General features: G+C 38.5%; 9 protein-coding genes, 1 long non-coding RNA gene and 43 other non-coding genes across 64 annotated transcripts; 38 read left to right on the top strand and 15 right to left on the bottom strand.

The window, feature by feature from the left end:
• Window positions 1–71: 71 nt before the first annotated feature.
• On the bottom strand, window positions 72–144 carry Trnav-uac. The gene has a single exon. It is a non-coding gene; the product is annotated as a tRNA-Val (tRNA).
• Window positions 145–407: 263 nt separating this feature from the next.
• Window positions 408–479, top strand: Trnac-gca. The gene has a single exon. It is a non-coding gene; the product is annotated as a tRNA-Cys (tRNA).
• A 395-nt stretch (window positions 480–874) lies between these two features.
• Trnac-gca lies at window positions 875–946 on the top strand. Its single transcript has one exon. It is a non-coding gene; the product is annotated as a tRNA-Cys (tRNA).
• Window positions 947–1,753: 807 nt separating this feature from the next.
• On the bottom strand, window positions 1,754–1,826 carry Trnav-uac. The gene has a single exon. It is a non-coding gene; the product is annotated as a tRNA-Val (tRNA).
• Window positions 1,827–2,089: 263 nt separating this feature from the next.
• Window positions 2,090–2,161, top strand: Trnac-gca. Its single transcript has one exon. It is a non-coding gene; the product is annotated as a tRNA-Cys (tRNA).
• A 395-nt stretch (window positions 2,162–2,556) lies between these two features.
• On the top strand, window positions 2,557–2,628 carry Trnac-gca. The gene has a single exon. It is a non-coding gene; the product is annotated as a tRNA-Cys (tRNA).
• Window positions 2,629–3,772: 1,144 nt separating this feature from the next.
• Window positions 3,773–3,844, top strand: Trnac-gca. The gene has a single exon. It is a non-coding gene; the product is annotated as a tRNA-Cys (tRNA).
• A 397-nt stretch (window positions 3,845–4,241) lies between these two features.
• Window positions 4,242–4,313, top strand: Trnac-gca. Its single transcript has one exon. It is a non-coding gene; the product is annotated as a tRNA-Cys (tRNA).
• Window positions 4,314–5,122: 809 nt separating this feature from the next.
• On the bottom strand, window positions 5,123–5,195 carry Trnav-uac. Its single transcript has one exon. It is a non-coding gene; the product is annotated as a tRNA-Val (tRNA).
• Window positions 5,196–5,458: 263 nt separating this feature from the next.
• Window positions 5,459–5,530, top strand: Trnac-gca. The gene has a single exon. It is a non-coding gene; the product is annotated as a tRNA-Cys (tRNA).
• A 396-nt stretch (window positions 5,531–5,926) lies between these two features.
• On the top strand, window positions 5,927–5,998 carry Trnac-gca. The gene has a single exon. It is a non-coding gene; the product is annotated as a tRNA-Cys (tRNA).
• Window positions 5,999–6,805: 807 nt separating this feature from the next.
• Window positions 6,806–6,878, bottom strand: Trnav-uac. The gene has a single exon. It is a non-coding gene; the product is annotated as a tRNA-Val (tRNA).
• A 263-nt stretch (window positions 6,879–7,141) lies between these two features.
• On the top strand, window positions 7,142–7,213 carry Trnac-gca. The gene has a single exon. It is a non-coding gene; the product is annotated as a tRNA-Cys (tRNA).
• Window positions 7,214–7,609: 396 nt separating this feature from the next.
• Trnac-gca lies at window positions 7,610–7,681 on the top strand. Its single transcript has one exon. It is a non-coding gene; the product is annotated as a tRNA-Cys (tRNA).
• An 809-nt stretch (window positions 7,682–8,490) lies between these two features.
• On the bottom strand, window positions 8,491–8,563 carry Trnav-uac. Its single transcript has one exon. It is a non-coding gene; the product is annotated as a tRNA-Val (tRNA).
• A 263-nt stretch (window positions 8,564–8,826) lies between these two features.
• Trnac-gca lies at window positions 8,827–8,898 on the top strand. The gene has a single exon. It is a non-coding gene; the product is annotated as a tRNA-Cys (tRNA).
• A 397-nt stretch (window positions 8,899–9,295) lies between these two features.
• On the top strand, window positions 9,296–9,367 carry Trnac-gca. Its single transcript has one exon. It is a non-coding gene; the product is annotated as a tRNA-Cys (tRNA).
• Window positions 9,368–10,174: 807 nt separating this feature from the next.
• Window positions 10,175–10,247, bottom strand: Trnav-uac. Its single transcript has one exon. It is a non-coding gene; the product is annotated as a tRNA-Val (tRNA).
• A 263-nt stretch (window positions 10,248–10,510) lies between these two features.
• Window positions 10,511–10,582, top strand: Trnac-gca. The gene has a single exon. It is a non-coding gene; the product is annotated as a tRNA-Cys (tRNA).
• Window positions 10,583–10,978: 396 nt separating this feature from the next.
• Window positions 10,979–11,050, top strand: Trnac-gca. The gene has a single exon. It is a non-coding gene; the product is annotated as a tRNA-Cys (tRNA).
• Window positions 11,051–17,245: 6,195 nt separating this feature from the next.
• Window positions 17,246–17,317, top strand: Trnaa-cgc. The gene has a single exon. It is a non-coding gene; the product is annotated as a tRNA-Ala (tRNA).
• A 65-nt stretch (window positions 17,318–17,382) lies between these two features.
• Trnaa-ugc lies at window positions 17,383–17,454 on the top strand. Its single transcript has one exon. It is a non-coding gene; the product is annotated as a tRNA-Ala (tRNA).
• Window positions 17,455–18,096: 642 nt separating this feature from the next.
• Window positions 18,097–18,168, top strand: Trnaa-cgc. Its single transcript has one exon. It is a non-coding gene; the product is annotated as a tRNA-Ala (tRNA).
• A 1,887-nt stretch (window positions 18,169–20,055) lies between these two features.
• Window positions 20,056–20,127, top strand: Trnac-gca. Its single transcript has one exon. It is a non-coding gene; the product is annotated as a tRNA-Cys (tRNA).
• Window positions 20,128–20,524: 397 nt separating this feature from the next.
• Window positions 20,525–20,596, top strand: Trnac-gca. Its single transcript has one exon. It is a non-coding gene; the product is annotated as a tRNA-Cys (tRNA).
• An 813-nt stretch (window positions 20,597–21,409) lies between these two features.
• Window positions 21,410–21,482, bottom strand: Trnav-uac. The gene has a single exon. It is a non-coding gene; the product is annotated as a tRNA-Val (tRNA).
• Window positions 21,483–21,745: 263 nt separating this feature from the next.
• On the top strand, window positions 21,746–21,817 carry Trnac-gca. The gene has a single exon. It is a non-coding gene; the product is annotated as a tRNA-Cys (tRNA).
• Window positions 21,818–22,214: 397 nt separating this feature from the next.
• Window positions 22,215–22,286, top strand: Trnac-gca. The gene has a single exon. It is a non-coding gene; the product is annotated as a tRNA-Cys (tRNA).
• Window positions 22,287–23,099: 813 nt separating this feature from the next.
• Trnav-uac lies at window positions 23,100–23,172 on the bottom strand. The gene has a single exon. It is a non-coding gene; the product is annotated as a tRNA-Val (tRNA).
• Window positions 23,173–23,436: 264 nt separating this feature from the next.
• On the top strand, window positions 23,437–23,508 carry Trnac-gca. Its single transcript has one exon. It is a non-coding gene; the product is annotated as a tRNA-Cys (tRNA).
• A 394-nt stretch (window positions 23,509–23,902) lies between these two features.
• Trnac-gca lies at window positions 23,903–23,974 on the top strand. The gene has a single exon. It is a non-coding gene; the product is annotated as a tRNA-Cys (tRNA).
• An 813-nt stretch (window positions 23,975–24,787) lies between these two features.
• Window positions 24,788–24,860, bottom strand: Trnav-uac. The gene has a single exon. It is a non-coding gene; the product is annotated as a tRNA-Val (tRNA).
• Window positions 24,861–25,123: 263 nt separating this feature from the next.
• On the top strand, window positions 25,124–25,195 carry Trnac-gca. Its single transcript has one exon. It is a non-coding gene; the product is annotated as a tRNA-Cys (tRNA).
• A 397-nt stretch (window positions 25,196–25,592) lies between these two features.
• Window positions 25,593–25,664, top strand: Trnac-gca. Its single transcript has one exon. It is a non-coding gene; the product is annotated as a tRNA-Cys (tRNA).
• Window positions 25,665–26,477: 813 nt separating this feature from the next.
• Trnav-uac lies at window positions 26,478–26,550 on the bottom strand. Its single transcript has one exon. It is a non-coding gene; the product is annotated as a tRNA-Val (tRNA).
• A 264-nt stretch (window positions 26,551–26,814) lies between these two features.
• On the top strand, window positions 26,815–26,886 carry Trnac-gca. The gene has a single exon. It is a non-coding gene; the product is annotated as a tRNA-Cys (tRNA).
• A 394-nt stretch (window positions 26,887–27,280) lies between these two features.
• On the top strand, window positions 27,281–27,352 carry Trnac-gca. Its single transcript has one exon. It is a non-coding gene; the product is annotated as a tRNA-Cys (tRNA).
• Window positions 27,353–28,160: 808 nt separating this feature from the next.
• Window positions 28,161–28,233, bottom strand: Trnav-uac. The gene has a single exon. It is a non-coding gene; the product is annotated as a tRNA-Val (tRNA).
• Window positions 28,234–28,502: 269 nt separating this feature from the next.
• On the top strand, window positions 28,503–28,574 carry Trnac-gca. The gene has a single exon. It is a non-coding gene; the product is annotated as a tRNA-Cys (tRNA).
• Window positions 28,575–28,969: 395 nt separating this feature from the next.
• Trnac-gca lies at window positions 28,970–29,041 on the top strand. Its single transcript has one exon. It is a non-coding gene; the product is annotated as a tRNA-Cys (tRNA).
• Window positions 29,042–29,849: 808 nt separating this feature from the next.
• On the bottom strand, window positions 29,850–29,922 carry Trnav-uac. Its single transcript has one exon. It is a non-coding gene; the product is annotated as a tRNA-Val (tRNA).
• Window positions 29,923–30,185: 263 nt separating this feature from the next.
• On the top strand, window positions 30,186–30,257 carry Trnac-gca. The gene has a single exon. It is a non-coding gene; the product is annotated as a tRNA-Cys (tRNA).
• Window positions 30,258–30,652: 395 nt separating this feature from the next.
• On the top strand, window positions 30,653–30,724 carry Trnac-gca. Its single transcript has one exon. It is a non-coding gene; the product is annotated as a tRNA-Cys (tRNA).
• A 34,777-nt stretch (window positions 30,725–65,501) lies between these two features.
• LOC124342033 (serine/arginine repetitive matrix protein 1-like) lies at window positions 65,502–66,991 on the top strand. Its single transcript, XM_046795004.1, has 6 exons — window positions 65,502–65,551; window positions 65,616–65,643; window positions 65,709–65,760; window positions 65,817–65,974; window positions 66,116–66,307; window positions 66,359–66,991. Exons 1-6 carry the CDS (start codon window positions 65,502–65,504, stop codon window positions 66,989–66,991), a joined length of 1,113 nt encoding a protein of 370 aa, XP_046650960.1.
• Window positions 66,992–67,234: 243 nt separating this feature from the next.
• On the bottom strand, window positions 67,235–86,294 carry LOC124341838. 2 transcript variants are annotated; one of them, XM_046794788.1, is made up of 31 exons: window positions 85,802–86,294; window positions 84,479–84,692; window positions 84,039–84,109; window positions 82,734–83,630; window positions 82,331–82,622; window positions 80,063–80,163; window positions 79,039–79,239; window positions 78,677–78,878; window positions 78,214–78,372; window positions 78,070–78,131; window positions 77,862–77,977; window positions 77,570–77,711; window positions 77,329–77,445; window positions 76,762–77,035; window positions 76,430–76,644; window positions 76,099–76,347; window positions 75,601–76,005; window positions 75,289–75,429; window positions 74,993–75,214; window positions 73,988–74,292; window positions 73,248–73,476; window positions 72,749–73,041; window positions 72,026–72,589; window positions 70,722–71,673; window positions 70,001–70,599; window positions 69,697–69,916; window positions 69,445–69,639; window positions 69,131–69,369; window positions 69,018–69,050; window positions 68,851–68,945; window positions 67,235–68,770 (listed from the first exon to the last, which is right to left on the bottom strand). In XM_046794788.1, the coding sequence occupies exons 1-31, from the start codon at window positions 86,238–86,240 to the stop codon at window positions 68,521–68,523; spliced, it is 8,493 nt and encodes a 2,830-aa protein (XP_046650744.1). In that variant the 5' UTR covers window positions 86,241–86,294; the 3' UTR covers window positions 67,235–68,520. The 2 variants fall into 2 exon arrangements, with proteins under 2 accessions (XP_046650744.1, XP_046650746.1); XM_046794790.1 differs by having other exon boundaries at window positions 69,131–69,339.
• Window positions 86,295–90,099: 3,805 nt separating this feature from the next.
• On the top strand, window positions 90,100–93,498 carry LOC124341858. Its single transcript, XM_046794809.1, has 5 exons — window positions 90,100–90,228; window positions 90,310–90,713; window positions 90,791–92,361; window positions 92,429–93,191; window positions 93,267–93,498. Exons 1-5 carry the CDS (start codon window positions 90,100–90,102, stop codon window positions 93,433–93,435), a joined length of 3,036 nt encoding a protein of 1,011 aa, XP_046650765.1. The 3' UTR covers window positions 93,436–93,498.
• Window positions 90,121–203,494, top strand: LOC124341860 (protein dj-1beta-like). 2 transcript variants are annotated; one of them, XM_046794815.1, is made up of 6 exons: window positions 90,121–90,170; window positions 201,133–201,304; window positions 201,387–201,439; window positions 201,497–201,731; window positions 201,795–201,917; window positions 201,981–203,494. In XM_046794815.1, exons 2-6 carry the CDS (start codon window positions 201,271–201,273, stop codon window positions 202,100–202,102), a joined length of 567 nt encoding a protein of 188 aa, XP_046650771.1. In that variant the 5' UTR covers window positions 90,121–90,170; window positions 201,133–201,270; the 3' UTR covers window positions 202,103–203,494. The 2 variants fall into 2 exon arrangements, with proteins under 2 accessions (XP_046650771.1, XP_046650770.1); XM_046794814.1 differs by lacking the exon at window positions 90,121–90,170 and having other exon boundaries at window positions 201,036–201,304.
• Window positions 194,905–198,382, top strand: LOC124341859. Of its 4 annotated transcripts, none has more exons than XM_046794811.1 (12): window positions 194,905–195,298; window positions 195,366–195,981; window positions 196,050–196,109; window positions 196,180–196,218; window positions 196,294–196,347; window positions 196,419–196,451; window positions 196,532–196,600; window positions 196,675–196,716; window positions 196,776–196,850; window positions 196,950–197,033; window positions 197,280–197,384; window positions 197,770–198,382. In XM_046794811.1, exons 2-12 carry the CDS (start codon window positions 195,366–195,368, stop codon window positions 198,168–198,170), a joined length of 1,578 nt encoding a protein of 525 aa, XP_046650767.1. In that variant the 5' UTR covers window positions 194,905–195,298; the 3' UTR covers window positions 198,171–198,382. The 4 variants fall into 4 exon arrangements, with proteins under 4 accessions (XP_046650767.1, XP_046650768.1, XP_046650766.1 ...); XM_046794812.1 differs by having other exon boundaries at window positions 195,353–195,981; window positions 196,183–196,218; XM_046794810.1 differs by having other exon boundaries at window positions 194,906–195,298; window positions 195,353–195,981.
• On the bottom strand, window positions 203,338–234,258 carry LOC124341857 (arginine-glutamic acid dipeptide repeats protein-like). 4 transcript variants are annotated; one of them, XM_046794806.1, is made up of 23 exons: window positions 234,004–234,258; window positions 230,684–231,198; window positions 225,603–225,673; window positions 223,615–223,649; window positions 223,457–223,527; window positions 223,300–223,393; window positions 222,643–222,796; window positions 222,325–222,570; window positions 222,054–222,152; window positions 215,617–215,697; window positions 211,238–211,379; window positions 209,319–209,414; window positions 209,128–209,243; window positions 208,935–209,047; window positions 208,671–208,821; window positions 208,372–208,590; window positions 205,625–208,296; window positions 205,355–205,535; window positions 205,135–205,277; window positions 204,698–205,045; window positions 204,221–204,555; window positions 203,851–204,151; window positions 203,338–203,769 (listed from the first exon to the last, which is right to left on the bottom strand). In XM_046794806.1, the coding sequence occupies exons 2-23, from the start codon at window positions 231,153–231,155 to the stop codon at window positions 203,697–203,699; spliced, it is 6,213 nt and encodes a 2,070-aa protein (XP_046650762.1). In that variant the 5' UTR covers window positions 231,156–231,198; window positions 234,004–234,258; the 3' UTR covers window positions 203,338–203,696. The 4 variants fall into 4 exon arrangements, with proteins under 4 accessions (XP_046650762.1, XP_046650761.1, XP_046650760.1 ...); XM_046794805.1 differs by having other exon boundaries at window positions 203,851–204,555; window positions 208,671–208,808; window positions 208,934–209,047; XM_046794804.1 differs by having other exon boundaries at window positions 203,851–204,555.
• Window positions 234,259–237,653: 3,395 nt separating this feature from the next.
• LOC124343558 (bifunctional glutamate/proline--tRNA ligase-like) lies at window positions 237,654–245,159 on the top strand. 2 transcript variants are annotated; one of them, XM_046796908.1, is made up of 24 exons: window positions 237,654–237,868; window positions 237,934–238,118; window positions 238,176–238,320; window positions 238,415–238,670; window positions 238,730–239,049; window positions 239,112–239,283; window positions 239,346–239,969; window positions 240,039–240,240; window positions 240,329–240,441; window positions 240,504–240,609; window positions 241,542–241,682; window positions 241,739–241,948; window positions 242,016–242,231; window positions 242,307–242,522; window positions 242,700–242,855; window positions 242,928–243,062; window positions 243,133–243,495; window positions 243,572–243,829; window positions 243,926–244,052; window positions 244,104–244,171; window positions 244,234–244,351; window positions 244,426–244,642; window positions 244,701–244,844; window positions 244,918–245,159. In XM_046796908.1, the coding sequence occupies exons 1-24, from the start codon at window positions 237,826–237,828 to the stop codon at window positions 245,072–245,074; spliced, it is 4,692 nt and encodes a 1,563-aa protein (XP_046652864.1). In that variant the 5' UTR covers window positions 237,654–237,825; the 3' UTR covers window positions 245,075–245,159. The 2 variants fall into 2 exon arrangements, with proteins under 2 accessions (XP_046652864.1, XP_046652863.1); XM_046796907.1 differs by having other exon boundaries at window positions 242,922–243,062.
• A 2,505-nt stretch (window positions 245,160–247,664) lies between these two features.
• On the top strand, window positions 247,665–249,680 carry LOC124344550 (egl nine homolog 1-like). Of its 2 annotated transcripts, XM_046798115.1 has the most exons (4): window positions 247,665–248,741; window positions 248,922–249,041; window positions 249,107–249,317; window positions 249,375–249,680. In XM_046798115.1, exons 1-4 carry the CDS (start codon window positions 247,731–247,733, stop codon window positions 249,401–249,403), a joined length of 1,371 nt encoding a protein of 456 aa, XP_046654071.1. In that variant the 5' UTR covers window positions 247,665–247,730; the 3' UTR covers window positions 249,404–249,680. The 2 variants fall into 2 exon arrangements, with proteins under 2 accessions (XP_046654071.1, XP_046654070.1); XM_046798114.1 differs by having other exon boundaries at window positions 249,107–249,680.
• Window positions 249,681–249,815: 135 nt separating this feature from the next.
• LOC124344549 (DNA polymerase epsilon subunit 2-like) lies at window positions 249,816–252,500 on the bottom strand. Its single transcript, XM_046798113.1, has 11 exons — window positions 252,395–252,500; window positions 252,217–252,289; window positions 251,826–251,976; window positions 251,571–251,767; window positions 251,294–251,507; window positions 251,077–251,198; window positions 250,874–251,015; window positions 250,576–250,811; window positions 250,279–250,459; window positions 250,044–250,220; window positions 249,816–249,971 (listed from the first exon to the last, which is right to left on the bottom strand). The coding sequence occupies exons 2-11, from the start codon at window positions 252,279–252,281 to the stop codon at window positions 249,885–249,887; spliced, it is 1,572 nt and encodes a 523-aa protein (XP_046654069.1). The 5' UTR covers window positions 252,282–252,289; window positions 252,395–252,500; the 3' UTR covers window positions 249,816–249,884.
• Window positions 252,501–284,210: 31,710 nt separating this feature from the next.
• LOC124341791 lies at window positions 284,211–285,990 on the top strand. 2 transcript variants are annotated; one of them, XR_006918604.1, is made up of 3 exons: window positions 284,211–285,271; window positions 285,337–285,406; window positions 285,462–285,990. It is a non-coding gene; the product is annotated as an uncharacterized LOC124341791 (long non-coding RNA). The 2 variants fall into 2 exon arrangements; XR_006918605.1 differs by having other exon boundaries at window positions 284,211–285,406; window positions 285,462–285,521; window positions 285,636–285,990.
• The last annotated feature ends 1,511 nt before the right edge of the window (window positions 285,991–287,501 follow it).

Raw genomic sequence — 287,501 nt, 5'->3', positions numbered from 1 at the left:
TCCAGATATTGGCTATTATCGCAAAAGTAAAACAAGGAATGCAATTCCATACAAAGATTAAAATTGTTAAATGTTTCCACCCAGGATCGAACTGAGGACCTTCAGCGTGTAAAGCCGACGTGATAACCACTACACTATGGAAACATTAACTTTATAAAGATGGCAACAAATTTATTTCGCCAAAATCAACATAACATGTTTATGTCCCCCAACGATATAATCAGGATATAGCTGACCAAATGAAGCCACTTGATGAAAAATAGGCATCAATTATCGACATTTGGCTTCGAGAAATATCAGAGAAAAGAAATCCAATTTTTAAAAAAGATCAATCGATTTTTCAGAGTCAGTTACTCTTAATAAAAATGGAGGGCTAATAGAAATACGGGGTAAAATATAAATATATGGGGGGTATAGCTCAGTGGTAGAGCATTCGACTGCAGATCGAAATGTCCCCGGTTCAACCCCGGATGCCCCCTGTTAAGTTAAACCTAATATAAGGAACGAAATATTATTGGGTTTATTCAGTTAAATTGTTTCATTGATGTGTTTATTGAATTTAAAAATAAGCTCACTCGAAATATTTCTACGTATCAGCCTGACTTTTGAAAGTTTGAAAGAAATTCTCATCAACTTCTGGAAACTGATCTGCGTTAAAAGCTGTTCAAGAAGTATTATTTAATAACACACAGTTTCTTCACTTCAATAACTGAAATATCTGACTGGCCTCCTGTTCGATAGAAACTCAATAGTTAACCAAATGATTCTTTGTTTGCGCATCCTGTGTGAAACACAAATTAAAAGCTAAGGGTTTTTCGCAAAATTATTACGTTACAATCCAGAATGTCAAAGGTAAACTCATGTGGATATTTATGGGGGTATAGCTCAGTGGTAGAGCATTCGACTGCAGATCGAAATGTCCCTAGTTCAAACCTGGGTGCCCCCTTGTAAGACGGATGATCATGATTGAGATGATCAAATGAAATAACTTGAAGTTTTCTGCACGCTTTCCTGATTGAATGGAAACTTTTATATCATTTATTTAATGATTTACATCAAATATATAGTGACAAAACAATAATCACACCATAGAATTACTACTGTATCTGTAGCAGATTTGCGCACAATATAGAAAAAACCAGCCAGGTACGATTATCTCAGCGAAAAATGTAAAACCCCGGTCGTGTGTACAATTGCAATCAATACTTAAGAGTCTCATGCTGTTTCGACTGAGGTAGCCAGACTCATACAAATCAACGTTGTAATGCAATAATATCTAACATGTTATGGTAAAATGCACATGGATTATCGCTCGCACTATGGTGATAACTACATCGGTGGTTATGAGGTTTTACTGCTAAGATACACATAAGTTATATTGCTATATTTTATTTTTTTACTTTTTATGTAATGCGTTCTAGGATGATAGACTGCATAGTTGTAAACTTATCTCTAGTGATGTAACATTACCACTTTGCAGTAATCAAGTCAAAACTACAGCGGTTATTGTTGCGTTAAAAAAGCGCAAGTTTTGACTGCTTTTCGTTTAAATGACACCAGACGGATGGCCAAACAAATACAACTTGTTAGTGGCACCCTTTTAAGTATACAGACTAGCTAGTTAGCGTGTAAGATTCCTACCACTCTTCTTCCATTACATATTTTACATAGCAGTACATCAGTCCTGATATTGGCTATTATCGCAAAAGTAAAACAAAAATGCAATTCCATACAAGGATTAAAATTGTTTAATTGTTTCTACCCAGGATCGAACTGAGGACCTTCAGCGTGTAAAGCCGACGTGATAACCACTACACTATGGAAACATTAACTTTATAAAGATGGCAACAATTTTATTTCGCCAAAATCAACATAACATGTTTATGTCCCCCAACGATATAATCAGGATATAGCTGACCAAATGAAGCCACTTGATGAAAAATAGGCATCAATTATCGACATTTCGCTTCGAGAAATATAAGAGAAAAGAAATTCAATTTTTAAAAAAGATCAATCGATTTTTCAGAGTCAGTTACTCTTAATAAAAATGGAGGGCTAATAGAAATACGGGGTAAAATATAAATATATGAGGGGTATAGCTCAGTGGTAGAGCATTCGACTGCAGATCGAAATGTCCCCGGTTCAACCCCGGATGCCCCCTGTTAAGTTAAACCTAATATAAGGAACGAAATATTATTGGGTTTATTCAGTTAAATTGTTTCATTGATGTGTTTATTGAATTTAAAAATAAGCTCACTTGAAATATTTCTACGTATCAGCCTTACTTTTGAAAGTTTGAAAGAAATTCTCATCAACTTCTGGAAACTGATCTGCGTTAAAAGCTGTTCAAGAAGTATTATTTAATAACACTCAGTTTCTTCACTTCAATAACTGAAATATCTGACTGGCCTCCTGTTCGATAGAAACTCAATAATTAACCAAATGATTCTTTGTTTGCGCATCCTGTGTGAAACACAAATTAAAAGCTAAGGGTTTTTCGCAAAATTAATAAGTTACAATCCAGAATGTCAAAGGTAAACTCATGTGGACATTTATGGGGGTATAGCTCAGTGGTAGAGCATTCGACTGCAGATCGAAATGTCCCCAGTTCAAACCTGGGTGCCCCCTTGTAAGACGGATGATCATGATTGAGATGATCAAATGAAATAACTTGAAGTTTTCTTCACGCTTTCCTGATTGAATGGAAACTTTTATATCATTTATTTAATGATTTACATCAAATATATAGTGACAAAACAATAATCACACCATAGAATTACTACTGTATCTGTAGCAGATTAGCGTACAATAAAGAAAGAACCAGCCAGGTACGATTATCTCAGCGAAAAATGTAAAACCCCGGTCGTGTGTACAATTGCAATCAATACTTAAGAGTCTCATGCTTTTTCGACTGAGGTAGCCAGACTCATACAAATCAACGTTGTAATGCAATAGTATCTAATATGTCATGGTAAAATGCACATGGATTATCGCTCGTACTATGGTGATAACTACATCGGTGGTTATGAGGTTTTACTGCTAAGATACACATAAGTTATATTGCTATATTTTATTTTTTTACTTTTTATGTAATGCGTTCTAGGATGATAGACTGCATAGTTGTAAACTTATCTCTAGTGATGTAACATTACCACTTTGCAGTAATCAAGTCAAAACTACAGCGGTTATTGTTGCGTTAAAAAAGCGCAAGTTTTGACAGCTTTTCATTTAAATGACACCAGACGGATAGCCAAACAAATACAACTTGGTAGTGGCACCCTTTTAAGTATACAGACTAGCTAGTTAGCGTGTAAGATTCCTACCGCTCTTCTTCCATTACACATTTTACATAGCAGTACATCAGTCCAGATATTGGCTATTATCGCAAAAGTAAAACAAGGAATGCAATTCCATACAAGGATTAAAATTGTTTAATTGTTTCCACTCAGGAACGAACTGAGGACCTTCAGCGTGTATAGCCGACGTGATAACCACTACACTATGGAAACATTAACTTTATAAAGATGGCAACAAATTTATTTCGCCAAAATCAACATAACATGTTTATGTCCCCCAACGATATAATCAGGATATAGCTGACCAAATGAAGCCACTTGATGAAAAATAGGCATCAATTATCGACATTTCGCTTCGAGAAATATCAGAGAAAAGAAATCCAATTTTTAAAAAAGATCAATCGATTTTTCAGAGTAAGTTACTCTTAATAAAAATGGAGGGCTAATAGAAATACGGGGTAAAATATAAATATATGGGGGGTATAGCTCAGTGGTAGAGCATTCGACTGCAGATCGAAATGTCCCCGGTTCAACCCCGGATGCCCCCTGTTAAGTTAAACCTAATATAAGGAACGAAATATTATTGGGTTTATTCAGTTAAATTGTTTCATTGATGTGTTTATTGAATTTAAAAATAAGCTCACTCGAAATATTTCTACGTATCAGCCTGACTTTTGAAAGTTTGAAAGAAATTCTCATCAACTTCTGGAAAGTGATCTGCGTTAAAGCTGTTCAAGAAGTATTATTTAATAATAACACACAGTTTCTTCACTTCAATAACTGAAATATCTCACTGGCCTCCTGTTCGATAGAAACTCAATAATTAACCAAATGATTCTTTGTTTGCGCATACTGTGTGAAACACAAATTAAAAGCTAAGGGTTTTTCGCAAAATTATTACGTTACAATCCAGAATGTCAAAGGTAAACTCATGTGGACATTTATGGGGGTATGGCTCAGTGGTAGAGCATCCGACTGCAGATCGAAATGTCCCCAGTTCAAACCTGGGTACCCCCTTGTAAGACGGATGATCATAATTGAGATGATCAAATGAAATAACTTGAGGTTTTCTGCACGCTTTCCTGATTGAATGGAAACTTTTATATCATTTATTTAATGATTTACATCAAATATATAGTGACAAAACAATAATCACACCATAGAATTACTACTGTATCTGTAGCAGATTTGCGCACAATATAGAAAGAACCAGCCAGGTACGATTATCTCAGCGAAAAATGTAAAACCCCGGTCGTGTGTACAATTGCAATCAACACTTAAGAGTCTCATGCTGTTTCGACTGAGGTAGCCAGGCTCCTACAAATCAACGTTGTAATGCAATAATATCTAACATGTCATGGTAAAATGCACATGGATTATCGCTCGCACTATGGTGATAACTACATCGGTGGTTATGAGGTTTTACTGCTAAGATACACATAAGTTATATTGCTATATTTTATTTTTTTTACTTTTTTTGTAATGCGTTCTAGGATGATAGACTGAATAGTTGTAAACTTATCTCTAGTGATGTAACATTACCACTTTGCAGTAATCAAGTCAAAACTACAGCGGTTATTGTTGCGTTAAAAAAGCGCAAGTTTTGACTGCTTTTCGTTTAAATGACACCAGACGGATGGCCAAACAAATACAACTTGTTAGTGGCACCCTTTTAAGTATACAGACTAGCTAGTTAGCGTGTAAGATTCCTACCGCTCTTCTTCCATTACACATTTTACATAGCAGTACATCAGTCCTGATATTGGCTATTATCGCAAAAGTAAAACAAGGAATGCAATTCCATACAAGGATTAAAATTGTTTAATTGTTTCCACCCAGGATCGAACTGAGGACCTTCAGCGTGTAAAGCCGACGTGATAACCACTACACTATGGAAACATTAACTTTATAAAGATGGCAACAAATTTATTTCGCCAAAATCAACATAACATGTTTATGTCCCCCAACGATATAATCAGGATATAGCTGACCTAATGAAGCCACTTGATGAAAAATAGGCATCAATTATCGACATTTCGCTTCGAGAAATATCAGAGAAAAGAAATCCAATTTTTAAAAAAGATCAATCGATTTTTCAGAGTCAGTTACTCTTAATAAAAATGGAGGGCTAATAGAAATACGGGGTAAAATATAAATATATGGGGGGTATAGCTCAGTGGTAGAGCATTCGACTGCAGATCGAAATGTCCTCGGTTCAACCCCGGATGCCCCCTGTTAAGTTAAACCTAATAAAGGGACGAAATATTATTGGGTTTATTCAGTTAAATTGATTCATTGATGTGTTTATTGAATTTAAAAATAAGCTCACTCGAAATATTTCTACGTATCAGCCTGACTTTTGAAAGTTTGAAAGAAATTCTCATCAACTTCTGGAAACTGATCTGCGTTAAAGCTGTTCAAGAAGTATTATTTAATAATAACACACAGTTTCTTCACTTCAATAACTGAAATATCTCACTGGCCTCCTGTTCGATAGAAACTCAATAATTAACCAAATGATTCTTTGTTTGCGCATCCTGCGTGAAACACAAATTAAAAGCTAAGGGTTTTTCGCAAAATTATTACGTTACAATCCAGAATGTCAAAGGTAAACTCATGTGGACATTTATGGGGGTATAGCTCAGTGGTAGAGCATTCGACTGCAGATCGAAATGTCCCCAGTTCAAACCTGGGTGCCCCCTTGTAAGACGGATGATCATAATTGAGATGATCAAATGAAATAACTTGAGGTTTTCTGCACGCTTTCCTGATTGAATGGAAACTTTTATATCATTTATTTAATGATTTACATCAAATATATAGTGACAAAACAATAATCACACCATAGAATTACTACTGTATCTGTAGCAGATTTGCGCACAATATAGAAAGAACCAGCCAGGTACGATTATCTCAGCGAAAAATGTAAAACCCCGGTCGTGTGTACCATTGCAATCAATACTTAAGAGTCTCATGCTGTTTCGACTGAGGTAGCCAGGCTTCTACAAATCAACGTTTTAATGCAATAATATCTAACATGTCATGGTAAAATGCACATGGATTATCGCTCGCACTATGGTGATAACTACATCGGTGGTTATGAGGTTTTACTGCTAAGATACACATAATTATATTGCTATATTTTATTTTTTTACTTTTTATGTAATGCGTTCTAGGATGATAGACTGCATAGTTGTAAACTTATCTCTAGTGATGTAACATTACCACTTTGCAGTAATCAAGTCAAAACTACAGCGGTTATTGTTGCGTTAAAAAAGCGCAAGTTTTGACTGCTTTTCGTTTAAATGACACCAGACGGATGGCCAAACAAATACAACTTGTTAGTGGCACCCTTTTAAGTATACAGACTAGCTAGTTAGCGTGTAAGATTCCTACCGCTCTTCTTCCATTACACATTTTACATAGCAGTACATCAGTCCTGATATTGGCTATTATCGCAAAAGTAAAACAAGGAATGCAATTCCATACAAGGATTAAAATTGTTTAATTGTTTCCACCCAGGATCGAACTGAGGACCTTCAGCGTGTAAAGCCGACGTGATAACCACTACACTATGGAAACATTAACTTTATAAAGATGGCAACAAATTTATTTCGCCAAAATCAACATAACATGTTTATGTCCCCCAACGATATTATCAGGATATAGCTGACCTAATGAAGCCACTTGATGAAAAATAGGCATCAATTATCGACATTTCGCTTCGAGAAATATCAGAGAAAAGAAATCCAATTTTTAAAAAAGATCAATCGATTTTTCAGAGTCAGTTACTCTTAATAAAAATGGAGGGCTAATAGAAATACGGGGTAAAATATAAATATATGGGGGGTATAGCTCAGTGGTAGAGCATTCGACTGCAGATCGAAATGTCCCCGGTTCAACCCCGGATGCCCCCTGTTAAGTTAAACCTAATAAAGGGACGAAATATTATTGGGTTTATTCAGTTAAATTGATTCATTGATGTGTTTATTGAATTTAAAAATAAGCTCACTCGAAATATTTCTACGTATCAGCCTGACTTTTGAAAGTTTGAAAGAAATTCTCATCAACTTCTGGAAACTGATCTGCGTTAAAGCTGTTCAAGAAGTATTATTTAATAATAACACACAGTTTCTTCACTTCAATAACTGAAATATCTCACTGGCCTCCTGTTCGATAGAAACTCAATAATTAACCAAATGATTCTTTGTTTGCGCATCCTGCGTGAAACACAAATTAAAAGCTAAGGGTTTTTCGCAAAATTATTACGTTACAATCCAGAATGTCAAAGGTAAACTCATGTGGACATTTATGGGGGTATAGCTCAGTGGTAGAGCATTCGACTGCAGATCGAAATGTCCCCAGTTCAAACCTGGGTGCCCCCTTGTAAGACGGATGATCATAATTGAGATGATCAAATGAAATAACTTGAGGTTTTCTGCACGCTTTCCTGATTGAATGGAAACTTTTATATCATTTATTTAATGATTTACATCAAATATATAGTGACAAAACAATAATCACACCATAGAATTACTACTGTATCTGTAGCAGATTTGCGCACAATATAGAAAGAACCAGCCAGGTACGATTATCTCAGCGAAAAATGTAAAACCCCGGTCGTGTGTACCATTGCAATCAACACTTAAGAGTCTCATGCTGTTTCGACTGAGGTAGCCAGGCTCCTACAAATCAACGTTGTAATGCAATAATATCTAACATGTCATGGTAAAATGCACATGGATTATCGCTCGCACTATGGTGATAACTACATCGGTGGTTATGAGGTTTTACTGCTAAGATACACATAAGTTATATTGCTATATTTTATTTTTTTTACTTTTTTTGTAATGCGTTCTAGGATGATAGACTGAATAGTTGTAAACTTATCTCTAGTGATGTAACATTAACACTTTGCAGTAATCAAGTCAAAACTACAGCGGTTATTGTTGCGTTAAAAAAGCGCAAGTTTTGACTGCTTTTCGTTTAAATGACACCAGACGGATGGCCAAACAAATACAACTTGTTAGTGGCACCCTTTTAAGTATACAGACTAGCTAGTTAGCGTGTAAGATTCCTACCGCTCTTCTTCCATTACACATTTTACATAGCAGTACATCAGTCCGGATATTGGCTATTATCGCAAAAGTAAAACAAGGAATGCAATTCCATACAAGGATTAAAATTGTTTAATTGTTTCCACCCAGGATCGAACTGAGGACCTTCAGCGTGTAAAGCCGACGTGATAACCACTACACTATGAAAACATTAACTATATAAAGATGACAACAAATTTATTTCGCCAAAATCAACATAACATGTTTATGTCCCCCAACGATATAATCAGGATATAGCTGACCAAATGAAGCCACTTGATGAAAAATAGGCATCAATTATCGACATTTCGCTTCGAGAAATATCAGAGAAAAGAAATCCAATTTTTAAAAAAGATCAATCGATTTTTCAGAGTCAGTTACTCTTAATAAAAATGGAGGGCTAATAGAAATACGGGGTAAAATATAAATATATGGGGGGTATAGCTCAGTGGTAGAGCATTCGACTGCAGATCGAAATGTCCCCGGTTCAACCCCGGATGCCCCCTGTTAAGTTAAACCTAATATAAGGAACGAAATATTATTGGGTTTATCCAGTTAAATTGTTTCATTGATGTGTTTATTGAATTTAAAAATAAGCTCACTCGAAATATTTCTACGTATCAGCCTGACTTTTGAAAGTTTGAAAGAAATTCTCATCAACTTCTGGAAAGTGATCTGCGTTAAAGCTGTTCAAGAAGTATTATTATATAATAACACACAGTTTCTTCACTTCAATAACTGAAATATCTCACTGGCCTCCTGTTCGATAGAAACTCAATAATTAACCAAATGATTCTTTGTTTGCGCATCCTGTGTGAAACACAAATTAAAAGCTAAGGGTTTTTCGCAAAATTATTACGTTACAATCCAGAATGTCAAAGGTAAACTCATGTGGACATTTATGGGGGTACAGCTCAGTGGTAGAGCATTCGACTGCAGATCGAAATGTCCCCAGTTCAAACCTGGGTGCCCCCTTGTAAGACGGATGATCATAATTGAGATGATCAAATGAAAAAACTTGAGGTTTTCTGCACGCTTTCCTGATTGAATGGAAACTTTTATATCATTTATTTAATGATTTACATCAAATATATAGTGACAAAACAATAATCACACCATAGAATTACTACTGTATCTGTAGCAGATTTGCGCACAATATAGAAAGAACCAGCCAGGTACGATTATCTCAGCGAAAAATGTAAAACCCCGGTCGTGTGTACCATTGCAATCAATACTTAAGAGTCTCATGCTGTTTCGACTGAGGTAGCCAGGCTTCTACAAATCAACGTTTTAATGCAATAATATCTAACATGTCATGGTAAAATGCACATGGATTATCGCTCGCACTATGGTGATAACTACATCGGTGGTTATGAGGTTTTACTGCTAAGATACACATAATTATATTGCTATATTTTATTTTTTTACTTTTTATGTAATGCGTTCTAGGATGATAGACTGCATAGTTGTAAACTTATCTCTAGTGATGTAACATTACCACTTTGCAGTAATCAAGTCAAAACTACAGCGGTTATTGTTGCGTTAAAAAAGCGCAAGTTTTGACTGCTTTTCGTTTAAATGACACCAGACGGATGGCCAAACAAATACAACTTGTTAGTGGCCCCCTTTTAAGTATACAGACTAGCTAGTTAGCGTGTAAGATTCCTACCGCTCTTCTTCCATTACACATTTTACATAGCAGTACATCAGTCCGGATATTGGCTATTATCGCAAAAGTAAAACAAGGAATGCAATTCCATACAAGGATTAAAATTGTTTAATTGTTTCCACCCAGGATCGAACTGAGGACCTTCAGCGTGTAAAGCCGACGTGATAACCACTACACTATGAAAACATTAACTATATAAAGATGACAACAAATTTATTTCGCCAAAATCAACATAACATGTTTATGTCCCCCAACGATATAATCAGGATATAGCTGACCAAATGAAGCCACTTGATGAAAAATAGGCATCAATTATCGACATTTCGCTTCGAGAAATATCAGAGAAAAGAAATCCAATTTTTAAAAAAGATCAATCGATTTTTCAGAGTCAGTTACTCTTAATAAAAATGGAGGGCTAATAGAAATACGGGGTAAAATATAAATATATGGGGGGTATAGCTCAGTGGTAGAGCATTCGACTGCAGATCGAAATGTCCCCGGTTCAACCCCGGATGCCCCCTGTTAAGTTAAACCTAATATAAGGAACGAAATATTATTGGGTTTATTCAGTTAAATTGTTTCATTGATGTGTTTATTGAATTTAAAAATTAGCTCACTCGAAATATTTCTACGTATCAGCCTGACTTTGAAAGTTTGAAAGAAATTCTCATCAACTTATGGAAACTGATCTGCGTTAAAGCTGTTCAAGAAGTATTATTTAATAATAACACACAGTTTCTTCTCTTCAATAAATGAAATATCTGACTGGCCTCCTGTTCGATAGAAACTCAATAATTAACCAAATGATTCTTTTTTTGCGCATCCTGTGTGAAACACAAATAAAAAGCTAAGGGTTTTTCGCAAAATTAATACGTTACAATCCAGAATGTCAAAGGTAAACTCATGTGGACATTTATGGGGGTATAGCTCAGTGGTAGAGCATTCGACTGCAGATCGAAATGTCCCCAGTTCAAACCTGGGTGCTCCTTTTTAAGACGGATGATCATGATTGAGATGATCAATTGAAACAACTTAAGGTTTTGTGCACGCTTTCCTGATTGAATGGAAACTTTTATATCATTTATTTAATGATTTACATCAAATATATAGTGACAAAACAATAATCACACCATAGAATTACTACTGTATATGTAGCAGATTTGCGCACAATATAGAAAGAACCAGCCAGGTACGATTATCTCAGCGAAAAATGTAAAACCCCGGTCGTGTGTACAATTGCAATCAATACTTAAGAGTCTCATGCTGTTTCGACTGAGGTAGCCAGGCTTCTACAAATCAACGTTGTAATGCAATAATATCTAACATGTCATGGTAAAATGCACATGGATTATCGCTCGCACTATGGTGATAACTACATCGGTGGTTATGAGGTTTTACTGCTAAGATACACATAATTATATTGCTATATTTTATTTGTTTACTTTTTATGTAATGCGTGCTAGGATGATAGACTGCATAGTTGTAAACTTATCTCTAGTGATGTAACATTACCACTTTGCAGTAATCAAGTCAAAACTACAGCGGTTATTATTGCGTTAAAAAAGCGCAAATTCTGACTGCTTTTCGTTTAAATGACACCAGACGGATTGCCAAACAAATACAACTTGGTAGTGGCACCCTTTTAAGTATACATACTAGCTAGTTAGCGTGTAAGATTCCTACCGCTCTTCTTCCATTACACATTTTACATAGCAGTACATCAGTCCAGATATTGGCTATTATCGCAAAAGTAAAACAAGGAATGCAATTCCATACAAGGATTAAAATTGTTTAATTGTTTCCACCCAGGATCCACCCAGGATCGAACTGAGAACCTTCAGCGTGTAAAGCCGTCATGATAACCACTACTCTATTGAAACATTAACTTTTTAAAGATGGCAACAAATTTATTTCGCCAAAATCAACATAACATGTTTATGACCCCCAACGATATAATCAGGATATAGCTGACGAAATGAAGCCACTTGATGAAAAATAGGCATCAATTATCGACATTTCGCTTCGAGAAATATCAGAGAAAAGAAATCCAATTTTTAAAAAAGATCAATCAATTTTTCAGAGTCAGTTACTCTTAACAAGATTCCTTCGGGAATGTCCTTCGGGAATTTTTTTAAACGTTAATTAGACAGAAAATCAAGGTTCAATATTAGAAAGTAAATAGTTTACATACTATTATGTTTCGAAAATTCTGTTTCCCTTTATTTTCTTAAATGATTTAATTCTTATTAACTAATTGACTAATAATCTGTCAATGTTATAAGTGGTGCGACTTAGGTGTGGCGGAGGCTTCGCCTTGCAACCCCACGTCACACTTCATGTATAGATTAAGTTAAAGTAACACTTATTACTATAGTAACAATACAATTATATCATGCGGTAAAATGTTGCATTACATGAGTCTTGGCTAATAGATAGCGAGCTACCATCATACCCATTTTTTCCCTTCCAACAATATATGAATGATGGTCTAATGGTCGTCAACCCAGGCTGCCATTCGCATGGTTCGCGGTTCGAATCTCGATCAAGTCGGAAAGGAAAACTAAGTTTGTAATTTTTGAAAAATTCCTTTTAATAAGTTTTCGGAGGTAAATGGAAGTGGAAGATCGGTGGTAACCCTTCACGACCGCAAGAAGATCTTGATGACCGAGAAGAGGACAGAAGAAGAAGGGGGGCCCTTTATTAAAATGAAGATAAAAAATAGTAAACAAAAAGAGGTAATAATAAAACAAAAAGGGTTAAAAAAATAAGAGTGGGAAAATACAAAGTAAAAAGAAGAATAAAGACGAAATCGAAATCGAACATAAAAACCAAATCAAATAATTAATACTCTCTACTCCCATAGCAGAAAACTCGTCTTGCTAGGGAAGATCCAAATTTTTTTTTCTTTTTGTTTACACTGCTGAGCATGCACTGACAGTTGGAAGGTTACGCAAAAAAAGCGAATTCACTAACTAGGATTCGGCAACCAGCTAAGGTAACAAATACGCAAATTAAATGTCTAAAACAGTAATAAACACAAATGAAAACCCCGTTACGACATGTATCAAATTTTTAAAGAATTATGTACAAAATTTGGTGACGATTGGTCATTCAGGGAAGAAACGTATAAAGGATAACTAAATGGACATTAAACCATCTGAATTTCACTACTAGCTACTACTACCCTACCCCCTATACCCCACACCCTATATTGTTAAGGACCTTCGTATATAAATATACCTCAGGGATAATAGATTAACAAGATTCCTTCGGTAATGTCCTTCGGGAATTTTTTTAAACGTTAAAGAGACAGAAAATCAAGGTTAAATAGTAGAAAGTAAATAGTATACATACTTTTATGTTTGGAAAATTCTGTTTCCCTTTATTCTCTTAAATGATTTGATTCTTATTAACTAATTGACTAATAATCTGTCAATATTATGAGTGGTGCGAATTTTTAGGGGGTTGTAACTCAGTGGTAGAGTGTTCGCTGTGCATGCGAGAAGCACGGAGTTCAATCCTCCGCAACTCCGTACTATAATCACTTTCATTTTGAAAAAAGACCATTGTTAGGTCTGCCAATAGAATGAAACTACATTCCACATTCTTACGAATATCTCGTGAAAAGTGTAAATACCCAGTGATAAAACAAGTACTTGCAAAACGATAGGGCATAATCTTTCTTATCCTTCTTTTTCTTCTACTGGTAGAAACCGGCTTTTGTCGTCCCAGCGGTATTTTCTGACGGCCATTCGGTTGTGGCACTGTCGATTTAACCTGCCATGATCCTCGAAAATTTAACAGAAAAGCATACAATTGCCACTAATTATTGATATTTTGCCCTGTCATAGTTACAATTGTGTGCTCTTCTTAATACACCTAATTTACGCCACATTGCAATATAAGTAGCCATTGCGTTAACAATGTCAAGATTGCCGAGTGGTTAAGGCGCCAGACTTAAGATTCTAATTCAAATAATAGATTAATAGGTAATCTTGTGATATCCGTTAATTGGCATTCTAGTCTTCGAAGAAGGCGTGGGTGCGGACCCCACTCTTGACAAAACCTTCCTTTCAAGTTTTATTCTTTTTCACTCTAAATCTTCTTCTCCATCGAAAATACGTACGTGTCGCAATCGTTAACAGTGTAATGGGAGCAATCGCCATAAGGCGATTAGCATCAAGAACGAGTTCAGCCTTGGGACTGATTGCTAATGTATTCCTAACGACATTATAATCACATCACATGACTAGGCTATAAGACCTCAGGCTTATATTAGAAAGCTGCCCAGTTATAACCGTAGGTATATAAGTGCAACTCCATCAGAGATCTTCACGCATTCGTATACCTTTGTATCTCCAGTATTATTGTATGTGCAGTCACTGTTAGTACTCTAATACAAAGTGCATCCTACCAACGAATCGTCATCTCTAATTAATCATCTTAACCCCCCGTAACCATCTGTTACAATTGGCGACCTTGCCATACGATCCAACAATCTCTTCAAGATTATCCACATATCATATCACACTCATCACTACCATTACCATCTACGATACACTCAAAAAGAGTAAAATTTTAAAACATACCTTCATTATTCAAAATTCAACATGTCGAAAACATCATTTTAAGTCCTCAAATCAACACTCAACCCCAAAAGTAAATTTGAAGTAATTTTCATGTGTACTGAAAATTCACCAGACCATTCAAACTGGTTATTGAAGACCAAATCATTCGATCCACCAATATTTTTAAAAATCAAATCACATTTCTAAAATTTTTCCATCTTCGTAGTACACAAATGTAGATTCAACACTCAAAAACTTTAACTAACCTTGTAATTCGATCATTTTTACCATTCAAAATTTTTTTACTTTACTACTGTCATTGAATTCTCTTATTTTTCCGACCCAATCGACTATCTCGTTTGAACTAACAAAGAAAACGTCACGTATTGCGTTCTAACTTACCATTTCGAACGTCTTCCTGTATGAACGAAACCGATCAGGACAGACGATTCCGCACTTCATCAAGAAAAAACAGCAGCAAATTAAGAATGTTTTAACTCAGCACAACTATTTCACATTTTTCACCTGGAGAACGTTTTACCCTTCTACAACAGGCCTATGTGTAAATATTAAAATGCCGACAAGTATCGTTTCTAAAAAGAAGAAGTACCAAAAACGTTTTAGGACATATCGTATCCTAAGGAGGAGTCGAAGCTAATACGTCCGTAACAAACTACAGAAGGTATTTACCAATCCACCAACATATAAATCCACGCACTCACCCAGCTCACAAGAACCAAGCAAAGTGTCGTGGATACGGGGAACTGAGGAGCAGACGTGCTACAGCGGCATTTAACTGTCGTTACCTTAGGAAAACCACGGATGCATCCACGAGGAGTTAAGTTTTGAACTCCAGAGAAAACATGAGTTAAGTTTTAAACTCCAGAGAAAACATGGAGTAAGTTTTGAACTCCATAGAAAACAAGGAGTCAGTTGTGAACTCCAGAGAAAACAAGGAGTCGGGAAATGACTCAAGAAACGTAAAGAAAAGTACGGACTGAAAATACAGCAATGAGTCAAGTCTAAATTTCAGAGACCACTCGGTTGGGTATGCCTCGAAAAACATATGACGTATCTCCCGGCCCAGAATGCTGCATCAAAATTGTGTGCCTTTTGCTGGATCCCGGCATTCGTTATAGTGTTAAACTACCTACCCTGCTGCGCTGTGTTAAGTTTCAAGTATCATAAGCAAGATCAATTCGGAAAGGCGGCTTGTGAATAAAATATGACTACAAAAATCGAGTACATTCAATGTTTGGAATGAATTGCGGTTTTGCCGACAGAAGGCAAGACGGTAGTCCAGGTGAACTACAAAAGAAATACTTCTGGCCTACCATGGTGCCTACTAATCGTTTACAAGATACGGATAAACGATTTAATGAATAATGATATGATATTCTGATCAAAACAAAGTTACCGGATTTAAATGCTTCGACCATATGTGCACAACAATCCTATTTAATGGGGTGATCAACTAAAAAATTACGTGATTTCGTCGTACTACCAAGCTCCGCATTCCAATACAAGATTTCAACCTTTATTTCTACTCCAGAAGCATAAAATCTTCGAGATTACAAATTTAAGGACTCTTGTAACGATTGTGGTGCATGCCAACTAAACATTGTCTTTACACATCCTTGAGACGAAACAATTATGTTCGCGGAAAGAAATACCAGTGATTACACTTGAATCTTGAAAGAATGAAACACTATTACAACCGTTTGCTGAAAATTAATTCTTCGAGCAGAACGACATAGTTGTTTCTTTAGACTCACGGGTATGCCATATAGAAGACGAAAAGAACAGTTGCAGTGTACTTATAATCTCTCCAAAACAAAGGAACGCTATATTAAACCTAAACGAAAGATACAAAAAAAATAAACATGTTGACATTATTTACCGAACGATTAAACCAAAGTAAATCGCAAACGAACGGTAGAATAACAACCATTAGCTGATGCAAAATTATAACCTATTGGAAAAACTTTCTACATCTACGAAGCTACTACCATGGACAGCAGATAAAAACCTGAGCCTAAAGCTGCGTGGACGAAAAGGAAAGTTCGAGAAATGGATAACGAACACGAAACGGACCAAGAAGATCAACCCTACGAATAACGCTTTCATATACTTAGAATATTTACAGTTGAAAATACTACAATTCTTCGGGTTTAAGATTAAAATTTGGGCAAAATAAAAAAAAAATGTAATCAATCTTTCCTATCATATAAATTCGATTCTTCTTTAAAAAGGGAAGGAGTGTAATGGGAGCAATCGCCATAAGGCGATTAGCATCAAGAACGAGTTCAGCCTTGGGACTGATTGCTAATGTATTCCTAACGACATTATAATAACATCACATGACTAGGCTATAAGACCTCAGGCTTATATTAGAAAGCTGCCCAGTTATAACCGTAGGTATATAAGTGCAACTCCATCGGAGATCTTCACGCATTCGTATACCTTTGTATCTCCAGTATTATTGTATGTGCAGTCACTGTTAGTACTCTAATACAAAGTGCATCCTTCCAACGAATCGTCATCTCTAATTAATCATCTTAACCCCCCGTAACCATCTGTTACAACAGTCACTTAAAGCAAACGAGCATAAGTTAAGGGGTTGTGACTCAGAGGTAGAGTGCTCGCTTCGCATGTGAGAAGACCGGAGTTCAATCCTCCGCAACTCCAAGGTAGTGAAAATAATCGAGTGGTAAAAAGAAAGTATCACAAACATACTGGTAGTCTAGATTTAAGGGGTTGTAACTCAGTGGTAGAGTGTTCGCTTTGCATGCGAAAAGCCCGGAGTTCAATCCTCCGCAACTCCATACATTAATCACTTTCATTTTGAAAAAAAGACCATTGTTAGGCCGGCCAACAGAATGAAACTACATTCCACATTCTTACGAATATCTCGTGAAAAGTGTAAATACCCAGTGATCAAACAAGTACTTGCAAAACGATAGGGCATAATCTTTCTTAAACCTTCTTTTTCTTCTACTGGTAGAAACCGGCTTTTGTCGTCCCAGCGGTATTTTCTGACGGCCATTCGGTTGTGGCACTGTCGATTTAACCTGCCATGATCCTCGAAAATTGAACAGAAAAGCATACAATTGCCATTAATTATTGATATTTTGCCCTTTCATAGTTACAATTGTGTGCTCTTCTCATTACACCTAGTTTACGCCACATTGCAATATAAGTAGCCATTGCGTTAACAATGTCAAGATTGCCGACTGGTTAAATTACCAGACTTAAGATTCTAATTCAAATAATAGATAGATAGGTAATCTTGTGATATCCGTTACTTGGCATTCTAGTCTTCGAAGAAGGCGTAAGTGCGAACCCCACTCTTGACAAAACCTTCCTTTCAAGTTTTATTCATTTTCACTTTAAATCTTCTTCTCCATTGAAAACACGTACGTGTCGCAATCGTTAACAGTCACTCAAATAAAACGAGCATAAGTTAAGGGGTTGTAACTCAGAGGTAGAGTGCTCGCTTCGCATGTGAGAAGACCGGAGTTCAATCCTCCGCAACTCCAAGGCAGTGCAAATAATCGAGTGGTAAAAAGCAAGTATCAGAAACATACTGGTACTCTCAATTTTCAAGGGGTTGTAACTCAGTGGTAGAGTGTTCGCTGTGCATGCGAGAAGCACGGAGTTCAATCCTCCGCAACTCCGTACTATAATCACTTTCATTTTGAAAAAAGACCATTGTTAGGTCTGCCAATAGAATGAAACTACATTCCACATTCTTACGAATATCTCGTGAAAAGTGTAAATACCCAGTGATAAAACAAGTACTTGCAAAACGATAGGGCATAATCTTTCTTATCCTTCTTTTTCTTCTACTGGTAGAAACCGGCTTTTGTCGTCCCAGCGGTATTTTCTGACGGCCATTCGGTTGTGGCACTGTCGATTTAACCTGCCATGATCCTCGAAAATTTAACAGAAAAGCATACAATTGCCACTAATTATTGATATTTTGCCCTGTCATAGTTACAATTGTGTGCTCTTCTTAATACACCTAGTTTACGCCACATTGCAATATAAGTAGCCATTGCGTTAACAATGTCAAGATTGCCGAGTGGTTAAGGCGCCAGATTTAAGATTCTAATTCAAACAAGATTCCTTCGGTAATGTCCTTCGAGAATTTTTTTAAACGTTAAAGAGACAGAAAATCAAGGTTAAATAGTAGAAAGTAAATAGTATACATACTATTATGTTTGGAAAATTCTGTTTCCCTTTATTCTCTTAAATGATTAAATTCTTATTAACTAATTGACTAATAATCTGTCAATATTATGAGTGGTGCGACTTAGGTGTGGCGGAGGCTTCGCCCCGCAACCCCACGTCGCACTTCATGATTAAGTTAAAGTAACACTTATTACTATAGTAACAATACAATTATATCATGCGGTCAAATGTTGCATTACATGAGTCTTGGCTAATAGATAGCGAGCTACCATCATACCCATTTTTTTCCTTGCAATAATATAACAATGATGGTTTAATGGTCATCAACCCAGGCTGCCATTCGCATGGTTCGCGGTTCGAATCTCGATCAAGTCGGAAAGGAAAACAAAGCTTGTAATTTTCGAAAAATTCGTCTTAATAAGCTATCGGAGGTAAATGGAAGTGGAAGATCGGTGGTAACTCTTCACGACCGCAAGAAGATCTTGATGACCGAGGAGAGGACAGAAGAAGAAGGGAGAGTTGACCCAGAGCTGCAAAATGAATATAATCTAACATTTTTAAAATGTTCCTCAACTTCTTGGTTGATGACTAACTGTTAAAAAAGGAGGCATAGAAAGTTTACTTGGACAACCAAATTAATTAAAATCAAGATAAAAAATAGTAAACAAAAAGAGGTAACAATAAAACAAAAAGGGTTAAAAAAATAAGAGTGGGAAAATACAAAGTAAAAAGAAGAATAAAGACTAAATCGAAATCGAATATAAAAACCAAATCAAATAATTAATACTCTCCACTCCCATAGCAGAAAACTCGTCTTGCTAGGGAAGATCCAAACTTGTTTTCTTTTTGTTTACACTGCTGAGCATGCACTACAGTTGGAAGGTTACGCAAAAAAAGCGAATTTACTAACTAGGATTCGGCAACCAGCTAAGGTAACAAATACGCAAATTAAATGTCTAAAACAGTAATAAACATAAATGAAAACCCCGTTACGACATGTATAAAATTTTTACAGAATTATGTACAAAATTTGGTGACGATTGGTCATTCAGGGAAGAAACGTATAAAGGATAACTAAATGGACATTAAACCCTCTGAATTTCACTACTAGCTACTACTACCCTACCCCCTATACCCCACACCCTATATTGTTAAGGACCTTCGTATATAAATATACCTCAGGGATAAAAATGGAGGGATAATAGAAATACGGGGTAAAATATAAATATATGGGGGGTATAGCTCATTGGTAGAGCATTCGACTGCAGATCGAAATGTCCCCGGTTCAACCCCGGATGCCTCCTGTTAAGTTGAACCAAATATGAGTAACGAAATATTATTGGGTTTAGTCAGTTAAATTGTTTCATTGATGTATTTATTGAATTTTTAAAAATAAGCTCACTCCAAATATTTCTATGTATCAGCCTGACTTTTGAAAGTTTGAAAGAAATTTTCATCAACTTATGGAAACTGATCTGCGTTAAAGCTGTTCAAGAAGTATTATTTAATAACACATAGTTTCTTCACTTCAACAACTGAAATATCTGACTGGCCTCCTGTTCGATAGAAACTCAATAATTAACGAAATGATTCTTTGTTTGCGCATCCTGAGTGAAATTCAAATTAAAAGCTAAGGGTTTTTTCGCAAAATTAATACGTTACAATCCAGAATGTCGAGAGTAAACTCATGTAGGCATTTATGGGGGTATAGCTCAGTGGTAGAGCATTCGACTGCAGATCGAAATGTCCCCAGTTCAAACCTGGGTGCCCCGTTGTAAGACGGATGATCATGATTGAGATGATCAAATGAAATAATTTGAGGTTTTCTGCACGCTTTCCTGATTGAATGGAAAGTTTTAAATCATTTATTTAATGATTAACATCAAATATAAAGTGACAAAACAATAATCACACCATAGAATTACTACTGTATCTGTAGCAGATTTGCGCACAATATAGAAAGAACCAGCCAGGTACGATTATCTCAGCGAAACATGTAAAACCCCGGTCGTGTGTACAATTGCAATCAATACTTAAGAGTCTCATGCTGTTTCGACTGAGGTAGCCAGGCTCATACAAATCAACGTTGTAATGCAATAATATCTAACATGTCATGGTAAAATGCACATGGATTTTCGCTCGCACTGGCCTCCTATGATAACTACATCGGTGGTTATGAGGTTTTACTGCTAAGATACACATAAGTTATATTGCTATATTTTATTGTTTTACATTTTATGTAATGCGTTCTAGGATGATAGACTGCATAGTTGTAAACTTATCTCTAGTGATGTAACATTACCACTTTGCAGTAATCAAGTCAAAGCTACAGCGGTTATTGTTGCGTTAAAAAAGCGCACGTTTTGACTGCTTTTCGTTTAAATGACACCAGACGGATGGCCAAACAAATACAACTTGGTAGTGGCACCCTTTTAAGTATACAGACTAGCTAGTTAGCGTGTTAGATTCCTACCGCTCTTCTTCCGTTACACATTTTACATAGCAGTACATCAGTCCAGATATTGGCTATTATCGCAAAAGTAAAACAAAGAATGCAATTCAATACAAGGACTAAAATTGTTTAATTGTTTCCACCCAGGATCGAACTGAGGACCTTCAGCGTGTAAAGCCGACGTGATAACCACTACACTATGGAAACATTAACTTTATAAAGATGGCAACAAATTTATTTCGCCAAAATCAACATAAAATGTTTATGTCCCCCAACGATATTATCAGGATATAGCTGACCAAATGAAGCCACTTGATGAAAAATAGGCATCAATTATCGACATTTCGCTTTGAGAAATATCAGAGAAAAGAAATCCAATTTTTAAAAAAGATCAATCGATTTTTCAAGGTCAGTTACTCTTAATAAAAATGGAGGGATAATAGAAATACGGGGTAAAATAAAGATATATGGGGGGTATAGCTCAGTGGTAGAGCATTCGACTGCAGATCGAAATGTCCCCGGTTCAACCCCGGATGCCCCCTGTTAAGTTGAACCTAATATAAGGAACGAAATATTATTGGGTTTATTCAGTTAAATTGTTTCATGGATGTATTTATTGAATTTTTAAAAATAAGCTCACTCCAAATATTTCTATGTATCAGCCTGACTTTTGAAAGTTTGAAAGAAATTTTCATCAACTTATGGAAACTGATCTGCGTTAAAGCTGTTCAAGAAGTATTATTTAATAACACATAGTTTCTTCACTTCAACAACTGAAATATCTGACTGGCCTCCTGTTCGATAGAAACTCAATAATTAACGAAATGATTCTTTGTTTGCGCATCCTGAGTGAAATTCAAATTAAAAGCTAAGGGTTTTTTCGCAAAATTAATACGTTACAATCCAGAATGTCGAGAGTAAACTCATGTAGGCATTTATGGGGGTATAGCTCAGTGGTAGAGCATTCGACTGCAGATCGAAATGTCCCCAGTTCAAACCTGGGTGCCCCGTTGTAAGACGGATGATCATGATTGAGATGATCAAATGAAATAATTTGAGGTTTTCTGCACGCTTTCCTGATTGAATGGAAAGTTTTAAATCATTTATTTAATGATTAACATCAAATATAAAGTGACAAAACAATAATCACACCATAGAATTACTACTGTATCTGTAGCAGATTTGCGCACAATATAGAAAGAACCAGCCAGGTACGATTATCTCAGCGAAACATGTAAAACCCCGGTCGTGTGTACAATTGCAATCAATACTTAAGAGTCTCATGCTGTTTCGACTGAGGTAGCCAGGCTCATACAAATCAACGTTGTAATGCAATAATATCTAACATGTCATGGTAAAATGCACATGGATTTTCGCTCGCACTGGCCTCCTATGATAACTACATCGGTGGTTATGAGGTTTTACTGCTAAGATACACATAAGTTATATTGCTATATTTTATTGTTTTACATTTTATGTAATGCGTTCTAGGATGATAGACTGCATAGTTGTAAACTTATCTCTAGTGATGTAACATTACCACTTTGCAGTAATCAAGTCAAAGCTACAGCGGTTATTGTTGCGTTAAAAAAGCGCACGTTTTGACTGCTTTTCGTTTAAATGACACCAGACGGATGGCCAAACAAATACAACTTGGTAGTGGCACCCTTTTAAGTATACAGACTAGCTAGTTAGCGTGTTAGATTCCTACCGCTCTTCTTCCGTTACACATTTTACATAGCAGTACATCAGTCCAGATATTGGCTATTATCGCAAAAGTAAAACAAGGAATGCAATTCCATACAAGGATTAACATTTTTTAACTGTTTCCAACCAGGATCGAACTGAGGACCTTCAGCGTGTAAAGCCGACGTGATAACCACTACACTATGGAAACATTAACTTAATTAAGATGGCAAAAAACTTTTTCGCCAAAATCAACATAACATGTTTATGTCCCCCAACGATATTATCAGGATATAGCTGACCAAATGAAGCCACTTGATGAAAAATAGGCATCAATTATCGACATTTCGCTTTGAGAAATATCAGAGAAAAGAAATCCAATTTAAAAAAAAAAAATCAATCGATTTTTCAGAGTCAGTTACTCTTAATAAAAATGGAGAGCTAACAGAAAAACGGGGTAAAATATAAATATATGGGGGGTATAGCTCAGTGGTAGAGCATTCGACTGCAGATCGAAATGTCCCCGGTTCAACCCCGGATGCCCCCTGTTAAGATGAACCTAATATAAGGAACGAAATATTATTGGGTTTATTCAGTTAAATTGTTTCATTGATGTGTTTATTGAATTTAAAAATAAGCTCACTCGAAATATTTCTACGTATCAGCCTGACTTTTGAAAGTTGAAAGAAATTCTCATCAATTTATGGAAACTGATCTGCGTTAAAGCTGTTCAAGAAGTATTATTTAATAACACACAGTTTCTTCACTTCAATAACTGAAATATGTGACTGGCCTCCTGTTCGATAGAAACTAAATAATTAACCAAATGATTCTTTGTTTGCGCATCCTGCGTGAAACACAAATTAAAAGCTAAGGGTTTTTTCGCAAAATTAATACGTTACAATCCAGAATGTGGAAGGTAAACTCACGTGGACATTTATGGGGGTATAGCTCAGTGGTAGAGCATTCGACTGCAGATCGAAATGTCCCCAGTTCAAACCTGGGTGCCCCCTTGTAAGACGGATGATCATGATTGATATGATCAAATGAAATAACTTGAGGTTTTCTGCACGCTTTCCTGATTGAATGGAAACTTTTATATCATTTATTTAATGATTTACATCAAATATATAGTGACAAAACAATAATCACACCATAGAATTACTACTGTATCTGTAGCAGATTTGCGAACAATATAGAAAGAACCAGCCAGGTACGATTATCTCAGTGAAAAATGTAAAACCCCGGTCGTGTGTACAATTGCAATCAATACTTAAGAGTCTCATGCTGTTTCGACTGAGGTAGCCAGGCTCATACAAATCAACGTTGTAATGCAATAATATCTAACATGTCATGGTAAAATGCACATGGATTTTCGCTCGCACTGGCCTCCTATGATAACTACATCGGTGGTTATGAGGTTTTACTGCTAAGATACACATAAGTTATATTGCTATATTTTATTGTTTTACATTTTATGTAATGCGTTCTAGGATGATAGACTGCATAGTTGTAAACTTATCTCTAGTGATGTAACATTACCACTTTGCAGTAATCAAGTCAAAGCTACAGCGGTTATTGTTGCGTTAAAAAAGCGCACGTTTTGACTGCTTTTCGTTTAAATGACACCAGACGGATGGCCAAACAAATACAACTTGGTAGTGGCACCCTTTTAAGTATACAGACTAGCTAGTTAGCGTGTTAGATTCCTACCGCTCTTCTTCCGTTACACATTTTACATAGCAGTACATCAGTCCAGATATTGGCTATTATCGCAAAAGTAAAACAAAGAATGCAATTCAATACAAGGACTAAAATTGTTTAATTGTTTCCACCCAGGATCGAACTGAGGACCTTCAGCGTGTAAAGCCGACGTGATAACCACTACACTATGGAAACATTAACTTTATAAAGATGGCAACAAATTTATTTCGCCAAAATCAACATAAAATGTTTATGTCCCCCAACGATATTATCAGGATATAGCTGACCAAATGAAGCCACTTGATGAAAAATAGGCATCAATTATCGACATTTCGCTTTGAGAAATATCAGAGAAAAGAAATCCAATTTTTAAAAAAGATCAATCGATTTTTCAAGGTCAGTTACTCTTAATAAAAATGGAGGGATAATAGAAATACGGGGTAAAATAAAGATATATGGGGGGTATAGCTCAGTGGTAGAGCATTCGACTGCAGATCGAAATGTCCCCGGTTCAACCCCGGATGCCCCCTGTTAAGTTGAACCTAATATAAGGAACGAAATATTATTGGGTTTATTCAGTTAAATTGTTTCATGGATGTATTTATTGAATTTTTAAAAATAAGCTCACTCCAAATATTTCTATGTATCAGCCTGACTTTTGAAAGTTTGAAAGAAATTTTCATCAACTTATGGAAACTGATCTGCGTTAAAGCTGTTCAAGAAGTATTATTTAATAACACATAGTTTCTTCACTTCAACAACTGAAATATCTGACTGGCCTCCTGTTCGATAGAAACTCAATAATTAACGAAATGATTCTTTGTTTGCGCATCCTGAGTGAAATTCAAATTAAAAGCTAAGGGTTTTTTCGCAAAATTAATACGTTACAATCCAGAATGTCGAGAGTAAACTCATGTAGGCATTTATGGGGGTATAGCTCAGTGGTAGAGCATTCGACTGCAGATCGAAATGTCCCCAGTTCAAACCTGGGTGCCCCGTTGTAAGACGGATGATCATGATTGAGATGATCAAATGAAATAATTTGAGGTTTTCTGCACGCTTTCCTGATTGAATGGAAAGTTTTAAATCATTTATTTAATGATTAACATCAAATATAAAGTGACAAAACAATAATCACACCATAGAATTACTACTGTATCTGTAGCAGATTTGCGCACAATATAGAAAGAACCAGCCAGGTACGATTATCTCAGCGAAACATGTAAAACCCCGGTCGTGTGTACAATTGCAATCAATACTTAAGAGTCTCATGCTGTTTCGACTGAGGTAGCCAGGCTCATACAAATCAACGTTGTAATGCAATAATATCTAACATGTCATGGTAAAATGCACATGGATTTTCGCTCGCACTGGCCTCCTATGATAACTACATCGGTGGTTATGAGGTTTTACTGCTAAGATACACATAAGTTATATTGCTATATTTTATTGTTTTACATTTTATGTAATGCGTTCTAGGATGATAGACTGCATAGTTGTAAACTTATCTCTAGTGATGTAACATTACCACTTTGCAGTAATCAAGTCAAAGCTACAGCGGTTATTGTTGCGTTAAAAAAGCGCACGTTTTGACTGCTTTTCGTTTAAATGACACCAGACGGATGGCCAAACAAATACAACTTGGTAGTGGCACCCTTTTAAGTATACAGACTAGCTAGTTAGCGTGTTAGATTCCTACCGCTCTTCTTCCGTTACACATTTTACATAGCAGTACATCAGTCCAGATATTGGCTATTATCGCAAAAGTAAAACAAGGAATGCAATTCCATACAAGGATTAACATTTTTTAACTGTTTCCAACCAGGATCGAACTGAGGACCTTCAGCGTGTAAAGCCGACGTGATAACCACTACACTATGGAAACATTAACTTAATTAAGATGGCAAAAAACTTTTTCGCCAAAATCAACATAACATGTTTATGTCCCCCAACGATATTATCAGGATATAGCTGACCAAATGAAGCCACTTGATGAAAAATAGGCATCAATTATCGACATTTCGCTTTGAGAAATATCAGAGAAAAGAAATCCAATTTAAAAAAAAAAAATCAATCGATTTTTCAGAGTCAGTTACTCTTAATAAAAATGGAGAGCTAACAGAAAAACGGGGTAAAATATAAATATATGGGGGGTATAGCTCAGTGGTAGAGCATTCGACTGCAGATCGAAATGTCCCCGGTTCAACCCCGGATGCCCCCTGTTAAGATGAACCTAATATAAGGAACGAAATATTATTGGGTTTATTCAGTTAAATTGTTTCATTGATGTGTTTATTGAATTTAAAAATAAGCTCACTCGAAATATTTCTACGTATCAGCCTGACTTTTGAAAGTTGAAAGAAATTCTCATCAATTTATGGAAACTGATCTGCGTTAAAGCTGTTCAAGAAGTATTATTTAATAACACACAGTTTCTTCACTTCAATAACTGAAATATGTGACTGGCCTCCTGTTCGATAGAAACTAAATAATTAACCAAATGATTCTTTGTTTGCGCATCCTGCGTGAAACACAAATTAAAAGCTAAGGGTTTTTTCGCAAAATTAATACGTTACAATCCAGAATGTGGAAGGTAAACTCACGTGGACATTTATGGGGGTATAGCTCAGTGGTAGAGCATTCGACTGCAGATCGAAATGTCCCCAGTTCAAACCTGGGTGCCCCCTTGTAAGACGGATGATCATGATTGATATGATCAAATGAAATAACTTGAGGTTTTCTGCACGCTTTCCTGATTGAATGGAAACTTTTATATCATTTATTTAATGATTTACATCAAATATATAGTGACAAAACAATAATCACACCATAGAATTACTACTGTATCTGTAGCAGATTTGCGAACAATATAGAAAGAACCAGCCAGGTACGATTATCTCAGTGAAAAATGTAAAACCCCGGTCGTGTGTACAATTGCAATCAATACTTAAGAGTCTCATGCTGTTTCGACTGAGGTAGCCAGGCTCCTACAAATCAACGTTGTAATGCAATAATATCTAATATGTCATGGTAAAATGCACATGGATTATCGCTCGCACTATGGTGATAACTACATCGGTGGTTATGAGGTTTTACTGCTAAGATAAATAAAAGTTATATTGCTATATTTTATTTGTTTACTTTTTATGTAATGCGTGCTAGGATGATAGACTGCATAGTTGTAAACTTATCTCTAGTGATGTAACATTACCACTTTGCAGTAATCAAGTCAAAACTACAGCGGTTATTGTTGCGTTAAAAAAGCGCAAGTTTTGACTGCTTTTCGTTTAAATGACACCAGACGGATGGCCAAACAAATACAACTTGGTAGTGGCACCCTTTTAAGTATACAGACTAGCTAGTTAGCGTGTAAGATTCCTACTGCTCTTCTTCCATTACACATTTTACACAGCAGTACATCAGTCCAGATATTGGCTATTATCGCAAAAGTAAAACAAGGAATGCAATTCCATACAAGAATTAACATTTTTTAACTGTTTCCAACCAGGATCGAACTGAGGACCTTCAGCGTGTAAAGCCGACGTGATAACCACTACACTATGGAAACATTAACTTAATTAAGATGGCAAAAAATTTATTTCGCCAAAATCAACATAACATGTTTATGTCCCACAACGATATTATCAGGATATAGCTGACCAAATGAAGCCACTTGATGAAAAATAGGCATCAATTATCGACATTTCGCTTTGAGAAATATCAGAGAAAAGAAATCCAATTTAAAAAAAAAAAAAAAATCAATCGATTTTTCAGAGTCAGTTACTCTTAATAAAAATGGAGAGCTAACAGGAAAACGGGGTAAAATATAAATATATGGGGGGTATAGCTCAGTGGTAGAGCATTCGACTGCAGATCGAAATGTCCCCGGTTCAACCCCGGATGCCCCCTGTTAAGATGAACCTAATATAAGGAACGAAATATTATTGGGTTTATTCAGTTAAATTGTTTCATTGATGTGTTTATTGAATTTAAAAATAAGCTCACTCGAAATATTTCTACGTATCAGCCTGACTTTTGAAAGTTTGAAAGAAATTCTCATCAATTTATGGAAACTGATCTGCGTTAAAGCTGTTCAAGAAGTATTATTTAATAACACACAGTTTCTTCACTTCAATAACTGAAATATGTGACTGGCCTCCTGTTCGATAGAAACTAAATAATTAACCAAATGATTCTTTGTTTGCGCATCCTGCGTGAAACACAAATTAAAAGCTAAGGGTTTTTTCGCAAAATTAATACGTTACAATCCAGAATGCGGAAGGTAAACTCACGTGGACATTTATGGGGGTATAGCTCAGTGGTAGAGCATTCGACTGCAGATCGAAATGTCCCCAGTTCAAACCTGGGTGCCCCCTTGTAAGACGGATGATCATGATTGATATGATCAAATGAAATAACTTGAGGTTTTCTGCACGCTTTCCTGATTGAATGGAAACTTTTATATCATTTATTTAATGATTTACATCAAATATATAGTGACAAAACAATAATCACACCATAGAATTACTACTGTATCTGTAGCAGATTTGCGAACAATATAGAAAGAACCAGCCAGGTACGATTATCTCAGTGAAAAATGTAAAACCCCGGTCGTGTGTACAATTGCAATCAATACTTAAGAGTCTCATGCTGTTTCGACTGAGGTAGCCAGGCTCCTACAAATCAACGTTGTAATGCAATAATATCTAATATGTCATGGTAAAATGCACATGGATTATCGCTCGCACTATGGTGATAACTACATCGGTGGTTATGAGGTTTTACTGCTAAGATAAATAAAAGTTATATTGCTATATTTTATTTGTTTACTTTTTATGTAATGCGTGCTAGGATGATAGACTGCATAGTTGTAAACTTATCTCTAGTGATGTAACATTACCACTTTGCAGTAATCAAGTCAAAACTACAGCGGTTATTGTTGCGTTAAAAAAGCGCAAGTTTTGACTGCTTTTCGTTTAAATGACACCAGACGGATGGCCAAACAAATACAACTTGGTAGTGGCACCCTTTTAAGTATACAGACTAGCTAGTTAGCGTGTAAGATTCCTACTGCTCTTCTTCCATTACACATTTTACACAGCAGTACATCAGTCCAGATATTGGCTATTATCGCAAAAGTAAAACAAGGAATGCAATTCCATACAAGGATTAAAATTGTTTATCTGTTTCCAACCAGGATCGAACTGAGGACCTTCAGCGTGTAAAGCCGACGTGATAACCACTACACTATGGAAACATTAACTTAATTAAGATGGCAAAAAATTTATTTCGCCAAAATCAACATAACATGTTTATGTCCCCCAACGATATAATCAGGATATAGCTGACCAAATGAAGCCACTTGATGAAAAATAGGCATCAATTATCGACATTTCGCTTTGAGAAATATCAGAGAAAAGAAATCCAATTTAAAAAAAAAATCAATCGATTTTTCAGAGTCAGTTACTCTTAATAAAAATGGAGAGCTAACAGAAAAACGGGGTAAAATATAAATATATGGGGGGTATAGCTCAGTGGTAGAGCATTCGACTGCAGATCGAAATGTCCCCGGTTCAACCCCGGATGCCCCCTGTTAAGATGAACCTAATATAAGGAACGAAATATTATTGGGTTTATTCAGTTAAATTGTTTCATTGATGTGTTTATTGAATTTAAAAATAAGCTCACTCGAAATATTTCTACGTATCAGTCTGACTTTTGAAAGTTTGAAAGAAATTCTCATCAATTTATGGAAACTGATCTGCGTTAAAGCTGTTCAAGAAGTATTATTTAATAACACACAGTTTCTTCACTTCAATAACTGAAATATGTGACTGGCCTCCTGTTCGATAGAAACTAAATAATTAACCAAATGATTCTTTGTTTGCGCATCCTGCGTGAAACACAAATTAAAAGCTAAGGGTTTTTTCGCAAAATTAATACGTTACAATCCAGAATGTGGAAGGTAAACTCATGTGGACATTTATGGGGGTATAGCTCAGTGGTAGAGCATTCGACTGCAGATCGAAATGTCCCCAGTTCAAACCTGGGTGCCCCCTTGTAAGACGGATGATCATGATTGATATGATCAAATGAAATAACTTGAGGTTTTCTGCACGCTTTCCTGATTGAATGGAAACTTTTATATCATTTATTTAATGATTTACATCAAATATATAGTGACAAAACAATAATCACACCATAGAATTACTACTGTATCTGTAGCAGATTTGCGCTCAATATAGAAAGAACCAGCCAGGAACGATTATCTCAGCGAACAATTTAAAACCCCGGTCGTGTGTTATTTTATACGACCACCATTTCAGTGCTAGGACCATTCCCTTTTCTGTAAATATTCTTGATTTTGAGAATTTAAATTTTTTTTTGTGTTGGTTGACATTTCACTAGATGTTTTTTTATGTATGATGTATGGATTTATTGCTGTGTGTTGTATGGATGCATGATTTAATTTGTAGGCATTTTACTACATATTTTGTGTTCATTAGATCAAAAATTATTGCTGGAGAGACAAAAATACTTGCTTACAGATCGACATAAATCATTCGTGTTTCTGACGGCACATTTTGGTACATCTTTTGTTATTAAAACAAGCTACAATGGTGATGGAATGTATGCCAGTTATCTTCTTGTGTATGATAATGTTTTTTTAAATATTTATTTGAAAATAAGTTATATTTTATTTAAAACAAATTTACGTTTTCTAATTAAGTGATCCTATTGTCTTTAAGATGTGATAATTTCAAAACTTGCCCGCTGAAATGCTAATGCTAATAAATGAATTACATATACAACAACAACATTATGACGTACGTGTTAAAATTTTTAATTTCTTAGATGATTCAAATTAACATGTTAATTTGAATAATGCTTATTAATTTTTTGGCCTTTAGTTGATTCAGAGACTACCAGCAAATGATACGGCGAAATTTAGATATAGGTGATGGCTTTTACCCCCACATCGTAAAGACTGTGGTAGACGCAAAGTTTCCAATTATGGGTTGTCGAGAAAAACCAAAGGGACCAGTAGATCTATCAACATATTAGGTTTAAAAATGTGAGCTTTCACTCAGTGTAAAAAAACGAGGTAAAACAGCTATAATTTTAGCCTACAATGACCTTAGGATTCCAAGCTGCTATTGTTTGCCCCAGTACAGTAACTTAGGAGCCACCAAGTTTATGATGTATTCGGACGCTTATTTGGGGCTATCTACGGTTAGAGTGGCCAGGATCGGAGGAAGTGGCGCTCGTCATGTTGAAAACGAAGGTGGCAGCGATAAAGTATGTGTCAATGCCGTAGTTGAAGCTGTGTGCATATGTAATGTCCGTTCGGAAGGCCACTACCATCATCAAGGAGTTGCGCCTCAATATTCACCGTGTCGTGATTTTCACCGAATCTACCAACAATCTGCGCGTTTTCAACTAGGAGCGTCTCTGTTTTATGCCATATATGGCTATTATAGTTGGCGAGATTCTAGAAGCGTTCGTCTCCATTCATTGGTTCTACGTACCAACGCTGCATAATCTGGCCGGGGAGTGCCAGCGGCGGAATTGACTACAAGCAATCGTTTCTTCACTGAATCGGCTTTCCTGTTGGATGCTCCGAATTTATGGCCAGTCTTTCCTGACTTGCAGTCTCCGCTGGACTCGGCTCCGGATCTATAAATTAAGCAGATTTCTACCGTCTTCGCCTGGGCCACAAGAGAGGTCATTTTTGGTGTCGATGCTCTACTAGCCAAATTTATTCCGTGGAGCAGGTCATTAATAGTAGCGCCCATCCTGCGCTGGCCGACCAATTCCGTGAAAGAAATCGTTGTGAATGGGAAAAAGAAGCAGTCACCTGTCAGGCGTTCCCTGTGGGACAAAGTTCAATATTAGAAAGAGCCAATCACCAAGGATTTGGAAACGGAAGAACCATACCAGGACGAGATCACGCTGGGAGACTACCGGCTCATCGGTCTAACACAGCGCCTATTTTAAGCTTTGAATTGAAGATCACCTTAGAGAACGCTGTCCAAAGTGCACTGTGAATTTCGGATAGCCAAGCTCCACCGTCTTATCCGCAAAGTTGTCGACTATTGCACGCTCTTCCGGTGGTTTGCAGCAAAGGCAACAGCGCCGCTTATGGCGGCTTTACCGTCAAACCGTTTATTCTTGCCTGCCTTCGCTTGTACCGGAGTCGACCATTTCAGCCCCATTTCAGCCCCCCAAGTTAAGATTTTCTTACGAGTGGTGAAGCGGTGGGCTGTTTATTCACATGTCTAACCTGCACCGTCCAATCGGAAATGGCCTTCGCTATCGACGCGGACACGTTCATCTCCGTTTTTGAAAATTTCAAGGTTGCGCGGGACACTCCGAAGTACGTGCATTGTAACAACTGGACTAATTTCCACGTACTGGTCATCGTTCGACGTACTGGTAATGCACCATCTTACCGTCGCCAAGCTTTTCCTGTTGGAGCTAGATGCAGAGGAAGAAGAATATGCGTCAACTGACGGACGCAGGCCCAACGGTGTTCTGAACCAGGAGTTAGAAGCGGCTTCCCATGCCACAGTCACAGCGCCAGTTGAAGAAAAAAAGGTTTTCTGGCAGAAAGAACAGCAAAAAGCTATACAAACTGATTTTCTCCTGTGATTGTTAATCAACTAAATCTAAAAAAGCCGTCTTGTCACCAATTTAAAGTCTTAGCTGATTATGTCCAACGGAGTCGATCCGTGATATTGGAAGTCATCTACAAGCAAAATTGAATAATCCGAATAATTGAAAAATCTTCTGAACTAACTATTAGAAGAAAAACTTTGGGTACGAATTGCGTGAATCGATTTGCTATCAGCATTTTCTTCTTTTAATTAATTTTTAATTAATTTTTTTAGGAGGGGGATACACAATTAACGACATTTTGTCAAGTTTCATTAGACTTTGAAATATTTTCCATAATATTTTAACAGATTTATTATATTTTTAATAAGTTAAGAAAATAGTTCTAACGCAAAAAAACGTCAATGAATTTAGAAATGCCTTTGAAAGGGAACAATGAATTTTAAAAACTCGGGCTAAAGGGGGAGGTGATATTTTTGGATAAACAAATTCGACGATAATCGGCTAAATCTTAATCATAGAAATTTTTGCGACTTGTTTCATTTTCAGAAGTCTTTGTGGTGATTCCAATTAGGTGTTTGTAACATGCTGCTGCAATACTTGGCACATTTGCCTTGACGGCACGAACAAACGTTTCTTTATCTCTTTGCAAGGGTCTCTCCACAGCTGCGGAAGTCAAGCACCGTCGTCGAGTTTTTCTTATCCTAACGAATCAATGCTGCGTCCAGCTGTCGGTGGAGTGGAAAGATCTATAGCAACTACGCCTTGTTATGTCTGTCTTACGATACATGCGTAAAGAAACGCCACTGTATTGCGCCTGATGAGATGGGATATCTAAATTACACGGGAGCATAAGCGAGACTAGGACTGTCTTTGCTGGGTCACCCCTTTCCAGGCCTGCAACGCCAAATCATCTAATGGGGAAAGATTTGAATATAACACTGTCTACTACAGCTTTTACTCCGCAACGATGACTCCAACAACAAATGCCTTAATACATATGCTCCAAAGACTAAAAATCCCCTCAAAGGTCACAAAACCATAGTGAACCAAAAAGTGCAGAACCAAAACTGAACACACAGAAAGCTTCCAAACTTGGCGCTCGACTCTCCATCAAAACGACAAATCCTACCTATATAAAATGGAAATAAACGAGAATAGAACTATACTCGCAGGAAATAACAGGTCGTGGGAGAGGCACATTAAAATATTAGATGACGGAAATGCATCAACATTCTGTAAATTTGCCAAATCTCATAAATGGATGGAGAAATCCGCCAACCACTCATGGCCTTCATCGAGCAGAGATTTCTGGGTCATGATGCCGCAAGCCATCGACAGTAGTTGTCTAGACATCTATTTTCGCTTAACCTGAGCGTTTCACAGGCCACATCCCTATTTTATGGGTCCATCATTCATCTCTTCCATCATGCTTTAACTTAGGGTATGGTAGAAGGGATGGTCGTGTTCTTAGTTAGGTCGGTTCAAGTCAGACGGATTCAATTCTGGTTCAGGCATATTTTGGAATCCAAGGATGTCGTATTTACCCTTATCCGATGTGTTCTCTTGATGATGTAACATTAATGGAGGTGGGAGAGCCGTTGAGTCTATATATGATGGTGAGGTTTGATGTTTGATTTTGTCAAAGATGGCGTAACGGTTTATTCTGATCTTGAAATCTTCAATAAAAAAGACAAATATATGTTTTTTTCACCAGTAACCTAAATTACAGTTTATTTCATTTCTGTCCGAGACATCGGAAGCAGGTTCACAGATAAATAAAAAAGAGTTGATAAAATTCACATTTTTTTGTGAAAAAAGGTTTCTTCATTAAACTTCCCGCTCCTCCATCTAAGTCGATTATTGCTGGCTGTTGGACCTCGTCCGAAAAAAAAGACTTCGTATGTGGAGTCCATGACCGCGCTAACAATTGAAACCAAACTAGGTGAAATGAGATTAGGTAAAAAGAAAATTAAAATAGTTTTTTCACCTTATAGTGTGCAGTTTACACATATACGCTGCCAAAACAGTACAGAGAAAGGAAAAAAAACCATAGACGCCAACGCTTTGACTATAACTGCAATCGCATCATTGTGTGACATATTTAGAATCGGTGGTGAGGGTGTGATATAGTAGGATTTTGCAAAACCGTTTCAAAGATGTTCTTTTTCCGTCAATTCCCAAATCTAGGTTATGGGCTAGCATTAATAATAAAGAAAAGAACAATTCCACAATCATTGCATATGATTGAATTTTGTGTGAAACTGAATTTTAATGCGAGAGAACCCAACTGAAGAGGATTTCGCAATGCCTGTGACTCGGCTTGCCGAAGGGAAATTTCTGATCAGTTGAAAATTTATTCCGTGAATTGCAGTAACGCCGTGGACGCCGTGATTTAAAAAAACTTTTGAATTACTTGAAGGGAAAGTATCAAGTCAACGAGTCGTTAAAATGTTTAAAGGAAACGTTTGTGTTCGTTGGGAAGAACGAACCAGTCATTTTACTCGAAAGCGTAGGGCAAATTGGTTCAGTTTAGAATTTTTGATTTTCTTTGTATTGTTTTTGGAAATGTCTTCGCTCATGAAGCGGCGAGGTCGGCTCTCAAGTGTAAGCATCAATAGTAAGGTCCCCCTTTAAAAATTATGGATTTTAACCCGACTTTAACATGGTAAGTTTAAATGTATTGTAATGAAATTTGTTTGTTTTTTTTCTTCTTAACATTGTTTCCCTTGTCAGGCTTATTTCTCCCGTGTTTTACGCTTGACCGCTTTTCACTTGAAGGAAAATTCCCGAGAAATTAGTGCCGTGGCTTTATGGTCAAAAGACATAAAAGTAAGACGTAATTTTATTTTTTTATCTTTTGTTTCTTTACAAGAAAATGTTTCGTTTTATGCGTTGTTTGTTTTCAGGTCGATGAAATTTTCAAGTTTAAACTTTAAAAATAAAAAGACTCGGGGGATGATATTATCACTGAATATGGAGGGAAATTCGGTCTTCATTGTAATTTTACAGCCGTGGTCATTTATTATTGATTAAAATGGTTATGTGTGGGTCCATTTCATTTTTTTGTGCTCCAACAAATGAAGCCCATGCCAAGCAAGAAGCAACATTCTATGCATCCCTGGAATCACGATTAATGGATAACTACGCGGTTGATGTAAGTCTCGCGAAAAACTGTAATCGTTTTGATAAAAATAACAAAAATACATAAATCTTTAATAAAACCACAATCAAGAAAAATACACAACAAGAATTTTTTCTTTTATCTGAGGTCGGGGGAGCACTCTGCGTCCCTGCCTAGGGGAAAAAAATCCACTAAGAAAGGGCTGGCCTCCGTTTTCTGACCTTAATGTTTGTAAGCTGATGTTGTGGGTGATGAGTTGGCATCTGGGGATATAGCTGGGGCACTAGGAGAGTGACTAGAAATATGGCGACGACTGTGAAACCGGCTTTTGGAGACTTCTGGTCATCTTTCCGAATCTCTAAGAAGAATTAATTAAAATCCAATCTGAAAGAGAAATCAATTTGGGTGAGTTGAACTTTCGACGACTTATAAGAATGCAAATTTTCGCATGCCTTATCAAGCAACAAGTATCTTTGATAGAGAAGATTTTTTCGAACTATAGGATCCGACATATAATCGACAAAACTAATAACGAATGGTCAATCAAAACAAACTTTACTAACTGACGGTTGATCGAATTTCGTTCTTTTTGGTACATAGATGGTCAACGATAATTGCTCTGATAATGGAATTGTTTTGATCTGATTCCCTCAAAATTCCACGTGCATATATTTCATCATTTGTCCGTGCTTTGTTTAATAAAAAAAACTGGACGGTGAGAACTAAATTAAGTTAATGAAATTTAGTAAATCGGTGGACAACAAGAGGTTCCCAAACAAAGTCATCATTAAAATATGAACTCTTACTGCTGAATGCATGTAAAAATATTTACAAAAGCATTATGGCCAAAATAGTTTTGGGCCTTTTGTGGCGCCATGCTCATCCGCGTAAGAAACACAATCTGCATACGCGACTAAGTTTAACGAAATGCATCGTTTTATTTGTTTTCAAAAATAAAGATCAATAGAAACAAATTTTTGCTCAAGGTAGATTTGGTGCTTTATACCAAGGTATCTACGAAGAACTAGATCTCCCCGTCACATCAATAGAGAAACTAAATAACAAATTTGGTTTCGAAGTACGGCACCCAATTTAGCAGTAGATAAGAAATTGCCCAACAGTTTGGAGAGCCCCACCTTACGAAATAGTGTAGGCAGATCCGCAAAAGCTTCATTCTTCATTAAATCATTAGTTCTGCTTTCATCGTTTGAAGCCAGGTCTCGCAATCGGTGGATGCAAAACTTAGAAGAAATGTGAGATATGAGAAAAATGCAAAAAATTGTCATTATCGCTTAAAGCATTGAGACTCTCGAATTTTTCCCTCAAGAAAAAAAGAATTCAGCTCCAAAGAAGGCAACAGAAAAAAGTTGTTAAACAGGGTGATTCTGGCAGAGAAAACAGAGATTGGCCTAGCCTTGCAGAAGCGGACTAACGATATGAGAAAGCCTGGGGTTGGAAAGAGCAGACAAAATCTACTCTTTACCTACCCATGGGGTAAAAAATGTGTCTTTTTGTCAGCGGCAATTTCATTAACGTTTCCATATGGTAGCCTTTGTTCTGCTCTGCAAGAGTTAGGGGGAATATATTCTTTAAAGGAATAAGGCAAAACGCGTTAGTTTTGAGCACTTCTTTTCATAAATTAATGTAATAACTTGTAGTAATGTAATGTAATGTAGTGTGCAATAGTAAGGTGGTAGTTTGGTGTCGTGACAATTTGTCAACATAATTGGGATTTATTTTTATTTTTAAATACATGATACTGATTAAGACAATCAGATTTTCGATCCGTAATTTCAAGAAAGGAAGTAGAACCATTTTTGTTTGCTTGTATTGGAACGCCAAGTTCACGTGATTTGGTATCTACCGAAGAAGACTCCACCTGGCCGCTTCTTTCATTAATAAAATGAACCCGTCAACTCCCTTACACTTTCTACTTAGCAGATTGGGCTATTTACAGTTATATTTTATTAAAGTTTACTTGACAACTCAGAGCAAATGTTACAACGTTTAATTCCCGAACCCTCCACTCACGGATAGCCACATATGACACGGTTTGCCATTTGACCAATACTGTGGTTGATTTCTGATTTCCTAATGAACACGGATAGCCTCATGGACACAAATAGCTTCGTATGTTAAATATTTAAAATTTTATCCTTAAAAATGAAATGTTTGAACACAACAGAAAGTTTATGAGAACACGAGCCTTACATGTTTAAAAAAATTATGGCTGAAAATTGTTTGTTGTTTTTTTAAATATGTACGACGAATAATACGATGGAAGAACTTTACGGCTTTCACAGTAAGTTCAGTCGGATTTTTCAGACCAGATAAGTGAAGAACAAAGACAACACAGTTATGGGGGAACATGTGTCGCAAAAAATAATTTTCGCACTTGGTTTTTAGTTTCATTATCTGGTATTTTTTAGCAGCAATACACAGGTCCGCACCAATAGCTCCCATTTTGGCGGCGGTAACTTGTCCTGTGTAGAAATAGTGTAGCAGCTGATGCAGAATTCCCAATTCAATATCTTCGATAGTAACTTTATTACTGGCTTTTTCTTTGATGTTAGTTCCGAACACTCTAGCAAAAGCATCGCGCCTGCCATCGAGAATTTCTTGTGTGTGCTCTATGCTCACGGTCAATGTATGTGTAATATGTAAAGAAATACTGCTGATAGCCATCGACTATGACTATGACTTGTATGAAAAAACTCACTAAGAATAGCTTTATCTAAATCTTCTTGTGTTTTGATCTGCTTGTATTTCCAAGAACTATCCAATTTTTTACCTTTCTAGTGGCAGGGAATTTGGCCTGAATAAGATCTTTTCTTCACTTTTTCCTTTGTTTTTTTCTTTTTCAAGCAGAGTTTAATTGTGTTAGGTGGGTAGTGTATATTGTCTAGAACGAACAAAAATTATAATGTTCTAAACATATATGAGTACGATGGAAAACAACTCACTCTGATGTGCCTCTTGGTATTGTGTAATAAGTTGTTTGTAATAGCCAGAAGTTCAATGTGACATTTCTTATTGTACTTTGTTTACAGTGTTTGGACTTTGGAACGTCAATTGAATTTGTGACGTTTGCCTTCAAACGTCAAATTTTACAGAAAGTCACCCGTTGACGTTCCAAACACTGTTTGTTTATCCTTATAGTAAATTTGTTTATGTCCTTTATTGTAATACCACTACGAAGAATATAGGTTCAAGAAAAAACAGAAATCAGTTAACTAAGACATAGGCTAAATAACAAGATTAGAAAGTGAGTACATCTTTAATCGTGGTTTTAGCTTCGGCAAAGGATATAGAGGTGCTGGTTGTGCACCTGTTATACAACATATCTGTGATACAACTGGGGACTTAAGTGGAACTTTTTTGAAAATACTGTAGTTCAAGATTAATTTATGAAACAAATTAATCGAGTCTATTTCCCCGTCTACCTGTTGTTCTTCCACTTCTTCGTTTACTTCAATTTCCCCTTTCTTCATCTCAGCAATACCATAAAATAAGAATAAATTTGCCCTTGTTTCTTCTTTATCAAAAAGATTGCACTCGGCATGAAGAATCGATTGATCTGTACATATTTTATCTAAAAGGGAAAATAAATTTTATGGTGTTCTAAAAAATTGTGTTCTAAAATTTTTTTTAATATTATTTCTATCAAGTGAATATTACTAACTGCTTACTACACCTTTTACATTTGGGACTTTAATTGATATAATAAATAACTTTTTTAAATTTTGCCGAGGTTTTTCTTTCTCAAAGAAAACTGTAACATTTTAAAAATTTATCATTTCCGTTGTTTTTCAAATTTCCCCCCACCATTTTCTCGTTACTCCTTCCTTTTATTCCTAGAGCGCGCTTTTAAATATGCCGTTAAGGGCATAGAAGGGGTGAGTAACGAAGGGGGTCAGAGTAAAAAAATCTGCATTTCCAAAAATCCGAAAATGGTATAACATGATTTTTTATGTTTCCTGTATATATAAGATTGATTTTGTGGTTTCTATTTTGACGATGACAAGTCTTCAGCTAAGATTATCTAAGTGATGTAGCCCGATATATGAAAGGACTGATTCCCCCGTAAATTCTAATGCTTATCAAATTTTGAATCTGACGATGCAACTGAATATAAAGTGCTTTCACGGAACCTTCTACAATGACTTACACAGTTAACGTTTCCTTCAAATAAACATCAGTAACAAAAGGAGTGTTTCTGAATTTCTTTATTTTTATTTTTTCCTACCTAAACTTCCTTTTTTCCTAATTTCTTGCGCAACAAAAAAGCCTAGTTTTTTTAATGGCTTATGAAGAAGACGATTTTCAGCTAATTAAATCAGCCAACTTTTATCTTATCTGTTCACACTCTGTGACTTTAGGAGTCCGAGTCCACTGTCATTGGTTTTTTAATAGGATCCCCTATGTGAAATTTGGGTAAAGGTGTCAATGAGTATGATGGTAATGAAGAAAAGGGGGAGTCAGAAGGAAAGATCTTTTTGTCTGAGTGGCAAAGAATGCAATTCAACATGGTGAGACATAGGGGGAGTTGAAGTTAAGTATTTTGTCTATGTTTGGTATGGTATCAGAATATTAATCCTGTCAAAGGTATAAATAAGTATCTGAATAAAGGTGTCAATGAGGAAAATGCAGAAAAGGATGTGATCAGGTAAAAGGGGATGTCCATGAGCAAGGTCTACGTGTCCAAAAAAAGAAAGGAAAAGCAATTAATAAATTTGCAATATGAGTAACCAAATACAATTAATTTACAGTTAGAAATCTTGCTGAAGTAAATAAAAACGGAGGAAATTCTCAAAAGGAAAAATGTATGGAGAAAAAAAGGATCAGCCAAAAATTGAGAAACAGGAGGGAATGAAGGACAGACAAAGTACGGAAGGTAAATAATAATAGCAAATTTGCAAGAATATGTATGACTCTTCTACTGCATCAGAAATAGAACGATGGATACGTAACATGCAAAAACGGCTACATTTTTAAGACTCGCAACACAATTTTTTTTATAGAACTAATTAGCGGTTCTGTAAAAGCGGCTTATTATTCGCCAACAAATCGAAACGCAATCAGAATATGACGGAAAACTGTCAATCTCGGCTGTTAGGGACTCGTGGTGAAGCCGACCGGAAATGGTTCAAGGATAGATAGAAGGGTTTGTTTTGACGACTCTATAGCGGACGGATATTCTCGTCCATTAACTTTCTTCCGTCTTCAAAATGTGATACTCTCAACATCCATTATGATCCTAGTTTACACAAACATTAGTGGTGCTCTTCTGGCTGATGACGTCTAGTTTTCGCCAATCTCAACCGAAATCCGAAAAATTAGATAGTCCAAGTGTTTCATGCACTATATTGTATTTTTTTAAGAAGATAAACAACAGCGAACTATCAATTCGTTGGTTAAGAGGATATTTGGAAATAGGGCTGCTATTAGCTGATTTAATGTCTGCTCCTGTGATAAAAGCACACTTGATATTTGGTGAAGAAGCTAGAACTCATTACATTACTATATTATAATGCAAGGATTGGAAAGGTAGGTTACTTGAATTTCCAGTAATTTCCAGGGTTAAATGACAAATAATTATGTTCTCTGTTTCATTTGCTATCGGTTCTTTCGTTTAATCGTGGAATTTGTCTGACACATTTCCAACAACACCCCTGGATTGTGGTCGTGGCCGTCCTTTTTTTTTGACAACATGGGACGAGAAGCTTTGGTTCTCTTTGGAACTTAAAATTCGTTTTCATCATTTTGACGTTTTTTTTCATCTTTGGCCCTCTCTATCTCTTCACGTGGGAAAATAAAAAATTTATTTAAATGTGTTAAATGCGAAAGAATAAAGCCAATTTCTCGCATTGTTTTGAATAGTGTGAGAAAATTTTTGCATGAAACGCACACGCTATGTTGAATGTCCACATTTGATACTTGTCCTAGATGACCTTTCCCGTGACACCAGATCCCATGTCCCTCGTTATTAGCATCAATTTCTTGGATAACACCACCGGCGTGTTAGCAGTATCCACTTTCCTTTTCTATAGTCGCGCAATTGAGCCACGTTTTCCCAACAGTAATGATAAAAGAATAATAAAAAAAATTGTCATTTAAATTTATCAAAATCAATAAAACCACTCTGTGACAGTGGCACTGCATGTCTCGGTGCCATATTGTCAATTCGGTAGTTTTGATGTGGGATCCGTTCTGAGAATGCATAAAGGTCTTTAAATTTTGAAAGACTTCTGTTACATCTTCATAAAGTTGCTTGTATTCCACCCGATGTATTGATCTCTTAGATTCTAATATTAGCAGATAATATTAGGCACCTCCCAGTGAGTCTCTTCATCGATCCAAATACATAAGAATTTATTTTACCAGCAATGAAGCCTTTTTTCAGTTCTCCCTTCCGGTACTCCTTTTAAGATATTCGGTGCATCATTCCTTGAGCCATATCCAGCACTTACAAATCCTTCCATCTTCATGCATTCCATGTCATGGCCCTTCACTAGTTTGTTGTTAATTACCCTCAGTAAGTTTCAAGATTTGGCATGGCTGCATCTATTGTGCTAATGAATTAGGGACAATTGGTTCAAATTTACAGAATGTTTCCTCTTAGTTGAGGAAAATTTCCTTTCAGAAGAAAAAAGGTGGGACACGTTTTGTTTCGGCCTGATGTTGGTACATCCCATTTGAAAGCCATGCTCCCGTCAAAATGATTTTGTCATGTCGACAAATGACACTTCTTGTTAGCTGGTGAACGTAGCCAGCATATAATTTTCAATAACAATCCCAATTAAAATAGATTGATTTTTTAAAATTTAGCACATTGTACAAACTTCGCCCGGTTTTAACACGTCGCCTTATGGCGCTTCGTTCATTTAGATTTTTATGAAAAAACTATGTAAGTTTATTATTTTTAGAAATGCGTTTCGCATTTCAATCTAATGCTATTGTTTCCCTGTTGCCTTCACACTATTAAAAAGTAGATATTTTGACAGAAAACCTTTAAAAAATAGTGTAAAAAAATCAATTGAAAATGAAAAACTCTGAATTACAGATTTTTACATTTTCTCTGAGAGAGTTTTTGATAATTATCAGAATCTATACATCCACATACTGGTTATTTGGATCAATAAATTGAGGAAACATTCTGAAGTTCGTTTGCATGTTGAAGTCTTCAAAGGACCCTACTGTTCTTTTAAAATGTAACTATACTTACATTGACATGTGTTTTTTTTAGCTTCGTTCAAAATCTTCATCGTTTTCAATGTTAATTTCTTTTTGCGGCAATTTCTCTAGGTCAATCCAGCTGAACTCAACCATCAATCGTTATCTCAGCTTTGTCTCCGATCTTGGCGAAATTTCAACAGTGTAATTATAAAGTCATGAAATACTGCTGTGCAAAATTTTCCCACCATTTAGGTCAATTATTTTATTAAATAGGGCAAAATAAAATGTTCTTTTCTCATTATTTCCACAAACAATTTTTCACGTCTGATTTTCCATTTTATTTTTTTTAGTTCTTGTCTTGACTCAGTTATCTCAGAATTTAAAATATAATATTCTTATTTAGTTTTTACGGGCTATTTTTGGTTGTATTATCAAATTGTTTTTGTTTTTCATAAGCAATCAAATTTAATTGATTTTTCAACATTTAGTTTAAGATTAAACAATTAAGCTAAAAGAATTGATACCCTCCTATCTTTAAAATTCAATACCTCCTAAGGCTGATGAAAATCTTTAAACGCGGTATCACAAGTCAACAGAAGATATATTAATTTCCATTGTTTATTTAATTAAGGAGAAGTGTGTTGTTTCTCTACTAGATTTAATTCATCTTATATTTAGTATTTTCGCAAAAAAAACGTTTGTTTTTTCCTGAATTAGTAGTTAAGGGCTATGAAGAATGCCCCCTTTGTTCACCTAGGGGGAAAAAGAGGAAGAGCGGAAAAGGAAAAGGGATTAAGTTCTACCCCTAAAGGCCGAAAGGGACCGAAAAACACACGCTTTTGCAAAAATAATGCATATAAGATCTCTCTCTTTCTTGTACAGACTCGTTTATGGTCAAAGAATTTCCAAGAAACTTGAAGCTGATTTTGAAGAGTTTACTAGGGAGCATACCCAGTAAATGGAAACCTAAGTGAGATAATTACAAAAGCAGAGTGCCCCAATAAAAGCTACAAGTGATATTGATATCACATTCAACAATTTTATTTTGTCCTTTCAGGAAGCTTCAGACTCTGAAACGGCAGATTTACCAGTTCGTACAGGGATACGGCTTCCAGCCTTACTCACTTACTAACAGCAATTCTTCACTGGGTGAACTTAAATATATTTCCGTAGGGAATAATGCAATTATTTACAATTTTATTGGCGTCGCGAATGTACTTTTTTCTATGTTCATTTTCATAATTTAATTGTTTAGGCTGATTCATTCGAAACCTCATTGGGGTTGCGTCAATGAGTGTGAGAAGAATGCTAGGGAGGAGGTGGCGAGGCTGATAAAAGGGAAAATTGACAAAATAATACTACTTGTTTAGGCTAACGTTCCCATACGCTTGTCAAATCAAGTTAAAAAATTGGCTATTTACGAGAACTTAAGTAATTTTGGGCTCAATTTGGCTGCCTTTTTTATAAATAAAACAAAAACATCACATCCTTTTCACTTCTCTTTAGCATATAGGTTGATAAAAACCTGTCCTTGTTTCTGTTCGTGCATGAGAGAGACAGATTCACCACGTGCCACGTACCTTAAGAGAGAAAATGTGATTTGTTAATAGTATCAAAATATAACACTTCACTCATTAAAAAACACTTCATACGACAAATCAAGGTATAACAGTAACAGTAACAGTAACAACAGAACACTTCCTCCAAATGTGTGTTGTTGTGCAAAAAAAAGGGGAACACTTTGGCCCGTAAGCCGCCATGTTAAAAGCGCGGAAATACTTGTCGTGTTTCCAAACTTAGTGTTGGTACTGTATGGGGCTCTTTTGGATCTGTTTTCTTTTGCCATTTTATCTGACAACGCAGCATGGTTGTGCTTCTCGGTAGCACGAGAATGGGGAGAAAAGGGAGAATGAGACGAATTGGGGAGAAGAGGAAACGGGGGTCCCCTTTTTTTCGTACGCCCTCCTCCCTCCCATTCGTCCGCATTCGTCCAATTATCCCTCTTCTCCCCGTTCTCGCGTTACCAAGCAGCACAGCCATGCTGCGTTGCCAGATAAAACGGCAAAAGAAAACAGATCCGAAAGAGCCCTATACAATTTTTGCATTCTCAATTCTTTTCAATGATACACTGTGTATCATTGCAGAGACTTCGTTCCCGCTTCAAGCCAACGACTGGTATCAGGAGTTGAATTGCCAGGTAAAATTTTTCCCATTCCATTTTTTTCCATTCTAACAAGTCCGTAGCATATTTCATAGCCTGCTATAGAGCTCTTTGGGATCTGTTTTCTTATGCCGTTTTATCTGGCAACGCAGCAGCATAACAAAGTAAACAACGTAGAATAAAAACCACTTTTCCGGCAGTTAAGCCTAAAGTTGTACAGCTATTACCATTACCAGCAACCAATCGTTCATGGATCTCACTGAAACACTGCATTTTGTCGAAATATGGAAAGTTAAATTGAATAAACCGTACAAGGAAACTACTGCGATGTCACCATCCTAGTTTTTCTCACGTGTTACCTGTCTATCAGTAAGTCCAATATCAGATGGAGAATTGGCGATGCTAATCACTATTTGCCTATAACGCGGAATTTCACCAAATACTTTCGACGCCATGACATATTCAGTTTGCTTTCAATGGCACGAAATGTACCTTTCAAGTCGCAGCCGCAGTTGGATGTCCTTTCCTTGTAAAACTCCCACTCCTTTCGGGAAAAATTGACGGAATCGACTATGTTTGTGCCCGAGTTCATCGAAAAGTGAAAAGCCGACAGGAAAGTAATACGTATTCTCCAACCAACTGTATCAAGGTGTTGAATGGGATTGATGAGCGAGCAACAACTGGGGTAGCACAGTTATCCCTTTGTGCCTAAGACGAACCAAGGAACCTTGTTAGGCGGATTGCAGTTGCAGTGGATTGAGGAATAATACTACTTACAACTTGGGTACGAGTACTACCACAAAACTTGTATTAGTACTCGGGCACTAGTTTCTTTAAGACAGCCCGCAAATTCTCAGCATATTTGTAAGACACTCTGTAACAAAGAAAAATGGAGAACAGATTACACAATAATGTACTACTTACACCACTTATCATTTAGGCGCCCCACTGTGGATGTAGTTAATACTCATCAAATTCTTTTCTTCCGCTTGCCAGCTGGAGAAACTCCCTAACCGAACGAGGAAGTTAGGGCACGTTAATGCCCAGAATTTCCGTCTGGACAACCGTATTTGTGAGTTAAGTAAATTTGTATCTACCTCCCAAAAATCCTGCACAAATGCACACACATTCAACATCACCGCCAATTTTTGTCTTGGAAATAAAACAACAAACCAAATCGATTAATCAATTTTTACCACATGTTCTCTAGGCTGTCCCTGGGGAACAGCGATAAATCCGCATCGATTACATAGTGAGGAAAGGATGGCGGGTTCGGATAACTCTTCTGTTCCTGTGTCTTCTCGTTCTCCTGCTCCTTCTTCAGGTTGCAATAAGGAAGCAAAAGTGGCAATAATGATATTTCCTCGTTGGGAAAGCCCAGTGGCCGTGAGTTGTTACTTCGGCACCATTAACTGCTACGTCTAGATCCTATAATGATCTAATTTCACAATTTTCCTAACATTTCTCATTGCGATACCTAGGGTAGCATATTGTTTTAATGCGTATTAGTGGAATGCGGGAACATACACTAATAGAAATCTCCACCCTTCACCAGGATTGAACCTATTATCTATTTAGTTAAGTTTTAATGCCTCAGCTAATTCGTCATTCTGTAGTCACCTACGACGACTAAATTACGCAACATTTCAGTAACCAACAGAATGCTTTGCAATCACTGTTACCCAAAAATTTACCCTTGGAAATCCGAAAGGAAACAACTGACATTACATCCGCCATTTGAATCACACAAGCGCCACTTTTTTATATTCAAAACAAAACAAACAATCAGCGCGACAATACATATGAGAAAAACTAGAACAGGTTAGTGGTGAATAAAAATTAAAAAATAAAATAAAACAGAGTGGCCAGCTACTCTTGCAATTCAAGTCTTTACTCCTCTGAGAACAGAGAATCGAGATCGGCTGTCGGTTCGGCAGGATTTTCAGCTACATTCTCGCTTCTACCATGATCACCAGAAGGGTCCCGAGGAACGCTGCATCCAGGGGTGGTTACCAAACTTGCCGACACTCCAACTGAGGGAACCTCAGAATGCTGACTCACAGGTGTGCTACTACTTGTGGAAATTACTTCTAAAATGTTTTTCTGCTAGCCGTGCACTGGATGGGGAGGACAATAAACAACCTACGATAGACGAATGCTATTGGACGATCCGGCCAGAGAAAGGGCCGGGAAAACGAACGAGGTGCCGACATCCTTCGAAATCATTGTCGACATGGGGAATTTCACCGTTGTAGCTGGTTCGCTACTGGGGTTGCGGAGATAAGCCATTCGACTGCAATTAATCACCCGGCGATTTCTCCGGAACTCTATTCCGTCATCAAGAGCTTTTACGTAGGAGTTCGGTTGTTGACAAACAATTAAGATGTAACCCAAAAGCCTCCTTTTTTCCGAATTTCACTCGCACGCGTTGATTAGCCAATTTTTCTAAAACCTGAGCAACATCCCCGCTTCAGACGTTTTGATGCTTGAGGGACTCGGTGACAAACGGCAAGCTCCCATGTAGGTCCCGGGACTGCAAAAGAACTGAAGGGGACGGGAGACCATTTTCCAATGGAGTGGATGGAATGGTACGCAAGGTGTCCTGAAGTGAACGACCATCCTCAATGCACTTGACGAACGCACTTTAGACAGTCTGAACAGCACGTTCAGCCATTCCCTACAACTCTGGATAAAACGCGGGCTTGAGGTGAGGTGTGCTGGTGGTGAACGATATTTCTGTTGAAATGGGCAAACCTCAAGTATTACTGTTTAGTAACACCTTAACTCTTTCTTACTGTTTAGCCCTATGTGTTGCACCAACCTCTTCTTCCTTCTTCTGACGTGACAAGTGTGAAGCTAGCTCTCTTGACTTTCTGCCACCTACGTGTCAACGTCTCTCCCAACTTATACTATCAAGTATTGTATTCATTATTCAATCTATTAAGGTACGTTCATGAATACAATTGATTAAGTGTTGATCTGTGTAAGAATATCCTTGACTTAAATCAACAGGTTATGGGCCCAGTCCACGAACCCACTATTTAAATCAAGATGGAAATTTCTATCTCAAAAGATATCAATCATATCGTGAAATTTGACGGAAGCAATTTCCCACTTTGGAAGCTTGGTTGCTGGCTGATGCTTGAACAACACAACCTAATCCCAATAGTGGATGGAAGCGAAACTATACCAAATGAGGTAAGACAATTACACATTTACAAAATAGTCTACGAGTTGATAACTCATGTCTCTAATCTTAGGCAGTGAACGAAGACGGTTTGGTCAACTACACTGAAGCCATAACGATCTGGAAGAAAAAGGATGTGCTGGCTCGAAACTTTCCCATAGCCACTATCGAAAAACAGCCCCAACGCACACTGCTGAACTGCAAAGCAGCATTCGAAATGTGGACCAGACTTACTTCCCAACATTTACAGTGCGCTGCTGAGAACAAACATCTTCTCCAGAAACAGTTCTTTGACTATAAGTACAAACCTGGTATTCACAAAATCACAATCTTGCATCTTCCATTATATAATTACGGGAACATTCTTTTATCCCAGACCATGATATAATGAGTCATATCACAGCTGTTGAGTTCATGGCCAACACACTCAGTGACTTAGATCCACCAGTGTCGGATCTTCAAGTTATGACAAAAATAACGTGTACTCTCCCTCCCAGCTACCGACACTTCATATCGGCCTGGGACAACGTGGCTGAAGCAGACAAAACCATCACTCTTCTCACATCCAGACTCTTTAAAGAAGAGTGCATGACGAAGATGTACAACAACGGTGATCCTGATCCAAGCTTTGTTCTCGTCGAATTTCCCTCAACAAAACCATTTCTCTTCAAATGGCTCCAGTAGACGTGGAGCAAGAGGAGCTTCACGAGGAGAGGAGGTATGAGAGGAGGCTTTTCATTCAACTTCACTCCAATTCAACCTGGTACGCGGAGTGTGAAAGGCATTGGTGGCACCAGCTTGTCTGTCCTAGGGACAAGAAACGTAGAAATATTCGCCCTAATTGATGGTACAGTACACCTCACTGTTATAAAAACAGTACTCTACGTACCCACACTTATAGCAAACCTGTACTCGATTGCTGCTGCAACCACAAGTGGAATAGAAGCATACTTTGTTGAAGACGAAGTTATACTCAGCTACGACAACAAGACAATACTTAAAGGACGACTAATCGGAAAAGGACTTTATCATATGGACCTTACTGTCAAACCAAGTCAATAGGAGTCACTTCTAGCTACACCACGACTAACATCATTGTCGACATGGCACCAACGCCTTGTCCATGTGAACTACAAAACAATCCTGCAAATGGCGTCCAAACAACTAGTAAGCGGACTCAATCTAGAGGCAGACAGAGAGGTTCCCTCAGTACCATGCCCAGGCTGCGTTTACGGGAAAATGCACAGGTCCCCTTTCCCAGAAGGACGTACGAGCAAAAGAAATAGGAGAGCTTATATACTCGGACGTATGTGGCCCCATGCAAATAGTCACAACCGCCGGTGCCCGATACTTTGTCCTCTTTAAGGATGATTTCAGCGGATGGACAGTAGCCCACTTCATGAAAAATAAATCTGAAGTTGAATCACTCTTTCAAGCGTTTGTAGCCAGAGTGGAAAATGAGACGAAGAGGAAGGTTCGAGTTTTGCGCTCCGACTACGGAGGAGAATTCATTGGAAAAACCTTTGCAGACTGGCTGGCCATCAAAGGTATCAAGCATGAAACCAGTGCTCCCCACTCTCCAGAGCAAAACGGCGTAGCGGAGCGAAGTAACAGAACCATCATGGAACCCCCAAGAAGCCTCCTCCACTCTAAAGGCATTCCGCTTAAGCTGTGGGCTGAAGCCGTGAACTGTGCCGTGTACACAATAAATAGTATTCTCTCACGAACGGGAAGTGTCACACCTTACGAGACATGGTACGGAAGAAAGCCCGACATCTCACATTTGAGAATATTTGGATCAAAAATGTACATTCACATTCCGGACGCAAGCCGCCAGAAGCTAGACGCCAAAAGTCTTCAATGCATCTTTATGGGATATTGTGACACATCAAAGGCCTATCGTGGATAGAACCCGTTAACACAAAAAATAAAGATAAGCCGTGACGTCTTATTCGACGAACAACCACATCCTATACCTATGTGGATACCTGAAGACACAGAACAATCAAAGGAAAACCAACAGACTGGCCCAGCAGACGTTTTCACCTCGAGCCCTATTGATCAGGCCACTCCAATCGTCCCAGACGTCGAGTTTCCATCTGAACAGCCAACAGAAATTATTCAAGAGGTCCCGTCTACCTACAATAATAGCAGTCCTGACAACAATCCACCGTTGATCAGAATCCCGACCGAGCCAACACCAGCTGTCATCAAAAGCAGCACTGAAACAAAAGAAAACGAAACTCAACTAAACTACGACGTACCACACCGCAGATCAGCTAGAGTTGCAATGTACAACGAAAAAAAGAAGGTTTCACAGGCAATGTTGGTGTCTGTAGTTTCTCTACTAGCCAACCAATTTGAACCACTTAATTACCAAGAGGCAATTTCATGTGAGGAGGCAACGCTTTGGAAGTCAGCGATAAAAGAGGAATATCTCTCACTCATCAAAAACGGAACATGGATCCTAATGCCGCTCCCAGCTGGACAAAAAACCATCAAAAGCCAGTGGATCTTTTAAGTGAAACCAGGTCTCAATGGTGCGCCCCCAAGATTTAAGGCGCGACTAGTGGCCAAGGGCTACACCCAACGCAAAGGAATCGACTATGGAGAAACTTATGCCCCAGTAGTAACCTACGACTGCCTCCGTGTCATACTCTCTATGGCTGCGGCGCTGGATCTCGAACTTATCCAACTGGATATTAAAACGGCCTTCTTATATGGACATCTAGAAGAAGAACTTTATCTAGAGCAGCCAGACGGTTTCATCGACCCCGAAAACAAATCAAATGTGTGTCTGCTGAAGAAGTCGATCTATGGACTTAAACAGGCTCCGCGCATGTGGAATCAAGAATTCAACAAATTTCTGGTGAAGTTCGGTTTGACCCGCAGTACAACCGATCCATGTGTCTACTTCCGCCGTCAACAAGAGGAGATTACGTATGTTGCCATCTATACTGGATAGGTATGCTACGATGGATTGGTATGCAGCAACCACCCAACTACAGTCAACACCATTCTTGAACATCTGAAGAACCACTTTGACATGCGAACAATGGCCGCAGATCGATTCGTGGGGATCGAAATCACTAGAAGACGAGAACACCGCAAAATCTGAATCACCCAATCATATTTCATAACTAAAATCCTGAACAAATTTAAAATGGAGTCATGCCATCCAAAAACTATTCCATCTGATCCGAGCGGAAGATTGACACCAGCTATGGCGCCAACCAACGAAGAAGAAGAACTGTCAATGCAAACTACCCCCTACTAAGAAGCCGTCGGTTGCTTCCTGTACCTGACGTCTACGACTCGACCAGACATTGCTTTCGCAACCAATTAAGTCACTAGATTCAGTCACAACCCTAGACCTGCCCACTGGGAAGGAGTCAAACGAATCCTATCGTATTGATCAGTAACCCGCAATCACGGTCTATGTTTCAGTGGAGGCTCCAGTAGTACACTTACAGGCTTTACAGATGCGGACTATGCTGGAGATGTTGAAACACGACGCTCAACCACTGGATATGTATTTCATACTCCACGGAGGACCCGTCGCCCTGGGCTGCAAGCGGCAGAAATGCACAAGTCTCTCAACAACCGAATCCGAGTACATTGCGGCCTGCGAATCAACACGAGAAGCTGTCTGGTTAAACGACTACTTACTGAATTAGGACTGCAAGAAACGAATCCCATTCCTTTACTCTGCGATAACCAGAGTGCTGTCCGTCTCGTGCGTAATCCGGATTCACACCAACGCAACAAGCACATTAACGTCAAATACCATTACATTCGGGATCAACAGGAAGGAGGAGAAATCAATATCTTGTATTTTGATACCAATAATCAACTGGCCGACATTCCAACCAAACCTTTGGCAGCCGCCCGCTTCAATTGGCTAAGAGAAGAAATCGGGATCAAAGATCAAGTGTTGAAATGGGCAAACCTCAAGTATTACTGTTTAGTAACACCTTAACTCTTTCTTACTGTTTAGCCCTATGTGTTGCCCCAACCTCTTCTTCCTTCTTCTGACGTGACAAGTGTGAAGCTAGCTCTCTTGACTTTCTGCCACCTACGTGTCAACATCTCTCCCAACTTATACTATCAAGTATTGTATTCATTATTCAATCTATTAAGGTACGTTCATGAATACAATTGATTAAGTGTTGATCTGTGTAAGAATATCCTTGACTTAAATCAACAATTTCAACCACGCAGGGACACTTGCTGAAGTAATCCACCGCCAACAAATAATCCTTCCCAGCGAGCTGAACAAAATCGGTGACGACACGCTGGAAGGGGTATTCCGGAATTTCTGTTGGATAGAGTGATTGGGCCGGATTGTTATGACGTCATTTCTGACAGATGGTGTAACCGGCAACTAAATTTATGATTTGTTTGGTGTACCCTGGCCAATAGATAACCGATTTAGCTCTCTCTAAACACATTATTTTTCCAAAATAACCGTCATGAATCTGTTGCAGCATGTCTTGCATAAAGGAAAACGGAACAGCCACCTGTTGGCAGCGAAGGAGAAGGCCGCCTGCAGTTGATAGATCCGCTCTCTCCGGCAAAAATTGTTTTGAAGGGACAGGACAGTCTTGTTTGTGTACGGGCCAACCATTCTCTGTTAAACCGATCACCAATTGCAGAGTTGAATCTTCCGTCGTTGCTGCAGCATAATTGTCTTTAACTGTTGACCCCGAAAGTGCATAGTTGACAACCACGTGGACCTGTTCTTCTTCATAACGCGGTGAAAAATCAGTAGAATACTCCCGTGGCTCCGGGGCTCTGCTTAACGTATCAGCCAAGTACAGTTATTTCCTGTGCTTATACTGGAGCTTATTACTATAGGTCTGAAAATGCAGACGCAGGCGCTGAATTCTCAGTGTACATAAGCCTATTGGCTTATAAAGAAGACCAACGAGAGGCTTGTGATCTGTCTTGACAATCACTTGGTTCCCATACACGTAATGTTGAAAATGTTGTATCCCGAATTGCACCGCTAGCAACTCTTTTTCTATTTGAGCGTATCGGCGCTGCGTCTTCGTTGATGCCCATGACGCAAATATCAAGAGGTTGGCCTGCTTCAAGTAATAAGACTGCTCTTACTCCAAAAGGGAATGCGTCAACTTGAAACTGTCACTGGCATAGCGGTGTCAAATAATCGTAGAACTGGTGTCGATCCCACTAGATCCTTGACGGACTGAAAAATTTGAGCACTTCCGCTGTCCCTGGCCCACTCCACTTTTTAGTAAGTCTCCTAACGACTTAGTAACTGACGACCGATTTTTGCAGAATTTTGACAAATAGTTTACCATCCCAGTAAACGTTGAAGATCTCCGTACGAAACTTTAAGCCAGTTCTGTACTAGAAATAGCTACGAAGTTAGGGGTATTTAGCTAGGAATTTTCAGTTAAAAATTTTTAATTCCACATTGGAAATTTTATGATAGTTTTAGCTTTTTTATAGGTAAAATAGCTATTAACATAATTGCTTAAAATCTTAGGTTTTTAATGCATTAAGTAGCATGAAACTTATAAGCTTTAAATTCTAGAATAAAGGTAGCTTGAAACTCATTGGTTTTATGACCATATTAAATAAAGAATAAAAAAAATATATTTTCACACAAAACCTTGTTATTTATATTAAACCCTTGGTTTAATAATTTTTGTCCATGTTACAAGAAAGACTTCGATTAAACGAAACCACACACATTTTTACATTTAAAATAAACAAAATAAGATTACGAGCAATTTCAAAGTTCAATTATAGTTTTGGCCACTTCTGAAGTCTATCGCGTTCCATTTAACATCATCATGTTACAAAGCTTGACAGAAACGGCAGGGGAAAATGGCCTGTTAAGAAAATCTCACCAGCAGGGAATAACTTGAAAGATAATCTTATTCCTTTTTATTGAAGGATCCATGCAGGGGCTTGTTGTGTACGTTTTGTTTGTGATTTCATGACGCAATACACTTTCTAATAATAATGAAAAAAAAGAAGTTGAAAATGGAAAAAAAGTAGAAGATAGAAAAAGAAAAAAATGGAGGAAGGAAAGAATGTGAAATCTGTTTAACTCAAAAGTGGGTATACAGAAAAACGTCGTCTTGAACGGATCTTGTAGAAATGTTCGCAGATTTATTCTGATTGTACTTCATTATCGGCATCTCAACGATCAACTTCTCTCATAACTTGTGAGCCGTATGCTGTTAACTTAGTAGTTTGGATGTGATACAAGGATGAACCATGGATTGATCAATTGCCAAACTTGTGTTTTGTTCCCCAAAATTCCACAATGAAACCTGAAATGAAAAAATAAACCTTAAAATTTTGTAAATTGTTCGTTCTTATGGTCGATTTACTCTTAATTGCTTGGACATCTTCCTTGAGAAAGTCAGGTTTTGCTGGATTATTTGTCTTATCAGTGGGTGCCTTCTTTCCGGTTAGGCTGTGTTTTGACATGAATTTCCTATCCCACAGCGCTTCCATGATAATATTTTATCATTTTTCTCATGTCCCTGTGTATAATATGTAACAACTAGAGTTATCCTTTATAAAACAAACAATCCTAAAAAAACTCACCTTTTTTTAACCAGCTTTCCCATATGAAATTGCGGTTGCTAACGGATTTTGATGCATCGTTGTCTCTTAATCTTTGCGAAGCTTCACTAGGTTAGTTCTTCTACCACTTTCACTTCTTTCTAACTGAACACGTGATTGTTGATCATTTACTTGACTAATTTTAAAGGTTTCAAAAGTTGTGTGTACTAGAGCCAACCCTTCATTAAGACCTAATAGGATCGAAATAGTCAAGATAACAATAAAGTGTGAAGAATTTTAAAGATAAAACTTACTTTTTGGCCGAGGCCTGGAGATTCAATTATTTCAGGAAGTTTATTTCTTCTTGTAAAAGAAGAATAGTAGCATCTTTTCGAATAATATGCGATTGCAATATCACTCAATTTCTAGCTCAACGGTAGAATCTCGAATTTGCTCGTTGAGGAACCAGATTTGATTTTGAAGCTCATCGATTTTATACTTGTATTCACAACGGCTATGCAACTCAGCATAAACTGGCCCCGTCGTTCGGTCATCCTTAAACGGAAAATAAAAATAAATAAATACATAATTCTTACAATCATGTTGTATTTACCAGCAAACGCTTTTGGTTTTCTTTTTTTGTGTTTTTTGTGGGGAGGGGGAGTGTCAAACATGTTGACGACCAAAGAAGTAAGAATCTGAGAGTCATAATTCTTTGCCACTGACTTCTTGTTTCTTTTTGGTGTGACAAATTTTTCTTGCTGCTCATTTTCCTTGCTGTGATTTGTATTTTTCTAAAAAAATCATCGGTTATTGTAATTTACTATTATCCCTGGTAGCCCAGCCCATCTACTGGATGTCCATTGGATATCTGAACATTATAGGATTTCCGTCTAGGTCCCAATGGACGTAATCTAGACGTTGCTCTGAGATATCTCTTGGAACGACCATTCATGGATGTCCTGTGGACGTAAATCTAAGATGAAATAGGGATAAGAAACTGCATCATAAAATAACATCCTATGGACCGACCTACGGATCGCGTTATCAAATTTCTTCTTTGTCTTCTATACGACATCAAGTCAAGCTGAGTAGCTGACGGCATTCAAACTGCCCTATTTTACTTATTTATTCACGAATCTTTCTCGCCAGTTTATTTTTTATTGAACCAAATGATAACAGAAAAGGCAGATGCGCTCGTTACCGTGGGACCAGCGCATCAACAGGTTGTTGCGATAGAGTGAGCACATCCATCTCTCCGCTCATTTCCACCTATCCATCAGCCAACTTAAAAAAAATTCACGCCGTACACAAATTGCTACATACAATAATTTTCCGTGCAGTAGTAGTAGCCTAAATAAAATAAATATCAAAATTCCGAGCTCATCATTTAAAAAGGAATTTCTTCGTTTCATTTTGGGGGGGTTGAAGAAGAAAACTCTTAGCGACCAACCGACCGGCGGCCAAGGTATTTCAATAGCCAACCCATGGGAGGAGAGGGAACTCTCATAAACGTGATGAGCTCGGGCTCGAACGCAGGTGCTATAGACCCGCTTAAAGACAGAGAAAATGAGAATCGGGGGAGATACATTTATACCGTCGTTATAGATCGTATTGTCGACAGTTTGCTGTTGTGCTGCGCAGACAACAAAGGGATAAAGAACGGTAGGATTTATCTTATCCCATTTCGTCGCTGCAACTCACGCTGCAACCGCGTCGGCTGAGATAGATACTAGATATAGGCAGACCAAAGCCATTTATATGTATAGTTTGGTAGAAGACAGGGGAAAAACTATAACGTCTGTTAGTCAAGGTTTTCCTGTGACGTTCGGTATGCTCTCACGAAAGAGGAGCAGAAAAAAAGCGGGAAATATTGGGAAGAAATTTGAACCGCCAAAAATTTAGCTGCCAATAACACAAACCAAATAATAAAAAAGTGGTCGGTTAAACAAAATAAATGCATAATTTTATTTAAAAAAATAGTGTACTGCATTTTCTGTTCACATTTACTTAGTTAAAAACTCGTATTTCCTCCCAAAATTTCTCTATTTTAAAATTTTGCGCTTATTGACTTTACACAATTGACTGAAATTTCGTGAAATTTCTGACACACCGTCGTCTGATGGTCCCAATGCCCCAGATTATGACGTCTGTCTGTCGGAAATTAAATAAAGTTGAAATTCCTCTATTTTTTAAGATATAGTTCAGATTTTCTAAACAAAGTTGATTTTTTACCGTTCCCGTCGACTTTAAGATCGCGTCACGCTTGAACGCTCCAGCCGCCAGTCGACAGACGTGGCTTTTCGTGTGTGTCATACCCCCCAACCATATTTTAACCTTAAACCTTTTGCTAATTCATTGTCATTTTTTGTCGCCTAGCTCCCAGACTATTTTTGAAATTAAAAATTATATGTCTTCAGACGTCTAAGTTTACATCCAGTTGGATATCCAAATAGATGTCTCGTGGATATCTCATTTTGATGTCATACGAAGTGACATTTGGATTATCGCTGGATGCCCAAGGGACATAAAACTGGACGTCAAGTTCGTCTGTCAATCCATCTCCTGGATCTCCAAGGGATATCTCTGTGCTACTTGGAGTAGATGTTTTTCCAGCAAAAATAACTTGGATGTTGTGTTGCCCACTGATTTTACATTCTATGATTAGCACGTTTTCTCTTCGCTAGATGAAAAGGTGGAGTAGTAGGAATTACATCTTCGTCCTCTGATTCTGAAGTTGAATTTCCTTTCCGGTCATCTTCATGATGAAGGCTGCTGTCAGCTGATTCATCAGGGTTGTCTTCATCTCCCCCGGTGATAAACTGGCCACTTAAACCCTCCATGTCTTTGTCGAAGATGTTCATGGTCTTCCTAGTAACTCTGTAGCAGGTTAGAGTGCGATGTTGTAAATAATAAGAAAAATATTGGTACTACCTGTTGATGAGTTTTCAGCTGGCAAGTTAGATTCGGTGGTGGAGAGGTAGATTTCTGGCCAGTGCCATATTTCTGAGTTGCAGATGATTTGGGATCTGACTTTTTGGCTACTGCCTTTTGAACAACGATGGGAGTTTTCATCATGGCATTTCTTACTACCACCAAAACTTTGTCCTCTGCACGACAAAACATTTATGAAAAAGAAGACATGATCGGTGTTAAAAAAGAATATCGGTTTTCGATATTTTTTATCTCTATAACCGATTTCCGCCAGAAAGACATTTTAAATATCTGTTTTCAAAAAACGATAGTTATGCCTAAAATAGTATAACATAATTATTGAAAAATGATATTTTAATTATCTCTCTTACAAACATTTTAAATCCCCTTTTACCGTTAATATAGATGCATGTAACCCATAACGAAAAAAAAATTAATATTACGCATATTTATTACAGAATTTTCCGGCTATTGAGTATAGACCTTATTAAGATCCAAAGGAATGGGTCAAGCCGACCCCTTAGCGGCGCGTTGCAGTGTGAAGGGGTGCCTTGAACAGGAGATTTTTATTTGGCTCGCCCGATAACGTTGTGCTTTTGGATTTTCGAAGAAATCGTGCCCGAGGAAAGAAAAGGGAGAAAAGAAAAGTCTGGTCCCCTCTTTTATCATTCATTCCTTTCTTTCCATTTCAGAAAGTAGAGAAGATGAAGTTGAGAGTCGACCCTTAGATCTTTAGAATGCCAGGCCACTACTCTACCATTAAGCTATTTTAACATTTTATAATATAAATTTGGTTGTGATGCTATTGTTCTGGTGATTTGGGGGAAGCTCTATAGGGCAGGTTATTAAACTACTCAAGATTCTCGATAAGATAATACGGTTATGAATTTATGTCACAGTTAAAGTAATATTTGATTGTTGTGAAATGGTACTTAATAAATGTTTTATTTCATTAAATAAAAGTATCAATATCTGTTTTTTTTTTAAATCAATAGTAAAGATTTCATATTAACGAATATGATTTCATTTTTAAATATCGGAAAATAGTACATTTTAATACCAAATTTGACTATAATAAATTGTTTTTAATACGCACATTGATTTCGACATAAAAAAGTATCACATTTTGTAATATATTATATCATTTTTCGGCCATAAAATATATCTTTCTCGTAAATGTCTTATTACGTAATTTATTATTACAGTTTTAGCAATACTTATATCAGAAAATTTTGAAACGATAAATGCTATCGTTTTTCGTTACCATATCTCTATTATAAACATATACATAATGTCGAAAAAAAATACATTTTGAACAGTGATGTAATATTAAGTTGCATTACCTGAGTACGTGATAACTTTGCATGATCTCATTTCATGTTGAACTGGGGATCTAGATTTGGTAGTCGAGTCAACTGAGAAGCTCCAACCAGGATTGATGTGAAACTTAGGCCAACTAAATAGTTCATAGATATTTAGAACAATATACAAGAATAAATAATAAAAAGCTATATGCTTATTTGATTCCAATAACTCTTTTTTTCCAACACAAATTTTTTTTTTCAAAATTATTTTAGATGAAATAAAATAAAATTTAATACAAATCATATTACATTCCTAGGGTGTAATGGTAAGCGCTTCGGGTGGATCAAGTAAGTTGTGCGTGGCCCAAGTGGAACCGCATACAAGAGTGTACCGATGTGATAAACTTGCATGACCGAGGATTGTTTTTGGTATTTCTTAGTTTTAATTAAAAAGTTATTTTTCTGTTGAAAAATGAAGTTAATTAAATAATATTTCGCAAACTTAAAACAATTCAATCACATCTATGTTAGTGGTTCCAATCTTGGAATGAGAAAAACTTTTTATTATTTCAATTTTTAATTATATTTTCTTTTCTTTATATTTATGTAACAAAATTAGTATTCAACTTGATATTTTGTTTTTTCGTGTCATTTCCAGAAGTAAATATACAAGAAATCTAGAGGGAACTAGACGGACTAGGAAATAGAGACATTTCGGTAGAGGAATACTAGTATTGTTTGAAACTTAAATTTTAGTGAAAGAAAATGTATTATTATTTCAATTTTCAATTAGATTTTCGTTTATTCATATTTGAGGCACTGCAAACTGTAGTCATTTCCTTGGGGGTTAGGCAAGATATTCTTCCATGAACAAAGCGAATTTTCCCATTTAATGTTTTAATTGATTCTTTCAATTTCTTCCCGCCGAGGAGGTGAGGTAACATATCAGATTTTATCCCAAACCATATTCTGTGAAAGTTGGCAGCTGCTAGCAACAGCCCGTAGCTTGCAGTGCCTCTGGTGGCGACAGCGGCAGTTATTATTTGCCGTAAAATTGATAACAGTTGGAAAGAACAATTTTTTGTCGCTCGTAATTTTTTCTTTACTCTCTTTTCACAAATATATAAATATAAATATAAATTTTGTTTCTACGCCCTGTTCTTTTTATAACACTGTATATCGTTACCTGTATTTTCAAAAGACTTAAAATACCAATATTTATTTGGGATTTCAGGCATTGACCTGTATTGATATTGTAGAAAACCAGTCATTCTAACAAAAATAAACGCCAATTAAAATTCTTGGCTCTTCCCTAGCAAGACAAGTTTTCTGCTATCGAAAAACGACTAATACAGGGTTGTAGATCTTTTTACGCTGATCATTTTACATATATGGTTTAGGGTGTGCAAATGAGCGGGAGTGCCCGTAAAACGCGTTCAAAGTTTCGAGTTTTACGGGGCTGACGCGCAGCCCACGCCGGCCAGAAAGGGGGTCGAGCGGGGGGGGGGGGTGGCGCGTACCCATGGGAGAGGGGTGAGTGAAGGGGGGTATACCTGGGCCATACTATACAAGACCATGTTTCCCCATCTACTCCTATGTCACCGGTGGTCTAATGGTCAACATCCCGGGCTGATATGTCGAAGGACCAAGGTTCGAATCTCGGCCAAGTCGAAAAGAGAATTTCATAAAAATTTTAAATATTGAAATTTTAAAATGGGAATAGCATCAGTCACTGCTATATCATGCGGTCACATGTTGCATTACACAAAGCTGGGGAGCTACCATACGGGTCATGCTTTCCCTTATCTCACACATGTCATCGGTAGCGTTATGGTCAGCGACCCGTGCTGCCATGCCAAAGTTCCGAGGTTCAAAACTCGGCCGAACTAATTCAATTTTTGATAAATAAAATTTAAAAGCTTTCGGAGTTGATGGAAGTGGAAGATCGGAGTAACATGTCGAAGTAGCGAGGATCGAATCACGACCAAGTCGAAAAATAAATTTAAAAAAAATTTAAATTTTATTATCGTGCGGTCACATGTTTAATTGCATAAGTCAATGTCTTAGGTAATGGACGGCTAGCTATAATATGGCTCATGCTTTCCTTTTCCATATGTCACTGGTAGTCTATTGGTCAGCAACCCGGGTTGATATTCTAAAGGACCGAGGTTCGTATCCTCGTCAAGTCGGTTAGGAAAACTAAATTCAATTTTTGAAAAAATTAACTTGAAAAGCTTCCGGAGTTTGTGGAAGATAGGTATCTTCCACTTCCATTAACTCCGGTATCATGGTAACTCATGGTAACTCATCTGAATGGTGTATCATGCATCATGGTAACTCTTCACGACCGCGAATATATCGTGATGACTGTGGAGTGGACAATGGAAGAAGGTAGAAATGACGAAGAGCTTTTTAAGTTAAATTTGTCAAAAATTGAAATTTGTTTCACTTTGTGTGTTTGTCTCGACCGTGATTCGAACCTCGGTCCTTTAGCATGGCAACTCGGATTGCTGACCATTAGACTACCGTTGATATGGTCAAAGGGAATGCATGAACCGTATGGTAGCTAGCCATCGATAAGCTAAGACATTGGCTAATGAAATGCAACATGTGACCGCATGATATAGAAGTGTCTGATGCAGTCGTCTTTATAAAATTTCAAAATTCAATTATTATGAAATATCTATTTCGACTTGTCGTTCCTCAAGAGAATGATATAGCAGTGACTGATGCTATTCCCATTTTCCAATTTCAAAACTTCAATTTTTTGGAAATTCTCTTTTCGGCTTGGCCGAGATTCGAACCTCGGCCCTTCGACACATCAGCCCGGAATGCTGACCATTAGAACACGGGTGACATAAGAGAAGATGGGGAAACATGGTTACATGGGCTAGTATAGTATGGCCCAGGCCGCCCAGGTATACCCCCCTTCACTGACCCCTCTCCCATGGGTACAGGCCACCCCCCTCCCCCGCTCGACCCCCTTTCTGGCCGGCGTGGGCTGCGCGTCAGCCCCGTAAAACTCGAAACTTTGAACGCGTTTTACGGGCACTTCCGTTCATTTGCACACCCTAAACCATATATTAAAAATGATCAGCGTTAAAAGATCTACAACCCTGTATTAGTCGTTTTTCGATAGCAGAAAACTTGTCTTGCTAGGGAAGAGCCAAATTCTTATTCTTGTTATTCATTAATAATTCTTACTCATACTATTTTCTTAAGAATTAAACTTAATGAAGTGATGCGAATAAAGAAAAGTGTTAAAAAAGTATCGATCTAATGTCTATTGCGTTAGCTCCAACTTTTGTAGCATCGTTCTCTATTCCTGCTAGCGCTCGTTTATTTGTGTTAGTTAAGTGTTACATGCAAGCACTGATTCGTAGAGCTACGACGCCACATTGAAAAATGATTCATAAGAACATTTATAGTTGCCAAATATTGTTTATCTAAATATTGGCAGATACAGTAATTGATAAAGATTGAAAAAAATTTTACCTACACAAAGAATAGATCCTATTAGCTACAATTTCCAACCTATGTCCCATCTAACCAATCCTACCTATACAGCGATTTTAAAAATAAATAATTAATTGTATTTGTCTCACTTTTTTCTTTTTTTTTTAAATAAGGTAGCTCAACCTCTACCATAGGCTAACACCATCCGCCAATACACAGTAAAAAGGCGTATTTTTGTGCTACACGTATAGAAACTTTCAGCCGCGACTGTATAATAAAAGAGCAAGCTTTTGTGGGAGGAGCTTATTCATGTCACGAACATTTTTGGGGGAGGAGCTTATTCATGTCACGGACATTTGGGGGAGGAGCTTATTCATGTCACGGATAATGTCACGAACACTTTGGGGGAGGAACTTATTCATGTCACAAGGGGGAGGAGCTTATCCATGTCACAATGCGAACACGCTCTGATTGGTCAGTCGAGTCGCTGCCCAAACATGCCCAAAAAAATCGCCACCAGATGTCTATAGCATCGCCGTGATAACGCAATCTTTGATGACGCAACAACTAGATTTGCATCACCACCAGATGTCTAAAGCATCGCCCTGATGACGCAATCTTCAAGTAAGGTACTGACAGGGCAGATTTCCTACGATAAAATCTATTATGGGCTGATCGTGCTACAGAAAAGCGAATAGAAAAAGGGTCCGACTTTACGCTAGGCCAAAGTTCCCCGGATTTGAACGGGGCTCAGGTTACTCGTAAAAAAAATAAAAAATAAAGCCGCCTAGCGCCATAAGACGCCGTGTTAAAAGCGACCGAAATTGGTACACTGTACCAATTTCGTTGGTAGGTACTGTACTTAAAGGGCACTTTGGAGACTTAAAATCAGTTTTTAATTGTCTATCGATTGCCCCCCATTAAAAAAAAATGGTAAAAAAAAACGAGGCGAAAAGCTATAACACGGCGGGATAGGACTAGTGTCCCTAGTCTGTTTCATTTTTCGATTTTTTTTTGATCGGGTTGCTCTTTGAGATTGGGGTGCGATTTTGTCTTTATAAAATATCCTGAAAGTTTGAATGAGTTTTAAAAATATTTAGATAACGCGCATTGAAAATAACACGAAAAATTAATTCATAGAGTCATTTCCTTGGGGTATTTTTAAAGGTACAGTACCTACCAAAAGTCTTTGGAAGCCCGAGAGGACCTTATGCAAAAACGCTGTTTTTGCAGTCCTCTAAGTACTACAGTTTTTAACCAAATATTTTCGAATTTGGTATGTGCATAGGTAGAGGTAGTGAAAACACCTCTGATTTTTTTCAGATTTTTTTTTACATTTCCTGAAGTACTTTTAGCCGGTTCTAAAAGTCTTTGGAATGCCGAGAGGACCTTATGCAAATTAGGCCACTTTGGCCTTTTTTTGCAGTTAAACGGCTAGGGCTAGGGAAACGCGACTTTTTTTAAAAAATCGGCCTGCGTTAGCTTTATATCAGGTCTGATTTTCAATTTTTTTTATTGATATTTCTCAGTTTCATTTGAAGTAAAAAACGAAAATGTAGAATTCCCCTTTTTCCGCTCCCATCCCTTTGTTTTTTCGTTGGCGCGAGAGAAAACAAAGGGATGGGAGCGTATATTGCGAGAGTATGTTGACTGTTTTGTGACTAATTACTTCAATTTAACATAACAATATCAAATTTTTTAGCTTTCCAGATGTTTCCATTGGATATAATGCTGCCCTAGAAAAGCGTATGTATAGAGCTCAGCAAGAACGGAAGCCACCTAATCCAACCAGTTTTGACGAGGCCGAAGAATTGATTCGTGAACATCCTCATTATTCGTGAATATGACATTTTATTTTAGTTTCTCTCGTGATCTTATGCTCATCTTTGCTTACTGTTTTAAAAGAAAAACATTAGACGGGTCATCCGACTTTTTTAAGGCTCGCGTCTCCACAGCAACCGGTACGGCATTCATCTTCCTATCTATTACTCTACTTACTCAACTGCGAACAACAAAGCAAATTCAAGCAGATGGAACATTTAAGACTGTGCCTAACTTGTTTTACCAGCTATTTACTCTCCACTTTAAAGCATATAAAAAGTTTACAATTTTAGTTTTATTACTTCTAAGACTTTTTTTTCATTTCAAACATTTTTCAAAAAGTCCTTTCTAGTTGCCTTCATTTTAATGAGTGAAAAGTCTCTGGATCTTTACAATGCTGTGATGGAGAAAATCCTCGATACTCTTCAGGAAATAGATCCAGACAGAGAAGGTAACTGTGCGGAACGTCTGATATCAGATTTTGAAGAAGGCATACTAAGGGCGCTACACAATGCATTTCCTGGTGCACAGGCCAGAGGGTGTTGGTTTCATTACGGGCAGGTCAGTTTTAATATTTCAAAATTTGACTCTTGTTTGTATCTTATCAAAATTGTTTGTATTTCAGGCAATCTATAGAAGAGCCTGTGACGAGGGTTTGGCTAGATTATATAGAACAAGTCCAGTTGTGAAACGCATCATAAAATTGATAATTTCTTAGGCCTCTTACCCGCAGAACAAATATATGCCGGGTTTATGGTACAAGCAGTTTTGTAATTTTTTTAATGCTAGTTTTAACTTTCCTTTTGTTGATTGCTTTGTTTTTCAGGCAATTCAGCAAGAAAATGCGGCCGACTTGCAATAGAAAGCCAAGAAATACAAGATGCTGTTCAACGTCTGTATGTATACTGGGCAGGATACTGGCTTGTTCGTCAGACTCCAGCACGTTTCAGCGTTAACGGTGATAAGTCTCGTACAAACAACGAGGTAGAAAACTGGAATAGGTGATTTAATGCCCGTTGTCATGGACACAGACAAAATTTCTGGGCTTTTATATGTAATTGATCAAATAGTTCTATTTTGTGTGTGGCCACCTGATTAATCAAATCCTTTATAGACCATTTGCAGGAATGTGAGGAAACTGCAAGGCGGGATTTTCTGGTCGCTAGTCGTGGTGGGAAAATTCGTCGCCCAACGCCAAATCGATACATCGTACGGGATGAGCAAATTTTGGGAAGAGCCAGAGATCTTAGTCAAAACATAATAACCATTTACGAATTTTTGATGATGTCTTCTGTATCTTTTGAACCTTACGACGAGGTACAGTTTTGTTTTTTTCGTATTCCTTTCTTAAATTAGTTTTATAAATAGGGTTTGCCAGAAAATGAACTGGAAGCACCTGCACCTCGTCGACAACGTAGATTGGCCCGTTTGCAGGGCGATGGAAGGCAACAGGTTCGAACAAGAGCCGGAGAACTCCAAAGAGATCAAGGTGAACCGGAAGCTGATGCTCCTCGTCGCCCAGTTGGACGGCCACCACGAAGAGATCGAGTTGAACCGGAGGCTGATGCTCCTCGTCGCCCAGTTGGACGGCCACCACGAAGAGATCGAGTTGAACCGGAGGCTGATGCTCCTCGTCGCCCAATTGGACGGCCACCACGAAAGGATCGAGGTGAACCGGAGGCTGATGCTCCTCGTCGCCCAGTTGGACGGCCACCACGAAGAGTTCGAGGTGATCCGGAGGCTGATGCTCCTCGTCACCCAGTTGGACGGCCACCACGAAGAGATCGAGGTGAACCGGAGGCTGATGCTCCTCGTCGCTCAGTTGGACGGCCACCACGAAGAGTTCGAGGTGAACCGGAGGCTGATGCTCCTCCTCACCCAGTTGGACGGCCACCACGAAGAGATCAAGGTGAACCGGAGGCTGATGCTCCTCGTCGCCCAGTTGGACGGCCACCACGAAGAGATCGAGGTGAACCGGTGGCAAATGCTGTTGCGCTTTAATGCAAAGTTTGTTTAATAAATCCCATTAATCGAGTTCTTAATTGTAGCCATCCTTTTTGCGATAGCTGCACAAATCGTCTTCCACTACGATCTCTCTGTCCAGTTTGCCGGACCCCTATTGAAGCTGTGCAAATATTTTTTTTGCCTTGATGTTTCTGTTTAAATTTTTTCATTTACATTGCTGTTGACTCTTTTTTATTACGTACCTACGTAACATTACACAATTTTGACAATCAAGTGAACTCGTTTTAATGTCTAGCTCTCTAGGAGATGTATTGTCTGGGATATCTATTGTCTAGGAGATCTATTGTCAATTAATTTGATATAATTTATAATTTAATTTTTAGCGAATAAACTACTGTCTAATATGTTTTAAATAATATTATTCGGGGGAATCTATTGTCTAGAATTAAGAGTAATTTTAATTTTAATGGAGTTCTATTGTCCTGGAAATACGAAAAAAAATTCTGGGAGAAATATTGTCCAGGAGATCTAAATAGACAGGAGATTAACAAACACAGGAGTTCCACTGTCTCGTTCACAGTAATCTATTTCACGTTTGCGAAAATTTGGAAAAGAAATTTAGAGTTGTTTTTTAAACATCTGTAGCCTAATTACTGAAAAATCTTAAATGGTTAAGTATCTTTTATCTTTGTAGGAAAGCTGAAAGCATAGTTTCACACAGGCTATGTTTTCACATTACTCAGTAGCTTATCATTCCTTTTTAGTTTTTTTTATATTAAAAACGTCACTGCTAGCAAATATCAGAAAGTTTGTGGGAACGAGATAAAAGTGAATTAACTAAAAATCACTTTGTGGACAAAAAAATAATTCTAGCAATAAAACTAAAAGAGAATGAACAGTAAAATATAGGCTACTGTCGGAATAGGCTACTGTAAGATTTTTAACACCTAGTTACCTACTGCATGATTGATTTGTATTAGGACAATATTTTTCTGTCAATTAATAAAATCACCAAGGGGAAGTGCTTCAACATTCGTTTATCATCACTATTTTTTTATTTGAAAATTTCATAAATTGGAAATTAACAAATAAAGGGAAAAAAACACACGACAAATTATTTTTTATTAAAAACAATTAATTTAAATTATGATCATTTTCAAACATCAAATTAACTATTTCTATGCGTAGTATATTAGTATAATACCTCAATTCAACACAGTAAAATTTTTGTTTCGTTTTGATTGAGAAATGGATTTTCTGGCAGGGGAGTAGAAATACGGATGAAATACGGTTTTGTAACTTATTAGTAGCATATAATGTATTCGTGTAGGGAATAGCTTCTACCAATCTAGCGAGGTCTGTTATTGAGATATATAAAAATGAAATAATACTGTGGAAAAAAAAACAGAATATACTAAATAGAAACAAGGCGGCTATAGCTGAAAAAGTAAGAAGTAATTTGTCACTTCCCACTGGAGTGGAGTGTGGAGATGATATGGAATGAAAAAAACGTGGGAGAATTTCATTTTTGATAAGAAATGTAAGATTTGTTTAAATTTTTGCTGTCATACAAGCGGAGAGTCTACTGAGTCTTCTATTTCTCCTAAATTGGCCAATGATTCATTGCTATCGCATAGATCAGATTCAGTATACGACGAATCTGTCGTCGAACTTAGTTGTTTTAAATTGATCCCACCATCCGATGTCAAACAAGTTCTTTTTAGTCCTTTAAAATTTCGAAGTAGGCCTACAGATGGCATATCTCTGCGTTTCGGTATACTCTCTTGCCTCCTTCTTTCTGGAAACCGGAAAGTACTACAAGTCGGAATCAATAAATTTAGAATTATTTCAATGATGGTCAAATTAATTTTTAACTCGTACCACTAGTTACGTACCTGTTTTGGCGAGTTCGAATCGGTAATTTAAACGCCCTTAATTCTATTGAAGTACCACCCGAACCAGATTCATTTTCATGTTTCTCGTCGCCCACCTTCCATAAAAAATGAAAGAAGTTATTCTTTTTTTACAACTAGGCCTATTACTTTTTTTTTGTTCAGAATACCTCACTTTGCAATTCATCTAACGACGAAGCGGCCTGCAAAAGATATTTTTTTAGGTAATTTAATATTAATATTTTATTATATTTAACACTGGGTAGAAAAGTATAATTCATACTTGAATGGTTAAGATCACGTCACAGATAGGCGACGATCCGCGTCTTAAGTTTATTATCTGAGGGCTCTTTTTGTGCCTTGACCTTTTATCAAATGAGCTCAAACTTTCGTTCGAGGATGAAGAAGCGCAAAAATCGATGTTGCTTTGTGCACGAACGCGAGACTTGCGTTTTGCACTGACTAGTCGCCCAACTCCCCGGTCACATGGATCTAGGAAAGATCTTTTAATCGTTCCACCGTCTTTTTTCAAATAAGTTTTGATTACATAAAAATAAAATTAAAACGACACTGGAAATATAACTGTCGGCAAATTACCTAATAAGTCGCGATGGGTATCTATCCAGCGAGTGCTCTTGAAACTAGCTTTTTTTTCGCGTCGTCTGTCGCATTTATGTCTCATGTGACGACGGTGTATGCCTGTTGGTGGCAAAATTGTTTCTGAACTTGGGTAATCATAGAGACCATCTGAATCTGTGTAAGGTATGTCGTTCCTCGACATACCGTAGAATTCTGTGGTAAAATCAAGTTTAATCTAATGGTTTTACTCCAACATTCATTTTAAATTACTGGTAGAAAAACGTCCAAGACCAGCGCTTTTAACGTCGCTTAGCGGTGATTCACTTCTTGATGACACTGGACTCGCTTTCATTTTGATTTCATCGCTATTACCGCTATGTCCTCCACAAGTCCGGGAGGATATTAGTTCTGGCAATTGAAGAGATTGTAGAAGGAAGGAAGGTATTGCTCCAGGAGGTAGGGAGGGAAGTTTGGTATCTAAACTGTCACCCTGAATATGTAATATGGTCAAAATAATTGTGATTTGTTCCGAAATATGTGCCAATAAGAAATTTCTTTACTGAAGTAAACTTACTTTTAAATTATTTCTGCGTTGTCCCATCAATTTGGAATCTAAACTAGAGCTTTTATGGACTCGAGTTAGATTAAGCAATTTTGAATCGATCGGACAGTTCTGGTCAATTCTATCGATCGCGCTGCAGCATACATGAAACTCGTCGATTCCTTCATCGTGAGACTCATTCCCAATGGTAGTTTGAATACCATCCGACTTGCTAATTAAATTTGTCGATTGATCATTGTTCCCAGGATCAGGATGATGAATAAGTCTGTTCACGTTACTGCGATGCAAAATACTTAAATCAGAAGATCGGTCGGGAGGAGAATCCAAAGGAGGTGAACTCGACTCAAGACTCGGCGACAAAAGGGATCGATGCAAAACTCTTCGATCTTTTCTTCTCATGTGTGTCCGATTTAATGTTGCCATATCTTCTTCTTCCATCCAAATACAAAGTGTTTTTGATGAGCAAGCCGGACTCACGCCGGGACTAGCCATTGAACTGTATCCCGATGAGCTGAGATTGGATTCGGAGGTAGCTATATCTGACCGACTTGCGCCGTAACAAACGAATGGACTCAGGTAACACATTTTTTGATTGCTGGAACCACCCCGACCTAAAAAAAACAGCGACAATTATTGGGTTGTTAGTATTACCAAAAACAAAACAAAAATAAATAAATAGCCATAACATCCAACCCAGTTTTCAAAATACAAATTTTAACTAAACAATACTTTCCTAACATTCCGGCGTCTGAATCTGATTCGACTTCGGAGAAGTTTGTTGTGATGGTGATTATTGGAGGTGGATGAGGGAGTTCCAAAGAACTTGATTTGTCCAAGGTGTCCTTATAAACACGGCGCATACTTGTAATCGTGTTGTTGATAAAATTGTCGTCAACATTAACTGTGGCATCTCCAGGAAGATGCTTCCGAAGAGGCGGCGAGCCTAAACTGACCTGCCCCCATTCGAGTTTGGATAACGACCTACTACATTGAGAACTACTACATTTTTTTCCCGCTTGATTGGACACTGTGCTCAAATTCTCAAAGTCCGTTGTTTCAATGAAAGCTTCTGACACACACAATTGTGGCACCGTAAACGGAGGTGTTGATTTTAATTCATTGCTCCCCGTACTAGACTGAAACGTCTCGAATCGGGTAAAGTTGGAATTGACAATATGGAGCGGTGGGGGTTTAATCTTAGCTGGGGACGGCAATGGTGAGTTTGCCGTAGATGAAACGGGCGAGGGTTGTGCAGAATCGGACTCTATGAGTATTTGAATAGTCGAAGGTACCACTATTGAAATGCTCTGACGTTCCGAATTTTCCGAATGGCTGGTGACATTTTCAACTACTATTGACGGTGCTGATAAACTGCCTTTGTGATATTCATCCGAGCTATTGTAATTCCATCTTTGCTGCTGTAACAGTGGCCTTTTTCGCTCAAGAAGCGTCGAGCTCCCGGATGAGAGGGATGAGTCTGAAGATCCACATCGATCGGCTTTTCTCATGCTTGGAATAGGCGTATGTGCCGGGCTTGGCAACGGTGTTGGAACTTCGTGAATAGGAGAAAGAAATTGCCCATAGTTGCCGGTAGGAATCTCTAACGTAATATGAGGTGTACAGAAACTCGTCGTGGTCAACCGATTGCTTCGATGTGCCATAACTGATGGATCAATAACGGCCACCTATATACAACAAATAAAAATAACAATTAGAAGCGCATTCAATTTTTGTAAATCTCCAATCTAACGTAGTTCAAGAGCAAATAACAATCTTATTATAATTTATAATGCATTTTTCTCAGGGTGCATTGGTGTGAAAGCGACATTCATCTTTCCGCATTTCGCTAGATTTTCGCGTTTCATATGCCGTGTGATGGAAAACATTAAAAATAAACAACGACGTTAAGAATGAGCAATAATATTGGTATGGGATAAATCTTTTGACTAAAAAATTTGGGTTCCACACGGTTGTATTTACCTTAGGAAGTTCATTATTTATGCTCGTAAATTAAGTTAAATGATGAAATGTAATCACCTGAATAGAGGTGTTGTCGGTAGGATTGGACGTCGTCGGAATGGCTTCAAAACTTCCAGCAGGCGATCCTGGCGTTGAAAGTGGTGTAGGGAAGGAGGACGAAATTTCATAATCCGATATCTGTGGACTGGATGGGGTTGATGGTGTCTTGTGATTAGCAGTCGAAAAGTTGCGAATGATGCTCAGAAGTGATTCTGTGCTTGAAGCATGTTTGCCGCTAGTCGCCGCAGTCCGACTTGGCAGCCGCAAGTGACGATGACCTTTTCCGATGTTAGTCCGACTTACCGAGTCGTTTGGTGGTACATGTTCAGTCATCGGTAAATTATCTTGAATATCTTGATCACTGGCGCTTCCTTGAGTACTTGAGTTGCTGTTGTTGGAACGCCAGAAGCGGCGCGAGTTCCAGTTCCGCTGTTTCCGTTTATTAGCAGCACCGATGGAGTCAGGCATCATTCGGTCATCAACATGTTCAATACACTTGCTTTGCTCTTCGCCGGCACTTGTTTCTGTCTCTGAACTGGTGATATCTGCCTTGACCATTTCCATCATTCGAGCAAATGTAACCTAGTCATCAAAATGAAAAGTAAGGGATATATTTAATTCGATGAAGTCAATAGCAAATTTGCAGCTTTTCACTTTTAATCGCTTATCTCAGCACATTTATAGGTAAATAATAATAATAAGCTTGTAATTGATTTTCATCGTCTAAAATTACCCACCAACCTTTTTCTCGGCTTTGAGATCGAGTTGAAGTTGGAATTGGGCTACCACATTGGCGTCCATCCCACCTGCATCTGAAGTGTCTTGAATAGCAGTCAATAAGCTTGAATGGGTCTGCAACCCAAACTGTGTCATCATCACCGTTTCTCCTGGGCTTGAGGTAGGATGCCCTGGGATACTCTTACTGCTAGGAACTTGGGAAGCAATAAGCCTCTGCAAAATCTGTTGGCGCTCAATATCACGTCGCTGACTGGCCACATCATTGTCAGATCCTCGTTTATTTGGGGATGGAGATCCTGCAATCAATTCAAAATCTTCAGTTCATTTAGAACATCAATTTTTCTTTTTTTATATGCGAATGAAATCAACCACCACGAATTACGAGATTCCCTCACTGTTTTCGCCCATTTTTATACATCTCTTCTTTAAATTGGACAATGTTGTATTATAAATTAAATATTTATCATATCCTAACACATACATAATTTGCTGATTTTCTTACGTTTCGGTAAGCGAAAGAGATCGTCCAGACTAAAAGTTCTGCCACTGCGCTGCCCTCGATTGCAAACACCACTTCTTTTGGAACAGCTGCCTACACTGCTAGGGCCAGCAACACTCGTGTGACTCTGACTGGGGCTGATAAGCGAGGTTATACTCAGCAACGATGGTTTTCGAAAAGTTGGCCATCCCAAGAAATGGCGTTGAGCCGACGTGGCTTCCGGGCCCGGGACCTTGTTCAAATTAGGAAGTTAAGAAAATGCAAAATAATCATGTTGTCACGGATGTTATACAATAAAATATTTTTTATGGATTTATATACTATGTGTGCAAAGCATTTAGATGCATTTTATTGAATTTTATTGAAATACTCGTTACCCCTTTTATAATAGATAAGTTCACGAATGATAAATTCCAAACGGTTTGATTCGGAAACGCTGATTAGATTGGTAAAAATTTTAGTGCGGTTATTCGCATATTTAAAATAATTTTTTTTATTTATTAAAAAGTAATGTGTTGGATTAGAATTGGCTATCACTAAAATCATGAAGAAAATACCGTGAATAGATTGAAGAAGTGAAAAAAAGAATATCTCTCATTTTATATCCCTAACCCCTTTTCGAAATTTTTAGTTATTTCACCTACTCCTATGCTTGATCTCGTAATATTTTTGCGCAGTGTTTTAATTTCCTAGGGTTTGTCAGCAATGTTGGCAAAATAATTGCTATTATTTTGAAAACTTACATTGAGACAGTTCTGAGGGCTGACTGGTCTGCTAATGGCAGTGGTATCCATGCTTATTTGGTGACATAAGTGTCTTCCTCGACTCCAATCCAACATAGCTGGCTCGACCAACTTTCCTCTTTCCAACTCTTCGCTGACGAAGCGTTCGAATTTTTCAGCGAAATGTCTCTTGGCGCACCAAACAAACGCAATAACTATAAGCACAATTGCAATGGTCATAAGACCCAACCAAAAAGGTTCTTCTAGCATTCGCTGCGAAAGTGGCTTGTATGGAAGGTGCAGCCAGCGGGTCTCGCATCGAGGACCTAAAATATACAATAAATAGATAGCATAAAGGTGCTATAGTGAGGTGCTGTAGCAATTTAAAGTTTGATTTCTTTAGAATTTTCTTTTACAAGCTTCATTCCTCCTTCATTCAAACGACAAACGAAGGGGGGAAACTTGAAGAAATACCTGGAAAAAAATTAAATTGTGCAATTTGTTGGTGAGGTTGTGAGCATGGCCAATGTCGACAACGATAACAGTATGAAGTGGCATAAAGAAAACAAGTTCTTGCACAGCAGCTGCACAATGAACAAGACAAAGAGTAAGACTGCTGCAGGTAACGCAAACTGAAAAGAGAAACTAGGGTTGAGACTTGAGAGGCGACGGAAACCTAATACTCCTACGATGACATGAAGGACAGGATCATTACACGAATGTTGAGTGTCATGAAGCACGAAGCACATATAACGTGTAGTAGAGTGCTATGAAGCACGAAGCATGTATAAGGTATACTTGAGAGACGTTGCAGTCGTGAGCACCGGTAACTCATGTGTCAAAGAAACGAGCAAAAAAATAAAAAAAGAGTTTTTGCAAGACAAAGACACGCGCTCGCGTGTACTAAGAACAAAGACGAATAACACGTAAAACATGTTGATGAGAGTATATGAGACTAGGGGGGGGGGGGGAGAAACGAAACAAAGCTACAGTGGCTACAGCAATCCTTAAAAATGCACCAAATACCTTGCCACCACGGATGGCACTGACAGATGAAACCATCAGCAGAGGGAACGCATTTGCCACGATCGCCACAGGGATCCAAATCGCAAGGGGCTAATCGAGATTCGCACAAATGACCCGTGAATCCCGGATCGCAGCTACACCGCTGGGTTCCGTTGAGAGTGGAACAGATGCCATGGATGCACGAAGAGGGTAGCTGACACAAAGTCAATGAGCAGAACAGCCCTAGCGGTGTATAAAGAGAGATTTTATGACCAAAAGTTAACTTGTGTAAACAGAAAGAAGCAGCAGTACAGTACCTCTCCAATTCCCATGGCACTGACAATAATATTGATTGTCAACGGCAGTGCAAACACCTTCGTTCTGGCAAGGGGTGTGGTCACAAGACTCCACTGGTGAGTCGTCGGGCATAACAGAAACTTTCTCAGCGTAGTTGGGATCTAACATATAATTACATGTCTCTATTTAGCCGGATTATAAACATAATTTTAAAGAAATATTTCTGGATATTATTGAGTTTCTTGCAATAATTTTAAATGTTTAATAATGTTGCGAAATGAGCTATAATTACGACGTACGACCATAGTATTCAAGTTTATAATGACATTTACCTTGCAATGCTTTGACGTGGCCGAGAACTCCCGGCCAGTTGATATCGGCGTGTGTGCTGTATTCAATGGTTAAGGTATGAAACATTGATTCATAGAAAGCTGGTCCTAACTCCTGCGTTGCATCAACCACTGTCTCGTTTCTATAACACAGTTTAATCTCCGTGTTATTGTTATAAACGTCCATCAGAACAACCACGGCCTTCACCGATGGACGGAAGGCTAGATAATCACACAGCGTCAGCCAACTGGCAGCTTTATGGCGAAGGTAGGACCCATGATGAGTCACTAATGTGATTCGCTGGAGCAGTTGATTGGGAGTCGGCTGAGGATAATTGAATGGAATCAATTCTAGCTCCTCGTCGGTGTCCAGGAACAAAGTGTCGATCAAAGTGGTTGGAACGGGCACTATAGAGAGAGAACACACATTTGATGCCACTGCGCTATGGAATTATTTCCAATTTGTATTCTAGAGGAAGATTGATATTAAAATGGCCCTACTGAATTTGTATGAGGCGTGGAAACCGCGACCCTGCTTTCCGTTGCGAGACATCAGGTGTACATTGAGCTGGTTGCCGTCGGAGATCCATTGCAGAGAGTCCCTCGACAAGTTATGTGATCCACACAAGACGATGAATTTAGAGGAACCCCAATCCAAGCGAACGTACTCATCACGGCAGGGAGAGAGCTGGCGTCCGTTGTTTAAGTCGATGTCGAAAACGTGAAATTTGATCCACACCCTTGTTCTTTCTAACAATCCAAAACAATAAGCGTTATGGATATCAGTATCACCATCCACCAATATATGCCATAATATACCAATGAAATTTACCTGGGGCCACGATATTATAAGTACAGTTCAAATTTGGTAATAAGAAGTAGGGATAATGAGGACTGAAAAGTTCGCCTTGTGGTTCGGTAAAAGTCTTTTGTGGGCAACCAGCTAGCGACATTGTTGACCATACGGCATGGAACCCATCTCCCGAGACAGAAAAATCCGAGTGGAATGTTATCCAGATTTCGGCCGTTTCCGAGATGTAATCCAGTCTTTTATGAAATAATATGAAAGATTTCGTTTTTGTTAACAACAATTAAAGTACGAGGGAAAAGTAGGTGATTACTGTTCACTAAATTTTAATTTCCGCTTTCAAACTTCCGTTTTACCTCTCTAGATTGGTGGTGTGATGGCCGCAAATCTTCTGCATAGGGCCATTTTCTCTACTTTGCAGTCCGATGTAGTCGTAAAGGCAGTTCTCCTGGAACTCAATATCAATCTGCTTGAAGCGCACCACAAGTCGCTCGGAGTTAGACGAGCTATTTGGTGCCTTGATGTGCAACCGAAAGTGATTGTCCTCACCATAAGGCGCCGGGAAATTGGGCGATTTGACCTCGCCTTCATGGGACTCGATTGACGAATTTCGTGCTATTCCACGGTTGCCTAGCAGTAGTATGATAAAATAATTTGTCAAGTGAACATTTGGAATAAAAAAATTAATGAAACATTTCAGAAGCATAACAATTAAAGCATTGCATTGATTTAATTTTCCTTGATTGAAACAGTTTTCGTTTTATCAAAGAAAAAGAAAAAAGCAATTAAAATAAAAAGTACGCGGCTTTTAATATCTTATTTGATTCGAAATACTCAAGTGGAAATGCGGTCTTTAGTCTATAGTATTATGTCAGATTTTCTTCGACACGCATGCAATTCACGCGAGAAATTTTTATGATTACTTTTAACGATTTTTTCGCACACATATCCTCCGGGAGTGGCACATGGTTCCAGATTCGTATATGTGTTTAAAACTGAAGATGAAACATGAATCGCTGGGCATTTCTGGATGGCATCAGCTAATGAAATAAGTAAAGTTAACTCCAGCAAAATCAAGTTTACCGAATATTGTCAAATAATGCTAAAATGTATCACGATCGATAAATAATCAGTCAACCATAATAAAATATTCTTTTCGCGTACCTGATTGCGGAATGCTGAGTTGGAATCGGTTAGTTTGCCCGATCCAATAGAAAGCAGTATTATTTAACTGTTCGTTGGAATTTATTTGATCAATTAGAAAATGTATCTCTTCACTGTTGCTGTCCGACAGTACTAGTTCAGCCTATGAGAGTATAAGCAGAGAAAAAAAAACGAAATGTGTTTAGCACATGTATGGTGACTAGGATAAATTTGCTTATGCAAAAAGATGTAGTCCATGTGACGGTACTGTCTCGTACTGATTGATGGAAAATGATTTTGAAATAGAATTTACCTGCATACTCTTACACATTCTATCCGCTTCAAACCAGCCAATTTCCGGGTACGGTGCAATCAAATAACAACGGCCATGATGAAAAATGGAACCGGCTTCAGGGCAGTTTAAGTCAGCTACGTTTATATACCAAAAATGTTATAGTACATTTGCAATCCTATCAATAATCATTAAAATGACAACAACATCAAATAGTTCATGTGCGTACCTCGTTCTATGCTTGCTTTCAGTTGAAAACCGTTGGTATTATAAGAACTATCCGAAGTAAACCTTTTATTTGGCAAATTGATGCAGGGATTAAAAATACAGCTAGACATCTAAGAGTCTAACAGTCGAAAAAGTTTCCACGTACATGATTCGGGCTTGATTCTCGTTACTCCTCCATTGCAAGAGCTTTAAACGCGAATTCCAATTTCCACAGCGCCGCCAAGGAGTTGCACTGGAATCTCTACGTTCATCGAAAATCAATATTTCATCCAGGTTCTGCAGATCAAGAACGTCGTAGTTGCAACTATAAAAGAAAATCAAATACATAGAAACTCATGATAAATTCAAGACATAATAAAAGAAAAAATTGAGAAAAGGTGCTAAATCTTGGAGATTCAAAATTTTCCTCGAGCAAAAACCCCTGTGAATATATTTAGCTGATTGATTTTTAAATATTTCTCAATAAAACTTTGAAGTTCCTTCTGATTCTTAATCATTTTATATGTTTCACCACTGTTTACACAAATAATGTTTTCATTAAATTACACGCGTGTATCTTATCTAAATTATTTATAATCCGTGCTTCACTCAACATGGTTGCTACTTACTCTTCTTCCTCTTCCAAATCGAAAAATTCAAAATTGAGCAAAATTTTGAAACCAAGCGGTGCACTTAAATCCGTGATGCAAGTGATGCCATTTGGATAGGGCCGGGGAAAGAAAGGACTTTGAACTACAGTCGATGTTCGTAGCCGGTTTAACTCTTCAGTGCGATTGCAGTTCATGGTTTCTTTAAAGTCACCTATTCCAACTGAACGTCGAGATCAAAAAATAATTCAATTTTGACACATTTTTTAAACAATTATTACCGTATAAATGTTAATTATGTAAATGTAAAAGGTACATGAACAATTTAAAATCCTAGTCTACGCAATACAAATGACAACTTTTAAGAAAGGGAAAATTCTTACCGTCATTCCTTGATTTCTGGCAAACAAAGGGGTTGGCAACATAACAATCTCGGTCGTTCCAATAAAAGCCGCTTGCTAGGGCTTCGCTTTGACTCGGTTGTCCAAAACTTTGGCGAATTTCGACGCAATCTTGGTTGGAGATGCCGTCGTCACTAGGCTGAGCGTTGTACAGTTGATATACAGGCCAACCGGAAAACCACTCTGAATTGAAAATAGGATGAGGAAATAAATACTTTACTACCTTAAAATTGCTTTAAAATTTTCAATGTTTTGATGACTTAAATGCGAGCTAAAATGTTAATCCTTCTTTTATTTTGTAAACATTAAAAAAAATGATTTATTTTTCGCGTGATCAAGAGGTAGACCTATATTTTATTTGTTAACATCTGCGAGCCGATCAAACCAATAGCATTATTGTGTCACTCCTCTGTCATTTAGCGCTCATCCTATTTATAAAGGATCAGGTTAAATAAATTACTGATGCAATAAATCTGGCATTGTTTAGACTTTTTTAATGAAGATACAAATAATTCGTCTTTAGACTAATTGATCTAAAGAGAATTACGGAGAATTACTTATAACACTGCAAATTTTATAATTATTTTGTATTTATAATAATTCTGAATCTCTTGTAAAGACTCATTTAAGAATTAAGGAAAAATTCCAGACTGAATGACAGTACTAATCTGCTTAAACTCAAAGCATCGAAATTGGAGCTTTAGCTATGATGAGCAAATTTGCGCGATTTTTGAAGCCGATTGACAAGAGCAATATTTTATTTGCGAAATTTTTAGCAGTCACGATATCAGGATATCTTTCGATTTTTGGCAGAATATCGGGTTTGGCAAACGAGAAATTTGTTTTGCTTTCAAAACGGCGGGAAAAACGGCGTAAAAATGTCATTTGAGATTGGGATTTGCCATGAGATTGGGAAGGAGATTGGGGAGAAGGAAACTTCGTGAATTCGTGAAAACGTGAATTCCTCCGAATGAGAGCGTCTCTTTTACATAATTGGTAATCTTACTTGAATAGCTGAACGTTGCACCACTGCTCCATTCGAAGATTGTTTCCTGTTTTTGGTCTGACCCACCAATCCAATAACTTTTTTCGGGTTCGTAATCCGCACTGCAACAAAGACAAGAAAAGTTTTTTTTGTATGTTATTATTTCGTCATTTACTGTGTTTGTTTGTTTTTTTAAGTTTGTAACGTAAAATAGGAGAGGTACAACTGATTCGTCGCTAATGTTATAGTGTCATGAAATTTACTAAAACCAACTAGGCCTATAACATGATTGTTATCGTTTTAAAGGCTAGGAATTTAGATTCGATAATTAAGGAGGCGGTCCCGTATCAAAAGTAAAAAGCGGCTATATCAGATCAAACGAGCTCTTTGATAAACTAAGTTGTTAGGGTGGTTTAAGGAATAAGCCGTCGACGTTGTGAACAAGAGCTTGTTTAATCAAGAACTCGATATATCATCCAGAAGGACATTTATCAATTATCAGGGTGGAGCTCATTACGTGTACCTATTGCACCTACTCCCGGCGCATCGTCCTGTCTTTTGATCTGATTGCATTTGAATGCAACTTCTTATTCGCTTGAGAGAACTGTTGCCTCAAATAGCCTATACTTTCGCTCTTCTCCATTCCCTTGCAACCGTTATCGATTAGAGCGCTGGCGCTGCCAACTCGGGAGACTGTCTAGCACACGGAAAGGTCAAAGTTCGAATGGCTGGTGCCAAGACCTCTGCACAAGTGTGTTGAGACTTGAGAGCGTTCTTGCAGTGAAGACTATAGACTTGTTGCAAAATGCATACGTAAACAGATGGTAGGTAATAAACAACGCAACGAGTATAAGAGTAGGCCTATAAGAGCCCTTTTCTTACATGCCCTGAATGTCGTTTCGTCATTACAGTTGGAGTTGTACAGTATTTCCCTCTCTGTTATTTGTCCCCTGTCAACTGTCAAGTTCTCGTCTTTATAGTCAAGATGAGACAAGACAAGATCTAAGAATCACAGAAATGGTGAGCATCGAAAAATTTGTTTCAAAAAGTAGGGATTTATGCATATATAGAACCCAATTTAGGATTTTCCTCTCATTTGCTGGCATTATTCGCCCGAGTATTTGCCCTCAATTTACGTCTGCATGCCCTCCTTTGCCTTCACTCTTTCCTCAACCCTAGGTTCAATGTGGTAAGCTAATAATTCGACTCGGCTATAATAACAACTTGATAGCAACAGCCTATAGCAACTATTGGCCTTACGCCATGCCTGTATATTTCTATGCAGAGTATACCGCACCCGCTCCTATTATTGACACGCATTATTCACGCATTAGATATAAAGATGTTTGAAATGCCGATATCAATTCTGGATTTTCGTACAAGGAAATAAGACCAAAGAATTCTTACAATTTCCCATAGCCTATACCTATATGCTAAAACCCGTAATGAAAAAAAAATTCTTTGGAAAGTAACGCAGAGAAACGCGCCATTTACCCAGTCGCATAAAACGTAGGCAAGGGCTCAATACAAATATTCAAACGTATTCAAATAACAATTTCATGTTCAAACAAAGGTGTTTGCTGTCGCAAAAGGTGAAGAGTATAAAAACACCCATTTGAAAAACCTTTATGATTATAAATCGCTAAATTATGCTGATTGGTATACACCGAATGTTCAGTGTCCCACATAGTTATTATTTTGGAAAAGCTGGTCGTTAATTTTGAATGATGCATGCTGGATATATTCGTACATCTGAGACTGGGATGTTTATATAGCCTCGACTATAATATATGAAGCTTTCCCTGCCACCTGCGCTCTTTCCCACAAAACGCAAGATATTGATATTACATGCACCCCACCCTAGCGGCTCAATAAAACCCGCCAACAATGCCTGTGCGCACAGCATCAAAACATGTATGCGTTATGGCATTATTCGTGCTGAAGTTTTCCAACACTATGTAGAATATATAGGTATTAATCGCCATTCTATTTTTGTTGTGTTTGTTTTACCTTTTGCTTTCGAAACGGTGCATGGGAAATGTAAGTTTTCTTTCTTTTTTACACGAAAAATAGATCTGGCTGGATATACTAGTATAGCCAGTTAACATTTTTACGGCATTTTTCATGTCATTTATTTTGTGTCAGATGAAATACAAACGTTTCCGCCCTTCCCTTTTAATATAAAATGAGATACTAAGACGTCCTATAATGCCTTCCGCTTTAAATATTTATAACATAACTTGAAACAGTTATTATTTACGGGCGTTTACGGGATTATTTATTAATTACCTTTTGGTTATAACAGCGTCAACCACTTTCTGGATTTCAGGGCTAGTGATGGCGACTAGATGACCGTTTGGAGCCATCTGACTGCACTTGGCTTCAGCCTCATGCCACGTTAAAGGCTCAGGATGTAACCAGATGCACGTTGTTTCGTCAGCTAGCACTCCTTCACCGCATCCATTCGTCAATCGTGGATCAGCTTCAGAAAAGTAGCGAACGCTCAATCGTACAGATGAACCCGGTATAACAGCTGCTTTTCCATAGGAATTGTTGCTGAATTGCTTCAACTCCTCTTCACCTGTTTTGATTTCCAACATGCCCGATATAAAAATACGAAAAATACCACGCAATTTGTCTTTCAGCATGCAAAGAAAGTTTGAAGACTTTTCACAAATTTGAGTAGGCCTACCTTGACTGGTGACTTGAAGTATTTTCGCTTGAAATTTTAAGAAATTGGCTAGTGAAGAGAATGAAGCAGTCGGATTGCGGTGATTTAAACATTTGGTTTGATGACCTGTTATATCTTCGGCTTGCACAGTCATTTGGCAATCGCCGTTTGTCGTGAATAGAGAATTTTCATCCGACTCATCAGCCCTCCCTACTGCTGGGTGATCTACCGCCTCATTCTCATACGGAACTATTGCATTATCGCTAGTCAAGTGAGCTGATAGATGAATCCGATAGCCGTATGGCACGTGGACACGGAAAGTGCACTCGGGAACACTCGCAGACAAATCCGATTCGTAGAACTCGATAGTTTTAGAACGCTCCGTCAGTAATACGTTCAAGCAAGGTCCAAGAATATTAAACTTGAACAGAACGAAACTATTACTAATGCCATTGCTGGAGTGAATGTGATGGTGGGCGCGTTGGCTACTTCGATAACGAATCAACACCCAAGGCTCGAAAGTGTGCCAAGTCCGAAGGCTCTTGGAGTAATCCTGTATTTTGCCGCAGAAGGTGCGCACCACCTGCCAATGATGATTCTCAGCCAAATTTGGCCAAGTCGAGCTGTGCAAGCTATTAAAATGTTTCGTGTCAGTCATCATCTTGTGCGGATCCCAAGTTGTCGACGTCGCTAATTGCAGCTGGCTGTCTTCGTGACATTCGCGTGAGTGTGGCCGCAATAGTTTGAGTTTGCGTAAGGTGAATTCAAAGCTAGATCCACTAGGAATTTTGAGCAGCAATGAACACCCCAAAGGTGGCGACATCAAGTGCTCTTGACTGCTAGTAATGCGCTCGAACTGAGGTGGAAGGTGTGAACTTGACACTACGCCACGGGTAGAGTGCAACTTCAAGTAGCAGCCTGTCGGTTGACAATAGAGACATAATTGACGTGCATGGAATAGCAATGTTGCTGTATAAGATTGAGATCAACCCGCGAACCATGATGCTTTTCACCCTTTTCACAACAGGGGCAACAATGAGACAGAGACAACTCAGCCTTGTTATATTAATTTTCTGTTTCTTACAAATCTTATTCTCTTTTTTATTACGTAACTCTTAATCTTTATTTTTTGCTCGAATTCTTCAATTTACAATAACGGTGAAATCCTTAGTTATTAGAATGTGACCGTTTTTAGTGTTCTCCCTAGTTTTCTATTCTTACCCTAAGCCTAAGCGGTACCTCAAATAATGTTATTTGGCATGATAAATATTAAATATAACAAATTGGCAAGGGAGAAGAAATGTATAAAATTTAATACAAGCTTACCTGGAATAATGGTGTGGTTAATCATTGCAAGACTGATGACTTGACGAGTTTCTGCTGAATATGCTACAAGTCTAATCCAGTATACAAAAATAAGTAATTTTAAAGTTTTCTCTTTTAGCTATTGATAATTTTATTTTGTTTATTAGTACTCATACAAGATTTTTTTAAATCAACAATCGAAGGATTTTTTCCCAATCTTTTATCCCAATATCTATTTTAATTCACCGGTTCAGTTTCTATCTGAGACGAAGTTAATGGTATAAGTTACAGTCGTGAAATCATGTGGCCAATCCTATCTCACACTATCTTATGTTACACCCTCCAATCCTGTCTTAACATTGCAGGTTAGAATTATTTTTTTTCATTATTATAGTGAAATATTACTAGAAATTCATTGAAAATGAAGTGAAATATTGTGAACGAATGAACATTGAAATTACCGAAGTGTAAGATGTGTTTTAACTTCTGGAATTGACTTGATGCTCCAAGAAAGGTTGGTAGACATGGAAGTCAGCTGGAGTAGTTGATATCGAGAACTCTCATTCCAAGAATCGCAAAAAGGGTTTTCTTGGAGAGAGTTGGTGCTGAGCTTTCCAATGTTTGAATGCAATGCATACACGTAGTTACCTTCCTCCTCCTCATGGGATATTTGAACTTAAATTTTAAATAAAATTCCAGTTAATTTCATTTTTCAACAGTCAGTTTTGAAAAAAAAAATGAATATTTTACCAATCCTATATGCTATTTTCAAGATATATACACTATACTATTGAAAATCATTTTGCATGATTTAAAACAAATGAACATGTTGCCTGCTTATCTGAATCGATACTGAGTGGGGGCAAGTATCGTGATGGTGCTTTACGCTGGCGCTATACTATTGATTGCGGGGAGTTCTATAGGTTAATCATTAATTGTGATTGGATGCGCAACAACCAATGTCCCATTCACTCATGGGACGCTGCTTGAAAGGACACTGAAACACAATAGCTGATGCTTGAATGCAGATAGAGTCCTTACTATCGGATGAAGTTGAAGTATGCGCAACAAAATGGATACGGTAGAGCACGTATTATGTAATTTAGATCGTATAAATTATATAATATTTCTGTCTCTCTAACTGCTTCCAAAAACCTGTAGGTACATTCTTACACTACGTGTGCGCAAATAATGTATATGCGTATACAAGCAAGCAGACATCAATTCTAAGATTAATATTTAATCTGACTACTATAACAAGACATGTAACTGAAACCAGATGATTTTCTTCGTGACCACTGACCAATATTCCGTATCTTTTCTCGTGTCCAGTGGCTGTAAAACAAGCCTTTCGATGGCAACGTTACGTGTCCTGGCGTGCCCATATTCAATGTAGAAAAATGCCACATACGCAGCCTATGTCTTATTCAGAACACTGTCATGGCAACCGAGTTCGCTTTCAGTAAATAAAATATAATTTATGGCCCAGTTCAACAGGTACCTTTACTGTAGTATACATATGGTTACGAACCACACTACTATGGTTACGAAATTCTTTTAAAATTAAACTGACCATAAAGAGAATGGTGTGTTGACCTTCAAACAGACACGCGATTTTGTTTGTTCGTAATTTGACCGATCAATAAAAAGAAAATTTAATTAATATTACACAATATAAACACAATCTTTGTCAACTTGAATTCGAATTCGACACACCCAATTCTTGCAAAGAGATTATTTAAGGTTAGTTTATTCATGATTGAATAGAAGTTCTTAGTTCTTACTTGTGTAGGAGACATATGGGACGAGACCAAATGATGGATCAAATATTTCATGAAGAATATCGATGCCATGTCTGCTGCTTCTATCCATTTGATTCTGGCCAGAAGTAACGGAAGAGTCCAGCAAGTTGCCATGGAGACGACACAAATCATCGAACAAGTTTGTAGCTGTAGGGGTTTCAAGGCTGTCAAATTGACCACTCGGTTGGTATTCAGTTGGTTTTGAATTTGAAGCCGATTCTTCTTCGACTCGGATTTTCTGTTCCAATAAAGACACTGTTGCATTATCCACAAGAACCGCAGACGCCGTTACTGCTACGAGTAGTGTGCTCAGTGATAACAGTAAGAGCCATTCAACCTGTCGCCGTAGACTGTCCTTCATTGTCGCTTCGAAGCCAAATTTTTTGGGACGATTGCAAATAAATAAATTATTCCGAATCATGACAACGAAATATGCATGGACTGGGAGCGCCTGATCAACACGTCCATAGTAGACCAAGATTGGCGGAATACTGAACTGCATGAAAACTTACTCTTCGCTCACCCAGTCTGCGCGCTACGGGCAAGCTACGGGCAACTTTCATCAGATGGGTCGATGGCAGCGTACATTTTATAGATCCTTTCCGCAGCGCTTGCAGTCTTGCTGTAGAGGGATAGGGTACGAGCAGGTTTATACTACAACTGCCATCAGACTGCCATATAGTACAAAACGCTGCATACGCACCTCATTTATTGTGCAGCCTACTATCTTCAATTCGACCTGTTGGGGGGAGGCAACAAAAAAAAAGCTCAGAAATAACAGTCTTGGAGACAAAAAGTAAAATATTTACGTCAGTAATTTGTCAACAATGCGATGACTTAATCATCAAGCATGAATTTTTACTCGTTCTTTTGGGCCTACAATTTTTTGAAGAACTACCGTTTCTACGTTGGCTGACGAAAAATGAATTATTCGTAAACGATAGGCTACTTTGATTTCTTTTAAATTCCTTAAGAGGATTTTTTTCGATTTTTAATTATACTAGATTTCCTTCAGCCATTCGACGCGTAGCTACATATTGTCTCTCTTATAAAATTTAAGTTCATTGAAATAGATTTTAGATTTTTGTGAAAAAGCCAGGAGTTTGAAATTTTTCAATGTCGAAACAAATTTTATATTTTGATTGTTTCACTAAACTATATATTCACTAGACATCTAACTTGCCCTACAGCTTTCTTGGAAACCCACTGGCTAGAAAAATGGGGTTAAATGACAGGAAAATTGAATAACAATTTGCATCACAACGAAAACAGTTTATCGCACTAAAAGAAATACAATTTTTTGCGGATCTGATATGCACGTTTGATAATAGTGGAAACCATTGACATGTTTTAATAGTGCGGTGATAACTCTGTTGGGTTGAAAATACACAGTCAATATTATTACAGTTTTTTTTCGATCGGTCTTGTGCTTTTCAAATTGATTTAAAAATAGCGATAAGCCATTAATTAGATTTCAGTACATTATGAAGAACAATTTTAAATAAAACGGAGAACCCTAAATGCCCTTGGGCGAGTACATCATTCAATTTACAGTAGTGCATGCGTCATGCAGACTTGCTGCTGCTTGCTGGTGCTGGCAGAGCAGATCTGCTTAACGGAGATCGATTGTAACGCACTTTTTAAGGAAAACTTGGCAACTGTGTACCTGTATTTTAAAGAAAAAGATACGAAGATCAATATATGCATGCGTATTTTACAGGTAGCATAAGATATTCTCCTTTACGAATCTATCGATTTCGAACATACAAATTTCGTGAATTTTAGCTTGAAATACTTATTTCTATTGTTAGTTTCTTACCTATAATAATGTCGTAGCTCGTAGAGTAGCTTGGAGACTTTAACTATAATAAGTTGGGTTGAAAATGTTCCAACCCTGCCATCTATAGAACAACATAACAGGCTTTTCCGGGAACTCAGGACATTTTGCAAAACTGCGGAAAACTAGCTACCAGCTACTATATAGTAATAGTACAACGCGTCTTTCACGCAATTTTTTATTTTAAAAAATCAATAGGCCTACCTTCAAGCTTCAAGTTTCCAACGTCTAAATGGTCTTACAAAAAAACCGTCTTTTACATTTTGCATTAGAATTAAATTATTCGGACTTCAAAAGATTATTGAAGGAATAAGCAAAACGAATATTTTCAAGGTCTTAATCAATTTCAGTTGCAGCTAACAATGAAGGTTATAGGCCAACAGCGGCAAAATTCGTGATATGATATAATGATAGGCCTATTAGGCCTAATTTTTGTTACTTATGTATTTTTTCTTTTCTATGTAATATGACTATTAGGCGATCCAAAGTAGATGTACATGTACAGTTTAATTGAAGTTTACTTAAATAGGGGGATAAGATAGCGTCGTATCATTATCAATGAGTAATGTGGCTGTGTCATTGTATTTACTTATCCCATTTAAAAGCGGATTTTATCCTTAAATCCCATAAAATTTCATTATCCTAATTCATCATCATATAATTGATATTTGAATTTATATTGTAAATAAGACCTATCTGAGCGAGTATACGCAACGCAACGCAAGAGTAATTGTGGCTTTGACTATTTGGTTAATGCCTATGCGTATTTTAAAACCCTTGCGTACGAAAGTGAGAAAAGACGGAAATTATGAATCAGTTCATCTTTAGATAATTAATCCCGGCAATCTCGGCAACCATCGCCAATCAGTTTTAAACTTCTAAAAAATTTACATAGAATTCATTTTAATCCATTGGAGGAAAAACGCCATAGGTTGTCGGCGGTTGTCGGCATCCGAGACTTTTTGGTATGTTTCGTGGAAAGATGGTTTGCATGGTTTGCTGGCTTTTTTTTTTTTTTTTTTTTTTTGCTGAATTCATTCAATTTTGACTTGCCTGTAGTCCCTGCACCGGTACGGAACTTGCCAAACCTGTTAATTGAACGAACAATGATCAGATTGAGTGATTGAAATGAACAAAATCAGATTCGCGGAACTCACTTCGGTCACTGGATCAGGCAAAAAGATGTGATAGCTCAGTCAGCTGATAATTTTATAGCGAAAAGGGGGATAGTTTATACGAAAGTAAATATCAATGCTGTAAGATAAAGACTCGAGAGAACGAGAGAGAGAATGAGGGGGAGAATGAGGGGGAGAATAAGAGGGAGAATATTATTACGTAGCTTCTCGCGGCTTCTCCTTATCATATGTCTGCGCGTCTCTGTAAACATCAGTTTAAGCTAGTTGTTTCATCCGACAATATATTTTCAGTTGCAAACTTGCAATGATGTTATTAACAAGCCGTCCGCGACTCAAAGAGACCAAAACCGTGGTTTTTGATTTTTCGAAAATCGTCGCTAGGTGTTTAAAAATAAAACAAATAGATGGACATTATCGAAATTTAGCGCTACGTTGATTGACGAAAATCACAATCGTCTAGCTATGTTAGTTTTGGAAATATCAAAATATGTATCTACTGCGTGATTGGCGAATGCGCTACCTATGTAGCTATACCGATCGGTTTTCAGGTGAAATCTAACACCTTAAGAATTACTCGAGTATTTTGTGGCAATTAACAAACTATATTTATACCTTTGCCACGAAAGAGATTTTGTTACCTTGCTTTTTATATTTTTTAAAATCGGAAATTTTGTTTTTCATCTTTTTTATTGATTTTTGCGTGAAAAAAGGCTCGTCCTGAAATAATGAAGCCCAGCGGTTAGAATTTCTGAATTCTGATAAACGGAATTCAAGCAAAAAATGTTGCTAATACATGTTATAAATCTAAAGAAACCAAGAAAAAGTTATTATTTTATATTTTGATAGTTGATACATAGGTGCGGCGGAAAATTCAAAATAACCGGCATGTTTTTTTTTTTTTTTTTTTTTAAGTTGTTCTTCGCTCTCACGCTAGGATGCGCTGATCTCCATTCGACCTTGGGAAAAAGAGGTAGAGAGAGTGCTGTCAAAACGAAAGCGTGGGCCGAGATAGGAATTAGCAATTAGTACATAGCAGGTCCGTCGGCTATGGTGTACCGTGTACGGTTTTAGTTCACCCACTTTACGGTTACCTTTGTGCTTATAAAAGTTATAATATCGTATCATTCGTTTCACCATTGAATCACACGTTAATTTATCTCAGGTAGTAGATGTTTTCTTGTTCATTATCATGAGTTTGAATTTAAATATTCTGTGTTACTTAATTAGATAAGACTTGATGATACTGTGATGATGACGTGTATTTGACAGTCCTTGTATGAGTTCCTAATTTTTTTATTGCAGAAAAAATGCTTAAAACCCCAGTGCGTCGATCTATAGTTGAAAACAACCAGTTGTATTATCCTTTTGGAATTACTCGGTTTCGTAACATATTGGAAAATTTAAGCTGTGGAATTGGTTGTGACAATGGCATCAAGGTAATTTACTATATATAATGGTGTACTGTTTTTGCCCCTCGTGTCTTATTTTGTTATTTTAACAAACTTTTAATTGACTAGATCCTGCTTCTTAGATGTGGCGACTTGAGAAACACACTTCAGGCAACAACCAATGGAAATGCATCACAATTTCACATCTACCTCAATGACAATAATCCATCAATCTTGGCTCGAAACATCATCATTCTGAAAATCCTATCAGATCGGTGTTTTAATCCTGAGAAAGAGGAGGATTTAAGCTTTCTTTGGGATATCTGGTATAATGCTGAATGGCCTGAGGTCACTACCAAAAGATTCCTGGTTGTTTTGAAGGATATCTTGGATGGAAAATTTCCAGAAAATGTTTCTGTTCCTGATACAAGCCAGCGGCAAGGTTTGAAACAAGTGTGGAGTTCTTGGTTAACCACTTGTTCTGGAGATGAATCAAAATTGACATCATTTATGCAAAAAATCCGGAAAGAAAGGTAAGGAAAATTTATTTTTATTTTAGATAGTATCTTTTAAAATGTTAAAGAGTTGAAAGTGATTTGCTTGTTGACAGGTCCACATTTGTCTGGAAAGAGTATGACGGTTGGGTTGGCGGATTTCGTGCCCTGCTGGGGATGAACAGTATCGAACTCTTTAATGAAGCTGTAGACAAGATCGCTGATGACTTTTACGAGGAAAATTTTGTAGGTATTGAAGAATTGCCGAATTCTGCAATGCAGAAAAATCGAGATGAAGTTCTTCGTTATTTCTCAACTGGCAACTGTAGGCTTCAAAGCGAAACTAGCGTTGTTTGTGTGAATCCAACCATGCTCGACCCAATAACTCATCGTTGGGAAGTTCATTTTTTAATAACCCCTTTTGATGGTTACCTTCCACTAGCTAGAGAAGAGTTGGATACTTCAGCAAACGACAACTTGCTAGTTCGATCTTGTCAGAAAATACTCAAGAAATTTATTACTTCTTATCGAAGTCACATTGATAAAGTCCAAATCTCTGTCTACTTGGAGGATTTCTTTGAGTTCTGCTACGCCACCACTCATCAGTTTGACGTCATTGATTGTTGCAGTCTTCCCGACCAAACTGGATTAGCTAACGTTATCAACGCTGCGACTGCAAGATTATCCGATAACCAACAATCTACTTTGTTCACTCAAGCTATGAAATGGAAGGATGTAGGAGATACAGTGGAGAAATACGTCGAAGAATCTCTTTGCGTCCCTTTGAACATGATCCCAACCATCTATGGAGTGCGAATGGATAATCACGTCGAACTAGGAGCTTCAGCACTCCTCAACTTGCGACGTCAGAGAACCTTTCCGCTGAACTTAAGATGGAAGAAAGCACCTTCCTTTCGGAACGTATCATTGGCTCCTTCGCCGTTGCTGGATCGTTGTTTGGATCGAATAGTAGACAAATGTTTTGATATTTTATTCCCTCGCCGCATGTTTGGGCCTCAACCTGGAGATGAGTGTGGTATGAACTTGTACACTCCGCTAACGTATGACTATATAGTTAGCTCGATGATTCAGCGTGTTGGAGGGGACACTTGGTTCAAAGAAGACCGAAAGGATACAAATTGTATGTTCAGCTTTTTTGATTTATCGAAGAGAACAACAAAAGCCTGGAAGAATGGTCAACCAGTTCTGAAGCTGACAGCCCATGCCGACAAATGCTTCCGTATTCTTAAAGGGACTCCAGTACTTCGTCTTATTTTGATTCCTTGTTCAGTGTTCAACGAATCCATGGCATTTAGAGACAATTTTGATCTGTCTGGTCCTGGAAACCATATAATCGATAACTTTCAGTTTGAAATGAAGAGGAATCCGGAGGAAAAGAGAAAAGTATCAATTTCGTTTTTATTAGTTCCGGATCATGGTCTCGAAAAAAGCCACCTTGCTTTCCTTCTGGATCTCGCGGATGGGTTTCCGAATTACGTATTCCAAGCTCTCGGGTATATGCAAACTGAACCGTTTCTTGAACCTTATCCGTTTGCCGCTAAAAAGCCTGCCATTCCGGCTTCTTCTATTACGGTCCAACCACCCCAGATGGTCGTCAAAAATTGTATCGAGTTTGAAGATCAGTACCTGCTGAGAATAGATATTTCATGTAGCGATAACGTCTCCGGTAAGTTCTTCTTAAATTTAACTGGAAGAAATAATATGCTCTGACATTTTTCATTTTGAATTGTTAGGTCTGATCGTGTCGACGAATCAGAGAAAGCCATGCGAGTCTGCACACGACGTCACCGTTTCACTTAGTCAACCGAATAACTTGGAGCCTCTGAGTATGACTTTTCCCCACCCGATCCTTGTCGATGATATCCGCGCTAAGCTCCACCTCAAAGACCATTTTATTAATTTGGTTATGAAGAAAGCTCTGCTTGAGCCATGGCCGCATGAATATCAAACCGAGCATACGAAATGGAATGCTGACCGACTGAAGCTCTGGGAGGAAAAAGAAGTTACGTTGGAGCATGACAGCGGAATATCCCTTCCCTCTTTATCTTCTTCTTGCATGAACTCGTCGATGGTTCATCTTATGTGCCAGTTCCAGTTCTCCGAGGTTCAGACGCCTTCGCTAATGAAGAAAACCCCATTGAATCAAGTTCGTTGCATCATCAGAGGCATTTTTCAACGTTTCATCAGTCGCAAAGCAACTCGCACAAATTTCGTATGCATTTTTCAAAAAGGATCGTCTGTAGAAAATCCTGATTGGTACCTCCGAGTGCATAAACCGATTCGCACCTCTCCACAGGGAAGCCCGATTTTGATGATTTCTGCTTTTGACAACAAGCTTGCCAAAAAATTTGAAACTCTGCAGGAAGCAAGCAATCTCAAAGTTGGAAATAATTTCTCTCAAGTTTTTCCTGTTCTGAAACCCCAGGAAACTATGACGATTGAAGCTGAATCGGCCGGAAGTTTAGAATTATTCCGCTACGTTTTAAGACTCAATTCGTAATATATTGTATTTTACTATTCATGCGTTACTCGAGCGGAAATATTTACGCTCGGTTTTTTATTGTTACTAAGGTTGAAGATTTTACCGATTACTTGGCAAAAGCACAACCTTTACTTGGGAGAAGACAGTCCTTGGCTAGCAACTTTCCTTTCTCCACTCTATGTGGATTCTCCATCATTAAACGGCGATGTCAACGAGAGTTCCGAAATTGAGGATAATGAAAAATGTCGTCTTATGTAAGATCAATTGTTACAGATATATTTAAACTATGATTTTTCAATAATAAATATCAATTTACAGTCACTGCTACAAATGAAAGAAGATGGTTAATTAAATAACAATTGGTTTTTTAGTTGTCCTTAGTATTTGGTTGCTAATTTACTTTCTATCCTAAAAATTTATCTCTTTTACTGCCATTGATTATGGGTTTGAGACCCGAGAAATGAGGAGATGTTTAACGAAAAATAGGAGTAGGAAGCTCAACATTATTATTATAATTTTTTTCACTTGACGGGCGCCGGTGCAAGCCGCGTCATCTATTAATCAATTAGTCAAATAAATAAGCTCGTTTTGCAACGTGCCTAGGGTTACAAGAAAGATTAAATTCAGAGCCCGCCACTTTGGTAGGATCTTCCCACTTTCTGGGATTTTATACTCTTAAGCAAATACCGTAATTAAATTATCCATGCTGAATCCACGCCCATAGGCCATAGCCTAAGTTCCGTTTTTTTTGTCCGCACAGCTTCGCAAATACAACTCTTCAGTTTGACTGATAAACCATAAAAGAACTGATAATAAATAAAAGAATCATTGGAAAGAATGAAAGATGCATAATTATTAGGAAAACTGCCAAATTTGTGAAAGTACGGAACGCCAAATGACCCCCTAAAATAATAGCACTCGACTAGTGCTATTTATTTTACAAATCACTTGAATAATATACAACAGGGTGGCGCCATCTAGCGGTTTCAATTGGCGTAACGGAATGTATCGATTTTTTCCAAAATCTACGTATTCATATCGATTGATAATCGTTTCCACAAGCGAAATGGTGGAAACTATTGGTGGAAAGATTCATGCCTTCATTGAAAGTGTCAAGTATGGCTTTGTCGTGTTATCGTGTATGTTCGTGAATCGTGATAACGGTGAATCGTGATAACGGTATAACTAACTGATAACTAAATTTACATGAGTTAACAGTTATGCTTTCCAACTGAAGCACTTGACTTGATCAAGCAGTTAACTGTCGAGTTTGCCTTGGAGGATGTGACGTCTTTTGCTTCTGCCAGTAAATTATTCATTGCATACATTGTTACACTTGAAACTGATTTGTTTTTTCAAATTAGGTCATATTACTTCTAATCATTTCAAGCAACATGTTATACCCATCGTACCTCCACATGAAAGGACTGCTCTTACATCCCACGAAAGACTCCCCAGTTGGAGTGAACAAAACTCGATTTAGGAAATGATATCCAATCAAGTAACACTGTTTATTATTATTTTTAATCATTATTTTCTATCCCAAAAATTTAATGCCTTGTTTTTTTGTTATGTTTTTTATTGTTTTTCCCTTTTCGGGACAATGATTTAGTGAGGACATCTCAAAGGAACAGAGATTCAGGACTGGATTATATCATGCTCGCGATCAGTATGCTGTCGACCTTGAAGTTACTTATAACAGCTTGGGAGTCGGTGGAACAAAAATAAGAACGAGTCTACGAGAATTCTCTAGACGGTCTTCCCTAGACGGTCTTCCCTACATATCTTCATGACCCTGGTAAATAGTAGAAGCTTACAATTTCGAGAGTTCGTTTGAAATTAACGATCATTTTCGTCTTTATCTAAGCAGCAGCTACGTAGCCCCACGTGAGGTTATGCATGTCAAGTAATCAATAATATCAAAAAATTTTTATTTGGTTATCTATTCGTTTGATATTATAGGCGCAGAAAACATTTTTGGTTCCGCCGGCTATAGGCTTGACGTTCTAAAAGGGCCGTGTCGAATCCATTATTGACGCTGGTTAAATGTTGATTTCCTGTTTACCTTTTTTTTTATTTCCCCCCACAAGCGAAAAACAAAATTTTTGTAACTCTGTAAAGTATATCCGAGAGATCTAAACACATTTTTCGGGCCCGGATGTTTTCCGTCGTCTCCAGGCAACGCAGTTTTGGCGAATTCTTTCCGCCGGAATTTTTATTTTTGCCCAAATAAAAATTTCATTCACAAGTTTCTTCTTGCCCCCGTCTTTTTATTAATAAAAGCAAACTCGTTTAACCCACTCGCAAGGATTTCCAATCTAGTCTTTTACCGGGATTTTGGCGATATTGCGCATACCATGCAGCCAGATGTGGAATTCAAACAAACGAGAGGGGCTATTACAATGCCGAGACTAATAGCAGCCTCGGTACAACAAGCCTAATGGATTAGGCTATTACTGCCGACTCCAGCATGAGCGCCGAAACGGAATTCATCCGCAACGGACTGCTGGGCTTCCTCGGCCCTAGCGGCTTGGTCTTTGTTTGCAGCTCACGTGACGGGCTCATGACCGTCACCAACTTAAACACCACAATTAAACTTAAACATCTTAAACCACAGTTACACACACACCTGCAGAGCATTTGGCTGTAACCAGTATTGAAGGAATGATGCTTGCAATTGTCCGGTGAGTTTTCATTTCTCGCCAGATTACACATGAAAACTGATGGCGGGGGCCAATTCTTTTCATATGTTGACAAATTATGTTTACAGAAATCTGGTAATCCCCCTGTGGGAGTCACTCATTCGTGATGGAGCAATTTAGTGTACGTTAAAAATACTACATTACAGAGAATTCAAAATGTCAAATTCTGAAATTACAATTTCAGGCAGATTGTGTACCATGGGCACGATATTTTTTCGGCGTTTAGCACCTCAGAGAGCAACGCAGTTTTCTTAAGGATTGCAGAAGTTGCGGAAAATTTTGTTTTTGTAATGGAGGAATTGGAGACTGCGTTATTTTGCCAAGACCGATTTTCGTTCATAATTTCCCCTCTGAATACCTTCATTTTCGTTTCTCTTAATGACTTGGTTTTCGGTGTTCCGCAGCATTCTTTTTATTACGATAACGAAATTCATGTGTCTCCCAATTACTATCATATTTTGTAATACACACATTTTAATTACAATCTTTGTTATTCTATTATTTTGTTTCAACCTAATACGATCTATTTTACAAAGACTGATATGAAACTGAAAACTCGTAAATAATACTTAAAGGATAATATTTAGGTTTTCAGAAAGAATAGTCTATTTAAGGATTAATATATAGGATTTTCTATATTTTGCAGTTGTTATCCTGTCTTTTTTGTCTGTAAGTTGTACCAATCTATATCCATGCGATGTTTTAAAATTCGCGCAACCTAAACGGAAACCTTATACAGCTCCTACATCTAGCGGTGAAGAATGAAACCCCACCGCAGATTTTATTATAGCCGTTCTAGTGTCGCAAAAATTTTTCCCGTATGGACGTTCTAGTGTCGGGTGGGCGGTCTAGTGAGGCATTTGAAATCCATCTTGCGGTGAAGAATCATTCCCCGCTGCAGATTCTTTTTTAGCCGTTCTAGTGTCGTTATAGTTTTTTCCGTTCTAGTTTCGTTGCTTAAATATGGGCGTTCTAGTGACGCATTCGAAATCTATCTAGCGGTAAAGAATCATTCCCTGCAGCAGATTCTTTTATAGCCGTTCTAGTGTCGCAATAATTATACATGATTTACCGTCCTAGAGTCGTTGTTAAAATATGAAAGTTCTAATGTCGCAGAGAAATTTAGAGGTTTTCCGTCCTATTGTCGTTACTTAAATGTGGACGTTCTAGTGTCGCAGCGGAATTTAGAGGTTTTTCCGTTCTAATGTCGTGGCTAAAATGTGGACGTTCTAGTGTCGGAAGGACGTTCTAGTGTCGCGTTCTAGTGACGCATTCGATTAGTCCTTGTGGTTATCCGTCCCAATGTCTACATGCCAACAACTGCACGGCGCCATCTAGCGGTTTCGATCGGCAGAACGAATGTTATCGATTGAATTTGCATTTGCTTATGCATTGCTATCGATACATAATAGTTTCACTGCGAGAAATAGTGGAATTTAAATATTTCCGAGGAACTGAGGATCTATGAGGAACTGCTGCTAGCTGGACAGAAAAAAAGGCTTTTAATTTTAAAATATTAAAGTTAAAGATGAATTTTAAAATATTAAAAATGAATTTGAAAATTCATTAAAATAGAATAAACAAAAATAAGTAATAAAAAATACATTTGATTTTTTTTGGCGCAAATAAAAAAAAATGTTATTTTCAATCACAAATTAAACATATCAAAAATTGCCTAATCTTAGGTATTAGGCATTTTTTTATTATTGAATTAGGTATTCAAGGATAGGGAATTAAATAGAGCTTAAATGAAATCAATTTCTGGCCTAATTGATTAATAATTTTATATGATTAAGAACGAAAAACCCCTATTTTTACTATACCCCCGAGAGGGGATAAGCCTCCAACACTAGCGAACCTGGCGGGGAACCTTGGGATCCTTTACTAAACACCCGCCGTTTCTTCCAAGAGACTAGTGGGATAGCGCGAGAGTGAACCTTTCCTATTATATCGTGGTCAGTTATTCAAATCGAGCCCAGTCACGTGAAAGTCAATCCTTTCGACAGTGTTAGGCTGACCAGTAAAGTACAATCTCCTGATTTCTTATTGACCAATGAGTGGAATCCGTATAAGCCATCATTCAGGTTTACCTTGATCTGTCCGACACGGGAAGATTGCAATCGAGGGAAAACTTAAATGCGAATCGATCCCAAACAATTTTAACATTTGCGACTTGAATTTAATCCTCAATTTAACAACGACGATGGGCTGATAGCGTTTTCACAATGGATTTGTTCATTCTCGCGAGAGGATGAATATGATATCACTTACTTTCAGAGTTCAACAATTTGATTTTACTCTAAGAAATCAATTGACACGCAAGTTTATGGACAACAAACATTTAAACATGAGAGAAAATCGACGAGGTACTAGCCGGAAAGGTAGCCGAACGGCTAGCTGAGACGGTAGACGGAGGGCTAGGTAAAAACGTTGCCGGATGGCTGGCAGCAATGATAGACGGGGGGCAGGGGGCTAGGTGGGAGCGTAGCCAGATGGCTGGCAGCAGCAGAGGATGAAAGGCCAGCTGGACAAGTAGCCGGATGGCTAGCTAGAAAGGTAGCCGGGAGGCTAGCTGGATCGGTAGCCGGATCATTTTCAGCAACGGTAGACGAAAGTCTAGCCAGAAAGGTAGCCGGATGGCTAGCTGTAACGATCGACGAAAGTTTTACTGCAACGGTCGACGGAATGCCGGCTAGAAGATAAGCCGGAAGTGAAGACGGAAAGCTAGCTGGAAAGATAGCCGGATGGTCAGCTGCAATGGTCGACGGAATGCTGACTGCAACGATCGACGGATGGCTGGCTGGAAAGCGAGCCGGAAAACTGGCAGCAGCGGAAGATGAAAGACAGAAGCGATGGTCGACGGAGTGCTGACTGCAACGGTCGACGGAAAGCTGGCGGTTACGATCAACGGTAGGCTAGGTGGAAACGTAGCCGGATGGCTGGCAGCGGCGATAAGCGGACGATTGGCAGCGACGGTTGTAAGATGGCTAGCTGGAAAGGTAGCCAGCTTAATAAGTAGCCGGAAGGTCAGCTGCAACGGTAGACGAAATGCTGGCTGCGATGGTCGACGGAAACGTAGCTGGAAATGTAGTTGGAAGGCTAGGTGGAAACGTAGCCGGTTGGGAAGCAACGATGATGGCCGGATGGTTAGGTGAAAACGTAGCCGGATGGGCAGCAGCGATGATGACCGGATAGCTAGGTGAAGAAGTAGCCGGATTGCTGGCAGCGATGATCAACGGCAGGCTAGGTGGAAACGTAGCCGGAAAGCTGGCAGCAACGGGAGATGAAAGCCTAGGTAGGACCGTAGCCGTATGGCTGGTGGAAAGCGTAGCCAGAGAGCTGACTGGAAACGTAGCCGGAAGGCCAGATGAAACCGTGGCCTTATGGCTGGCTGAAAGCGTAGCCGGAAAGCTGGCAGGAAACGTAGCCGGATGGCTAGATGAAACCGTGGCCGGATGGCTGGCTGAGAGCGTAGCCGGAAAGCTGGTTGGAAACGTAGCCGGATGGCTAGATGAATACGTGGCCGAATGGCTGGCTGAAAGCGTAGCCGGATGTTAAGCTGGATCGGTAGCCGGATGGCTGACTAAGTAAGTAGCCGGATGACTAGCTGAGTGTCCAGCTGGAACGGTCGCCAGAATGCTGGCAGCAGCGGTAGGCAGAAGGCTAGGTGGAGACGTAGCCGGATGGCTAGGCGAAAACGTAGCCGGATGGCTGGCAGCGACGGAAGTCGGTGGGCCAGCAGCAGCAAAGGCTGGGTTGCCAGCAGAAGCGCAAATTGGAAGCCTAGCTGACAAGGTAGCCGGAAGATTAGCCGGATGAATAGCTGAATAAGTAGCCGCTCTGAAGATTTTTGGACTGACTAGTGGCTGGCTCGAAATTGACTGGTCTGCTCTGCCAAGCAGGTATTCTTCAATAGTATTGAGCCGAAAGTCGAGCTCCGTCTAGACCGCAGTAATCCAGGCGGCAGGCGGCACTCGATCCATCGTCGGGGCAGATTGCGATGTAACAATCTTTGTAGTAGTCGCATTTCTGGTAGGCGACGACAAGATCTTCCATTCTGTTCCGTATTGATTTCCGACTGCTATAATCGGTCATCAATTTTAGAACGAGCCTTATTGAGTTCACGAACCGTCGTTTAGCATCGGCTCGGAGTATTGTTAATGTTTTCGGGTCTTCTGTGTACGACTCTTCTTCGTCGTCAACCATTTGTTCGGCCGTGATGGGGGAACGTCGGTGGAGAAATGGCGGCGTCATTCACGGTGATGAGGTCGGCCGAATTGACAGACTATGAACCGATAATGGCCGCGCGGCCAATAAACACACGATTGGCGACACGAGGTGGGAGAAGGACAGAGTTAAACACACGACGGGCCACACGAGGTGGGAGACCGGCGATTGCACACGGGACGAGCCACGCGAGGTGGGAGAACAGACAGAGATTCACAAAAGGTGGGCCACACAAGGTGGGAGACCGGGCAGAGTTACACGGGACGGGCCACACAAGGTGGGAGAACGGAAAAGTAACACACGGGACGGGCCACACGAGGTGGGAGACCGACACACGAATGAGTTAATGTAGCCGATGAAACAATCGGCAATAGTACCACACAAAGAACATAAATGGCAATTGCACGACACTAACGGGCACTATTTACCATTTACTTGGGTCCTGTCATGCGGGACTTGGATGAAAGAGGAGTGATCACTAGGAGAGGCTTGCCGAGCCGTTTTCCCGGTCGATGCACCATGTTCATTCTCGCGAGAGGATGAATATGATATCACTTACTTTCAGAGTTCAACAATTTTATTTTACTCAAAGAAATCAATTGACTCGCAAGTTTAGGGACAATAAACACTTGAACATGAGAGAAAAATAGGAGGGAGTTGCTCAAATCGTCGTCCACTGTCGGGAGTCCTAAGCTGTCTGCCGAAGAAGTCTACACACCCTCTCGAAGTCGCCATTATTAGACAATCACACCGACTATTCCTTTCCAACTATTGAGCAAATATGCAATCATATTTGAAAATAATACGCCTTTTTATTAACCTACCACTGCATTGGGTCATTCATTTACTGCAACTTTTTTTAAGACTGTACCCTCTATGGTGACGTCATTAAACTATATCCTATCATACAGAATTTCAGCATCAGTAATAACAATCTGTTGACAGGGGAAATAGAGCTACAGAAAATATAATTCTTTTTATAAGGTGTCCTTCGTCGTCGTCGTCCGTTGTCTCGTATTAGGATTATGAATCCGAATCCTATTGCTCTGTTTCTTCCTTGAAGCGACCCATCAACTGCCCTTCTATTCGTTCGTTGGGAGGTAAGTTGAACAAATATTTTATGGTTTCTCACTCCTCGACTTCTAGAAATTAATGAAAAAGCAGAAATGCGTAACGTTTAACGCAATCCCATCTAACTGAAACGCATTGGTGGCCGTTGCCTCGAGCTGCGATTTCCACGACACGAAATTCTGCAATTGGGTTTTCCATGGAACAACAAATGAATTCGTGTTCATATCCCAAAGCTCCCGAATCTTGGAAAAATTCAATGGTCTATCCGCCAATCGCTGGCCGCCCCTGGATTTGCAATTGGCGACAAATTAACCTCGGTAGCTACATGTACCGCCTCTATTAAAGTGTTGTGCATTCACACCAAGCCGCCTAATCTTTAGCAGTAGACGTGAGAGCGGCCGATTTGGTCCCGCCACATTTGTTCACGTAACTAACTGCGGTTTAATTATTCAAGTAAATACAGATCGCTTCGCCGTTAGAATTTGCCTCGAATGCTTGAATCGCGTATTAGTGTCTAAATGGAAATTTGCTCGTTGCGCCTTCGAAATATAAAGCCGCTGTACAATGCGATAGTGCAATTGTGTGCGAAAGGAATCGTCGGGATGGCACAGGAAAAATGAACTCGGATGGAAACCAACGTTTGCAATAATACCGTTCCTTTGGCTAGAGCCGACGCATATATTTTTTGGTGCTTCTGCCTTAGGTTGCTGGTTCTTTTTACAGATATATTTTTGTTTCGAAGCGGGCTTTAAATATGCTATAATTGATGATTGAATATTTTCATATCCTTTAAATTTATTTACTAAAAAAATGTGTACAAAGTCCAAAAAGTTTGAAAAAAAAAATAATTTCTTGTTCAACACGCGTCTTTTTGCCTACAACTTATTTTTTACATTGATTTTTTCCTATATTTGAGATCTATCTAAATTAAATCATTTTGAGAATGTTTTACCTTCCCCGCACCTTTTTTTTATTACAACACCCCACAACTTGAAACATTTGTCAGTAGCCGTCATCAGTTACACGAAAAATAATTGTATGAGTTCTCATAATTTTACAAGGTGGTCTAACCAGCGTCTTCTGAATATTTATTCATTTATGTAAGAATAATTGTTTTTATTACAAATTCTTATTAATCACCGTTTATGTCTTTATTTTTACTGTATCAGTATATTACTGTATCTGTATTCAGTAAAACGATGGCTGAAACTGATTTAGCAAGAAAAGCCAAACGGCCAGTCAGGCGCCCCTGCTATTTTGTACTCACGAATAGAATTTCATTCCGGAATGAAACAGGTCAGGTGGCGTTCAACGAAGCCTAGTGAAAACCTTCGAATCTGCAAAGTGAAATAGTTATCAACATAAGTGAAGATTTTTTTAACATAATTTAAATCTTATACTTTTACTGAAATGTTTGAACACAAAAGCAATTGTATGAGAACACAAACCTTGCATGTTAACAAATATCATGGCTGACAATTTCTAAAAAGAAAGGAAACGTGTTGCTGCGTCTAAAAAATAATAGTGTTGATAAGAGTATAATAAGTAATATATAGAAAAATTAATAACATTATGAAATTTGTCTTTTCTTAAGATTAGAACCTACTGATAAATATCCATCTATATTCAGAAGATGACATGACATTTGTAGTAGAAGATTGAAATTAATGAATTATTTCTTGTAGTTGTTTGCCAGTAGAAATAGTGTTTTTCGCTGGAACACCAAAAAAGTGATGCTCGCTCTCTGCATCAACTTCAAAGCCATAGTACGCCATGTTTTTGACAGAAATAGAATATGGACCGATTCCTGCCAGTTCGAGACTTTTAAGATTTGCAGTAACTTAGATCAATTGTATATTCGACCATGGACAAATTTATTAATACAAATTAATAAAATAATTATTTACACAGTTAGCTATTTTCCAATTATAATCCCCGTGGCAGTTCATCATGCACCCCACTTATATGTGGTAGAAAAATCATAAGTGAATAGTGAAGAAAAGAAGAAAGTGGGAGGCTAACAATCTCTTTCACCGGCTGAACGTTCATGGTATCCCTGTGATTGTTCAGTGGCGTAAGTGGATTCACAAGAACCTGATTCGTCCTGAATGATGTGAATCTTGAAATCGAGACCAGCAGTGTCTTGGCAAAGGAATCGTTTGATCGTCATAAAAATGTGAAATCACTTAAAGTGTGCACTAACCAACAAGAAAAAAAAATACTTACGGGGCATTATTTATGATGACAGTATCGTTAAACTTGTCAAAAAATCACTATGAAAAGATTTCCCACCTGAAGATCTAGAGTACTTTTAGATCTTTTATCTATTACTATTAGAAAATCTTTTGAAGTTGATCTAAAAGTGGAAAGTGGTGGTTAGACCCAAGCTCCAGTAGTTGATATTATTAGTGGGACCAAATTTTTGCATGGAACGCACACGCTATGTTGAATGTCCACATTTGATACTTGTTCTAGATTACTTTCCTCTTGACACCAGACTCTATGTCCCTCGTTAGCAGGGTTGTAAATCGATAGTCTCCGCAATATCGCCGGTTGCGATAACGCTACTTAGTTTACCCTGTATCGCCGATACCGCTACCGATACTATCGCGAGAAAATACCGCCGCTTGCGATAGCGATATTTAAAGCGATATTGAAAAAAATTCGTATGCTTGAAAAAATTATATTAGCTTGGGAAAAAAAATTGCGATACTCACAAGCCTGCTCGTTAGTAACATCAATTTGTTGGATTATACCACCCGGTCGGTGGTGTTATTGTGTTTGCATTAGCCACTTTCCTTTTTCTATAGGCGCAAAATTGCACCGCGTATCTTTTTAAAACGTAGAGTGACTTCTGTTTTGGTCTTCATATATTATTAGCTTTTATTCCACCCGCTGCTTAGATTCTAAGATTATCAGATATTGGGCACCTTCGAGTGAGGTCTGTCCATCAACCCACACACATCGGAATTGATGTTACCAGAAATGAAGCCGGGGTTGGGCGACGTTGGAGCCCCAACTGCGAAAGCTCAAAAATTCAATTGCATATTCAATTTCGAAATTTTTCACCCTTACGAGGGTTGACAAACAAAATTAGGATGGACGAAATTTTTACTAACGAGGAATGTTGTATGAACTTGGAATAAACTGTAAACATAAGGGCCGGTGAATAGAAGACGACGACCGATGAACCGTGGGTTGAATATTTAATTCAACCAACCTTAAGTTCGGCAATAACGGGAATAAATCCAACGAAATAAACTCGACGATACGAACGGTAACAAAATTCTACATAAACACACGACAGCAAAACTTGAAAAAAATGGAAAAAAATTAAAAAACAACACGTGGGAAAACACATTGATGGCGCGACGTTCTTTTAGTTTTTTTTACGAATCAACCACGGAGATTTGTTAGAAATGGGTTTTGCATTTCACGGCCTCATAAAATTTATTTTTTTTCAGCTCGAGTAAATTCATAACATACACCAGCTACAGAAAACTTGCTAAGCCCCTTTTGTACATCTCGATCAATTTTCAAATTACTTTAGTCACGAGTTCCTTCAAGTCCTTTTTTGAATTGGCTTTATATTTAAATAATTTTCTTGAATCTTCAATAAAAATCTATTGTTCTACCTATTGCTGTTTTTTTCCTTTTCTTTCACATCATTACACAGTAGATATTTTTAAATAAAACAAAAATAATGATGTTGAAAATCATCAATCAATCGAAAATGAATAACTATGCATTACAGATTTTTACATTTTCTTCGAGAGAGTATCCGATAAACCAGTATGTGGGTCATCAAATTGAGAAAACATTTTTAAGTTCGTTTGCTAGTCGAATTATTCAATGGGACGATACAATTACTTTGTTTTTGTTAGCTTCCTTCTAAATCTTCATCGTTTCAATTGTTAATTTTTCTTGCGACAATTTCTCCATAGTTCTTCTCTTGTTTTTTTTAAAATTATTTATTGTTCTGATTTTTAAAATTACCTAACCTGTCAGAATAAAAGAGAAGACAACCCAAGTTTTCTACCTGATTTGTTTGGAAAACAGGTTAGGTATAGAAGATATAGGTAAAGAAGATAAGAGAAGTATATAAATAGGTATAGAACCAAGGATATGTTTTAGCTGGTGATCATTTAATAGAAAATTTACAGCGGCTAACTGGCCATTTTTAAAGAGATTATGTTACCTTTTAATTTTCTCTTTTGGCTGACTATTTTAAGTTAAAAATATCTTTTAATAAGTATTTTCCATAAAACAACTGTTTTTTTTTTTCACAAGTTCATGTAATCCTCTGATAAACTCCACACTTTCCACTTTATCCGTAACAGAAACGACTTACTACCTGCATCTGCTTAAATCAATATTTCCAATTTTGCAATCACTGCGTTTCCACATTACTCGCCATTTTATTTCTCTCTGTCTTCTCTTGAACAGGCTCGTTACGGTCTCAGCACTTCCAAGGAACTTGCTGATGTTCAAGAGTTGTCTAGGGAGCGTACCCAGCAATTGGAAACCTAAGTGAGATAATTACTAAAGCAGAGTACCAAAAAGATTTATGCTCCAATTGATACTGATATCGAATGAAACTATTACAATGTTTTTTCGTCCTTTAAGAAAGCCAAAAAAAAAATCCCCTTCAATAGTTAGCTTCAGAATCTGACACGGCGGACTTACCAGTTAGTTCTGCACTGTTCTGCTGTCACGGACGAACTTAAAAAGTTTGTCGTATTCTTGGGAATTCGTAAGATGCATGGAAGACACACAAGTCAAGCTATTCTTGCTAAATATGAAAAACTACAACTACAAGACTGGGAAATTCCTTCAAATAAGGTAGCAACTATTTTACTTAAGGGATCTCAAACAAATTAATTCAAATCTCTATTTGTTTTTAGGTGTCTCGAATGATGACCGATAGTGGTTCAAACAATGTGGCTGCTGGTTTTGACCAAATTTCAGGTTTGGAATCTGGTTAAATTGCCAACGAGTCAATGCAAGATGAGTTTATTCACACTACATCTTTGCAATTTTCATAGAACTTGAAATAGATGGATCTTTGATGGATAGTATGGATGACTTGGCAGCCGAATTGAAACAATTTGCAGTTCCAGACTTAGACACTTGGGGTTAAAACGTAGTCGGTGAAATATTGGGATGAATCTTTTTTTCCGCGCTTTTAAAAAATCGGAGTCCGTGTAAGGACGAGCTTGTCCCGACATTGGATTCAGCCCGGTTTCCCATAAAATATTGAACTTGGAAACTGTGCTCAACTGGATGACGTCCCAATATTGGTTTTGACCCGGTTTTCTTCTATCTGTTATGGCTGTGCTGTATTATGCCCCAATATTGTTGTTCCATCAAAATACAGTTTAGCAGCCTATAGGCCTAGTGTGTTGGTTGTTTATTTCTGACAGTTGCACCATTGAAGTCTTTCATCTTTTGCGTTTTTTAGTCTTGTTTAAAATGTTCAAACAGTCCATCAGCAAGGAGATATGCCGTTAATAAAACAGTGAAGAACGTCATGGCCAATGTAACAAGACAATAATTGTCAGTTCGTAGAAATGTTGGCGCTTTGAATATTAGTATTTGACAAATTTTTTCATGCAAACCACGATATGTTCGGCCCACTACTACTTAAGACCCGTAGACGTGAATTCTGCTGTCGAGCTGACTGAAGACACTTCTCCACATACCAGCACCAACTACGGTTTCAAAGATGTATCTTCCACTGGTCTCATAGTCGATTCCACTGAGGTACGCGTAGCTAATAACGACGAGTAGAACGGTGTAACAACAGATGCCGTAAATGAGAGTAGGGAGAGAGTTGAAGATCAAGAACACATAGTTCTTGAAACTGGTGAAATCTTAAATGATAGCAGTCATGTCCCAGCACTAAAAAGGAAATATTACAACGACTGGCTCTGCTATATTCACAGAAGGGTCTGTCACTCAATGCTCTTGGTGGCGTTGCAAAACTCATTAAAGATTTGGGCCACGACATCCCAACCGATCCAAGAACAATTCTGAAAACCACAAAAGTAAAAGTCGGTGACAAGTATTTTCACCATTTTTTTCTGTCTGCTTGAATATTAAGAAAATTGAAAAAGGAAATGAAAAACCCAGGAAACAAAGTAATTCTTATTCATATCAATATTGACGATATTTTCGTTTTCAAACAAACACAGTCGAGATATGGCCATTCTTGTGTCGTGTGGTTAGTGCTATCGAAAGCAAGCTATTTGTTGTCAGAATTTCCACCGGCAAGGGAAAACCGAAAAGTCTTGAAGAATTTTTTGGTCCGTTTCTGGAAGAGATGATACAACTCGATAAAGAAGGTCTAGAACTTGACGGACAACGGTGCACCATCAAGATTGGAGCGATTATTTGCGATGCCCCCACCAGGCAGTTTGTTAAGGCCATCAAGGGCCATAACGGATATGGCGGATGTGAAAGATGCACTCAAAAGGGCACGCACAATAAAGCACATAAATGTATGGTTTTTTCTAATCACCACGATTTTGCTCTCCGTACCGACAACTCTTTCCGAAACAAAACATCCAAAAATCATCACGTCGGAACTAGTCCATTACTTCCATTACATCTCGATATGATTTCTTCGTTTCCGTTGGACTACATACACGTAGTCTTGTTCTGTGTTTTCAAACGCCTGATTTTAACTGGCCAATGGCATAAAAAGAAATTGAGGCACAAGCTTGGAATGCGAGAAAGATCGTGCATCGATCGAAGATTTCGTCGTATAAGGAAATCGTACCCAAGATATTTTTACAGAATTCCAACATCAATAGCATATTAAGAAATCGAAGACGGTTGAACTGCGATCATTCCTTCTCTATACTGGCCCAGCAATTTTGAAAGCCATTTTGCCACCAGAAAAGTATGAACATTTTCTTTATCTTCATTTTGCTATACGCATTCTGGTATCACCGACGTTATGCAGTAAGTATGCAACTGTGGCCGGCGACTTCTTGAAATAATTTGTATTGTTATTCGGGAAAATTTATGGTGTCCATCCCTTGATATACAACGTTTATTCATTGATCCATTCGAGCAATGAATGCGTGAATCATGGTCCTCTTGATCAATTTTCTGCTTTTCCGTTCGAGAACTACCTCGGAAAATTGAAGAAGTTAATCAGGTCTCCAAAAAAACCTTTGGCTCAAATTGTTAAAAGAATTTCTGAGCTGGATTACATTTCAACATTCCGCAAAGACGTTTCATCGTCGGTTTCAACACTGAAGACTATTCAACACTGCGTATGAAAGGGGTGAGATCAAAAAAATATCTGATTATTTTTATATATGCAACAACGGCTTGGTAATTAAAATGATGGGAATTACCAAAACGCACATCATTGGCAGAATTTTTCTGGATCTGAAGTTTTTACAAGAAGCTTATTCCATCAAATTCCATCAATATTTACAAATCAACCGGCCTTGCGCGTTCTGCAAACATATGGGAAACCAGCAAATTGCAGCTTTCTTCGAAATGTTGGGTTATGCCATACGAGAAAGGTTGCATCATCGTCCCAATAATACATCATGATGTATAGGTACGAATATGTTTTCTTAAAATTTGTTATAGGAACAGAAGTATATATGCTAATTTAACTATTTTCTTAAATTAGGCCTGCAGAAGCTTCACCTGTTTGGTATTTATTCGGAAGGGCTATCTTTCCACGAAAGACTTCACCGATTCAGTGCAGTGCTTTATTTTCTATGCGTTAAATGACCGATACATGAGGGGGAGAAAAAAATACTACGTTAAAGTCCAAGAACAATACACATTTACCCCTGACGACGTTCAGTTGTCACAGTTTCGATCAATGATTGAAAGTCGGAATTAATTGTATTTATTGTTTCCTTCGATTATCAAATGACATAAATGGGATAGCATTTATCACATCGACGTACTACGTGATAATAAAATAATAGGTTTAGTAAGATTACTTGATCCTGGTCAAACGATTTGAAGAAGAGGTTATAACGCTTAAACTCTATAATGAAATCAATATCAATGCCCAGTACGTGGTATCAGTCAACTAGAATTGTGATCTTCAAGTTTTATGCTTTCTACGACGAGCTAATTCCCGGTGACCAATAATGTGGTTGCAAGCATTGGATGATATTTTTTCAGCCTGTGCTAGCAAAATCTACGTTTCTCTTAAAATGAAAGGCAGTAACTATTTGGGAAGTAATGTAAACAAATTAATACTTTCTTTCCGACAGACGTTCACTAAAAATAATGATAGCGTCATATTCCTAGCTATAACCTTCGCAGAAAAAATGGGTTAATTGTGTAAACAATTGATGCTGAATGTGTAGCATACAAGTATCTTAGGCTACAGCACATACCGATTTGTCTATTGATGAGTTTTGGTCCTTCTTTCTCTTGATGGATTGTTTCTCTTATTTGGTTATTAGAGCTTCCCCTAGAGGCACTTCTTTTCCCTCGATAATTTATTTCGTCATCTTCAATGCTTCTTTCCTTGATGATGCCATAAAGAGAACGACTCAATACGTGTCTTATTTTTTCCATTTCTTTTACCTGCATTAGTAATTCTAACACTAGCTGATTTCAGGAACCTTCGCTTGCTTGAGAGACAGCCTGGATATTTGTACATATAGTGTGCCACTTACTCCCATCATCAGCAAAGACATAAAAAAAAAGTAATTATCAGAAAAGTCAAGAAGATTTTGCCTGACTTACATTTCAACTTCATAGTCACCAATTGTTCCTGCTCATTCAAAGATATAGGTTTTGGGATAATCCTTTCAAGCGCCCACAAAAATTTTATTCAGGTATTCAAAATATAGACAGACGACGTTTAATTGTTTGCAAGGCCTATACCTGCGTTGTCTAAACCTTTTTTCATTTTTGTCAATTGACACCTCATTAAAAAAAAATCTGGCAATTATATCGACGTTTGGCGAAGATACTGTGCGAAATAACGTCTGCTTTTTCCTCGTGTAACGTGTGACGAATTTCAACAACATTTTATAATATCAGGTAAGAAAACCAATATTCATGGTTCATTTGTTTTAATGTTTCGCCATTTTAAAAATATTATGTTGGCATTCTAAGTTACATTTGATTGCGTTGTAATATTTCTCTTGTGTTGCAGGCTTGCAGCATCATGAGTGATCACGAACCTGCCGTTTATATTGTGGAAAATGAAAAAAGGTCTGTAGCAAAAAACCGTAATAAAAAGAAACACAAGAAGGTCAGACGGTTGGGGATTGCCAGTTCATCTTCGGAATCGCAACAAACTGCCGGCGGTGGTCGTGAAAGGCGCCAAGAGGACGCGGCATTAAAAAAATTGCATTTGAAGACTATAAAAAGGCGCACCCGGAAAAGTTTCAGTCAAGAGGAAAGAAGAAATCTCAAGATGACAGCTCTTCTTCCTACGGTTCTCATTCTTCTGATGACAATGCTGCAAATGCTTGAATATTTATTTTCAATTTTGTAATGCTTCTTGAAAAATGTCAATAAATGTTGCAAATGCTTGAATATTTATTTTCAATTTTGTAATGCTTCTTGAAAAATGTCAATAAATGTTGGGACCACATCTAATAGTGTACACAATGTAACGTAAATTTGACATTGGCTCGCCAGTTTTAGCCTCGGTTTGGGCAATAAGATATTGGGGAAATATGGGATTAACAATATCGGTGTGATAATAAAATATAAGCCTGGGCCACGATCACAAAACTATTTTGGGACAATATCGTTGTTGGCTAAACGACATTGGTACAGCATTGGGAAGAGATAGAAATGCCGCCCGGGACCTATAGGGCAACCTGTATAATACACACCTTTCAACTTATTGTTGGTGATGCAATGAAAGCTAGGTCAGGTTTAGTGTCACAGTCAGCGCTTGCCGCAGTGGAACACGCTAGTAAGATTGTAAATTTTGGGCGTAAAAGTGTTTTGGACACTGAAACAGTGTACAAATCGGTTGGCTTTCATTTATTAGCTAAAAACGCAACGAGGTATCATTCTCAGTTAAGAATGATTTCTGCTTTGTTCAAAGCAATTGACAATGACCGTAAATTGCAATCTAAACTTAATGCTACTAAAAAGTGGGGTGAGCTGTCTTCTCACGAACTAGCCGTGCTGAAAGAACTTGCTATTCTTGAATTCTTGATGTCTTGCAATAATAATTGTTTTTTTTTTTCTAAATAGGAACAATGCTAAACCCTATTTTGTGAGTCAGACTGGGCCGTTTTAGCAGCCGTTAAAGCTGAATTGGAAATGAGAGCCCAACAACTCAAAAGCAACCAACCCAATTTGACTGAAGAAAAGAATACTGCGCCCGCTGAAGCCAACAACGACTCAAGCCGACTGTACAGCACGTTAATTGATGAGCCGAGTCAAAATCCGTCTGGGGGCATCTCTGCTGCTGTTATTGAGGAATTTGAAACATTTATAAATGAGGCTCTTGGTTCATTGAGAAAGATGGTGGACCCACTGAAGCCAGATGGACAAACGAAACCTCGACGACCGTTACAGTACTGGAAAAAACAACTCTCGTCGATTTCCTATTGAAGCGGCAATATCTAGAGATATTTTTTCTGTGTCTGCTTCAAGCGGAAGTGTCAAGCGTGTTTTTAGTACAGCCACAGACATTCTTCACGCTAAACGCAGTAGAACAAAAGCTGATATTTTCCAAATGGTAATATGTTCATTAAAAGAAATGCATGCATTAATTGAAAAATGTATTGATTCAATTTCAAAAATAAATTAAAAGCATAATCTTACCTTATCTTTATCTTATCTTAAAAAAACAGATAAAGATAAAGTGAAAACATATCTTTCCCTGCTAGCACGGCTTGTCTAATATCCGTCTATAAGACGTATGTTTATCCATTCTTCGTCGTGTCTATTTATCGTCGAAAAAATACAGCGATACTACGTACTTTTCACGTCTTTCTTCGATGTTGTGATCTTGTCTACTTTTTATGAATTTTAACTGTCTAATAGACGTAATATTTTCACATAAACTGGATCTACTTTCCCTAGCTACAAATTACGTCCATTAGATGACCAAAATGGACGATAAACGGACGGACCTAGTTTGGACGTCCATTGGATGCAAATATATGTCTAGTTTTGTTTAAGTTCATTTTAGTACAACAAATGGACGGCCAATGGACAAACACCAGAATCAAAGCTAAAATTTTTCTATCAGTTAATAGAACTCGCCTTAATTCACCATGTGAAAATTAGAAATTTCCATAAATTTATGTTTTAAGCTTAGTAACAATAAAATAGTAACATTTAAATGAACCAAAAATTTATTTCTATATATTTTTTTATTTTACTTCTTTAATCCTATTCCTTATTTAACTTGAAAGTAATTAGCTGTTAATTTGTCTTATTTGACAATATCTAAGTAATAACATATGGATCATAAATTTGATCAGTAATGATATGGAGCAGCTGGTCTAGTCGATAGAGCGGTGGATTTCGTTGCAGAAGGTTGAAGATTCAATACCAAGGAAAGACAAATCTTTTATCATCGTTATAAATCTAGCGTACGTTTTACGTGTTATGGACGTCTAAGTTACGTCCGAAATGGATATCCTATAGACGTTAAAAATCTACGTAGAAAGATGTGACATTAGGATGGACATTCAACGTTCCATGGATGACCAAAATGTATATCCAATCGTCGAAAATGGATAGCAGGAATACGTTGCTGAGATGGAAGCGTGCTAGCAGGGTTATCTTATCTGAAATTTATCTTATCTTTATCTTTTTTTTTGGGGGGGGGGGGGGCTTATCTTTATCTTATCTTAGCGGTAGAAAAACAGATGCTATCTTATCACATAACGAAAAAACAAAAGATACGTTACACTGGTAGGGATACGCCTTCCAGCTTTATTCACTCAGACAGCGATTATTGACTGGGCGAACTTAAATATTTTTCAAAATGGGATAATGCATTTATTTACAATTATATTGGTGTCGTGAATGTCCTTTTTTCTAAAATCATTTTCATAATTTCATTGTCTAGGCCGATACTCATTTGAAACCTGATTGGGATTTTTCCAAGAAGCGCGAGGGGAAGGCTAGATTGATCGTCTTCAACATATCGCCATTAATTTTTGTTCAATGATTGTTGAGAAAAGAATGGAATCGATGTAAAACAGCTGGGCTTGGTTGGCTTTCGATGGTTGGAGTTTCGAAAAAAATTAATGGCCAGAAGAATAGATCTCCCTTGCTTTTTTCAAAAACGGCCGCTAGATGGCGTGGCGAAATTAAGTCTGTCAATGGCGAAAATCTTCAGAAAATGACGAAAAATTTTCAAGATTTTCAATTGCCAATATCTCTGCTAATAACCGTTTAAAATAAAAACAGGGCGAGATTTCTCTGGAGAAGAGCAAAATCTTTCATTCTAAAAAATGATATATTTTTTTAAAGGTCTGGTTTGCCCGAAAACTGATGTCAAAAATCAGTAAAAACACTACAATTTCTGGGTGTCCCTTAGTTTTTATTAAATAACTTAAAAACTACGCTAGTTAGAACATTGCAGATTTAACCATTGGGTTTTCCGTAAAATTCTGCACAAAATGGTTTATACGGGGACTGGCTGCAATGCCTTCGTCACGTAAACCTTCCAAACCCCCAATTTTGGCCTGATTGAGTAGTGGACTCAGTGTTAAATAAGATAGTAAACAGTGTTCTAAGACGGATATAGTTATCCACGATTTTCAAAATCGAAAGACATAGAAATACGGTCGTTCCAGGATTTCGTTCGCTATCTCGCCTGCCGAAGATCGAGTTGCCAAAATTCAAATACGTTTCCTTTACGCATGTTTTTTTTTCTAGAGTAGGTGGTAATGCTAAATGGTCCAAGTAAGCAGGTTATCACCTCTGGGCAGGATTCTAACTTTTGCATCTCCTTTTTCATATGTGTTGGGTGGAGGCTGACATGTCTGTGAGCTTTAAAGATCTACACCGGAGATGGGAGAGCTGGATTTAGTAATGCTTATAGTTTTGTGTTATTAAAGCCACATGATCCTAGTGACACTGGCTGAGAATCTTCTTAACATGGTCTCGTTGGTCTGCACATTATCTGATAAGTGGCTGCAATCCTAATATCAACTTATGACCTTCCTTGTATAGAAAATCTTTCGCCCTCAATACAGGTATGTAAACTCAAATTCCTGGTATTTAAATTTCTTTCGTATTCTCTCCTAATTATTTGTTTTATTTGTTTTGATTCATCAAGGATTGGTAGAAGCCTTGATTGGGGGTTTCTCTTGTTTTGTCCAGGGTTCTAGCTTCTGTTTCAATTACCTTTTGATGGCGAAATACTTTCTGACGAAATACGATTCTGAAGAACAATGTCGGGTCTGCTTGTTGTTGTTTTTCCATTCCCCTAATTCAAAAGCAATCGCCAATTTCTTCTCAATTAGGGGAAACAGCGTTAGGCGTTACTCACTACAGTTATTTCTAATTTTTCTGTTTGCTGAATTGGCGTGTGAGAAGAGTCTGGAACGCCTTGTAAGGTGGGAAGTTAGTTGAGTCGTCTTAAGAATAAAGCAGTAAAAATATTTCCGATCTTTGTTGTAATTAAGTGTAAGATAGTCCAAAGCTTCATTTTTATCAGTTTGAAGAAAACAATAGAATATTCAATTAGTTGAAAACACTGTAATATATCATTACGTATGTACAGTATAAAAGAAGACATAATTCGACGGCGATATTTTCGTATTGTTGTTTTCTTCTTAAAGGGTTAATGAAATGGGGAGAAAAAAGGATGAATAGGTGCTAACATGACAAGAAGAAATGAATTGGGAAAGAGGGAATTATTTTACCCAAATAAATTGTCGATAATTCTATTTGGAGAATTCTTTCATATAATGTTTTGTGTTTTAAACGGAATTCAGATAGTAGTGAAAATTCCGTGTCGTTGGCTGGTATTAATATCAGCAGCTGTAGATGCTGCTGCCAGATGGGAATAAAGCTCATATCCATTAAATGTTACCTTTTTTCTAAATAAAGTTCCATAAAAGTTAAATATGAATGCTAAGCTTTGTTATGTAACGGATATGTAATCATACATTTCAAGGTTTCAATCATCATCCCTTTCTTGTTCGACTTCATTGACTTTTGGACTCTGACAATCGTTTTTAACCCTGAATAGAAACAAGTGATTTCCACTGAATAAAAGCAATTGAAATTCATTACGAGATAGATATTAAACCTTATTTCTTGAGGAGCAGGTTGAAAGAGAGAAATCCGAAGTGCCTGGTAATTGGAATACGTAAAACTGCTTTCCAAGATCTAAAGCAAATAAATTGCGCATCTGTCAGAGTCAACTGGAAATGTTATACTCAACCGTTAAGGGAAGGGAGTTCAGAAGAAGTCTGAACGGTGTTTGTTGTCCGCTGGAATTTTGTTGTCCGTTCTGCCAACAACTGCATGGGACAGTGAGATGTCGTATGAACTGGAAACAAACAAATAAAATGCAAACAGGTAGAGCAAATAAAACCCAACAGGTTTTCCAAAAAAATAAGCACTCTTAGCAACGGAAAAGAGACAACTCAAATGTCATGATTGGAAGACGTTATTAGGGGTAACCACGTGTTGGTGTAACCATAGCAACTGAAGTGAAGCCCCCGCTTTTAACTGCCTTATAACTGTATTGTCAAAAGCCTTTTTACAGGACTAGAAATAATAAAGGGACAATACTCCGATGCTGTTTTTTATTATCATTCACGTTATTTTCTGTACACAACTTTATGAAGTGTAGTTACACGTTTTTGTTGTCTTTATGCCACTTGGTGAAGTGTTTGATGGGGAGAAAAACCTGCGTAACCATCTGACACGTGACGTAGAAGACAGTTTATTTGACGTCAATGGTGTCGTCGAATTGTCGTCTAGTTGAAAAGTTAACGAAATAAACGCATTCTTACGTTGAAAGAGAATGTTAGTATTACGTTGGTAGCTTTCTAAGACGCCCATGTCGTTTTCTACATTCTTCTGAAAGTCTTTCGGCACTTCATTTGCCATCTAGATTACCACCAGTCGTGTTGATTGGAATTTCGCTATTTAGCTTACTATGAATGATGTCGATTCCAGTGAAGTTGTTGAAAGAGTTGTCACCCAATATTGTGTAAGTGTGAGATTTTCTAATGGTTTGATTTTTTATAGCATTTATAGCATTAATTATAACATAACTCAATTCCTATTTTTTCAGATGTGGCATCGTTATCGTCGTGTGCGTCGTTTGAACCGACATTTGGTTTTTAAAGTGGAAGTTATTATTTAAGCTTTCATGATATTGATCAACAAGATAATCGTGGTCGCATGATTTTTTATAATCGTGAGAAACATGGATGCAAACTTCTGGAAAAACAATTGCCGGTTGCAAATCCTTTGGGCGATTTTTCCAGAACAATGTTTTTTAAATTGAGAGATTCACTGTTAAGTTTTTTACCGAGCCATTTGGGATCGGGAATTACCAGTACGATGGCCAGTTGACTTCCCATTCGAATGTGAACGGTTTCCGAAAAGAAGGGGATATGATCCCACCAATCACGTTTTTCTACGTTGCAATTGCACACATCGCTGATTATCCTGTCGCCTATGAGTATTATAAAGCTTATCGTTTTCGATGAACGAAAGTTTTATCATTGGTTGTTGCCTACTTAAAGATTTTCTTGCGTACGTTGAAAACGCTGACGATTCGTCCTAGATGAGCAAGTATAACCTTCAAAAGGGAGGCGTGAATTCAAACTTGAGGATAAATTCAATAATGAAGTATGTTAAATTACTTTTTGAACAGTTTTAATTTAAATTTACTTTGATTTTTTTCTTTATTTTTCTACATATATATCGCTTACGTTATGGACTGACCGTGCAAGAAGTTGGACGTTAAAAGAGCGTAACAGAATCGCTCTTCAGCGCTTTTAAGTTTCGTCGTATAAGGGATTGTCTTTTGAGACAAACAGCGGAACTTTAATAGTAGTAAGAAAGTTCGCTTACATTTTTCCCGTAAAATAATAATGATTACACTTGTCAAACAGGTTCAGCCTAAGGATGTTGATTTGAAAACACGTTTAAATTGTGGAAGGAATGAAAAGAAAATTCCATGATGGTGCTTTGACTTCCACATCAAATCGTGACGAGGAAGGAGAAAAAACTGGAGAGGAGACAGAGGGAAAAAATTTGAATGTTTACGTTGGTTTATTGTTCGTTTGATTTTTTGAAGGGCTACTATTAATTGATGAAAAATTTAATTGTTTCTACATCTTCAATTAAATTATAAAAAGTTAAAAACAATTGTAGTCGAGAACAAGACAATAAAATTTACTATAGTCTTAGGTAATTTTGTTTTATCTTCTGTCCAATAAATCAACGAACGCATCAGAAGAATAAAAAGAGAATTTATGAACTGAATCGACAGTCTAGTGATATGAAGAACATTAAAACGATATCAGATCAGTGTTTTTTTTACTGGGCGGCGATTATGATGTTGCTGCGTTTTCGTTGTACGTTTACCTACTTAATATTACGCGGGGTGCCGCTGTTAAAAGTTGAAGAAAGATTTTATATTTTTTAGTAAACGATTTCAACGGCATTGCGTTCTTTATAGAAATCGTTTTTTCAACGTTTGCATCCGGATTTTCAAATCTAGTTCCTTGCTGGATTTGGATGTGGTTTACTTTTGCTGTGTTTCAGATATGTTTTCATCATTCTTCGACGTGGAATTCGAAAGCGAAATGAAGAAAGCGCGTTAATTATCTTGTGTATTGAAATTGTACGCAAGTTCCATTAGAAACGCCAGAAAACTCCAGGAAGACGGATTTAAGAAATTAATTTAGATATCAGAATCTCGCAATCTCGATGCTGAGATTGGAGAATTGGAATATGAGGTATTTCCTATTCTGAGCTACGGTTGTTGAACACTGTCTTGATTTAAATCTTTACTTGATCAATTTTCTAAAAATGTATGATTACTGTATTCCTTTTCTTTCGTAAGTTATTCCGACATGGATATATTTGTCAACATTTTGATGTTCAAATACTTCCGTGAAAAATTTTAAAGAATTTTGAAATGAATATTTTGTCTATGAAAGAGGTATCTAGAGGAGATCTAAGAGGTGTCTATGAGAGATTGATTTCTATAGAAATGTCGCGGGATGATTAGTATGAATTAATGTGTAGTAGGCAAACCCTTACTTATTCGTTGAACTGGGTTTTCCTTCATTTAATTAAGATTGAAGTAAATTTGTTTCCCATGTAATGAGAATTGGTTTGTCAGTAGGGTTCGTCATTTCAACGTTTCCCTATGTCGACTGTTTTCAGCTGAAAAATTCCCTCCAAATAGTTCATTTGTTATTGTGATCTGTTCCTGGTGTTCGTTCTTTCCCATCAAATCTAAGTTCTCTCGGACCAGTCGGCCAAGGCCATGACGCCATCTGATCTTGGTCTACTGGTCCGACAAAGTCCGACAAGGCGAGGTGGGCTCTTGTAGCAGACGGATTCTACCGCCAACTGATGCGTTGCCGCGATTGAAACAAATGCGAAAAATATGTCGACAGCCCTATACCGATACTTTAAACCAGTGAGCATTTGATGAAAGTTGCATATGAGTCAAAATTAGAGACAATTCATTCGACTGTTCCCAGCTGACAATGCCCACTAAATAGTTCAGTCGTTATTGTGATGTTTTCCTGGTGTTCGTTCTTTAAAATCAAATCTAACATGCGTTGTAGGTTTCACAATACAATACAAAGAAAGTGAATAACTATTTCAAGTGAAGTTTTTATTTTCAGTCGAATACGTAACATAAATCGGTACTTTAAACCGGCGAGCAGTTGATGAAAATTGAAATTTGAGTGAAAATTAGGTACAATAACATGAAATTTAAATTTGTTCACATGTTAAGTGGCATCGGGAATCACCATTTCATATGTTTATAAAATGGTTGAAACTTGAATTGAGAAAACTTCAATTTCTTTTTATTTGGCGGACGTCAACCCTGACGCCGGATCAACAATACCCAATGGTTCACCGCTCTACTAGCCTCTTCCGACGCACGTCGGTTAAGCGTCCTTAATCTTGCAAGCCTTACAAGTAAATAACTTCAAGAGCACCACAACAAATGACCTACCGAAAGAAACAGTTTCTCAAACGTCAAACGAAAATAAATGGTACCTGACTTTAAAGTAGCACTCATGAAACTGGAAACTGAATCGAAAACAACACGCTGCATTTCTAATGTGCGGTGCCGCAATCCTTCAACACTTTTACACGACAAACGAAACGCCTAGTATTCACACGCATGAAGGAGCATTGCAAATTGATATAAAACTTCGTTGTTTGTTACAAAAGATTTTTCCAAACGGTGGCTAACTACGTCTTCTTTTATCAGGGTCTGGCGGAACCGGGAAATCTAGAGTTCTTGAAGTTCTTGTGAAATTCGCCAGAAACTGGTAAGTGCCCGAATCAATTATGGTAACCGCATCCTGTGGTAGCGCAGCAATCCTGGTCGGCGGATCAACTCTTCATTCTGCCCTCGGCATACCACCTGGCTTAAATCCTCCACCACACACAGAACTTATCGGGGCAACCTGGTCTCAAGTTGACGTTCTTTTCACCGATGAGTTTTGCATGGTATCCGCTTTTTCACGCTTTTCGATAAACGTTTATGACAGCTCAAAGTACGTCCAAAAGTCCCATTTTTCGGAATTCATATAATTTTTCTTCCAATTGCCACCCGTCGGCACGCCTACCATTTGCACTCCTCCCAACGAATTGCTAAAATCGCAACGGAAAACGTGTTTGACAGCTGTTATAGACTTACTGAAAACAATCGATTGCAGGACGAAAAATTTGCAGCGTCATTAGAACGGTGCTGGGTTAATAAACCAACAGTGGATGACATTGCCGACGTTAACAGTCGCTTTATAACTTGCTCATCCACCACCGTATTACCGACACATACCAAAACAAGACCAACCCTACAGATTGTACAGATGGTACAGATAACATCACGCAGCCCCCAGTATCCGCATAACCAGAAGTTCCTTCGTGTTGTATTAACTTTCTTCCTACTTCAAAATAATACAAGTTGAGTTTGGAAAAGTCATTCTTCCTATTGTGGTCTGAAAAAAAAGAAGAGGCATGCAAGAGCACCATTGACCTCTAGTTTTCCACGTAGACGCTTTCAGAAATAGATGCCAACCCAAGTAAACCACTAGTTAATAAATAGCACGATGAAAAAACGCGCCAGTCTTCTGTTAGTTTTGGAGTAAGTTGTTGTCTATACGTGCCCAGAGCAACAACCTCTTAAAGTAGACCTTCACTCCTTCTTTCTCTTCGCCTTCGAGCCAATCTCGCTTCTAGCTTCCTCTAGGCTGATTGTTAATTCACCATGCTACAAGTATGGTAAATAAAAAAGGTTTCTTTTATTATTATAGTCTTTTTCATGTTGAAAGTTATCCACTTATGTAAGACTTTCTACACTTAAGGGTAATTGTTGATGATGACAGTATTGTTTAACCTGAAAAATTACTATGGATAGATTTCCCACTTGACGATCTAGTTCTTATAACTATTAGAAAAGCTTTTGAAGTTGATCTTAAAGTGGAAAGTGGTGGTAGGACCTCCAGTAGTTTATTTTAATGGTACACCGAAAAATTTTCGCATGGAACGCACACGCTTTGTTCAATGTTCACATTTTATACTTGCCTAGATGACCGCCCTTATGAAACCCATTCCCTCGTTGTTAACATCAATTTGTTGGATGATACCAATGACCGGTTTGTGTTAGCAACTTTCCTTTTACGATAGGCTCGCAATTTCACCGCGTTTTTCTAATACTAATATATAAAATTAAAAATGTATATAATAAAATAAATTTTCATTCAAAATTGAATAAAATTAATGAAAACAGTTTGTTACAGCGACGTTGCTCTTTCTTGGTGCAGTGGTCAGTTCGGTAAATTGTTATGTGGAATACGTTTTGAGAACGCATAAAAGATCTTTTAAAATGTTGAATGACTTCTGTTTTTGTCCATGTGTAGTTGCTTTTATTCCAACCGCTTCATCTCTTAAATTCTAAGATTAGCAGACATTGGGCACGTTCCAGTGAGATCTGTGCATCGATCTACATAAATGGGAATTTTTTCTGCTAGAAATGAAGCCATCCTTCCTGATGGACATCCAGCACAAAAAGATCTGTCCATCTTCATGCACTCGATATCACGGCCCTCCATTAGCTTGTTGTTAATTACTCTCGGTAAGTTTCGAGAGTTGGTATGGCTGTATCTATTGTTCCAATTAGTGAGAGATAGTTGAAACGAATTTGTAGATAATCAGGGGGGGGGGGGGATTTCCTTTCGGAAGAAAACGGTGGGACATATTTGTTTTGGCATGATGTAGGTTAATCCCATTATAAGCGATTGCTCCCGTCAAAATGATTTTGCCATGTCGATGGATGACACACGTCTTGTTACTCATTCTCAGTAGCAGCCCAATAGCATGTCAACATTCTTTTTTTGGTATTCTTTGGCTTTCAAAGTTGGGGGGGGGGGAAGGGAGGAAGCAAGAATACAAAAAAAAAAAGAATTTTGACATGCCGCTGCAATGACATTCAGTGTCAAGAATAATTGCAGCGGTATTACAATATTTCCCGCCGTTTGGGAGGGTCGGATATTTATACATACGGGTGTACCTATCTCATGTTGTACCCAGTACTCTACACATTATGGCACTACGTTCTTTTATTGTTTTATGAATTAACCATGCAAGTATTCTTATTTGTCTTTATTAATATTTAGTATTATTATAACAGTACATATTTTGACAGAAAACTAAAAAAAAATTGTTAAAAATAATAAATAAATCAAAAATGAAAACGACGAATTACAGATTTAAACATTTTTAAAAATTTTACAAGTCTTCAATGAAACATTACCGTTCTTTCAAAAATGTAACTATACGATTACATTGACATGTGTTTTTGTCAGCCTCAAAATTTTAATCGTTTTAATGGTAATTTTTTTCCTTGCGACTATTTCTCTATCGTTCTTCTCTCGTTTTGTTTTTTTATTGTTCTGATTTTTTAAAAATCCATCTCCTGTCATATTAGGGTAAGACAACTCAAGTTGTCTATCAAATTTGTTTCGAAAACAAGGAACAAAGATAGGTTTTTCCTGGTGATTTCCATGGAAGATTTACAGCGGTTTACTGTAATTTTTTAAAGAGATTATGTCACCTTTTAACATTTTTCTTTTGGACTGCTACTTTTAAGTCTAAAAATATCTTTGAATAAGTATTTTCTATAAACCAACTGATTTGTTTCACAATACCTCAAGTTGATGAAATCATGTGATAAACTCCACTCTTTCCACTTTATCCAAAATAGAATCTTCATGACCTGCATCTCCTTAATTAGATCTTTTGAGTTCTGTAAACACTGCGTGTCCGCATAACTCCCCCTTTTTGTTCTCTCTCTCTCTCTCTTGTACAGACTCGTTACGGTCTCATCACTTCCTCATCAACTTGTTGATGTTCATGAGTTGTCTAGGCGAACCCAGAAATTGGAAGCCAAAGTGAGATAATTACTAAAGCAGAGCACCCAAAAGATGTACGCTGCAATTGATTCTGATATTGAATTCAACTAAAACCATTTTGTTTTTTTTCCTTTTATAAAGCCAACAAAAAATCCCCTCCAAGTAGTGAAGCTTCAGACTCTGACACGGCGGACTAACCAGTTAGTAGGAATATGCCTTCCATCTTTAATCACTTATAGACAACCATTATTCAGTAGATTAACTTAATATTATCAATATTAGAAATAATTTTTCCACGTGGGATAAGGCAACTTATTTACAATTAAATAGCCGTCGTGCATGTCCTTTTTTCTAAAATCATTTTCGTCATTTCATTGTCTAGGCTTATACTCATTTGAAGCCCGTTTGGGATTTTGCCAAGATGCGTAAGGAGAAGGCTAGACTGATCGTCTTTGCCATATAACGCTTTGACATTTGATGAATACAAGGGGAAAATTGAATTTGCATTTTTGTTTTGTTTTTCATCATACTTTGTTTATTGTTATCACACTACCTTCAATGGAGTGGGCATCGCTTTCGGGGTCTAACACGTTTCCGAATGATTCACTGTAAAATGGATATAATTATCCACAATTTATCTATACCCAAAAATTTTACCATCGAAAGGAAAACGGGCGTTCGAGAATTTCGTTCGCTATAGCGCCTGCCAAAAGATTGAATTGCTAAAATTCAACCGAGATCCCCTAAAATGACCAATTTTTATTTAGACGTTTTGCGCGCAAGTCGACCGTTGCTACCAGGATTATTCGGAGAGGTAGACGTTTCTACGTAGCTGCGTGTCAACGGATATTAAATGCAGATAGGCGAGTGTTTTTTGCATCCAGTGCTGTATGAGGGCTGCCTGCAAGACATACAGAAAAAATGTGGAAATCCGCCCACGATGGCTTGTATCAGATCGCTTTTGTTGGGGCCTTTTCAGGAAGGAGATTTCGATTCCCTGCACGGCGGCTTTGCGCTAGTGTGTTTCGCCAGTGCCAAAATAAAGCATCGCTAGGAGCCGAAAGGATCAAGGTGGTGCGGCGAAGGACAGCGGCAACCTTCCGGATAACGATCAAGGCACCCTCGAGCGGCTCAGAAGAACAATGAAGAAGTTGTCCAGCATCGAGGAATTGGCCAAGATTATCTGAAAAGAGAACATTTTAGCCCGGGTTTATCCAAAAAATGCAGTTTATGGCGATACCCAGTGGCAGAGCGTGGTATCTACCGTGGCACCCTGTGCCCCACCCGCACAAGAAAGGAAAGCGACGACTGGTCTACGACGCAGTGGCCATGTTCAACGGTGTTTCACTGAATGAGGAGCTGTTAATAGGGTTAGTGCCCCAAATCAATCTGATTGGCGTGCTGCTGCGGCTACGAGTTTCCCATCGCACTGGGTAGTGACATAACGAACAAATTTCATCGGCTGTGTGTGCTTGAAGAAGACGCGTTTATTTATCTCTCTTGTATTTGTCCAAAGGTCATCTGGTACTGAACGTATGTCACAGAAAAGTCCACATATTTGTTTCCGTTTGTTTTCACACCATTTTTACGTATGTTTTGCGTCATGCGGCAGAAGATGCCAATGACGAAGACGTCCAGTTTGAGGTCCATGAAATGGAGCCAGTTTTACGTGGACAATTGGGTCACGTCTTTCTTTTTGGGTGAAAATCGAAGCAATCAACGGTGCTGCAACGTTTACGCGAGCCCCGAATAAAAGCGGATTTGAGTTGGGCCAGTGGGGCTCTTCCAGTCGTCTTGTCGTCGTTACCTGGCAAGCTGGTTGCATCTCTGGAAGATGACTTTGACGGCCTGCCCACCAGGACTTTGGACTCAAACGGAATTTTGCTCGACTTCGTCGAGCATTGTTTAAAGCAACCGGAAGTGTGAGCTGCAGAAGCTATTCGACGTGAAGTCCTACGCGCTACAGCAACAAATTGCGATCCGCTAGGATTCATTGCCTCTGTTTCAATCGTCGCTAAATTAATGCCCTCTGTCCCCGCCCTCTAGCCCTCTGTTGTCGTGATGATTTTTCATCTGAAATGGCTATTGCCAAGGCATTTCGCTTCAACTTGCAATAAAAAAAAGTTTGTCTTGTTGGTCTTCCTACTCCGAGTCCAACGTGCAGTCGGTCATTAGGCTGCAAATGTACTTTCTTCTTAGTCTGTTTCCTCACCGTAATCCACCTCATCATTACCGAATTATCTTCCATCCATTCTTCTTCTTTGTCAATGCTTCCTTCTTGGGCTTTCAATCTTTCTCTTCTTCTTACTCTTTTAGCATCCTCACGCCGTTGTGTTTCCCTTATCCTTTTCAGTTCGCCATCTCCCAGATTACTATCTGAAATGCAATTTACTATTTTTTGTATTTCTATCATCTAAATGTAAATTTTTATTACTCAATACTATAATCGCAAAATTCCTACTCGATGATTTCATTTCCTTTCCCCATGACTTCTGGTTTCTCCATAACAGCTTCAGAACTTATTTCATCTTTTCCCCTTAGCTCATCCTCTTTTTTTTCCAAAACATCTTCTGTAACCTCTGTAAAAAACTTGAAGAAAAGGTTAAAAAACCCACGTGAAACTAACTTTTACTACAATTCAATGCGTTGTCATCATTCACAATACAAACTCCTACCACAGACAACGAGATGAAAGACTACGAACGGCTCCATATGTGTAGTATCCAGCAATATGGCAACGTCGCCCCACTAGCCACTAGCTGAGGCTACGGACAGTTGAGATATAGCCAACCAAGAATAAACAGGTTCGAGCTATCCTTCCCCATCGTCTTTATTCTATCTCTAAGTCAGAGTTAAACCCCTGAGTTAGGACATTACATTTTCGACGAGATTATAGAACCCTAACTGCGTGTATTTGACTGTGAAAGATTTTCTGTCTTGTGAGTGAAAACTAAATTCGATTCCGGTGTATCCCGCAACGTGGTGTTTAAGATGGCGTCATCTCTACCGTCCTTTCCACCGTTCGACATAGATGAAGACCCTTCTTCAGTTGGACCTCGCTGGTCCAAATGGGTAAATCGTTTCGACAACTTTTTGGTGGCCCTTAACATCACTGACGATACCAGACGAAAGGCACTGATTCTTCACTATGGAGGGGAACGAGTGTTCGAGATTTTTGACACGCTAGATTCGAATGTCCGTGTAAAAACGCCAGCAACAGCAACCTCGGTTGCAGACTGCAGTGAACGAAACGGTCTATGAAGCGGCACGGCGTGCCTTAAACGACCACTTCGCACCTCGTGTGAACACAGATTTTGAAATGTTCACGTTCAGGCAATCATGACAACTAGATGGCGAGTCCTTCGACAACTTCCACACGCGCCTACAGTAATTATAAAAAAAACTGTGGATTCACCAACAAAGACAGAGAAATCAAGGCTCAGCTGACCATTGGATGTAACTCTACCGAGCTCAGACGGAAGATATTAGAAAAACCGGCCATTGTTCTAGACGCCGTCCTCAAAAAAGCTCGGGCCATCGAAGCAGCAGTCACCCAAGCAGACAAAATGTAGAAGGAAAGTACCCAAACAGCCCTGGCAATGCGGCACAACAGACCAACTCGAAACCAGCAACAAACGGACAGAGGAATCTGCTCGTTCTGTGGTGGCCAGTTTCATCAACGCTTGTCGACGTGTCCAGCCCGCTTTCATCAATGCAGCAACTGCCTGAATATCCACCGGTTTGAGCAGTTCTGTCGTTCGTCCCAAAGAGAGCGATCTGGCCAATCAAGCAACAGCATCCTAAAACAGCAGACCAAATCCTACCACCCTGCAAAACAAACAGAACGAACAAACGTAACAATCGTCGAATTTCCTACTCCGAGTCGGATGACGAACACACATTTTAGATCTCAACAAAGGGCCTCCCAAATGCCAAGTTTGATGTATCCGTAAAAAACGTTAAAATCTCATTCATCGCTGATTTGGGCTCCACTGTAACCATTCTGGACCGAAAGGCTTACGATCAGCTAGGAAAACCCAAGCTGGTTCTAACCTCAGTCAACATCTACATGTACAACTCGAAGAAGCCCCTTCTCCTTCAAGGCGCCATTATTGCGTGACTCTCGCGCAACGGCCACTCCATTGAAGAAACGGCCTACATCTGTGACGGGGACGGTGGCAACTTATTGAGTGGTGAGATGGCATTTCAACTTGGTTTAATGCACATGGCGCAACCAACATCAGTCGAGAATAAAGCCAACATCAGCTTCAATGAAAATTTCAAAACATCACCACCGGAAGTCACTGCCAGCAAAGCCAGACAGCAACTATGCAACGTCAAGCATTTTCGAAATGACCTTGGCCCCACCTTCTCTTCCCAACCGCTGGACACAGCTTATCAACAAAGCAGCATGGTTTCCAAAACTACAGTCATCACCAGAAACTCTTTGTCTCTCCCAACAAACAATCAGGATGATTCTGCGACTCTAAAGAACACTGCAAGGGCCCCAATACCACCTGCTCCTCCAGTTGAAAATCCCACCCCGCTGGATGCAGCCAACACCTCAAAGACTCAAGACAGAGCTGATTTCAGCGGTGGGCCGGAAGCTCAGGCCATACATCCTGCGATACACAAGACGGAGGCAGAAGACGACTACCCGCCTCTCCCGCCCGATGATGACGAATATCCTTCTCTCCCAACTGATGAAGACGACGATGAATTGATCGAACCTACCCCAGAGCGCCCCGAACCGCGATCAAAAGATGCCCGGACTCTTTCAACTCTAAGGGGAAAGGCGCATGCGGCAAGAAACAGAAAATCAACAAACAAGTTTAAACATTTAAAAAAATCACATATGTTGACTATGTTGTTCACCCTAGTATCCACAAATGTCACTCCCCAAATTGTCATTTCCACATTCATGTTCCCAGCGTCTTTCTAACCAAAATAGGGAGAAATGTAGTATCCAGCAATATGGCAATGTCGCCCCGCTAGCCACTAGCTGAGGCTACGGGCAGTTGAGATATAGCTAGCCAAGAATAAACAGGTTCAAGCTATCCTTCCCCATCGACTTTATTCTAGCTCTAAGTCAGAGTTTAACCCCTGAGTTAGGAAATTACACATATGGCGGAGAAGATGCTCCGGGACGATTTTTTTATTACTTAATCTCAATTCAATCGAATATAAACTTACAATTTGATGTCACGTCTCTCAACTTCTTTTTTGAAAAGTTTCGTGTTTTCAGGTTTCTGTTCCTTGGTTAATCATAAGAATTCAAAGCGGGAGTCACTAATAAATGCGAGACGGAAATCGCCATTTTTCGAGGAACGATTGAAACCTTTTCTCTATACCATCTGAAATAAACGGTGTGCAGTGGATGATGTTTCTGTCTTCTTTGAACTCTGTAATTTTATCCTTCAAAATTTAGAGAACGGGTAGGACACACCCAGCTGACATTTTTTCTTCATTTTGAAAGATGTGTAGGCCTCAGTAAGCGGCTTCATGACTTAATGTATTCTCTCAAAAATTCTTCTTGACTGTAAGTTTCTTCAGTTTGAAGTGATCAAAATTAATGGCAAGTTTATCTCTATTTTTCGTTAAAACGTTTTCCACTTTAACCAATGCATCAAAATAGCTTTCTCAGCTAGAATAAGCAATTGCCATGTCAATAGTTTATCGATAATTTCAATGCGTTGCATAAATTAAAATTTCTTTTCTTGTGGTGATCACGAATCGTTCGCATTGTTCGTTCGTGTGGATCACGAAAGTTCAACTATTGTATCTTTGATAAAGTTGGATGCTAAGGAGCTAGGGCTCCGTTTATTTCATATTTTCTTAAGCTTTGAAATCTGCTCAGTCGACGAGCGGATTCGACTCATCAGATTGTTTACGTTACACGAATAAATAAATACACGATAAATAAACTAGGGTGCTTACACGAATATATTACTCACAGAAAACACAATACACGCGAGGGAGCCAGGTATTAGCTAAAGCTCTCTCTTAAACTTGCTTACGACAGTAAGGCTTACAGAGACACACTTGTCTCAACTTGTCGTCCGTTCTGCAACCGTAGATTATCAATATTTTTCACATCCGTAGTGGCCACCAAATTCAGGTAATGGCAGGTGCATCTCATAAGGCGAGGTAGATGAATATGATTTTCAAAGCATAAGTTATCGTCACCAAGATCTCCTTGTGTCCCACCATTAAAAATTTCACCTAGATCAATAAATACAAAATCGCTTTCCTCGTCTTCGTCATTGGACATATCTTCATCATAAGCTTGTTTTTTTCGGGGAAGTTTTTTGTTTTGTTTTGAACATTGCAAAGGCTTTTCAAAAGTTTGATTCATTGCGCGAATTCTAGCAAGCCGCTGTTGTGGTGCTTAAATAATTAGCTTTGTAAAGTTCCAAAATAACATTTGCTTTACTCTAGTTGCATGTCTTCTTTAACAGTTCCACAGAATAGACTACTGATTACAAGTGGCCCTGACAGTCCACCCATGAGGTTATTGAAAGTATATTTTATCGACTTCACTGAAAGCAAGAAGGTCAAAAATCAGATGATTCTGCGAAAGTTAAAGTTAAAATCATGAATGGGATAAGATGAGGTGAGATAAGACTATGACTTGTATGGAAAAACTCACCAAGAATAGCTTTATCTCAATCTTCTTGTGTTGTTATCTGCTTGTACTTCCAAGAACTATCCCATTTTTCACCTTTCTAGTGTCAGGGAGTCTAGCCTGATTAAGATCTTTTCTTCGCTTTTTTCTTGATTTCTTCTTTTTCAAGCAGAGAGTTAAATTCTGTTAGGTGGGTAGTGTGTATTGTCTAGAACGATAAAAAATTTGAATGTTTTAAACATTTATGAGTACGATAGAAAACAACGAACTCTGATGTGCCTCTTGGCATTATGTAATGAGTGGTTTGTAATAGCCAGAAGTTCAATGTGGCATTTCTTATTGTACTTTACTTGCACTGTTTGGAACATCGATTGAATTTGTGACGTTTGCCTTCAAAAGTCAAATTTCACAAAAGGTAACCCGTTGACGTTCTAAACACTGTTTGTTTATCCTTAGTAAATTTGTTAATTTCCTTTATTGTAATACCGCTATGAAGAATATAGGTTCAAGAAAAAACAGAAATCAGTTAACTAAGACATAGGATAAATAACAATATTAGAAAGTGCGTACATCTTTCATCGTGGTTTTAGCTACGGCAAAGGATATAAATTGGTTCTGGTTCAACATGTTCTGTGATGGGGGGGACTAAATTGGAACTTTTTTGAAAATACTGTAGTTCAAGAGAAATTCACGAAACAAATTCATCGAGTCTATTTCCCCGTCTACCTGTTGTTCTTCCACTTCTTCGTTTACTTCTTCTTCCCCTTTCTACATCCCGGCTATACCCTAAAAAAAGAATAAATTTGCCCTTGTTTTTTCTTTATAAAAAAGATTGCACTCGGCATGAAGAATCGATTGTACAAATTTTATTTAATAGGGAAAATAAATTGTATGGTGGAAAATCGCCCTAGATTTTTCTCTCTCAAATAAAACTGTGACATTTTGAACATTTATCATTTCCGTTGTTTTTCAAATTTTTCCCCACCATTTTCTCGTTACTCCCCCCCTTTTATCCCTAGAACGCTCTTGAAAACATACCACCAAGGGCATAAATGGGGTGAGTAACGAAGAGGGGTAAGAGTAAACAATCTGCATTTCCCCAAATCCGGAATTGGTATAACATGATTTTTTATGTTTCCTGTTTATATAAGATTGATTTTGTGGTTTCCATTTTTGCGATAACAAGTCTTTAGCTAAGATTATCTTTGTGATGTAGCCCGATATATGAAAGACCTGATTTCCCCCGTAAATTTTAATGCTTATCAAATTTTGAATCTGACGATGCAACTGAAGAATCCTTCCACAAAGACTAACCCAGTTAACGTTTCCTTCAAATAAAGTCAGTAACGAAAGGTGTGTTTCTGGCTTTCTTCATTTTTATTTTTTCGTAACTGAGCTTCCTTTTTTTCCTAATTTCTTGGGCAACAAAAAAACCCCATTTTTAGAATGGCTTATGAAGAAGACAATTTTCAGCCAACTTTAATTTTATCTGTTCACAGTCTGTGATGTTGGGAGTCCCAGTCCGCTGTCATTGATTTTATAATAGGATCCCTTATGGGAATTTGAGTAAGGGTGTCAATGAGAAGGATGATAATGAGGAAAAGGGGGGAGTCAGAAAGCAAGATCTTTTTGTCTAAGTGGCAAAGAATGCAATTCAACATGGTGAGACATAGGAGAGAGTTGAAGTTAAGTATGTCGTCTATGTTTGGTATGGTACAGAATATTGTCACTGTCAAAGGTATCAATAAGTATCTGAATAAAGGTGTGAATGAGGAAGATGCAGAAAAGGATGTGATCAGGTAAAAGGGGATGTCCAAGAGCAAGATCTATGTGTCAAAAAAAAAGACAAGAATGGCAAATAATAAATTTACAATATAAATAACCAAATACAATTAATTTACAGTTAAAATCTTGCTGAAGTTAATGAAAAAAGGAGGAAATTCTCAAAATGAAAAATGTATGGAGAAAAAAGGATCAGCCAAAAATTGAGAAACAGGAAGGAATGAAGGACAGACAAAGCACGGAAAGTAAATAATAATAGCACTGATGACATTTGCAAGAATATGTATGACCCCTGCACTGCTTCAGGAAGAGAACGATGGGTATGTAACATGCAAAAAGACTATACTTTAAAAATTCGCAAAACAATTATTTTTATAGAACTAATTAACGGTTATCAAAAAGCGGCTTCTTATTCACCAACAAATCGAAACGCAATCGGAATATGACGGAAAAGTGTTTCATGCACTATTGTATTTTTTTAAAGAAGATAAACAACAGTGAACCATCAATTCTTTCGTTAAAAGGATATTTGGAAATATGGCTGCTATTAGCTGATTTAATGTCTGCTCCTGTGAGAAAAACACACTTGATATTTGGTGACGAAGCTAGAGCTCATAACATCACTTGCTATTATAATGCAAGGATTGGAAAGGTAGGTTACTTGAATTTCCAGTAATTTCCTGGGTTGGATGACAAATCAATATGTTCTCTGTTTAATTTGCTACCGGTTTTATCGCGTAATCGTGGAATTTATCTGACACCTTTCCAACAACACCCCTGGATTGTGGTCGTGGCCGTACTTTTGTTGACATCATGAGACGAGAAGTTTTGGTTCTCTTCGGAACTTGTTTTCTCCATTTTGACTTTATTTGTCATCTTTGGCCCTCTCTATCTCTTCACGTGGGAAAATAAAAAAATAATTTAAATGTATTTTATACGAAGGAAGAAAGCCAATTTCTCGCATTTTTTGTATAGTATGAGAAAATTTTTGCATGAAACGCACACGCTATGTTGAATATCCACATTTGATACTTGTCGTAGATGGCCTTTCTCGTGACACCACATCCCATGTCCCTCGTTATTGGCATCAATTTCTTGGATAACACCACCGGCCTGTTTGCAGTATCCACGTTTTCCCAACACTACTGATAAAAAATAATAAAATAAATGTTCATTTAAATTTATCAAAATCAATCAAAACACGCTGTGACAGCGGCACTGCATGTCTCGGTGCCATGGTCAATTCGGTAGTTTTGATGTGGGATCCGTTCTGAGAATGCATAAAGGTCTTTAAATTTTGAAAGACTTCTGTTACATCTTCATGAAGTTGCTTGTATTCCACCCGCTGTATTCATCTTTTAGATTCTAATATTAGCAGATAATATTAGGCACCTCCCAGTGAGTCACTTCATCGATCCACATACATCAGAATTTATTCTACCAGCAATGAAGCCTTTTTTCGGTTCTCCCTTTCGGTACTCCTCCTCCAAGATATTCGGTGCATCATTCCCTGAGCCATATCCAGCACTTACAAATCCTTCCATCTTCAAGCATTCGATGTCATGGCCTTCCACTAGTTTGTTGTTAATTACCCTCAGTAAAGGTTCGAGAGTTGGCATGGCTGCATCTATTGTACAGATGAATGAGGTACAATTGATTTGAACTTTACAGAATGTGTCCTCTTAGTTGAGGAAATTTCCTTTCAGAAGAAAAAAATGTGGGACATGATTTGTTTCGGCCTGATGTTGTTACATCCCATTTGAAAGCCATGCTCCCGTCTATTTTTCCATGTCGACGGATGGCACACGTCTAGTTAGCTAGTGATTGTAAACAGCATTTCTTTTTCATTAACAGCCCCAATTAATAATAGATTGATTTTTTTATATTTTAGTACATTGTACAAACTTTATCCGTTTTTAACACGTCGCCTTATGGCGCTTCGTTCATTTAGATTTTTATGAATTAACTATGTAAGTCTATTATTTTTATAAATGCAATTCGCATTTAAATCTAATGCTATTGTTTTCATTTTGCCTTCACACTATTTAACAGTAGATGTTTTGACAGAAAACGTTTTGAAAAAATAGTGCAAAAAAATCAAGTACTCTTATACTAATATACGCTACAATTGATTTTGATATCACATTCAACAATTTTTCCTTTTAGAAAGCCAAAAAAAATCCCCTTCAAGTAGTGAAGCTTCAGACTCTGAAACGGCGGATTTACCAGTTCGTACAGGCCGGGATACGGTTTCCAGCCTTACTCACTTACTAACAGCAATTCTTCACTGGGTGAAATTGAATATTTTTCCGTAGGAGATAATGCAAATGCAATTATTTACAATTTTATTGGCGTCATGAATGTACTTTTTTCTAAATTCATTTTCATAATTTCATTGTTTAGGCTAATACTCATTTAAAACCTGATTGGGATTTCGTCTAGGAGTGTGAGAAGAAGGCTAGGGAGGAGGTGGCGAAGCTGATTTCCAAAATATGAAAAAAAATTCCAGATCGCTGCATCAACCCCCCCCCCCCCCACCTGGATCAAGCGAAATCAAGTCTACACGGGGACTTTATATTGGGGGTAAAGTTCATTGGCTTTATTGTAAGTTATTTGAAGGGAAAAGAGTTGTATCTTTAGAACAAGCGAATGAGTAACTTGACAAAATAATACTACTTATTTGGGCTAACGTTCCCATCTGCTTGTCAAATCAAGTTAGAAAATTGGCTATTTACGAGAACTAAAGTAATTTGTGGCTCAATTTGGCTGCCTCTTTTATAAATAAAACAAAAACATCACATCCTTTTCACTTTCTCTTTAGCATTTAGGTTGACAAAAACCTGTTCTTGTTTTTGTTCGTGCATAAGAGAGACAGATTCAACCCGTGCCACGTACCTTAACAGGGAAAATGTGATTTTTTAGTATCAAAATAAAACACTTTACTTATTAATAAAGACTTCATGTGAAACATCACAGTATATTACAGTATCACGCTACCTTTAAATGTGTTGGTGTGCTCTCCGCATTCGAGGTCTTCTTACGTTTCCGAATGATTTCCTATAAGATGCTGGATGGACCGCCAAGCAGTATGAAAATACTATCATAAAGAATGTAACTGTGCTAATTTCACGATGTAAAAACCTAACACTATGACAAACATTAAATTATTAGCCAACGACTGTCACAAGGAGTTGCAAAGCCAGGTGGCCTTATGCAGATTCTTTTTATTTCAATTATAAAAAATTTGATTTATATATATATTGCATTCTCAGCCTTAATGGATCATTCTGTGATATTTTTCAATTATAATTATTTTTGATTGACTTATTTTTTGCCTTTCATTTCATCAGGCAAATAGTGTGACGAATTGGTGAATTCCTCGAAAGGACCACATTTCCCACTCCCAACCAATGACCAACATCAGGACTTCAATTGTCAGGTGACGTCAAGCCGATTTCTTTTATTTCAATTACAACAAGTTAGATTTATACAATTTTTGCATTCTCAATTTCTTAGCCAGTAGCATATCATCTCAGAGACTTCGTTCCAGCTTCCAGCAAACGACTGGTATCAGGAGTTGAATTGCCAGGTAAAATTTTTCCCATTCCATTTATATCCATTCGAACAAGTCCGTAGCATGTTTCATAGCATGCTATGGATTCAAAAGTTATTTTTTTCGACAGTTTTCTAACGAAATATATCCTTTCTTACTGTAGTGATTAGTGTGTTCAAATTCAATTATTGGCGTTAATGGTTTGTGTCCCAACGTGATCCTGATATTAAGACTACTGCCAAACATCATTATTAGCTATTCATCTGTTCATGTAAATTTTCTTAATTTTATTGATAAACGTTAGTTCGTATACGTGTATGTATTTTGCATTTTGCGTCAGCCTGTAATGTATCATCGAAGTGACTTTCGGCATTCGACTGGCATCAGGACTTTAATTGCCAGTTACACTTATTGTCAATTTATTTCATTTCAATTAAACACAGTACCATTTAAATATATTTCGAATTCATCAGCCTGTAGTGTATAATCAAAAAGACTGAATTTCCCTCTACCAGCCTAAGTCCGTATCAGGGTTTTAGGCTGCTTTGAACTTAATAGTGGTCGATTACAACGATTTTACGGCGAAATATATCCGTATTTCGTATAAAGGTTAGCATTCTGGCTTTCGTAATGTTAGATTTGAGGTTAAAATCACGATCAAAACGGAATCTTATTTAGTTTCTTTGATTAAGACTTCATAGTCCTTTCATGATTTATTTGTTATTTTTAACTATTAATCATGTACACTCTATATACACTCACTTTCTATACACAAGATGAAATGTGACGTTTAGTTTGGCAGAACATAACTTAATTTGAATAATAAAATCCCTGCCATCGAGAAGCAAAAGTGAATAACTTGTGCTACGTGACTTGCGTCGACAGGTTCCCGCCTACTCGTTTAACACGAGTAGGAGTTACCAGCTTTTGCTGATGGAAAGAGCATTTTACTCTATAAGCCCGAAGTAGTTGAGAGCCCAAATATATATATCTTACCATGGAATAACTTTGATAGAACTTATGAATTAATGTTTAGAAGAAAAATTTTGGGTTCGAATTACGTGAATCGATTTACTTATTTTCTTCTTTTATTTTATTCAATTAATCAAGATTTTGAGGGGAGGGGGGTACAGGATAAAATTTATAACATTTTGTTAAATTTAAATTAGATGTTGAAATATTTGCCAAATTTCATAATTTATCACATTTCAATAAATTTTGAAAATAGTTCTAACGCTAAAAATGTCTTTGTGATTTCAATTTTTCCTTCTCCTTGAGTTTTTCTAATATGACGTCTAGCTGTTAGTGGAGCGTCAAGGGAGAGGCACATTTAAACATAAGACGGCGGAAATGCAAATGTAAATGGACGGAGAAAACAGGCATTTCTTCATGGCCTTCATCGACCAGAGGTTGGGTCACGATGCCGTAAGCCACCGACAGCGGTTGTTAGTTAGACTTCCACTGTCACTCAACCTGAGCGAAAAGAATCCAGACTGACTGTTATTTCCAAAACAGGTCAAATCTGGAACAAAGTGCAAAAGTAATTGAATTCGGCATTCAATAGGTGTGGCTTTCGTTTATGGGGTTGTTCTTGTAAAGCCATAGCTACTCAATGGACTAGTTCAACAAATAAGAGTCCAAAAGTGACTCACCCCTCAGGCGATGGGCTCTTAAATGGACACCACCAACGACTATTGGAACTTCGTTGGGCGTTTGTCAATACCTCAATTTCCACGTAAACGGTTGTGGTGCGACAACCAAACAGGCTGCGAGGAAATGACAAAATAGTTCCTTTGGGAGAGTTGAACACTATCTTCATCAGGTAGTGCTCTCGCCTACCTGACGAGGCTACCGATGTTGAGGCTATCGATCACTTTTGTTAGTGCACATTTAACATGTAAAAATGTTTTCGAATAAAAGAACCAAAATATTTGAACTATTGCCACGAACTATGTTTCGAAAGCTTTTTTTTATTTCTGAAATAAAAAAATCATTTTTCATCTTTTTTTATGACTTTTTACGTGAGAAAAAAAGCGTCATCGTAAATAATGTCAAGGTTATCTGATAGGTTATAATTTCTGATAAAAGGATTTAAACAAAATTTTGCTGCTCGTAAATCTTTAGCTAATTTAATCATATATATATATGTTAAAAATCAATAGAAATTTTAAAAAAATATATTTTGAAAGTTGATACGATACGAATTCTCGGTACGACGAATTCCAAATATCCGGCATGTTTTTTGTTTTCGTTTTTATTTGTTGTTCTTGTTCATCACTTGAAAGCGCTGATGTCCATTTTACCTTGAAAACGGAGGTAGGGACTGAGTAAACGAAAGCACGGGCGAGATTGGAAAGCTCAGGCTTGAACTAGTTCTGACATGCAAGTTTTTAAGGGAAATTTGTATCTTTACCCTAGTCGACTGGATGGACTAGCTCAGAAGTGATACTCCTACGTAACACAAAACAAAAAGTTTACAAACATGACAGAAGAGGCGAACTATATTTATGAAATTACGTGTAGTAATGTCTGTCTCCCTGTTCATCTCCCTGAAAATCCGAAAGGCAACAACTGATATTACATTCTCCATTTGAATGACACAAGCGCCACTTCTGACATTCAAAACAAAACAAACAATCAGCACGACAATGCATTTGAAAAAAAAACTAGAACAGGATAGTGGCGAATAAAAATAAAAAAATGAAATAAAACAGAGGGGCCAGCTACTCTTGCAATTGAAGTCTTTACTTCTCTGGGAACAGAGACTCGAGATCGGCTGTCGGCCCGGCAAAATTTTCAGCTAGATTCTGGCTTCCGCCACGATCACCAGAAGGATCCCGAGGAACGCTGCATCCAGGGTTGGTTACCAAACTCGCCGAAACTCCTACTGAGGGAACCTCAGATCGCTGACTCAAAAGCGCCGGACTAGTGGAAATACTTCTACCATGTTTTACTGCTAGCCGTGCACTGGTTCGGGAGGACAGGACAGTTACCGACACACAATAGACGAATTCTTTTGGACGATCCGGCCAAAGAAAGGGCCGGGAAAACGAACGAGGTGTCGAATTCCTTCGGAATCATGGTCGACATGGAGAATTTCACCGTTATAGCTGGTTTACGACTGGCGTTGCGGAGGTGAGTCATTCGACTGCAATTAATCACCCGCCGATTTCTCCGGAACTCTATTCCTTCATCAGGAACTTTTACGTAGAAGTTTGGTAGTTAACAAACAATTTTGACGCAACCCAAAAGCCACCTTTTTCCGAATTTCACTCGTACGCGTTGGTTTATAGACAGAATCGAATATGTTGACGAGCAGCAACAACAGCCTTGGCCTGCCAATTTTTCTAAAACCTGAGCAACATCCCCGCTTCAGACGTTTTGATGCTTGAAGGACTCGATGGCAAACGGAAAGCTCCCACGTAGGTTCCAGGACTGCAAAAAAACTCAAGGGAATCCATTACCCTTTGGAGTGGATCAAATAGCACGCAAGGTGACCTGAAGTGAACGACCATCCTCATTGCACTTGACGAACGCACTTTTGACAGTCTGAACAGCACGTTCAGTCATTCCCTTCAACTTTGGATAAAACGGGCTCGAGATGAGGTGTGCTGGTGGTGGATGATATTTCAACCACGCAGGGCCACTTGCTGAAGTAATCCACCGCCAACAAATAATCCTTCCCCGCGAGCTGAACAAAATCGGTGGCGACATGTTGGAAGGGGTATTTCGGAATTTCCGCTGGAAAGAATGATTGGGCCGGATTGTTATGACGTCGTTCCTGACGGAAGGTGTAACCAGCAACTAAATTGCGGATTTGTTCGGTGTACCCTGGCCAATAGATAACAGATTTTGCTCTTTCTAAACATTTTATTTCTCCAAAATTACCGTCTTGAATCTGATGCAGCATGTCCTGCATAAGGGTAGACGGAACAACACCTGTTGGCAGCGAAGGAGAAGGCCACCTGCAATTGATAGATCCGCTTTCTCCGGCAAAAACGGTTTTGCAAGGACAGGACAGTCTCGTTTGTGTTTGGGTTAACCATTCTCTGTTAAACCGATCACCAATTGCAGAGTTGAATCTTCCTTCTTTGCCGTAGCATAATTTTCTTTAACTGTTGACCCCGGAGGTGCATAGTTGACAACCGCGTGAACGTGTTCTTCTTCATGGCACGGTGACAAATCAGTAGAATACTCCCGTGTCTCCGGGGCTCTGCTTAACGTATCAGCAAGTACAGTTTTTCCCTGTGCTCATACTGGAGCTATAATAACTATAGGTCTGAAGGTGCAGACGCATGCGCTGAATTTTCGGTGTACATAAGTCTATCGAATTATCAACAAGACCAACAAGAGGTTTGTGATCTGTCTCGACAATCACCCGGTTCCCATACACGTAATGGTGAAAACTTTGCATCCCGAATTGCACCGCTAGCAACTCTTTTTCAATTTGAGCGTACCGGCACTGCGTCTCCGGTATTGTCCATGACGCAAATTCGACAGGTTGACCTGCTTGAAGTAAGGCTGCTCTTACTAAAAAAGGTGATGGGGCAACTGAAACTGTCACTGGCATAGCGGGATAAAATAATCGGTAAAATATCCCACTAGATCCTTAACGAACTGAACAATTTGAGCACTTCCGCTGTCCCTGACCCACTCCACTTTTTAGTAAGTCTCCTAACGGCTTAGTGACTGGCGACAGATTTTCGCAGAATTTTGACAAATAGTTGGCCATCCCCAGTAAACGTTGAAGATCTTCATACGAAACTGTAAGCCAGTTCTTTGCTAGAAAAAGCTACGAAGTTAGGGGTATTTAGCTAGGAATTTTCAGTTCAAATTTTTAAATTCCACTTTGGGAATTTTATGGTAGTTTTGGCTCTTTTTATGAGTAAAATTAGCTTAAAATCTTATATTGGAGGTAGCATAAAACTTATTGGCTTTATGACCATATTAAATAAAGAACTGAAAAAAATATATTTTCACAACAAATCTTTGTATTTAAATTAAACCATTGGTTTAATCATTTTTTTCCATGTTACAAGAAAGACATTGATTACACGACACCACACACACATTTTTGCATTTAAAATAAACATAATAAGATTCAAAGTTCAATTTTAGTTTTGGCCACTTCTGGCGTCTTTCGCGTTCCATTTAACAGCATCATTTTTCAAAGCTTGGCAGAAATGGCAGTGGAAAAATGTCCTCTTAAGAAGCCGAAAGGAGGATAGAGAGAGGAGTAGGAGAGTCGTCGGAATAGAAAAGAGCAAATGTCGTTGTGTCGAGATGACCACTTTGATGACGGGCGATTATTCTTTTGGGCGCAACACAAGATCTCACCAGCAGAGAATAATTTGAAAGATAACCTAATCCCTTTTTATTGAAGGATCGTAGCAGGGGCTTGTTGTGTACGTGTTTGTGATTGCATGATGCAAACACAATTTCTAATAATAATGAAAAAAGAATTTGAAAATGGAAAAATTAAGTAGAAGGTAGAAAAATAAAAGAATGGAGGAAGGAAAGAATATGAAATCTGTTTAACTCAAAAGTAGGGATGCACATAAACGTTGTCTTGAACGGATCTTGTAGAAATGTTCACCGATTTATTCTGATTGTGTACTTCATTATCGGCATCCTCAACGATCAACTTCTCTCATAACTTGTGAGCCGTATGTTCAATTAGTAGTTTGGATGTGATGCAAGGATGAACCAGGGATGGATCGATTGCCAACTTGTGTTTTGTTCCCCAAAATTCCACAATTAAACCTGAAATGAAAATCGAAACATTAAAATTTTGTGAATTCTTCGTTCTTATGGTCGATTTACTCGTAATTGCCCTACTAAAAAAGTACTGTAGTTAACCATGCTTTATTGTAAGAAAATAAACATAGATAACTATATATTTACGACCAGTTTATTATAGTGAACTGTAGTGAATTCAGACAGTGTATTATAGATATCAGTTATAGTTACCATAATACCACTGTAAAGGTTGACACAACGGAATCATTGTGTCACCGATACGAAGAACTTAAATACTATGAGGCGACTTTACTCACAATGTCAAAGTGAAGTGTCTAAGACCAACGAGAATAACTAAGGCTAAACAATGTATTGATAACGGACAGATCATACAATAAGGTGAGCTAATAATATTTAATAGGGAGACGATAAATAAGTGAGAGAATACTACTTGTATGGAGAAAATGTGGTAGTGGGCTGAGCGGTTAGGCTTGTCGAGAAACGGAAGTTTCGAGGTACAGTTGGAAATGGCACTTAGCTTAAATAACAGGCACTGAGCACAAGGGAAAAATATAACTAATACAATACCAAAAGGAGAGTGCGACTGGAACACAATGGTAGTGTGAATGCCGTGGGAGAATGCAGTACAGAATAACATTTACATACAGTTTTTATACTAATTCTGGCTGCACGGTTAGCATAGGCCTAGGGAGGAAGTATAGGGAGCAGACATGTTTAGGCCTAGAGAGGATAGTAAAGGGAAACGTGAGCAGACACGTTAAAACATGGTCAGAGCGGAGACGGACGAAAAGAAGGTTTGTTATTGAAAAGCGTTGAAGGAAAAAGGAAAATATATTTATATAGTGTCATGAAAGATAAAAGTACGCCTAAAGTTAATATAGCAAAAAGGGAAAGGGGGTAGTAAAAAGGGAAAGGGATGGGGCGAGTTGGCGGCAGAGATGGGTTGAGTTGGCGGCAGATGGGGCGAGTTGGCGGCAGATTCAAATGGTAGCAGCCTCCTCTAGTATGAGATGAAAGTATAGCGGAAGCGACTTCTAGTAGTCGACGTTAGAGATTGTCTTGTAGAAAGGGAAAGTAACAAGGAAAAGGGATGGGGCGAGTTGGCGGAATATTCAAATGGTAGCAGCCTCCTCTGGTATGAGATGGAGTATAGCGGAAGCGACATCTAGTAGTCGACGTTAGATATTGTCTTGAGAAAGGGAAAGTAACAGAAAAACGGGAGTCGACCGAGCGTTCTGTTACACCACTAGCCTTTAGTGATTTTTTATTATTATTGGTAAACAATATTTTATTTGGCCTCGAATGAATTCCACATTTCTATACTACTTTTAACAAATTTCAGCTTAATGAAAAGCTATATCCCTGTTTTTCCCTTCATAATATTCTAATGAATAATAAAGAGAAATCAATATAAACAGGATAAAAAAGTGTTTGTTACCTGGCTTAGACTTATTTTTATAACCTTAGACTCCCAGGACACCAGATCAGTACTCTAATTCACTGCGATCGATACATATATAATAATTTAACTCATTTAATCATTTCAGTGGCGCACTTGACCAAATTTGTCTAAGTCTCATTCTCTCTCAATCGTATTTTATAAAGGTATAATAATAGCATACAATATGTAATAATATTAAAACCTGAAATATAGCAACAAAGTTATATAATGCGTGCTAAGTAAGTTTACAGTGTAACTTGATCACTCTCATATTGTTGACCCGATATACAAATATATCGTGTACAAATTATTTAGCATTATTGATACATTTAGATATACTATAGCGCAATCAGTTTATTTCAAATTGAACGAAATCCACAATGAATGTGTTAGATTGCACTCAAAAATGGTCAATAATGAGCATAGTATTTGTGCAAAACTATTTGATCATTGTTGAGTGTAGTTAAGTGTATTTTTCTACCTGAATTCAACTATAGTTTTACTAAATTTAAAATTACCATACTTCACCACATTCAAGTACATACAGAAACTATAGTTTAATGGAATACGCATACTAAATTACAAATTACTGTAGTGAACTATATAACAAATGTATAGTTCTCTATAATACTTTTTTAGTAGGGTGCTTGGACACCTTCCTTGGAAAAGGCAGGTTTTGCAGGATTATTTGTCCTGCAGTTGTTCTTTCCTGTTAGGCTGTGTTTTGACATCAATTTTCCATCCCACAGCCCTTTCATGATAATATTTATCATTTTTCTCATCTCCCTGTGTACATATGTAATAACTAGAGTTATCCTTTATAAAACAAACAATAATGAAAAAACTCACCTTTTTTTAACCTGCCTTTCCATACGTAATCGCGGTTGCTAACGCATTTTGATGAATCGTTGTCTCTTAATCTTCGTGAAGCTTCACTAGGTTAGTTCTTCTACCACTTTCACTTCTTTCTAACTGAACACGTGATTGTTGAGCATTTACTTTACTAATTTTCAAGGTTTCCAAAATTGTGTGTACTAGAAACAATCCTTCATTAAGACCTAATATGATCGAAATAGTCAAGATAAAAATAAAAGTGTGAAGAGTTTCAAAGAGAAAACTTACTTTTTGGCCAAGGCTGGAGATTTGATTCTTTCAGGGAATTTATTTCTTCTTGTAAGCGAAGAATAGTAGCATCTTTTTCGAAAATTTTGCGATTGCAATCTCTCTCAATTTTTAGCTCAACGGTAGAATCTCGAATTTGCTCGATGAGGAACGAGATTTGATTTTGAAGCACATAGATTTTATCCTTGTATTCACAACGGCTATGCAACTCAGCATAAACTGGCTCCGTCGCTTGTTCATCCTTAAACGGAAAATAAAAATAAATAAACACATAATTCTTACAATCGTGTTGTTTTTACCAGCACACGCTTTGAGTTTTCTTTTGTTGTATAATTTGTTGGGGGAGGGGGTGTTAAACATGTTGACGTCTAAAGAAGTAAGAATCTGAGAGTCAGAATTCTTTGCCAAGCTTTCTTGCTTCTTGGTGGTGTGACAAATTTTTCTTGCTGTGATTTGAAATTCTCTGAAAAAAAAATCAATGGTTATTGTAAGATACTATTAGATGTTTTTCCATAAAAAAAAATACCTTTGATTTGGTGTTGACCACTGATTTGACATACTGATTAGCACGTTTTCTCTTCGCTAGAGGAAAAGGTGGAGTAGGAGGAATCACATCTTCGTCCTCTGATTCTGAAGTTGAATTTCGTTTCTGGTCATCTTCATTGAAGACTACTGTCAGCTGATTCATCAGGGTTGTCTTCATCTCCCACAGTGATAAACTGACAACCTAACCCCTCCATGTCTTTGTCGAAGATGTTCATGGTCTAGCAGGTTAGAGTACGATGTATTAAATAATAAGAAAAACATTTGTACTACCTGTTGATGAGTTTTCAGCTGGCAAGTTAGGTGGTGGAGAGGTAGATTTCTGGGCAGTGCCATGTTTTTGAGTTGCAGATGATTTGGGAGCTGACTTTTTGGCTACTGCCTTTTGGACACCGATATGGGAGTTTTCATCATGGCATCTCTTACTGACACCACCACATCTTTGTCCTCTGCATGACAAAATATTTATGAAAAAGAACACATGATGTAATATTAAGTTGTATTACCTGAGCACGTGATAACTTTGCATGATCTCATTTCATGTTGAACTGGGGATCTAGATTTGGTAGTCGAGTCAACTGAGAGGCTCCAACCAGGACTGATGTGAAACTTAGGTCAACTAAATAGTACATAGATATTTAGAACAATAAGAATAAATAATAAAAAGCTATATGCTTACTTGATTTCGATAACTCTTTTTTTCTTAACAAAAACTCTTCATTTCTCGAGCTGATCCAGGAAACTCTGGCCACGGAAATGTAATGGCACTGCTATGGCCTCCAATATATGTGCCAATGGACAATTCCCCATTTTGAGCGAAAGTTACAAGTATGTAGACCACTGCACTGTTAAAAAGGGTATCATTTAGTTGGGGTTGACAACCACCGAAAATAGGTGAATGTACGAAATTGTGACTCTTTTCGCCAAATTCAGGGTTTTACACACCAATCCATGTTCTATGAGGAGATGGTACGGTCACCTTGTAGGAATTAGCCGTAAGGCCTCGTCACAGCTTTTTGAGGGGGTGTTTCAAAGTGAGATCCCCCGGGTGGGTCGAAGAGGGGAGAGGGGGAGGAGGGAAAGTGTGGGCTGGAGGTTATGCACCAGCAGTCACAAAGGAATAATATAAAGTCGAGTCCTTCTGTAAATCGTAATGATGGGTTGGACTGAAACGAGAAGTATAACCTCTGTCCTAGCGGATTCTATTAAAGCATAAAGAGAGAGAGAGAGAGAGAGAAACTAAGAAATGGTTCTGTTGTGCGGATGCGCTAATATGTCCCCTGTATTAATGGTAAGGGATCAAGTAAAGAATCGACTGCTGCAATTGAAAATGCCCGATAAGAGCTAGGCCTATATCTATATATTTTAAGAGTCTTGGAATAGTCCAACAGGAACCGCATATGTACGCAGTTTTGTTTATATTACATAATTGTTGATTATAAAAAAATAATTAATCCAAATAAGGTTTTACAGTAAAGTAAAGCATTGCTATAAAAATCTGCGGGGAAACTATATAGGCCTATTATACCTTATACCTTGACCATACTCATCGATTGAATTGGTGCTGAGAATAAAGAGCCTTATTCATCTTGATATATTGCATTTCAAGTAGTCTCCATCTCTCACTTTTTTGATAGCCTAACCATCTTTCGTCGAATACAAAAGCTGTCTCACATACAGAATCTGTTCAAAGACTTTGACTAAACCAGTTTTCAAAAGCAAATCTGCGGCGGATGAATTTCATTTTTCACCAGAACAACGGCAATCAAAGCCATGTTGCTAAATACCTAATAAAAACGACAGTTTTTCTAAATTGTCCTTCGATTGGGATTGAAACTGAAAACATCATCGAATATCTTGAATGTGACTTTCGATTAGTTTGTTCAATTCAACTGGCACCCAAGAATGACATCCGAGTTCACTACTGATATTTCGGGATTTATTTGGTTTTAACTGTTTTTTTACTCGATAATTCTGGCGTGTATTATTATTTATAAAAGCAAATAAATATATTTCAACACGTAAAAAGACACCCCCAAGCGATTACATGCCCGATACCTGGACATGACTAAAGCCTGTCTCTGCGTCGAAAGTCTTCTGGAATCCCTGGGCGGCCGGCAGTTGACTGAAAAAGTTTATAACATAGAACATTTAAATATTCACAAAAATACGACGATTGATCTCCTGCGCTGTTTTCTTCATTGGCCAGAGTCCATATAAGGGAGGGACAAAGGCTACATACAGTACATGCTTGAGTAAGGTCTAACTACTGACTATTCCTGCAGTTATTCAACACTTGAAAAAAATGATATAAATTTTGTTTTCAATTGTTGAGTAAAATAGCCCAAGGTTTTTAAGGAATGATTCTATTTATATCATTCTGGATTTTTCTTATTCGGATGTGTTATAAATCTTTTTTGTTTCCGAAACAGAGAATCGGACGATGGTTTGGGCGACCTTTTTCATCATATTGCTCGTCTTACCACTCGGATTCAGACTAGGACTCAGAATCGGACTGGGACTCAAAATCGGACTGGGGCTCTTCGGAATCCAAGATGATTAATTCGACTACATATACTATTCCAAACGAAGAATGAAATTGCTTTACCTCTCATTCATTTTCTGTATCTAACCTAACTTGAAGGAGCTACGGTATCCACTGCATCTCCTTCGTTCGTCGTAAGTTCTCTTGTATTTGAAATACCGTGTCTTGAACATTCAAGAGTTTAGCGTGTTGTCTTGGGTGGGTTGTCTTAATCTTGGTGTGTCTCATCGGGCTCATCAGTCAGAGCACAATGAAAATAGACAGGAGTCGAATGATGATATTGAAGAAACTGAAGGTAAGTATGTGAAGCCTTAAACAATTCAAAATACTACTTCAAATATCAATAAAATTTATTTTAGTGAATGATGGAGACAGCAAAGAAGATCAACAGGAAGTGAAGAAACACAAGAGATCTTTACAGAAACTAAAAGACAGAAAAGGATGAAAAAGTTGGAAAAAAACAAGCTGCACCAGTGGACTCGGACGATGATTTGGTCCTTCGAACCGGTTCACGGGACTAGATCGAATGCCAATTTGAACTTCTTGTTTATCTTTCAGTGGCAGCGTTGAATAGTTCCACACCATCCACGCGACGCTGCAAGGAACCCCCTGCTAAGTTGGCTTAATCAATCCAACAAATTAAAGGTTTCTCCAAGTACTGATTGACACCAGGGAAGCTCGCGTTGGCTAGAATCTGCTAGCGCACCTCTACGACCTCCGATTCTTTGAGTTGCTTAATAGGAAGGCTCCGAAAGAGCACTTGGCAAACCTAGCTGCCAAAGAACAAAGAACGCTGCCGCAAAACAGCGCAAAGCCGTGGCTCACCTATCCGAGCACTTCAAGATCGAGCTCGAGCAAGAATTGCGTGTGGCAAAATGATATTGTCGTAGAAGAATGCCGAATGGCATTTGAAAATTTTAAAGTGTCCGAATTTTAATGAATGCCAAAAACATTTTACACAAAAGTTAAACAAGGAAATCACTACACTACAAAAACTGTCTCATTTACAGAATCTGTTCAAGTGTTCGACTAAACTTGTTTTCAAAAGCAAATCTGGTTTCCGAAAGCCAACCCACAACCAATTTGCGCCAACCCTATCCCAAGTATGCCTTACCCTTTAAGCCTTGAATGATTGAGTTATGATGTGGTGTTGTCGATAAAACCACGAAAGGATATGATAGTAGAATTAAGTAGATATAATAAAAATAGGAAGATCAAAAGATATACAATTCCACTAATAATTCTCTCAATGGTTAGCTAGTTGTTTTAAAGTTGCTTGAGGTTTGCTTTGAGTTAGAGGGAGCTTTGATAATTCAAAGCTCCCTCTCAGCTGCCCTCTGGGCTTGGCGTATCGGAAAGAAGTGGGAATTTTTGCTTTACTTGGTGAGTCTCCCTGCCTCCGCCTCAACCTTATACCGGCTGGTATAAAAAAATAAAAAAAATACATAATGGCATCTAGTGGTCGTGATTGAATTTAGGTTAAGGGTAAGTCCGAGAGATTTGAAATTCATAACAGTGGTTAATTCCGGGAACGTTCTACGCATCGAATCACCGGGAATATTCCACGATATTGGAATTACCATTTAAGGGCAGTAGACTTTCAGTACTCCTGTAGGGAAAACGCCACTGGGTGTCGGCCTTGGAGATTTATGTGGGCTGCGTGGGCCCACACATTTGGTAAGGCATTTGACTTTCATCAAGCAGAACTGGTATATATAAATACATAAAGCAGATTACTCACGTTACACTCTACAGGACACTATAACTGTATGTAGCAATTGGAAAAATAAATTCTCTACGGTAATTAATAATTTACCTATGAGAAATAAAACACTACCTATCCCTCAGCTGGGTTTCCTACTAAGCAAAAGTAGAAACTGCTATAATACAAACACACAGTTGCAGCAAGCAAGTTACACCGTCAAAATTGTGAAAGGAGAAAAAATCCTAAGGCTCATGAGAAAGAATACCTATGTTATATTGGTTATATGAAAATCAGAATTGTAATGGTCTTAAGTGCTTCAATGTTCTGTTGTAGTAACAGTAATGCAAACATGCCTTGTCTCGACACATTTCTATACCAATATGGGCTTCATACATGTAATATACGCTTTTTACAGCATGAGGATCTTGAGTATGGAAAGTGACTGGGCGCTCAGTCAATTTATTACAATGACTGACAGGATGCATCTAGAATTAGAAAAAATTAAGTTGATGGTAGGGAAGTTAACCTAAAAAGTAGATCAAGATAAACCTACCTGACATGCAAAGTTCATTTCATATTTGAAATCATGAAATAAAGGAAACCAGCAAAAGGAAGTCCATCATATAATGTACACCTAAGAAAAACTAGAGTGTAATAAATTAGCAGAAAAAATAAAATTTAAAGATGCAACATGCAAAAGTAACTTAATCCGAAATCAAAGTCACATTTCTCTGCATGACTGCATAAAAAACAAATGACAAACGACAGCCGTCTACGGCATTTGTAAACAAACACAAAATAATTAACAAAAACAGCAACATATTTGAAAATTTGCTCAGGCACGTTTTTTTCAGGAAGAATTGACTAAAAAATAAATGCAAAAAAACCATAGCCCTATTTACACGCAATAATTCTCCCCAATTTTGCAGCCAATCACAAACCAGCTGGAACCACAAAAACTTGAATTTTGACCGAATTATTAAATATATAAAATGAACAAAAACACCAACAGATTTGAAAATGTTCTCAGACACATAGTTTAATTCGGCCAATTGAATAGAAGAAAATATATATAAAGCAGAAAATAAATATATACGCCTAGACACGTAGTTTAATACGGCAAATCGAATAAAAAATAAATGTAAACGAAAAGTTCCCCAGTTCACACGCGAAAATTCCCCCCAATTGGCAGCCAATCAAAACCCGGCTGGAGTGGGGAAACAATAAACATTTTGGGGCCCATAACCACGGGATTGCCTTCAATATTTCCCAAGAAAATCTCTCAGGGATAAAGCGAACTATTATGTGAAAAAAAGAGATTGTCGTATGCTTTAAATTTAACCGTTTCTTTCAATCCTATAAAAGTTTGTCTGTTTTTTTAAACCGAGAATTTGACGAATTTAAAATTTACTCCTTTAATTTTTTTTATATTATTTTTTAATTTACAATTTTACGATTTCTCAATAGTTTTTGCATAAAGATCACGGGTAAATTATATGAACATTTTTTATCCAGTAGGAGTCAATTCTGAACTTTTGGCGTCAGGTCCCAATTACTCGGAATTTGTCTGCTAATGATGAGGGAGGGCATTAGCCGCTATGTGGCGTGCCGAAATGTGTCATGTCGGCTTTTCCGTTTCCCATTTTTTTATCTCTGGCTATCTATAGTCGTCTGCTCAGTTGAGGTTGGTTGCCAGGTCACCCAGGGCAGCTAATCGAAAGATAACAATACCAGTCTTAAATTGAACTGTTTGATTACGCATCCACGACTAAAGCAATCCAAGATTTGTGGGCAAAAGACGAATAGCTTTAACACTAATCTTAAGTGAACGGCTGACATAATAATGGGCGAATGACGGACAATCCCCCAAAAATAAAATAAAAAAGAGGATGGATTTTTTATTCGCAGGCAAGTAACACATTTGCAACACAGGATAACAGCCTTAAATTAATTTTTGTTATTACTAATCTACGACAAAACCACGCCAACGTGGAAGAGCACCCCTGCGGTCGCGAGAGGAGTGTTGGATATTCTCGTGGCTAAAGAGCAAAGCCCGCGCAGCATAGGCAACGTTGCCAAGCTAGATTTCTTTTTTTACCCCAAACACCGTTAGCTCAAGGAGGGACTAAGGTAACCTTACCTAATCTCACTTACCCTTACCTAACATAACCTTGCCTGAAAAGTGCACGCAAAATTTACGAAAATGTCTGTTATGTTCGGAGTTGGACTGGCATATTGGAGAATCATTCACACACTAAATTCTCATGTTTCTGTTACGCATGCTTTACAACTGGCTACAGGTTACTAGTAACTATAAAGTTCTCTATTATTTAACTACGTAATAAAACGAAGTACATCCATACTATATTCAAGTAATTATGTACTTACTATAAAAAAAAACCAAAATATGTAGTTTACTACATAGTAGATTCAGTAAAACGATGGGAAAGCCCATCTCTAAAAATCATTTTCAACGTTTTTTTTAAGTCTGATCTTATAGGGGAGAGCGGGGTCACTCAGGACAAAAAAAATGTTTACCAATATCTAAACTACACATAACTTTTGAAAACAAATAAGCATGGTTAAACGCCCCGATATCTATGTCCACTATTTTTTTAATAAATAAAGGGTCCTTATTATAGCTGTAATCAAGCTTTGAAAAAAAATGGGAAAAAAATGCAGGGGAGAAAACTGGACAGAGAGGGGGGGGGGGGTGATAAAAGACATGGTTATAACTCTAATGCTATTGCAAAACTATTGAAAATGAAATTCTTAATAGTTACTTTGGTCATTAAGTTAATGTAATATGTAAAAAAATAATAATGATAATATGTTATCAAACTTTGGTATTTAATGTTTTTTGGGGGGGGGGGGGTTGGAATGGACAAAGCAGCGCTGAAAATGTGAAAAGAGGAAGGGCTTAGAAAGTTTTAAGTATTTAATCACAAATAAAAGTAAAGATGGTGTTTTTTACAAAATTTTGTTGTTTTTTTACAAAAAAAATGTTGTATATTTTTATAGCCTACTGCTCTTACAGTCCATTATTACCCCACAAAATATGTCCAGTATTACCCGCAGCAAAGACATTTTTCTAAATCATTATTATTCTTAAACGATTAACCGTAACAATAAAATTTTTACACAACATGAAAACAGAATGAATAAAGTATTTTATTCAACAATAAAAATGTGTTTAACCGTAGAAGTTGTTTAGTTATACAAAAAACTATGGCAATGACAAACATAAACTTTGACCGCTATTTTTTTATTATTGCTATAACTCAAAAACTATTAGCAGGATTTTACTTAAATTTATACCCTGTAGTTGTTATGAAATTATTCATTTCACACTATTTTTTATTTTTTCCCTCATCCCCACTGTCAGTTATTGAGCTTGTCCCACCTGGTACGTGTGCAGCTTGAACTCGCTCTCCCCTAATAAATCGAAATTTTTTAAAAGTCTGAAATTTTTTTTTGGTTTTTTGCCATAATGGCTTTCATAATCTAAGCCACCTGGTGATGGAAAACTGACAACATTCTCCCCTCTTTGCCTTTAGAGTTTATTGGAACAGCCTCCCTCAAACTTCCAGCCATAGCTATCAAGAACAGACCCATCGTTTTTTTTAATTAAGAATAGTTTAAAGTGGAGTACTTGACGAGAAAAGTGCTGTCAAAAATTCAAAAGAATTCAGAATTTTGGCTGCCCCCATTTAGTTTTCCCAAACTTAAAAGGCTAGACGATTGATAATTTCACCAATCGATGTAGCGATAAATTCTAAATAAAACCTATTCATTCGTTTACCTTTTAATGCCCTAGCAAAGATTTCCGGAAAATCGAAATCCCAAAAATCGATCTCATTGAGTGGCGGACGGCTTGTTAAAAGGTTACAATTTGCTTAACTGATCAATGTATTAAGTTATCGCTATCAATCGCTACTATGCTTAGGGCAATATCCTTTCCCTACTGTGTAACAAGTGTCCCAAAAAAATAATATATTGTTTACCAAAGAAATATCTGGTGTAAAAATACATTGTTCAAATAACCGTACGTTCAACTCCAATATGATACAAAACATATAGTATGGAGGCTATATACATCCCTTCCCATTTCCAAGCTTCTGTATCAGCACAAACAAATAAAAAGGTAAAGTAAAACGTCAATACTAACCCAACAAAATAATTTCGATATTAACTAAACGTGTTTACAAACGTTCTGATGTACAAGTCAATAACCTCAGCAATATGTTTGTGTCTATATTGGGTTGGGTAGTTTCACCCGAAAAAAACTTTACATCGAAACCTATTCGACTTACTGGGGGTTAAACTACAGGTAACAGGTGGGCGACACTACAACACTACCTCGACAAATATGCGAGACTATTTTGACAAAATATGTCAATGTACTTCGAAAAATACGCGAATGTACTTCGCCAATATGCGAGACTGTTTAGACAATGGTTAGGGTTTGTTAGGTTAGGTTAGGTTAGGTTATGTAGCTCCCGAATTACCATCACGGCGAAGCCGTGAAAATCACATCCGGGATCAGCACGGCGAAGCCGTGAAAATCAAATCAGGGGTAATCTCGGCGAATCCGTGCAAAATTAGGTAAAAGGTTACGTAAGGTTAGGTTAGGTTTATTTTCGAAGTAATTTTGAAAATTTAATGTTGAATTAAACATTTAATGTTGCGAAACGTCACCATCCGCCTCACAGTAGTTCATATGCTCTCAGTACAAAATCCTAACATGATTTCATATGATTTTAAAGGCATAAGATCAAATGAAAAATCATTTGAGAACATAGGCCACTTTTCCTGCCAGGTTGACCCACGATCACAAATATTTATTGCGATTCAAATCATTTTCAAAATCTGATTTGATTTGATTATTTTTATTTTGGCGATTTTCAAAAATTATTCAACGTCGAAATAAAAATTCTCACACTATAAAATAATTTCAGATTTAACGGACAGTTTGTCATGTTTTTTGTAAGACAATGAAATACGTTTCCTTCAGTAAAAGTCAACAACCTCAACGATATAAAGTAAAATAAGTCTATCAGTTGGGGTTTACGCAATAAACAGCTGTGAATTCACAGCTGTTTATTCACTGTTTGTTTAATAACTGTTCCAATTATTGTAAACATGCATAAAATGTCGAGAGTTTTAGATCGGAAATATCATTTGTCAGTCTCCTACTAATAAAACATGACTTGCTCTTCAGTTATCCGTTTGAGTTTGTGCATTTTGTCTCTGTCAGTTTATTTTATTTCTGGAATTCCTTTGAAGGCAAATAAGGTGAGTACGATTCCCGAAGAAACGAAATGGAAAAGTAACAACAACAAAAAATCCGTTCTATTTCCGTATTTTAAGCACTATAACTGACTTCTTTTACGATTTTTAAACAGGGTATTTTAGGTGATCTGGAATTACAATTGAATCCAAGGTATCAGAGACCAGTTGTGACAACAAAAGCTCCAAGAATCATTGTAAGTATTGTTATTTTAGGTACTTTTAATTTAGTAATTTTACCATATTTGTCACGTTTGTGTTTAATTTTAATAAATTGCAGCAATCACTTTGAAAGTCGTTTAGGTAACAGAACATTTTCGCTCTCTTTTGTCTAATGCATTTATAGTAAAACTAATCACCAAAAACAAAATCACATAGGAACTCCTGAGAGAACATCTGGTTATTCAACTTGAAGATTTAGAGCGAACCTCGCCTAGAGTGAATTAAGCCTACCAGCCTAGCGAAGCCTACCACCTTGACCTTGTCTGCCACCAAGAAATCTCCTGAAATCAATTTCAACCTTCTAATTGAAACAGAAGAGCAAACACCAACAATGTAGTTAATTAACTATCCCCCAATATATTACTGATATTGATTTTGAAGATCCCTAAATATTTATTTGTCATAAAATATGGTATATGGCTCTTTACAGTAGCCTTTTCATTTGTCTCAATCAGCGTGACTGCTATGACGTTCGAGTTTTAGCTAAATATACAGGCAATACAGTGACAGTTTTGGATCACAGTTTTCATAAATAGAATCAATTATACAGAGATAGTTCAAAAATAGAAACATCCAATGTTATCATGTCAGTTTCTGCACATGCAAGCACTCTTAAGTGTGATGAAAACATGAATATACGGCTCTTCCCTAGCAAGACAAGTTTTCTGCTATCGAAAAACGGTTAATACAGGGTTGTAGATCTTTTTACGCTGATCATTTTTCATGTATGGTTTAGGGTGTGCAAATGAGCGGGAGTGCCCGTAAAACGCGTTCAAAGTTTCGAGTTTTACGGGGCTGACGCGCAACCCACGCCGGCCAGAAAAGGGGTCGAGCGGGGGAGGGGGGTGGCGCGTACCCATGGGACCCATCTACACCAGAGATGGGAGAGCTGGATACAGTAATGCTTATAGTTTTGTGTTATTAAAGCCACGTGATCCTAGTAACTGGATGAGAATCTTCTTAACATGGTCTCGTTGGTCTGCAGATTATCTGATAAGTGGCTGCAATCCTAATATCAACTTATGACCTTCCTTGTAAAGCAAATCTTTCGCCCTTACTACAGGTCATAAACCTAATAAAACAATATAACCAATAAAACCTAAAATAAACTCAAACATTTTCAGCGCTGCGTTGTCCATTCCACCCCCCCCCCAAGCATTAAAGACCAAAGTTTGATAACATATTATCATTATTATTTTTTTTACATATTATACTACTTTAATGACCAATGTAACTAATAAGAATTTCATTTGCAATAGTTTTGCAATGGCATTAGAGTTATAACCATGTCTTTATTACCCCCCTCTCTGTCCAGTTTTCCCCCTGAAATTTTTTTTCCCATTTTTTTTTTCAAAGCTTGATTACAGCTAAACTAAATATCCTATCTTTATCAAAAAATTATGGAACATAGATATTGGGGCGTTTAACAATGCTGTTTATTTCTTTTCAAAAATTATCTATAGTTAAAGAGATATTGGGAAAACATTTTTTTGTCCTGAGTGACCCTGCCCTCCTATCCACGTTTCCCCAACACTAATGATAAAAAATAATAAAATAAATGTGCATTTAAATTTATCAAAATCAATAAAAAAACGCTGTGACAGCGGCACTGCATGCCTCGGTGCCATGATCAATTTGGTAGTTTTGATGTGGGATCCGTTCTGAGAATGCATATAGGCCTTTAAATTTTGAAAGACTTCTGTTACATCTTCATAAAGTTGCTTGTATTCCACCCGCTGTATTCACCTCTTAGATTATAATATTATCAGATAATATTGCGCACCTCCTAGTAAGTCTCTTCATCGATCCACATACATCAGAATTTATTCTACCAGCAATGAAGCCTTTTTTCGGTTCTCCCTTCCGCTACTCCTTTTAAGATATTCGGTGCATCATTCCCTGAGCCACATCCAGCACTTACAAATCCTTCCATCTTCATACATTCGATGTCATGGCCCTCCACTAGTTTGTTGTTAATTACCCTCAGTAAGGTTCGAGAGTTGGCATGGCTGCATCTATTGTGCCAATTAATGAGGTACAATTGGTTCGAACTTTCAGAATGTTTCCTTTTAGTTGAGGAAATTTCCTTTCAGAAGAAAAAAGGTGGGACACATTTTGTTTCGGCTTGATTTTGTTACATCCCATTTGAAAGCCATCATGCTCCCGTCCAAACTATTTTGCAATGTCGACATACTGCTGTACAAAATTTTCCCACCATTTTGGTCAATTAGTTTATAAAATACGGCAAAATGAAAATTCTTTTTTCTCATTATTTCAGCAAACAATGTTTTACCGTGTAATTTTCTATTTTCTTTTTTTTTGGTTCTCGGCTCAGTAATCTAAGAATTCAAAATATAAGATTCTTATTCAATGGTAGCTATCTATTAGCGAGCTATTGTTATTTTATATTTCAAAATTTCAATTGGATTGAATTATCTATTTCGAATTGGCCGAAATACGAACCTCAATCTTTCGACATGTCGGCCCGGGATACTGACCATTAGCCCACCAGAACCATAGCAATACGAGGGAAACATGGGATCGTAGTATGGCCCAGGTATACCCCCCCTTCACTGACCCATCTCCCATGGGTACGCGCGACCCCAACCCCCCCCCCCCCCCCCCACTCGACCCCTTTTTTGGTCGGCTTGGGCTGCGCGTCAGCCCCGAAAAACTCGAAACTGTGAACGCGTTTTACGGGCAATCCCGCTCATTTGCATAGTCTAAATCATATTAAAAATGATCAGCACAAAAAAAAAATTTAAAATCCTGTGTTAATAGTTTTCCGATAGCAGAAAACTTGTCTTGCTAGGGAAGAGCCGAAGTATCAATGAAAAGATTTATTTCGTTCCATTAGATGGCACTAACTTAGAATTTCAAATTATAATTGGCAATGCTGTATATTATTCTGCAATAAAAACCATACCCTGTCACTAGTCGATTATATTAAATCGTCGAGAAAAGAGCTTAAAGAAAGAAAAGGAAACTTAAACACCAAAACGGCTTTTGTCTTTGGAAATGGCAAGCTTTCCTAATCACGAAAAGAATGTTGATGAAATGAAATTTTTTCCAAAATAACATTGATATCTACACCTTGCACAGCATTTCTTTAATATCGACAAAAGCAATTGTTCCACCGTTTGAATCAATAACTTTCATTCGCGAATTTCAACTTGATATACACGATCAAAATTTACGGTGCTAATTTTTATACCATTGCTAATTTCCATTTACTACCCCGCCAAAGAAACCAACACGAATTATATGCAATTTATTCAAGCATCCAGCAACCTATCTTGTTTGAGAGCTGCAGAAACTGCACTTTACATAGCTAGTGGTAGGCTGGTGTTTTCCAGGAGTAAATCTCCCTTACGTCAGAACCCAACCGCCATGGAGAGACGAAATAATGTTTATTTGGGAATTTTGAATAATTTTTCCGGAATTATAAATTATTAAAAGTTTTTTAACTGCATTAATTTGGAACTTTTTATATCTTAGAACAGAACAAAGATTACGGCAAATCAATAACACAATTTTTCTTCTCTTCCTTAGTTTTTAATCTTCCTTCTCTTTTTAAGTGCTTGCTTGGTCTTTGTTTGCTTCCTGTATTATTCCTTGCTTCCTCGTTCTCGTGCTTCAACTCTGCTTGTCTTTTAGTCTCTGTCCGTCTATCGGTAGTAGGTTTTGTTTTGCCCGCAGTTATGGCTCTTGGATCGATATCTCTTTTTCCTGCTACCGTTTAAGGGGCCCTTCCGATATTTAGCGGGCTTTTACTCTCTTACTCTTCCTCATCTTCGCTTTCTGTGTCCGGGCCTCCATCATAGTCGTCGCTATCGGACTCACTCACATATTCAGGGGTCATCATTTTTCCTTTTTTCCCTTTTTCTTTTCTTTGGATTTGTTTTCCTGTTGTGCTGTTTTCTAAATAAACTGAGCTGTTGAGCTGGGCTGGGCTGTCCGTGTGTTCGTGTGTTGGGATGTTCCATTTGTGTTTTTTATTTGCTTATTTGCTGGATGAGAAATGGATTAGTAAGTGGATTAGTTAGTGTAGAAGTAAGAAGAGATTGATTATATGCAAGAAGTGATGTAACCAAGTTACATCGTAACCCAGTTGTACATCTTTGTGACAAGGGATCGGTTTGTTGGTTCTAAGGGTTGTTGTTCAATCGTTTCCTCAATCTGTTTCTGTTTTTATAGATTGTTTTCGTTGGAGCTTTTAGATTTAATTTTGGGTGGTCTCCTTATTTGGAAGAAGTCCAGGATTAAAAATTAAAATGGAGTGATGTAAATGGAAACGATTAAGTGAGGCGAATCTTGTGCGAAAAAAATTGAGAATCTCCGAAGGTTTTAGTGGAAGATAGAAGTGTTTCTGATAACGAAAGCCATGAGGCATTATTTGCTTTGGTCCCCCCTGCTTGTCCCCTTCGTGTCATTGACTAGGGGTATTCGACTGTGTGGGGGGGGGGACATATCTTCAAATTGTTAATCTATTTTTTTCTTTTCGCCATCTTTCGCTTTTCGCTATGACAGAAAACTGATAAGTTATCAACCAATTTTATTTGGAGGAAAAGAGCTACTTACATTCCTTAGCAATCAACTTTTTTAGTTCTTTGAATCCCCAAACGGATGAACTAGTTTTGAAGAGAAGGTTTACAATTTTTAAGTGAATTGGTGTCTTCAAATTTGCTTGAATATTACACACGTTTGTTAAAAGTTTAGGTTTTTCTTCCAGTTGTCGCTCCATCTCAGCATGTGTCTCCATGATACTCTTCAGTTAATTTCTTTGCTGTTTCGTTGAGAGTTGTTTGGGAAGTGACATCAACAAAACAAGAAGCGCCAAAATCAAATCATAAATCACATTATGAATTTGTATCTTCTGAACTGAAGATTGGAAATAGTCTTGAAGTTTCAATTTGAAATTGGCGCAAAATCGCAGCGCAAATAACAGGTTTTCAAAATTCACCGATTTCAAGACATATTTAAATGGCTTACTTGTTTCTTGATCAGCAGAAAAAGTATTCAAAGTTGTTCCCCAATGCGGATCCATCAAAACTTCAAGAAAATTTCTATATGTCGATGTAATGACTTCGAAAGACGGAACGGGATCAGATTTAATGACCCGAAAATAACATTCAGTCTCGAAGAGTTCCAATAGATAATTGCCGGAAAAAAAGGCGCGTGAAAGTTGGGAAAAACGCTTTGAAATGTCCCTTTCTTTGGAAAACTTAACGATTTTCCAGTTTTGTAAACACATATTGAACAAGTTGTGGACGTAAAACGACACTCTTTTCGCGATTATGAGTGCTTGTAACTTCCATAGATAGACGCTGCTTTTGCCTTCAAGATCCATTAAATCGATGTTGGCCGTGACTTCTCTTTCTTGTTTAAAGACGATTTCTTCAAATGATGTCTTTTTGAGGTATACCTTGGTGGCATTGATTTGATTACGAAAGAAGAGAGCTGCTTTCCACAGTAGCGCACCTTGTTTTATAGCATCTTCTTCTCCAAGCATAACACATGCTGATGCCATTATTTCCATAACGTTGGAGAGTTGAATTAAATCTTTCGAGGTCAGCATTTTCATGAGATCTTCGTCAAAATTTTTCTCCGACACATCAAAATGAGGGTAGTATCTGGCTAAGAATTCAATCACATCTGGCTTGTCACTAAGTATGGTAGGTAAAGAGACATGGAACCTCTTCATAGTCCCGAGTTGTTTTATCGTCCTTTTTCCAATGAAAATTGCCGACATATTTTACATTAGCACATCTTCCACTGAAATCTTCAGAGATTCGAAGTTCTCATTTTCAATTTCAGCAAGTAGGGAATTTAACTTGCGTCTTTTTTGGGGGGGGGTTGTTCGGACGCACTTGTTCTTTGTTCCATTTCAATGACCCTTCTATCAATAGAATCTATAAAGACGTCAAATCACAGCGGAGGACAAAAGCAAGGAAGACCAACCGTAATACCCGGGTAAAATTTTGGTCTGGTCCAATGTTGTGGCCGATCCAGAATTTGACACTGGCTACATGTCGGTTTCGCACATCGGTTAGGTCCAATTCCAACTTGATTTTTTAATTCTTTCTCCAGTTCTGATTTAGCAACATTGGTAAACCAATGCCGGCAGAACATCGTTTGCCGATGTTGTGTCAAAACACGTTATCAATACTGGCATTCCATAAATGGAGAGAGAATTAAACCTCAATCTTGTTTTGTCTTATTTCATCCCTATATTGGTGTGCTACCACCCATTATTTATTTATGTTATAACGATTAAAAATATAATGGAAATTTCATATGGAAAAACGTGTGTAATATAATACTACATTAAGACAATATTTTGATAAAGCAACCATTATACATCCACACTTTATCAAATCATTTGTCGCCGTTTTCATCGCTTTCGGCACTGCTACCACTGTTATTAGCATTTGCTTGCTTATTTTTTGGCATATGCTTCTTAAGAATGGCTTCTTTCAACGCCGCAAGTTGTTTTCGGATCACTACCCCACCATCTTCGTCAGCCGAGTAAGTAAAAGTCAGCCCTAAGCATTGTAGTATTTCCTTTTCTGTCGGTGCATTCAATTTCTCCCTTGCGCAGCAGCGTCTTATCAAATCTGAAAGGGGAAATGACAAGGAAAATAATTTTACAGTGATTCGCATGAGATTCTACTACTAATAATGAAACAAGTTATGGGACATCTCTTACCAACTACAAACTTAAAAAGTGTCCCATGTTTTTTTAAAACAAGCTTACCTCTTGTCGACTTCAAGGCAACATATCTCATGCGTAGCTTCTTGTCCATCAGACCTCTCAGAATCGTCTTCACCATCTCTTTTAGATCCTTACCACCAAAAAGAGATTGAGCATTTTGCATTTGATGTTTAACGGCTGTGTTGCCTTTCTCCAGTTCGGTGTTTAATGTAATTACGTCTTCTGGCGTTCTAAGTGGGAACTTAAGCCCAAGCTCGTCCATGGCACTTGCACTTGCACTAGCAAGGCCATTCCATTCTGCGTTTCTTGCTTGTAGCAGACGCTCCTACTCTCTCAAGAAGAGTTTGCACGATTAGCTTCAGTTCAAGATTCTCTTGTTTCAGTTGAAGGAGGAGGCGAGCGACGGACACCGTCAAAGTCAACCCGTCCCTTGTCGAAATGGCTTCTAAAAAAGACATATTAGACAAAAGAACCAAAGACCATGACAGATGAAAATGTAAAAAGTGGTACCTGTCAGTTCTGTTTCTGATATTGTACATACTATTTCAGCCTCGACATTATCTGGTACAAGCACAGCTGTTGCCAAGGGATCAAACCAATTTATAGTTTCATCATTCTCTTTCGCAGTTCCAACACTAGAATCCACCCTTTGCTCCTCGCCACTGCCATCTCTTTGGTCATCGTCTTGGTAATTTTTCTGTGAGGCATTGTCCACTCCATCCTCTTCTTCTATATATTCTTCTGCTAACACACCTTCCACTTTCGACTTTTTTTGCCTTTCCAGCCTCATCTTCTGTGTCATCTGATTCTCTTGGTGAACTAGATTGGCTATCCTCATCACTGCTTGGTTCAGGAGTTGGAGGCCTAGGTTTAGGTTCTAAGACGAAACAGATAAAATTATTTGCAATGAACTATACATCTAATCTTTCCACATACTGCTGTGCTGTTTGCCTTTCGTTGAAGGATTCTTTGTAACCTTAAGCATTTCATCATGTAGAACTCTATTTGGTCGAACTAAAACCAAATTTTACAAAAGAACATTATTATCGCCCAATTTTCTTGGAACTTATAATGCAATATACTAACCACTAGATAAATCAGGTTTTCCACTTTCTTGAGGTTTTCTGCTTCGAAGATGATGAAGATTCTACATACTGATCAGCTGGAAGATTCCGCCTTTTCCTGTGGGTGGCTAAAGTTGAGGTTGAGGGTTGGGAATCCATCGTAATGGAGAACTAATATTTGAACAATTAAGTGATGTTGAGCCGATGATTGATAGTTGACGCAACACGTAAGTTAATGTTTTGCATGAGTCAACCTCACAAATACACCATCGCCAAATCAAATACACATTGGCATACCAATATTCCACCATCAATGACCTTTTCAACTTATCTCAGTAGTTAAGTGACTAGGTTCGGCAACAGCATTTCAGAATTTTAGAATAAATATTCCCGAATTTCCAGCAGAAGAACAAATAAAAAAGGCTTTGAAACTTGATCCAAAGTTATAGTAAAATAGAGAATTTAGTTTTCTATTGACTCTATAGGAGAAAACATGGAAATGCCTACCGAAATTTACCATAGTAATTTGTCGGCAAACCAATATGCTAGCAATAATGAATTTTTGACTGATTTCAAGAGTAACAGACAGACTGAATCAGCAAAGAACCAAAATTACAAATTTATTCGTTTTCACCCTTCTTCATGCACTGCATTGCAAGCCTTTTTTCGGCAAATTGTGATTCTACCATCATATTTTTGGTATTTGGAAATCTATGTTAAAACGCCAAGCCCAATACAGCCTATTGATAAAATTGGCAAGTTCTCAATCGGCAAACCAGAAACCTACCATCAATAACTGTTGCACTACTTTCAGTAATGAATCAACGAAACTGGAAAAGCCCAACACCAAGCATAGAAAGTCATCCGCATAATAGGTCTTATGTTGGCAAAGTAAGATTCTACCGACATTGAGTTACTGTTTCAACATTTGCTGCATTACAACCAAAACTGATTTTCGCTACTTTTACCAATTTTTTTCATAAATATTTTTTTGAATAATAATTAGTTTACATAAATAAATGCAATCTTTCCAATAACAAGTTTAAAGATGACTAGGCTACTTATTTTACGTTTTGATACTCATTATTGGTAAACTTAAACTACAGCCAATACATAGTTTCTACTACCTATGAAGCATTTGAGTAGTTTTAACCTTTTTAAAAAGTAAAAGTTCATGTTTACGTTCTATACATGGTCTCGTACACGTACTATAGAATACCTATCAGAAACTTTCAGTAGTCAACTCGAAACCAAAACAGATTAAGACCTGTCTTGGTAATTCAACCTCCAAACCGATACTCTACCAACATTGATATTCTCTACTTATTGCAATACTGAAAAGTCGACACCGAAATCAGATAAGGTCCTAGAAATACATTTTCATAGGGATAATAGGCAATCATCCAACAATAGAACTAATACATGAATTCAATTATGAAACGACTGAGATTTAAGCAGCAGGTTTGCAAATCAAATGCCAAGTACAAGATTTTTTTAGAAAGCAGAATTGTAACAATACATTGTTTTTGTATTTGAAGCTGGTGATGGAGAAGCTGCGATAATAGAAAAATACATTAAAGCGCCTCAGATAAATGTTGAACCATCACGTACTAGGTAGTAACTGTAGAAGGCCTGCGAAAAACTCTCTTTCAATTACAAAGTCAGCATTATGGTAATAAAAAAATTATTGTACCTGGTGATCATGCTTGATGAAGAAATGGTAAGACGCAGTAACCTCTACTCATAGATATAACCCAACATTTAGCAACAAGTTTCAATTCACTTATTGCCAGATTATTTTGTTTGGCTTCCAAGCCATCAGACCGGAATATATCGGGATTTTTTGATTTCATTGGCTCTTTGTACAGATTTCTTGGATTTCTGAAAAATCGGAATGACACATGAGTATTGAATAAACCAACAATTTTCACAGCCGTCCAATTTTGACAAAGATAGTACGAGTCCTTTATGGTGTTGGCTTTCAAATGTTTCCTCAGTGTTCTCACACTGGCCGCAGGATTTTCAGGGTTGAAGATCGAGTTTTAGATGTGATGTGATGCAAACATTGTCTTGCTACATGTGAATACGTTTTGCACATCGTTGGAGAGCACAGAATTCTGATTGCCAAGTGTAGATACAGGAAATGGTTGTACTGTTCATCTGGCAGAATCCCTTTAAAAATTACTGGTCCAATATAGAGAAGAAGTGCTCGCAATTCAACCACTTTTAAGGTATTGGCGTATTTAAACGATACTATCACACGATGGAATTCTTGTGGGTAGGATAAACGAATCCGATGAAGCCTTTTCTCCAATTGTTTTTTTTCCCACAGTCCTAGTTTATCCTTGATGTGCTTCTTACTCCAGTGAACTGTCCAAGTTGTGAGAAGCCGCTTAAAAACTCCATGAAGAACCAGATGCATATAGTCCAGAGGAAAACAAGATATCGTGTCAATTTTAAAATCTAGTAATGGACTTGACCTTTATGATGTTGTCGGTGTAACTTGGCTCGGAAAGAGGCGTCAGTTCTAAATAAATAATCAGTCAATTCGGGATATGTAGTGCAACGATGCACCAAGTCGTAAACGCCTTATTTCTGATTGCATCGCTCACAGCCAAAATATCCAGTATGACCAGTGATAACTTTAAGATATGCATGCTCTATCAGGAGCATTACACACGAAGGAAGATACCTCAATGGAATACAAAAAATTGAAGGCCTTCACTTTGTAAAGCTATCAGTTCTTCTAGAAATGGTTTCAGATAATCTTCGAGGTTTGGTGGCTTTCCCTTACCAATAAAAAGGCTGACAACAAATGGCCGGGCATTAAGTGAATTTGTTACTCTAACTAGAATGGGTAATAAGTCTAAGTAGTTACTTTTGAAACTTTGAGTTCCATCAATGTTGATTTGTATTTTTATATGACTCTTGATTCCTTGTTTATCATTCCTTTTTTTAATTTGGCCAGAAGACCTTTTTTTTAATGAGAAGTGATGAAAATGCTTGCTTATTCGTATAGGAGTATTCTTGGTTTTAAGAATAGTTATTGGAGAGGTTGGTATGTCGTGCCCTAACTTTTTTATAAGTTTTGCTACTTCTCCTAGGCCAGTAAGAGAAAGTTTCTTTTTTCCATATAGCAGTGCAGGTTCTTTCACAATATCATCCTTGTCGACTAGCAATCACAGGGAATTATTAGAAGTATCGTTGTTAGTTACCAAAGAAATCCCTGTCACAGCATCAACTATTGGAAGAGTTGCAATTGGGAGAACATATGATGAGGAACATAGGAAGTATTAACAATTACTTCCGCATCTCTGTAAAGAAATGAAGTGGTAATATTTTACATAATTGTGTTACACTATGATGTCCCTTACATGCCTACTGGAATCACAGGTGGTTCAGGAATATCTTGAATGGCTGAAATATTGAAGTGGGTGGAAAGGTCGGTCGATAATTCGATTCTATTAACTCTAACAGTTCACGATATATACGATATATAACAGTTCTTATTGAAAATCTTGAACGTCGTTTCATTCTTTTAAAACAAAAAGAAACTCATTTATTTCACAATCAGTTGCTGCAAGCAGTTTTTTGAAAATCCTTCTGCTTGTTTTCGACTGTCAGAAAAGTGGCACTGAAAACAATTGAGAACCAACGACATACCAAGACTAGTCCACTATCAAACCACCCATGATTGGTTCAGGATTGGATCTAGCGCATAAATCATTGTGAATATGTACTGAGGTTTGCAGACGATATTTGAAACTGTGCAACAACTGTCGAACATGGCATTTGAGTGGAAAAGTCAAATAAGAGGTGTAGTGTTCAAATACGACGACAAACTTGGCGATACGCTCTGCGATACTTATGCGGTTGTCTTGTGGAGAAATCCTGAACCCACTCCTTACACCTGTATCGATTTTGATCACATTCTCAATCCTAATATGTTGACCAATCCAGACATTTACAGTCTCATTTCTGTCTCTGTTTACGAGGAAAAAGGATACGAAGACACTGAAATAATTCGTACATTCTACGGAAGAGTTTTGACAACAGGGAGTAAGTGGCTTCATCGTTTACCATCGTTATGTGTATTGATTTGTTCATACATGTTTAAAGGTGACAAGGACATATTGAGATCCCTCACTGAAGCAGAATGGTGCCGTCTGAGAGAATTGGGCGTTTCAAACAAAAAATTGCCGATTCAAGACGAATGTCTGTAGTTTTTTTGCAAAATCTACCAAAATACCGGTAAACCGATAACAAATACACAAGTCTTATAACGGAAAATAAAGATTTTACTAACATTCATTTTCTATTCGGAAATGTGTATTTAAACTACAAGCCCAATACTACACATTGGGCCAAACTATTGCAATAATACAAAAAGTTACTAGTCATCAGAATCATAGTTTATCGTTGCGTTGGTAAACTAATATTCTTGCAAAACAACCCTTTCAGACAGGAAAAAGCAATAAACACCAATATCAACATATGATCGTTAGCTTTCCGATGTAAGACTCACATTTCCGCAGTTAGATTTCAGAGTTTTGCATAATATTGTACCTAGGTTGTCATTATTGCAGGTTTTCATTGGAAATTTTAGCATTCGCAGAATGTTGGTTTACCGATTTAAACCTGATATTTCACGGGTTACTTTTAAAGCTGTGCCCTAATATGCTAAACTCATGTTGGCATTCAACCACTGAATTATTTTCAGTATAGTGTAATGTTGGCAGACCATTGGCTTCGACTGGTATTTTTGTATTGGATTGACAAGCTTGACCATATGAGGTACCAATCTCTCCATTTTAGTTGTGTTTTAGGCTGAGAGAATCAGTGCCGATAGAATGTTGGTTAACCTATAAGAGACTTGTAATTTTTGCCGAATTTCTAAACTTGTTCCTATTCTTAACCTTTCTTGGAACTCTTTCATTAGAAATGATATGTTGGTTGCGCATTGGTTATACGCGACGCATAAAACATTGAAAACTCAAAGTTGCATTGATATTGGTTGGTATAGGGGTATAAACTGATTTTTTAAACTTGGTCGAAATTTAATATTGACTTGGCTTTTCGAAAACGAAATCCCATTATTTTTCCAGCCATAGCCCAATCTCAATTTTTTTATATGGATTAACCAATTCGAACCGACCCAAAATTAACATAGGCTTCTTATTGGGCAATATTGTTTGTTGCCTGGGATAAGACCCCAAGGCTTCAGTTAAAGGAACTAAAAGAAGAAAAGAAAAGATTAGATTAACAATTTGAACAAGAATCATCACCCTTCCTTCAACATTCCAAAACCTCCACTCAATGACACAACGAGGGAGACAAGAAGAGAGACTTACTCGAAAAAGGCCTCAGAACTTCAGTTAACAGCAACTAAAAGACAGAAAGAAACGGAGAAAAGGAGGAAGGAAAAGGAGAAAAGGAGAAAAGACAAACCCCGATGGGGCCTCCATTTTTCAGTTAACAGGAACTTTAAGACGTAGAGAAAAGATTAGATTACTCATTCACTACCTAATCAACTAAAATAACCATTAAAAAAAGCGCCTTATTAACTCTCGAGAAACGTTTGTACGCGCGTACGTTTGTTGGTCTATCCTGTGAATATCAGAAAAACTGATGCAAAAAAGTAAACGTTGAAACGACAATACCAAGCGTGAAACAATTCAAGAAAACCTGATATAAAAATACGATGATTTTATGTTACACATTTTCTAAAGATATGAAGATGTGACATATATCTTTATAGTTCCAAAACTTAGATTATCAAATGATTTTCAACTTATTTTACTTTCAATATGTTTAACACTTTAACATTGATACCTAAAAGCAAAAAAAAAATGATATTTTGTGTTGACTTTCAGTTTTCGCAAATCAAAACGATTGTTTTCTATCTTGACTTTAAACATTAAAAAAAAACAATACATTTAATCATTTCAAATTTAATTTTACCTCAAATGCCATCATTTCATTTTTCTTCTAATCCTGGGTATTACTAGAATGGGCGTGCACTAATATTTGTGGAGTTTTTCTAGCGGGCAAAAAACTGAAATGAGGCCCGAAAACTTCTTTGCGCCAACCCACTTAAATGCGCGTAAGGTGGAGAGGTTAGGCTAGGTAGCCATGAACGCATTGCCCTACGCGCATTTTACGGTATTCGCGTGTATTCGCCCGCAGAAATTTTCGACAGACATTTCAGTTTTTTTCGTAAGAAAAATTCCGCGCATATAAGTGCAAGCACGCTCATTCTGGCGACACACTCTTAACTTCGTAACAATTTTCGACGACACTATGCTTACAACTTTGAAAAATTTGTCCCTTTTCCCGAAATCCAAACAAAAAAAACGATAAAAACGGTTTTTCGTCCGCGTTTAACATCAAATCAATGGATTGGGATTTTAAAATATCAGATATTTTGTCTCAACCCAAAATCCATTCATCAAGAAATCATCCATTTGTTTTTTTGTTTTTTGTTTTTTTGTAGCAAAATATTAAATTAAGATGAATTTAAATTTGAGGTTGCTGATGCACTGGCTTAGGGTGATATTCTGTTCGGGAGTTACGGCAGCACGTAAGTTACGCAATATTTTAGTCGATGATGTTGTTCCAGGTTTCGTCGGATGACTGTCCGTCGCTTCTTGGTCGTTTTGTCTTATCTATTAAGATTCGAACAATGTAAGAGTCTTTGATTACAGTAGCGAATGCGCAATGCCCTCGTACTCTTCCCGAGGAGAATTTTCCCGTTGTGAAACGCGATTGCAATACTTTCTGTTTTTAATATTTGTGCAACTGGTGTATTTATCGATTGCTATTATTCGTTGGCAATACAATGAACCTTCCCAACTCTGTTGCAAGAGCCCCAAATTACTTCGTATATATGCATATTTTGGGTGTTATTTTATAAAAATATAATAATTTTTTATTGATGTTTTCAGATTCTAACGGGAATAGTGCAAGTTCAACAACTAATTGTCAGACTGCTGCCCACTTTCCAAACACATGTAAGTGTTGTATTTGGTAAGGAAAAATTCTTAAGAGTAAATTTTTTGTGTTAAATTTAGGGTCTCACCCTGGTAAAGGTCATGGCCGGTATAGTCCTAACAGTTCTTCTGCATACCCAACTACTGCCTCTACTTCCCACTTCCCACTGACTGGTAATAGTTATTTATTTATTGGTTTTCTTTTCTTAAAACTAAATATTGTTGTTTTCAGATTTAAACTATATTGGAACCAGTGCACAAAGTACTGCTGGCCAATACCCATCAACTACTGCCTCTACTTCTCACTTCCCAACGACTGGTAATAGTTATTGATTTATTGGCTTCCTTTTTTAAAACTAAATAATGTTGTTTTCAGATTTAAACTTTGGACCAAGTGCATCAATTACTACTTGTGCAGATTCTCAAACACATCGTAATTTGTGTTTTTTTTTTTAAATTTCTTCTCTTGAGTAACATCTTAATTTTCTTGACAGATTCTTACACTACCAATATTGTTTGTCCTGGTGTAAGGGAAGGGAATCAAGGGAGTCCAAAAACATACTTCAATCTTGACACCCCCAAATCTCTCAATAACAGTAGTAAGTATACAGTTATATTTCCTTTCAAAAAGTACTCATCTCTAATCTTTACTGATTGTTCTTAATAGGTTTCATTTCCAGTAAGGAGTTTGAATTTGTTATTAAAGGACTGACCAAATTGACTGTTTTATCCGAAGAAATGTTGCAGCAGCTAAAAAATGTCAACACTCGCCTATCAAAGCTAGAATAGAGTGAAATTAACACTGAAAGTGTAGATGACATCACACTGCCTGATTTTCCAGTGCAAGCAGTGGTGCGAACGTCAATTACTGACTTACGTCAAATTTTAACGTTACGTCGTACGTTACGTCAATTTTTCGGTTTTTTGACGTTTACGGTGACTTTGACGTATTTGAAATTTTTTGCTGACTTTTGAAGTACACGTTTAACGTAAAAAAAATTTTTCCAGTCATTTTCGAATACGTAATTTTTAAATTTGGCAACTATTTTGTTTCGTCTGAAAATTCGTCAATTATTCAATTATTCCTAATCACGAGGTGAAATATTAATTTAAATTCTTTTAAAAATTGCCCTTGGTGTATAATATCAATTTTCGAAAATTTTTACATAAAATAGTGATGTATTGATGATGTAACGTCAGACGATTGACGTCTGAAGAAAAGTGAGTTACGTTGACGTAATTTTTTTGACTTATTACGTATTAGTTTCAAATTACGTATGACTTTGACGTAATTTAATACTTCACTAAAATTCCGGTGACGTTCGCATCACTGAGTGCAAGACATGGCAGCATTCGACTTTCTTGAAGCCAAGCTGAAGGATTTATCTTTCAAAATAGCGTTTGTAAGTTAAAATAACAAACATAATAATTCAAAAGTGCCTAACATTTATATTTTAATAGGGAAAAGAAATAAAAAACTTGGAGGAAAAGATTTGAAAGACGCCGTGATCACGGCCTGGCATTTTGTAATTTCCATTTATCTAAGAGCCAAATTTAATTGGCTAGGGAATCCACGTGCTGGGAAAGAAACAAAAAGGGGACTGAAGAGTACGAATGTGAAAAAGGCTGTATTCGGTAGACTTTTTTACCGTACTTTATCCATTACCTGTATAATAACGTTTATTTTGTTTCATAATTACAGGCGTCATCGAACAACTGAGTTCTTATACCAACAATTATGACGTCATCAAACTTACGAAGAACGCCATCCGCCAGGCCCCACAGACAACGAAAGGGAGGGTAAACTAAAGTAATGTGTTAATGTTTCCTCTATTTGTAACTCTAGAATTGTAACTTTATAATTAACTTGCTTTAATCATGAACAGGTAAAATAAAAATACTTTTGCCACAATTTGGTTTTTGAGGCTGATATCTATTGCTTTCTTTCCAGGTTCAAGGAAAATGGTGTCCTGCTCCCAGTTAATAGTGTCGTAATTAATTAAGTTTTTGAGGTATTGTTCTTTAATTTGTCTTTTTACTTCTAATTTCTAAAGGTGTCAGACAAACCATTTCAGCTTTACCACAATTTATGAGAATAACTTGAAATACCAAGAAAGTAAGTGATTCATTCATTCATTTATAACTATAAAGATTAATTATGAAACTTATAGCCTCAGATGATGAAGCATCTGGTGAAGAAGATTTGGAACCCGTAGTTGAATCCTCTGAAGCCGAGTCTGATGATTCTTATGGAGTCCCTGCATCTGGTTCTGGTAGCGATAAGAGTGTTGATACTGGAGATTCTGAAAGTAAGTTATCATAAATGAAACATTAGTTTAACAATGAAAATTTTTACAAAAAAAAACAGTTGAACGAGAACACAAACGAGTCTTCGAACTAAGAAAGCCAAAAAGACCAAGTTGGCTTTGGAGGCGAGGAACAACAACACCTGGGACGAAGATAGCGACCTTTCGAACGCTTTCTCCGATTGTAGCATCGACGAGGATGGCGATTAGAATGTCAATGGAGCAAAATTTGAATGCCAAAAGAAAATTAGAAAAAGTCGAAAAAATAATTTCAGAAATGTCAAAAATTGCTGTGTCTCTTTCTATTTCTTTCTCTCTTTTTCTATTGATCTGGAAATAATAAATGTAATTTAACCACGACCAGAGATTGAATGTTTTGAAACATTTTTTAGGTTCTGGATGTAAAACGGGAGAATAAAAAAAAACTTTAGTTACGGGACACTTGGCCAGAGTTTTTAGCACTTAACTATGATTGTAACCGGAATTGTGCAGCTAAATCAAAACAATTACAAGTAATAAAAAGACGAAAAAAGAAATTTGAAATAATAAACTATCAACTGTGTCGTCTTGGAGAATAAAGAATTACAAAACCACGCGAATATTTAACCAAAAATTGTTTTAGGCGATGCATGCCGCTGGTGTGATGGCGTCTTGATGTAGGCCTATTTCGTGCTGGAAGATCATCATGTTACAGACATGATTAATATAAGGAGAACACGTCATCGTCGTCTTCATCCGAGAGGAGGCCGGAGTCGTTGTCGATCTGCCCCGCCGCTACTTTTACTGCATTACCAAATGAATACAGTTTGATGTCGTTGATTTGCTCATAAACGTCGCCGTTGGATGGCAGTGAAGATGCCAATGCGCCCCTTCCGCTCCGACTGCCGCCAGCTGATTTGATTTCTGGCTGGACTTGAGCTCGGATTTCATTGGCCTCATTTCAATTTGTTTTTATATTAGAAAAGGTGAAAAATTAATAGGATAAATAATAATCAGAAAAACGTGCACATTATGTTGACGGCTGGATTGTCTTTCCAGCGTCTGTTTGTTACCATTTTATGTCCATTTGCTGTTCGAAGGGTCGTTGGAAGCCATGCCATGTTCCACTAAGTGTTTTAGTCTTCTTTTTTAAATAGGTTTACTGCTTCATTATCATTAGCTTGGGGAACATTATGCCTATTGGAAGGAGCGGGGGAGGAGTTGATGGGCTGCTGGCCCTTAATTCTCTTCTCTTGGTAGAGAAACAAGACTCGACCGAAATATAAGAAAAAAACTCTACAAGTCGGCAATAACATTTCCGTAGAGAGTCTGCGGAGAGAAAACGGACGACAAGAAGTAGGAGGAGACGGTATAAAAAATAGAAAAAGAAGATTAAAAGATAGAAAAAGAGAACTTTTCTTTCTTTCTTTCTACACCGTTTGCATCATTGCAGCGAAAGTCTAGAAGGGCCGTTGAAAGTGCTCACGGTGACGTGGCCTTCTTGAAGCTATGACTGTGTACTGTCTTTTTTTTCCCGAGACGTTTAACTTGCAACGACTGTCTGAGATGTGTGTGTTAAGCACAGTACGACTGAATGATTTTCGTGTTCTGCCAAGGATAAATGTGCTTTGTTTAAGGTACTCAACTTTCAGTTTAATATTAAATTCCTAGATAGTGATGTAGTTAATCCTTGATTCTTACTTACAGGTGAGATCCATAAGAAAAACTGGTTTGACGGGGAGAGATTGGACTCGAAATCCATCAAATCTTACTGAAATAATATGCTTCTCTTTTATTGAAATTCTTTGAGTTCTGTTTGTTCTCGCCACCGACGCGTGTCTTGTTCTTCTTGCGGTTTTAACATTGAAACCGATGTCGACATCAGAGCGAGAGGGAGTCCCCGGCTATTATCTCACCAACAATAACCACTAAAATTTAGAAAGAAATTTCTCCGAGTGATAAAGAGACGATCAAATTTTATTGTTATCAAATCGATTCCCAGAAAGAGGGCCGAGCAAATGAAGTTGGTGGTCGCACAAAACTTTCCACAGGGCCAGCACTTCCATCGTGTGGTCCAGCAACTGTTTCATGGCCAGCAAAGACTTTCCTTCTTGCATTTGAGCTTCCTAAATAAAACAAAACATCAAAGTTTAGTACATTATTACAAAAAGATTCGGCTAAAAATGTTCATTTTCCGGGAATTTATAAGAAATCTTCGAAAACATAAAGAGTGAAATTAAAATAGGGGAAGATACGTAAAATGTGAGCGTTATATTACACGGTTTCGTCGTCTACGTCGGTTACGAAGATAGGGACGGAACGATGAGACGTGCCACGTTTTTTTTTGGGGGGGGGGGTCAAGCATCGTCAGCAGGTGCAATAGAATTTTCGCTAGAATCCTAACCACAAAATTTTTACTCGCATCAAAGAAACGATAACATTTGCACAGTTGTATTGATATCTAACGTAAGAACTCTAAAACTGACTAACGTTGGCCATAACTCATTTGTTTTATTCGCAGAATGCTATTGAAAAAAAAAACTAGGACATCACAGGATAGCAACAATGCTATACTGTAGAAAGAAAATCAAATGTCAATCAACTTCTTCTATATACGTCGGTTGCGGCGAATCCAAAAAATGTTATGAAATAATTACGTAGATGGAGACGAAACCGCCGTATTTTTGGCGCCAATTCTGTAAGAAATGTGTTTTTCATCATTGCCGGAGGGTGCTACAGTTACCAGATATACTTCGCTTTTATTGGATTTGAAAAAATCGAGCCCACGTTCTGCGATATCTCGACATTCCCGTTGAAGAGTCGCCAATCATTCCTTACTCGAAATTCCGCCGACAAACGCAAGAAAAGTGTTCGTACCAAGAAAGCCACATAAAAAGGGCCAAATTAGCATTAGAGGCCAGAAACAACAATACCTCGGACGACGATAGTGATCTATCGAACTTCTTTTCGGATTGCAGCATCAGTGAGGATGAGGATAAGAATGTCAATGGAGCAAAATTAGAATGCCGAAAGAAAAAGAGAAAAAGTCGAATTAATTTTCTGAAAATTGTCAAAAATTGCTGTGTCTCTTTCTGTTTCCTTCTCTCTTTTTCTATTGATCTGTAAATCAAAAATCCGACTAAAACGAACCAAACAAATTTATTTATTATTTAGTGGCCACTGGAGATTCAGTCCCATCCGTGAAATCGGCTATCGTAGCAATACGACAACACTCAATCCAGTTGCTAGGATCTCACGACATTAAAGGCTGCTGGGCCCTATTGGATGAGCTATTTCCACGGAATTTTTTAACCGGCTAAAAATCACGGCCCCCTATTCGGGAGGAAAAGGAAAGCCCCGCTATAATCAGAAACGGCTACAGCACAAACCGTATACACCAAGGTTGGCAAATTACAACTCTGACCACCTTACAGCGGAGGCCAAAGAGAAACTTTGTGAACTTGCAGAAGAGCAGCAGTACCAAAATTTTCTAGCAAAGGAAGCTGCAGCTAAGGCAGCTGCGGCTCGAGAGCAGAGGGAAACTTTTTTCGAACTATCCAACTTAGAAAGAGAACAAAAAGAAATTGATCGCAAAAAACTGGAATTGGCACACAAATATCACGATTCATTCGGTTCCAATACGGCATCCAACAGCCTAGCCGTCAATTCAGTACTGGTGATTCCGCCAATAACCCCGGCGAAAGGAAGAGCAGATCATTTTCGTCGGCTGTTCGGAATAAAAGACCCCCAAGAGGAAGACAAAGAGGCCGTACACAAGGAAACCGACGACGAGGATAAATTATTACAAGATACTAGTTCCATGGAAATTGTGAAAAGTTAGGAAAAATAGTTTTCAATGACACTTACGGCCCGCGGTAGGAAACTCGGTTTATGTAAAGCCACCGTAATTAAAAATAGTTGAGAAAGAGGCCAAGAAAATCTCCTAATGACGTCCCTAGGACGTCAGTGTGCTTTATATATGGGCATGCTGTTGAGTTGCTGAATACGCAGACTCCGAGGGTGCACCTGGAAAACCTAGTTGCCAACGAACACAAGAAATCCTCTTCCGCATAACAGCGAAAGGTTTCTTTTGAACAGAGAGAGAAAAAAAAACAGGGCGAACCTTTTATTTTCCCTCCTTTGTCTGGACATCTTTTCCTTTAATTACACAATTATTGCGGAAGCACCTGAATTTGTTATGTAAGTGGCATCTGAACATGTTAAAGTGTCCAAATTTTGATAAATGCAAAAAAAAATTATTTACACTAAAAATTCTCGCAAGAGATAGCTAGCTTTTTTACAGTTGGAGGTTTGCTTTCAGTTAGGGGAGCTTTGATAATTCAAAGCTCCCTCTCAGATACTCTCTCAGCTTGGTGAATTGGAAAGAAATGGGAACTTTGCTTTACTTGGCGAGTTTCCCTGCCTCAACCTCAACCCTCTTTCGGCTGGTATAAAAAATAAAAATAAAAACACATCATGGCATCTAGTGGTCATGATAGAATATAGGTTAAGGGGTAAGTCCGAGAGATTCGAGATTCACAAGAGTGGTTAATTCCGGGGACGTTCTGTGCATCGAGTCGCCGGGAATATTCCACGATATTGGAATTACCAGTAATAGTCTGGGAGCTGGGCGACAAAAAAAAGAAATGATTTAGCAAAAGATTTGAGGCTAAAATATGGTTTGGGAAAGTATGACCCTCACGAAAGGCACGTCTGTCGACTGGCGGCCGGGGCGTTCAAGCGTGACGTGATCCCGGGGTCGGCGGGAACGGTAAAAAAATCCACTTTGTTTAGAAAATCTACTTTATCTTAAAAAATAGATGGATTTAAACTTTATTGAATTTCCGACAGACAGACGTCATAATCTTGGGCCTTGGGGCCATCACAGTCCGTGTGTAAGAAATTTCAAAAAATTTCTGTCAATTGTGAAAATGGCAACGCTGTATCCTTAGCGCATAATTTAAAATAGAGAGATTTGGGGAGGATATGTGAGTTTTCAACTAAGTAAATATGAACAGAAAATGCAGTAAACAGTTTTTTAAAATAAAATTATGCATTTATTTTGTTTAACCGATCAATTTTTGATTATTTGGTAAGTGTTATTGGCAGCTTAATTTTTGCGGTTCAAATTTCTTCCCTGTATTTCCCGCTTTTTTTCTGCTCCTCTTTCGTGACAGTATACCGAACGTCACGGGAAACCCTTGACTAACAGACGTTACGGTACCATGGGTTGTTCCCCGCTTATGTGTATGCGCTCTGATGATATCGGAAACAAACGCCAATCGCCTCTAGTTCTAAGAATGAAGTGTCTCTCCTCGGAGCTATCGACCAATACTCGTTATTCTTATTCCTTTTTGACGATATCTTTTAAGTATATTACTTATTTATGCTATACATATAGGCCTACTTGTGTATAGTTTCCCGTGCTGTTGAAGAGAGACGGGAATCTCTCTGGTTGTCCCGTGGCCAACCACTTGTCCATCCGCATCGAATAAATCGGGCGCTTCACGCTATTGCAGCTGAAGTTGGCGTCGACCAATTTGTCCCGATCGCAGTCTTTGCTTTTGCGAATCCAGCAATAATATTTGTGGACTGAAGTCACGAATATCGTCCGCTGTCACATGGATCACGTCGATGATTTGATCCAGTCTCTCAGGCTCATCAATCAGAACATTGAATAACTGGGCCAACTGTTTCTGTTGAACTGGAACTTTTGAAAGATATCCAACGAGCTATCCAGGACAAAACTCTGGGATTTAAATTATTTGGCGATTCCAATAAGAACAGTTACAATTGATTATTTCCAATGGTTGACTTAGGACTACAAAGAACTTGGAGATTTGTTGAAATCTCTCGAAAGTGCTGATTCTTCAGTAGGGAAAGGGACGTCGAAGGTGATAATCATTTATATATACGTGGTTATACGCTCATTTGTGATTCTTGACGCGTTATCTCTCTCTGTAAAAAAAATGACCCGATAATGCAGCTGTGTTTGAACAAGCATTCCATGTTCTGACGATAAGAAAATGTTGATTCAATAACCTATTACCGTTGACTTGGTGTCGTCTTCATTTGACTATCATTGTAGAAATTTTGAAAAAGAAAATGTGTGTTAGTACAAAGGTTGCGCTATCGGCCAGCATTGTCAACACCTTTCACCGCTGTTCGAATATCGATTAATTCAGTTCTAAACGTCAATTTTGTTAAATAAACAAATCATAACACTTATTAATTATTGTATGCAAAGTGAATAAACCAAGATTGTATCAAGCAAAAATGGTTTCTCACTGATTTCTTTTTTAAAAAGGCGCGTAAAAAAGCAGCGTTGCCATTTAGGAAAAATTCGTCGCAGGTCTATAAATTGCGCTACACACCTGAATCTGGTTGCCATTTCGCACCAATTAAAGACGTTTGGTCTTTTACCAATATAAAGAGCTTTTCTTTCTCTATTTTATGGTGTTTTTGGTTTACACTAGACGCGATTTTGAATTTTCACTCATATTTAGTGTGACACACCTTATTTGACCAAAGGTTGAAAACCTCGCGTAGTCATATGAGAAAAAATGTCATAATTGTGAGTGCGCTATTTATATATTACGCAGATGCATGGCTATATAAACAAAGACAAAACTCAGTGCTGCTCATAAATCTACTGTAGTGTCAATAACACTAAACTTTTCTAACATGAAAAGCACCTCTTCGGTAAATTTGAAATTGTTAATTTTGGCGTTGTCAACCTGTTCGATTGTTGGCATGCCTTTTGAAGAAGATAATCAAAGGGTAGTATTTTTCAAAAAATTGCTAAAAGATTCCTTCTTGTGGTATTTTTTTGCTATTAGAATGACGTGTTGGCAAACCGAAAATTTCCAGTATTTCCCAGTAGTTCTCCCCCTTCAGGACCGGCCCAACCGCCAAGTAAGGCAAAGCTTCCGGAGCTCGACGAAAGGAGCAGCGCAGTCGAATTCGTCGTCTGAGGAGAGGGAGGGGGCAAAATGTCGACTGCTGGACTTTACACAGAGTAACTCATCTCCTTATCTCTGGGTGTCCATGTTGTTTGACAACACATCTATCATATTCATTGGTGTGAACAATGTAAGTGAACGAGACGACGACTTGCTTCAACGTAATATTGATCTGGAACGAAAACTACAAGTATCTAACTCAACAATCAAAGAACTTAAGAGTAAGCTGAAAGAAATGAATAGCAGAAATGAAGAATTGTCTTTGAACCTTTATTCTTATTTTATGGAGAATGACGATTTGAAGGTATATTATACCAGATTCAGTAAACACGCTTTTGAGTCCATTTTTGAAGATTTGTTACAAATTAAAGAAAACAATAATTTTGCATGTGATTTGCGTCGTAAATTCTTCATTACATTGTTGAAACTTCCGCACAACTTTAGACTAAGGGACATAGCAATTAGATTTAACATTTCTCGCTTAAACGTCTGAATATTTACATAAATGGATTGGAATTGTGCATGATAGGCTTTTTTCTAAGATTTCTATGGCCTTCAAAAGAATTACGTTTAAAAACTATGCCTATGTGTTTTCGGACTGGTGAATTTTTGAACACCACTGCAATTTGGGATTGTTTCGAAATCGAAACTGATACACCACATACTCCTAGTGATCAGGCTGGCTCTTTTTTGTATAACAAACAACGCCCGACTGACAAAATATTTATCTCCATAACACTGAGAGCAATTCGGTGAGCAATTCATCACCGCTACACATTGTGAAATTGGGTTTGACACCACCTTCATTTTACGGTGTTGCTGCAATAATTTCGATACCGTAAGCCGTATAAATGACTTCACTTGGTTTTATGCCCGATATCTCGAGATCTTTCAAAGTGTGAGCCTAAAAAAAACGCACAAATGAGAGGAATGCTGGCGATGAACATAGACGAGTATCGGAAAGCTCGAGGAGGCGGAAAAATGTCACCGCCATTATCATTTGAGCTCTGCAGTACATGACAAAATCATGCACATATCGCTTTTCACACAACCAATTCTATTGTTGCATAGCCGATTTCTCTTCCAAGAAAAAAATAGTGGACGAATTAGCAATCAAGTTGTCACGCTCGCCAGCAAAGCCAACCAAATGTTGTGTTCACTACAATACAATATGCCTTTTCTTGGTGGTTAATTTCTCACTCTAATTAGTCTACATGCATGCAAACCTCCTGACACACGAATGACAATGGCCATTTCTGGCATCACACATGCCACACAAAATTGGTCAAGGCCGTTACTGGGGGAGTGTGACAGACAGCAAATTTTTGGGCAGGTTATTTTCAAATGCTGGGAGAGAGAAGGACGAATGAAAAAAAAACTTTCAAAATTGGCCATCTTTCCACTGAGATCGCTTGTTCACCATGTACCCAACCTTAGAATTAGGCATGTAGTGATATTTAAACAAATCAGATACATTGGCCATAGGTAGGTGAAGATCGTTGGTTTCATCAGAACGGTCGTGTAAAATCATGTCGCTTTCTAAACTCAAAATAGAGCCGTTGGCTGCCGCTTCAGAAATTATATGAATTTCGTAGTCGATGCCCGTCTTCTCCTTCAAGTAACTTCTGATTTTCCTGTAAAAAGAAATAAATTATTTGCACTGCCATGTTTTCCTAAGAATCTGTTTTGACAGATGATTGGAGGTGACGTGAATCATTAAAGGGTCAAGGGAGAGAGTGAGAGAAATAAACCTTTCCCCTCTTGACTCTCTTTCTCCCCGATCGTGATGATGGATCTCTTGAGCTATGCTTTTGGCTACCCTTCTAGTTTGGCAAAGCCATTTTTACTCCATCTCTCTCCCGATGGATTTATACATGTGTCTGTGTCTCTCTCACTCATATCGTAGGCGCGCGTCTAGGACGGAGTCCACAACTCATTTTGGTTCTATTTTTTGACATCCACGACGTTGAATTCAATTTCCTTTTGTTTTGTTTTACCTAACATTAGATTACGTGTTCCCAACCCAAGGCCAAAAGAAAAATACGAACTCTTCCCAATAATAAATATTTTAATTAAATACCAACTTTTAGGCAATTACAATTTGAGATGGCACAAAAGTTCCCCAAGAAAGATAACGATACATTCAAATGGATTGCCAATATGTACGTTTCCTTGGAGGCTATCTATTCTATTTAAAGTGGCAGCTGTTCAAAGTTTCTCTTGTTACTTCTCTGCACGGTCCCAAATCGATACAAATAACTCAATATAGCGAAATTAATGTTTAAGGGATTCGCACAGTCAGCAGGATCGGGATCGGTCAACCGGTTTCTTTTTTGGCCATTATCACCGTTGCACAGCAGCAGCAGCATCTCGGCTGCGCTGATGGTCATTGCACGTAACACGATCGAATCATCACAGTAAAAAGCCACGTCCACCCATCCCCTTATTTTAAGAAAAATATTTTTCTTACCTGTAGTTATCTATTACGCTTTGGCGCAAATTTCGGAAAAGATGAGGCGGAATAGCCTGCCCACTTGAGGAACGGGTAACCAGGACGATGAAAAAGCAGTTCGCCAAAGACTGAATTGGCACTAAAGGTGGCATTAACCAATCTTTGGAGCTGCCATCTTGAAAAAATGGAACCAGTTTGTTAAAGATACTGTTAACTTTGTATCAAATGGATGGAAACAAGTAGTAATTGAAAGTGGGATTCTAGAGAATTTAAAACATGGTTATTTAATTCTGGCTGATAGAGGCTTTCCACTTGAAGAATTTGTAGCATCTAGAGGAGCAAAGTTCAAAGTCTGCTTTCATGAAAGACAAAAACAGCTAAATGAAATAGGAACGGAGAAAACGAGGCACATTGCCTTTGTTCGCATACATGTTACTCGTACGCGTTTCAAAATTCTGAAGGGGCCAATCAATATTAGTTTTTTGAATACTGTAGATAATATGCATTCTTTTGTTGATAAAATTATAAAGTGTGTTGCATTTTCACTAACCTTTTACTTAGTGTTATTCCTCTGGATTGATATGTGACAACTAACGCAAGTCGTGTTTATTACACATTTTCCGTATCGCATCGATAACTTTTGGCTTACTTGTATCACTGAAAGTTATTTACAAATTTATTTCTCGCAGGGGTATTCTGGTATTAAACAATGTGTTCTTTAGCAATTTGGCTGTCTTTTTTCATCTGCTTGCATGGGTCGCATTCGAATTGATTCGCTTCTTACCTATGGCATCTAAACAGAACTTATGATACACGTGAGCACGACAGTTTTCAATAGCGCAATGTACGACAGCATTATTATCATCTGGTATTTTTACTATACCATTACAATGACACATCTGTGAACATGTAACTTGAATAGAGCTAATTTTTTTCCATTGTTATCCATTGTTGATTCCTGTATTTGAATATTAACTATTTCATTTTCATCCATTGGAGCAATTTTGTAACGGGTTTCACTCCAATACTTTGATAGTATTTCCGGGAACACAACCTGCACTACGTACAATTTTGATTTGGGTAAATGTGTTCATTAACGAATGTCTCATGAAAATCAGTACAGAAGCAACCAAAATCCTTAGAAGTGTAGACGCAGACAAACATTTGTAGTTGAACCTGTCGAGACAATAAAAAACAGAAAGAATTAAACAAGATAATATATTGAGATAAACAAACATTATGAAACCTGGTAGAAGTAAGGATGAGATCGATTAAGGTGAAGTATTCCGTCCTTATCTACAATGAGACTTTTTGTCGTTTGTGGCAGCTTCTCCCAAAGTATTATGTTTGTGAGAAAAAGGAGATTTGACTTCAATCACAGCTTTCCCGTGACAAGAACACACGAAAATACCATCTGGAGTTGCAGCAAGTTATCCGTGTGTGATAGAAGCATGCAATCCAGCACCATGGACCTCTTCATGTTGGTAAAGATCGGACTCTTTGTAAATTTTTTCAATTGAGTAATTCCATGGCTCTCGTTATTTATTCAAATGTAAATATATAAGGGTAGAATTAATATAACATTATTTTTTGTCATAATATAGAAACCATACTCAGTAGCTTGTGATCGGAACGTAGAATCACTCGGGTAAACCACTTGTTGCAACAAAGACTTCAATGGGTTGTCTAAAGGGGTTCTAGTTACTTCAAATACTTTACTAGCTGTAAAACTACCTTATCTGACCTTGTACCATTGCTAACAATTTACTTGTTTTCGAGTCAACTTTTCTATCACCTGTTGTGGTTTACGGGTTACCGAAGAATCTGAAAGAAGATTTTCTAATAGCGCATGGATTTCAGAAATTGGTAGATGTGCAAAACTTTTTTCATAAAGTGCACATAATCTTGCTGAAAGTAGAGTATGAACTAGAAAAGGAACACAGTTATCATTGAATGGTGATATTAACCTATGAAATGCAATGCTGTCTTGTCCTTTGTCAAGGTTCTTCAACAAAGTATTCACTGTATCATCAGATGATTCATCGTATTTTCGGTCAAATTGTCCGGTCAAATTTTCGGTCAAATTGTTCCTCTCTTAGCAGTTTTCTCTTCGAAATTTTGTCGAAATTTCTCTTGGAAGATACTTTAGAAATAACAACTTATAATATGTAGATCACACAAATAAAATTAATGTAAAGCATGCACATAAAAAGAGTATTACAAATGATGCATACTGGATGGTTGGTAGCATTCTTATTATGCCACCGCTGGACTTGATACTATACGATAAGATACGATAGTACTTGATACAGTTTCCTCAGACAGATTAACTACTTCCCACAACACTACTCCAACATGTGAGCATGTACCACTCAATTTATGGTGTATGAAAATAAAATTAATGTTACGTTACAATTAAACTTTGTCGACAACATGAACCTCACCCTGCTTTACAATCACAATGTCCAGAAAGAATGTTTACTTGGTGCAGCAATGCAAGCCAACTATTTCATGGGGACTGGCTATAAGCCATTGAATGTGTAACCTGTTAAACTATTTAAGAGCTAATTTGTTACTTGTGTGTATGTCTATACAATTTATTCATACATACAATTCCTTTGACAAGAATGATTCCATTTGATATTTTAAATTTACAAATATATATAAGGTATCCGTCAACAAACTTAATATGTGACTCCATACTCATAACGTTTTTGATTGATTCAACCAAATAAGTCGTTCCTACTGGTCTGTTTAACTAGAGATTTCAACTCGTCTTTAGTTATTGTCCAATACAGTAGGGGTGTTTTAAAGGGACATTGCTCTGAAAACTAGGTTTGTCTAGGATTTTATGAAGTGGTTGTCTGTTACTCTTTTCTTTGCATGATTCAGCTGCCAGTACCGATCCTACGTTGACAAAGGGAAAATTCTTTTTTGATGAATCAATAGGCATTATGATGGAAGTAAGGTCTTGCTCGAAGAAACTCCCATCTGCAGAAATAGATAATAGCTGAAATTACACAAATCAAGTTTAGAATTTATATACATACCGTGATGGTAAACAAATCTTATTAACCGGTGCCGGTCGCAGAAAATAAATTTCAGCAAAATTTTTGTTTGCTATGTTATCTCTCATTTCCTGTCACAATAAACCATTTTAACTTAAATAACGTTTAAAAACTACCGATCGCAAACAAATCGTTTTTGCTACACTTCCAGTGACGTTGCAAAACCGCAAAACCAAAACTATTTGCACTTAACTTATTTTTCCTCCAGTGAACGACGTGGATGACATGGAGATAACTCTCAATCTCCATATCGCTTGACTGTTTTTTCCTATGGGCCTTGACACATTGACCAGATTTCCGACACTAAACAAAAACTAGTAAACAGTAATTTGAACCACTGTTTCAGAAATGTATTTAGTCAATTTACTTCAATCAAATTTTTATTGTAGAATGTATACTTCGAAAGGAAAATTAGAGAAAGAAAATCAAGCGGGTGAGCTACGCTGGTTTAGTTTGCACCAATATACATTGAAACATGTTATATTTTGAATCCTGTTCAAGAAATTTCGAAGCGTGACTGTAAGAAATAGAATGGTTATCTCAGAATAAATTTCAGATAAAAATTTTCTTTGCTTGCTTTGCAGTGGGTGGAACACTGTTTCTAGGAAGGCTCCGACTGGTAGACGTTTTCACTCATCCTCTACATTCCCACGATTGGGAGGTGCTTCGGTGGGTGGTTTCTGGTGGGAGCAGTGGGTGCAACACCGTTTCTAGGAAGGCTCCGACTGGTAGACGTTTTCACTCATCCTCTACATTCCCACGATTGGGAGGTGGTGGCGGCAGTGGCGGCGGTTGACGTCCGCGGATTGAAAAAAAAATTCACAAAGAACTGAAAACAAAAATTTCTAAACCTCAGACCTATGAACCTCAATTCAAACCTCAGACTGAGTTTTTTTACGTTTACAGGGAAATTTATAGTTTTGTTAAAATTCTTTGGCAAACAAACGAAGCGAACATCGGCTCCGCAAGTCCGTCTATTTTCCTATTTGCCTCCTTCGATGTGTTTTATATTTTTTTATAGTCGCACGAAAATTACAGTGTATTAATGAGGTTTTTATTTATTTAGAAGATGGGATCTAGTCACTCCATGCTGGGATTTCCACGGACGATGCGCGTTATCAAGTCTCGTCGATCCTTGCCGGTTCTTCTTCATCAAAGGTAGGACCCAAGAGGGATCATTATGACTCTATCGAGTGTCGATTTACAATGCACATTCTCACCATCCGTAAAGCTGCCGAGGGTAAAACACGGAACTTTAAGGCACTCGGGATGTCTTCCAATTACTACAGACCTATTGTTCTATTTCCTTGAATATCAATATTACTTGTATTAGGAAAGAAACTGTTTTTTTAGTTAGGTGAGCAGGATTTATGTTCCTGTCATTTGGATTGTTTTTTTTTATTTTGACGAAACCATTCTACTTCTAATTTAGTTTGGAGTTAATAACTACTACTACATTATCACCTTTTCTTGTTTGGCAAACATTTCCGTCGTTTACAAGCATAATAATATGGTAACTGTACTCTCTACTCATAATCAGCTACAACGCTGTAATACCGTTGTACAATTAAGAATCCACCATCTTCTGTATTTTGAATCTTATTCTCTATTTCTTGTACTTAGTAAGAAAAAGAATGTTGTTGTGTGATTAAAAGGCCGTTGTTTAAAAATGTTTTTATCGTGTTTATGCGTCTGTCTAATAGTCCAAATCTTTATTTATTGGAGACTAATCCGAGTATAATGGTCAAACTTTCTAACTTAAATTCTGAACATTTGGGCATGCCACGGGTAAACCAAAGAATTTTTTCTGTGAGATTGCTTCGATTGCTTAAAGCTGTAGCGGAACTAATAAAAGCTGGTGACGACATAATTTGATAAACTAAATGTAGTTTTGGCAATTGTCAACGAATTACCATAACTTTTGTCGTTGAATACTAACTGGGTATTATCGTGATAGGTCTTATCTCTTTCAACTGCAGTTGAAGTGATGCAGTTGAATAATTTTTTTGATTTAGATAGATAATTTATAGTATGTATAATCCAAATATCTTAAATGAGTAACGAACTGAAACTCGAGAAAATTTTTAAGTAGCACACTAAAAATATAAAATCACTTTATTGCATACATGTGATTTACTATTTGAAACTCATTTTTTGTAATTTCATACAAGGCGTTAAAATAATGCATCTAATTGCGAGTTATTCAAAGAAAAAAAGCACAGGCCTATTTGATAATTAGACATAAGTAGCTGGATGATGTAAGTAATATAATCCAGTTGGTCTTCCAAAGCCGAGTTTGTTCTGTAGCACCTTTTGATCCAGCGAGACCAGTCGTGCCAGCTTGTTTCCTTTTTGCTCCGTTTAAACCAAATGATCAAATTAGTCGATGGATCGACAAATCCCTTTGGACCTCTTTCCCTAGAAGGTCTGATGTCTGTTGAGATGAGCCGACATCTTCCTTTTTTTCATTCAATGGACCCCTGTCTCCCTTTTCTCTGATGGTGTCTCCCTTTTGTCCAATGTTTTCCTTTATGCCTGAAAATCTGGTTGTTCCAGATAGACCAGTTTCTCCTATACATTCGTACAAGGTCAAATATTTAGGTAATACCACATTTTAAACGGATAAAATGAAATAATGAAGAAAAATTCGTTAAATTATTTAGCAAAAAATCAATAAAAAGTACTTCTATCGTAGGACTTAAAATTTTGAACCATGAAATCTAAATAAAAATATTTTTTACTTAAATATTCTCCCTTATTACCCTTAGGTCCAAGGTCTTAAATTCCAATTTCACCTTGGACACCAACATAACCCTTATTATCTCTCTTTGCTCTCTTAGGTCCAACATTAACTCCGATTTCTCCCTTATAACCTTTGGATCCTGTTCATCATTTACTCCGATATCGCCAGTTGAACCTGTATCTCCCTGCGATCATATGAAACAAAAGTATTGAACAAATTGATAATTCTAACCAAGATCATTGTAAACAAGTGATCCACGACTCAAGTAGACCGAAATCCGGGAGCGGCTTTCCAGATCTAAATCCGGAAAAGGCATTAGTCATTTTTGTCTTCGCACGCCGGATTTACCTGCGTTTGCAGAATGACGAAATTCCCACACGTTTAGGAGTTATTTAGCTCTAAAGTTTGAGTTTTTTGAATTTTGTCAGAAAGTGGGGGGGCTTCGACATCAATTTTCGGAAAAGCAGGGGAGCTAGGGAAAAAACTAATTTTTAAAAAAGGTTTGATGCAATCTCAACCACCGAAATCCAAAAGGAATTTCCTTTCCGGATTTTATTGGTTGAGATATGACTAATTTAGTTAAAGGATAATTTAGCTGGTTTCCGTCCCTGGCTTGCAGCCATTTTTTCGTACGGTCCGCTGCGCTCCTGGTGGAAGCCAGCAGAAGGTCTTATGTATCAGCCTTCACATTAGGCCCATTGAATTTATAGAGGCCTTCAAATATAGTGAACCCAGAAGCTTTTCGGCAGTTGCAATTGACATTGATTGCTACGGCTTATAGCCTGGAGGGACTTATGCACCACCTTCTGCTGGCTTATTAATTTGAAAATTGGTGCCCGATCTTCATTTGTTTGTATTTTCTGTTTCGTCTCGCCGGAAGTCAAGACAAGTCCAAACTTGTTTTTTCCCATCCCTCTCCCGTTTATATGTTCTAGGTGGCGCTCACCTCTACCCCACGCCCTTTTCTATTGTCTTATGTCACCCTACCCCTAATTGTGAGGCCTAAAGAATTTCGCCCCGTTTTCGCCAGTCTGGCCGCAGCAGCCGTTTTGGATGGTCAGTCTCGTCGTCGTCGTTTACTTGAATTAAAAAGCGTTTTTTCGTGATGCCTCGTGCAGAACTTGATTGCGTGTTTTTCGGCTTCGTTCATCCGAAGCCATCGTCTTACTGTTCGTGATTTATTGTATTTTTGCTGTGAATACAATTTAGTGCAGCGAATGCTGCAGAGTTGGCCAGTAAAACTTGTGTTTGAGTTTTATGCCCAATATTTTATGGTGCATCGACCGGGAAGAAGAGCCCCTGAGTAACCTTTCAGAGATCGTGCCTTTTTCTGGGATTCGGCAACTAAATTAGAGTGGAAGTTTCGTTGAGGAGCAACTTGGTTTGAATACTTCAACACTGCAATCTGGGCACTGACTACACTGAGAACACTGAGAAAAATAGAAGTAACTGAGAACATAAATGTGACAATTACAGTTCTTGCGAGAGGACCACGCAATAGAACAGACGATACTTCAAAATGAAAGGAAGGCTAAAGAGGGGAAAGGCGGAAAATGGCTGGGGGTTGGCAAATTAACTACTATAGTATATATGATTTCATATGGATTGACGTTGCTGCTGCTGCTCGTCTTCCTCCTCGTCTTCCTCGAGACTTAATTCTGATGAAACTTCAATATCGCCAATTTTATCTTGAAGGTCAAACACCTTCCCTTTGCACACATTCAACTCCCCCTTAACCTCGTTCAACTCCACTTTAACACCGTTCAACTCCCCCTTAACATCGCTCAACTCCCCCTTAACATCTCTCAACTCCCGCTTAACCTCGCTCAACTCCCCCTCCAACTTCCCTTGGAGCTCTTCTTTCTCGATTTGCATTTCGGAAACCTTTCGTTCTAAACTTGTCATTTTTTTACTGAGATCTCTTAATTCATCGCTTTAATTGTCATCAATGACCCTAGACTACAATGAAAATTATTACGCGACTTAATTTTATAAAATATTATTTTTTAAATAACCTTGCTGGAAGGAGGTTTTGCGGGGACATTCCGGAATGAAATTCTATCAGAACGCCCAAGAATAGGTCCCTCATCGGGATTTGTCATTTTTTTTTACTGAGATCTCTTAATTCATCGCTTAAATTGTCATCAATGACCCTAGACTACAATGAAAATTATAACGTGACTTAAATTTATAAAAAATTATTTTTAAAACAACCTTGCTGGAAGGAGGTGTTGCGGGGACATTTCGGGATGAAATTCTATCAGAACGCCTAAGAATAGTTCCCTCATCGGGATTGATGTTTCTATGTTCTGAATGTTTTTCTTTGATGTGGCGATTCAAGCTATTATTGTCTTTATAAGAAAGATAACATGTATTTGATGGTGCATCACACTGGTACCTATTGAAAGAAAAGAAAATTAAGCGCGCAACAATCAGGACAATTCTCTCTTACTCTTAATTTCTTACCTAGATTGCTCTAACCGATGCAATCTCATTCCTTCTCTAGTCTGCGATTCAGCTAGACATGGAGGAACATCGGCGAGGGAAGGATCGAATTTCATGGCTCTCTTGTCAGGTTTGTAATCACATCGGACCTAAAGTTCAAAAATTACGGATTATTGGCAGACTGATTGGTGTGAACAAGAAATATAAAATGTATTTACTCTATGTCTGTTCAGTCTGGTAGTTCCCATGATTTCATCCGGAATAGTATCTTCGACCTGTAATTTAAAAATTGGTAAATTACTAATAACACAATAAACGATGGATGACGTTCAGGCCAGCCAACAAAACACGGTTGTCACTAAGCCTGTTTCCCAGGATATGAATGTAATGGGAGCGGAAGAAAAAAATCCCCAAAACGTGAACACTTCGAGGTCATTCAGACTGCTGGCCTGAATGACTAATGCATGGTCACAAATGTACAGGCGGGAAGAGTACTAGCCTGAACGTAACGCATCCCAAAAAAAAACACTTCAAAATACAATGTAAAATTACCAAATTACTATCGCGCAACGCTTCGGCCATATTTCGTATCTCGCTGAATCAATGAGTTGTAATACAGTATTCACGTGTCACTGCTAGAAGAAGAAAAAATAGGTATAAAATTTAGGGATGTGAGATAAGAATTGAATTTTTATTGATTGATTATCGATCATTGATTGCTACGGCTAATAGCCTGGAGGGACTTATGCCCCACCTTCTGCTGGCGTCCACCATTTCATTCCAAAACATTGAAATGTCAAAATATGTTTTTATACTAACCCACATCCCCCTTATCTCCATTAGGTCCAATATATATCAACTTTGATTTCTCCCTTATTACCTTTGGACCCACTATCACCCTTCACTATCTTCCTTTCAACCTAGTGTAATATTCTCGTGTGTGTATTCTCTCGTAGGCTCTCAATGCCTACACAGTGCACGGTACATGTAATGAATGACTGCACTACTGTGAATGACTACAGTGAATATACTATTGACTACAAGGGGCAGCGCGTTATATAGTAGCGGGTGGTATATCATATTGCATTGCTACGGGATACATGATATATCTATTGAGTGCATATGCTATAGCTACGCTACACCTAGTAAAATGATCAAAATAACACGTAACTTATTGGTTTAAAAAAACAATACATTTCACAAGTGAACGCCAAAATAAGAAAATCCTATTCATAATAACCCTTATCACACAAAGGTTCAGTCTCATAATCTCCTTTAGGTCCGGTATCACCGGTGTTTCATGTTAAAGTCTTTCCTCTAGGCTCAAAAAAACACAAAGTCTTTCGATTTTGTCTGTGACAAAAACACACAAAGTTTCAGAAGTACAGAAAGTACATAAAGTTTAAGGTATATTTTTAGTTGAACGTTTTTTATTTATTTAAAGTTGTGTTTGTATAGAAGTGTCGTTGGTGGCTGACATCGGTTGTCTCTTTTTTATGTTATGCAGAGAGTAGGGAAACGCCAGGTTTGTTCTTTTTACGTTTAGTATCTTGCGTGATGAATTCATCCATAAGAAAAATTTCACAAAAAAACGAAAACTCAGAGGAGGATTCCTAAATCCAGCAACCAATCATAGCCCAACTTATATGACCAAAATTTGAATCATACAAAAATTATGTAATATTAACAAAAAAACCTACAGATTTATAAAAAAAAAAACATTTAAAAGTTTGAAAAGCCAAATACTCTATATGACTTGAACATCCCATTAAGTGTAAGCATATTCAAATGTACAAGATTGGCTAGTCTTTGCAACTACAGTACTGCAAGAATAACTTCCTTTACCAATGTTAGATACCATACAACTTGAATGCCATTGAAAGAATCGTCTATACTCCCATCCATACATCTCATTCTTTGTAATAGAGCTTGCCGTTTAAGGTAAAAAGGCGTGATGTCTGACTAAATTGCCAAGTTAAATGTAATCAGCATTGCATTCCGAAAGTCATTTTCACATTTTTCTTTCTTTTTAATGTCTCAAATGAAAATGATGTTTCTGATTCATCACAAACATTGATGATACCTAATCTAGATGGCATGAAAGTTTGAAATACAAATTTCATCAAACAGAAATAATAGATTTTATTTCAATTTGCATTGTGTTCACATGTAACAAACTGAAGACACAAAAAAAAAGAAATATTATCCGAAATCATGCGGATTTGCCTTAAAACCCCCAAAAACAACTAGTTATAGAAGACATATAAGTGCGGAAAGGTTTCAAAACACTGTAAGGTAACAAAACCTATATATATCGATGAGAAAAATTTTATAACTCCAGACGACAATCGTCTCCATGAACAAACAAAGCTTTCTAAATAGGGAGTATTTGAAATGCATTTTTACGATTAACACCGAAACAAATTATTTTATACGGGATTCAGCTGTTTGTCTTCTGGTATTTCCTTTGCTTCACGAAAAATTTGATCAGATTCTCCGCTTAGATGGCTTAACCCATGCCTCAAAACTCGAATTAAGGTATCATTTGGCTGAAACAGCAAGCAACTCTACAAACCAAATTACAACGTTAAGCAAATTATATTTCCTAAAAGTTTTTGAAATACATTTTCCCAGTTGAACTCGTAGGAATCTGTTATCTGTATATTTCAGAAGTCGATTACTTCCACTCCGATAATGAATTTCAATGGTGCAAATATTCGCTGATGTTAACCTGAAAACGCCGCAGTTTTTTTTTATTTCATCACTAAATTCACAACCACTTATTCCTTTCTTTCGTTTCTTTTTGCTTTCTTATAAAAAATGGTTTTTAAATCAGTTATTTAAACGGATTGCTCATGTTTGCGAAGGAAGTATTTATCTATTCTCTGGTAGCACAGTCCAGTATAGCTCTGGACTAAGAACTACAGCTTCACAAATATGAACTTAAGTTCAAATCAAATGCGCAGGTTAGTTTTGAAAAATTATCCCATGATTGAAAAAAAGGCATACACATAAATCCAATTATTTCCAATATGCCATAGGTTATTGAGCAACCCAAGGAAAATGGCGTTCTGACATACGAATATCCCATTACACCCCTCATCGGTGCCATGACAATGCAACCAAACAGTATCATCAATTACATTCAATAACAAACCTTTTATTTAATTAATAGAATTTTTTCAAAATTCATAAATTACATTTAAATAGATCTTGATTGCATCATCAGTAACAGTATGCTCCTGGTTAAGGAATTCGGGAGGACAAAGAAGAAAAAAATCGAAGACACTTCTTGTTAAATGGGAAAGACGGTAATAGAACATTTCGTAATAACCTTTTCAAACTTACGAACCTTTCTTTTTCTTCTCCACGGAAATTTTTGAAGCATGGAATACATCAATCGAGCAATATATTTGAAATGCTACAGCCAAAGAAAAGTAACTATAATATTGCCAATTATTCAAAAAAATCAATTTCATCTTTCACCAGAATAAAATCAAATACATTTGTTCGTATCCACCTTTAGTTTCAATAATTACTTTTCATGAAATCAAACTGACACCTCAATGGGCCTACTCAACCATAATCAACTTGATTGAAGAATTGACAAGCACGCAAATCATTATGGTTATTTTTCAAAGTGCCAGAATGCAACATTAATAGTAATTCAATTGAGAAAGAACTCATTTCACTTTGAAAAAACTTCGGCGATCTCTTTTTTTTCATAAGTTGAACATATCAAACAAAAAGCTGTTACCATTTTAAACACTTAAGAAATAAAATAGGTTTCACTTTTGCTGCTGACAGCCTGACAGGTTACAGTACATGGCCTTATGTGGGGGGTATTGACCGGATCAAGCAAAGTCTGCAGCAAGTTTCGGCTATCCCCCGCCATGGTGCGCACTAGTCGACTAGCCGCACGACTTTTCGCTCTACTTACCCGAACCAAACGGAAAAAGCTCTATTGCGCATGATAATGATGCACACATGGTTCAAAGCTAAATTTTTTAAATTAAATACAGAGCTAAATAATAAGAAAATAGTGACTTGCCCCCAGGCCTTTTAGCCCCACTCTCCCCTACTTGAGGAATTCATTGTGGATTTGGATGTTTAATTATGCAAGCCAAATAATGAAATCCCGAAGAAATCTATGGCAAAATTGTTACCACTTTCTTTTACCCCAAACTGGGTTTCATTTTTCTCCTAAGAAAAAAAAACAGTATGTCCCTGTCAATAGGATTTTCTATAGTAATTCAAGGTATGATGTATTAAATTTGTGTGAATAACGTTCGTCTTGTCTTTAGAATTAAAGTTCTCGCTAAACCAAAATCAGTAATTATTTTCGAAATTCTATTAATAAATAATAAAATGCTATGTTTACTTAGTTTCTACCTAACAAAGTTTTGATTGTAGTTTTTTTTCTATTTTTAATTGAAATATAAGTATTTTTTTAGTTTATTCTTCTGCAATCTATGATTTTTTTTAAATTAATTACACAGTTATTAACTTCTCCAAAACTTTGCCTATTTCTTTTTCTTACTTGGTGAATAGTTAGATATACAGAATGCAAAATGGGGAGTGAGCAATTTTATTTTCCCTTATTATACTTTCTACAACTTCAACAATCAACTAATAAAAGAAGTCGTGAAAACTGGGAATCTATATGAAATCAAAAACTTCCTTTCCTCGACAGCATTAAATTTCTGGTTGAGGTTAATGTTTCCCTTTGATTGCAGTTTTCACCAAAAAGGGCACATGAAATAATAGAAATACATTTGTATGAGTAACTGATAAAAAACGCTTCCAATGAGTTAAGTCAAGGGATTCTTACCAGCCTATGTAACACTGGCGAAAATTTTCGTGAGAAGTCGCTTCATTATTTTATATATTATTCATTCATCATTATTTAAAAAGGTTTAAATATTCTTAGGTATGAAATGTATTTCAAATATATTTAACTGTGAAAAACATAAAAAATTATATTGGGCCTGAATGACATTCAAGTCCGCCTTTCAGGCCCAATTTTTGCGACGTTCAGGCCCAATAAAAGTGGGCCTGAAAGACGCGGGCCTGAATGACCGGGCCTGAACGTCGTACACCCGAATTAGGAGTTCCACCTGTCGGTCAATATTCAGGAGGTACTGAGGAGGTATATTTTGTATTTATTCACGCTATGCTCCGTAACGCTGCGTTAGTGGCAGTGTGAACTGTGAACGCACCTTTACATCCCATTACATACATTGTCCCGCGTCCCCGAAAGAATCTGCGAACCTCGCAGATAAATAAACCGTTCCCTAATATAAAATAATAATGTTAAAGGTACAGACAAATAAGTGTCTTACAGACATTATTAAAAGGACATTCCTAAAAACCGTCTGCGGTCTTTGGCAGCATTAAATCGCATTGCGTTTTGTCGAAATATAGACAGATTCCGGATTATTGAAGTATACGTTCTTGGAATTCCTTTTCAAAAGCAGCTTATAAGAAACGGGGCATTCGGACCACTTCTTGAGACTTGACACTGGTTCAAGCTGAAGCTTCCCTATTCCTATGTTCCCTGTTCCTATAATAAACTGTTCTGCCCTGCTTTATAGTTTATACATTGATTTTGACGAACCCTGTTATATTAATTGTCTTATGTAAGATCAATTGTTACAGATATATTTAAACTATGATTTTTCAATAATAAATATCAATTTACAGTCACTGCTACTTTTACATGAAAGAAGATGGTTAATTCAATAAGAATTGGTTTTTCAGTTGTGTTTTAGTATTTGGTTGCTAATTTACTTTCTAGCCTAAAAATTTATCTCTTTTACTGCCATTGATTATGGGTTTAGGGCTGTAACCCGAGAAATGAGGAGATGTTGACGAAAAATAGGAGTAGGAAGCTCAACATTTTTTTTTTTTTTTTTTTCACTTGACGGGCGCCGGTGCAAGCCGCGTCATCTATTAATCAATTAGTCTAATAAATAAGCTCGTTTTGCAACGTGCCTAAGTTACAAGAAAGATGAAATTCAGAGCCCGACACTTTGGTAGGATTTTTTTCACTTTCTGGGATGTTATATTCTTAAGCAAATACAGTAATTAAATTATCTACGCTGGATGCACGTCAATAGCCAAAGTTCCGTTTTTCTTGTCCGCACAGCTTCGCAAATACAACTCTTCAGTTTGACTGATAAATCATAAAAGAACTGATAAGAAATAAAAGAATCATTAGGAAGAATGAAAGATGCATAATTATTAGGAAAACGGTCAAATTTGTGAAAGAGGTTTAAGTATTGAGCGTTAGGTGGAGACAACCAATGAACCCCTTATCCGGCCAACCTGGTTTCAAAACTGGCGCGCCAGAACTACGTCTTCTGCAATGTCCTGGCGCGTATGGAACGCCAAATGACGCTAATGAACGCTAAATTAATAGCTCTCGAGTTTTCTTTTATTTAGGAAGCATTTATTGCATTTATTTTAGGAATCAATTGAATCATTCCAAAGCACTGCACGGCGCCATCTAGTGGTTTCGATCGGCAGAACGAATGTTATCGATTGAATTTGCATTTGCTTATGCATTGCTATCGATACATAATAGTTTCACTGCGAGAAATAGTGGAATTTATATATTTCCGAGGAACTGAGGATCTATGAGGAACGACGGAACGAACGCCGATGAATCGGAAGGGATTCAAACGTGGGCGAGAGGTGTGATGCTCTAAGTCATGGCATAGCGTTGTTTACATGCAAAAGAAGGTATGGCAAACGCCAGTGCAATGAAAATCGCTGGGATGGAAAAGGGGGTTTACAGTAAAGCGGGACTGGATGGACTGGAGGAAGGGTGCTTAGTCGAGGGTTACAGCCACAACCGTTCTTTTAGGCCTGGAGCTTATGGCAGCCGATGTGCGCATTACACTCCTGATTTCTTTTATAGGACACAGTGTTTTTTTAGAGTCGAAGAGTCTTAGTTCTCTAACAGGTTGTTAACATTGTTGGTACAGCACAACTTTTGGAGATGGGTGGTGGAATGCAGTAGGTAAAATAGGCGCGGCTTTGGCAGTGATGTTTTTCCTCAGGCACTGGCGAGTGGCCGTGATCTTACTATGCACGAACGAGACCAGAAAGAAGGTTGTTTCCGCTTTAGTCCGTCGCATAAAAAACTTCGAAGTTTTTTTATTACGTATACGTTGAATTCGTAGCGTCACATCTTTAGCTACTATTTACTGAAGCAACCGCACATTGTCGTTCGCTATTTCAGAGGTATCTTAATCATGATTTTCATCTCTATTGACATTTTATTTCGACAATTTTCAGTTGCCACTTACAGATGGGGATTTTGTTGTCTTGGCAACTGGTAGTTGCATCGATTCTTTTTCTGGCAAGTTTTGCTTCTTCGGAATTCGAACTACCTGATCTTCCAACTGATTCTGCCCTATACTATAAAACTCTCGAGGATAAAAAGCCGACTAAATTATCCTCCGTGCTATACAAATCCAACTGTGTCAATATTTACGATAGTGAATCCACTTCAAACAACAAGAAAATCTATTTCTACTCCCCGATCACTCTCCTAAATCACTTGAACGTCGCTTCTATTAATAACCAAACAGTCACTCCTAAGGGAATTCTCAGTGTCAGTTATTCAGTTGGAAATCAAGAAATCAGAACTAAAGTGGTCGAACACCTCAACCAGCTCCTCAGTCAACAAATCGAGCCCAGCCACGTGAAAGTCCATCCTTTCGACAGTGTTAGGCTGACCAGTAAAGTACAATCTGCTGATTTCTTATTGACCAATGAGTGGATTCCGTATAAGCCATCACTCAGGTTTACCTTGATCTGTCCGACACGGGAAGATTGCGATCGAGTGAAAACTCAAATGCGAATTGATCCCAAACAATTTGAACATTTGCGACTTGAATTTAATCCTCAATTTATTAACGACGGTGGGCTGATAGCGTTTTTATACTGTAATGGATTCACGAAATAATTCAAATTTTAATTCCATTTCTAGATACTTGTTTCAATGATGGAGTTGGAATATCCCAAGAAGATTTGTCGACACAAACCTACAGTATTCAAATAGATTTTTTTTTATTTACAAATTTCTCCCGCATTTCTAAATACTTATTTTATTGATGAAGAAGGAATATCTCAGGAAGATTTGTCAATACAAGTGAAAGGTCCAAAATTTAAATAATTTCACTTATAAAACGACCAAAAATAAATTAACAGGAAATCATTTCAAAATTTTTTAGAATTAAAAAAAGATTTAGAAGAAAGTAAATTGAATTTCGCCAAAGAATTGTCAAGTAATTTAAGGTTTTTATGAAATAGAACTTTTAACTTTTTAATAATGGTTGATTGTGCGTATTAAATTTAGATGTCGCTGGAAAATTGGACCACATTTTCCAAGGTAATTCATATAAGTTATTTTTGATCTAGCACATAGTAAACCCAGCATTCAAAAATTTTTTTAACATTTTGAATTGGCAGAAACAAAACAAGAATTATTGGCAAACATGGAAACCAAATTGGCGAAAGATGTGAACGACATAAGGGAAGGTGATATTACATAAAATGAATTAATTATTCGCTATATTAAAAGCTATAATAAATTTTGGGAAAATCGTCGATAGCATCTCAAGTCACATCGAACAATTTGAAAAAAGAACTACAAGGTTTTTTTCGGCCGATTACTTGAAGAAGAAGAGTAAACTAAAGTTGTTTGTTTTTTCAGAAAATAAAAAGTATTTTGCAGCAACTTCACAGATGTTTGCAGATAAAATAAAGGTCACAGAAGAAAATCTAGCAGGTAATTTGTGTAGGCTAATTATTAATAGGATTTTAGAGACTTATTTTACGCTCGACGAAACAATTGTTGTACATTTTGATTTTTCGGTTGGGTTTGCAGTGGCTTTGAAGAGCTTGGAAATTACGAGAAATGAGCTAACACAATCGAAGGGAGTCATTGAGAAATTGTCGGCAGAATTTAACGGTATGTCTTATGAAATTAATTAATTGTTGAAAATTTATGGCAAGCTTTACGCGAAATTTATCCGTTTAAACCTTTTTTTTGTAATATTTAAATTTGCTACTTAGAATTTTTACTTTAATTCTTAATAAATAATTCGAAGCGTGCATTAAGTTGTAAGTGAATGCCGCCGAAAAAGTCTGAGAAATAGAAATGAGTGAAAATTAATCTATTTTTTTGTATTTAAACTTCGTTTTATCGAATGTTCAGCATCTTTAAGTCATATGGAAACGACAACATATAATTTGAAATCAATAACCACGGAATTGAGCAGCACGAATGCTGTCAATGCGGATTTGACTACACAACTAAATGGTAAAGTATTAATTTTAAAGCCTTTAATTATAGAATGAGAAAAAACGAGTGAAACAAATTTAATTGAACAAAAACTCCTTCTCTTACACGAATTTCATTTTGGTTCAACTGCGAAAACAAGGGACTTCATATTTTATAATAAGAGAAAATATTTATTTTATACCGGTACTCAGGTCTAAATTGAACTAGTTTGTAGTGGCACGAAAGGAAATGGACTCAACTAGGATCGAACTAAATAGCATACTACCATTTTTATTCGAATGAAAATAGATAGTTTTTGAATTTTCTATTGTTCAAGTTTGGCTGTAGTAAAAAAAAATCACCAAAAATAAAATCATCAAAACTTAAAAAATATTTTAATTAATTTAATATTTTTCGTTTGCAGATTTACAAAAACGGATCGGATACGCCGACATCAAATTAGCACCCGTCCACTTCTACGTCCAGAGAAATTCTTCATTCGACAAAACCAAAACTCCGATTCCGTTCGAACTTGCTCGGGTGAATGAGGGAAATGTCATGGACTTACCATCCGGAATATTTACGGCCCCACGAAAGGGAACTTATTTCTTTTCCTTTACGGGAGTTGCAGAGTTCACAGCTTCAGCATCAACTGTTCATTTAGGCACAAGACTTTATTTGAATGGGGGTAAAATCGGAATGGGTTGGGTTGATGAGGTAAATCCCGTTTCTCGTCAATTAAGTTCGTTTACCTTCCAGTCGACGCTGAACTTAATACTGGCGATCAAGTCTGGGTTCAGATTGATGACCTTTCATCAGGAGTAAAATTATTTGACAATGTAAACCACAACACTCATTTCAGTGGGTTCGTGTTGAAGGAGGATATTGACGTCGCCTAGCTCCCCTTAAGATTTTGAGTTTTAAAGATCATTATGTATGGGATCTAGATGGGCAAATGAATTTGATTCTTATTTATTAAGAGATGGTTATTTCTTTACAAAACTGTTACTATCAAAATAAACATTTTAAATTCACAATAAAAGATCTTTTTTATTGTAAAATATTAAGATAGTAAAAAATAATTAAGATTTAACATATGTGAATTAAAAAAGATATAGCTAGGCTGTATTGATGCCATGGTCTACATGCGCATTGCTGCAATTATGTGCTCCTGTGCATTGCTAAATGCTCCAGAAAAATGCGTTTTGCAGGCCCTTCACCACTAAATTTATTATTAGAAATGCCTCTAAAAATTAATAAGTGGAAAGCTGTAATAGGCTACATTTCAAATGAAGTGTATCGATCTCTACCTTTTTCCCGCCTTTTTCCGCCTTTTTAGTCAATAAATCTTATTGTCGGTTATTATCTTTCATGACGTGTTACGAGTTAATATATATTGACGCGCTTTCCCTCTTCAGCTGAATGGTTATATTTGTGTTTCCCTTTCTAAATATAAGCTCTTAAGTTCCTTTTCGTTTGAGTTTGCTGTGAATTATGATGGTTAGATCCGAGTTCTAGCTGGTTCTATAGCTGACACTGTAACGTTCTTATTTTTTTTTTGTAAAAGTCTAACTGAAACGGAACAATTCACAATGGCCATGGATTTCAATTAATGAATCTAGCTCAGTTAGACTGAATTTGTAATAATTTGTTCCATTTAATCTCCATTTATTTCATTTAAAAATTTTATTGAGCAAGAAATATTAAGCGACCAACAGGCCAACAGGCGTAAGACAATCGGGGCATGGATGGATTGGTTATTACCAGTACAGAGCCACAGACATATTGTCGCCAAGTGGAGGGAACAGCAAACTTTTCAAACGGTGATGAATCACTTTCGAAGCCTCGGTATTCCGCCAATATATTTGAAATAATAGGAGCAGTCCGTCTCTGAGTGTTAAATTATGAAATTGAGAGTGTCTTGGAATTTTAATAGATTGAAAATTGAAAATTTGGAATTTTCCAATATTTTCACTTTATATATTAACTTTCATAATATTTAACTGACCCCTGACAACACAACACAAATCCTTTGAGAAAGTTTGTTTATATTGCTAGTCACGCGAAACAGACCAAGTGAAAAGATTTTCCATCAAAGTCATCAACAACTAGATAGGCCTATAGTCACCCTCGCATAGTCGCCTCAGTTTCCACGAGCTCTGGATTAATTTGATAAGGTTTGATTTACCGTATCTAATTGCAAGTAAAACCAATATTAAATGAGTTGCAGACGGAATGCAAACTCACGATTGCTTTTTCTATCGTTATCTATTTTCAACTCAACTTCGACTGTACGTGCTGTGTAACTTGTAAGTTCTGACTTGACTTGTGATTTGTGAATACTTTTCTAGCTTCTAGATATCGTGTATGACATAAATGTTTGGATGGACAAAGTTTCTTTGTTTATACATGATAGTAGTTTATGATTTGCAGATTTTGAAATGTGTGTTTTTTTTCGGGTTTTTTTAACTTTATCTTAGTCAAGTATTTTTTATCTTATGAAAATAATGTAGCGGACTTGCTTTATTGTATCCTGAAGGGGGCAGACAAAGAGTGTTCTCAGCGGTTCTCAGTCAAGTGATTCGTGGCGCAATAATGTTACCATACTTTTTATCATACTCTCATTGGGCACCGGCACAAATCTTTGCACAACCTGATTTTAAATTTTTTCAACAAACCTTGTTTCTTCTCCCGTTCAGGTACGTTAGACACAGCAGTGTATTAAAAAGTACTTTCTCTCACTCGCTACTCTCTTGTTGGTGACGTCATAGTCTACAAGAGAATTGAGAAATCTTATCCCGATCTACTTTCCTTTATTAAAAGCGCTGGTTGGGGGGGTAACATTGTTGGTTAGGGTAACATTGATATTTGTCGTGAGTGTATTAGTCTGGTGACGACCAATCAATCGATACACGTTACGCGTGTTATTACCTGCCCGTTCGACCACAAGGCTCAAAGTTGCGTTTCGATTTGTTTCAACTTTCAATCTAATCGAAATTCGAAATAGCCGATTCTCGTTGCCTTGTTTGTTTGGTGGAGGCTCGCAACAACACCAGAAAGATTCCCTGGTCTATTCTATGGACCAATATTTTTTCTGGGTGGCGGTGGTTTATGTCTTTGGATTACCGTGCCGAATTTCGAAAAATATGTCGTCCACAAATATTGGAAAGAAGGTTTCCAAAGCGACCCTTACATCCCATTACGTACATTGTCCCGCGTCCCCGAAAGAATCTGCGAATCTCGCATATAAATAAACGGTTCCCTAATATAAAATAATAATCTAAAAGGTACAGGCAAATAAGTGTCTTACAGACATTAAAAGGACATTCCTAAAAAAAATGTCTGCGGTCTTTGGCACTTGGCAGCATTAAATCGCATTGCGTTTTGTCGAAATAGACAGATTCCGGATTTTTGAAGTATACGTTCTTGGAATTCCTTTTCAAAAGCAGCTTATAAGAAACGGGGCATTCGGACCACTTCTTGAGACTTGACACTGGTTCAAGCTGAAGCTTCCCTAATATTCCTATGTTCCCTGTTCCTATAAACTGTTCTGCCCTGCTTTATAGTTTATACATTGATTTTGACGAACCCCCTGCCATATGTAAGTACAGCCTGAACAGACGCCAGCGCAGTCTATTGATAAAGAATACAAGTTTCACTTATAACTTGGACACTTTCGGAGTCCCAAGCTCCAGGCTTGAATTGATAATCGGAATTGCCATAAGATCCTTTACCTCCAGTCCCCTCCACTACTCTTTCGTTTTAACGTTTTTGAATTAATCTATAGTTTTCGTTTGCTGTCAAACGCCGGTTCTTTTGTCGCTCGAAACATACAACTTTGAGTCTTATCATTGCAGTAGTTTCGTCCCAAAAGAGTTCATAAATTGTTTCTTTGAAAATAAGCTTTTAATTTTCTCTGTATACAATGACTAAACAAGCACTTATCATTCTTGCAGAAGGTAAAATATAAGCAATTTGTTGTTTGTCTTCTGTTTATTTCATTCATATTTAAAAGTTTAAATTTTTTCATTTGGATTTCAGGAGCGGAGGAAATGGAAGCGGTTATAACGATTGACACTCTTCGTCGTGGGGGAGTAAGTTTAATTTTTAAAATATCACATAACATTGCCAGTAATTCTTAGTAATTGTAGATAGATGTAGTGGTTGCTGGTCTTGCTGGAAAAGAAGTTGTCAAATGCAGTCGGATGGTGTCAATTCTTCCAGATACAAGTCTTGAAGAAGCTCAAAAGAATAACTCACTCTATGATGTAGTTATTTTACCTGGGGGGTTAAAAGGAGCTGAACTTCTAAGTGAATCCCAACTAGTTGGTCAAATTTTAAAGCAACATGAAAAAGAAGGGAAAATTGTTGCAGCAATTTGTGCAGGTGCTTACATTTAAATGCAAGCCTGTGGAACCAATAATCCACATGTTTATATTTGAATAACAGCTCCTATTGCCTTTAAATCTCATGGCATTGCCAGTGGAAAAAATATAACATCGTATCCAAGCATGAAAGAAAGACTGGTTGATACTTATCAATATAATGATGGGGACAGAGTGGTAGTTGATGGTAAGCATTGATAGTTTAAGGTTTTTTAGTGATCAACACAATAATACTGATTCACATTTTCAGGTAACGTGACAACAAGTCGAGGACCTGGCACGGCGTTTGAATTCGCCCTGTCTTTGGTGGAGCAACTCGTCGGAAAAGAAGTAGCTGATTCGCTGGTTTCCCAGATGATCCTGAAAATCTGAAAATCTATTACGGTATCCTATATTGCACTTATTGTCTGAAAGACATTAAAAAGATAATAAGGAAGATTAGATAATAGAAATAGACATGCGTGAATAAATTATGAATCATCAGTAAAAGGCAGTTATTCTTACCATATATTGGATATGATTATTGAGCCTACTGATATTAGGTTCGAAATCTTGGTTGGAATTGGTTCGGTAAATATTATCAGCCTTGATTGAAATAAATAAAATTGAAATTGAGTGAAGTACCATTTTTCTGGAGTATTTTTATTTGGAATACATTTTAATTTAAAAATTTGGTTTTCTCCGATCCTCTTTTCCGCCCATTTCCGGTCAATTTTTTCCCTTGCACCGTATTCGATGAACTATTTTTAGATGAGAATATGTAGTATAACCACTAACCACAAGTATATTATCTTTTATCTAATTCTTTAATTTCATTTTCACCGTTATTTTTATCTTATGATCTAAATCAGGATTCAGGAGAAATCACAGCTTGGCGATTTGTTGTAATCCTATAGACGTATTATGACAATCTAAAAAACATAAAGAAAATAAATTGTAATCCTTAGCTTTGCGCTTTGCCCCTACTTGTTTAAGAACTGTACAATAATGTAAATGAAATTATTTCCGAGATTAGTTCTGAGATGATGGCGACGTTATTCGTCTAAGTGCAGGGGCAAACGAAAAAGACAATAATGGCTTAGTGGTTCTTGAAACCAACTGATAAGAGTATCAACATAGATTTGGCCATCACGACAGAAGCATTTTGCCTTCGGCCATACTACGAAATATCAGGAAATGTATATTCATGAAATTGAGCAAGAATTAATTAGTAACCAAGTCAATACTCAAATAAATGAAGTAAATGGCAAATTGAATTAATGTCTGCACGTTCTTTGGTCATTTCAGCATTTATTTAGGTGTCTAAATTATCTTGCCTAAATTCGGTTTCTCATCCTGTAGTTTTCTTGCATCCTGCAACATTCACTAGATGCAATTTAAATTTATTGCGAAGGAATTTACGAAAAAATCATCAATTTACCTTATAAATGTAAAGTTAATTATTATTAGCTCAAATCATGTTAAATGTTGTTGGCTAAATTGTCTTACCTAGTTCAATGACAAAGTTGAAAAGTTTTCTTATTGATCAAGCTGAATTCAACCGCGATCGACAACATTTTAAAGCACAACAAGATAACACAAAGAAAATTGAACTAAACCTGAAACCGTAAGAGAAAATCTCTTCATATTTATTACTGTAGTTGCACACGCAATAGTACAAGAACACGAGAATTTCAAGATGTGGAGAGAGGAGGGAGATTGGCTCAAACACCAGTGGGACTCCACTCTTAATAGCATTGCCAGTTACTACTTTAAAATGTCAAACGATAGCAAAACTTGTTAGGGTAGTATGTACACAAAGGAAATGAGAAAAGAAATTTAAAAAAAAAAGGAAAAAAAAAAAAAAAAACAATAAAAAAACATGCTTTTTGTTGCTTTTAAAAGCCATCGTTTTTAAAAAGGGATGAAAAGCGCGAGAAAAGGACAATATTGTTTTAAATTCATTTTCGGCGTTCAAGATCTCCAACTAAGGTCGACCCCCACGTGCAGCTTCTTCGATGGCTCGCACCTTCATCTCTCTCTCACGTTGTTGCTGTTGCCTGGATTGAGACAATGATACTTCATTAAGAAACTGGCCGAACCAGAAGAAGCCGTCATCACGTGTTCCAATATTACTATACCTAATGTACTCTTCGTGTTGAGCAACAATATTGGGATGAGCATGGGGATGTAGGGAAGGACCAGACGGCGGGCCAGAGGGTGGAGCACCGGGGTGAGGGAATCGCTGCTCCATCATCTGCCGCTGGAGCTGCTGTTCGGCTGCAAACTGCCGAGCAAACTGTTCGTCGTAGGGACGACCCAGCATGGCAGCAGCGGCTGCGGGGTGCAGTCCCAGCGCGCTGTCTTGGTGTAGCATTCCCGGCGGAGGTCTGGGATATCCGGCGTTGAGAGGGAATCCCGGCGGCGGTGGCATGTCTTGACCTGAGGGATGGAGATGGAGGTGATTGTGAGTGTGGGCGTGAGCGTGAGTGTGGAGTTCGGGGTTAAGACCAGCCATTTGAAGTCGAAGTTGGTCCGCCATGGCTGCATGAATGCGCTCCGCCTGCAGCCGATCCACCGCTGCTTGGTGGTCCCGCGCTTGGGCCTCCGAACGGGGATCTCCAGGTCCACCTCCTCCGCCGCCACCACCCGATCCCGGAGGGCCGCCGATCGATCCCCCCATGCCGCTGGGCAGCTGCAAACCGAGACGCTCGAGTCGTTCTCGTTCCATGGGATTTAGTCCGCCGCCGCCTCCACTCGGATTTCCTCCCAGTTGATACAAACTAAAACCGGGAGGAGGACCTAATCCCGCACCAGGAGGCGGTCCACCAGGCATTCCACCATATCTGTTACAAAAGGAGAATAAGAGAAAAATATGCGCCAAAGCATTAATCACATCGGCAGACGGCAACCAATACGAGAGCTTTGTCATGTTTGTTAAGATAACCTTTCCGTTGCTAACGCTGATTATTTTCATCCTCTTATTACCTGCGATGAAGTTCGAGCCAATGCGGATCAAGAGGGCCGGAGAGTCTCGGTCCAAGACCTCCAGGACCACCAGGCATTCCCATTCCAGGGGGCATTCCGGCTCCATTTTTAAGCATCTCTTCTTTAAAACGATCCGATATCTCACGCTCGCGGAGTTCGCGGAGCTCCCGCTCTCGCTTCTCGCGTTCCAACTCCAGTTCTAGACGCTCTCGGGCTCCAGCACCATACATACTAGCAAGCTGATAATGCAACATGGGATCCATGGCTGGCGGGCCGAGTCCCAGTCCACTTGGTACGTTTCGTTGCATTCCACCCGGAGAAAAACCTGTGTGAGGTCGGGCGTACTCACTGCAAAAGCCAAGAGAAAAAGATTGAATGACTCAATTCTCTTGATTTAAAATTTAAAAAAAAAAAGATAATCAAATCAAATGATCAACCTTAATTGACGCAAAGCTGGTGTGTCAGGATATGGGCGGGGGCCAAATCGATCAAAGCCAGGAGAAGTGATGGTCTCGATAGGCCCAGCTCCAGATGTTGAAGGCTTGGGTGTTTCACGCTTATCCGGCGTGGCAGCTTTCCGCTAAACATGAAAATAATCGTAATCATAAAAATAGACTAATAGATAAAAAAAAAAAAGACGACGACTCGAAATCCTACCGCGTGAGCAGCAGCTCTTTCCCTTTCTTTCTCTTTTTCTCTTTCATCACGATCGCGTTCAGCTTGCCTCCGCAGACGCTCTTCCCGTCGCCGGGCCAACTTGGAATCGGGCACCGGCTTAAAAGTGAGATCGGTTCGAGCACAGGAGTTACCTTCGCCGCGGTTCCAGTGACGCAAGAAACTACACAAAGCCAAAATTCAATTTAAAACCAAACCAAAAAATGAATCGACAAATTTCCAAATGAAAAAAGCCATATTCCTTTTCCTTACATGGCACTTTGGCTGCGATGGCACTCGGAATCTTCAATTCTTGGTTCGGGACTCGGTCCGCGCGGAATGGTGTTGGCCACCGGACTGGGAGCATCTTCATCCACGTCCTCGTGCATGGTGTTGTTGGCTTCGTCGTGGGCAGCCGACATGGCCGCCGCCACCGAGGAGGCCGACGGTGGAGGAGCAATTCCGGGCATCATGTGATTGCCGACAGTCGGCGAAACCGGCGGCAAGGTCAGCCCAGCAACTGGATGCGATAGCGTCGAAGTCGAGGCCACGGGTTGGATGGGTGTGGACGAGCGCGGCTGGAGATGATGATGCGGATGCGATAGCGGCAGAGGCAGTGAGTGTGGATGATGAGGGTGATGATTCCAGGGCGACTCGGATTTGGCTTGCAAATCAGCCAGCGACGGACCGCCGAAACCAAAGGGCCCACCCGGCCCCACGCCAGAGTAGGTCGGCATCGAACCCGAAGTGGGAGGGTATCCGCTGCCGAGACCGCCACTCGTCGAGGCCGGCGACGAGAAAATGGGCAAGTACGGCGAGGACGAAGACATAGAATGGGACATGGGGGGCATGGCTGCTGACGATGGGTGATGCGGTCGTTTGGGTGGCGGACTCGGCCCTCGCTTCGCAGGATTGATGGAGCCAACATTGACCATGGCTGACGAGGAAGAAGGTGGCGGCGAGCGGGATCGCGACGGCTGCGACGGCCCCATTTGAGACCCATCAGACGGCCCTTTGTTGTTGTTGTAAGGGCGACCGCCGCCCAAACCGCCGTGACCCGAAGACGACGAAGCCGAGGTCGACGTGACCGGAGGTGAGGGGTGCATCGACGTCGCCAGTGGGCCGTTTCCGTTTCCGTTGCCTCCACCCGAAACATTGGGCGCGAACGGATTAACCACCCCGGAAGGCGAGGTGTGGAAGTTACCCAAACTCAGAGAACTCTGGTGGTAATTGGCCACCGAGGACGGAGGAAAGCTGCTCGATCCAGAAGAGACGACAACAAACGACGGCGGTGACTGAGGTCGGGGTCCAGCCGAGGCCGGCGGCGGAGGGGCATGCATCCGCATAGGAGGGTAATGGTAAGCAAAAGGATACGGGTAGTAGGGAGAATAGGCGTGCGCTCCCGGCTGGTGATACGGTGACAGAGGCAGCCCTTGAGGCGGTCCCAATCCCAACCCGTGAGGCAGGAAATGGGGCGGATAAGGCAAAGAATGGGCCGGTGGAGGAGGTGGAGGCGGCTGAGATTGCTGCGGTTGCGCCGGCGTTTGTTGCTGTTGCTGTTGTTGTTGCTGCTGCTGCTGTTGTTGCTGATGCTGGTGCTGCTGCGGAGTCGGAGTAGAAGCTTTTTTGATAGCAGGACTCGATTTGGAACCGCTGTTTGAGGAACTTCCACCCTGGCCGCTCCCACTCGACGATTTCTCCAGCCGAGGAGAGGCCGTCGGGTGCGGATGAGCAAGTCCAGGTTCGCGCTTGGGCTCCATCAGAGAGGCCATTGGGACGCTGGGGGGATACGATACAAATCCACTTCCCATGGATGGCATTGATCCATCTCGTGGAATGGAAGACATGTCCCGCAACGAGGCAGCAGAAACAGCCGGTGAAGAAGAAGAAGCCGAAACTGCGGACGGGTCCACCATCTCCTGTTTGATTTTCAAGTTGTGCGGTTCGCTCTGTTCGGGCATGTCACGCGGGGCCGACATGGGCAACGGGCCCAGGTTCAACGGTCCCAATGCAGGAGCAATAGTTGGATGATTAGCTGTCGTCGTAGGGGCGGGGGAGGCCATCGCATAAGGAACCGCGTCGACCATAGCTGAGGTGGATTCCAGCGGAGCGTAGGGTCGAATGAAGCCGGAATGAGCCGGCGGCACCATAAAAGGCGACGAGTGCAGACCGGACCCTGGTGGGCCGCTGCTATTGGCATTCCTGAGGGCTCCGTCGGCAGTGGCGATCGACATGTCCAGTGGAGGTGGGAAAGACGAGGACGACGTGGTCGGCGACGGCAGTTTGGGCGAGGAAGGGCCACCGAAACCCGAAGAGAGCGACATCTCTTCTTTGCCCATCCAGGCCGGCGTGGGCATCTTGTTGCCCCCCTCAATGGCCCCAGAAGTCACTGCCTTGTCTTGCAAAGTGGGCGACAACAGCGCTGCCGGACGACTTTTCATATCTTCGTTCGCTGTCGAACCGGCGGTGGCCGGATTGAAATCTGGTTCCAGTTTGACCATGGGTGGCAGATCGTCGGATTGGTTGGGTTTCACGGCCTCGAAGCTTCCTGGACGAGGGCCAGCCAATGTGTGTAGGGGACTAGGAGAGTCGCTCCTCTCCTTTTCGTCTGGTGCCCCATCGCTGGATGCCACTCCATTGGCTAGCACGGCGCTGGTGGCTGAGGCAGAAATGGCGGAAGAAGCGTTGTTCAAAGTAGCAATGGGATTGGCGGACGAGGACTCGTTGGGTGCAACCACTTGCTCGGCAATGGCTGGCGCATTTGCATCGGTGCTCTTGCCGGCCGGCATTTCTGGAGATGAAGTTCGGGAGCCACCGCCAGCGGATCCGGAACCAGCGCTACGAGCTTCGCTCGGTTCGAGATCTTGATCGACTTCACCGTCCAATCCATCCATGCCATTATCCTCCAGTGAGCTGCTTTCGCTCGAGACGCTCTCGGACGGACTCTGTGGCAAAATGATTGGGAAAATCAAATCATTTGTTTTAATTTAAAACTAATAAGTAGCGATCGATAGACTCACCTCAGAATTGGCGTCGTTCTTCTTCTTCTTCTGGCGGGGTTGGCCACGCTCATCTTCGTTGCCGTTGCCGGCCTGCTCGCGATCTGGGCCAGGCACTTCACCACCGGTGCCCCCACCAGCAGTGCCCCCACCAGCTCCTCCGCCTCCGTGGCGTCTCTTGTGCCCTTTGCTTGGACTTTCCACCATCGACTTGGCTTTGTTGCCGTTATTGCCTTTATCCTGTAACAAGAGTCAATCAAACCAATAAAGACAATCAAAGAATTCAACACGATTTTAAAAAATTGAGAAAGATGACGCACCTTCTCATGCACGACCGAAGAAGACGATGATGAACAGTTGCTGGCCGAGCTGGGCGACTTGCGGTGACTTCGCCGCTCGTTGCCCTCCGGTTCCGGGCTGTTGTTACCGCTGTCTTGCTTGGGTCGATTCCGCGCGTTCTGTACCCCCATCGTTAGCGCAAAACAAGACGACAGAGAAGAGGAAAAAAAAATGAAAAGAAAAACAAAAGTTCAAGCAGGCTCGTTCGCTGGTCTACGCCAGACAACTCAAGTAATAAGTATACCAATTCTTTCGTGCGTGTTCTTGTGCGAACACGGCCCTCCACTTCTTCATCGTCAGGATTTTGGACGGGGCGAAACATGTACGGCGGCTCTGAGCGAGCCTCACTCTCGCTGACCTGTCATCGTCAAAGAAATTCACAAGATTGAGAAAAATATGCAGAGAGAGAGATGAGATGGGATAGATAGGATTGTGTACCTGCGCTTGTTGAGTAGTTTTTAACAGGGGAAGCTCGCCGTATTTCTTAAAGTGCACTCGACAATCCGTACATAAGAGGGCCTTGTCTTTGCCCGCATGATGCCAATCTTTCGATGCTGAGAGAGAAAATCATTTCAAATTAGACTGTGAAAAAAGTTCAGACTGCAAATGACGTTTGACTATATACTTACATGTAGAGAAACAGTGACGACAGTGGTAGGCAGCTAAATCTCTCGAATCAGAGTCTTCATCAGAATTATCATCCTCGCTGGCCGAGCTTAAATCTCCTGTGGCACACAATTAAAAGCAAACGAACGTCGAAATGAATTGACAATATTTATGTTGTTCATTTGTGTCGCACGAAAAAGCATTAAATAATTTTAAGGACATAGTCTACAATTATCAAGAGGCAAGAAGACGCGGAGAGCGTAGAAAAATAAGGCCGAAAAAACGCTAATTTAAACTTCAACCAGACAAGGTTCCAGAGAATGCGGTGGAAAGAGGGGTAAAACGACTCCTCAACCATCTGGACCGGGAAGGAGGCGCCTCTGCTGTGGAGTGGAACCCACCTGATGTATTTATACATTGAGAGAAGGAGAGAGAAGGAGAGAGAGAGAGCCGACGAAAGAATGACGGAGCGATAGGGTCGGTGCGGTTACACGTTCACACACAAGCCCCTCTCTCTCAACGAGAAAACCCCGCAGAGAGGAGATAAAGACAGAGAGGAGGGCATGGGGAGAGAGCCCGAGGCGACGGAATTCCAGCTTGGTGAAGATCTCCCTTCCATTCTTCCCCTGACAAGTAGCGTGTCCACCTAGCGGCCGTTTGACGGCACTTTTTTTCTTCCTGTCGACTTGATCAGCATCCAATCCAACATGGCAAACATTCATCCCCCATTTCGTGGAGTCATGAATAAGCTCCCCAACTATTCATCATTCGCACTCCTTGTGTGCGGGTGAAATAACTCTAAACATTGCGTGTGTTGGGTCTGTTGGTTGCCCAGCCAACGAGAAAGTTGAAGGGAGCCGGTTGGAAGCGTCGTACATAATGGCAATCCGAAAATGCCGGAGCTGATGGACAAGAGCCATGAAGAAGAAGAACACAAGAGGCTAATGAAAGGTGAACAGTGGCGTTTTTCGAGCTACAGCAACGTCACGAAAAATAGAAAAATAGAAAAATCGAAAAAGAGAGAAAAAGAGATTCTGGCTTCGTGTGTAGTCAGCAATGTTCCGCATGACCACAGAAATACTCCCTCTCTGTTCGTTTAGCTTCACTCCCCCCTCCCATTTCTCCGTTTTAGAAGCTCAACAAACTTGAGGCTCCCGTTTTCTAGGCAGCGACTCCTCGCGTCCAGCTGTTCCCTTCGTAACAGAGTCGCGTTCCTTTCATTCGTAGCGAATCGATTGGGTCGGGGCGCAGATGGCGCCCAACACACACACACACACACGCAGATGGCGCCAACATCGATTCGACACCAACAGCCAAAAGCCCGGAACCTTCCCAGGTCGTGGCCCACGGAACGAGCTCATCAACCATTCATACTCGAGGGGGGCAGCACCTACAACTGCAGAGCCAGAGAGGATATCGCTCAAACTAGTGAACAAGAGTTGGACAAGAGCAACACCCGACGATAAATATCTTAGCCACCCACTCACATCAAGGTGGAGACGGGCCAAACATGACGAAAACAGAAAAAGAAAAAATGGCTCGTTTGCCATGCAGAGAAGGCTGGAAATTCAAATCACGGGCAAAAGCTCGATACGTTGGCCCACCCTGGAATACGAATGAGCCGTTCCATGCACCATTTTTTCTGGCTACTCACGCCGCTAAAAAAGCTCCGACGTCGTATCGCCACTTGGCCATCGGGGCGGGGCCGCACACGCCACCGACACCCCATCGCCATCGGGTATCAAGAAAAGCAGTGCCGTTGTAATTAGATCGCCCGGCATCGTCGTCACGGGGTGAGCCAATGATGTTTCAATCGGGCTCGACTCGCCAATCGATTGATCCCCACCAGCGATCAATGAAAATACTTTTAGCCTCTCTCCCTCCGCCCCAACAAAAAAAAAGAGATGGAAGATGGCGGACATGAATAAAAACGTCAACAAACCGGGTTCTTCCTTGGCGACTCTTGTGTTGCGAGTAGTGCGAATCCGTCGGAGAACGCTCTGCCGATGACGCCGACGATGAGGACGCTGATTTGCTGCGGCTGGAGTCTTTTTCCACAAGTAATAAAATTCCACCAAGTCCGACTGTTTCGTGTCAAGAAAAGGGCACCGAGAAAAATAAAAAAGACGAATCAATTAGCAAATAAAAATAAAGCCATGGAAAGAACAAACAAACACACACAGACACACACACACAAGATAAACGATGTGCAGCCCCATTGATCAACTTGCTCCCATTTACAAGACTTGCACAGCCATCTCTTTTCATGTTGTATGGGGGGGATAACAATCGGGCTTATGTATATGGCAGGGAATATATAGTAAATGAGAGTCATGATAAACGAGCCCGGAGCTAGTACAGCTCCTATCTGACTCTTTTCATTCTCTTTAAAGAGAGGAGTAGGAAACGGAATCGGACATGCGCCGACTCGTTGGCTATCTTCAAAAAGGATCCGATCTAACCCATCACGGCAAAATTAGTTTTGGCACAACTTTTCTCCTTTGGCCTAGCTGCAGCTCCAATGGCTACACAGCGCACACGAGTGCACGTTTCAACAGCTTCCACCAGACGTTTGTCCGATGCTTTTGATTAACTGCCCCGCATGATTAGTCCCCATTCTCTACAAATCAATTTGAGTCGGACAAGCATCTTAAGCTAAATTACCAGTAAATCTTCTTCTCCTCTCTTAAAAGACAAGAAAACACTGCAAGAGAGTTGGACAAGAAAACTCGGAGATTCTTCCAAGTTTTTTTCCCTCAATCGGCCATGGTGCCCTCAGCCTGGTCTCTGACAACAAAGAAAGCTATGTCTGTGTCTGCTGGCTTTTTTACACAGCAAAATAATTTACAGTCGGGTTTCTCAGACTCTCAAAAATAAAAGAAGACTTTCATGTGTCGATCGCTAAGTTAACATTTGCAATCTGGGATTGTCAGATTTGGCATTTGCCAGATTGCAAAAATGAGTTGAAAATTGATTCAAAAGTTTGTTTTTCTCATCGATAATCGAATTTTTTATTGAGTTTGTCTTTAAAAAAAAATCAAACGTTCAGTAAAAGCGATTGAGTAAACAACGAAATAAAATAAAACCGGAATAATAGAACGAAACTAGATATTGGCCAACCGAGATTTGCGACGCATGTCGGTGGCGCCACGACGTTGTTAAAAATAGCTGAAACGTCAAGCAGAACTGAAAGCATGCATCCCTACGATCAACACCACGTTCCAGCTTCCAGATGACACATGGACAAAGATTCCAACTACGAGCTGACGTAAAGGAGCACAGCATGCCATCGCTTGAATCACCAACACGTATCCAAGGGTTATCAGCTTGGATTGCAAAAGGAGTTGTGGGCTAGTATGTGATTAGCTATCTGCATTGTGACTCACTTAAATTCCCCAAATTATAGAACATCACCGTGATCTAAAATACGATCACATCATCTAAAAATTAGTTTTTTTGTTTTTAAATACAAAAGTCATCGACTTGGAGCATTCCAGTGCTTGTCTTGCTTGATCCACGCGATCCGTTACCACGGCAGTTGCTTTGACTGACGGATGACACAAACGTCCCAACAGTCGTGCGCGCCAGTTCACAGTTTATAAATACACGCGCCCAACGTTGGAAAACCACACACGCGTCGTGTCTATAATTAAAACTTGTCCACAAAACAAACAAGGACGTATGGCAAAGGAGTCAGGATTTCTCCAGGATTTCCTTACGACCCCAGATAGTAAGCAATCGGACGAGAAGAAGAAAGAGAGAGGCACCATGGGTTAAGATGACAAGATGAATAGATGTCACTGCGACACACATGCTAACAAACCCCAACTGCTGACAAGCCCACATGAACGAGGAGAAAACAAAAAGAGCCACCTGGCGGCCAAGTCGACATTTAGTCTTTTTATTTTAATAAAAAAGCACATTTTCTTGCGTCAAACGAGCTGGAGGGCAATGCTCGGCTTTGCTCTTATATATATTCACAAGAAGAAGAAGACTACCGACATTGATTGTAGCCGGCAGTTATCAAGATGAATGGCGTGACACGAAATCCTCCTCCTTCTCCTTCCCCCCCACAAACCCAAACTTTTGGTTCGTGCCACTTGGGTAGAGGCGGGAAAAGGCAAACACAAAAGAAATGACCATCTTGTTGTTGTAATGATGACCGTCGGAGTCTACGACAAGGTCCCAAAGTGCGTCGAATATTAAGCGCGAGCCGCCGGTAGTTGGGCCACAAGAGAAACGAAAATAAAAAGGAAAAGCCGAACAAGAAATTCCAATGAGAAGGAGAAGAGGCAATGAATAATCAAATAGCTCCTCCGCGGACTGGTTTAAAAGGCAACAACTCGTTTCTCCGAAAAGGGCCCCTCTCACACACACACACACAGAGAGAAAAATTGAATAAATAAGAAACCAAATGGAAAACCTCACAAAGCCCATTATTTCCAGCTGTTTCTTTCTGAATGCATCGCGAGCGATATCGAGCAAGGGCAACAAATCTCTCCCCTCCACCAATAGCCCTCACGATTCTCTCTGCCTCGTTGATAGAGACAAGAATTGGAAAAACAAAACAAATTAATAAAAGAAGGAAAGAAGAAAACAAGATGATGATTTAAATTCTTGGCTGCATTTCCGACTAGGGAGCTAGAACCGCGTGATAAACCCATTAAGCAGCCACTGAAAAGGAACCGCAGAGTTTTGAGAAGGCGAAAAAAAGGAGTCCATTGGTCTTGCACTGCACGTTCCCAACGGTACGCCACCGTCGTGCACACAACACGCGACTTTCACAAGTGAGGAGACGAAAAAAAGAAGGGGGGAAATGGACTGTTCGACATCAGTTTTCTAATCCATGAACAAAGTTGAAGCTCTAAGGTGTGTGGTGTGTCGACGACAAAAGCAAGTCGAACCGCAGGAAAGCGTCACACGTGTCGGTGGTAAACTCGTAGCAGCCAAAACTACCGTTCATCCAGACTCTATAGCCCACCCAACTCGACCGAATGCTACCGACTAGTTAATCAACGGTTGGTCCACTGCAAGTTTTGCCAATTAAAATTGATAAACCAACTCGCCACGACGGCTATAATCATCATCCGGATCTATTCTAGGAAAAAGTCTACTTTTAACGGCACAAATGAATAACTAAATCGATTCTAATAAAAAAAACAAGGGCGATGAATCTTCCCGGCTAAATTACGTAAAGAACAACGGTAGTTTAGCTGCGTTCATTGACCGTCTGTCCAAGATAGAGAGACACACTATGAAGAATCGTTTGATCTCTGCGAAAAAAAAAAGAGAGTGCCGAGAGAATTGGAGCAGAATAGCTGGAGGAAAACGACGAGAAATCGGATGAAACGAGGTGCCGTGTGGCACAAAAGGAAAACGGGAGGGTTGGCAGTCTCAATGTTTAGCGCCAACAATTGTCAAGGGCCATAGAGGAAAGCGGTAGGATCGTCAACCAGCCAACACAGTATTGATCCTGCCTCTCCACTTGAGCCGGTAGCCTAGTAGCCCGTCTCGTCTCTCTCTTCCTCCGCCCCTTCCTAAGAACGTTCCACCATCCGCCGGCCCAACTACTACCACCACCAAGTCGGTAATGTCTTGTGACCCAGTCCAGCCTGGGCTATCGATCCCGCAACAAAGTACCGTGATTAACATTAATAGGCTTACCAGAAAAGCAGCAGCACCTACTTTTTATACTCGCCTCTTCTCACTCACCCTAACCACCCACTCGTCCTGTTCTCCCCTCCTTTGACATAACTCTCTTTCCCCCCTACCAACTACTGGCCAACCTCTAGAAATTAGGAGCACAAATAAAAAAGAAAGAAAGAGCCAATGAGCTTCCCAAATGAGTCAAACATGTTTTGGCAGCAAGAGGGGGGAAACGAATCGAAAATCTAGATTGTTGTTGGCTTCCGGTGTAGAGTCGAATTCGGTTACCCGAAACTAAAAGGAACGACGTAGGAGGTCGTAGGAGGTCCGGTCCCTTTGGCCGCCGCCAAGTTCCGATTGCCCGTAGTACCGAGATCCTTACAGAGTTGAGTTGCGGGAGGTCACATATACCAAAATATACACACACACACCTCCCGCTGGTGTTGAGCACATCATCATCATCATAACAATCTATCGATCTGTGGGGCGCGAGACCTCCCCACCCAAAACCAAAACAAACAAGGCGATCAAAATGGCCCGATCGGATCAAATCAGGTCTTCAACCTTGGGCAACACTCTGATGTGTATAACTTTCACTTAAAAATGGCCAAGAGAGAGAGAGAGAAAAAGAGGCGGTTGGCATGGAAACGTGCAGGTGTAAATGGAAAAACTCACCGTATCCTTGTGGGGCAAAAGGTCTTTGCGGATGCGGAAAAAGTTCTTGCCGTACTGTCGCAGGCCCTTGACGAATCGTTTCTAGAGAGAAAGAGAAAAGATAAAGAGACAATTAGCATCTCGGAGGAGAATCAAGAAGCACAAGTTTATGGCGCAACAAGAAAAGAAAAGCGGGTCATAAAATTCCTCAATGGCCGGGTGGTGGTGGTCTGGAAAACCGCACCGTCCACCAACCAGCACAACCGTGGTGGTGGTGCTGGATCGTGAGAAACAAAAACCTTGACGGGTTAAGTGACCGCAAGTGTGACGTTCTTTTTTTGAAAAAAGGAAGAAAAAGAAAACATCGACTCTCGACTGTCGTGGGGATGAGGCGGGAAACGTGAGGGCCGGCCATTGAATGGCTTTCGCTCGCCTACCATCGGCTGCTCATAAAAGAGCGAACATTTGATTGATCGATACGTCGTCTGCTGCACCGTCCGAGAGCGAGACAGAGACACACAACAAGCAAACAGGCAGTAAAGATAGCGACGACTACGATTATAGACGTATAAATATAAATAATGTCGGGAACTTGGGCGCGGATCCAATGGCCCGAAGGGGAAATTCACACCAGCGTGAGTTGAGCACAGGATGAGGATCATATAAACGCTGGTGTGAAAGGGAGTGGATGAATCGAAAGAGAATGGAGAGAGAAAGAGAGAGAAGGGGAAAGAGAGAGAGAAAAAAAAGAATGCTGAGCTGCCGAGCTGCCGGACGAAAAAGCTGTTGGCCGTGGCCATTCCCGACAACGACGACGACATGACACGCACGGATTCACCCACGGCGTTTCTGCTCTAGTCGGGTCTAACCAGACGCCATGCGTGAAAAAACACACACAGCACCACCACCACCACCACCACTACAACGAACAAAAGCGCAGGCAGCAATCTGACATGGGCCTCTTGACCGAACTCTCAAATCCGGCCATCTTCTCCTCCTCCTCCTTTTTAACATTTCCAATGTCCCTCCTCCCCATAGGCAGTTGTTTTCTCGTCCATCAGCGTAAAAATAGTTGGCTGCCAGAGAGAAAGAAGGGAAAGAAAAGAAGCCGCACTAGGGAGAGAGAGAGAGAGAGAGAGAAAGGTTTTTCTTCCTTTTTATATTCAACCAAACTCTCTCCCCTCTCTCTCTCTCGACCAGAGAGAGAGAGAGTGGAAGAATCAAATATGGCCGCCTAAGCATTTCTTCTTCCAGTTTCCTCCTACCTGATGGGCTTTCGAGAGACGGAACACGTCGTAACAACACACACGTTTGCAACACACAATTCAAATCCACGTGGCCCACGTAATCCACTGGATTCTGTCACATATGTCGACCCCAACTGATCCGGTTACACACGTTGCACTTATATAATCCAGGTCAATCAAAATATCTGCTAGTCTTCTTCCTCACCGACTCTTCAACGGCTCAAATCCCACAAAGAGTTTGGTCGTCGACTCGCAAATGCCCAACCAAAAAGTCACTACGTTCTAGCTGCGTATTTTAACCCAAAAGAAAGAGAGAAAAAAAAGCCGTCGGTCGTCATACACACTACACACACACACTAGACACACACACACACAACAGACCCAAAATGGCCGCACACTGAATGATCCGAATGACGCTGCTGAGCCCTCGTCCCCCAACTGAAGAACCGAATCCAATGAGATGCCACTTGAAATCACCTTTGATAAACTTGACTCGCTGTCGATTCACAGCTGTGCGGACAAGAATTTGTTGTCTTGATTTGTTTGGCGTCTCGTCGCTCACAGAGACTCTTAAATAAAAAAGAGTTGGGAGTGAAAAAATGGCGGAACATGTACACACACACGCACGGCGTCGCCTCTCATTCGGGAGCGGCCCGCTCAACGACTGCTTGCAGTAAGAGAGCTTGGGAAAACGCCATCAGCGGCCACCAGAGGCGCTACACCGACCCGCTCTCGCCCAGCCGGCCGTGTGCTACGTGTGCAGCCAACAAGCGGTTCAACAAACCGCGGTCTACACATCCCCTCCGGCCCAATCCAGGCTAAAGCTCCCCTCCTCCTCCTCCTATGTTTCTTGTATAGACCCGAGGTGTGTGTGTGTGCGTGTGTTCGTTTTTTCTGTTTTACCGACTGGCGATGGCTGTTATTAGGTTCGACAACGATCCGCGCCCTCTATTTTCATTCTATTGCTCCTCGTAAGAGCCAACCAACAACAGCAGACATGTTGATTTGCCTGTCGTTGCATTTCGTTTACCAACCCCCGCCGATAAAACCCCCCCAAAGACAAAAGCTGGAAATTCAAGTTGGCTCTTGTCGAGACGGCCCGGAATAATAAACAGCCACCACGGCAAAAAGATGCTCGCGCAAGATCAACAAGACAAACGCCAGAGGGCTTGACGAATAACAATCGACTACACACACACACACAAAACACCTGGTGATTATGTGTACTTGAAGACTTGTACACCCGAAAAGCAGCTTTTGTGTTTCCGGCATCTGTTCGACGGAGCGGATCGACACGAAACCACAGCGACACTCTCCATCACCAGAGGACTCTCCCTGTCTATAACTTTTACCTGTCAACACACACATGTAACCATGTCATATTTACACGTGTAGATCGAGTTACACACCTCTTGCATGTAGTCAATTTCGTCAGCGGACATGGATAGCTTAAGAGCTCTGCTGCTGCTGCTACTGGAAACCCTACTACACCGATTTTTCAGCGGCCGTCACTTTTGTTGCAGCCGCCATCATCTTTGATTTGATTCGTTTGACAACGTTAACGATCCTAATGATCCGGCAGGGGGTTCTCAAATACGAGATTGTGTTCGTCTTTGACACGAACAGGAGCGGCACGACCGCGGCTCGTAATTAGATCGTTAAAAAAAGAGAAAAGAAAAAGGGGTCCAAAAAAGAGGCCGTTTCTTTTTTGGTGTTCCCCGTCGTCATTATTACACATCAACTGCTTGACATTAAAGTTCAAACCGCTTCCCGTCTTTTCCTTGTCACGCCACAGGACGTGAGTTTGTCACAGAGTTCTCCCCCCAGACTCGAAATCATCCCCACCAGTTCGACTCAATTAGTTGACACAAAATCAACTCGATTCGTCGTCAGCTTTTCCTTCGTTTTTATTATGCACGTCTGAAAAACACAGTTTAACTCTTTCCCATTGTTTGTCCCTCTCACCGTGTGAACATTTCAATTAATATTTCAGTCGTTATAAGCGCATCACGGAAAATAGGAGCGGCAACTGCAAACTAACAACTATTTAAAAAGATAAAAACTGCTTTCTTCTTTGGTTGGGAAAAGTCGAGACAGATTCTCAAAATCTCCATCAGAGACGATAAGAAAATGGCAAATGAAGCAACTGGCCCCATTGCGACGGATCAGCGCGAAGGATTGGCATTCAAGGGTCTCCCAAAAGATCAACTCACATGTCATAAAAAAAGAGAATCAACCCCCCTAAAATATATTATAAACGCACATAATTTATACGTCCATCAGGTTTTGTGTGCTACTGCACAACTTTCTTTTTTATTCAAAAAAGAAAAAAAAGAAATGGACGACGGTAATCGGATCCCGTTGGAGCCCCTGAATCTAAAAATGGTTGGATGGCTCGAATTACCAATTGCCTCTTTTGATTAATCAACGGTCCCCAGCAACAAAAAAGGTGGGCATCAAAAGGGATCCCATTACATATACCAAAACTTGGTGAATAACAATAAAAAGAAAAAGGGAAAAAAATTGGCGAAATGTTTTTACAACAAGCCGTCAAGGAGCGTAGTAATGAGCTATGAAACGAGTTGCGCGTGTTGGTGCGTGTCTGTAAAAAGACACACAGTGCTCACAGCACAGACTGCGAGATGCGAAAAAAGGGTAGATTGAAATTAGTAATAAACCAAGGCTGAATATAAAACCCAACCAACAACGACCGTGGGTGGTCGGCTTTCTCTCTTGTTCACTAAAACGACTAGTAAATGATTCTGACAGCGACACACAATTCCACGAACAACACACCGAGCGACTTGTGTGTGTGTATGCAGTGATTGACGTCCAAACGACTTTCTCAAACAACTCAACCAGAGAACCCAAATCGCCTACTTTAACCATGATTACCTTTTCAGCTGAAACTCAAAATATCAAATGTATAATCTTTAACTAGAAAAAAAGGAAAAAAACTATCAATTAGCTGGGAATAAACCCGACAAATGAAAGCATTTGAATAAAGATGGTGTAAACAGCTCGGTAACAATCAGCGCCATCTTGTAAGAAAGACGAAAAAGGTTAAAACCTGAAACAACTAATGTTTCTTTTTTAGGAAAAAAGAATGGGAAAAATGTCAGCTGCTAAATGCATAAATGAAAACAGGTTGGTGTAATGCGGTTGACCATTTCCTCGCTGGTGGGGCGTTGTTCCTTTTCGTGTGTAAACGGCAGTTGTTTCGATGCGAACAACAACAACGCATGATCGACTTTTACGAGTTTTCTCTTTTGCTTCTCGTGTGGAAGAAGATAATTCGAGAAGCACATGCACTTCATCACCCGAGTGATTGCATGCTCGGCTGATTCACTTAAAGACGAGTGCGTCAAACTGGAAAACGAACGTCGTCGTCGGCATCGAATTCAACTGTATCCGATGATCGGTCGATTGAAGCGTCACCATTCCGCAAAATCCCGCTGATGGCCAATCCATAAATAAATATAAAGACGACGTGGCGGTATCCGGTGTTATTCCTCGAAATTCAATCCCTCTCTTTCTCTCTCTCTCTCTGTTGAAAAAAGGAAAAAAAGAAGAAATCCCCCACGTCACTTGACTCGGCAGCTGGCGAAGCATTGCGTCGATCCTAATCTGCCCGTTTCCACACACAATGAGCAACCAACCGTTTCTATTATTGTCACATTCAGTCAGCGCCATCTATTGGAGCTGACAGCCACTTTGGGTTGAAACGACCGAGGGCGGCAACACACACACACACCCGGATGGATGGATGGATGGATGGAGCTGCGCTATAAAAGGAAGGCGCTGTGAATGCAGAGATGGCCGGGTCGGCCCCCGTCACACACACACACACACAGACACACAAATATCTAAAGTTACAATGTTGTGCTGTGTGTGTGTGCTCTTTCACGGATTGTTTGCGAGTCGAGATAGTCGTTGCCGCCGCCGCCGCCGACTAGTTACCATGGCGCGGTGTCCGCATATAACACGAGGAGCCACTTGGCAACGCTTTACAACCCAGCACGCTATCACTTCGTTAGCATGCGTGTCGTGAGTCCCGTCGTGTCCCAATCTCATTCTTTCACCCCTCCTCCTCCTTTTCCCGTCCGCTCTTTAAAAGCCCCGGAGGCATTTTAATGCTCGTCTCCACCGACCGACATGACGGCGAATACGGCGGATGATTATTTATCGGAATGGGGGGCGCTTGCACAGTCGTTGAGCAACGGCTCATTTCACTCCATCAACACACGACAATGACGACCGCAGTCGGATAAACAATCAAGTCATTTTCTGCAACCTACACTAATGGGGCCGGATTTCACAAGACAAAAGCTAAAACCTAATCGCATTTGCCAGGTCGCTGGATAACATCCACCACCAGTGACGCCGAAAAGTGGATTTCTTCTTCTTCTTCTTTGAAAAAAACAGGGTGGCACCACCCGAAGGGGGGAAAAAATGAAAAAAAACCCAAAAACAACAAAGAGATAGAACAAGCAGCAAGAAATCGCATCCATTATTCAATGCAACATTTGAAAAGCTAATGCCTTAAAAAGGGCCGGAATGGACACTCGATCGATGGCTTCCTTCCAGCCCGGGCATCAGCAGGATTGACTCGGCCACGCCGGAATGGATGATGGTTCCAGTGATTTAGTTTGACAGATCGCATCCAGAAGACGGTTGCATGGACCCGTAATGGATCACTCGTCATCACCCATCTTTTCCAATTCCGTCAGCGGCACAAACCTTTTCTTTCTTCTTCTTCTTTACTTCTTTTTTAAGAAAAAGAAAAAAGAAGAAGAAAGAAAACTGGTCTTTTTTTTTTATTATTTTTCCACCAAAGAAAAAATTGTGTTGCATGTCGACTCCAAATTTGTTGGTGTAAAACCCTTCAGGACATAGTCAGAGTCGGAAGCCCGTCTAGTGGACGGGGTCTCGGGATCGTTAAGGCGAGTCTCGTGTGAGTTAAAGGCCAACGCGAAGAATTCGAGGAAGAAATAGCGCACGCAAGCCAGTCGTTTGCATCAGTGATTCAACGGAATTGAACTCGTTCCTCAACACACACACAAAGGGGGACGTTGTTGATGGCCGTTTGCAACCACACGGACAAGCACAAACTTACGAAACGTTTCACAGCAACGAAAAAAAAAATAATACAAATACTACACACACACAAAAAACAGTTTCAATAATAATAAGTAAACGAGTGAAACTTACCGTTTCGTCTTCCGACCATTTCTTGTCGATGCCTTTAGGTACGGGACACTTGGCCAGAGTTTGTAGCGCTTTACCCAGATCGTAACCGGAATTGTGCAGCTAAAACGATACAATCAAAAGAAATAAAAATGGCGAAATAATTAACCATCAACTCTGGCGTCTTGTGAAGGAAATAAAGACTATTCCGCACTCGTTCGGCGGGTGCGGAATAATACTTTCATCCTTTCTTTCACAGGGGACCTGGTGCCAAGTTTAGCGAATGTTTTTTTACCACGTCCATGGCGTTGATGGTCGTGTCGTCACGGGAGGCGGCTAGGCATCCGTCGTCTGGGGATCCGCCATCACACATCCCGACAAAGGCGGCCACCGAACGGGCAGCTTGGATGTAGACGATCAGGTCACCGTCGCGCACGCCGGGAGCGTTAGGTGGCGGCACCCAACGCGGCTCTTCCCAATCTTCACATTTCTCGGGACGTTTGTCCAATCCCAACTGGGCACGCAATTCCGGAAGCCGGGCCTATAACCAAAATTAATTCCCAGGGTTAGTTCAGGTTATGGTTGTAAAATTAAAATTAAAGTAAATATTCACCTGATGGGATGGCCCGACCCGGATTTCACCCTGAGTAGACGCCAGTCTGCGAGTTTCTGGATTGTAGCCTAAAATGTAGAAAAACGAATCCTTGAACGGCGAAAACTTTTCAGCGCCCTGGATGTCAGTGAAATGCTGGACTCGGCACACGCCTCTGTTTTGCAACAAACAAAATAATTAATAAATAAGATAAACACTTAAACAGTTGCATTTATCAAATAGATTAGAAAATCGACATGAATCCATTTGATGACCTTGCCTTATAACATGTCCCTTTTTCAACTACAGCAAATCTAGACCCAAATGACTTCACTGCAAGATTTTCCCCAGCTATTAAAATCAAGTTGTACATTTACTATTAAAAAGTAAATTAAATTAACAAAAAGAATTTGAAAAATCACGAATGAAACGCCAATCAATCTCCTTTGCGGCTACTAAGAATTAAAAAAACCCGATTCAACAATCGAGGGAAACTGAAATCATTCACAAGAAAAATGTACAAGGAGTGCTCCTGCCAAAATAGGTTCGCCATTGAATGTTTCGACATATCCCAAGGGAGTTGCTGTGGGTACAAGTGAAATTCTCCTTCTCCTCTCGTAGATTCTATAATTTATGCAGAATGTAGAAAAAAGAAAAAGAAAAGAGAGAATACAATACCTGAGCAGGGAAACGGGATAGGTATCAGTGGCGTCGGATATAAACAGCTCGCGGCCTTTAATCACGGGATCATGGAGAAACGAGATCTTGTTGCCTGTCAACCATCCATCAATTTTATCAGTCTTGTCATTGCAATCGATTAGCATTGGATCACCACCTTGTTCTGTGTTGCGGTCCTGCACCAGCAGCTGATAGACGGTTTCCGGAACTTCACAGGGTCGATAGTACCTGAAGAACGGAAGACAAATAAAAGCCAATTGTAACCAAAAATATAATTGTAGCCGCTAACTTGGCGACGGTGAGTTTTTATAATACCATTTAATGTTGACCATCAAGGTGTCTCGCTTGCTCTGTTGAGATATAAAATAAAAAGCAAAGGATTAGTACACAAGCACACAAGGTAATCAAGACACACCGGAGGGCATTGATCATCCCACAATTTCCCACGAAACGAGCAACGGGGGTTACCGCAGCAGTGAAAAAAGAAAAACGAGTACACAAAGAGAAAATTGTTGAATTCAATCACATGGTCACGTCATGCCCTTCTAAAGGGAGGGGAGCTTCTTCTTATCGGGGACGACCAAACAAACGCCAATTGGTGTGTACCATAAGCCGCGAAGCTCTACAAAATCTTGATGATTAACTTGACAATTACCGAGTTGTTTGGAAAACGATCGGTTCTATGTGGGCATCGGCGTGAGTGGGGGCGTCGGAATGTGATTCCCCGGCAATCATCAATCACGAGCCTATTTATTATGTATGCATAGAATGTGAGAGGAGGGAAAACACCTGGTACCTGGACGAACACATCCCTTATAAAGTCAAGACACACCGGAATTGATTTGGAAAAAAGGCAAAAAAATGGCGGCGTTCCAGCTGCTATATTCACAGCCTGGGCTAACGTGACAGGAATGATTCAAGCCAAAAGGAAGAAAAACAACAAGGCGAATAGGTTAAGAAAACTGCACTTGAATCCGTATAATCAAGTCGTAACGGGTCGTGGCTGTTCCTCTCATAATTGGCTTCTTTCAAAAGAAAATGAGCTGAACTCGCCGAGTGCTTTTGTAATCCACCGTGACGACCAAAGGATCCACCAACACGGCAGAGAAACAAAACAAAAAGGAAGAAGAAGAAAAAGAAGAAGAGAAACGTGAAAGAGCCCTCGGGGCGCAACCACGAGAAAAAGACACGTAACACTTGGCACCGAGGCTTCGTCAAATTTTACTAGGCTATATCTTTCAGACTACAGTAAATCGATTTTTACGAGCTTTCAAAACTCGACGAATCTTGTTTTGACTTTAACTACCCGTCTAACTGAAAAACCCAGCATATTTACCTAATAAAGGCAGCGCAAAATCTCCGGTCGATATCGACTGTTTATCGACATTGATTTCTATAAAGGGATACAAGTTAACTGTATCTTTAGACCCATTACACCAGTTGGGGGGGAAAGAAAAAAACAAAAACAACGGAAGGAGGGGACCAATTTTAACGCAATCTAAATATTGACATATTATTTTCTAAAGCTAATTCCGGCTGAGCTTTTTAGGAGCCGCGGACAAACGTCCAGCTGCTCGGAACAAAACATTAGGCAACTTGATAGCCCCTGGGCTACCCAAAATGAAAACTCGACGACTGTTGTTGCTCAAATGACTCGACTCAAACAAAACGCATACACACAGTTGTTGATTTTCCGTCTTTTAAAACACTCAAAATGTCTAAATGAAATATTATTTGATGGGAGAAAGAAAAAGTTGATTGGCGAGACGTACCCAGACACTAGCAACACATTGACGTAGATTTAACTTGAATCAACTGGCATGTAAAAGAAAAAACAGGCAGTTGGTGGATTTGTTTTCGTTCCACTGGTGGGGTGTGTATGTGGTTCACAACTAGGCAGCCGCCATGTTTGACGCAAGACTGGCCGTGCCAGGAAAAACAAGGCGGGTACTGCAAATAGGGGGCAGCACCAGTAGCCGACCCACCAGTGCCCGCCCTCTTTTCCTACCTTCGTGCTAACACCCGTGTAACATTCCCGGCACCCCACTCGCTAACGTTCATTGATCCAAGAAGAGTTCCATCTATTGGCTGACAAGACAACCCTGATAATAAATATTCCTATTTGGCGAAAGTGGATTTCGGGACCGGATTATCATCACGCACACGTACAAAACATCCGGACGCAACTCCCTAGAGACCCTCTCCGGCTCAATTGGTTCACGATTTTTTAACCGTCCAACTTATTTAATGCGTGTAGATAGAAAAACAAAAAAGAAAAAGGGGAAAAAAATAGTTGTTCTTACCCGCCGGAATTCTTGGATGGTGCAGATAAAAAAGGGTTGATCAGCTGATTGGCTTTCTATGTAAGCGGCATCTGTTTTGGGAAAAGGAGAAATAGTTTTTAACATTTGAGAATCATCAACAAACAAGCCACACACACACACACTCAATAGCAATAATAATAATAGTAGCATCAATAATAATAACAAAGTCGGCTTTCCAAACGATGATGAGACATGAAGAATTGGATCGAAATTGGCGAAACGCGGCATCGAATGGCACTTCTCTCCTCCCGTCGCGCCGCATTTTGGCGGTTCATGGGAACGCCTTATTCAGTCCGCAAAATCCGCACTACGCATCATTCTCAACGGCCGGACAGCGTCCAACGAAATTCTGCAATCTGCCTTAGTCGGGGCAGCAGCGTTAATGAATGGACGCCCTCTCGAATATGTCCCGGTCGACCCGCAAGATCCCATTCCGTTGACCCCCAATCATTTTCTTCTCCTCGAAGCTCATCCGAACGAACCTCTGGACGTCATCGATCTGTCAGAAAAACCAACCACCAAAGGATGGAGAGCAGCTCAAGATCTTATCACTCATTTCTGGCGTAGGTGGCTCCGCGAGATCGTCCCGAAACTTAATTCTCGATCAAAATGGACAGCGCCGAATCGAAATATCGCTGTCAACGATATTGTCTTGATTGTTGATCCAGCCACTCGAAGAGGTGAGTGGCCGCTCGGCCGCGTCCACGAAGTCTTTCCCGACCTCAACGGCACCGTTCGCTCCGCATCCGTCGCTATTTGGTCCGGAAAAGGCACCGAAACGAAACTTTGGACCCGAGCGGCTCATCAGCTGTGTGTGCTGGAAACCGAAGAACGCGATGTTTCGGACATCCGAAACAGGGCCGGCTGTGTTACGGATGGAAATTTGACACCTCAGCGCCCTTAGGGCACCGAAATTCCCATCCCGGGACAAAGCGGTCCAGACCACGGGCAGTGGCAATTCCGACACCGTAGAGCTAATATCTCTCCCGATTTTCTATTCGAGACAATTCAAGCTCGTTTTGTATCGAACTCATTTTCTCAAATTGTACTCTTTCGTGTCAATACAAAAGAGCTAATTTTTCCCCCCACACTGATCACTCGAATTTATCGACCCGTTATTTCGCTCGCAACATATCAAATGATATCAAATAATGCTGAGAAATACAAAATCGCCCCTTTTCACGCATGTTTGATCTCGGCTTCAAACGTTTGCCAATGACGTAAAATAACATCCATCTTGATTTGAGAAAAGGAAAATAAAGAAAAGAGCCCCTTTGCAACCGCCAAAGGGACGGATCGATCCACATTGCTGCGGAACCACTTGACTGTGTGCGTCTTATTTTCGCCTCAGCGGCGGATTTAACTTAAGGTGACGGTTCACCAAGACCAGTGACCCTTCAACAGTCGCCAACAGATTTTATCCGTCAACATGGCGCTTGTTTGTACAAAGAAAAGATTCCGCCATTCGTTATTGCCCCAGTGTGTTTGTCAATCACGCAGGAGGGAATTTAAATAACAAGAAAACTAAACAAAAGCAATATATGGGAGACAATCGCTAAAGTATTAAATCACAAATATGTTGGACTAGCTTTCGTGTTTGCTCAGAAATTCATTTGATGCACAGGTTCAGTCTAATCTCTGATAAAAGTCATTTGTTGTTCGTGTCCGAGATAGAAAGAAATGCGGATCCTGCGTAGGAAACCGTTGACAAACGAGAAAATTTACTAGCGTGATTCCCGACTTAAAGCCCTCACGACGCGACCATGGCAGAGATTGGGCCCCAGTCTTTTTGAAACTCGAAATGACACAATTCGGCTAAGCTTGTGAGAGCCATTTTCGGGTCTTGCCAATGGCTCGGCAAAGATGAAAGAGATGGAGCGCTCAGTCAATCGATAATTTCGACGAGAAAAAAAGGGAGACGGGCGGGCCCAGCCAAAGAGAGAGAGAGAGGGGGGGTCTGCACACAAAGCGACATCTGGAACTTCTCTCCTACCCCCTAAAGACAAATAAAAACCCAACATTCAAGTTGGCCTTAGCTCCCGTGCCAACAACACAGCCGTAAAGAATCCCAACAAAATGGCCAACAAAATACTTCACACGTCTATGATTGCGTTGGTTAACTCTGGTGATCTAGAGCTAAACACCCGCCAAATCGATGATAATAAAAGGTTTCCTGAGCTAGTCGTGTGCATGCCCAACTCTTGTCTCCTTTCTCACAAAGAAGTCGGTCGGAATGATGGAGGTGTTGGACCGCCGCGGTCCCGGAGGAGAGATGGAACCCCCAACCGAATTGTTCAGACTTGCAACGCATCGCATTCGATGAGGATCAAGCGTCTAGTTGCCCATGTCGGGTGATTTATAATGAATGAAAAAGCAAAGGGACTTGTCTCATTTTATTAGAGGAGCCCAGTGACCAAGAAAGAGGGAGAGAGACCTCCTTTTTCTCTCGTTAACGACTAATGTATCTTTGCGTGAGTAAACTCAAGTCACGCACTGTCGTTGGCCCAAACTGCTGCTGCTGCTGCTACTTCTCCTGTTGGGGGCTAATCTTTGACTTCCTGATTTACGACTGGTCGACTCTCATCCTACGATAAATAAAGAAGGCTTTGAGCTCTCTTGTCATTGACCTTCCCATTTTCTTACTCCTGTGCGTGTCTCTCTCTCTACACCAGTTGTTGTTGTTGGTAGACCAGAATAACTCGGCCCCTCGCTAGATGGCAATTATTTCGTGTCGTTAATTAATTAGACAAAATATACTGTCAGCGGGGACTTGAATTAATTGAATCATCCACAGTGTGCCTTAATAAATGGGGAAAAAAACTATCCTTTTTTGGCCAAAATTGAATGGAAAAGTAATCGTTATTAGTGACATCCACTAGATGTCACTGGTTGGCAAGGTCCTTTGTGCATTCGCCTTTAATCGATGGCAATTCTACACAGTACATACACCCTTTGAGAACACGCACCTCGGTCTCATTATGGATCCGCTTTATTACCCCGAGTGAATATGTCTCTCTCTCTCGACACTCAATCAAGTGGACTAGGAATTCTATTGGCACAGAGCTAATTAGATATGCAAGAGGGACATGGTTTAGCAGTGGAAGGAGGAGTTGAGTGACACACACAAAAAATGAGACCGTATCAGGTGGAATAAATGTCTTCTTTTGCTCTCGCGTGACTTGAACTAGGGTGGGCGAATAGTTTAATAGGTACGAAAAGGACAAAGATCAAACACCGGCAGGTCGGATGGTGTGATAGAAGCGACTAAGATGATGACACAATCAGTCCAAGAGTCGAACGAGATCCTTTCATGTTCAAACAAGGACACAGCCATCGCTGTTCTTTTTTCTTCTTCTCCGTTCAACTTGGTGCAAAAAGAAGAAAAGAAAAGGAAAAAAGAATTGGACGATGGCTCACGCGGCCAATCAGTCTTCCAACTAAGGGCAGCAAGTTGAGTTATACAATAGCCAAACGTAATACAACTGGAAAGGCCTAGATAGACGAGTCTAACTTTTGAATCAGATTCGTCGTTGCCCGCCAGATATCCGGTCGATGAACTGGATATCGACCACAAGTCTGAATTTTAAAAGTTTCCTCCTCCTTGTATTCGACATCATCACGCTTGTTCCTATACGCCTTTATGCATAAACACTATCCGTCTACGGTTGACACGAGTGCAGCACTAACTGGCAACAACTTTCATCATTCGACAGCATCCCATCCATCCAAAGGGGTTACGCGGAAAAAACATTGTCTCGGCGGGATAGTTTTGGGGGCTCGTTTGATTTTCCCGAAAAAAAATCCCCAGTTGGTGTCACAATAAAGGGGAAAAGAAATGGGAAATTTAATTCATTGTCAAAGACATTGAATTGGGTGGGATAACTGACAAGTCAACAGGAAACGAGCTTGTCACCACAACCGAAACCAGTCAGCGTCACTTAATAGTCTAGTCGCAATGTGCGTGTGTGTGTGTTAAAAGAGCCGGAAGCCTGTGCTTCTCTCTGCCGAGTCTTTCCCCCCCCCCCTCTTTTCTTATATTCTCCTCTTCTCCTGTCCTTTTATTCTCCTTCTCTCTTTCCTCCTTCTCTTCTCCCCTCTTTCTCTCTCCAGTGAAATGTAGACAAGATTGCCTCAACAAGGTAGAAAATCGGAAATGATATACGCGGTCGGTCGCCATCAGTGAAAGATGTTCACTAACTCTCCGACACTTAACAAATCGCATAGACAAATCAATAAAATGCAGAAATATACAAGAACCACATGGCTGGCATGGCATCAAACGCTTTCAAAGCCAGCAGCACGATTGCTTCCTTCCTTTCTTTTTTCTAATTCGACATCGATGAGAATCCAGCGAGAGCTGGGCATCATCGATCCGATATGTGTGTGCGGCGCGCAAGCTTTATCATCACTTCTTTGTTTCCCTCCCACCAAATATTTCGGCTATTACGACGACGACTGCTTGTCCCACCACTTGAGCCCTTTCTTTCTTCCTCTGTTTCACACACACATTTAGTGCTGCAATAATTGTGCAATCACTCAGCGTGCAAACCCCGTCGTTATCGAAATGACTCGGTGCGATAACTGTCGGATGTGCGTCCGTCAATATCTCGTCTGATGTCATTGTTTCAGGGCCCCACAAATGTCGTCAACTTCGTTCAGCTTGGCCACAAAATCTTCTCGTTTGAGGAAAGATCACGAAATAGTCGGAAGTAGTAGCTACCACTGCACGTATTACACAATGTGTCGACGACGTCTATTTACACAGTGGCCGTGCCGTACCAAACGAGTTGCCACAATACAGGAATCACCACCACTGAGGGACCTGATTAAAACCCAGAAAATCACTTTTGTTGCAACGAATTTGGTCACGACTTTCATGCCAAAATGGTGAAGAGCTGACGGAAGATAAGAAATTTCAAAACGAGTCCATGTCAAACAACGACTGTTTCTTTCCGCTGTTGTACAAGTCAAAAATAATAAAACGGTCTGTCAACTCGGCCCCCTTTCGATCGGAGCGAATTTCACGCAGTAAAAATGAGAGAATAAATACACAAACATACCTCCTGGACGATAATCGGCTCCGTCGTCGACGCAGAGATATCTGACGTAGTCTCCATTGCGGGCCCGCCAAACTTTTCCGCGGATATTCTTTTTTCCCGTCACGGCCACCGAAACGTCCTCGCAGATCGTGTCGACGTTTCCTCCTCCTCGTTCGTCTTCTATTGGACAGTCGTCAACAACTTCGGGAGGAGTTTCTACTAAATCCTCATCGTCTTCTTCTTCCGTTTTCACTCCGCGACGCCGCAAAAGTTTACGAGGAGACTCTCCATTGCTGCACGCCGCCGGAGAGTTTCTCTTCTCCGGCGTGCTCTTGCTGCTATTGTTGACACTGTCGCTATTAGTCGGTTGGATGGCACGACCAGCTGATGATAGCCCGCTTCCGGTTCCGGCACTGCTCTTACCGGCCACCACACGCGATGATGTTTTAGAAGAAGACACTATTTCACCGGCACTAGCTCCATTCGAAGTCATTTTTCCGATTGCCAATCGACTCTGCTTTCAACTACATGCGTACCTGGAATAGAAAAAAGAATGAAAAGTTAATACTCGAATTCATGGGTTAGTTGGGATCGATTTCTGAGAAGGCTATTAATGATTAGAGTAGGATGAAGATAGAGCAAGGCTGCAAAGACTTTCTACAAATCATTTGCCAAGAGAGACCAATTGATAAAATCTAAACATGTGAGAAAGTGACCATTGCCAGCAGAGAATAACCGCAACAGCTGGCCTTTGGCATCTTTATTTCTTCTGATTCAATGAGCGAGACTTTGGACAATAACAAGGAAAAAAAGAAACGCGGTTTTTTCTTTTTTGTTTTTTCCTGGAACCCCCCCCCCCCCCCCACATTCGTCACAGTATAAACCAAACTATGTAAAGTTTTGTTGCTTTGGTTGCTACACTGAATTAAGGATAACAACAGACATATCACTGTAGTTGTCGTCGAGTTAGAGTCAACTATTTCGATTGGGGAAAACAACAAAGGACACGACGATTATCGATCGCGTTCACTCGCCAACAGCCACTACTTTTTAATATTTGATGGCCAAGATAATAAGATTTGTTCGACGTACACGTTATCTCGAGCGTAAACAGCCAACAAAAAGTTAATGAAGGTTACAAATTTGCCCGAGGAAAACGAATATATATGAAAAGAGCTTCTAATCCGAGTCAAGAAATGAGACGAAAGTGGTGAGAACAGGAAGTAAAATTTCCAAGTCAACACGACAGCGGAAGTGGAGACAACATTTTCTATCCAGGATGTCTAAAATCCCTTGTAGAAGTTGAAAACATTCCTGGGCGAAAAACTTGTTAGAAAAGACTTATCTTTTATTTATCTACGATTCCTCACGCTCGCCCACCCTTTTCCGCTTTGAACGAGGGGGATCTCTACAAAATTCGGAGACCATCACATACGTACAAGTCGAATGGCCAAAAAAAGCCCATTGCTTGTAGACTCTTGACAGTGTTGGTCAAGGAAACCGGTAGTAGAATCCCGTTAGAAATATCCGATAAGGTGTACTACCCGTAGCCATTTTCATTAATACAACTTCGCCATTTTGGTTGGGTTGCATTACTCGCCTTGAAACCAACCATCCAAGTTACGACATAATTCTATAATTATCGGCCGCCAAACCAACGAAAAATGTTCTTAAAAGGCTAAGAATTCTATTCAACCCCAAAAGAAGAAAAAAAGAAAAGAAATCTTATTTTTATGCGTCGATCCGAGTGTCAGTAGATAATGATGCTAATGTAACACAGACGACCGAGTGACTGACGTGACGTTAATATGGAAAAAAAAGCTGAAATCGCTTCTGGCGGCTTGGGGCCCCCCTTTTCTAGAACACCCCCCCTCAGGACACAGAACAATTGAATAACATGCACTACGCCCCCTACTTTGATCCCTTTACAGTTTACACAGCCATCGTAACTAATGGCGAGTCGATATTTCATAACGACGACGAGAGATTGTGCGACATTTATCGTCCACTTGAGATTACAACACTTTGGGTCTGAAATAAAAGTAAACTATGCTGACCTGCAAATGAACACAAAACAGCTGTGTCGTTTGTTGATAAAAATGGAGGAATAGAAACAAAGGCCGAAACACAAAAACACAAAAAGTCGTTAAAAGACGTAAGAATGCAGCCAGTTGATTACGGGAAAACGGTTTCGGCGTAAAGTTCACACATGTTTTTCTCCTGCAACTAATCTGCCATATGTTACAAGAGAAAGAAAGAGAAAGAAAGAGAAAAAGGCAATTGATTGCCAACTGCTGTACATCATTCAAAGAACAATCAGGGTGGAGGGAGGGAGACGCCTTGGAGATTCTCAACTATGAACGATCGATATTAATGAGACGGGCTGTTATCACGCTGGGTGTGTCTAGTATATAGTACACATATACGTATATATATTGGTTAGCATGGATATAGAAACATTTGATAGATAGGAATTTTCTCAAGTGCGCCTCTGGTGAGAGTACAAGAATCCCTCGAGGGCACCATTTGGACAGGAGGAGACCTATGTTCCAGAGAGAGAGAGGAGGGGGGAAGGCTAAAGAATAGAAAATGTGTGTGTGTGTGTACTGGAACAACCATCAACCTTTCTTCAATGGGGAAAAACGGGCCAACTAAAAAAATAATATGGGAGAGCAGCAGAGAAGAACGGCGCTCACAAAACGACCACGCCGAGATTAAAAAATGAACTTTCCCCCCCATTTTTCTGAAGCTGCACTTTTATTTCAAACAGATTCGGGAGTCAATAGAACCATTTTTTAGTCAATCAATCACGTTTCTACGGCCTACCAAAAACAATCGTGGTAGTTTAAAACATGGTCGGCTAAAAACGACTATTGCCCGTCATGGACGAGCAGCAGCAGTTAAGTGGGGCAGATGTTTTCCATCTCTCGCTCAAATGACAAATAAAAAGGTGCAACGGTAGCGATTCCTTGGTCGAGAGACAAGTGATTTGTTACATTATTCTTTCTATCCAGTCTGTCGAGATGCTTTTGCTGAATTGACGAGCGATTCACCGAAATGCTCCAAAAACGCCATATGGAATTATGGGCGTCTACAGGGAATGGCGGGCCCATGAGGAGGGGAGAAAAAGCCTAGGAAATGTGACAAATCTTTTGTTTCGAAATTCGCCAATACTTTACTAGTGGACTACAAGCTTTTTCATTTCAGAGCTGCCAAATTTGTTTTCACCAAGTCACACAGAAAAAAAGACCCGAACTTGACACTGACGATCGTTTTAACTCGAAACAAAAAAATGAAACCGACGACTACCAAAAGATCAGCCGAAACAAAAAGAAAATTACCTTGGAAAAAGTTGAAGTGAAATTTCCAGGTTTGATTCGATCGAAGATCCGACGAACGTTTGATTGCTAATCCGAAAAAGATGACAAGTGAAATGATGAAAACAATGTTTTTCCGGTCATGTTTCCAATTTGGCACACATGCTACAACACACTTTTCAATCTGGGCAAAAATGAAAAAAAAAGAACCAACAAATTTGTGTGGTGGTGGGGGTTTGTGCAAGTTAGGCAAAGGCGACCGTCGTTCCCACGTGCGACTAGCTGTGAGCCAAGCGGGGGCTATACTGACTGACAAAAGCTACGAGAAAGGAGGGGACAGCGAGCGGCGGGCTGGCTGGCTACAAGACTACAAGAGAGCCCCTGGTGGCAAATGGTGGACTTGGAATTTGGAATCCCCTTTCCTCTCGTTCTTCAATGTCAATGCCTCCTCCTCCTCCTCTCCTTTAGTCGACTTGCCAAGTCGGGGTATCTCCCCCCCCCCCTCCTCCTCTCCCAGAAACAACAAAGAAAGTTGGATTACATTTTCTCTTATATTTGGAATAAAACAGCGACTGCTGCCTCCTCCTCCTCCTGGGTGATTTTGTATGCAGCTCACTTATTTACGCTTTGATTATAACTGGAAATCAGACTCTTTCAAAACTAGCTATTTTAATTACGACATTTTTTTGAATAGACTATATAAAAGAAATCGATATTACTTAACTGTAGAATAAATGATAGCCATTCCGAGTACGACCACGATCACAAACCTTTTTTTCCAAAGGAAGAAAAAGATTTTTTGGTTAATTTCATTCTTCAAGTTTAACGCTGTCACATCTAGGCCATCCTATTTTAAACAAAATGAAACAGTTGTTTTTGAGGCTTCATCACGTACTGGGAGAAATTTCAACACAACGCAGTGTAATATATTAACATTTGTCCAAATGTTACGTTACAATGTGTGACATAACACTTGTTATGAGTCTATCGTGTCTACAGCTATTTTATTGATTTTCTTGTATCACGACGATATGCTGTCGATGATTGTCGATTGATGCGCATCACCGGTATACAACCGCATCACAAGTTTACAAAAGAAGGCCTATCTACTTATCTATGGAACTATAATATCAGAAAGCAAACTCAAAAATGTGACGTAATTTTACACGTTGTATCGTTTTGTTGCGAGCGAAGCATCTTATTTAATAAATGTTTCGAACGTTATTTGCAATTTTCGTCAATATGCCAACCCCCAAATGGTCTATCACACAGGGGAAGTGATGAAGAAAACAGATACTACGCTGCGTTGTGCAGCTGAAGCCCTGATTTGTTAAAAGCTTCCAGCGTCCATCACACACACACACACACACTGTATAACGGTCGTCACTTCTCACTTATTCTTTCCCCCCTCGACTCTTCTCCGTATATACCCCACTACTTTCATCCGAGCTTTTATCCTCTCTCCCTTTGCTATTACATTTCTGCCGCCCACATTTTTTTTTTGCTCTTCGATCCATTCAGTCATTTCGTAGAAACTTTAATGAAATCAAATTTTACGACTGATGATATTTACATTGCATGTGTAATTTTCAAAAAACAGGCAATTATTTTTTTGTTTGGTTCCAATTTTGTTATCGAACAATTTTTCTTTCATATCAATACGCATTTTTAACTAAATGGGGACGTTATAATAAAATTTTTCAAAAACATTTCACTTAGTCGTCTCACCCCCGTTACGCTGCATATAAAATGAAGTACAGCGCCGTGCCAAAGAATGTGGGGTATGGGATATCGACTTTTCGATATACTCACATTGCTCACATTGTGCAGTACAAAGAAATATGGGATGAACGACTTGATGTATGACCAGTGCACGACGCTAATTTAAAAAAAAAAACATCTACGTATATACACTCTGGGAAATGGATTCAATGAGTATATTTATTTATTTATTACTTACCTATAAATTATAATATAATAATGGAATCGGCAAATTAATTTGAAAGGGCAGCAGCATCTAACACAGTATAACAAAAAGCAAATTTTTTATTGAGCACTAAAAATCATGTTGACGACTGGTCTCTCTATCGTAAATAGCATTTAGGTGTAAAAGATTTCCAGTTTTAAAACGTGAAGATTTGATGTGGTTAGGTTTCTTATATATTTAGTTTAAGATGCGTGTCGTGATGGCTAGTCTTGCAGTGCGATCGTTTAGCTACATTTGCCATACACAACAGGAATATCAATAACTAGAATACCGTAACAAATCAATCGATTTATCAATAAGCGAGGTTTTCTGTATGACATAACTAAAATAGTGCGCATTCAGCAAGATAAACGGTTGTTCACCACGAAATAAGTAAATAAGTAGCCAATTCCTTCATTCTTTCACATTCCGATTTCATAAAGAAAAACGCTACGACTACAGTGCAGATGGTTGGGCTTTGCGGATGGGTTCTTTTTTAAATTAAAATGTTAATTTTTTTTCACGGTGAATTGGAACGACTGTCGTTGAATCAAAAAACGTAGAATTTTACGGACAATCACTTAGTACCGATCGCAATCTCATAACTTCTTTAGTTTACGAAATATTTACATAACATAACTAAAAAAGCTAAAAAAATCTTTTTTGTAGCAGTTTTCTCGGAAACTAGACAATTTAAAAATAAACTAATTATAAATTAAGCTTACAGCCATTCGTTTTCAACCGTTTTACGTCATCTGGCTTCTGAGTCTCGAGATATTAACAATTAAAATTTTACAGAAATATTTTTGGTTTTTTACTTTTCGGCCATCATTCTTCGTGCCACCTGGCGTTTAAAGAAAGAAACCTTAGCCTAAGGCCTAGTCATTTGCAGAAAAGAAATAAAGATTCATTTTTATGGTGAATCGTGAAAAATGCACGTTTGCAGACTTGGGAAGCTACGCATAAACATTTATGAACAAAATTATAAATTTCAAATTTCAAAGAGTCGAAAAGGACAAAAATCAAAAAGTTGGTTCCATTGAAGGCTAGGTGGCTTCGAGGATGATCAACTCAGTTTTACCAATCATCAATCAACAAAATTCAAAATGAAAATCGAACACAAGTAATGTTTTAAAAATAAGTTCTCGTCAAATAAAAAAGAACAACACAAATTTTTTTAAACTGTTTACTTTTAAAAAATGAGAAACCAAAAAAATAAATTTGCTTGCTCGAGCAAAATTTTACTTAATTGATCGATATGTACAATTGTTTGGTTTATCGCGGCAGATTTACCGTGACAGAAATCTTTTTACATTGATCGCGGAATCAAATATAACATTTTGATCGCAATCGCAATATTTTTTTACGCTGCATAAAAAGGATAAACTGACTAATTGTTTTTACATTTTATTTTTTTACGGCAGATGGAGTAAGAAAAAGTGTTCGCAGAAAATTTGATCACGATCAATTCATTTCAAAATAATGTTAGTGAGAACATGGTGAGAATCAGTCAATCAGAATGAAAAAAATGATGAAACAGCAAGTCTGGATTGCGCTAATCTCCGTTCTAGACTTGGTTGTAACCAAGAGGGAATCTTTGAGACTTTGACTCGGACAGCGGTGGCGCCAAGTGACAGGAAACAAAAAGATCGATTTTTAAGCGCTCACATGGTCCCAGCCGCAAGCAGCCGCAAGTGCACAACAGAGAATAGGTCGAAAATCTATTTTGTATGTGGCTCCATTCTCTGTATATCTGCGGAGTCTGCAGTCTTCTGATTTCTGACTTGACTTCTGCTGGTCGTGGAACAACGGTGGATAGATAAGTTGCATGGTCCCGATTGCAATTCTCAATTTCATCAGAAACAGAAAGTCGAATAGAAATGGCTGTCGTGTTAAGCGTTTCGAAAACTAGTGCACCCGTTGGTATGTATACATGATTTTATGTTGTCATTAATTTTTTATCTAAACAATTTTTCAATCGTTCACAGGAACACTTCTCTTAACTGAATATGTGAGGCCCGTGTTACCGGTTAACTTTATATGGGAAAAGGATTTTTCTTTGAAAATTAACAATGATTTGGTTTTGACTTGTCCATCAAGTTGTAATCGCTATTTTGCTAGATGTTCTGGATCACTTAACTTATATGGATCTTCCCTTCTCGAAAGAACTGAAGTAATGTGGTTTTTAAACCTTAAAAAAAAATAACATTGTAATAATATTTCATTCCAGGTTGATCATTGGATTAGTTTTGCCAGTGGACTTAAAGGAAGTGATGAAGATCTTTCAAAAATTGAAAAGGCATTATTCATGGCCACATTTCTTGTTGGGGAGAATATTACAGCTGCCGATTTAGTTCTTTGGGGATCTCTCTTTGGTAGGATCTAGAATTATTAATTTTTAAATATTACTGAATTATGTTGATTTATATTTGAAAATAATCTAATTCAAACAATTTATTTTTAAAATAGTTTCTGGTCAATGTCATCTAAGAAATCAGGATTCTAACCAGTATGTGAATATCAAAAGATGGTATAAATTGATTGAAAGTCAGGAATTGGTGAAAAAAGTCGTGAAGAATCTTCCTGAAGATGTCAAAATTACAAGTCGCACTTCCCCTAACCACGGTTCTTCTACTTCAACCCGAAAAGAGGAAGGAAAGTTTGTGGATCTTCCAGGAGCCGAAGAAGGCAAAGTCGTTGTCCGTTTCCCACCTGAAGCTAGCGGGTAATTTAGAATCCGAGTTTTTTAATGAATTCTTTTAAATTTTCCCTTTTATTTTGTAGCTATCTTCATATCGGTCACGCAAAAGCCGCGTTGCTTAATCAGTACTATCAACAACTCTTCAAAGGAACGCTTATTATGCGATTTGATGATACTAATCCTGCCAAAGAAAATGCCGAGTTCGAAAAAGTTATCCTTGAAGATTTGGAAATGTTGCAGATTAAGTATGATAAATTGACCCACACTTCTGATCACTTCGATTTGATTGAACGATACTGCGAGCAAATGCTGAAAGAAGGCAAGGCTTATATCGATGATACTGATCCTGAGACCATGAAGCAAGAAAGAGATCAAAAATTGGAGTCGAAAAACCGCGTAAACAGTAAGTTTAAAAATTCACGAATATTGAATAATGAAATTCTTAATCATTATTTTATTTTAAAGGTGTCGATAAAAATTTTGCTCTTTGGAAGGAAATGAAAAACGGAACTGATATTGGTCTGAAGTGTTGTGTCCGAGCCAAAATTGACATGCAGTCGGTGAACGGTTGTATGAGAGACCCTACAATGTATCGTTGCAAACCAGAACCCCATGTCCGAACCGGTTACAAATATAAGTAAGTATCGTAATATGAAGAATATGATCTTTATCTGATATTAATTATTTAAATTTTCTTAGAATATACCCAACGTACGACTTTGCTTGCCCTATCGTCGACAGCATTGAAGGTGTAACACATGCATTAAGAACGACCGAGTACCACGATCGAGATGATCAATATTATTGGTTCATTGAAGCCCTGAATTTACGAAAGCCCTATATTTGGGAATACGCTCGCCTTAGCATGATTAATACTGTTCTTTCTAAACGCAAACTGACATGGTTTGTCCAAAACGGCCATGTTGATGGATGGGATGATCCTCGATTCCCAACCGTTCGTGGCGTTCTTCGTCATGGAATGACCGTCGAAGGATTAAAACAGTTCATTATAGCTCAAGGATCTTCACGCTCAGTTGTTCAAATGGAGTGGGACAAAATTTGGTCATTTAACAAAAAAATCATTGACCCGATAGCCCCTCGCTACACGGCATTGGAAAGAAACACTGTTAAAGTACATGTTCGCGGCGTTAAAGAGACGTGTGTTACTGCCGCATTGCACCCGAAGAATCCAGATGTTGGTTCCAAAGAAGTCTGGATGAGTGATCAGGTATTAATTGATTTAGCAGACGTGGAAAGCCTTCGAGTGGGAGAAAATGCCACTTTTATCAATTGGGGAAATCTTCGAATTGTCAGCATTAACAAGTACTATAATTTATGCCAATATTTTTAACAAGTAATTTGAGATACATTCTTTGTTTGACTGATTTACAGAGGCAAAGATAGTGTGTCCGTTGAAGCTGAACCAAACCTAGATGACAAGGATTACAAAAAAACACCGAAATTAACTTGGATTTCCAATACTGAGAAGGCTAGGCCAATTCCCTGTGTCTCAGTATTTTTTGATCACATCATTTCTAAACCAGTGCTTGCAAAAGATGAAGACTTTAAACAGTACATCAATACGAACACACGGGTGAGAAATAATTTTTTTTTTAAATAATAATATTTGTTATTTGTCAGTTTAATCTTAATGATCTTCATTTTTTTTTTCCCTTATACAGACTGAGGTGTTGATGCTGGGCGATCCAGAACTCATCAAGGTGAAGAAAGGTGACATAATTCAGCTCCAGAGACGTGGATTTTTCATTTGTGATTCTCCTTATGAGCCTATCAGGTAAAAACTTTATAATATGAATTTGACTTTTACTGTATTTTACTACTTGTCAATTTTTTTAGCACTCATAGTTGTCGTGAGGCACCGATCATTCTGTTCTCGATTCCAGACGGTTCGAAACCTGTTGAACCAGCAAAAACTACTACCGTAGCATCTTCAAAAAAAGCCGTATGTATAATTTCTTGTTTTTTTTACCTATTTTGTTAATTAGCATTAATTCTGTTGTTTTTTTTATCGTTAAATAAGTAAGTAAAAAAAAATTGCTTTTGATTTTTGAACCAGTTTGAAAATCGTCCGCTTTTGCGCAAGATTTCGGATTCATTTGTTTGTAATTTGGAATCCTGCGACTATATTATAGAACTGATGTATCTGTTAGGCAAAAGGTGGCACTAAAAGAGTCTTAAAACTGTTGTAGCGTCATCAGGTACAAGTAGAAACATGGTACACATATAACGTCCGAGTCCCATTTCCGGTACGTCATCTAGGGGAGTGGCCACGATTTAAGATAAAACTATTTCTCTTCCGAGGACTTTTAAATGTTTTCTTCCTACCCATCTAGTAAATTAAAACGTGATCCTTTTGATTGATGATTTGTTCTAAGGTGATTTAATTTAAAAGAAATACGTATTTTTTTTTAAATTAACAATAATGGTAGAAAGTTCAAGTTTATTGGCAGAAATCACTTATGATTTAGTAAATGTACCTTTTTATTTAATTTTTTTTACTGAGAGACTCGTTTACATTACGCCACGTTTGTTGATTTCTTTATGGATTGCATCTAATATCTAATTTTTTTTTACGTCTCAAGCAGAGTTCATGGTTTGTGTTTAAAAAAAATTTGTTGTTATTATTCAGTCGGCCAGGTGGCGCTAGTGACTAAATGTCCGAATCCTCCAATTATTATGCACTTACCATGCACTCTCTATGTAACAAGTGTCTGTTATGTTACGAACTGCCAAGTTTGAGTGTCTTGTAATAATTTAAATTTGAAGTTTATTGCTTTAAAATAATCTTTCACCTGGTATTATCTTTAGTATTCTAAGGTGTTGATGCAATTGTTGAATGAATTCAAATTATTTTCTGAAATCTGATATTTATAGGTCAATTCAGAAATTTCCAAACCCAAGGAAGTTGAGAAAGCAGCTGTTCAGACTAAAGAAGTTGATGTTAAATCTCTACATGAACAAGTGCAAACTCAAGGGGAAAAGGTTCGAGATTTGAAAGCAAACAAGGCAGACAAGGTATTCTATAAAAAAAACTTTGTTAAAACTTCATACTTCATACAACTTTGTTTTAGACTCAAATTGACACTGCTGTCAAGGAGTTACTTGCATTGAAAAGCAAGTTTAAGTTGGCAACCGGCATGGAGTGGAAGGCAGATAGTGCAATCCCAAGTCAAGTGGAGAAACAAGACAACGATTCAACATTAAATGTTGATAAACTTGATGCTGCCATTAAAGCATGTGGAGATCAAGTGAGAGATTTGAAAGCAAAGAAAGCTGACAAGGTATTATAATTAGTTGGTGTATGGGTTAAACTTAACCTAATATTTTTTTTTATTTGACTTTATTCAGGGTGAAATTGATGCAGCTGTCAAAGAATTACTCTCTCTCAAAGCTTCTTTCAAAAGTAGTTTTGGTGTGGAATGGGGTCCAAATGTGGCTTTCTCTCTTGCACCAGCTAATGCACCTATTAGTACTCCTACATCTACTAACCAAGATTCTCTAAGCATTCAGATCAAAGAATGTGGTGATAAAGTGAGAGACTTGAAAGCTAAGAAAGCTGAAAAAGTATGTACACTTACAAAATTGAAACAAAAGTTTTCTCCTAATAAATAATAAAACTTGTCTGGTTATATTTTTAAGGCCGAAATCGACTCCGCAGTAAAAGCTCTCCTGACCCTAAAATCATCGTATAAGGCACTAACCGGAGTAGAATGGAATCCCAATTTGGTACCAGCGCCCGCAAATAAATTGGCCCCAACCCCGGTCGCAACCTCGGGCACGAGTGATTCTCTCAGTGTGCAGATCACCGAGTGTGGGAATAAAGTGAGAGATCTGAAAGCCAATAAAGCTGCGAAGGTATATTATTTTATTATTTACGGTCACAAGTTTATGAATGAACAACCAATGTAGAATAAACTTTCTTCTGCTCGAAACTACATAATCGGCCACTTCTAGCAAACCGCTAGATGAACTTTTATGTTCCTGAATTCACTGTTGACTAAATTCAATTACTTTTGTTCGTTTTTTCGAAAGGGTGAAATTGACACGGCTGTCAAAGAACTATTGAGCTTGAAGGCTACCTACAAAGCTACTACTGGACTGGAATGGAAACCAACTACAACAACAGAAAATAAATCGGCTGTAGATGCTGCTGTTAAAAAAGAAGCACCTGTTAAGAAAATGGAAAAGGTATATACTTATAAAAAGTCAATAGCTCCTTTTTTTAACTTTGAAAAATAAAATAATTTGATTAAGGAAAAGAAACAAGAACCAAAGAGTAAAGAGAAGAAAACTGAAGCAAAGAATAGTGAAGAAACGAGTAGTGGACTCAAAAAGCAGACTCGTTTGGGCTTAGAAGCTAAAAAAGACGAAAACCTTGCTGAATGGTATTCACAGGTAATTCAATATACTGGAATTTTCCAATATCAATTTGAGTAAAATGTGTTCCTAATTTTATAACAAACAGGTTATCACCAAAGCCGAAATGATCGAGTACTATGATGTTAGCGGTTGCTACATTCTTCGACCATGGGCTTACGCCATTTGGGAATCTATTAAAGATTTTTTCGATGCCGAGATCAAGAAGCTTGGTGTTCAAAATTGCTACTTCCCCATGTTTGTTTCTCATCATGCCCTAGAGAAAGAGAAGACTCACATTGCCGACTTTGCTCCTGAAGTAGCGTGGGTTACCAAATCTGGTAACAGTGATCTTGCTGAACCTATTGCTATCCGACCCACGAGTGAAACGGTTATGTATCCTGCTTATGCAAAGTGGATTCAATCTCATCGCGATTTACCTCTTAAGTTGAATCAGTGGAATAACGTCGTTGTAAGTTATTAATCAAAAATTGCGATTTTAATTTACTTATTGTTTTGGAAACTTTTTCATCTATTGTTTCCTCTAGCGCTGGGAATTCAAACATCCACAACCTTTTTTACGCACGCGTGAATTCCTATGGCAAGAGGGTCATACAGCTTTTGCTACCGCTAAGGAAGCTGAAGAAGAAGTTTTTCAAATTTTGGAACTTTACAGCCAAGTATACACAGACCTGATGGCAATTCCCGTAATCAAAGGAAGAAAAACTGAGAAGGAAAAGTTCGCAGGTGGAGATTTTACTACCACTGTTGAAGCATTTATCGCCGCTAGTGGGAGAGGAATCCAGGTAATTTATGGAAGTTTTTCTAACAGTAGGCTTCTAATCTTGTTTTAAAGCTTTTAAATTATATTAATGCTTGCGAAAACGGATTTTGAAAATTAGGGTGCAACGTCTCATCACTTAGGACAAAACTTTTCAAAAATGTTTGAAATTGTGATTGAAGATCCTGAAACGAAAGAGAAAAAGCACATTTATCAAAACTCTTGGGGACTCACCACTCGCACGATTGGTACATTTCAAAATATTCATTTAAAATAATTTATTAACCGATTTGTTGTAGGTGTTATGGTTATGGTTCACAGCGATGATAAAGGATTAGTTCTTCCACCAAATGTTGCCTCAATTCAGGTATTAGTTCATATTTATCATTTAAATCGTTTTTCCATTATCCATTTCTCTAATTAACTTAGGTTGTCATTGTCCCTTGCGGAATAAATGTGAATGTTAGTGAAGAAGAAAAGAATAACTTGATGACGGCCTGCCAAGAGTATGAAAAGGTTTTGAGTGCAGCTGGAATTCGTGTTAAAGGTATATAGCGCACAAATTGACTTATCAGTAAAAGGACAGGACTTTTTCATGATAAAATTTTTAATCATTCACAGGGGACTATCGAGACAACTACAGTCCAGGATGGAAATTTAATCACTGGGAGTTGAAAGGTGTTCCTCTTAGAGTGGAAATCGGCCCTCGTGATGTAAAACAAGGAGAATATGTTGCAGTTCGTCGTGACACAAGCGAAAAACTAACTAAATCAATGGCTTCTGCCGCTGGAGATATTAAACAACTACTGGACACCATTCAGAAAGCCCTTCTTGATAAGTATGTATTTTTGTTTCTTTGATTTGAGGCGACTTTTTAACTATCATTTATTATATAGAGCTACACAAGAGTTGGAAAGCCACACAGTGGTTGTGGAAAATTTCGGCGATTTTATTTCTCAGTTGGACAAGAAAAACATTATTCTTTCTCCTTTCTGTGGGGAGGGTTCATGCGAAGAGAAAATCAAGAAGGAATCTACTCGGTAAGTTTGATTCACTTATTATTATTCATTTTCGGGAAATTTATCTATAAATTACAATTTTAAATATTTTTAGTGATGATGGCGCAGATCCAGGGGCACCGGCGATGGGGGCAAAAAGTCTTTGTATTCCTTTCAAGCAGCCAGCCGAATTGAAAGTTGATGCAAAATGCGTTTACCCCGGGTGTTCTAACAAACCCAAATACTACTGTCTATTTGGCCGTAGTTATTAAACTTAACGTGTGAAACCTTTATATTAAACTCAATAATATCACGTTTCTTGGTTTGAGTTTTAAAAAATAAATGGGTTTTTCTGAACAATGTTCATTGAATTCATTTCTACTTATTTTTTAAAATTGAGATGTTCTGAACTTTGTCGCTTATTTACTTTAACATAGTGTTAATCTAGTCTCCTAACTGTTGCAAAACGAGAAAAGAGCCGCGAAGCATTTCGCTCACTTGATGACGAAGCGATTTCTGCCGGTCCCGACAAATAATTCACTAGTGTTAAAGTTGAGATTGGAAATTGAAACTGGATTGGTCTTGATTGTCCCTTCTCCAACTTATTATTTTTTCATCTCTTTGTTGCCATAGATCGGAGCAACCTGTACTGCTTTCTATTCACTAAAATACCCCAAATAATTTATTTAGGTTGATTTTTTACGAGAAAATCTAAGTTGAAAAAACTTGAATTCCAAGTAGCTGCTTGTCGTGTTTTGATAAACGCTTGATTTTGGTTTCCCTGACGGTAAACAGTGTGTTGAAGTGCGCAATATACAGCGTTGTATAGAAATAACGTTTTTAATGAAATAGGGCAATGTGAATTATCTATTAACTACACTCGTCCCCCTTTAAGTTCAATGAATTTTTATTTAATCAAGAGAATAAAAATGACTAACTGTTGAGCTCATTTGTAAGCAGGGAAATCTAAAAAAATTTCTGATATTCGCCAACCATGTTAATCGGTTGGTAATTGTAATTTTATTGCCGGCTACAGGTAAAGAGCCAAAAATGTTTATCCTCTAAGTCCAAGAGCCTGCGACGGTTTAGAGTAATTTTTTTAACAAAAGGGAGGGCATATTTTAGCATTTTAACATGTTGTCAGCGAAAATGAAAGTCTGCCATGCTGCAAAGAGTCCGGTTCCCCTGGGCGGTACCGGCTTCCAAATTTGGTAAGTCCGCATGGGTCAAATTTGCAACGTGAATATAAGATTACACACAAAATAGTGCGGCAAGTTATTCTTTGATCACGCAAATCTAAAGAAAAAAAATCTGGTTTTTACAACAACCAGACGCGGGTGTACAGGGATTTTACCAGTTTTTCCCCGGTCAAAAGTGTCAAATGCCTCTCAAACGCCATTTTATCACTACGAAAATGACTAATAAGCACAACTAAAAATAATCGAAGTTCTTATATTCAAACGTGGACCCTGCTTTCTCATCTTGAGCTAAAATTTGATATCCGCCTGAGGCTGTGAGCAGACAGCAACTCGCCCTTCAACCGTCTTCAACTTCATTTTACGACAGAATATTTGACTAGCCTACACAAATGGAGTTTTTTTTTGCCTCTGTGAATTTCGCTATTATTTCCTCTCGACGTAATAGTTGCAACCCCACTTGGATGATTTTTAAAAGAGTAAAGTAAACCAAATCACGGATTCCCCGAAAAATTCCGTGTCACATTACCGGTCAATACAATGGGTTATCCGTTATTTAATAAGACTTGTTGGAACAATGTAGAATAGACGAACAGCGTTGTATGTGTCTTCTAGAGCGGTTTCGTCATAAAGGATAGAGTTCGAAATTTTTAAATAAAGCGTGTGAACTAAAACAATTTACCGTAGCACTTTTTTCGGGTTCTGGATGGTTCCTATTTAAATTTAGGGAAGTTGAGATATTCATCGGTTGCAGAGATCGTGGTAATAAGTTTGAAGTTGGCCTATGTTGTTGGCTGTACTACTATACTACTAGACAACTTCAGTGGCAATTCAGGAGCTACTCCTTACATTCCCAGCACAGCTGTTTTTATAATATGATAAACGCGATTTTATATAAAAATTAAGATATTGATAACATTAAACTCTGAATTCAAACAACTTTGAATTGACTAAATACTAATAACAGCGCTTGGTAAGCTACTGCAAAGGGTCCGCAACTTTGCCATTTTTCTTTATCCTTACGTAAATTTCCTGGGCAGGAGGGTGGGATGCTAGCTAATAAACTATTCTTTATTATTTTTCAATGTAATAACAGAGAACCTAGAGTAAAAAAATTATAACTTATTAGTTATTTGTCACTTATATGCCGTACGTGCGTTACCATGCATTGTTTTCGGTTTTTACTTTGTTACATAAGACATTTCGTTACATAACGACATTTCTGTGCTAAAATCCGCCTTTTTTTTACCAAATCGACGAACCTCAGTGTTATGTTTTTATGTAATACTTTGCCAATTAATAATAATAATTCTTTAAACCTACATAATTTACAAAATATGACCAAATTAATACGCTACATATGAAGAATGACAATCAAATTTATTACACCTTTTATACAAGCTCATTTGGGCATCCCACCCACCGACTTCGGGAGCCGGATGCGAAGCGCCCAGGAGAACCCTCTGCGACACGGTAGACTTGCATTTTGTCCGAGAAAATATGAATATTAAAATGATTTCATAGCCCTGTCTTTTTCTTAAAAAAAAAGTTACTCAGAAACCATTTCAGGCTCTCGGAATAATCAGTCACCGAGAAATTATTTGAATTTGTGTGTTTAGGGAAACAAAAACCAATTGGTATACGGCCTGTAATAGCTCAACCCCACCCCCGCCTGCTTTACATTACATGAATTGGAATTTGGAAAGTGGAATGGCGTACGTGATCTAACCAAATGAACATCTCGTCTAGTTCGGTTTGCAATCTCTGTGGTCTTGGCGAGCACCTCTACAGGTGCGTTAGGTGTCGAGCAGCAGTTTATTGTTCGAAAGAGCATCAAAGACAGGACTGGAAAGTGCACAAATTAGTGTGTGCTTCGGCTGTCAGTAAGGAGAAGGCCAACGACATAGTGAATAGCGATGACAAGAAAAAATCGTCGACGATTGAAAGTGGAGAAAACTGGTCGATTGTTTCCAAGTTAAACGTAAATTGTGACGAAAATAGCTCTACTAAGAAGTTGTCGTTGTCTGACGTAGCAGCCTGCAGTATGCCAGTGGCTTCTGGTACATCTCAGTGTATTTCATTGAAGAAAGAGATTAACCAGGAAAAGGAGTCAGAGTTAAATCAGATATGTAGCAGCAGTAGTCAACAATACTCTATAGAAGACCCAAAAGATATATTAGGGAAACCTGAAAACCCTTATCCAAAAAACAAAAACTTGGAAAAAACTATATTTGATATGGGATCTGTCACTTTGGAACCAGAGTGCAGTCTTACCCCTGAAACACAGTGGCAGTCACCTCATGAAAATAGCTCCCACCAACAATCAGAAAATCCTCCGTTTCTTCACCGTTCGTCAAACATAAATTTATCATGCAAAGAACAATTACAAGGTATTTCCGTGGAGTGGATGTCGCAAATATGTCAGTATGTGGTTCGCGATCTAGAAAAGTATGGTATCTGTGTTGTTGATAATTTCATGGGTAAAGATCGCGCCGAAGCAATCTATCGTTCGGTCGTATCCATGTATAGTTCTGGGGTCTTTGTGGAAGGTGAAACAGTAAGCTCTAGTCTTGATACCTCGAAAAAGGTCCGTAGTGATAAAATTACTTGGGTTGATGGATCAGAAAATAATTGTGTCAATATCGCACACCTGATATCTACAGTTGACACAATCATCATGAATTCGATCCGAATGAAAGGAAATGGTCAGCTGGGGCAGCGGACAATTGGAGGAAGAACGAAGGTAAGCGAGTCACTTGCTACTTTTTGAGTAAAATTTCATCCGGGTCTACAAGCTTATTGTTTGCATTAGTTTTTTCGTTGACAAGTAGGTGTTTCTTTTCAGCTAGTCCTTGGTCGCTGCTGTAAAAGTTAACACAGAATGTAAATTCAATTTAAAATTATGTAATTAATCAACGTACAGGCGATGATTGCGTGTTATCCAGGCAGTGGCGCTCACTACGTGAAACACGTCGACAATCCTAACCGTGATGGTCGATGTATTACTACAACTTACTATTGCAACAAGGATTGGGACGCGAAGGTAATACATTTTTTGGCGTTGCAATTGAGAACAGCAATTTTTATTTTTAAATAATTCTATTGCAGACTACTGGTGGTTTGCTGCGAATTTTCCCCCAAGGTTGGGCTAACCAAGTAGTGGACATAGAACCAATCCTTGATCGGATGGTTTTCTTCTGGTCAGACCGTCGCAATCCTCACGAAGTCCAACCAGCCTTTCGCACCCGATATGCCATAACTGTCTGGTATTTTGATGCAAAAGAAAGAGAAGAAGCCAGAATACGATTTAATCGGGAATGTAAGTTATCCATATCATCCAACGTTTCCCAGTGATTCATGTTGCATTACTTTTAAGGCGCTGTAAGAAAAAATGAAACCAAGTGAATGAATGAAATTGCTTGCAATGATTTGCCGCCTTGATCAAGAGTATATACGTCAACATAAACGATGAAATCTGGTTTAACGTCATGTTAAATGGATTCTCCTTGTCACTATACGGAGGTGCGAGGCTCGTGTACAGCCATTTTCCCCCCTTACATATTAAGCCCTTGTTTTTAAACTTAATAAAAAAAAATCGAGAATTATTCGTTTTGGTCGTCAATTACATTGTAAAGGTGAATTATTTACTTGGTTCCAATATTACAATCATCAGTTGAATTTCTTTGCAGTCCTACATAAACCTCATTATTACTATGGCTGTATGTTTACAATTTTGCTTACTTTAAATTTATTATGATGATTTGTTTGAATAAAGGAAGAGTGTGGTAAAAGTAAATAAATTATCGGGAGACGTAAGTAAAAGATATCATTCTATTTTTATTTGAAAAAATCCGTAGCATTTGAATTTCAGGCAATGCATATTTATTTAAGTATCACCGATTTCACTGTCTTCCACTTGGGACCGTATTGGGATGTACACTTTGAAATTGAAGTTGTTGCGGGAAAATGGTCCCTATTAATATTACAGTTAGCTATCTATAGAATATCCATAATACTTTGAATTTTCCTAAACCAAATATCTTACTGGGTTAAAAATGACGCAATCCATATTTTGAGCTGTGAAACCACCAAGACGATCACCAACAACCACCACATCAGGTAAGGGATACAGATACAGTGCATGATCGTATGGCCAATAGACAGGGCAGATCTCCCCAGGAAGAGGACACAAGTGTCCCTGCGATGTCAACGTTTTCGCAAACTAGAAAAACAGGAAAATTTAGTAACTTGTAGTTTAAATTAGCAAAAACTTGGCATACCTGTTGGGGAATATCATCAGAAGGGAAATTAATAGCATTGCGACACATTTTAGTCAAAATATCTTCGCGCAGAACTACAATTTCTTTTGTTCCATATTGAATTCGACAAGGATTGGTAGTAAATATACCACTTGGAATTCTTTGCACAAATTCTGCCCGGATCACTTCCGCAAGAGGAGGCCTAAAAGAAAAGTTAAAATTACTTCGAAACCGAAAAATAACAAGTAAATATCTTCAGCAACAGTAAATGAAAAAATCTGAAAATACAGATAACTACAATTTAAAATAAATTTTAACCTGGGCAATATATTACAAAATCCTGAATCAGATGGCCCCGGAACAAAAATAAAGCGCGTTTGCTCAACGAGATTAGGAAATTCTTTTATCATTTCAGCGAGCGATTTAAATAACTGGCGCAAGTGACCAGAAGAAGTGTTGCACGTAGTGCCCGATAGAAAATTGCCCATTAACACAAAGCATATTGGTGGATCTTCACAGTACCCAGCGAAAAGTATTCGTAACTTCTCCATAACCTATTTAAACAAAAAACTGTTGTCATTTTTAAAGTTAATTAGACTTGTCTAAAATTATATACTCTAGTTTGATCCAGCCACACATCAGAAAGAAAAACCATCATAGCATCCGGATTTTGTTCTTCTATCGCTTTTAGTTTGACAGAAACTTTTAAAGTTGATGTACTTGAACCACCAAAAAAGTTTGTGTTTCCAAAATAAGTTCTGTAATGTTGAATTAATGAATATTAATACTGTGAGGATTTTTACTTTAAACTGCACGTACCTAGTGATTTTAGCTGGTTCAGGTGGAGGCATCCCCAAATGTTCAATGTGAAATACTCCATCTTGGAAATAGCCTTGTCCCAGAACAAAGCAGTTTTCAGTAAAGAGTCCACCATGGAAATTCTAAAGAATAGAGGATTTCATATTTCAATTGGAAAAACATTTTTTTGTGAATATCAAATATGCATTCACAGAAAAAAATAAATAACAATAGTTACAGTATCTTTCAATGAGATAGGCACAGATCCAGTCATGTCTTCTAAATGCAGTTTGCCCTCTGTTAAATAAGTTAACATTCCAAGTACCACAAGATTGGTAAGTTTAGTTGACATTCCCAGCAAATATTCAATTGGTTGCAGTTGATATTTATTTTGAGAAGCAGTTGAACCTGACCCTAACACAGATGGAGTGAAAAGACTATGACGAGAAGTCCTGGAATGACAAAGAGTTTGTGACTATTATTAAGTGGATGGTTTCAATATAATTAATTACAACCTTTGATGGAGAATGGCATATCGATGGCGAAACATTTCAGACTTATCTCTTGGATCACCAAACAAGTTTATGGAATGAGGTGCATCAAAAGAAAGGTACTTCTTTCTTTCAGTGTTGTAGACAAATTTGGGAACATCAAAAGCAGATATTACATTTAATAAAACTGTTGTTTCATCAAACTCATTTTGGCAACACTCCTGTTGGATTAAATAAAAATAAGCAAAACAAATATTTTTTTAAATCAAGAGATTATACCTTAGCAGCTCTTTCAACATGAGATTTTTCAACAGTTGTGCTGTTCAACAGACCTTGTTTTTGTATCACATCAATCAACTTCTCAAGCCATTGAACTTGCTCATCTTTGTGTAAGGGTGTAAGCAAACCAATAATATATTTGGTAGCTTCCCTGAAATAACACAAAACAAAATGGTAAACTGTAAGCTAAATAACTGAAATAGAAGTTTAATAAAAATTGCAGATTTAACACTGTTTTGTTTACTTTTAAGCTAGCTAAGCTGTTCTTTTTGCTTTTCTATTTCAGAACTACTAACTGATTGAGCCTTTTAGGTTAATCTTTTCAAATATGTATCATCAGTAACAGTAATTCGTATTCTTAACAACAAACTAAAAAATAACATTTACTCACGATCTAACTGTCAGGCCGTTCAGTTTGAAGGTCATAACTATATCGTTTTTAAATCGACTATTCATTTTCAGAACTGAGAAATAGAATGGCCAGTTCAAAGGGACAGCAAAGATCAATTAATATAACTTCTGTAATATTTTGATCTATTCATGTTTTATTGTTTTACCGTTCTACGTACCTAGTAATTTCACCGTGTCCGGTGTTAATCGTCACAGTTGATATGTTTCCCGCCGAATCTGTTTTGTTCTGCTTTGCCAGAAGTCAAGAACAACCCCATAAATAAAGGCCGCGCCTATTGGAATCAGGACTAGTTAAAGCGTCAAATTGAGTCCGATGTCCAGACCCATCTAGTGACAAAGTTCAAATAATCGTTCTCGAAATGCTCGAAAACCGGACCTTGGCTGTTAAATAAGATGCAAACCGGAATTTAAATGAAGTTGCCGTGTACCGGCTGGTATGGGTTGTCGTCTTTGCTTTCATACGGCAAATCTATAATTCTTTCCCCTATTAAACCTACCAATTCACACGTTTTTATCAAGAAATCAACCATGTTATTCGTATAGAAGAAGTGACTGACGCGTACCCCCTCTGTTTTGTGAAAAAAAAAGTGTGTTCACAAAACAGGGAGGGGGGGATTCGCGACAGTCACTTCCTCTATTAATTGATTAAACATAATTGAATCGATGACATACTTATCAATCATGAACTAAACATTTATAAATCGATAAAATTCATATCAAACAAGAATCAAACCAATTTAACGAAAATACACGAGGAAAAGAACCACAAACGTGACGACGGGAAAAATTAATAAATAATTCTACCAATTCCATTTTTAAATTTAAAATTTAATCTCGAATTTTAGCTGTTAAAAAAGCAGCCACCTTGATAAATTGTTCATTCACTCGCCCCCTTAATATAGCTAGGGAACGGGAGCGCTATCACTATCATCTTGGAAGAAGTGGGGATGTTCTAGCTCGGCTCCTACTACTATTGAAAATGTAATGAAACGTACTACGAACGGAGGATATGGGCGCACGATACGCTAAATTTGGCAATTCATTTCATAATATTATTTACGAAAAACGAAACCGCTAAAGTAAATAATTTACGCTACTTAACGCGCATCACACTAAATTTAATTAAGGGGCGCGACAAGAAAAAACGATTGCTGTGACTGGTCGGACGACTAGCGCTCGCCAGTCCGTTATTTAGCGCTTATCGCGGATACGTCCACTATTTAAGCGTCGCCCGTCCGCTGTTTTAGGCGGCTCGCAACACGAAAAATAATTAAGTCAAATATTTCGCGTTTGATCTAGCTCCATGTTTGCACGCATATCACTAATGATTTATTTGCGATTAACTTTCGTGTACACACGAAAGTATCATAATGCGATAAATTAAATGTAAAAGAAATTGTGAAATTGAGAAAAATTGCAAAAAAAGTCTGCCAACTTGCCCCACCTACGGGTAAGTAGGCAGCTGACGATTCTCCATTGCTCCAAAATTTCTAGGTCGAATTTTGAAAACTTGCAACTCAGCATCTCGTGAGAAATCTGTATGCCAACATGCCCCTCAAAATTACTGACAACTAACCCCACAGGGTGCTTTTCGAACAAATAAATTGATAACGAAATAACTTTTTAATGTAGAAATGTCGGGTTTCTTTTAAAAATAAGACAAACATTAATTATTTTTTGCTTGGGTTTTCTGGCACTCTTAGAGTTTTATACTATTAGAAAAATAAAAAGTGCTGAGAGGCAAAAAAAGAACTTTTTGCCGTTTTTTTTTTCTTTTTGCTGTAACTCCTGTTGGGGAAGTCGTATACTTTTGAAATGTTGTAGGAGCAATCTGGGTGTTGTCTTTCATATTTGGTGTAAAAGGCTTGATTTGTTTTGGTCTGTAAGGGGTCTAAATAGCAAAATGCCAACTTACCCCACCTGCGTACTAGCCCCCTCTCCCCTACTCTCCGAAAGTAGCAGATTTTTGCTTTCGATTTTTGAACAATGAAGCTTTTATGCACTTTAAAGTTCAATTACTATACTTCGAAATGATTTTTTATTAAAATAAATAGAACCAAACGAAAGCTAGTGAAAAATTGGTTAAAAACTTGTATATTTCTTATGAAATGAAATGATAGGGACAAAAAATAAACAAATTAAAAAAACACCGGTAAAAATCCTCTATGGCAAAATGAAAAAAAAAAACGATTTTTATTTTGCGATATCTCGCAATTTGGTCCAAAAACACTGAATTTTTGGAAATAAGTGTTTCATAAAGATATGAATCCACTATTCAAATAAAAAAAAAACAAATTGGTGACTTAACCACGCCCATGATCTGACGGATCGGCGTGGATTGACCATACGCTTGTTATAAACCCACACTGTAAAAAAACTTCCCTACTTTTTCGGGGTTAAACGCCCTAAATTCTCGGCAACTGAGTATCGTTGGTATCGTATCGTAACACGAAATTGGTATAATTTGTAAGCAAAAGGATGCATGCTTTAAAAGGTTCAAGTTGGAAAATGTGATATAAGTTTAAATGAAAATTGATCTACTTGACAAGTAGATTGCAAATACTAATGGATAAACTAATAACTATTAGATAGACTTGAAATAATTCTACCGCTGCTGCATAGTTTAGAGAAAAACCGAACTTCGTCAACATGTCTCTGCCGGTTTCCGGCGGGATTGCCTTGCTAATAACTAAAATCTATGACCCAAGTATGCACTCCCAAAATTTCCGGCCATGCCCAAAAAGTTCGGGGTTATTTGCCCCAAATATTTGCACTAAATTTGAAAAATATTAGATTGGTGCGTAAAACCCCGAAATTGGCGAAAAGATTCACAATTTCGTACATTCACCTATTTTCGGTGGTTGTCAACCCCAACTAAATGATACCCTTTTTAACAGTGCTGTGGTCTACATACTTGTAACTTTCACTCAAAATGAGGAATTGTCCATTGGCACATATATTGGAGGCCATAGCAGTGCCAAAACATTTCCGTGGCCAGAGTTTCCTGGATCAGCTCGAGAAATTAAGAGTTTTTGTTAGGAAAAAAAGAGTTATCGGAATCAAATAAGCATATAGCTTTTTATTACTTATTCTTATTGTTCTAAATATCTATGTACTATTTAGTTGACCTAAGTTTCACATCAATCCTGTTTGGAGCCTCTCAGTTGACTCGACTACCAAATCTAGATCCCCAGTTCAACATGAAATTAGATCATGCAAAGTTATCACGTGTTCAGGTAATACAACTTAATATTACATCATCATGTGTTCTTTTTCATAAATATTTTGTCGTGCAGAGGACAAATATGTGGTGGTGTCAGTAAGAGATGCCATGATGAAAACTCCCATATCAGTGTACAAAAGACAGTAGCCAAAAAGTCAGCTCCCAAATCATCTGCAACTTAAAAACATGGCACTGGCCAGAAATCTCCCTCTCCACCACTTAACTTGCCAGCTGAAAACTCATCAACAGGTAGTACCAATGTTTTTCTTATTATTTAATACATCGTACTCTAACCTGCTACACAGTTACTAGGAAGACCATGAACATCTTCGAAATAGACATGGAGGGGTTAGGTTGTCAGTTTATCACTGGGGGAGATGAAGACAACGCTGATGAATCAGCTGACAGTAGCCTTCATCATGAAGATGACCAGAAACGAAATTCAACTTCAGAATCAGAGGACGAAGATGTGATTCCTCCTACTCCACCTTTTCCTCTAGCGAAGAGAAAACGTGCTAATCAGTATGTCGAATCAGTGGGTAACACCACATCAAATTTTTTTATGGAAAAACATCTAATAGTATCTTACAATAACCATTGATTTTTATTTTCAGAGAAATTCAAATCACAGCAAGAAAAATTTGTCACACCAACAAGAAGCAAGAAAGCATTGGCAAAGAATTCTGACTCTCAGATTCTGACTTCTTTAGACGTCAACATGTTTGACACCCCCTCCCCCCAGCACAAGTTCCACAACAAAAGAAAACTCAAAGCGTGTGCTGGTAAAAACAACATGATTGTAAGAATTATGTGCTTATTTATTTTTATTTTCCGTTTAAGGATGAACAAGCGACGGAGCCAGTTTATGCTGAGTTGCATAGCGGTTGTGAATACAAGGATAAAATCGATGTGCTTCAAAATCAAATCTCGTTCCTCATCGAGCAAATTCGAGATTCTACCGTTGAGCTAAAAATTGAGAGAGATTGCAATCGCAAAATTTTCGAAAAAGATACCACTATTCTTCGCTTACAATAAGAAGAAAAAAACTCCCTGAAAGAATAGAATTTGCAGCCTTGGCCAAAAAGTAAGTTTTCTCTTTGAAACTCTTCACACTTTTATTGTTATCTTGACTATTTCGATCATATTAGGTCTTAATGAAGGGTTGGTTCTAGTACACACCATTTTGGAAACCTTGAAAATTAGTCAAGTAAATGCTCAACAATCACGTGTTCAGTTAAAAAGAAGTGAAAGTGGTAGAAGAACTAACCTAGTGAAGCTTCACGAAGATTAAGAGACAACGATTCATCAAAATGCGTTAACAACCGCGATTTCGTATGGGAAGGCATGTTAAAAAAGGTGAGTTTTTTTCAGGATTGTTTGTTTTATAAAGGATAACTCTAGTTGTTACATATGTACACAGGGAGATGAGAAAAATGATAAATATTATCATGGAAGAGCTGTGGGATAGGAAATTCATGTCAAAACACAGCCTAACCGGAAAGAAGGCACCCACTGATAAGACAAATAATCCTGCAAAACCTGCCTTTTCCAAGGAAGGTGTCCAAGCACCCTAATAAAAAAGTACTGTAGTGAACTATTCATTTGTTATAGTTCACTACAGTAATTTGTAATTTAGTATGCGTATTCCATTAAACTATAGTTTCTGTATGTACAGAATCCTGCACGGAAACTGGGACAGCCGCTAGGGGTTTTACGCAGGATACTCGTAAGAACCACCTAGCGGCTGTCCCAGTTAACGTGCAGGATACTGTACAGTACCTTTCATAAAAACGACTCGGGCTTTTCGACAAAGGAAGCAGAAAAGTCAATTTCTAGCGTTAGGTGTCTTTACCTAACGAAAAAAAAAAATGAGGTTGGCAGATTACCGGCCTTTTACTTCGATTTTTTTAGGGTTGGGGGTTAAAGTTTTGTAAGAAAGGCTGGGTTTTGAAAACGGGTATATTGCTCTAGGGCTTGGCAATTTTTTCCCTCGATATATCTGGAAAACGTCTTCTATGTAAGGCTTAACAAAGAATTTTGATCCCGCTAGCCTTTAGCGTGTTTGTAATCTCGCTGGACACAAGTAGGGTAGGAAAAGCTTCATTTGGCCGGTCGAGGTCAGCTTTCAACCTAGACGTTTTTCATTCCTACAACCCCTTATGCAAGATTGAAAATTTGAGAAAATATTTAGTCTATCACCCTGTCTGGGTCGCACCTCCCTGTCCGTTTACTTAAACAAAGAAGAAAAGGAAAAACTGAAAAGGTCAGGAATCTACCGACCTCGTTTTTTTCTGTTTCTTGATTTCTTCATTCCTTTGACCTTTTCATTTATTTTGTCATGGGCCCGAGTCGTTTTTATGAAAGTACTTGAATGTGGCGAATTATGGTAATTTTAAATTTAGTAAAACCAAAGTTGAATACAGGTAGAAAAATACACTTAACTACACTCAACAATGATCAAATAGTGATCAATTTGATCAATTCAATTTGAAATAAACTGATTGCGCTATAGTATACCTAAATGTATCAATAATGCTAAATAATTTGTACACGATATATTTGTGTATAGGGTCAACAATATGAGAGTGATCAAGTTACACTGTAAACCTACTTAGCACGCATCATATAACTTTATTGCTATATTTCAGGTTTTCATATTATTACATATTGTATGCTATTTATACCTTTATATAATACGATTGAGAGAGAATGAGACTTCGAAAAATTTGGTCAAGTGCGCCACTGAAACGATTAAATGAGTTAAATTATTATATACAGTCTCCTCCATAAGTATGGGATCACCCCACGCCGTTCCATAAGGTGGCGTGTATTTTCCTAGTTGGTTTTTCGGGTGGCAAAAAGTGAAAAAATGACATAAATTCACAAAACTTGGAATTTATGTCATTTAATCTCTTATGTTTTGTCTGAATTTTTTTCAGATTTTTTCGTTCATGGGTTAGGCCTCTAAAAATGGCTCCAAAAGTATCGGATCACTCCGACGCCCACCGTGTTATCTAATGGGCCAAACTTGTTTTTCATATTGCTTTTTATATATTTAATTTTCTAGAAGGAATTTTTATTTTCAAACCGTGTATACAATACCCTTTCATAAATTAACTGTGAGTTTTTCATGATGATCTGAATTATTTTCGAATTTTCCCAGATTTATTCGTTTCCCGAGTTTCTGAAATAAGAGACTGCAGAAGACTTCATTTACGGTTTACAACCTCTATCAGCTGGCGTAGGCCGGAAAATTAGTGTCGTTTATATACACCACCGGCGCTCTGCTTCCTTTTTTACTTAAGAAGCGTATAATTTAAATACAATGATTTGGTGTGAAAATATATTTTTTTCAGTTCTTTATTTAATAAGGTCATAAAGCCAATAAATTTCATGCTACCTCCAATCTAAGATTTTAAGCTAATTTTACCTATAAAAAAAGCCAAAACTACCATAAAATTCCCAATGTGGAATTTAAAAATTTGAACTGAAAATTCCTAGCTAAATACCCCTAACTTCGTAGCTATTTCTAGCACAGAACTGGCTTACAGTTCCGTATGGAGATCTTCAACGTTTACTGGGGATGGCACCCTATTTGTCAAAATTCTGCAAAAATCTGTCGTCAGTCACTATTCCGTTAGTAGACTTTTTAAAAATTGGAGTGGGTCAGGGACAGCGGAAGTGCTCAAATTTTTCAGTCCGTTAAGGATCTAGTGGGATATTTACCGATTATTTTATCCCGCTATGCCAGTGACAGTTTCAGTTGACGCATCCTCTTTTGGAGTAAGAGCAGTTTTACTTCAAGCAGGCCAACCTGTCGAATTTGCGTCAAGGACAATACCGGAGACGCAGCCCTGGTACGCTCAAATCGAAAAAGACTTGCTAGCGGTGCAATTTGGGATGCAAAATTTTCACCATTACGTGCATGGGAACCGGGTGATTGTCGAGACAGATCACAAACCTCTCGTTGGTCTTGTTGATAATTCGATTGGCTTATGTACACCGAAAATTCAGCGCATGCGTCTGCAACTTCAGACCTATAGTTATTATAGCTCCAGTATAAGCACAGGAAAGAACTTTACTTGCTGATACGTTAAGCAGAGCCCCGCAACCACGGGAGTATTCTACTGATTGGTCACCGTGCCATGAAGAAGAACACGTTCACGCGGTTGTCAACTATGCATTTCCGGGGTCAACAGTTAAAGAAAATTATGCTGCAGCAACGAAGGAAGATTCAACTCTGCAATTAGTGATCGGTTTAACAGAGAATGGTTGGCCCGAACACAAACGAGATTGTCATGTACCTGCAAAACCGTTTTTGCCGGAGAAAGCGGATCTATCAACTGCAGGTGGCCTTCTCCTTCGCTGCTAACAGGTGTTGTTCCGTTTACCCTTATGCAGGACATGCTGCAACAGATTCAAGACGGTAATTTTGGAGAAATAAAGTGTTTAGAAAAAGCAAAATCGGTTATTTATTGGCCAGGGTACACCGAACAAATCCGCAATTTAGTTGCTGGTTACACCATCTGTCAGGAACGACGTCATAACAATCCGGCCCAATCATTCTATCAAGCAGAAATTCCGGAATACCCCTTCCAACGTGTCGCCACCGATTTTGTTCAGCTCGCGGGGAAGGATTAATTGTTGGCGGTGGATTACTTGTTGGCGGTGGGCCCTGCGTGGTTGAAATGTCGGCCAGCAAACCTCATCTCGAGCCCGTTTTATCCAAAGTTGAAGGGAATGACTGAACGTGTTGTTCAGACTGTCCAAAGTGCGTTCATCAAGTGCATTAAGGATGGTCGTTCACTTCAGGTCACCTTGCGTGCCATTCGATCCACTCCAATGGAAAATGGTTTCCCGTCCCCTTCAGTTCTTTTGCAGTCCCGGAACCTATGTGGGAGCTTGCCGTTTGCCACCGAGTCCCTCAAGCATCAAAACGTCTGAAGCGGGGATGTTGCTCAGGTTTTAGAAAAATTGGAACGCCAAGGCGGTTTTTGCTGCTCGTCAACATATTCGATTCTGTCTATAAACCAACGCGTACGAGTAAAATTCGGAAAAAGGTGGCTTTTGGGTTGCGTCAAAATTGTTTGTTAACTACCGAACTCCTACGTAAAAGCTCCTGATGACGGAATAGAGTTCTGGAGAAATCGCCGGGTGATTAATTGCAGTCGAATGACTCACCTCCGCAACGCCAGTCGTGAACCGGCTGTAACGATGAAATTCTCCATGTCGACAATGATTCCGAAGAATGTCGACACCTCGTTCGTTTTCCCGGCCCTTTCTTTGGCCGGATCGTCCAATAGAATTCGTCTATTGTGTGTCGGTAATTGTCCTGTCCTCCCGAACCAGTGCAGGGCTAGCAGTAAAACATTGTAGAAGTATTTTTACTAGTCCGGCGCTTGTGAGTCAGCGTTCTGAGGTTCCCTCAGTTAGAGTATCGGCGAGTTTGGTAACCAACACTGGATGCAGCGTTCCTCGGGATCCTTCTGGTGATCGTGGCGGAAGCCAGAATCTAGCTGAAAATCCTGCCGGGCCGACAGCCGATCTCGAGTCTCTGTTCCCAGAGAAGTAAAGACTTAAATTGCAAGAGTAGCTGGCCCCTCTGTTTTATTTCATTTTTTTATTTTTATTCGCCACTATCCTGTTCTAGTTTTTCTCAAATGCATTGTCGTGCTGATTGTTTGTTTTGTTTTTAATGTCAAAAGTGGCGCTTGTGTCATTCAAATGGAGAATGTAATATCAGTTGTTGCCTTTCGGATTTTCAGGGAGATGAACTGGGAGACAGACATTACTACACGTTATTTCATAAATATAGTTCACCCCTTCTGTCATGTTTGTAAACTTATTGTTTTGTGTTACGTAGGAGTATCACTTCTGAGCTAGTCCATCCAGTCGACTAGGGTAAAGATAAAAATTTCCCTTCAAAACTTGCATGTCAGAACTAGTTCAAGCCTGAGCTTTCCAATCTCACCCGTGCTTTCGTTTACTCAGTCCCTACCTCCTTTTTTCAAGGTCAAATGGACATCAGTGCTTTCAAGTGATGAAGAAGAACAACAATTTAAAACGAAAACAAACAAACATGCCGGATATTTGGAATTCGTCGTACCGAGAATTCGTATCAATTTTCAAAATAACTTTTTAAAAATTTCTATTGATTTTAAACATATATATGTATGATTAAATTAGCTAAAGATTTACGAGCAGCAACATTTTGCTTAAATCCGTTTATCAGAAATTATAACCTATCAGATAACCTTGACATTTTTTACGATGACGCCACCACGATTTCTCACACCTATTTTTTCTCTATTCATTCTCCGTTTACGTGGAAATTGGTGTATTGATAAACGCCCAACGAATTTCCAATAGTCGTTGTTGGTGTCCATTTGAGAGCCCATCGCCTGAGGGGTGAGTCACTTTTGGACTCTGATTTGTTGAACTAGTCCATTGAGTAGCTATGGCTTTACAAGAACAACCCCACACCTATTGAATGCCGAATTCAATGACTTTTGCACTTTGTTCCAGATTTGACCTGTTTTGGAAATAACAGTCAGTCTGGATTCTTTTCGCTCAGGTTGAGTGACAGTGGAAATCTAGCTGACAACCGCCGTCGGTGGCTTACGGCATCGTGACTCAACCTCTGGTCGATAAAGGCCATGAAGAAATGCCTGTTTTCTCCGTCCATTTACATTTGCATTTCCGCCGTCTTATGTTTAAATGTGCCTCTCCCTTGCCGCTCCACCGACAGCTAGACGTCATATTAGAAAAACTCAAGGAGAAGGAAAAATTGAAATCACATTGACATTTTTAGCGTTAGAACTATTTTCAAAATTTATTGAAATATGATAAATTATGAAATTTGAAAAATATTTCAACATCTAATTTAAATTTAACAAAATGTTATAAATTCTATCCTGTACCCCCCCTCCTCCCCTCAAAAACTTGATTAATTGAATAAAATAAAAGAAGAAAATAAGTAAATCGATTCACGTATTTTGAACCCCAAATTTTTCTTCTAAACATTAATTCATAAGTTTCTTTCAAAGTCATTCCATGGTGAATTATAGATATTTAGGCTCTGAACTACATCGAGCTTATAAAAAAAATGCTTTAAAGTAAAATGCTCTTTACATCAGCAGAAGCTGATAACTCTTACTCGTGTTAAACCAGTAGCCTGTCGACGCAAGTCACGTAGCACAAGTTATTCACTATTGCTTCTCGATGGCAGGAATTTTATTATTAAAATTAAGCTATGTTCTGCCAAACTAAACGTCACATTTCATCTTTTGTATAGAAAGTGAGTGTATATAGAGTGTACATGATTAATAGTTAAAAATAACAAATAAATAATGAAAGGACTATGAAGTCTTAATCAAAGAAATTAAATAAGATTCCGTTTTGATCGTGATTTGAACCTCAAATCTAACATTAAGAAAGCCAGGATATATTTCACCGAAAAATCGTTGTAATCGACCACTATTTCAAAGCGACCTAAAACCCTGATACGGACTTGTTCTAATGGATAAAAATAGAATCAGAAATATCTTACGTGACAATTAAAGCCCTGGTGGCAGTCTTAGGCTGGTAGAGGGAAATTCAGTCTTTTTGATTATACACTACAGCCTACTGAATTCAAAATATATTTAAATCGTTCTGTGTTTGATTTAAATGAAATAAATTGACAATAAGTGTAACTGGCAATTAAAGTCCTGATGCCAGTCGAATGCCGAAAGTCACTTCGATGATACATTACAGGCTGACGCAAAATGCAAAATACATACACGAATACGAACTTACGTTTATCAATAAAATTAAGAAAATTTACATGAACAGATGAATAACTAACAATGATGTTTGGCAGTAATCTTAATATCATGTTGGGACACAAACCATTAACGTGAATGTTTGAATTTGAATACACTAATCACTACAGTAAGGAAGGATATATTTCGTTAGAAAACTGTCGAAAACAACTACTTTTGAATTCAAAGCATGCTATGAAACATACTATGGACTTGTTCGAATGGAAATAAATGGAATGGGAAAAATTTTACCTGGCAATTCAACTCCTGATACCAGTCGTTGACTGGAAGCTGGAACGAAGTCTCTGAGGTGATACGCTACAGGCTAAGAAATTGAGAATGCAAAAATTGTATACATCTAACTTGTTGTAATTGAAATAAAAGAAATCGGCTTAAAGTCACCTGACAATTCAAGTCCTGATGTTGGTCATTGGTTGGGAATGGGAAATGTGGTCGTTTCGATGAATTCACCAATTCGTCACACTGTTTGCCTGATGAAATGAAAGGCAAAACATAAGTCAATCAAAAATAATTATAAAGTAAAAATATCACAGAATGATCCAATAAGGCTGAGAATGCAATATATATATAAATCAAATTTGTTATAATTGAAATAAAAAGAATCTGCATAAAGTCACCTGGCTTTGCAACTCCTGGTGACAGTCGTTGGCTAATAATTTAATGTTTGTCATAGTGTTAGGTTTTTACATCGTGAAATTATCACAGTTACATTCTTTATGATAGTATTGTCATAATGCTTGGCGATTGTAGATAATTACATCCAGCATCTTATAGTAAATCTCATTGGGAAACGTATAAAGACCTCGAATGCGGAGAGCACACCAACACATTTGAAGGCAGCGTAATACTGTAATATACTGTGATGTGTCACATGAAGTCTTTATTGATGAGTATAGTGTTATATTTTGATACTAAAAAATCACATTTTACCTGTTAAGGTACGTTGCACGGGGTGAATCTGTCTCTCTCATGCACGAACAGAAACAAGGACAGGTTTTTGTCAACCTAAATGCTAAAGAGAAAGTGAAAAGGATGTGATGTTTTTGTTTTATTTATAAAAGAGGCAGCCAAATTGAGACACACATTACTTTAGTTCTCGTAAAATGTTCTAACTTGATTTGAAAAGCAGATGGGAACGTTAGCCCAAATAAGTAGTATTATTTTGTCAAGTTAATCATTCGCTTGTTCGAAAGATACAACTCTTTTCCCTTCAAATAACTTACAATAAAGCCAATGAACATTACCTCCAATATAAAGGCCCCGTGTAGACTTGATTTCGCTTGATCCAGGTCGGGGGGGGGGGTTGATGCAGTGATCTGGATTTTTTTTAAAAATATTTTGGTAATAAGCTTCGCCACCTCCTCCCTAGCCTTCTTCTCACACTCTTTGACGAAATCCCAATCAGGTTTTAAATGAGTATCAGCCTAAACAATGAAATTATGAAAATGAACTTCATGACGCCAATAAAATTGTAAATAATTGCATTTGCATGATCTCCTACGGAAAAATATTCAAGTTCACCCAGTGAAGAATTGCTGTTAGTAAGTGAGTAAGGCTGGAAGCCGTATCCCGGCCTGTACGAACTGGTAAATCCGTTTCAGAGTCTGAAGCTTCACTACTTGGAGGGGATATTTTGTTGGCTTTCTAAAAGGAAAAATTGTTGAATGTGATATCAATATCACTTGTAGCGTATATTCAGGCTCTCTGCTTTTGTAATTATCTCATTTAGGTTTCACATTAACGGATATGCTCCCTAGTCAACTCTCAAAAATCAGCTTCAAGTTCCTTGGAAGTTCTTTGACCACAAACGAGTATGTACAAGAAAGAGAGAGATTTTATGTATATGCATTATTTTCGCAAAAGCGTGGGTTTTTCGGTCCCTTTCAGCCTTAGGGGTAGAACCTAATCCCTTTCCTTTGGACGCTATCTCCCGTTTTCCCCCTAGACGAACTAAGGGAGCATTCTTCATAGCCCTCAGCTCCTCATTTGCGAAAAAAACAAACGTATTTTTGCGAAAATACTTAATAAAAGATGAATTAGTATTCTAGTAGAGAAACAACACACTTCTCATTTATTAAATACACAATGGAAATTAATAAATATTCTGTTGACTTGTGATAAACGCATTTTAAATTTCAGCAGCCTTTATAGGAGGTATTGAATTTTAAAGATGGGAGGGTATTAATTCTTTTAGTTTAAATTTTTCATCTTAAAGTAAATGTTGAACAATCAATTAAATTTGATCGCTGATGAAAACACAAAACAAATTGAAAATACAACCAAAAAATTGCCCGTAAAAAACTGAAAAAGAATCTTATATTTTGAATTCTGAGATTGGTGAGTCGCGAAGTTAAAAAAGAAAATGAAAAATCACACGTAAAACATTGTTTGCGGAAATAATGAGAAAAAAGAATTTTCATTTTGCCGTATTTTATAAATTAATTGGCCTAAAAGGTGGGAAAATTTTGCACAGCAGTATTTCATGACTTTTTTTATTTTTGATACACGTTCAAATTTCGCCAAGAATGGAGACAAAGCCAAGATAACGATTGATGGTTGAGTTCGGCTGGATTGACCCAGAGAAATTGCCGAAAAAAAAATTAACATTGAAAACGATGAAGATTTTTGGGGAAGCTAACAAAAACACATGTCAATGTAATCGTATAGTTACATTTTAAAAGAACAGTAAGAATTCTTTGAAGACTTCAACTAGCAAACGAACTTCAAAATGTTTCCTCAATTTAATGATCCACATACTGGTTTAAACCAGTATGTGGATGTATAGATTCTGAAAATTATCAGAAACTCTCTCAGAGAAAATGTAAAAATCTGTAATTCATAGTTTTATTTTTTATAGATTTTTTGCACTATTTTTTCAAAAAGTTTTCTGTCAAAATATCTACTGTTTAATAGTGTGAAGGCAAAATGAAAGCAATAGCATTAGATTGAAATGTGAATTGCATTTCTAAAGCGCCATAAGTCGACGTGTTAAAACCGGGTGAAGTTTGTACAATGTACTAAAATCAAACAAAATCAATCTATTATTAATTGGAGCTGCTACTGAAAAAGATATGCTGTTTACAATCACTAGCAAACAAGACGTGTGTCATCCGTCGACATGGCAAAATAGTTTTGACGGGAGCATGGCTTTCAAACGGGATGTAATAACATCAGGCCGAAACAAATCGTGTCCCACCTTTTTTTCTTCTGAAAGGAAATCTTCTCAACTAAGAGTAGACATTCTGTAAGTTCAAACCAATTGTACGTACCTCATTCATCTGTACAATAGATGCAGTCATGCCAAATCTCGAACTTTACTGAGGGTAATTAACAAAAAACTAGAAGAAGGCCATGTCTTCGAATGCTTGAAGATGGAAGGATTTGTAAGTGCTGGATGTGGCTCAGGGCATGATGCAACGAATATCTTAAAAGGAGTACCGGAAGGGAGAATCGTTTTCTTTCTGAAGCAGTGCAGGAGTCATATATATTCTTGCAAATGTCATCAGTGCTATTATTTTTTACTTTTCGTGCTTTGTCTGTCCTTCATTCCCTCCTGTTTCTCAATTTTCAGCTGATCCTTTTTTCTCCATACATTTTTCATTTTGAGAATTTCATCCTTTTTTCATTAACTTCAGCAAGATTTTAACTGTAAATAAATTGTATTTGGTTACTTATATTGTAAATTTATTATTTGCCATTCTTGTCATTTTTTGGACACATAGACCTTGCTTTTGGACATCCCCTTTTACCTGATCACATCCTTTTCTGCATCTTCCTCATTGACACCTTTATTCAGATACTTATTGATACCTTTGACAGTGACAATATTCTGTACCATACCAAACATAGACAACATACTTAACTTCAACTCTCCCCTATGTCTCACCATGTTGAATTGCATTCTTTGCCACTTAGCCAAAAAGGTCTTGCTTTCTGACTCCCCCTTTTCCTCATTATCATCCTTCACATTGACACCCTTACTCAAAATTCCCATAAGAGATCCTATTATAAAATCAATGACAGCGGACTCGGACTCCCAACATGACATACTGTGAACAGAAAAGATTAAAGTTGGCTGAAAATGGTCTTCTTCATAAGCTATTCTAAAAATGGGGCTTTTTTGTTGCCCGAGAAATTAGGAAAAAAAGGAAACTTAGTTTGATAAAAATGAAGAAAGCCAGAAACACACCTTTCGTTATTGATCTTTATTTGAAGGAAACGTTAACTGTGTTAGTCTTTGTGGAAGGTTTCTTAAAAGCACTTTACCTTCAGTTGCATCGTCAGATTCAAAATTTGATAAGCATTAAAATTTACCGGGTAAATCAGGCCTTTCATATATCGGGCTACATCACAAAGATAATCTTAGCTGAAGACTTGTCATCGCAAAAATGGAAACCACAAAATCAATCTTATATAACCAGTAAACATAAAAAATCATGTTTTACCAATTCCGGACAGGGGGGCAGATTTTTTACTCTTACCCCCCTGCGTTACTCACCCCCCAGTTTTATGCCCTTGGTGGTATGTTTTCAAGAGCGGAATAGGGATAAAAGGGGGGAGTAACGAGAAAATGGTGGGCAAAAATTTGAAAAACAACGGAAATGATAAATGTTTAAAATGTCACAGTTTTATTTGAGAGAGAAAAACCTAGGGCGAACTTTATAATAGTTATTTATTATATCGATAAAAGTTCCAAATGTAAAAGGTGTAGTAAGCAGCTAGTAATATTCACTCGATAGAAATAATATAAAAAAAAATTTAGAACACGATTTTCCACCATACAATTTATTTTCCTTATTAGATAAAATTCTTCATGCCGAGTGCAATATTTTTGATAAAGAAGAAACAAGGGAAAATTTATTCTTTTTTTAGGGTATAGCCGAGATGTAGAAAGGGGAAGAAGAAGTAAACGAAGAAGTGGAAGAACAACAGGTAGACGGGGAAATAGACTCGATGAATTTGTTTCGTGAATTTCTCTTGAACTACAGTATTTTCAAAAAAGTTCCAATTTAGTCCCCGTATCACAGAACATTTTTTACAACAGGTGCACAACCAGCACCTTTATATCCTTTGCCGTAGCTAAAACCACGATGAAAGATGTACTCACTTTCTAATTTTGTTATTTATCCTATGTCTTAGTTAACTGATTTCTGATTTTTCTTGAACCTATATTCTTCATAGCGATATTACAATAAAGGAAATTAACAGATTTACTAAGGATAAACAAACAGTGTTTAGAACGTCAACGGGTTACCTTCTGTGAAATTTGACTTTTGAAGGCAAACGTCACAAATTCAATCGACTTTCCAAACAGTGCATACAAAGTGCAATTAGAAATGCCACATTGAACTTCTGGCTATTGCAAACAACTCATTACATAATACCAAGAGGCACATAAGAGTGCGTTGTTTTCTATCGTACTCATATATATGTTTAAAACATTCTAATTTTTGTTCGTTCTAGACAATAAACACTACCCACCTAAAAGAATTTAACTCTCTGCTTGAAAAAGAAGAAACCAAGAAAGAAGCGAAGAAAAGATCTTATTCAGGCTAGACTCCCTGACACTAGAAAGGTGAAAAATGGGATAGTTCTCGGAAGTACAAGCAGATAACAACACAAGAAGATTGAGGTAAAGCTATTCTTGGTGAGTTTTTCCATACAAGTCATAGTCTTATCTCACTTCATCTTATCCCATTCATGATTTTAACTTTAACTTTCGCAGAATCATCTGATTGTTTACCTCCTTGCTTTCAGTGAAGTCGATAAAAGATACTTTCAATAACCTCATGGTTGGACTGTCAGGGCCACTTGTAATCAGTAGTCTATTCTGTGGAACTGTTAAAGAAGACATGCAACTAGAGTAAAGCAAATCTTATTTGGGAACTTTACAAAGCTGATTATTTAAGCAGCACAACAGCGGATTGCTAGAATTCATGCAATGAATCAAACTTTTTAAAAGCCTTCGCAATAAAAACGAAAAACAAACTTCCCCGAAAAAAAGAAGTTGATGATGAAGATATGTCCAATGACGAAAGAAAGCGATTTTGTATTTATTGACCTATGTTAAATTTTTAATGGTGGGACAGAAGGAGATCTTGGTGGCGATGACTTATGGTTTGAAAATCATATTCATCTACCTCGCCTTTTGAGATGCACCTGCCATTATCTGAATTTGGTGGCCACTACGGATGTGAAAAATATTGATAATCTACGGTTGCAGAATTGACGACGCTAAGCTTTAGAAAATATGAAATAAACGGAGCCCTAGCTCCTTAGCATCCAACTTTATCAAAGATACAATGGTTGAACTTTCGTGATCCACACGAACGAACAATGCGAACGATTCGTGATCGCCACAAGGAAAGCATTATTAATTTATGCAACGCATTGAAATTATCGATAAATTATTGACATGGCGATTGCTTATTGCTGGGATAGCTATTTTAATGCATTTTTTAAAGTGGAGAACGTTTTAACGAAAAATAGAGATAAACTTGCCATTAATTTTGATCACTTCAAACTGATGAAACTTACTGTTTTGGAAGACGAATTTTTGAGAGAATACATTAAGATCATGAAGCCGCTTACTGAGGCCTACACCTCTTTCAAAATGAAGAAAAAATGTCAGCTGGATGTTTCCTACCCGTTCTCTAAATTTTTAGGAGAAAATTACAGAGTTCAAAGAAGACAGAAACATCATCCACTGCACACCGTTTATTTCAGATGGTATAGAGAAAAGGTTTCAATGGTTCTTCGAAAAAAAGCGATTTCCGTCTTGCATTTATAAGTGACTCCCGCTTTGAATTCTTATGATTAACCAAGGAACAGAAACCTGAAAACACAAAACTTTTCAAAAAAGAAGTTGAGAGACGTGACATCAAATTGTAAGTTTATATTCGATGGAATTGAGATGAAATAATAAAAAAATCTTCCCGGAGCATCTTCTCCGCCATATGTGTAATGTCCTAACTCAGTGGTTTAACTTCAACTTAGAGCTAGAATAAAGACGATGGGGAAGGATAGCTTGAACCTGTTTATTCTTAGCTGGCTATATCTCAACTGCCCGTAGCCTCAGCTATTGGCTAGTGAGGCGACGTTGCCATATTGCTGGATACTACATTTCTCCCTACTTTTGTTAGAAAGACGCTGAAGAAAAATGAAGAAAACATGAATGTGGAAATGACAATTTGGAGAGTAACATTTTTGAATGCTAGGTGAACAACATAGTAAACATGTGATTTTTTTAATTGTTTTAAACTTGTTTGTTGATTTTCCGTTTCTTGACGAATCTGCAGTCGCCTTTATCCTTACAGTTGAAAGAGTCCGGGCATCTTTTCATCGCGGTTCGGTACGCTCTGGGGTAGGTTCGATCAATTCATCGTCGTCTTCATCAGTTGGGAGAGAAGAATATTCGTCATCATTGGGCGGGAGAGGCGGGTAGTCGTCTAGTGCCTCCGTCTCGTGTATCGCGGGATGTATGGCCTGAGCTTCCGACCCACCGCTGAAATCAGCTATGTCTTGAGGTGTTGGCTGCTTTGTTGATGGGTGGACAGCATCCAGCGGGAAGGGATTTTCAACTGGAGGAGCAGGTGATGTTGGGGCCCTTGCAGTGTTCTTTAGAGTAGCGGGATCATCCCGATTGTTTGTTGGGAGAGATATAGAGTTTCTGGTGATGACTGTAGTTTTGGAAACCATGCTGCTTTATTGCTTAGCTGTGTCCAGCGGTTGGGAAGAGAAGGTGGGGCCAAGGTAATTTCGAAAATGCTTGACGTTGCTTAGTTGCTGTCTGGCTTTGCTGGCAGTGACTTCCGGTGGTGATGTTTTGAAATTTTCATTGAAGCTGATGCTGGCTTTATTCTGGACTGATGTTGGTTGCGCCATGTGCATTAAACCAAGTTTAAATGCCATCTCACCACTCAATAAGTTGCCACCGTCCCCGTCACTGATGTAGGCCGTTTCTTCAATGGAGTGGCCGTTGCGCGAGAGTCACGCAATGATGGCGCCTTGAAGGGGAAGGGGCTTCTTCGAGTTTTACGTGTAGATGTTGACTGAGGTTGGAGCCAGCTTGGGTTTTCCTAGCTGATCGTAAGCGTTTTGGTCCAGAATGGTTACAGTGGAGCCCGAATCAGCGATGACTGAGATTTTCACGTTGTTTACGGATACATCAAACTTGGAATTTGGGAGGCCCTTGATTGAGATCTAAAATGTGTGTTCGTCATCCGACTCGGAATTTTTGACGATTATTACGTTTGTTCTTTCTGTTTGTTTTGCAGGGTGGTAGGATTTTGTCTGCTGTTTTAGGATGATGTTGCTTGATTGGCCAGATCGCTCTCTTCGGGACGAACGATAGAACTGCTCAATGTGGTGGATATTCAGGCAGTTGCTGCATTGATGAAAGCGAGCTGGACACGTCGACAAGCGTTGATGAAACTGGCCACCACAGAACGAGCAGATTCCTCTGTCAGTTTGTTGCTGGTTTCGAGTTGGTCTGTTGCGCCGCATTATGAGGGCTTTTTGGTTTGTTTCCTTCTCCATTCGGTCTGCTTGGGTGACTGCTGCTTCGATGGCCCGAGCTTTGTTGAGGACGGCGTCTAGAGTCATTGCCGGTTTTTCTAATATCTTCCGTCTGATCTCGGTAGAGTTACATCCGATGGTCAGCTGAGCCTTGATTTCTCTGTCTTTGTTGATGAATCCACAGTTTTTTTATTATTGCTGTAGGCGCGTGTGGAACGTGTCGAAGGACTCGCCATCTAGTTGTCGTGATTGCCTGAACGTGAAAATTTCAAAATCTGTGTTCACACGAGGTGCGAAGTGGTCGTTTAAGGCACGCCATGCCGCTTCATAGAACGTTTCGTTCACTGCAACCGAGGTTGCTGTTGCTGGCGTTTTTACACGGACATTCGAATCTAGCGTGTCAAAAATCTCAAATACTCGTGACCCTCCATAGTGAAGAATCAGGGCCTTTCGTCTGGTATCGTCAGTGATGTTTAGGGCCGCCAAAAAGTTGTCGAAACGATTTACCCATTTGGATCAGCGAGGTCCAACTGAAAAAGGGTCTTCATCCATGTCGAACGGTGGAAAGGACGGTATAGATGACGCCATCTTGAACACCACGTTGCGGGATACACCGGAATCGAATTTAGTTTTCACTTACAAGACAGAAAATCTTTCACAGTCAAATACACGCAGTTAGGGTTCTATAATCTCGTCACCAATGTAATGTCCTAACTCAGGGGCTTAACTCTGACTTAGAGCTAGAATAAAGACGATGGATAGCTCGAACCTATTTATTCTTGGCTGGCTATATCTCAACTGCCCGTAGCCTCAGCTAGTTGCTAGCGGGGCGACGTTTCCATATTGCCGGTTACAGAATATGTTGAAATCATCGAGGAATCGGAGGAATTAGATGATAATAATGGTAAGTAAATTAACTTTTACATGCGTGAGGATACTAAAAGAGCACGAATACTGGAAATGGATGCACTGACACCGAAGAAGAAAACACTGATGATGATGGAGAAAGTGCCGAAGATTATTCATCAAGTTGTGACGATCACGGTGAGGCATCTTATGATGAAGAAAGGCTTGGCAGCCTGATGTCCGACTGCATGACGGACTCGGAGTCGAGAGATAAACCAGACCATTGGGTATAGAAATAGCTCGAAGACTGGTCTATAGTTAAGTACTCCATGGTTTGGCCCAAATATATAGCGCAACACTAAGACCTATCACGATGTTATTTTAGCCGTGTTCATAGAAAATTATAATGAATAAAACTATTCATCACGAGAAAAAAAAGATATAAAAGGAATTATTGGTAGTCGATTTTTAATTAACTGATGAAATCGCACGTCCTAAATAATGGAAATTGGCGATGAATTAGCTAACTGATAAAATCGCTGAGTTGAAATTGATGAACAATGAATAAATGAAATCGCTAGTCCTGAAGAGAGAAATTTCTTTTATTGAATCGAATTATGATTCATACATTCGAAAGAATCTTGCAAATGAAAATTATATTCCCCCATTACAATTAAATATTAGGGCAATAAGACCTGACAAAAGGAACTATAATCGTAATTAGGGAACAAGTTTCAGTGCCAAAAATGTGAGAATAAGAATATTAAAAGTTTCTTAGGTCACATGATATGATATACCTTTATAGATGAAAGAGCTCTCAGAAACCTGGGTTGTACAATCATCAGTGAAACATTTCTTGAATAACACGTGCACCCATAAAATAAATAACGGGAACTTGAGTCCCACCAACACTTTCCACTTTAAGATCACTTCAAGTCCTTTTTCTAATAGTACTAGCTACTCGATAGCAAGTGGGGAATCTATCCCTTATGATTTTTGGACAAGTTAAAAGATACTGTCAAGTTAGTAACAATATTTTTCTCTTGTGGGTTAGTTGCACACCTCAAGTGATTTCAAATTTTTGGGACGATCAAACTTTTCCTTCGAAAAAAATAGCTCTTGATTAAGAAATTCATATAATTCAGGAATTAGGTGCTTGTTGATCCATCATACAACCTGAAGAATCAAAGGAACACCATGACCGCTACTTTCTTATGTTACCTCACTTTTCACTTACCATTTCTCTACCATTTCTCGACCACATGGAAAGTGGGGTACATGATGAATTGTCCCGGGAATTAAAATGAAAAAATAGCAAACTATATGAATAACTTATTTTTCAAATTGTTATTTATAAATTTGTTCACGGTTGAATTTCTGTCTGACTTAGTTTGCAAATCTGAAAAATTTTGAACTGGCTGGAATCTTCCTTCATATACATGACGTATGGCATTGTAATTCCTTCAGAGAGCGAACATCACTTTCTTGAGTTCCAGCTCAAGTTTTCTATGTAGCTTTCGCGGAACTTCCTACACTATTTCGTCAGGTTGTGCTTTCCAAACTGATGGGTACCTTCTTATCTACTGCTAAATTGGGTGCCGTACTTAGAAACCAAAATGGTTATTTAGTTTCTCTTTTTCTCTGACGGGGAGATCTAGTTCTTCGTATATACCTTGTTATAAAGCACCAAATCTACCTTTTGCAAAAAAAAATTCCTATTGATCTTCATTTAAAAAAAATAAAACGATGCATTTCGTTAAACTTAGTCGCGTATGCAGATTGTATTTTTTACGCGGATGAGCATGGCACCCAAAAAGACCCAAAAATATTTTGGCCGTAATGCCTTTGTACATATTTTTCCATGCTTCGATAAATGATTGAAATATATGCAAGCGGAATTTTGAGGGAAGCAGATCAAAACAATTCCATTTGCAAAGCAATTATTGTTGACCATCTATGTGGCTGATTGAATTGCGAAGTAGAGCAAAGTCGTGTGGCTATGGAACTGGCGTGACCAAAGTATGTTTTTATTGACCCTTCGTTATTAGTTTAGTCGTTTATATTTTGGATCCTTTAGTTTAAAAAAATCTTCTCTATCCAAGAGACTTGTTGATCAGCCATACGAAATTTTGCGTTCTTGCAAGTCTTCGAAAGTTCAACTCACCCAAATTGATTTCCCTTTCACAGTGGATTTTGCTTAAACTCTTCTAAAAGATTCAGAACGATGACCGGAAGTCTGCCCAGGTGCCGGTTTCACAGTCGTCGCCATGTTTCTAGTCACTGTCCTAGTAACTACATCCCCAGATGTCAACTCATCAGCCACAACATCAGCTTACAGAAATTAAGGTCAGACAACGGAGGCCAGCCCTGTCTTAGTGATTTTTTTCCCCTAGGAAGGGACGCAGAGTGCTCCCCCCGGCCTAAAATAAAATAAAAATCTTGCTGCGTGTTTTTCTTGATTGTGGTTTTTTCAAAGATTTCTTTATTTTTGTTATTTTTATCAAAACGATTACAGTTTTTCGCGGGACTTATATCAACCTTGAAGTTATCAATTAATTGCAATTGCTTGGCATGGGCTTCATCTGTTGGAGAACAAAAAAAATGAAATGGACCCCACACAACCGTTTTAATCAATAATCAATGACCATGGCTGTAAAATTACAATGAAGACCGAATTTCCCTCCATATTCAGAGATAATATCATCACCCGAGTCTTTTTCTTTTTCGAATTTAAACTTGAAAATTTCTTCGACTTGAAAACAAAAAACGCATAAAAACGAAACATTTTGTAAAGAAATAAAAAATAAAAAGATAAAATTACGTCTTACTTTTATGTCTTTTTACCATAAAGCCACGGCACTAATTTCTACGGAATTATCCTTCACGTGAAAAGTGGCCCAGCGTAAAACAAGGAAGCAATAAGCCTGTCACGGGAAACAATGTTTAGAAGAAAAAACAAACAAATTCCATTAAAATACATTGAAACATACCATGCTTAAGTCGGGTTCAAATCCATAATTTTTTACACTTTATTACACTTATGAGCGGATCTCGTCGCTTCATGGGTGAATACATTTCCAAAAACAATACAGAAGAAATCAAAAATTCTAAACTGAACCAATTTGCCCATCGCTTTCGAGTGAAATGGCTGGTTAGGTTTTCCGCAACCAACACAAACGTTTCCTTTAAACATTTCAACGACTCGTTGACTTTCCCTTCAAATAATTCAAAAGTTTTTTTAGGTCAAATTCGTCCACGGCGTAACTGTAATTCACGGAATAAATTTTTAACTTATCAGAAATTTCCCTTCGGCAAGCCAAATCACAGGCATTACGAAATCCTCTTCGGTTGGATTCTCTCGCATAAAAATTCAGTTTCACACAAAATTCAACCATTTGCAATGATTGTGGAATGGTTCTTTTCTTTCTTATGAATACTAGCCCATAGCCAAGATTTAGGAATTGACGGGAAAAGAACATTTTTGAAACGGTTTTGCAAAATCCTACTATCACACTCTCAATACCGAGTCCAAATATGTCACACAATGATGTGATTGCAGTTATTGTCATAGCGTTGGCGTGTATGCTTTTTTCCTTTCCTTTCACTGTTTTGGCAGCGTATATATGTGTAAACTGTACAGTATAAGTTGAAACAACTATTTTAATTTCTTTTTTATCGGATTTCTTTTCACCTAATTTGGTTTCAATTGTTAGAGTGGTCATGGACTCCACATCCGAAGTATTTTTTTTCCGGACGAGTTCCAACAGCCAGCAATCATCGACTTGGATTGAGGAGCGGGAAGCTTAATTAAGAAACCTTTTTTAACAAAAAAGGTGAATTTTATAATTTTTTTATGATTTATCTGTGAACCTGCTTCCGATGTCTCGGACAGAAATGAAATAAACTGTAATTTAGGAACTAAAAAAAATATATATTTGTCTTTTTTGTTGAAGATTTCAAAACCAGAATTAGCCGTGACGTAATCTTTGACAAAATCAAACGTCAAACATCACCATCATATACAGTCACGCTTGTTAATTTCTTGAGCAGGCTAATTGCTCTATGTGTTTTTACTTCATATTGACGGAAGGTATACTGGGAATCAAACTACTCCCCCATTTTTTAATTCCTTTTTAACCTTTTAAGGAAAAAAATGAGAGAAAGAAAGGGGCAGGAAAGGCCAGGAAAGGGGTGACGCAGTCAAAGACAGTCCTAGTCCTAGTCTCGCTTATTCCCCCGTGTAATTCAGATATCGCATCTCATCAGGCTCAATACAGTGACGTTTCTTTACGCACGTATCGTAAGACAGACTTAACAAGGCACAGTTGCTATAGCTCTTTCCAATTCACCGACAGCTAGACGCAGCACTGATCCGTTGTGATAAGAAAAACTCAACGACGGCACTCGAATTCCGCAGCTGCGGAGATTCCACCCTTCCAAAGAGATAAATAAACGTTTTTTCGTTGCGGTCAATGCAAATATGCCAAGAATTCCAGCAGCATGTGACAAACACCTCATTGGAATCACCAAAAAGACTTCTGTAAAAGAAACAAGTCGCAAAAATGTCTATGGTTATGACTTAGCCGATTATCGTCAAATTTTTATCCAAAAATATAACTCCCTCCCCCCCCTTTAGCCCGAGTTTTAAAAATTCATTGCTCCTTTTTAAAAGCATTTCTAAATTCATTGACGTTTTTTGCGTTAGAACAATTTTCTTAACTTATTAAAAAGATAATAAATCTGTTAAAATATTTTGGAAAATATTTCAAAATCTAATGAAACTTGACAAAATGTCGTTAATTGTGTACCCTTCTCCTAAAAAATTAAAAAATTAAATAAATTAAACGAAGAAAATGCTTATATTTTATCGATTCACGTAATTCGTACCCCAATTTTTTCTTCTAATCATTAGTTCAGAAGATTTTTCAATTATTCGGATTATTCAGTTTTGCTTGTAGATGACTGCCAATATCACGGATCAACTCCGTTGGATAATTAAGATTAATTATGGCTTGGACAATTGACGATCCAAAGAGATTAAATGAATTGGAATTAATTAAGACTCTATATTGATGAAAAGACGGCTTTTGGGTATTTAGTTGATTATCCGATACAATCACAGAAGAAAATCGATTTGTATAGCTTTTTGCTGTTCTTTCTGCCAGAAACTTCTTTTTCTTTAACTGGCGCATTGACTGCGGATTGGGAAGCCGCTTCTAACCCTTGGTGCGGAAGACAGTCGGGCCTGCGCCCGTCAGTGGACGCATATTCTTCTTCATCTGCTTCTAGCTTCAACAGGAAAAGCTTGGCGACGGTAAGATGACGCACTTTCATTGGGCGAACGACGCTATCCGAGCCTTTAAACACCTATGTTACTAGTCCCAACGGCCACTGGCTTTGTGTGTGTTCGTCAATTACCAGTACGTCGAACGATGACCAGTACGTGGAAACAATATTGTCCCGTTGTTAGAATGCACATACTTATGGGTGTCCCGCGCAACCTTGAAAAAAAAAAACGAGATGAACGTGTCCGCGTCGATAGCGAAGACCATTTCGAATGGACGGCGCAGGTTAGACACGTAAATAAACAGCCCCGCCGCTTCACGACTCGTTGGAAAATCTTTACTTCGATGGGGCTGAAATAGTCAACTTCGGTACAAGCGAAGGCAGGCTGGAATAAACGGTCGGACGGTAAAGCCGCCATAAGCGGTGCTGTTGCCTTTGCTGCAAACCACCAGAAGAGCGTGCAATAGTCGACGACTTGGCGGATAAGACGATTGGGCTTGGTTATCTCAAATTCACACTGCACTTTTGGCAGCGTTCCCTATGGTGAGCTTCAATTCAAAGCGTAAAATTGGCGCTGTGTTAGACCGATGAGCCGGTAGCTTCCTAGCGTGAACTCGTCCGGGATGATTCTTCCTTTTCGAAATCCTTGGTGATTGGCCCTTTCTAATAGTGAACTTAGTCCCACAGGGAACGGCTGACAGGTGGCTGCTTCTTTCTCCGCTTCACACCGATTTCTTTCACGGAATTGGCCGGCCAGCGCAGGATGGGCGCTACTATTCTTTTCACCCTGTTCAACGGAATCAATTAGGCTAGTAGAGAATCGACACCAAAAGTTGCCTTTCTTGTGGCCCAGGTGAAGACGGTAGACATCTGCTTAATTTATGGATCCGGAGCCAAGTCTAGCGGAGACTGCAAGTCAGAAAATGCTTGCCATAATTCCGTTTCACTCATCACGAAAGCCGGTTAAGTGAAGAAAAGTTGGCTTGTAGTCAATTCCGCCGATGGGACTCCCTGGACAGAGTATGCAACGTTGGTACGTACAGCCAACGAGTGGAGACGAACGCTTCTAGAATCTCACTAACTATGTTAGCCACATATACCGTAAAACAGAGGCTCTCCTAGTTGAAAACGGGCAGATTGTTGGTAGAATCGGTGAACAGCACGACAATGCGAATCTTGAGGCGCAACTCCTTGATGATGGTAGTGGCCATCCAGACGAACATTATATGTCGACAGAGCTCCCACCGCGGAAGTGACACATGATTATCGGCGCCACCTTCATTTTCAACATGACGGCCGCCACTTCCTCCGACCCGTTTGGCCACTCAAACCGTAGATAGCCTCAAGGAAGCGTCCGAATACATCATAAGCTCGGTAGCTCCTTTACTGTACTATGACAAACAATGGCCCCTTGGAATCCTAAGGTCGTTGTAGGCTAAAATTACTGTTGTTTTACCTCATTTATTAACACTGAGCGAAAGCGCACATTTTTAAACGAAATAAAATGATGGATCTTCCAATCCCTTGATGGTTTTTCTCGACAACCCAATTTGGAAACTTTGCGTCAACCACAGCCTTTACGATGTGGGGGTAAAAGCAATCACCCCATATCTAAATTTTGCCGTATCATTTTCATTTGCTGGTAGTCTCTGAATCGACTAAAGGCCAAAAAATTCATGAGCGTTATTCAAATTAACATGTTAATTTGAATCATCAAGTAATTAAACATTTTAACACGTATCACGTCATAATGTTGTTGTTGTTGGTGTAATTCAAAACTTCGCATTAGCATTCAGCTGGCAAGTTTTTAAATTATCACATCATAAAGAAAAGAGGATCACCTAATAAAAAAAACAATTTTTTTAAAATAAAATATAACCTATTTTCAAATAAATATCTAAAAAAATATTACCATACACACGAAGATAACTGGTATACATTCCATCACCATTGTAGCTAGTTTTCATAACAAAAGGTGTACTAAAATGTGCCGTCAGAAACACGAATAATTTATGTCGATCTGTAAGCAAGCATTTTTTTCTCTCCAGCAATCATTTTTGATCTAATGAACACAACACATATAGCAAAATGTCTACAAATTAAATCATGCATCCATACAACATACATCCATAAATCCATCCATCATACATAAAAAAATATCTAGTGAAATGTCTACAAATAAATTATACATAAATCACAAGTACTGACATACCAAAAAAATGTTATGGCGACTAACCAAATATTAGAATTATCAAAATCAATATTATTTACAGAAAAGGGGAAAAATGAACCTATCACTGAAATGGTACTCGTCTAAAATGGCGTCGTCAAAAATGGCGTTGTCGATAATTCTTGGTGTTCTTTGTGGCTACTAACGAGGCTCATTTTTGATCTAATGAACACAACACATATAGCAAAATGTCTACAAATTAAATCATGCATCCATGCAACATACATCCATAAATCCATCCATCATACATAGAAAAATATCTAGTGAAATGTCTACAAATAAATTATACATAAATCACAAGTACTGCCATACCAAAAAAATGTTATGGCAACTAACCAAATATTAGAATTATCAAAATCAATATTATTTACAGAAAAGGGGAAAAATGAACCTATCTCTGAAATGGTACTCGTCTAAAATGGCGTCGTCAAAAATGGCGTTGTCGATAATTCTTGGTGTCCTTTGTGGCTACTAACGAGGCTACAGGTTGCGCGTTGCCAGAAAACTAAATTTTTCTAGTTTAGCTGAATTTTCAGTTCATTTTATTCCTTCATCTCAATAAGTTGCTGGTTGCTTGGTATTTTTTGCTGAGAAAGGGGAATAATTTTACGGGAATTATAATGGAAGTCTTGAAGTTCATCAAGAATCCGACCCAGTCTTGCCATTCCTTGGCCAGCTCTGGTTTGAAAGATGAGTCCCATGTATACCGGGCTCGAAAATCCTTCTGAAGAATTAATTTAGTGACGATTGAAACAGGAGCAAGGAATCCTTCGAAATTTGTTGCTGTAGCGCGTAGGACTTCACGTCGAATAGCTTCTGCAGCTCACACTTCCGGTTGCTTTAAACAATGGTCGGCGAAGTCGAGCGAAATTCCGTTTGAGTCCAAAGTCCTTTCAGTGGGCAGGCCGTCAAAGTCAACTTCCAGAGATGCAACCAGCTTGCCAGGTAACGACGACAGGACGACGGGAAGAACCCCACTGGCCCAACTCAAATCCGCTTTTATTCGGGGCTCGCGTAAGCGTTGCAGCACCGTTGATTGCTTCGATTTTCACCCAAAAAGAAAGACGTGACCTAATTGTCCACGTAAAACTGGCTCCATTTCCTGGACCACAAACTGGACGTCTTCGTCATTGGCATCTTCTGCCGCATGACGCAAAACATACGTACAAATGGTGTGAAAACAAACGGAAACAAATATGTGGACTTTCATGTGACATACGTTCTTTACCAGATGAACTTTGGACAAATACGAGAGATAAATAAACGCGTCTTCTACACGCACACAGAGCCGATTAAATTTATTCATTTTGTCACTACCCAGTGCGATGGGAAACTCGTAGCCGAAGCAGCACGCCAATCAGATTGATTTGGAGCACTAACCCCATTAACAGCTGCTCATTCAGTGAAACACCGTTGAACATGACCACTGCGTCGTAGACCAGTCGTCGCTTTCCTTTCTTGTGCGGGTGGGGCACAGGGTGTCATGGTAGATACCACGCTCTGCCACTGGGTATCACCATAAACTGCAATTTTTTGGATAACCCCGGGCTACAATTTTCTCTTTTTAGATAATCTTGGCCAATTCCTCGATACTGGACAACTTCTTCATTTTTCTTCTGAGCCGCTCGAGGGTGCTTTGATTGTTATCCGGAAGGTTGCCGCTGTCCTTCGCCGCACCACCTTGATCCCTTCGGCTCCTAGCGATGCTTTATTTTGGCACTGGCGAAACACACTAGCACAAAGCCGCCGTGCAGGGAATTCAAATCTCCTTCCTGGAAAGACCCCAACTCCAAAAGCGCTCTGATACAAGCCATCGCAGGCGGATTTCCACATTTTTTTCTGGAGGTCTAGCAGGCAGCACTCATACAGCACTGGGTGTAATAAAAACTCGCCTATCTGCATTGAATATCCGTTGACACGCAGCTACGTACTTCTTACCTACAATCTTTTGGCAGGCGAGATAGCAAATGAAATACTCGAACACCCGTATTCCTTTCGATGTTAAAATTCGTGGGTATCGATAAATTGTGGATAATTTTATCCATTTTACATTGAATCATTCGGAAACGTGCAAGACCCTGAAAACGACGCCCACTCCATTGAAGGTAGTGTGATAACAACAAACAAAGTATGAAGAAAAACAAAACAAAAATGCAAATTCAATTTTCCCCTTATATTCATCAAATGGCAAAGCGTTATATGGCAAAGACGATCAGTCTAGCCTTCTCCTTACGCATCTTGGTAACATCCCAATCGGGCTTCAAATGAGTATAAGCCTAGACAATGAAATGACGAAAATGATTTAAAAAAAGACATTCACGACGGCTATTTAATTGTTAATAAGTTGCCTCATCCCACGTGGAAAAATTATTTCTAGTATTGATAATATTAGGTTAACCTAGTGAATAATGGTTGTCTATAAGTGATTAAAGCGGGAAGGCGTATCCCTAGTAACTGGTAAGTCCGCCGTGTCAGAGTCTGAAGCTTCACTACTTGGAGGGAATTTTTTGTTGGCTTTATAAAAGGAAAAAACAAAATTGTTTTAGGTGAATTCAATATCAGAATCAATTGCAGCGTACATCTTTTTGGTGCTCTTCTTTAGTAATTATCTTACTTAGGCTTCCAATTGCTGGGTTCGCCTAGATAACTCATGAACATCAGCAAGTTGATGAGGAAGTGATGAGACCGTAACGAGTCTGTACAAGAGAGAGAGAGAGAGAAAAGGGGGAGTTATGTGGACACGCAGTGCTTGCAGAACTCAAAAGATCTAATTTAGCAGATGCAGGTAATGAAGTTTCTATTTTGGATAAAGTGGAAAGAGTGGAGTTTATCACATGATTTCATCAAATTGAGGTATTGTGAAACAAATCAGTTGGTTTATAAAAAATACTTATTCAAAGATATTTTTAGACTTAAAAGTAGTAGTCCAAAAGGAAAATGTTAAAAGGTGACATAATCACTTTAAAAAATTACAGTAAACCGCTGTAAATCTTCCATGGGAATCACCAGCTAAAACCTATCTTTGTTCCTTGTTTTAGAAGAAATGTGATAGACAACTAGAGTTGTCTTCCCCTATTATGACAGGAAATGGATTTTTTAAAAATCCGAACAATAAAAAACAAAACGAGAGAAGAACGATAAGGAAATAGTCGCAAGAAAAAATTAACAATAAAAACGATGAAAATTTTGAGGCTAACAAAAACACATGTCAATGTAATCGTATTGTTACATTTTTGAAAGAACGGTAATGTTTCATTGAAGTCTTGTAAAAAATTTTAAAATGTATAAATCTGTGATTCGTCTTTTTGGTTTTGATTGGTTTATTATTTTTAACAATTTTTTTTAGTTTTGTGTCAAAATATCTACTGTAATAATAATACTAAATATTAATAAATAAAAATGGTTAATTCATAAAACAATAAAAGAACGTAGCGCCATAATGTGTAGAGTACTGGGTACAACATGAGATAGATACACCCGTCTCCATAAATATCCGACTCTCCCAAACGGCAGGAAATATTGTAATACCGCTGCAATTATTCTTGACACTGAATGTCATTGCAGCGGCATGTCAAAATTCTTTTTTTTTGTATTCTTGCTTTCTACCTCCTACCTACCTTTCTACCCCCCCCCCCCCCAAACTTTGAAAGACAATAATACCAAAAAAAGAATGTTGACATGCCATTGGGCTGCTACTGAGAATGAAAAACAAGACGTGTGTCATCCATCGACATGGCAAAATCATTTTGAAGGGAGCAACCAACATCAGACCAAAACAAATATGTCCCACCGTTTTCTTCCGAAAGGAAATCTCCCCTGATATTCTGAAAATTCGTTTCAATTATTTCTCACTAATTGGCACAATAGATGCAGCCATACCAACTCTCGAAACTTACCGAGAGTAACCAGGAGGTGCCGGTGTGGCGGCAGGTCCCTCTTGGTGTTTTGTTTTTGTTTTTTTGTTTTTTTTGTAGTTGTGTTTTTTTGTGTGTGGTCAACGTTGAATACATGACTTTCTCAGAACGTCGTCACACATAGGGGGTGGGTGGAGGGTGGGTGGGGTTGTTGGGGTTGGTAGTGTTTATTTTAGAATTATTTCGTATACATTGCGTTTTAGACGTAATGATTTCGTTATTGTTTCTCTTCTTTGTCTTTGTGCGAAGAGACGCTTAGTTAAAGTTTTAGTTTAGTATTAGTTGGTTGTTGTTAAAATGAGTTCTTTAAGTGAAGTTGATTCAGGTAATTTGAATAAGTGGAATGTGAATGCGAAGAAGTTTTCAATTAGTGAAATTGTTTGTCCATGGTCGCATGATAATTATCCGTGAGTATTTACCTTTTTTTTGTTTGTGATAAATGTTGATTTTTTTTAATTCTTTTTGTTTAAGATGGGCTTTGGAGGTGAAGGTGGATAGTGTTGATCCTTTTAAAACTGGGAAAACTGGGAGTTGTATAAATTTTGCTGTGAAGTTGAGAGATGCTACAGAAGTGGTTCATTGTATTGGTTTTCATGATGCGGAAGTGATATCTAGGAGGTTCAAGGTAAATTTTTCTTTTGAATTGTTTTATACTATGATTTGTTAATGATTTCATTTTATTTGTTTATTTGTTATTTTTTCATGCTGATGTTTTAGGTTGGTGCTACTTACAGAATTGAAAATGCTAATCCGAAGGATGTGAATCCTAATTTTGTCCGTGATGATAGATTTGATCATAAATGTGAGATCATGTTGCCTGCTAATAATTTGGTAATTTTTAGTCACATTTTTTGTTAGTTTCTGATTATTTTCCTTTCGTTAGATTTGGTGTGTTGTAGAAAGTGGATTTCCTCCCCAAAAAGTTAGAAAAGTTGAGGAAAAGGTTGATGTTTTGCCGTCAACGTCGTTGATGAAGGAATCAGTGGAATCAGTGAAAAGTCCAATCTCTTTGTCATCTGAAAAAGAGATAGTATACATCTTTGTTTTTCAAATCTATTGTGAGTGATCATTGGGGATTTTCCGTGTGTCGTTACTCGGCTGATTGTATGCAAAAGTTGGAGCCTGTTGGGAAGAACTATAAATGTACATCTTGTGATATTATTTCTGATGACTTTGATTGACATCTATCGATTTTGGTATTTATGTTTTCATTTTGTTTGTGGTATATTTTTTCACTTTTGATAATGAATTTGTTGTTTAGTTGAATGTTTTCGATGGACTGAATGATTTTGAAGTTGAAGCTACTTCTACCAATACAGAAAAGATTTTAGGTACAATATTTGTTTTTACTTTGTGTTTGTTAATTCGTTATCGTTTTTTATGTAGGTGTGACGTCATTGTTTGTTGGAAAATGTGTTCGTAAAAACGAGCTTGAAAAGTTGAAAGGTGTGGCCATGGCGGCTTCGAATAAGTTGTTTAATCTTTCTTTTTTGGCGACCAAACCGTTATATTTATTTATTTTATTTTACTTTGTTTTTGTTATTTTTTTGTGTTTTTTAGGGTCAGACGGTCACACATAAAAGAGTTGATTCCGTGTCTGAATGTTTCATTTCTGGAGCTGAGGTGATAATTAAGAAGATGCTTGATAATGAATCTGCAGAGGCTATGGACGAAACGAAATGAATTTTTTTGTTGCTGTGCCGAGGTCTTCTTTTCTGGATATGAAAAAAAAACAGAATTTTTTTTTGTTTTGGTTGAGGTATAATGCTAATTAGTAATTTAGAAACTTATTTTGATAATGTATTTAAACTGAAACGAAGTTTGAATGGATGAAATTAAAATTGGTGGAATGAAGTACGTGTTTTTTTTGTGTTTTTATTGCGTGAAAACATGTTTCGATTTTTTTGACGATAGAAGAACCGAATTAGTTGTGGTTTTCGATATTTAAAGTTGTTTGGATTGTTTCAAATGAAAAATATGAATGGTCTATGACTAATAAGTATGGTTATTCAATAGTTAAATGTTATGTTTTATTATTGAAATTTTTTTAGATTAATGTTTTTTGTCGTCTGACTTACGTAAGGTATTTCATATTGATTGTTGCTTTGCTTTATTAGATCAAATTTTTTTAATTACTTTGATTCAATTTCAGCATGGTCTGGCAACATTTAGTTCTACTTACGTTTTCAGGATATATCGATGGCGTAGGGTTATAGAATAATGTTTTAGGTAATGAATTCTCTTATTATTGTTATTAATACCATTCAATTGATTACAAATTTAGATTGAAGTCATATTTGCCTTTCGTCAGGTTGTGTTCCATCGTTTTCTGTGGCTAGTTGTGAAACATACTACTTACAAGTATGAATCTGGGCTGGAGAGAACATGGATTTATAATCAATATTCGACCTTTTAACTTGAAAGTATGAAATAATTCATTTTATGGTTAGTTTGATTGTCGTTGAGTTATATTTTAACTTGTTTTTGGTTGTTGTTATCTTTTTTGTTAGGTAAACCATCACACTCAGTTGATTGAAAGTTTGTCGACTTTGATTTTCCTAGAGGATGAGAAGAGTCTACAAGTGAAGTTGTTGGTTTGTTCGAGTGTTCAACGCATGTTTTATCATCGTTTGTGTCATGGGTTACATCTTCTTTCTGTCCTTTTTTCGTCTTTGATAACATATACGGTTTTTAATTTGGTCAATTGAGAGAAAAGAATTTTAGTTCTACGAATGTTTAAATATTAGCTTTGGTTTAATGTTAGTGCGATGACAAAGAAAAATTGTGAATTAGTTTTGATATTTTTATTTATGACGGATAACAAAATTTTTTGTTTTAGTTGTCGAGATAGCATTGGTTGTGATAACTGAAATGTTGTTCTGTCATCGTAATCGTAAAGCTAATAATTTTTTTTCAAACTTTATTCTGAAGTTTAAACTTATCAGCTGTTAGGCGGCTCCATTTTCCTGATTTGTCGTCAAAGCCGTGTTGCCAGTAAATTAGTTTGGTTCCGGTTTGAGTTTTTTCATGTGTTGCAAAGTGAGACCGGGAGGGATAGGCATTATTTTCACGTCGCAACTTCGACGCACTCTCGATATCCCGGTATAGAAGGCGTCGAAGTGGATAGGTCTTGTTGGTGCGCAATTCAAATCCAGAATTATATTTTTGAGAGTTTTTCCTTTAATTTTTTCAAATGTAATGCGTGTGGTCTTATGTTGACTTTTCCCGCCAATTGATGGAGATTGCAAGGTCTAACTTTTAATTGTTTTTCTCCGGCCTGCTTCAGTATTGGCAGCACTACTCGACCTGAAATTAGTGTTTCAGTCTCCGGTCAGTTTACCGGATTTGCAGCTGAAAAATAAACGTTGATGGTATAGGGACGGATTCATAGTACCACTACTTCTCCTCGTCGAGTAGTGATAATTT

Source organism: Daphnia pulicaria, chromosome 6, assembly GCF_021234035.1.
Source record: "Daphnia pulicaria isolate SC F1-1A chromosome 6, SC_F0-13Bv2, whole genome shotgun sequence".
NCBI classification, from domain to species: domain Eukaryota; kingdom Metazoa; phylum Arthropoda; class Branchiopoda; order Diplostraca; family Daphniidae; genus Daphnia; species Daphnia pulicaria.
The sequence above is the reverse complement of the archived record's forward strand: the minus strand, read 5'-3'. Positions and strand labels throughout refer to the sequence as shown.

What these genes read in the sequence shown, in the direction of transcription:
- LOC124342033 (XM_046795004.1), top strand. Translation starts at nt 65,502, where the DNA reads ATGCATTTCCTGGTGCACAGGCCAGAGGGTGTTGGTTTCATTACGGGC. An exon ending in GTTGGTTTCATTACGGGCAG is followed by an intron (nt 65,552 to 65,615) that starts GTCAGTTTTAAT and finishes TTTGTATTTCAG; the next exon opens with GCAATCTATAGAAGAGCCTG. An exon ending in CTTTTGAACCTTACGACGAG is followed by an intron (nt 66,308 to 66,358) that starts GTACAGTTTTGT and finishes TTTTATAAATAG; the next exon opens with GGTTTGCCAGAAAATGAACT.
- LOC124341838 (XM_046794788.1), bottom strand. Translation starts at nt 86,240, where the DNA reads ATGATTCGGAATAATTTATTTATTTGCAATCGTCCCAAAAAATTTGGC. An exon ending in CCAGAAATCAAGGAATGACG is followed by an intron (nt 78,879 to 79,038) that starts GTAAGAATTTTC and finishes CTCGACGTTCAG; the next exon opens with TTGGAATAGGTGACTTTAAA. An exon ending in GTGCCATCCGTGGTGGCAAG is followed by an intron (nt 74,293 to 74,992) that starts GTATTTGGTGCA and finishes TGTATATTTTAG; the next exon opens with GTCCTCGATGCGAGACCCGC.
- LOC124341858 (XM_046794809.1), top strand. Translation starts at nt 90,100, where the DNA reads ATGCTTAAAACCCCAGTGCGTCGATCTATAGTTGAAAACAACCAGTTG. An exon ending in ATGTAGCGATAACGTCTCCG is followed by an intron (nt 92,362 to 92,428) that starts GTAAGTTCTTCT and finishes TTGAATTGTTAG; the next exon opens with GTCTGATCGTGTCGACGAAT. An exon ending in TACGTTTTAAGACTCAATTC is followed by an intron (nt 93,192 to 93,266) that starts GTAATATATTGT and finishes ATTGTTACTAAG; the next exon opens with GTTGAAGATTTTACCGATTA.
- LOC124341859 (XM_046794811.1), top strand. Translation starts at nt 195,366, where the DNA reads ATGGGGATTTTGTTGTCTTGGCAACTGGTAGTTGCATCGATTCTTTTT. An exon ending in TTTCGCCAAAGAATTGTCAA is followed by an intron (nt 196,348 to 196,418) that starts GTAATTTAAGGT and finishes TATTAAATTTAG; the next exon opens with ATGTCGCTGGAAAATTGGAC. An exon ending in ATTGGACCACATTTTCCAAG is followed by an intron (nt 196,452 to 196,531) that starts GTAATTCATATA and finishes TTGAATTGGCAG; the next exon opens with AAACAAAACAAGAATTATTG.
- LOC124341860 (XM_046794815.1), top strand. Translation starts at nt 201,271, where the DNA reads ATGACTAAACAAGCACTTATCATTCTTGCAGAAG. An exon ending in ACACTCTTCGTCGTGGGGGA is followed by an intron (nt 201,440 to 201,496) that starts GTAAGTTTAATT and finishes TAGTAATTGTAG; the next exon opens with ATAGATGTAGTGGTTGCTGG. An exon ending in GGACAGAGTGGTAGTTGATG is followed by an intron (nt 201,918 to 201,980) that starts GTAAGCATTGAT and finishes TCACATTTTCAG; the next exon opens with GTAACGTGACAACAAGTCGA.
- LOC124341857 (XM_046794804.1), bottom strand. Translation starts at nt 231,155, where the DNA reads ATGACTTCGAATGGAGCTAGTGCCGGTGAAATAGTGTCTTCTTCTAAA. An exon ending in GGACCGCAACACAGAACAAG is followed by an intron (nt 223,394 to 223,456) that starts GTGGTGATCCAA and finishes GATGGTTGACAG; the next exon opens with GCAACAAGATCTCGTTTCTC. An exon ending in TCGTCACTGTTTCTCTACAT is followed by an intron (nt 209,244 to 209,318) that starts GTAAGTATATAG and finishes TTTCTCTCTCAG; the next exon opens with CATCGAAAGATTGGCATCAT.
- LOC124343558 (XM_046796907.1), top strand. Translation starts at nt 237,826, where the DNA reads ATGGCTGTCGTGTTAAGCGTTTCGAAAACTAGTGCACCCGTTG. An exon ending in CCCTTCTCGAAAGAACTGAA is followed by an intron (nt 238,119 to 238,175) that starts GTAATGTGGTTT and finishes ATTTCATTCCAG; the next exon opens with GTTGATCATTGGATTAGTTT. An exon ending in AAGCAAAGAAAGCTGACAAG is followed by an intron (nt 241,949 to 242,015) that starts GTATTATAATTA and finishes GACTTTATTCAG; the next exon opens with GGTGAAATTGATGCAGCTGT.
- LOC124344550 (XM_046798114.1), top strand. Translation starts at nt 247,731, where the DNA reads ATGAACATCTCGTCTAGTTCGGTTTGCAATCTCTGTGGTCTTGGCGAG. An exon ending in CAATTGGAGGAAGAACGAAG is followed by an intron (nt 248,742 to 248,921) that starts GTAAGCGAGTCA and finishes ATCAACGTACAG; the next exon opens with GCGATGATTGCGTGTTATCC. An exon ending in ACAAGGATTGGGACGCGAAG is followed by an intron (nt 249,042 to 249,106) that starts GTAATACATTTT and finishes ATTCTATTGCAG; the next exon opens with ACTACTGGTGGTTTGCTGCG.
- LOC124344549 (XM_046798113.1), bottom strand. Translation starts at nt 252,281, where the DNA reads ATGAATAGTCGATTTAAAAACGATATAGTTATGACCTTCAAACTGAAC. An exon ending in TATGCCATTCTCCATCAAAG is followed by an intron (nt 251,508 to 251,570) that starts GTTGTAATTAAT and finishes TTGTCATTCCAG; the next exon opens with GACTTCTCGTCATAGTCTTT. An exon ending in GAACCAGCTAAAATCACTAG is followed by an intron (nt 251,016 to 251,076) that starts GTACGTGCAGTT and finishes TCAACATTACAG; the next exon opens with AACTTATTTTGGAAACACAA.